General features: G+C 48.9%; 13 protein-coding genes across 16 annotated transcripts in view; 10 read left to right on the top strand and 3 right to left on the bottom strand.

Moving 5' to 3' along the window:
- The window catches only part of LOC118095902 (myosin-7), a 373,415-nt gene extending 358,002 nt beyond the window's left edge, over positions 1–15,413 (top strand). For both annotated transcript variants that reach the window (XM_060281861.1, XM_060281860.1), the window contains exons 23-40: positions 1–102; positions 897–1,073; positions 1,238–1,383; positions 1,495–1,585; positions 2,535–2,924; positions 3,613–3,739; positions 4,652–4,770; positions 4,887–5,083; positions 5,988–6,171; positions 6,454–6,619; positions 6,736–6,860; positions 7,117–7,425; positions 8,209–8,412; positions 10,029–10,154; positions 12,092–12,367; positions 13,535–13,630; positions 14,974–15,108; positions 15,250–15,413. The exon at positions 1–102 is cut by the window's left edge and continues 141 nt beyond it. In XM_060281861.1, coding sequence (XP_060137844.1) covers positions 1–102; positions 897–1,073; positions 1,238–1,383; positions 1,495–1,585; positions 2,535–2,924; positions 3,613–3,739; positions 4,652–4,770; positions 4,887–5,083; positions 5,988–6,171; positions 6,454–6,619; positions 6,736–6,860; positions 7,117–7,425; positions 8,209–8,412; positions 10,029–10,154; positions 12,092–12,367; positions 13,535–13,630; positions 14,974–15,108; positions 15,250–15,270 — 2,991 coding nt within the window. In that variant the 3' untranslated portion in view covers positions 15,271–15,413. The remainder of the gene's footprint in view (positions 103–896; positions 1,074–1,237; positions 1,384–1,494; positions 1,586–2,534; positions 2,925–3,612; positions 3,740–4,651; positions 4,771–4,886; positions 5,084–5,987; positions 6,172–6,453; positions 6,620–6,735; positions 6,861–7,116; positions 7,426–8,208; positions 8,413–10,028; positions 10,155–12,091; positions 12,368–13,534; positions 13,631–14,973; positions 15,109–15,249) is intronic.
- Positions 15,414–38,520: 23,107 nt separating this feature from the next.
- Positions 38,521–95,203, top strand: LOC118094384 (myosin-6). Its single transcript, XM_060281859.1, has 41 exons — positions 38,521–38,595; positions 40,227–40,258; positions 41,436–41,637; positions 43,271–43,414; positions 44,710–44,866; positions 45,322–45,349; positions 45,486–45,594; positions 51,814–51,906; positions 52,670–52,733; positions 59,347–59,445; positions 60,912–61,015; positions 61,720–61,858; positions 62,388–62,506; positions 66,060–66,209; positions 67,624–67,794; positions 69,914–70,223; positions 71,482–71,555; positions 71,906–71,993; positions 72,750–72,867; positions 74,887–75,010; positions 75,220–75,356; positions 76,523–76,649; positions 77,664–77,792; positions 79,609–79,851; positions 81,315–81,491; positions 82,056–82,201; positions 83,242–83,332; positions 83,549–83,938; positions 84,677–84,803; positions 85,179–85,297; positions 85,517–85,713; positions 87,132–87,315; positions 87,432–87,597; positions 87,721–87,845; positions 88,989–89,297; positions 89,490–89,693; positions 90,382–90,507; positions 90,914–91,189; positions 92,492–92,587; positions 93,357–93,491; positions 95,067–95,203. Exons 3-41 carry the CDS (start codon positions 41,437–41,439, stop codon positions 95,085–95,087), a joined length of 5,817 nt encoding a protein of 1,938 aa, XP_060137842.1. The 5' UTR covers positions 38,521–38,595; positions 40,227–40,258; position 41,436; the 3' UTR covers positions 95,088–95,203.
- A 1,739-nt stretch (positions 95,204–96,942) lies between these two features.
- On the bottom strand, positions 96,943–101,599 carry CMTM5 (CKLF like MARVEL transmembrane domain containing 5). The gene is made up of 5 exons (XM_035134723.2): positions 101,221–101,599; positions 99,368–99,520; positions 98,999–99,094; positions 98,353–98,431; positions 96,943–97,276 (listed from the first exon to the last, which is right to left on the bottom strand). The coding sequence occupies exons 1-5, from the start codon at positions 101,317–101,319 to the stop codon at positions 97,260–97,262; spliced, it is 444 nt and encodes a 147-aa protein (XP_034990614.1). The 5' UTR covers positions 101,320–101,599; the 3' UTR covers positions 96,943–97,259.
- A 16,084-nt stretch (positions 101,600–117,683) lies between these two features.
- On the top strand, positions 117,684–120,787 carry IL25 (interleukin 25). Its single transcript, XM_035136983.1, has 3 exons — positions 117,684–117,701; positions 119,488–119,741; positions 120,520–120,787. Exons 1-3 carry the CDS (start codon positions 117,684–117,686, stop codon positions 120,785–120,787), a joined length of 540 nt encoding a protein of 179 aa, XP_034992874.1.
- Positions 120,788–127,067: 6,280 nt separating this feature from the next.
- Positions 127,068–145,598, top strand: EFS (embryonal Fyn-associated substrate). Its single transcript, XM_035136311.2, has 6 exons — positions 127,068–130,007; positions 134,031–134,366; positions 135,470–135,568; positions 138,766–139,440; positions 140,801–140,890; positions 142,479–145,598. The coding sequence occupies exons 1-6, from the start codon at positions 130,002–130,004 to the stop codon at positions 142,890–142,892; spliced, it is 1,620 nt and encodes a 539-aa protein (XP_034992202.1). The 5' UTR covers positions 127,068–130,001; the 3' UTR covers positions 142,893–145,598.
- A 140-nt stretch (positions 145,599–145,738) lies between these two features.
- On the top strand, positions 145,739–161,154 carry SLC22A17 (solute carrier family 22 member 17). The gene is made up of 10 exons (XM_035135611.2): positions 145,739–145,950; positions 147,293–147,632; positions 149,009–149,112; positions 151,534–151,688; positions 153,317–153,482; positions 154,442–154,575; positions 155,746–155,851; positions 157,161–157,384; positions 158,127–158,238; positions 160,544–161,154. Exons 2-10 carry the CDS (start codon positions 147,303–147,305, stop codon positions 160,857–160,859), a joined length of 1,647 nt encoding a protein of 548 aa, XP_034991502.2. The 5' UTR covers positions 145,739–145,950; positions 147,293–147,302; the 3' UTR covers positions 160,860–161,154.
- Positions 161,155–166,754: 5,600 nt separating this feature from the next.
- PABPN1 (poly(A) binding protein nuclear 1) lies at positions 166,755–176,874 on the bottom strand. Its single transcript, XM_035135613.2, has 7 exons — positions 176,633–176,874; positions 174,740–174,854; positions 171,791–171,858; positions 171,597–171,703; positions 171,418–171,505; positions 168,604–168,758; positions 166,755–167,950 (listed from the first exon to the last, which is right to left on the bottom strand). Exons 2-7 carry the CDS (start codon positions 174,819–174,821, stop codon positions 167,911–167,913), a joined length of 540 nt encoding a protein of 179 aa, XP_034991504.1. The 5' UTR covers positions 174,822–174,854; positions 176,633–176,874; the 3' UTR covers positions 166,755–167,910.
- Positions 176,875–182,489: 5,615 nt separating this feature from the next.
- Positions 182,490–188,630, top strand: PPP1R3E (protein phosphatase 1 regulatory subunit 3E). The gene is made up of 2 exons (XM_035135614.2): positions 182,490–182,942; positions 188,151–188,630. The coding sequence occupies exons 1-2, from the start codon at positions 182,490–182,492 to the stop codon at positions 188,628–188,630; spliced, it is 933 nt and encodes a 310-aa protein (XP_034991505.2).
- Positions 188,631–195,250: 6,620 nt separating this feature from the next.
- Positions 195,251–200,544, top strand: LOC118095751 (twisted gastrulation protein homolog 1-like). The gene is made up of 5 exons (XM_060281847.1): positions 195,251–195,353; positions 196,118–196,269; positions 198,185–198,284; positions 198,634–198,849; positions 199,552–200,544. Exons 2-5 carry the CDS (start codon positions 196,156–196,158, stop codon positions 199,770–199,772), a joined length of 651 nt encoding a protein of 216 aa, XP_060137830.1. The 5' UTR covers positions 195,251–195,353; positions 196,118–196,155; the 3' UTR covers positions 199,773–200,544.
- A 3,440-nt stretch (positions 200,545–203,984) lies between these two features.
- On the top strand, positions 203,985–221,345 carry HOMEZ (homeobox and leucine zipper encoding). Of its 3 annotated transcripts, XM_035136243.2 has the most exons (3): positions 203,985–204,244; positions 210,507–212,029; positions 219,223–221,345. In XM_035136243.2, the coding sequence occupies exon 2, from the start codon at positions 210,557–210,559 to the stop codon at positions 212,018–212,020; it is 1,464 nt and encodes a 487-aa protein (XP_034992134.2). In that variant the 5' UTR covers positions 203,985–204,244; positions 210,507–210,556; the 3' UTR covers positions 212,021–212,029; positions 219,223–221,345. The 3 variants fall into 3 exon arrangements, with proteins under 3 accessions (XP_034992134.2, XP_060137829.1, XP_034992135.2); XM_060281846.1 differs by lacking the exon at positions 219,223–221,345 and having other exon boundaries at positions 210,507–214,367; XM_035136244.2 differs by lacking the exons at positions 203,985–204,244; positions 219,223–221,345 and adding an exon at positions 207,247–208,356 and having other exon boundaries at positions 210,507–214,369.
- RNF212B (ring finger protein 212B) lies at positions 214,474–225,396 on the bottom strand. The gene is made up of 14 exons (XM_060281389.1): positions 225,388–225,396; positions 224,774–224,848; positions 221,335–221,450; positions 220,668–220,728; positions 220,293–220,321; positions 220,064–220,110; positions 219,638–219,680; positions 219,251–219,308; positions 218,754–218,799; positions 216,354–216,393; positions 216,094–216,218; positions 215,819–215,880; positions 215,698–215,729; positions 214,474–214,603 (listed from the first exon to the last, which is right to left on the bottom strand). Exons 1-14 carry the CDS (start codon positions 225,394–225,396, stop codon positions 214,567–214,569), a joined length of 780 nt encoding a protein of 259 aa, XP_060137372.1. The 3' UTR covers positions 214,474–214,566.
- Positions 225,397–232,364: 6,968 nt separating this feature from the next.
- SLC7A8 (solute carrier family 7 member 8) lies at positions 232,365–266,326 on the top strand. Its single transcript, XM_035135429.2, has 11 exons — positions 232,365–233,718; positions 237,174–237,378; positions 237,521–237,672; positions 262,420–262,545; positions 262,854–263,007; positions 263,354–263,477; positions 263,577–263,680; positions 264,259–264,355; positions 264,599–264,748; positions 265,458–265,635; positions 265,753–266,326. Exons 1-11 carry the CDS (start codon positions 233,592–233,594, stop codon positions 265,899–265,901), a joined length of 1,566 nt encoding a protein of 521 aa, XP_034991320.2. The 5' UTR covers positions 232,365–233,591; the 3' UTR covers positions 265,902–266,326.
- A 537-nt stretch (positions 266,327–266,863) lies between these two features.
- Positions 266,864–272,940, top strand: CEBPE (CCAAT enhancer binding protein epsilon). The gene is made up of 2 exons (XM_035135430.2): positions 266,864–269,781; positions 272,641–272,940. The coding sequence occupies exons 1-2, from the start codon at positions 269,347–269,349 to the stop codon at positions 272,938–272,940; spliced, it is 735 nt and encodes a 244-aa protein (XP_034991321.1). The 5' UTR covers positions 266,864–269,346.
- Positions 272,941–281,379: the final 8,439 nt, after the last annotated feature.

Genomic DNA, 281,379 nt, shown 5'->3' with positions numbered 1-281,379 from the left:
CGGAAGCTGGAGGACGAGTGTTCGGAGCTCAAGAAGGACATTGACGACCTGGAGCTGACCCTGGCGAAAGTGGAGAAGGAGAAGCACGCCACAGAGAACAAGGTGAGCAGCGATGGAAGCGAAATCTGTCTTCGCTATGTAGTCCAAGGAGCTTTTGCTACTATCAGTTGGATCCGGATTAAGGTTGGCAGCCGGGAGAGTTGATTCTCCATGAGATTCCTGCACTGGGAGCCTCCAACCTTTGTTTTGTTCCGTTCAGTGCCGCCTTGAATTTTGCCTACATCCTCCTCCTCCTCCTCCTCCTTCCTTCTTCTTTGGTGATCACTTGTGGCCGAGTAAGATTGTCTTTTACAGTGGGTCCGTAAGTGACTGTGGAGGCCAATTCTGGATCCACACAGTGGTGACAAAGATTTCTGGGTGGGAGTTGATCTCGGTGAGGGTTTGCCAAATGTCCCTTCCTTGTAGCACATTTCTCCCTTTCGTCCTGAGTTTGAGCGTCTTCAAAGCCCATTTGGTAAAGGCTGTTCTCCAATTAGAGCACTCGCAGGCCAGTGTTTCCCAATTGTTGGTGTTTATACTACATTTTTTTTAGATTTGCCCTGAGAGAGTCTTTAAACCTCTTTTGTTGACCACCAGCATTATGCTTTCCATTTTTAAGTTTGGAATAGCGTAGTTGCTTTGGAAGACGATAATCAGGCACCCGAACATCAAGACCAGTCCAACGAAATTGATGTTGAAGAATCATTGCTTCGACACTATTGATCTTTGCTTCTTCCAGTACACTGGCATTAGTTCACCTGTCTTCCCAAGTGATGTATAAAAACTTTTCTGAGACACTGTTGATGGAATCTTTCGAGGATTTCATCTAATAACTCAATATTATAATATGCCCATAGGCTAAAAACCTCACAGAGGAGATGGCTGGCCTGGATGAGATCATCGTGAAGCTAACCAAGGAGAAGAAAGCTCTCCAGGAGGCACACCAGCAAGCCTTGGATGACTTACAAGCTGAGGAAGACAAGGTCAACACCCTCACGAAAGCCAAGGTCAAGTTGGAACAGCAAGTGGACGATGTAAGTGCATCAACTGCAGCACTCGCATGGCAGACGGCGTGATATTTTTTCACATTTTCCTCAAAGGAGTCGGAAGGCGTTCAGTGTAGTAAACACAACAGCAACCACATTGTTGATCTTAGGGGTAGCGCTTCCTTCAGGGTCTCACTGTCTTTGCTTGACAGCTGGAGGGCTCGCTGGAGCAAGAGAAGAAGATCCGGATGGACCTGGAACGAGCCAAGAGGAAGTTGGAAGGGGACTTGAAGCTGACCCAAGAAAGCATCATGGATCTGGAGAACGACAAGCAGCAGTTGGACGAGAAGCTGAAGAAGTAGGGGTGCTTTATTGTTATCGCTAACTCCCTGCCTCCCTTTTGTTACGGATATTTGTGCTCCTGCCACTCTGCGGTTGGATGCAGCAAATTGGTTCTTGTCTTCCCCAGGAAAGACTTTGAGCTCAACGCACTCAATGCTAGAATTGAAGATGAGCAATCCTTGGCCATCCAGTTGCAGAAGAAGCTCAAAGAGTTACAGGTAAAAGGTTGATGACAGAGCGATGTGCATTGAAGCCAACTTCACTGGTGTGCTCTCTCTCTCTCTCTCTCTCTCTCTCTCTCTCTCTCTCTCTCTCTCTCTCTCTCTCTCTCTCTGTGTGTGTGTGTGTGTGTGTGTGTGTGTGTGGAAAACCCAGGACCAAAATGAGGCACATCACTCAATATTTTTGGGTAGAGGATAGCTGCTTCTAACAGAGCAATAACTTGTGAGAAATTCTGTACCTCAAATATCTGCTGTGAGGAATGGGGGTGTTATTAGCAACCAGTCCATGTTAGCTTTACATTCTGCTCAGTTTTCTGCCATTTTTTTTTAATCCCACAAACCTCTCGCATTTAAATTGTATGCATTTCCCTCTAAAATATACACGTTTGCATGCACTTTCCCACGAAATGCATTACCGTATGTAACCTTGCGAGCTGAGAATTGCACCATTCATTCACTATGAAGGATACAGTTGTACCTTGGATCCTGAATGCCCTGGAACTCAGACGTTTTGGCTCCCGAAGACTGCAAACCCAGAAGTGATTGTTCTGGTTTACTAACGTCCTTTTGCAACCTGAACGTCCAATGGGGCTTCCAGGGCTTCTGATTGGCTTCAGGAGATTCCTGCAGCCAATCAGAAGCCACAATTTGGGTTTCAAAGTCGAATGGACTTCCGGAATGGATTCTGTTAGACTTCCAAGGTAAGACTGTGTGTTCCGATCCATGTATTAGTCTAGGAAGTGCAAATTGGGTCAGTCCACTTAAAGATTCAGATTGAATGGAATCCTCCAGTGCCCCTAGATGTTATTGACCTTTGAACATCCATGGAAGCTTCATGAATCTGGATCTAGGCCTGGGGCTTTGAAATGGAGGCCGCCGACAGAATTCCTGGAGCGTGCTTTTCTAGATCTTGCTGACAGAATGTCTCCCTCCTTCCCTGGTCCAGGCACGGATCGAGGAGCTGGAAGAGGAGCTGGAGGCGGAACGCACAGCCCGGGCCAAGGTGGAGAAGCAGCGCTCCGACCTCTCGCGGGAGCTGGAGGAGATCAGCGAGCGGCTGGAGGAGGCCGGCGGGGCCACCTCTGTGCAGATCGAGCTGAACAAGAAGCGGGAGGCGGAATTCCAGAAGATGCGCCGCGACCTGGAGGAGGCGACTCTGCAGCACGAGGCCACGGCGGCCGCGCTCCGCAGGAAGCATGCCGACTCAGCGGCGGAGCTGGGGGAGCAGATTGACAACCTGCAGCGTGTCAAGCAGAAGCTGGAGAAGGAGAAGAGCGAGTTGAAGTTGGAGCTGGACGACGTCGCCTCCAACATGGAGCAGTTGCTGAAAGCCAAGGTTCTAAGCCAAAGAATGGGGGCGGGGTTTGTTTGGGGCAGGGCGGGGCAAGGCAGGTGATGTCACGGTCTGAGGGCAGAGCCACAGTTTGCGGTGGGGTTGTAACACGGCGGGAGAACAACCAGGAGACATCGAACCGGTTGATTAGGACTGGGGTACAGAGATAGGGGTAGGGACTCAGGTGGCGCTGTGGGTTAAGCCACAGAGTCTAGGGCTTGCTGATCAGAAGGTCGGCGGTTCGAATCCCTGCGACAGGGTGAGCTCCCGTTGCTCGGTCCCAGCTCCTGCCCACCTAGCAGTTCGAAAGCACAGCAAAGTGCAAGTAGATAAATAGGGACCGCTCCGGCGGGAAGGTAAACGGCGTTTCCGTGCGCTGCTCTGGTTCACCAGAAGCGGTTTAGTCATGCTGGCCACATGACCCGGAAGCTGTCTGCGGACAAACGCCGGCTCCCTCGGCCTATAGAGCGAGATGAGCGCCGCAACCCCAGAGTCGGACACGACTGGACCTGATGGTCAGGGGCCCCTTTACCTTTACCTTTACAGAGATAGGGAGGTGTTGAGATTCAGAGGGGGCACCCTTCATTCCAGAATCAAAATTAAAACTGTTCCCTCCTCTGACCGGGTGCTGCTGCTCTCCATGCCCCACTACATTTATTCCCCAACAACTCCTCTTGCCGTCGGGTTTCAGGCCAACCTGGAGAAAATGTGCCGCACCTTTGAAGACCAAATGAATGAGCACCGGGCCAAGTCCGAGGAGAGTCAGCGGATGGTCCACGACCTCACCTCTCAGCGAGCTAAGCTCCAGACTGAGAATGGTGAGTAGGGAAGGCTGATGCACCCCTCAGTTCATACGATGTCTTTTTCCTGGAGATTGAATTTAGGACATTTTGCATGCAAGGCTGAGCTAAAGCCCATCTCCCATAGCTTCATGGCTGGCCCTTCTTGACAGTTTTCTGGTTTAGCCATTTCTCCTCCATCTTTGCTCAGATGCAACCAGGTTTCCACCTCCCTAAACTTCCATCCATCCATCCATCCGTTCAAAGTTTTCTTTCTTTTCTTCCTTCCTGCCATGCCCTACTTTCATCACCCCCCCCTCTTTTCCCTTTCTTTCAAAATGATTGCTCATACAGTGGTACCTCGGTTCTCGGACGTAATCCATTCCGGAAAACCGTCCGAGTTCCGAAACGGTCGACAACCGAGGCGCAAAGGGCAGCCTGCAAATTCAGTTGAAAAAAAAAAAGGAAAAACACGCAGCGGAAGCCGTTTAACTTCCGAGACGCGTTCGAAAACGGATGCATTTACTTCCGGGTTTCTGGCATTTGGGTTCCGAAACGTTTGTCAACGGAGACATTCGAGAACCGAGGTTCCACTGTACCGTTTCCCTTTACTTTCCAAGCTAAAAATCAATATTCTGATGCTCCTCCCCACTCCAAAAGAAACCCTGAATACATAAATGACCTGAGCTATCCTTCTTGCCTCAACTCCTGACCTTGCAAGAGGGGAGGGGGAACCAGCTAGCAACTAACTTCTATTTAAAGAAATAACTATAGTCCACCTAATTTGGTGTTCATCATCGATGGCACCCTCTGCAGAACACTTTCTGAAGAGAAGCGTGTAGAGACAGACACAGCCAACCTGTGGGGTCCCTGTTCAACATGGCCGCCGATTCCGATGACAACAAAACTCCCGGAGATAATGGATTCCCCCACCTCAATTCTTCTCCCTAGGTGAATTATCCCGCCAGATGGATGAGAAGGACGCTCTGATCAACCAGCTGACGCGAGGGAAGCTGACGTACACCCAGCAACTGGAAGATCTGAAGAGGCAACTGGAAGAAGAAGTTAAGGTAAGGGGGACACAAAGAAGTTTGGGAAGGAAGTCCACAGGACTCAACGCGAAGGGTAGGTACTGGTCCGGTCAGGACTGACGGTCACCGAGACCATGTGGCTGTTCCCTTCTCAGGCCAAGAATGCTCTGGCACATGCGCTGCAGTCGGCCCGCCATGACTGCGACCTTATGAGGGAGCAGTATGAGGAAGAAACGGAGGCCAGAGCGGAGCTTCAGCGCTCGCTGTCGAAGGCCAACTCCGAGGTGGCGCAGTGGAGGACCAAGTACGAGACCGACGCCATCCAGAGGACAGAGGAGCTGGAGGAGGCCAAGTAAGTGGGGCGGAGGGCAACGAGACCCACAACTCACCTCACTTCACAACCACAGGCCTGTTGCATCACCGACCCTTTCCCACCCTTGTATGTTCAAGTTGAAACAAAATGGGGGGGGAAGCAATTGAAACAACAAAAACACGTAGAACGGTAAAACTGTCCCAGCCGAAAACAGGACAGTCGATTCAGCAAAAGAAATGGATCTTGTAGAACAAAACAGGCAAAAATAAAGAGGTGTGTACAGCGGAAGCCGTACAATGAAGATGCTGCGCTCTGTGAGGAGGGAATTCAATGGCTTAAGGGCTGCCACAGAGAAAGTTCTTGCCCTGCATTTTAGAGGGTAGCCTAAGTACGAAACACCACCACCCCCGCCGATCTCAACACCTGAGAGAGTCTATAGGGGCGGAGGTCATCTTCCTTGAGGCCTAAGTGGCCTAGGGCTTTAAACGGCACTATGAGCTCCTTGAATTGGGCCTGGAATCCAACCTGAATTTAATTTCCCCAGAGGAGTTGTGGTTTTAAGCAGACTTTTTCAGCAGGGGGCCGGTCCACTGTCCTTCAGACCTTGTGGGGTACCAGACTATATTTTTTTGGGGGGGGAATGAACAAATTCCTGTGCCCCACAAATAACCCAGAGATGCATTTTAAATAAAAGCACACATTCTACTCATGTAAAAACACGCTGATTCCCGGACCATCCGTGGGCCGGATTTAGAAGGCGATTGGGCCAGATCCGGCCCCCCAGGCCTTAGTTTGCCTACCCTTGTTTTACGCAAAGCAGGAGGGGTGAGCCCCTTCTTCTTATCTCCTTTCCTTAAGCCCCAGAGGTGCCCGTCCTTGTCATGGATTTGGGCTCCTTCCACATCCATTGGCTCATGGTGCCTGTCGCCCGTTTGTGTGTCAGGAAGAAGCTGGCGCAGCGCCTCCAGGACGCCGAGGAGGCGGTGGAGGCCGTGAACGCCAAGTGCTCTTCGCTGGAGAAGACCAAGCACCGCCTGCAGAACGAGATCGAAGACCTCATGGTGGACGTGGAGCGCTCAAACGCGGCCGCGGCTGCCCTGGACAAGAAGCAGAGGAACTTTGACAAAGTACGGCGGGAAAAGCAGAGGGAAGGACCCGGAAGGGGTGGGTAGGGGACAGCTGCGGCCCACCCAGTTCTGCTTAGTGGGGATACTGGGCCGTACTGGATGCTTGCGAAGCAAAGCTCACATCTGCGCCGCATGCTCTTAACTCACTTTAACTGGTACGCCACAATGGCTTGGCTTCAAGGATGTCCGTTTGCTCGCTGTGAGAGCAGCGGGCCTAGGAGCGCCTCAAAAAAGAGCGATTCTCAAGCCTTACTCTCTCTGCTTCTCCATCACCCACTATAGCTCCTGTCAGAGTGGAAGCAGAAGTACGAGGAGTCCCAGACGGAGCTGGAGTCGTCGCAGAAGGAGGCCCGTTCTCTCAGCACCGAGCTCTTCAAGCTGAAGAACGCCTATGAAGAGTCTCTGGAGCACCTGGAGACCTTCAAGAGGGAGAACAAGAACTTGCAAGGTGAGCCTTTTTCTCCCTCAGGGTCCAATCCTGCCTTGGCGCGCTGCCATGCCCCAAACGAAACCTGCTGCTGTCAGATGCCACCTGACTCCTTACCTTTTTCCTGTTCCCGGCAGAGGAGATTTCCGACCTCACGGAGCAGCTTGGATCCAGCGGCAAGACCATCCACGAGCTCGAGAAAGTGCGGAAGCAACTTGACGCGGAGAAGATGGAGTTGCAGGCGGCACTGGAGGAGGCTGAGGTGAGGAGGGCCTTTGGCTGTGATCCTAAAAGCGACACCGCGGCCATCTTGTTTTTCAGTTGGCCTTCCTTTCTTCCTCTTTCCGTCCCCTCAGTTTCGTTTCATCCTCCCCTCACGATCTTTCGCCTCCAGATGTACAAATGTCCTTTCTGTCAGCCCTTTCTCTCCTCGCCCCTATTTTCATCTGAGGGATGCGGGAGGGCGTGGCGTGACCTTGTCCCTTTCCCTCTACCCAATATCTCCCTCCGTGATCCAGGCCTCTCTGGAGCACGAGGAAGGCAAGATCCTGCGGGCCCAGCTGGAGTTCAACCAGATCAAGGCCGACATCGAGCGCAAGCTGGCCGAGAAGGATGAGGAGATGGAGCAGGCCAAGCGCAACCACTTGAGGACGGTGGACTCGCTCCAGGCCTCCCTCGACGCCGAGACCCGCAGCCGCAACGAGGCGCTGAGGGTCAAGAAGAAGATGGAGGGCGACCTCAACGAGATGGAGATCCAGCTCAGTCATGCCAACCGCATCGCGGCCGAAGCACAGAAGCAAGTCAAAACCTTGCAGGGGTACCTCAAGGTAACACCAGAAAGTTCAGTCTTCTCGTTGCCCACCTCCCCCCCCCCGGGCAACGCAGCAGTGGGGTAAAGCCCCCTTTAGTTTGTACCTCATCTCTCCCTCCCCCCAACCCTTGGCTTCATCTTGGCTCCCTTCTTCTTCTTTATCTATAATTTTTATTATATTTTCTGTTTTGCATTTTATAATATTCATTTAAACAACCTTAAAATATCAGTAACTTCCTTTCTTCTCTTTCCGTGGCTCATTTTGCATAACATAAATCCTTGCATATTTTATATAAACTAAACCATTCAGTGTTCCATTATTGCATCCATCAAAACATATTTACACTGTTGAATTTATCTTAATGCTGCCCACGTTTTCAAATATACACAGTTCCCCCCCCCCATACATTCAATAAACACTTTCTAATCTTCTTTAAACGAATGTTCTTGTCCTCATCTTCTCCGCAAGCTGCACATATTCCATCAGTTTAAGTTGCCATTCTTCTTTCATTGGGACTTTGCTTGTTTTTCATTTGGGGGCTAACAAAACATGGGCTGCTGTAGTGGCATACATAAACAACCTTTTTTGACACCTGGGAATTTCCGTCTGAATTATCCCCAACAAAAAGGACTCTGTTTTTTTTTAAAGGACTTTAAACCTTTCCCCCCCCCAATTCATTATGAATTATTTCCCAACGCTCTATGACCCTTTTACAGGTCCACCACACCTGATAGAACACAGCCTCGGTCTCATTGCATCTCCAGCACTTATCTCGGCTCCCTTCCTTTCCCCTCCCAGGACACCCAGATCCAGTTGGACGATGCCGTCCGAGCCAACGAGGACCTGAAAGAGAACATCGCCATTGTGGAGCGGAGGAACAACCTGCTGCAGGCGGAGCTGGAGGAGCTGCGTTCCGTGGTGGAGCAGACGGAGCGGGCCCGAAAGCTGGCGGAGCAGGAGCTGATAGAGACCAGTGAGAGAGTCCAGCTCCTCCACACACAAGTAAGAGCAGCCTCAGAAGCAAGGCCGCTACTAAAGCTCCTGAGTTGGGATCAGCCAGGAAACAGACAATTTCTGCCCTCAGACATCCCTTCCTATTATGTACATTTCCGCTATACCCCTGTATAGTGGCGTTCGCAGGAGTGACTTAACACTCACCCCACATTTGTAAGAAATCGGTACTTTAGTGTGGTAGCACCTTCTGCTTTGGAACTCCCTGCCGATTGACACCAGGGTGGGGCCTTCCTTGTGCTCTTTCCGGCGCCTGCGTAGAATCATTTTTTGTTTAGACAAGCCTGTTTCTCCGAAAGTAAGACGTAGCCATAAAATAAGCCATAGCAGTATTTTTAAGCATTCAACGAATATAAGCCATACCCCGAAAATACGCCATAGTGATAGGCAGTTAAACCTTATAGGTTAAACCGTACCATACTTAATAAAAAAAATAAGACATCTCCAGAAAATAAGCCATAGTGGGGGTTTTTTTGAGGAAAAATAAATATAAGACGGTGTCTTATTTTCAGATACGCAGCACGTTAATTGGGGTGTGTGTGTTTTAGCTTACAGCTGGTTTTAAATAATAGTAGGATTTATTTTTTTTAAAAAAAGCTGTTTTTAACTCTTTATGACTGATAATTTTATTGGTTCTGCAAACTGCTCTGAGGTGTTTTATTTTTATTTTTTTAAAAAAATCAAGCGGTGCATAACTTTTTTTAATGAAATAAATACCGTATTTTTCCGTGTATAAGACTAGGCCCCCCCCTCAAAAATAATGTACAGAATTTGGGGGGGGGCGTCTTATACATGGATAGATCTCCCCCCCTCCATTTTCTTAAATCGTAGTCTCCAAAAATAGGGGGCGTTTTATACATGGGGGCGCCTTATAGACGGAAAAATACGGTAACTTCTCGGCAATCGAGTTGCCTTATTGGAAAGCAGAGGCATCAGGACATCCAATCTGGGGCCCTCCCCGATGCAACCACGCAGCCCTGACCTCGGCAGTGACACCATCACTGTTGCCGCAGCTCTTCCCGGCCCAGAAAGCTGTTCCTGGGCTTTCTAGAACATTCTGAGCAGAGACCAGCATTCACCATATAATCCTAATGTTTTTACCACTGCCTCAAGAGTGGTGTGGGGCAATGGATTTATGGTTTGACCAGTAGCAGAAGCTTGGGATGCCAAGCCAGACCGGAGTCGGGAGATGATTTCTTAGCTGGGGGAAGATGGTGGCAGTGCCACAGGCCACCAGAGAAACATCTGGATTGTGGGGAAGGGGCTTCCGCAGGACCTCAAAAAGAAAGCAACACCTAGGAAGGCCCTCTTTCCCCACGATGCTGGTCGGCCACTCCTGCCTCTGGTGTGGGGGGAATGGACTTTCCGTCCATAGAAGATTCCAGAAACCATGGGACCAGCGTCCTGTGGGATTTATTGGGATGGTTCAGAAATTGGGGGGGGGCGCTTCGAGGCGACCAGCAGAGGTCTAGAAAGAGTGGCTGCCTTTGCCTCAGGCTATAAATGCCAATGGAGCCATTTTCTGAGGTCACATTTTGGCAGGTCCTCCTATTTCTCCGGAGGCCGGCAGCCCTAGATCAAAAACCCACAGCATATTTGTTTGACAGAACACCAGCCTCATCAACCAGAAAAAGAAGATGGAGTCCGACCTGTCCCAGCTGCAGACGGAAGTGGAGGAGGCCGTCCAGGAATGCCGGAATGCTGAGGAGAAAGCCAAAAAAGCCATTACGGACGTGAGTGGAAAAAGAGATGCGTTCTTCCTCTTCTCCACTGAAACAGCGGCTCCAACCTGGAAGGGTTCCTTATGAACGTGGAAACCTGCCTCAGACCATTGGTCCATTGAGCTCAGTGTTGTCTACACTGACCGGCAGGGTTAGACAGATGAGAAGCATTTGCTACTAAGGTTATTTAGGAGGAGTTGCCTCAGCTGCACACTACAATACAGGGTGGGTGACCTGTGGCCCTGACCTCATCATGTGTGGCCCTCAACACCTCCCGAAAGTTGATCTTCCCTTCCTTCCTGTTAACATCCTCCTTGCTTTTCCTAGGTTCCTCCTAGTGCGCTTCCCCCCTTTCTGTGTAGTTTCAAAACAGCTGGAAGGTGCAGTGTTTTATTTGATTAAAATAACTTGATGGGATCTTTTTAAAAACCCAAAACTTTTCCCCGTTTTATATGGCAAAGGTTTATTTTGGCCCATCAGCCTGAGAACAATTATGTAGACTTCAGTCCTCTGTGTGCGTGTGTCTGCTAAAGCACACTAAAGTAAGAAAGGGATTTTATTCATTTGCTGTAGTTCCGTTGTGTAGTTACTTATCTGAGAGTAGCAGCATTGAACAAAGTGGTGCTTTGTTTCGCAAGACCAGGAATTCCTAATCTGAGGTAGCCGTGGTGAAAATTGAAGCAGAGCAGGGTTTTTTTCTTTTCTTTTCTGGATTAATAAACATAAAAAACACACTATTTCAGTTGCTGGCTTCACCAGGGCCGTCTTAAGGTCCTCGGGCGTCCTGGTGCAGGGATCCCTCGGGCGGGCGGCCCCCCACTCCTAAAAAAAAGAAAAGAAGGAAAACTCTTACCTGGGGTGCCGGGTGGCAGGAGCCTCACGGCGGCCCCCGCACCTCACAGCGGGGCCGCGCTGTGCCAGAGGCCGCTGGATAAGCAACCCGGAAAAAAGAGGTGCTGCTGAGGCGCGACAGGAGCTGCTCGCGGCCGGGCCGCCTCCGAGTGTCGCGGGCCATTTCCGTGGCCCGCCTGCTGAGCTCCGCGCGCCGGCCAGAGACACAGCTGGGTGAGTGCAGGATGCGGCCGTCGGGGTTTCTTCCCGCCAACAGGGCGCTGCGTTTCATTGGTAGAGGAGCTGACATGTGGCGTCACCTCTACCAATGAAACGCAGCGCCGGGGTGAGGGATGACCCTGGCGCTGCAGAGCGGAACAGGGTCCTAGTGCCCCTGTTCCGCTCGCTTACCTCCCTGCTCTCCCGGCGCGGCTGGTGGAGGAAAAAGGGCCCCTCAGTGCCCCCCTGATCGCCCAGGCGCCATGGTGCATTGCGCCACTGGAGTCAATGGGCGAGCCGGGCCTGGGCTTCACCCACCAGCATCTCTGCCCACTGCTAGCATGCAGACCCTGAGGGATTCCTCCTGAAGGAATGCGGCCCTGACAGAAAAAGGATGTTGCCGCCCCACAACAATGCATTCTTCGCCCACTAGGAGAACCATGTTTAGTGAAGATAATGTGGGCATAGAGGAAGGAGCCATTCTCTCTGTGGTGGACATGAGGAGAGGCCTGTTAGTCACATTGACGAGAATAGAGTGGTGCCGCGGTTTTCGAACGTAATCCGTTCTGGAAGACCGTTCGAGTTCTGAAATGTCCGAAAACTCAATAGCCGACAGCTAGGCCTCAGGATCTTGCATTCAGTGGAAGCCGTGTGGCATGTTTGACTTCTGAGGCATGTTAAAAAACCCGAAACATTTACTTCTGGGTTTACTGCGTTCATAAACTGAAATGTTCGTCAACGGAGACGTTTGAAAACCGAGGTACCGCTGTAAGTGGTTCAGGGATATAAAGAGGAGTATGGGCTCCTGGCCCCTTCACCTCCTCCCCTCAGGATTTTTAAGGCCTGCGTTGGGTTTGCCAGACTGAGGTAATTCTCCGCGTTCTCTCTGCTTCCTCCAGGCGGCCATGATGGCGGAGGAGCTGAAGAAGGAGCAGGACACCAGCGCTCACCTGGAGAGGATGAAGAAGAACATGGAGCAGACCATCAAGGACCTGCAGCTGCGCTTGGACGAGGCGGAGCAGCTGGCCCTGAAGGGCGGCAAGAAGCAGCTGCAGAAGCTGGAGGCCCGAGTGCGGGAGCTGGAGAACGAGCTGGAGATGGAGCAGAAGCGCAACGCTGAGAATGTCAAGGGCATGCGCAAGTGCGAGAGGCGCATCAAGGAGCTCACCTACCAGGTGCGGGGGCTCATAGATCTACATTCTATGTGGAACAGCATCTAGTTGAGCTAAGATCGAACGTGGTTCAATCTAACCACATTCCAAGCAAGTAGCCTGCAGAACACATTGACAGTGCCATCTCGAACCCAGCTCATCCCCCTCCCCCCAATTGCTAGTGGCTTGGCTCAGGAATCTGAAAAGATCTAGAATCAGGATGGCGATCTTTCTGAGCTTAAAATTACTTAATCAAACTGGTGGCATCCAAAATCTAATGAAGAACTGCGTTGCTCTGTGGTTTTCGAATAACAGGGAGAGTTGCAACCAGTTGAGAATTCAGAGGTAGCATCTTCTCCCGAAAATGAAAATTCAGGTGTGTTGCACTGAAAATGTACACCTGACACGAATTAATAAATGTAACTTATTAGGTCAGCCAGATGCTGCAGGAGACAGGTGGATCTGTTTAGGGAAGGCTTCTGGAACCAAGCATTGTGTTCCAAGTAAATTCTAGAGAGGGAAAATGTGCTCTGGAACAGGGAACTCCATAGTGCCCCCCCTCCCCAGACCCAAACGCACAAAGTTTGGAGATCAAAATACTGATATCTCCATTAGGAATTCAGAGTTCTGATGCGATGGCTCTCAGTGGAGCTTCAAAACATGTCCGCCATCTTTTAAGCCTAGCACAGTCCAGAAGGAATTAGACTCGCAGCTGTGACAGGGGAAGGCAGGACGGTCCAGTGACAACGAACAAAATGGCAGGCTCCCATTCCACATTTGGGGGCAGCAAACTTGCTTAGGGGGCATGGAGTGAGCTAGTTTCAGGGTCTCCGGGGGTATGGCTGCTGAGTTGCCGCCACCTGAAACAAATGCCGATTGCTGCCTAATGTTAGGGCCAGCTCTGGGATACAATGTGAGCAGGAACGAATCAGTTCCAGGTGAGCCCAGCAAGGAAAGGAAGCTAAAAAGGCCTGACTTGTTTCGGTTTTTGAATAATTTGGCAGCAGTCTACTGCTGCTGGGTGAAGTTTATCCCTTCTGATCCAGCCCCCATGGACCGTTTGCAGTCCTGCAAATACTACATGGGAGTTGACAAAGCTGTAAACCCAGCACAGTGAGTCCGTTTCCTTCTTCAGCTATGTGGATGCTAAATAACCTGCCTGTCTCTCTTTTTTTTAATTGCGTGTTGCAGACGGAGGAGGACCGGAAGAACCTCGTCCGTCTCCAAGATCTGGTGGATAAACTCCAGTTGAAAGTCAAGGCTTACAAGAGGCAGGCTGAAGAAGCGGTAAGAACGCAACCTTCGGGGCTAACGTCCCCAGACGGTGTTGGACTACAACTCCCATCAGCCCTAGCCAGTTTAGCCGACGGTCAGGGATGATGGGAGATGTAGTGAAAGCAACATCTGGGGGACCCAAGGCTGAGGAACACTTGCCTAGGCTCCCTCTGCCTCCTTGACACCTGGGAGAACTCGCCATGACCTGCCTCCTACGTGGCCCACATGGGAACACAGAAAGCTGTCTTATACTGGTATTGAGATCAGTAGTGCCTGCATTTGCTGGCAGCAGCTCTCCAGGGTTTCAGACAAGCGCCTCTGCCAGCCCACCCAGAGATGCTGATGATTGAACCCTGCGCACAAGGCAGATGCTCTAACCACTAAGCTCTGCAGCCACTCCTCGCTTCTCCATTCCCCGTCATTATTCCCATTTACGTGCCTAAATCAATGGACCTGCGGGTGAGCATTTTGCGGCGACCACAGAGAGCACTTCCATCTTCCCCGAATTTCCCCCTCGCACTACACGCACTCAGAAGTATTATCTTATTTCTTGTTTACGCCTCTCCCCACCTCGTCCCCACCGACAGGGCAGCCGAACGGGAGGGAAAATGACAACAGAAGCAAATGAAAATCCAATATCCAATTCCATTAGAATCAGAACTTGTAAGCAGCGTAAAATCAAATAAAACCACATGCCAGCAGGATGTAAAATGACAAGATTAAAAACAGCCAGACTGTTAAAATCAACCATCACCTGCTTTAATGCCTGCTGGGGGGAAGAGGGGAAAAAAAGGAAAGAGCTTTTTGTTTTGTTTCTGTTAGTTAGTCAGGACAGAGGTGGTTTTTAACAATCTTTCCAGAGGAGGAAATCCCATTCTAGGGGTGCCCATGCCGATAAGGCCCTGCTCCGCGTTTGATGCCTGTCTCAAAGTTCTGACATAAAGGAGGGGCGAGGCTCATCCAAGGGTCCTTACTCTTCCTCCTCATCCAGCAACCTGCAGGGACAGAGTTTCTCCCCACCTGCGATTCCAGCAGCTGGCAATACTGCCTTTGACAGCGGAGGTAGAACCTAGCCTTTTCTCTCTGGTAGACGCAGGTAGCCTTACCCTCTGTGAATTTTCCAGTTCTCTTCTAAAGCCATCCAAGTTGGTGGCCGCCGCTAACCTCTTGTGGCAGGGAGTTCCGCAGTTTGCACCGCGTGAAGAAGTTGCTTTTGTTTTCTCTGGGATCTTCCAGCATCCGGCTTCATTCGATGCCCCCCTGGTATGACGAACTAGCTTTAAGACAACACCCCATTGTGATTTCACCCCATCTCTTTCTCTCTCTCTCTCCCCCCCCCCCCCGCCCCAATGCAGGAGGGGCAGGCCAACACCAACCTGGCCAAATTCCGGAAGGTTCAGCACGAGCTGGATGAGGCCGAGGAGCGGGCGGACATTGCCGAGTCTCAAGTCAACAAGCTGAGGGCCAAGAGCCGTGATATCGGGGCAAAGGTGAGAAACCTCTGGAGAGTTCTCTCTCCTCCAACTCCAGCCACGCTCCTTATAATTTTGGTCCCCCCCCCCCACTCCCACCTGCCTGGTATCTGCATTTCTCCGCTGACTCCTCTTTCCTCTCTCCCTGTTCCCTTGCAGAAAGGTCTGAACGAGGAGTAACTCCTTTTGAAGATCAGACGTCCGCCCCCCCCCCATCCTCAACTCACACTCCACACCTGAAAGGCAGTGGAGGACGCTTCCCCCCCCCGCTCTGTATATCAGCAACAGGCCCCCGAAATGTAGAATAAAGGCTATCAAACAGCTATTGCATTCCGTGTGTCTCTGTACATGTCAGGGGCTATTTGCCAGAGTGGCCATGATGTAAAAGCTCGCAGGGTACATGTGAATGAATGCCAGTTGCTGCAGGCAAGCCAAGAGAGAAGGTGTTTTGCTGAATCACTGTGCTAGAGCTAGAGGAGCCTTTCAGCCTGGTGCTCTTTGTTACTTAAATAAAACCGAACTCGGAGCTGCAATAAAATGTTGCAGCATGAAGTGCTCCAGCTCTGCCCTCCAACCAGCTGAGCTCACCCCACCCCACCCCAGAAACACCATTCCATTCCCTCTTCCCCTGGTTTTCTTTTTGCCTCATTTCCCAGCAGATATTCGGTTATTAGTGGCCACAAAGCCTGCCCAGTCCTCCCTGAGTTTTTCTTTTTAGGGATCACTTCCTCTTTAGTATTTCTCCCCCCCCCTAAAGATTTTCTGTTGTCCTTCTGCAAATTTGAGATTCCCCCGAAGCATGCCGATACTGCCTGTTTTGTTTGTGTGTGTGGTTTTGTTTGGGCTTCAGAAACAATGGCACTCATAGCCTGAACATCAGAATTATAAGGAATAATGGTAATTTTACTAAGCATTTAGTGCAGGCACCCCCAAACTTCTGGACTACAATTCCCATCTTCCCTGACCACTGGTCCTGTTAGCTAGGGATCATGGGAGTTGTAGGCCAAAACATCTGGAGGGCCGCAGTTTGGGGATGCCTGATTTAGTGCCACAAAAGGTGCATTGCTGCTCAATAATAATTATTATTTTTACCCCACTCATCTGGCTGGGTTTCCCCAGAGTACAAGGGGGTGAAGATCTGTGCCCTGAGGAAAAGCGACAATCTCTGGGCTCATCCAGACGACCTGTTTATACCCCATTTCTCCTGTGTTTTTTTATTGCACAAAGCTTACACAGCTGTCAGGCTATTCCCGGTCTTAGTTACTGAGTGTTGCTTCTGATCCGTTTGCAGGGTATTTATATGTATTCCCATCCGTCATTCGTTCGCCCCACACTTTCCAACGTATGTTCCCATCACTGCAAGAAGCCCTCTCTCTTTTTAAGAGGATTTGTGGCCGTAGGGGGGCAGAGCCCTTAAATCCATCTTAACTGTGCAAACCTGAGTTTCTGGGTGTGTGTCTGAATCTCTCCATGCAAAATGCAATCTGGAGACACCCCCCAGGACAGCACCCTTGACCAACCCCTTCTCCCTGGGCGAGCCTGCCTCTCCACTGATGCAGAAGCACCAAATTCGCAGCAAAAGGCAAAGTTCCCTTTTGTCCAAAGTATCCAGAGTTGGCGTTTTTGCCCAGTTTTCTGGCAGTATCTTAAGCCCCTTCCTGAACGACGGCTGCCACCTTGTGGCTTTCACCTGTTATTGGCTAATTTGGCCTAATCTCTTTCCTTGTAAGGAAGAGAGATTTGCTAAAACCTAGGGTCACAATCGCGCCATACAGAATTCCGGGAGCTGTAGTTTGTTAAAGGAGCTGAGAGTTGTCTTCCCCTCCCAGAGCTACAATTAGCAAAGTGGTTTAACAATGATATGATATGATAGGTAAGGTAAAGGGACCCCTGACCATTAGGTCCAGTCGTGACCGACTCTGGGTTTGCGCGCTCATCTCGCATTATTGGCCGAGGGAGCCAGCGTATAGCTTCCAGGTCATGTGGCCAGCATGACAAAGCCGCTTCTGGCGAACCAGAGCAGCACATGGATACGCCGTTTACCTTCGCGCTGTAGCGGTTCCTATTTATCTACTTGCATTTTGACTTGCTTTCGAACTGCTAGGTTGGCAGGAGCTGGAACCGAGCAACGGGAGCTCACCCCGTTGCAGGGATTCAAACCGCCGACCTTCTGATCAGCAAGCCCTAGGCTCAGTGGTTTAACCCACAGCGCCACCTGGGTCCCTATGATATGATATGATAGCCATGTTCAAATATATAAAAGGATGTCATATGGAGGAGGGAGAAATGTTGTTTTCTGCTGCTCCAGAGAAGCGGACACGGAGCAATGGATTCAAACTACAAGAAAGAAGATTCCACCTAAACATTAGGAAGAACTTCCTGGCAGTAAGAGCTGTTCGGCAGTGGAATTTGCTGCCAAGGAGTGTGGTGGAGTCTCCTTCTTTGGAGGTCTTTAAGCGGAGGCTTGACAGCCATCTGTCAGGAATGCTTTGATGGTGTTTCCTGCTTGGCAGGGGGTTGGACTGGATGGCCCTCGTGGTCTCTTCCAACTCTCTGATTCTGTGATTCTAACCCCTTTTCCCCAGAGGACTCTGGGAGCTATAGCTCTGCGAGGGAAATGAGGGGTCTCCAAGCAACTCTCAGCACCCTTAACAAACTACAGTTCCCAGAAAAATGGGGGGCGGAGCCATGACAGTTTAAAGTGGTATCATAGTGCTTTAAAGGTATAGCATGAATGTGGCCTGAATTCTACTCAGAGTTAGACCCATCAGAATCAGTGAACCTTAGTCATGTTCATTCTTTTTAGTGGATTTAGTCGATTGTTTAATTTTGTGTGTCCTGAATTGATTTACAAGCAAGTAGAAAAGTATAATGCAGAAATAAAAATAGATCTAACAGTATAATTGTGGCAGCCCCTAAATTGTGGAATTTGCTCCTCCAAGAGGTGTGTTTTGCATCATTATGTAGTCTCCATCACATGCTGAAAGCACACATCTTTACCCTCCCTGGACTTTGAGATCTAAGATTTAGATTTTTAGGAGCCGCCCAATTCTTTGCAATTGTTTTAAGCTTATTTTTAAGTTGCTGTAACTCTGGGACCTTATAGCAAAAGGTGGGCAAGAAATCAGATAACTGATCATTTCAGGTGCACTATTTGAATGTCTAGAGCAGGGGTCAGCAAGGCTTACAGGGCATGGGCCAGATCACTCCCGCGGAGATCCTCCGTGGGCCGGACCGGCGTAGCGCGGCGCCGGAAATTGCTTCTGTGCATGCCCAGACGCCGGAAATCATGCCTGCGCAGAAGCAATTTTCGGCATCGGCATGCACAGAAGCAATTTCAAGCATCTGGGCATGCGCAGAAGTGATTTCCAGAGCCGCAGAAGAGAGTCCCCATGCAGCACTATGCCGGTTTAGCACAGCGCACGGGGACTCGCCAAGCGGGTGGCTCGGTTCGGGGGCGGCTCATGGACCGCTTCCGGCCCACGGGCTTTAGGTTGCCAACCTCGGGTCTAGAGCAGGGTTCTGAAGGCCAGTCTTGGCTCTCCAGGGCACCCCATTTGGCCCACAAGGCATTTCCCCCAAATTATACCCACCCACCAGCTGATGTCAGCTGAGGACAGGGTTAAATCTAACAGGAAACAGGCTGGCTCAGCCAAGACAGCAGACATTATTATTATTTTAAAAATTGTATACTGCTATTCATCTAGGATCACAGAGTGGTTTGTGTCATAATAACAGAAAATGAGAGTGCTCTCTCTCTCTCTCTCTCTCTCTCTCTCTCTCTCTCTCTATATATATATATATATATATATATATGTTTGTAAACTGGCTATGTTTCTTTGTCTCCAATGTTCAACAAAACCGCTTGACCGATTGAGGTGAAATTTTGACACAACATCAGATGTGAATGTCCGAAGGCTATAGGAAAGTTTGCTAAGACAGATGGCACACCTGTGCCAGGTAAAAAACCCAAAACCCCGTGTTTCAAAACACACCACTCAGGCGAAAATGCATGCTGGGAAAAGAACCAGGTTGCAAACCAGCGCCCTCTAGCGGCAGCTACACGGGTACTGCACCTATAAAACCTTCCCCCTCAACAGCACCTTGGCTCCCGTTTACTTACTAGGCTGAAGCCTTTATAGACTAGGCCGAATGGAGGTACTGACTTGCCTGGGGGGGTGGGGGAGAGGAGGGAAGGGATAGGTCAGGACACAGTGGGACCAGTCACAGGGATGAGCCGGGGGTGGGGGGGGAAGAGGGGGCGTGATATGTCATGGGTCGGGACAGGGTGGGGGGAATCACAGGGACAAGCCGGGGGTGGGGGGGGAGGGGGCGGGATACGTCATGGATCGGCACAGGGTGGGGGAAAATCACACGGATGAGCCACAGCAACGCGTGGCAGGGCCAGCTAGTACATAATAAAACACGCAAGCACAATTAAAAGGCCATAGAATGTTAATCAGCCAAGGGTCTGGTTAGAAACATTTCCGCCTGGCGCCTAAAGATATGTAATGAAGACGCCAGTTGAGCCCCCCTGGGGACAGTCATCGAAAGCGAAACTAAACTCTGCAAAAGTCCCCCCTCCTGGTCTTATGGGGATACCTGGTGCGTTGTTTCTCATCATCCCGAGGATCACAGATTTAATCCCTACTTGTCAGCTGATTAACGGGGGTTAAATCCTGCTCAGCCCAGCATTCCTCTTTGAGCTTCAGGAGGCTCAGGCAGGAGCCTGACGGGGCCGCCAGGAAGCCCTTTGGCGAAAGCACTTCCAAGCAGTTTGGCGTTCCTGATTGAGCCTCTGAAAACAGCAGCTGTGGGGCTTTGCGAAAGCCCTTTGCAAAAGCGCTTTCAAGCAGCCCGGCGTTCCTCTCTGAGCCTCGGTTCTCAGAGCTTCAGACGGGAGCAGTGGGCCAATGAGATCTGCAGCCCCGCAACACCCAGAGACCCACAAGCGCCCCACCCCAGCTATAAACCTGCGCCTGTGATTCCTGCGGCGCTTTGCCCCCAAGTCACAGCCCTTTGTGCAGAAAGCCTCTAAGTCCCATGCTGTATCCAAAGCACAGATAAATAATAGATTGGTGCCAGCCTTGTTGTGACAGCAGGAATAGCCTTTCGCCAAATCACAGAGGTGGAAGGGTCTCAAAGCCTAACCCTGTTGGCCAACACAGGAAATCCTTTACAAGACGTGCTTTCTGCTTAAAAAACTCCAGTGAAGCAGAGCACCACCGCCTTCCAACGCAGTCTGGGTGGAGAGGGACATTTATGTGCACGACTTCTGTTCCCCAATAAGCACCAATTTTGGACACATCCATGCCATACATTTAAAGCACACAGCTTCCCCTCACCCAGGAATCCAGGGAACTATAGTTTGCTGAGGATGCTGGGAATTGGAACTCTGTGAGGGGTGGGCTACAATTCTCATCGATTTTGACTTTTCATATGTTGCCGAACTACAACTCCCATCAGCCCCAGCAAGCATGGCCAATGGCCAGGGTCGATGGGAGTTGTAGTTCAGGAATACCTGAAAGTCCAAAGGTTCCTCGCCCTTAGTGGCTTGACCGTACCAGTTGTAATCAGCTTGATTAGTCAGTGAAATCTGCATATATTCACAGCAGAATGAACACAGAAGTCCCCCCCCCCACCCTTCTCTCACCAAGGCTGAACTTGTTGTAAAGTTTGATGGCAATAGATTCAGGACCGACAAAGTGGTTGCTTCACACACACACACACACACACAACCCACAAAATTAACTTGCGGAACTGCCTGCAACATGAAACTGGTGCTGGGTGCTGGCATGGGCGTCTTTTGAAGGGGATTAGGCAAATTCATGGACTACAGGTGTGCTGTTATCCATGATGGCTAGCTAGATGAACTTCCATGTTTAGACGCAGTGTACCTCTGAATTTCAGTTTCAGGGGTGCAACAGCAGGGGAGGAGCCCACTTGTGTGCCTCCTGGAGGCATTCGATCTGCCCCAGTGTAAAGAAAAATGCTACCTTTGGTCTGATCTAGCAGGACCCTTATATGAAAAAAAAAATCAGGCACCCTCTTATAAGACATTATGTTAAGACAGGCACTGCTATTCACAGCTCTTTCAAACATTTGCATTAAAAACAATTCACACTTTTATTTTTTAAAAAATCAGCTGTTAAGCTTCTCAAGTATCATAGCTACCTGTACTGTTCCTGTAAATGCTTGTTTGCGACGTTTGTATCTATATTTTTGTTTGTGCTTAGAATTGAAACCATAAGAATAGAAATACAGTGGTCCCTCGGTTTAAGTACACAATTGGTTCCAGAAGTCTGTACTTAACCTGAAGCAAACTTTCCCATTGAAAGTACAGTGGTGCCTCGCTTAACGAATGACCTGCTTAATGAAATTTCCGCTTAACGAAAGGTTTTTTCTAGCGGAGGTTGCCTCGCTAGAAGAATTCGTTTTATGAAAAATTAGTGTAGCGAATCGCGGTTTCCCATAGGAATGCATTGAAATTCAATTAATGCGTTCCTATGGGCAAAAAAAATTCAAAAAAAAAAAATTCAATGCATTCCTATTGGATTCGCTAGACGAATTTTTCGTTATAAGAAAAGACCCGTGAAACAAATTAAATTTGTCTAGCAAGGCACCACTGTAATGGAAAGTGGATTAATCTGTTCCAGACGGTCCATGGAGTACTTTAACTGAAGCGTACTTAACCTGAAGCAAACTTTCCCATTGAAAGCAATGGAAAGTGGATTAATCCGTTCCAGACGGGTCCGCGGAGTATTCAACCTGAAGCGTACTTAACCCGAAGCATGGGTGTAATTGGTTCCGGAAGTCTGTTCATAAACTGAAGCGTTCATAAAGTGAAGCGAACTTTCCCATTGAAAGTAATGGAAAGTGGATTAATCTGTTCCAGACGGGTCCGTGGAGTACTTAAACTGAAGCGTTCATAAACTGAAGTGAACTTTCCCATTGAAAGTAATGGAAAGTAGATTAATCCCTTCCAGACAGGTCTGCAGAGTACTTAAACTGGAAATACTCAAACCGAGGCGTACTTAACCGAGTTATGACTGTAAAAGACAGCTGCTTGGTTAATCTAGGGCATTCTTCCCCCCCCTTTAATCAATCCAAATGGCAATCAATCAATCAATCAATCAAATTGAAGGAATAAACTGAATAATGTAATAAGCGTAGCCTCACCGATTGTCTGGGAAAGTCCTGATTGGGGGGGGGGTCCTCAGGAGAGAGAACTGGAGGTTTTCCCCTAATGTAAATGAGACTCGCCATCCTGTTTCACACCCAGCAGAAAATTCCCATCGAAAAATTTGTTGGGCAGGGCATGCAAATGGAAAGCGGAGGGGGTGTCAGCTGCTGAACAAAAGGCAGATTAAAATATGCATATGTGCAAATGAGATTAGGCCAGGCTGGTAGGTGCCTAAAAGGGATCAGAGGCATTAAGCCCAATATTCAGGGAGATTAGAAGAGATGAAAGCACGCAGATGTATAGATTAGGCTGTCTTACGCCAGATCCCTTGATTAAACTGATTAAAATAGGTCAGCACTATTAAAATAGACTTGGGAGGATTAGAAGGGGGGCTATTGATAGATATTGTTTTTAAGAACAACAAAAAAACACCAGGACAAGGCCATTCCTGGGCAAGTCGGATCTGACTTCCTGAAACAGCTACGAATATTGCACGGAAACATTCCTCTCTGGGAAAATGTCCAGGCAGTTCCTCGCATCCCGGAGCAGCTCTGTTTCTGCAAGGGAGAAGGGGTGCCTTTGGGGTCTTTGCTCCGAGAAAGAAAATGGCGAGCAAAGTGCTCCGCGCAACTCGAGCGAGCGAGCCAAGCTACACACGAAGGCAGGGGCAATCGCCATGGGTGCGTTTTCCAGGGGGGCTCGCAAAGCAGCTCGGGGAAGGGCGGTGTGAGAAGGATGCCATGTGCCCTTAAATCGCAGTCTTGCCCCCCTCCCCCAAAACAACCCCCTCTCATGCACAGCTGCCCACATGCCCCGCTTCTATTAGCTGAGATTCCTGCAATACAGGGTATGGGACTAGATGACCCTCGGGGGTCCCCCTTTCCGACTCTACGATTCTATTCGTGTCATTCGGAGCCTGCAATATTTCAGGCTGCCCAGGATTCTGCGACAAGGAGAAGTATTTCGTTTCCCAGCTCCGTGTCAAGAGTCGGGGCAACCCTGAGATCGATATTGTCAGCAATAAACATGAAAGAGGCCTCCAACATATTCGCAGCTGGTTTAGGCCTGTAAGCTCAGTAGTGGGATTTCGGCCTTGCACAGCTAAGGTCCCCAATGGCATCTCCTGGTAGGTCTGGGTGATTTCCCGGGCTGAAACCCTGGCGAGCGGCTGCCAGCCAGTGTAAGCAGTGCTGAGCTAGATGGACTCTGCATAAGGCAGTTTCCTATTGATGAACTTCCCTGGGGTGGGGTGGGGAACCTGGCTGACCTCTTTTGGGAGCAGGACGCTAGGCTAGAGGGACATTTCGTCTGAACCAGCGGGGGCTCTCCTTGCATTTTATTTCTTATCAATGGACATGGGGCCCATCTGCCAGTTCCACTGCTAAGAGAAGGGGCCACAGGCTGGCTTAATCCATACGGTGGATGCTGGATAACGTTCCGGTTCCTGGAGAAGCGGACACGGAGCAATGGATTCAAACTTCAAGAAAGAAGATTCCATCTAAACATTAGGAAGAACTTCCTGACAGTAAGAGCTGTTCGGCAGTGGAATTTGCTACCAAGGAGTGTGGTGGAGTCTCCTTCTTTGGAGGTCTTTAAGCAGAGGCTTGACAGGCATAGGTCAAGAATGCTTTGATGGTGTTTCCTGCTTGGCAGGGGGTTGGACTGGATGGCCCTTGTGGTCTCTTCCAACTCTATGATTCTATGGAGGTTGGGATTAACTCCTGGACTTACCTCAGCCATCCATGCAGTGTCTGCCGTACCCCTTCAGGATGCTGTGGCGACGCAGGCGGTTCCTTGGTCTTGCCAAACGGCTGTGTGGCCTAGTTTTCCCTCACCTATGCTGCCATCTTTCCCACGAAGTACAGTATGGCCCTCTCCTGCTTCCTCCACCCTCTCAGGTTGAAGGGGGTTGGACTAGATGACTCGCGGGGTCCCTTCCAACTTGATGATTGTCGTCACGGGACAGGTACCCGGTGGGGAGGGGGATGCTGTCGGGGAACTCCCTGTTCAAAACTGCCTCTAAGCAGCTCCCCAGGAAGACACCTTGGTTATAAATGCAGACATCATTAACTTCAGGCAGAACGATAACAGCCTAATCACAACACACGTTTAATGTCCACTTAAAAGTGCATTAAAACATTGATCAGCACCAACAGGATAATGAATCTGAATCTCCCAGCTCCATCTCCTTAACTGGCGCTGTTGCTCTCTTAAAGTGCCTATAGACAACTGAGAATGGAGCTATCTACCTGGCTCGTGTGATAAACTGCTCTGTGTAGCTCCAAAGCTTGCCTCTTCTTGCAAGCTTCATACACCAGCTCTTCTTTCTCTCTGTGTCCCCCCCCCCCCCCCCGGCAAGCTGAGCATCTTGTGGGGAACTGGAAACAAAGGGAACCCAAAATATTCCCTCTTTGCACCAAAATGCCTCTTTTCCCCAGTAGAAAATCTCTACGCCGTGGTCCAAGATGAATGCTACCAAATAATTTCAAAGAATTGGTCTTGTATATGATCTCGGCAGCTCCAATAGTAACTGCAACTCAATGGAAAACAACCCCGAATCTTACCACTCACTCTGGAATATAGCAATAATGGAGAAAACCACTCATAAATTTGAGATTTCGCCAGGACACTTTTTATATCATTTGGCATTCCTTTATTACACATGCAGTGGAACCATCATTTTCAAGACAAACCTCATCACAAGCCCGGAAAAAATGGAACTACGCTTGACAATCAAATCATGCTGATATTATTTACTTGCACTTTTTTCCAAATTTAACCTATGCATAAGTCTTATTACACCCCTGCTTTATAGTTTTGCCTCTCGTCTTTTGATTTCCGTCTGCTGTTAGAATAGTTTTGTATATGTTACAAAAGGAAATCTCTGTGCCTCTCTCTCTCCCCGCCCCCCCCATCGGCCCAAATGTACAGCTTGATACATTTCTAGTATGCAAAAGTACCTGATGGTCCGAGGGCTCCAGAACTCAATATCCCGTTGCCTCTTCTTGCTTGGGATTAATCTGACAGGAGGAGCGGATGCTGCCCTGGCTGGCAAAGGGAGGGTCTTAGGTCGTGGGGAGGGAGGGGCAGGAGACAGCTGTGAGCTGGAAGAAAAGTGGGGAGCAATGTACTTGACAGTCCTCTCTGCCTATTGATTTGCACCAGCCCCGTAACTGGTTCAGCCCCACGGAATCCCATGACTCCCATCTCGTTTGGTCAGTTTATTTATTTCTCTACAAAATACAGTACTTACCTTGCACATAAATAAAAACCCACGCTCTGCACTTTTGCAACAAAGATGGAGCGAGCTTGTTTTCTCCCACTCCAGAGGGCAGGACTCAAACCAATGGCTTCAAATGGCAAGAAATGAGATTCTGACTAATCATCAGGAATAACTTTTGGTTGGCAAGAGCTGTTCAACCCTTGGAAAGTGTTGGATTCTCCTTCCTTGGATGTTGTTGGGGGTTTTTTTGTATATAATTTTTATTAAGTTTTCCGTTTTACAATTTAAGATACTCGTTTTACTTCCTTAAGATGTTAATGACATCCCTTCTTCTCCTTCCATGGTTCCTTTTTCATATCATAAATCCCAGCATGCTTTACAAAAACCATACCATTCAGTATTCCATTATTGCATCCATCAAAACTGTTGAATTTATCTGAATGCTGCCAGTATTTTCGCTGTACACAGTAATTTCCCATAGTATATTCAATAAACATTTTCCAATCTTCTTTAAATATACGTTCTTCTTGTTCTCTTATTCTATATGTTAAGTCTGCAAGCCATTCTTCTTTAGTTGGGACCTCACTCGTTTTCCATTTGGGGGCTAACAAAACATGGGCCGCAGTAGTGGCATACATAGGTAAAGGTAAAGGGACCCCTGACCATTAGGTCCAGTCGTGACCGACTCTGGGGTTGCACGCTCATCTCGCATTATTGGCCGAGGGAGCCAGCGTACAGCTTCCAGGTCATGTGGCCAGCATGACAAAGCCGCTTCTGGCGAACCAGAGCAGCACATGGAAACGCCGTTTACCTTCCCGCTGTAGCGGTTCCTATTTATCTACTTGCATTTTGACGTGCTTTCGAACTGCTAGGTTGGCAGGAGCTGGGACCAAGCAATGGGAGCTCACCCCGTCACAGGGATTCGAACTGCCGACCTTCTGATCAGCAAGCCCTAGGCTCAGTGGTTTAACCACAGCGCCACCTGGGTCCCTCGGTGGCATACATAAATAATCATTTTTGACAGCTGCAAATTTCAGTCTGAGTTATCCCCAAAGGCAGTTATCCCCAAAGGCAGCCTTTACCGAAAGGGTCGTGGGCTTTGAAGGCACTCAAACTCAGGATGCAAGGGAGAAATGTGCTAAGAGGAAGGCACGCTTGGCAAACCCTCACCGTGACCAACTCCCGCCTGGGAACCAATGTCCCCACTGTGGAAGGACGTGTAGGTCCAGAACTGGCCTCCACAGTCACTTACGGACTCATTGTTAAAACCGTGTTTATGGAAGACAATCTTACTCGGCTACAACTGATCGCAGAAGAAGAAGAAGAAGAAGAAGAAGAAGAAGAAGAAGAAGAAGAAGAAGAAGAAGAAGAAGAAGAAGAAGAAGAAGAAGAAGAAGAAGAAGAAGAAGAAGAAGAAGAAGAGTTATCCCCAACAGATAGGACTCTGGTTTTTTGGGGGGAAGTACTTTTAAACATTTTTTTTCAATTCCTTATGGATCATTTCCAAATACTCTTTTACCCTTTTGCAAGTCCACCGCATATGAAAGACCGTTCCCTCCACCTCTTTGCATCTCCAGCACTTATCTGATTCAGTCTTATGCATCTTAGCAAGCCTACTCAGAGGTAAATGCCATCTGTGAATCATCTTCAGGCAGTTCTCCTTCAGAGAATAACACACTGTAAACTTCAAGTCACTTTTCCAAACTTTTCCCCAGAGGTTAACCTTCCTTGGAGGTTTTTAAGCAGGAGCTGGGTGGCCATCTGCCATGGGTGCTTTCGCTGAGATTCCTGAATTGCAGGGGGTTGGATTAGATGACTCTCAGGGTCCCTTCCACATCTACGAGTCTGTGAACAGAAAGTCGCTTACCGGCAGATGGAGTGCTCACCGGCTGGAAAGGGAGCAAGGTGAAAAGCGTGGAGACTTTTTAAAAACTCACAACTTGAGCTCATGCCCACTTAATTTCCCCGCTCCCAAGACATATTATTCTCTCTTCCTTCCCTATATGTGTGGCTCCATCGTGGCAACTGCCGGAGCTCTCTAGGCAGCAAGTCTGGCGCATTAAATACCTATAGTTGCAAAGTTTCAAAACGATTTGTGTTTGCCTCGTCCAGCCATGCCATGATGTTCTCGGAGCCTTTGGGTCTAGCAGGTGCTCTAAATCTGAGAATTAAAACAAGGGCATCCCAAACCACTCCACTCCTCCCTCCAAAAGACAGTTGTCTCTCTCGCCCAGTCCCCTGCTGACCCTTATCTCTTGCGGGTTTGGGGCCTGGCTTAGGAGGCGTCAGGCAAGCTGATGCAAAGGATAAGAGGAAAACCAGAAGAGCCCGGCTGGATCAGAAACCCATGACCCACCGAGACCAGGATCCCGTCGTGCTCACCGACTAGATGCCCACGGGAAACCTGAAAGCAGGACCCGGGCACAAGAGCATTTTTAATTAAATTTGTATGCCACCCTCTACCTGCAGGTCTCAGGGGTTCACAAGATAAAATAACAATAGCATAAAATGCATAATAAAAACAAGAACAAGAGCAGCCCAATTACCCCAGCCCTACCCAACACATTTTAAAAGGGCATTGGTTGGATGTCAATCAGCCAAAGGACTGGTTAAAGAGGAACGTTTTTTGCCTGGCACCTAAAGGTATATACCGTAATTTTCACTTTCTGCAGTTTCCAGCAACCGGTATTCAGAAGCATTGCTGCCTCACTGGCCATGGAGGCAAAAACATAGCCATTGACATACCCTCCAACATTTATCCAATGAAAATAGGGATGTCCTGTTCCCCCCCTAATAATAATAATAATAATAATAATAATAATAATAATAATAATAATACCGCCTGTTGTCTTTGTCCATTGAGTTTTCTTGGCAGGGATACTGGAGTGGCTTGCCAGTTCCTTCTCCAGGTGGATCACGTTTAGTCAAAACTCTCCACTATGACCTGTCCATCTTGGGTGGCCCTGCATGGCATAGCTCATAGCTTCTCTGAGTTATTCAAGCCCCTTCACCACGACAAGGCATTGATCCATCGAGGGCACTAGGAGAAGGGGACGACAGAGGACGAGATGGTTGGACAGTGTTCTCGAAGCTACAAGCACAAGTTTGACAAACTGCGGGAGGCAGTGCAAGACAGGAGTGCCTGGCGTGCTATGGTCCATGGGGTCACGAAGAGTCAGACACGACTAAACGACTAAACAACAACAAACAATAATACTGCACCCATCTGACCGAGTTGCCCCAGCCACTCTGGGTGGCTTCCAACATATATAAAAACGTAATAAAGCATTAAACATTTTTTTAAAAAAACTTCCCTATACAGGGCTGACTTCCGATGTCTTCTAAAAGTTGTCTAGTTACTTCTCTCATCGGCTTGGCGGGGTCGCATAACTCCATACCCTCCAACATTTCTACGGTGAAAAAAGGGACGTCCAAAGGAAAAGCGGGACATTCCGGGATCAAATGAGAAACCGGGACGGCTTCTTTAAATCTGGGGCTGTCCCTGGAAATTACGGACACTTGGAGGGTCTGGTAAAAGAGACCAGCAGAACTAGGATAAAGGTGGGATGTTGGAGGGCCTAGGTCCAACCTGAGGAGCCCTTATGTATCTCAATGCAGGGTGTGGGGTTTTTTTTGGGGGGGGTTACTTGGCAGGGCTTGGCCTTGAGGATGTTCGTGGGGCACCACTAGAGCAGGAAGGGGCAAGTATGGAACAATTGAGCCTTCTGGTTCAGAGATAAGAGGTTGCCTCAGCCAAGGTTGGGGGGGCTGAGGGCCAGATTGGAGGAACAGAGGAGGGACCCAAGTTGTGGGTTTGGGGGCTTGGGACAGAAAGGGCCAGCGGAGATTGCTTGGTGAGAGCTAATTCCTCATAGCAGGGGACGGGGGACAGTTTCAGCGGCAGTGAGGTCAGCGGCAGAATACCACTGTATTCTGCTCTGGTCAGACCTCACCTGGAGTACTGTGTGCAGTTCTGGGCACCACAGTTCAAGAAGGATACTGACAAGCTGGAACGTGTCCAGAGGAGGGCAACCAAAATGGTCAAAGGCCTGGAAATGATGTCTTGTGAGGAACGGCTTAGGGAGCTGGGTATGTTCAGCCTGGAGAAGAGAAGGTTAAGGGGGGATATGATAGCCATATTCAAATATATAAAAGGATGTCATATAGAGGAGGGAGAAAGGTTGTTTTCTGCTGCTTCAGAGAAGCAGACACGGAGCAATGGATTCAAACTACAAGAAAGAAGATTCCACCTAAACATTAGGAAGAACTTCCTGACAGTAAGAGCTGTTCGGCAGTGGAATTTGCTGCCAAGGAGTGTGGTGGAGTCTCCTTCTTTGGAGGTCTTTAAGCAGAGGCTTGACAGGCATATGTCAAGAATGCTTTGATGGTGTTTCCTGCTTGGCAGGGGGTTGGACTGGATGGCCCTTGTGGTCTCTTCCAACTCTATGATTCTATGAGGTCAACTCAACCCAAATTCTGTTGCAGATGACATTAGGTTTGGGTTGCACAGATGCACCTCTGCAGCGACACCCTCTTTGTGCGCGCGTGTGCCCCCCCCCTCTCCAAATCCCCGGAATCTCACACCTCTTTCGGGATAACAGTTGCACTCTGGTCTGGGTATCACCACTTTATACCAACTAAGTGGACATTATGTTCGGGGAACCGGGCCAGATTCAATTCCTCCAGCCTCTCTCCTGCGGATGCTCTTTCCCTAGCGCAGGAGGAGAGACAAAGGCCTCAAGATAATTAACTCTTCTCCTCCCCCCCCCCCCGCCACCGCCAGCCATCCCTCTGCCGCCACCCACCCCCAAGCTATCCCCTTCTTCTTTTTGTCTAGATATAAAAAGCCCAGGATTCCAGAAAGCTAGCCAAGGCTGGAAAGCTGTCAACAGCAGCTGGGTGTGAGGAGAGATATTTGCCAGAGAGAAGGGAATGCAGCACTCCCAGATACCAACAGCAAGGACCCCAGCCTCCGACCCCTTGCTCCCCACATCCAACCCCCTGGCTCTCTCAGTTTCGACAACCCCCTCAAAAACCCCAAATATCCCACCCTAAAGAGACAGACATCAGCAGACAGCTAGGACTTTGCTAGAGCGACGTCCCTGCGAGGGAGAGAAGGGGGTTTTCTTTTTATGTCTTTACTTATACTTTTCAAGTTTATACATTTCATTAGCTTTACTATCGATTTAACATTTCAAAGTCTGACTTCCTTCCCCCCCATCTTTCTGCGGTTCCTTAAATTTATTTTTTAAGATCTTCTGCATATCCAAATTCACTTACCGTCATTTGCTCGTTTAATTATCTACTTTAAATATGGACTTTTATGAACCTGCAGGGTATTACAATAATCTTGCTAATGTTTTTATCTGTTTTCAGTTTATCTGTAAATATTCAACAAACCATTGCCATTCTTTTATAAAAAAACAAAACAAAACCTTTGTTATCTTGATTTCTTATTCTTCCGGTAAGTTTCGCCATTTCGGCATATTCCGTAAGTTTTTGTATCCATTCTTCCTTTGCTGGGACTTCTGCTTCTTTCCATTTTGGGGTGAGTCACATTCTTTCTGTAGTAGCATACAGTACATGAAAAAATTTCTAGAGAATTTAGGTAATTCTGTCCCTATAATTTCTGAAAGAAAAGCTTCCATTGTTTTGTTTTTTTTTATAAAAGTTATTTTGGGCTTTCCTGTTGGAAAATGTTAGATGTTTTACTGTGCTTAATGTTTTGATTTGTTCGAAGCTTCCCAGAATGCCTAGGGCAACCCAGTCAGATGAGCAGGATAAAAATAAAATATGAAATGAAATGAAATTCCTCTCTCACAATATTAGAACTTGGTGGAATCCAGCAAAGCTAAATTCTGGAGGATTCAGGACAGGTGGAAGGAACACTACGCAGCGCATAACTGTGGAACTCCCTCCTGCAGGAGGAAGGGGTGGTCACAAACTTGGATGGCTTTAAAATAGGATTGGACAAATTCATGGAGGAGGAGAGGGCTATCGATGACTACTAGCCGTGATGGACACGGAGCAATGGATTCAAACTACAAGAAAGAAGATTCCACCTAAACATTAGGAAGAACTTCCTGACAGTAAGAGCTGTTCGGCAGTGGAATTTGCTACCAAGGAGTGTGGTGGAGTCTCCTTCTTTGGAGGCCTTTAAGCAGAGGCTTGACAGGCATATGTCAAGAATGCTTTGATGGTGTTTCCTGCTTGGCAGGGGGTTGGACTGGATGGCCCTTGTGGTCTCTTCCAACTCTATGATTCTATGATTCTATGGCTGTGCTCTGCCTCCACGGTTCAGAGGCAGCAAGGCTTCTGAATACCAGTTGCTGGAAAACCACAGAAGGGGAGAGGGCTCTTGTGTTCGAATCCTACTTCCGGGTTTCCCATAGGCATGCGGTCAGCCATTGTGAGAAGACGAGGCTGGGCTAAATGTCCCCAGAGCAGGCTCTTCCCATGTCGTGGCCTTTTCACATTCCTCTCATGCACCTGTCGAGACAGACCAGAGAAGTGGCCTCCCTTAGGGATGTCAGGGAGTCGGGAAGAAATTCAAACTGTCCACTCCACACTTCCCAGAGCAGTTCATTAAACAAAACCGCAGCTCTCATTCGAAATGTGCCCTTCGCCGGATTTTCTCCATCCGAAAAAAAAGAGTGCAGAAACGTGAAAGTGTGCCTAAAAATGCAAACGTTTCCCTATTTAATTTTTAAGCAGAATCCCTCCCCCCTCACTTGCAAAAGAAGAAAACAAAGCAAAACATGGTCATCTATTTCTGAATACAATGTGCAAGCATGCATTGTATTGGGGAAACTTGCTTTTTTTAAAAAAAAAAAGTTTATTCCCCCCCCCCCCAAGTGGTGCATCCTGCACTGTCATTCTACAGCTTCTGGAGGATTGAAAAAAAAAAACCACCTCTTTATCCTGGCTTTCAACCCTTGAGGTGCATATTTTTGGAACTCAACCTATTGTTGTGACTGCAAGTTGTTTTTAAAGCTGTTTTCAACATTGTGTTTTAATGTTGTAACCTACGGCTGCAGGCAGTAATGCTTCTTGAACCCCGGTTGCTCGAAACCACAGGCAAACAGTGTGCTGTTGCGCTCGGGTCCTGCTTGCAGGTATCCCCAGGCATATGGGTGGCCACTGTGGGAACAGCTTGCACCGCAGGAGGTTGGACTAGATGACCTTTGGGGGTACCTCCCAACTCTATATGCTTCTTTGCTTCTTCTACTTCTTCTCTGGCGATCACTTGTAGCTGAGTAAGATTGTCTTCCATGATATGAGAATCAACAGCATCTTGTTTTCGCTCACAGTAATGAAGATGACTTTGGTCTGAGTCATTTGCTGTCTTTACATGAAAACAATGCGGCTTCATGTTGCATTGGTAACATGGGGGAGGGGGGCAAAGGTGTGTGTTCCAGGTCGCATGAGCCTTTCCTGCCCTTGTCCCAAGGAACAAAAAAGTGCAAGAGTGCAAACGAACTGCATTATCCCGCACGTTGGAACTCCCTGCCTGTTGACAACAGACATTCACTTTCACTGTCCTCTTTTTGTGTTCTGCTTAAAAACGTTGTTGTTTAGGCAAGACTATCCTGGTTTTCACCCAGGCGGCCCGGGTTCATCTCTCGGTATGGGAACGGTGCAATTAGGGATGCAGGTGGCGCTGTGGGTAAAACCACAGAGCCCAGGGCTTGCTGATCAGAAGGTCGGCGGTTCGAATCCCTGCGATGGGGTGAGCTCCCGTTGCTCGGTCCCAGCTCCTGCCAACCTAGCAGTTCGAAAGCACACCAAAGTGCAAGTAGATAAATAGGTACCGCTCTGGCGGGAAGGTAAACGGCATTTCTGCTCTGGTTTTGCCAGAAGCGGCTTAGTCATGCTGGCCACATGACCTGGAAGCTGTACGCCGGCTCCCTCGGCCAATAAAGTGAGATGAGCACCGCAACCCCAGAGTCGTCCGCGACTGGACCTAATGGTCAGGGCCGTCTTAAGCGCCCCTCGCGCCGTGGTGCACCGGATCTCTCCGGCGCCCTCCCACCTCGTTTCCCAGCGCGGTGGGCGGGTGGGCAGGCACAGCGCGATCTCTCCGGCACCCTCCCGCCCCGTTTCCCAGCGCCCTCCCGCCCCGTTTCCCAGCGCGGTGGGCGGGTGGGCGCAGCGCGCAGCTGCGCGGTGGACCGGCGGACCGCCGGCCAGCGGGCGGGCACAGCTTGCGGCGCCCTCCTGGCAGGCCGGCGCCATGGTGCCCTGCGCCACCCAGCCTATACGTAGGGCTGGCCCTGCTAATGGTCAGGGGTCCCTTTACCTTTATCAATTGTAGTCCATTTAGGGATGCGGGTGGCGCTGTGGCCTAAACCACCGAGGCTCTTGGGCTTGCCGCCGGCTTCCTCGGCCTGAAAGTGAGATGGACACCGCAACCCCTTTGACTGGACTTAACCATCTAGGGGTCCTTTACCTTTTACCCATTTTTACCTATCCATTGTAGTGAACGATGGTACAAAAGAACAAAGAACACTAGCCCAAGGTACAAGACAAGGGTGCCCCCTTTCCCCAATTTTATTTGTATTGGGCATTGAAACTCTGGCCAATGTAGATTAGAGAAGATGGAAATATAAAAGGAATAAGCAAAAATTGAAAACAAAAAATAAGCTTACTTGCATTTGACTCCTTGCTAACAATCGAAAATCCGTTGGAAAATACGCAGGCAATAAAGGCACATTTAGAAAGAAAGGGAAAAAGTCTATCCAGACATATAGAGTGTTGACACATGTTTAGTATTATCTTTAGCGCATCGTCGATTTCAATTATATTTTCTGAATGTTTCATTTAGTTGCCTTAAACTCCACACACACCCCTTTCTTGCTTTATTCTTTCTGTAAACCACTTTGAGGTTTCGTTATAATCAAGCCGTACATAATTCTTGCGAAATAAATAAACAAAAGCAAATGCTCACTGGATCTGTATGTTGCCAACGCAGTGTGCAACCAGACTGGGGGCAGTTCATCATAGAACCTCTGAGCATGTGCCGTTCCCTCGCACCCGAGTCTCGAGGGCCATCTGACAAAGTGCCTGGCAGTCATAGGACAAAAATTCTGCAATGGGGAGTCACAACTTCTACTGATTTAAAAGGAGAATGATTTATACAATCTGAGAAGAAGTCAGGGTATCTGTTTTACGCCCAGGATATGCCTCATATGGCTTCTTTCAGTCCAAGTCAGGCACCCCCAAACTCGGCCCTCCAGATGTTTTGGGACTACAACTCCCATCATCCCTAGCTAACAGGACAAGTGGTCAGGGATGATGGGAACTGTAGTCCCAAAATAGCTGGAGGGCCGAGTCTCGGGGTGCCTGGCCTAAGTTGTGCGTTTTAATTTTGCCTTTTAATGCTCCGGATCGCCCAGAGATCTTCAGATTAAGGGCAGTATACAAATTTAATAAATAACAATAAGCAAGAGTTCTCCACCAGGAAGAGATGGATCTTGTGTGCAGAAGGAGCGAAGCAGAATAGATTGCAGTTTAATCGTAAATAAACTAAATGACAAATTATTCTGCTCCTACAACCTGTGGGGAGCTTTGCAGCATGGTTAAGGCCCACCTACCGGCCACAAGAATACCTTCCCTGCTGCCTCCTTTAACCGTTCTGGCGATGAGGACTAGAACCTTATGGCAAAAACAGATTCTGCCGTTTCAAATGTGGTGGAAATGCGATAAAGTTAAAAGATTTGGGGAAATGATATACAATGAACTGAAAAAGATTTTTAAGTATACCTTTCCCAAAAAAACCAGAGGCATTCTTATTAGGACTTATTGGACAAGAGATTGCAAAGGAGGTGTATATAATATTCTTGTATGCGACAATCGCGGCCAGGACTTTGTTAGCCCCAAAATGGAAAACTCAGGATTTACCGACGATCGAAGAGTGGCAGACAAAAATGATAGACTATGCGGAATTAGCAAGACTGACTAGCAGGATCCAGAACCAGGGGGAAACAAGATTCCAAAAAGACTGGAGTAAATTTGTGGATTATATGGAAAAGAACTGTAGAAGTTTAAAGACACTTGCAGGACTGAAATAAATCCTACGAATTGATTTTAAATGGATGGAATAAAGGAACTGCGAGATAAGAGCTGAATAGAAAACCAAATGAGGGGAGGGAGGGAAGTGAAGCTCGGCAGAGCATTGGGAAGGAGAAATTTGGAAAGAATTGCTAAAAAGATAATTATGTGTGTTGTATTTGTTTTTGAATGTTTGTTTTGTTTATTGACTTTAATGTGTTTATTTGGAAAACTCAATAAATTGCTTTATATATTAAAAAAAACCCAGATTCTGCTGTAGCAGGGGCACAATCACAGTTCTGCAGGATATACAAAGGGCTGCGGAGGCGTCAGAACGAAATCGAGCCCTGCAACCTTGCACTCCACCTGCCTTTGTCCTGCCCCAAGGCACCCGTCCCACTCAGCACCCCATTCCAGCTGCTGCTGCCGCCCACCCCCACCTTAAAAGCATCTTAGCTCTCATTTTCCTGGGCCTTTTGGACTCCCCCCTCCCCATCCGCCACTGCCCGCCAGCACGGACCACTTCCTCCCCCCCCCCTGCCCTCCGCTGCGACAAAAGAGAGCCGGGCCCAGGAAATGATCCGAAAGCATCCTAGCGCCACAAACAAAAACAGGTGTTAATCCCCAAACCCTGCCAAAACCGCCATCTCCCCCCCCTCCTGCCGCTTAATCCCACCCCTGGGCTTATCCTGGCTCCGAGCACCTGTCCCCTATTCCCCATCCCTCCCTCGGCTGGTCAACAATAGCAGCTGAGAATCAGCGCTAGTCAACAATGGCAGCTGAGAATCGGGCACCCTGGTCCGAAAGGCCTTGGGAAGGCGTGAAGTTCCCGGGGGGGGGGTGAGGGAGAGAGCTAATTCCAGCTCCCCATCTCTGACCACCCTCCGAGGCCCCCCCCCCGTTCCCTCAAACAACCCCCATGCTGTCCGCCCAAGGTCAGGGAAGGTGACCGGGGTGGTTTGGAGGGGAGGGCAGAGGTCAAAGAAAGACATTTCCCTCCCACCCGCCCCCCACGGCATTCTTTGAGGGTCATCCCTCCTTCTCAAGAGACATCCTGTCCGTGCACCGGTGACGATCGGCATCCATGGTGGTGCCGGGACAGCCACTCGAAGAATCGTAGGACCGTAGAGTTGGTGACGAAGGGTCATCTGCGATGCAGGAGCAAGCCATTGCACCTGCAAATATTCGTGGTCGTCTTGCAGTTTTAATTCCTTCCGAAATCTTGCAGCTTTTCTTGCCACAGGTGCTCCTACTGTATACCGTCCTGTGTTTTTCAGAGCAAAGGGGGGGGGAGGTGTATATAAATTTAATAAATAAAATAAATAAACAAATGATTAAATCATTAAATCATACTGACAAGCTGGAACGTGTCCAGAAGAGGGCAACGAAAATGGTCAAAGGCCTGGAAACGATGCCTTATGAGGAACGGCTTAGGGAGCTGGGCATGTTTAGCCTGGAGAAGAGAAGGTTAAGGGGTGATGATAGCCATGTTCAAATATATAAAAGGATGTCATATAGAGGAGGGAGAAAGGTTGTTTTCTGCTGCTCCAGAGAAGCGGACACGGAGCAATGGATTCAAGCTACAAGAGAGAAGATTCCACCTAAACATTAGGAAGAACCTCCTGACAGTAAGAGCTGTTCGGCAGTGGAATTTGCTACCAAGGAGTGTGGTGGAGTCTCCTTCTTTGGAGGTCTTTAAGCAGAGGCTTGACAGGCATATGTCAAGAATGTTTTGATGGGGGTTGGACTGGATGGCCCTTGTGGTCTCTTCCAACTCTACGATTCTATGATTCTATGAAATCATACGAGTTGCGCTCTAAGCCAGACCCTGTTTGCGCCATACATTTAAAGCACTGCGAAGCCGCTTTATGCAATCATGATTCTACGATTCTACGATTCATTTTATTCTACTGCATGTCAACAAAAAGGAAGAAGAAAGGTACCACGTCAGCGACACGAATTAATCTGTCATTCCTAGATTAAACACCTATATCAGAGCTTTCCAAACTGTGTCACACGACACGTTAGTGTGTCGGCTGCAGTGTGTCGGTGTGTCACACGAACGCTCCCTGCTCTCCTCCCGGGACTGGAAAGGGGTTAGTTTAACCTCTGGTTTGCTAGTAAAACTGAACTACTGTGTCGCGAAACGATGCAAAACTCGATTACTGTGTTGCGAAATGATGCAAATCTAAGAAGTGTGCCAGCAACATGCAAAATTTGGAAAGCTCTGCTCTATATTAATGCATAGCCTTTAGTGTCATCGGCCCAGTGGTCTGGAATGCCGTACCGGTAGACATTCAGCAAACATCTTCCTTTCCAGTTTTTAAAGGTCTGCCGGAAACTTATGCAGGCAATTAAAAATACCGTCTTTCCATAATTGTTAGCTGCTTTCCTAATTTTTACATTTTAACATCGATGGATAATGCAAACCGCTCTGATTTTTTAAAATGCATATTTTTAAAATAAAAAATAGATAATATGAGCAGAACTTGTGCCCCCCAAAACCCCTTGTTTTAGAGATATGCACTTTAACACATGATGACTTCCTTCAGAGCCCACAAAAGTGGGGCAGGTTAGGAACTGTGCTTCTCAAGACTCTCCTCCCTAACTGCAAAGTCTTCTCCTTATCAATGAATTGTCTCCCTCCCTGGCCTAGCATCTTCCGCCCATACACTTGCACAGACCTGAAACTTGCTGTCATTCCAGCTCACTTCCCTGGCGCTTATCAGCCACTGACAGCATCGTGTCCCCCCCCCCCCCGAGGAATGTCCCTCCCTCCTCTGGGAATAGAGGGGCTGCAGAGAGGAGAGGTTGTGGAGGGGGGAGGACAGTTGAAGGGATGAAGACGAGCGCCATTCATGGTCAGGCTGGTCCTTCGCGGAGCCATCTCTCCGAATCCTTGTCATCATGTCACTCACAGCTGCAAAGGGCCTGTTTCAGGGAGGTGGGGATGATGCTATTTCGGACAGGAGGATATAAAGGGAGGGGGGTTGGTCCAAAGGCTCAGATCTTGCTCGGACTCCAGGCTGAGTTACCTTCGTGTCCTGGCGTAAGAGATTTTTGGTCTCTGGGTGTCTGGTGGGGCTTGTGGGATGGGCGTAAGTGGAGGGAATAAATAAATTGGGGGTCTCGGGCGTGTAGGTCGGGAAAGGATGCGAAGGAAGCAAAACGTCTTTTGGCTGCAAATATTTTCTTCCAAGCTGGATCCGGAATAAGAGGGCTGAGATGCTGTTTCTCTTGCTGCTGAGGTCATGTAAGCGCCACGTTTAAAGCTCTTCCCCCAAAGATTGTCGAGAACTGTCGTTTATTTCAGGTGCTGGGAATTGCAGCTCTGTGGTGCGTGAACTACAGTTCCCAGGATTCTTTAGGGGAAGCCATGGGGGTGAGAGCTTCAGATTTGTGACCCTAAATGAGTTGGTCCATGTTTGCTTTTGTAGGGATCAACATTTGTTTCTTTAGCAAGTTTGATCTGTTATCAGAACAATGATGGCAATAATCTGTAAATGGCTTACATACTTGCAGAAGTGTCAGTGGGCACACAGACACACCTGCCTATTTACCTGTGTTGTTTAGACACACCTGGGTGCATCTCTCTGGTGTCTGTAGCCCAGGCGTACGGGAAGTGCAATGAAGCAGAAGTCAGGGATGAGCAAGTAAACTGCGAGGATGGAGGTTCTGGTTTGTGGAAGTAAGCTTTTGAGTTCCACAGGTCTCCGGAGCTCCCCAAGGGGGCTTGCGAAAAATCTTTCGGTCGCCTACGAGGGTGAGGTGCGTGAAGAAAAGCTTTGTGGATATTGGGGCTTTTGAAGAAAGATGCTTGCTATCACCTACAAGGGGCCAGGGGGAGAGGCGAGTTAACAGAGAGGGAGGAGGTATTTATATATCATTGACTGAAGAAGGAGACAATATTGGGGGGGGGGGCGAGTAGAGCTTGCAGTAAACAGAGAAGGAAAATAAAGGCGAAGAGAGGGCTCTGAAAGCACTGAGGACTGGAAACTTGAAATTAACACTTGGGCTGCATGCGCACCACACATTTAAAGCAGATTTAAAGCACGTTCCCACCCAAAGCAATTGTGTAGTTTACCCACCACAGAGCTGCAGGTCGCTGCCCCCTTAAGAAACTACGGTTCCCAGAATTATTTTGGCGGTGTCTGCTTTAAATGTAGACAGCCCAGTACGGAGCAGTAAGATGGTCTGAGGGATGGAAGAGGGTCCCGCCCCCCCCCCGCCCCCAGGAGGTGTGTGAAATAAATCGAATAAAAAAGAAAAATATTTTTGTGGAAGGCAACAAAGGAGGGCAAGAGGGGGGGGTTGGAGATGAGTTCCCTGTATACATTGGGGGGGGGCTTATGGGGAGGGGGCGGACGAGGCCATGGGTGACAGATGGAGCAGGGAAGAAGCAAGATGTTAGAGGCTGGATAGAGGAGTGGGTGACTATTACAGGCAAAGAAAAATGTGGGGGTTGCTTGGGTGGAAGAAGGAGATGTAGGGGGGGCATTTATCCTCCCCAATAAGGCTATGAGTTTTTGCAACCCCTGCCTCTTCCACCCACCAACCTCTTGGCCCAGACTTTCCAGCTGCTTTTCCCACCTGCTCAGCGAGAAGATGCGAGCGGCCGGTTCCTGACTCAAGCCCGACACTCATTCTTCCTCCACCAACTCTTTTCATTTCTTTTCTCAGACTCTAATCTTCCTCCTCCAAGGCTCTAACAGGTAGGATGACCTTGTCTCAACCTTTCTGCCGCTTCCCCCCTGTGTCTCCTCATATATGAACTGAATTGTATGAAATGAATTGTATAGGGGGGAAACTGCGCTGTAAAAATGTGTCTTATCAGGCAAAAGCTCGTTCAAGCATATATCATGATATATTCGCCTTAGAATGCTTATGAACTTTCATGGGGACTTTTTTTGTTTTGTTTTCACTGCAAACTGGTATGGAAATGCAGAGAGCCAACTCAGCTATACGGCTGCAGGTATAACGTTTTAAGTGCATTACACAAATGTGAGGCTAGATGGCAGTGGTGAGCTAATGGGAAATTCCATATGTATTTTTTAAACGGTTTTTTTTTTTAAAAAGCATTTTCACAGCTATATTTATATATGTCTAGATTCAGCGCTTAAGACTGAAAAAATTAGAAACAGAGGTCATGTACATTAAAAGCATATTTCGCCTCAGCCCATATAATCGAGGGAACTGTAGTTTACCCCTTGCAGAACTACAATTCCTGTAACAAAATACAGTTCCCAAGAGTCTCAGGTGTGCGTTTGCACGCTTTAAATGTATGGCTTGTGAGAAACTGGAACTGGCAGATTATCCCACTACTAGCAGGCTACTGAGATATGATACAGTACCTTCCACGAGTTGTTGGACTACAACTCCCAACATGCTGGCTGCTAGCGCTTATGGGAATCGGAGTCCAACAGCCCTTAGAGCAGGGGTAGGCAACCTCAGGCCCGTGGGCCGGATGCGGCCCAATCGCCTTCTCAATCCGGCCCACGGATCAGCGTGTTTTTACATGCGTAGAATGTGTCCTTTTATGTAAAATGCATCTCTGGGTTATTTGTATGGCCTGCCTAGTGTTTTTACATGAGTAGAATGTGCGCTTTTATTTAAAATGCATCTCTGGGGTATTTGCGGGGCATAGGAATTCGTTCACCCCCCCCCCTTTTAAAAAAAATAGTCCGGCCCACCACAAGGTCTGAGGAACGGTGGACCGGTCCATGGCTGAAAAAGGTTGCTGACCCCTGCCTTAGAGGGCCACAGGCTCCCTATCCTTGCTGAAAAAATACTGGTGCTGCTGTGTGCCAGTGCTGAGGAACGGTGGTCTCTCTCTCTCTCGCCGTAAGCGGAGCTTCTCTCAGGCCCTCCCTGCCTTCTTCTGCCACGCAGCATGGGTGACGCCGTGATGGCCGAGTTCGGGGTGGCAGCTCCCTACCTCCGGAAATCAGACAAGGAGCGCCTGGAGGCCCAGACCCGGATCTTCGACATCCGCACGGAGTGCTTCGTGCCCGACGAGAAGGAAGAGTTTGTCAAGGGCAAGGTCACGAGCCGCGAGGGAGGCATGGTCACCGTGCAAACCGAGAACGGCAAGGTCTGTGGCAAGGGCAAAGGTCGGGAGTGGTGCAAAGAATCAGAGAATTGCAGGAAGGGACCCTAAGGGTCATCTAGCCCAGCCCCCTGCCATGCAGGGTCTGGGATTTGCGAAAGAGGTGGGCAGGGACATAGGAACCTGCCTCATCCTGAGGAGGGACCCATTGGTCCACCTAGTTCAGCCTTGTCTACACTGAATGGCAGATGCTGTCCAGGACTTAGCTGTATCTGGCGGCACCAGGAGCTGAACCTGGGACGACCGTATGGGTGCAAAGCAAGAGGCCGTCCCCTAATGGAATGGGAATCCAAGGGGCTTGAACAGCAAAGAGCATTGCCAAGAAAGGTCGGGGAGGATGGGCCAAGGAGGCGTTCATGTTTGTGAGGACGCTCGTCTCCAGTGAAGCCGAATATCGGAAGATTTGGGGCAGGGGAAAGAATGTGCTTCTTTCCGCAGCGCATCGTTAAACTGCGGAACTCACTGCCACAGGAGGCAGTGAGGGTTGCCCATCTGGATGACTTTAAAAGTGGGTTGTGGCTATCCTGTGGGCATCTGTGAGAACAGGATGATGGATGAGATGGGCCCTTTGGCCCTGATCCGGCAGGCTTTTCTCACCTTTTGATGATTTCTGAGGAGAGCAGGATATAGTGTAAAGTCAACGAACTGGCAATGTTTGAAGAGGACAAAGGGGCAAGGGCGTACCCACCATGCGGCAAGTTAGGGCAGCTGCCCTACTCTAGAAGCAGGGCTGGTGGGCAGAGGCGGAGCACAGCCCGGCGGAGCGCGAGTTCGCCATTCCCGCCGCACCGCGCCGCACCCTCCCTCCAGCTCCCCGGCGCGCCCTCAGGCAAGGCCAAGTGCGGCGGGGAACCAGGGAGCGCGGCGCGGTGGGCGGGAACGCCGAACTCGTGCTCCGCTGGGCTGGGCTCCGCCTCCGCCCACCAGCCCTGCTGCTAGGGAGGGGCACAGCCCGGCGGAGCGCGAGTTCGCCGTTCCCGCCCGCCGCGCTGCGCCCTCCCTCCAGCTCCCCGTCGCGTCCTCTGGCAAGGCCAAGCGCGGCGGGGAACCAGAGAGCGCGGCGCGGCGGGCGGGAACGCTGAACTCGCGCTCCGCTGGGCTGGGCTCCGCCTCCGCCTACCAGCCCTGCTGCTAGGGAGGGGCACAGCCCGGCGGAGCGCGAGTTCGCCGTTCCCGCCCGCCGCGCTGCGCCCTCCCTCCAGCTCCCCGTCGCGCCCTCTGGCAAGGCCAAGCGCGGCGGGGAACCAGAGAGCGCGGCGCGGCGGGCGGGAACGCTGAACTCGCGCTCCGCTGGGCTGGGCTCCGCCTCCGCCCACCAGCCCTGCTTCTAGGGAGGGGCACAGCCCGGCGGAGCGCGAGTTCGCCGTTCCCGCCCACTTTGTGGCCCCTCCCCTTCCGTGTCTTGGCCCCTCCCCTTGCCCCCCCCTAGTTTTGATCCTGGGTACGCCCATGCAAAGGGGCTGTGGCTTTTGCATCCGTCAAAGGCCAAAGAACCATGGTCATGACCCAAAAGGGGAAGGAGGAGGTGTTCTGGAAGCTTAAAGGTCCGATGGGAATTGGTGGGTCGGTGTTTTTGATTGTGCGATCTGGACGGTGGTTTTCTGCTAACTCCCCCCAGACGGTGACAGTGAAGGAGGCGGACGTCTACCAGCAGAATCCGCCCAAGTTCGACAAGATCGAAGACATGGCCATGTTGACCTTCCTGCACGAAGCTGCCGTCCTCTACAATCTGAAGGAGCGCTACGCCGCCTGGATGATCTATGTAAGTCCGGCGGGGGGGGGGGGCGGCTTCCCACCATCTAGGGGGCTACCTTCCCCAACCGGATGGCCTTCAAAAGTTTTGGACTAGCACTCCCATCAGCACAGCCATCTGGTGACGGTGATTGTCTTGGTGCTGATGGGATTTGTAGTCTAAAATGGCTGCTGACTGGGGCTGATGGGAATTGTAGTCCCCTTTGGTCAACTATGGTTTCTTTGCTAGATCTTCAATATTTTTCCAGCAAACCAGCCACAGATCGAATGCCCACTCCCAGACCCACCAAGTGTCCCTATTTCCCAGGGATGTCTCTGATTCAGAGAAGCTGTCCCGGTTTCTGATTTCATCCCGGAATGTCCCACTTTTCCTTGGGGTGCCCCTATTTTCATTGGAGAAATGTTGGAGGGTCTGTAGCAGGCATCCCCAAACTTCGGCCCTCAAATATGTTTTGGACTACATTTCCCATCTTCCCCAACCACTGGTCCTGTTAGTTAGGGATCATGGGAGTTGTAGGCCAAAACATCTGGAGGGCCGCAGTTTGGGGATGCCTGTTCTGGAGCTATCTGACCCGTGAGCCGTCTAGAGACAATCCTGTATAGGGAAGGGGTTTTTTTATGTTTAATGTTTTATTATGTTTTTACATATGTTGAAAGTTGCCCAGAGCAGCTGGGGAAACCTAGTAAGATATCTGCGATACAAATAGTAAAAGTATACTGATGAAATGGGATGTCCCTAGTTTCATCGGATAAATGTCGGAGGGTATGAATAATAATAATAATAATAATAATAATAAAAATAATAATAATAATTTATTATTTATACCCCGCCCATCTGGCAGGGTTTTCCCAGCCACTCTGGGCGGCTTCCAACAGAAAAATGAAATAATTTTTTTTATTAAACATTAAAAGTCTCCCTAAACAGGGCTGCCTTCAGATGTCTTCTAAAAATCTGGTAGCTGTTTTTCTCTTTGACATCTGGTGGGAGGGTGTTCCACAGGGCAGGCGCCACCACCGAAAAGGCCCTCTGCCTGGTTCCCTGCAACTTGGCTTCTCGCAACGAGGGAACCGCCAGAAGGCCCTCGGTACTGGACCTCAGTGTCCGGGCAGAATGATGGAGGTGGAGACGCTCCTTCAGGTATACTGGACCGAGGCCATTTAGGGCTTTAAAGGTCAGCACCAACACTTTGACCTGTGCTTGGAAACGTACTGTATTCTAGAATAAATACACTTTATTCTAACTTGGTTCTCGGCATGCATGTCCCCCTCAGCTTTTCGTTCCCTCTTCCTTTCTCCCCCCCCCAGACATACTCCGGCCTCTTCTGTGTGACTGTTAACCCTTACAAATGGCTGCCGGTCTACAGCGCTGAGGTCGTGGCTGCCTACAGGGGCAAGAAGCGAAGCGAAGCCCCTCCTCACATCTTCTCCATCTCCGACAATGCGTACCAATACATGTTGACGGGTACAAAAAGATTCATTGCCCTTGTGTGGGGATTTTATTTTGTGTGGCGGCAAGGGCAAGTTTATCCCAGAACCCTCCTGGCTAATCTGCTCCAGGGAATTGTAGCCCAAAGCATTTGGAAGGCGCTGGGCGGTGAAAAGCTAGTCTAAAATCTCATAATATGCTCAAATTCACTGCATTCCATGATGCTACAAGGTATAAGCGGCCTTTTTAAATAAATAATTGGAGAACTGGAGAAACCCATAGCCTATGGCTGTTTACCAAAGCAAGGGAACTACCATGTTCTGAAGGACTCTATCTTTGACCACCTGGTATTAAGGGCAAAAGAGGAGGGGGCAATTTTCAGTCCCTTACCTTGCATGTGAACATTTCTGAGCAACCTCTGGTTAGCCGCTCAACACCAGAGACATTGGTCCTCAATCTCACCCATTCTTACATTCTCTCTTTCCTTCTAGACCGAGAAAACCAGTCTGTCCTCATCACGTGAGTGCCTCAAAATGACCCCCTTCTCCCAATTTGGCATGTTGTGAAAAACCCAAAGTATTTTCTGACTGCATAAGCAGCTGCAGGCTTCCCTTCTGACCGGCTGCCTCACAGCCGTATTCTGTCCTAATTCCAGCGGAGAATCCGGTGCAGGGAAGACGGTGAACACCAAACGGGTGATCCAGTACTTTGCCAGCATCGCTGCCATCGGCGACCGCAAGAAGGATGCCGCCAACACCAACAAGGTACCCACGAGTGATCGTGTGCGAAGCGCAGGCCTTTCCCTCCTGCGCGAAGGCCTCCCGCCTCCTCTTCCAGCCGAGTAATGCACTTAAATTCCTCTTGAAAGTCTGCAACGAGGAAGAGGGGCGCAGGGAACGCATTCCACAAATGGGGAGCCACCACCAAAAAGGCCCTGTCACTGCCAGGCAGGTTGAGCCACCAACAAGGCCTCACCAGCTGATCGTAAGGTCCAAGATGGTTGATAATGGGGAAGGCACTCTTTTAAACTATAGTTCCCAGGATTCTTTGGGGAAAGCCGTGACTCTCAAATCAGTATAAGAGTGCTCAGCTGTGGCTGGTCCATTGGGGTGTATGGGGCACTGCCTCACCGACCGCAGCTTGCCCCCAGCCAGCCCCCAAATGTCTACCTTCGCATATCCAACCCAGGAACCAGCTTCCTCCTCCTTAGTCTCAGTGTTGCCCCTTGGAGAACTCAGTTTCCCTGAGAGCTGCTTGAAACGAAGGCATGGATGTGAAGAAACTCTGGTTTCTGACATGCTAGCTTTCTTGCGTAGGAATCCATTCTGGGAGCCCCCATTTACATCTGAAACTGGTGCAGCCCAGACATAGGTTTCCCACCCCAGGGAGAATTAGGCCCTTGGCATAGCTGGCTAAGGTCCCATTAACATCGTACATTTCAATCACAGAGTTGGAAGTGACCCCGAGGGCCGTCTAGTCCAACTCCTTTTGCAGGAATCTCAACACGCCGTCTCCCATCCAATTGGAAACCATATCAGGCCCTGCTTAGCTTTGCGAATGTGCCAGTGGTTTTATTGCTGCACCACTAGGAGGTCATGTACTGCTTTGAGCGGTCATGGCTTTCCCCCAAAGAATTCTGGGAGCTGCGGCTTATTCATGGTGCTGAGAGTTGTTTGGGGACCCACCCACCCCAGTCCACCCCATTTCCCTGAGTTCTCTGGGAAGAGGGATTGGCTGTTAGACCACTCTGAGAATTGCACCTCTGTGAGGGGAATGGGGGTCTCCTAACAACTCTCAGTGTTGTGTATTGAGTCAAAGGATTTTATATCTGTATTATTATTGTCTGTATTTGCATTAGGATAAAGTAACTGCCTTTTGGTTCCAGAGGGTACAGCTACTATTGGTTCATTTAAGCTGCTGTATTTGGATCCTCTGTCTTATTGGTTTCCTCCAAAAGGCAGCACTGTGATTGCTTGATATTGTTCCCTCCAAAATGTATCCCTTCCTAGCTAGTCCCCTGTCCCTATAAATGTAGCTTTCCTCTCCTCAGTCTTCAGTCTTGTTCACTGTAATAAAGAGCTGTTACTAGAGAACTGTCTCCAGCATGTTTTGTCAAGAGAGCTGAAATCACAAACCCCACATCACAACAACTGGCGACGAAGGTGGGATCCGGAATGCTGAGGAGCGGTTAAACACAACCCTGCCTCAGAGTCCGGATTGCAGCTGAGAACAAGACTCACTGGCCAGCTGAGAAGACGACCCTGCCGCTAGGACAATGGAGAGTCCAAGGGTATTGGAGCCCTTCCAGCCATCAGAGCCCCACACCTGGGAAGACTACGTCGAACGCTTCGAGTTCTTCGCAGTGGCTCAAGGGATCACCGATGCCAGCAAAAGAAGGGCCACATTCCTGAGCTACTGTGGGCCCGAGACCTTCAAGCTGGCCAAGGCATTACTTGCTCCAGCGAAGCTGAGTGAGACATCTCTCAAAGATATTCTTGCCTGCCTAACAAGCCACTTGGCGCCTACTGAGACCAAGATGGCCCGGCGGATGGAGTTCCATAAGAGGCAGCAGCATGCTGGGGAGTCTGTATCCACATTTCTGGCTGAACTCCGGAAGCTCGCTCAGCACTGCGGCTTCCAAAATCTGGAAGAGACTCTCCTGGATCGGTTTATTGGTGGTCTGAGCAGCAAGAAAGCCAGAAGACGCATCGTGGCTAAAGAAGAGGTTACCCTTGCTTCAGCCTTGAAAGAGGCCACCGCCACGGAGAATTATGAAAGAGAGGAGCTTGATGCCAGTCGCAAGGCCACTAAGCCACAGATAGAAGTTGCGCATGCCATGGACGAGCTAGAGGCTACTCCGAGCCAGAGCCCAGTCCGTGGGGTCAAGTCGGTGCGTCAGGCCTGCACAGTGCACAGAGATCGCCGAGGCAGTTGCCCAGGTTGTGGCGGAAACCATGAAAGGAAGAGTTGTCGTTTCAGGGATGCTATCTGCCGGACGTGCGGAAAGACGGGTCACATCGCCAGGGTCTGTAGATCGGCGGCGTCGGGAGCGACAGGAGCACCTAGACTGGAGCATCGCAGACCGCCCACAGCAACTCGTTTTCTAAAGGACTGCCACTACGTAACGGAGATCAACGGGAGGGCCGTGCAGTTTCCAGCGCAAGGCAAGGCACACGTCAAGGTGAAGATTGAGGGTCAGCAGTGCGACATGGAGGTGGACTCCGGATCCGCATTCACCATCGTGTCGGACCAGACCGCGAAGACATTCTTCCCCAGGGGTAAGTTGCCCCCTCTGGAGCCCTTTCCGGCAACCTTGCAGTCGTACTCAGCAGGCCGCATCCATGTTATGGGAATGTGTGCCGTGAGAGTACAGTTCCGGGACAAACAGGCTGTACTCAAACTGGTGATTGCGAAGGGCAGTCGCCCCAGTCTCCTGGGCACTGACTGGTTCCCTGCCCTGGGACTGAGTATCTCAGGGCTTAATTCAATCCAAACCTGCCCTGAGATGAGTGAGGTATTATGCAAGGAATTTGCTGGTCTCTTTAATGGAAAACTGGGTTGTTATAAAGGGCCCCCAGTTGACTTCGAGTTGGACCCCGGGGTGGCTCCAATCCGACTCAAACCAAGGCGAGTGCCATTTGCACTGCAACCCAAGATCGAGGCAGAGCTGGATAAATTGGTCAAGCAGGGAGTTCTCTCACCCGTGGACTCTGCTAAGTGGGAGACTCCAATCGTCACACCCCTTAAAGCAAATGGGGAAGTCAGGATATGTGCAGATTACAAATGTACTATCAATAAGGCACTCAGGGGAAACTCATACCCCATTCCAGTCGTATCACATCTGTTGGCTAAACTGGCTGGGGGCAAGGTGTTCGCCAAAATTGACCTGGCACAAGCTTACCAACAGCTGCCAGTAACCCCACAATCAGCGGAAGCACAGACTATTGTCACACATAAAGGGGCGTTCAGAGTTAACAGATTACAGTTCGGAGTTTGTGTGGCCCCAGGGATTTTTCAAGGGCTCATGGAACGCCTGTTAAGAGGTCTGCCGGGGGTCTTGCCATTTTTTGATGATGTTTTGATTGCTGGAAAAGACCCACAGGAACTGGTTGCGCGTGTCCGTGCAGTGTTGCTCAAGTTCAAGGAGGTGGGGTTGCAACTGAAAAAAGAAAAATGCAGTTTTGGGGTGCCAACTGTGGATTTCTTGGGGTTTAAAATTGATGCATCAGGCATCCACCCCACAGATGCTAAGATTAAGGCCATCATCGAGGCACCACGACCACAGAACAAGACGGAGTTGCAGTCATTCCTGGGACTTATTAACTTTTATCATTCGTTCTTACCCCAGAAAGCTTCGGTAGCTGAACCATTACATAGACTATTGCAGAAAAAGAATGTGTGGCGATGGGGGCGGGAGCAGCAGAAGGCTTTTGACTCCTTGCGAGGAATGCTGAGTAGCAGGAGCGTCCTTGCTCATTATGATGAGTCAAAGCCGCTGGTCCTGGCATGTGATGCCTCTCAATACGGTCTGGGGGCTGTGCTGAGTCATAGGGAACCGGATGGGTCGGAAAAGCCCATCTCTTTCTATTCCCGTACGTTGTCGCCCACAGAGCGCAACTATGCTCAAATTGATAAAGAGACACTGGCTATTGTGTCCGGAATCAAAAGGTTCTATGATTATTTGTACGGTCGCCATTTCTCCATTGAAACGGACCACAAACCACTGTTAGGGTTGTTCAACCCAAACAAACAAACGCCACAAATTCTCTCCCCCAGAATGTTGCGTTGGTCAATATTCCTGAATGGGTTCCAGTACACCTTGACCCATGTGCCGGGGAAACAGTTGTGCCATGCTGATGCGCTGAGTCGATTGCCCCTTCCTGGCGGGAGCAATGAGGATCCTGCTCCGGCGGAGCACATTATGATGCTAGAAACACTTCCGGGGGCTCCTGTAACAGCTACGGATATAGCTGAGAAAACTAGGAAAGATGCTGTTCTCTCCCGTGTGCTCACTTGGGTGGGGAGGGGGTGGCCAGGTGGTCCGCATGAAGAAAAATTCAGGCCTTATGCGACAAGGCAGCACGAATTGTCCATGCATAAGGGTTGTCTCCTATGGGGAGATAGGGTGATCATCCCAGCACCACTGAGAAACAGGGTTCTTGAGACGCTTCACATGGGACACCCGGGAATGGTCAGGATGAAGTCGCTAGCCCGATGTTATGTGTGGTGGCCTGGAATGGACCAGAACATAGAACAATGGGTACGAACATGCAAGGCATGCCAAGAGGTGCGGCCAGAAGTGGCCAGAGCACCAGTCCACTGGTGGGAGCAGTCCAGGACTCCCTGGAGCCGGCTGCACATAGATTTTGCTGGGCCATTCCAAGGGAAGGTCTTTTTGGTTATCGTTGATGCATATTCCAAATGGTTAGAAGTGGCGATGGTCCCTAGCATGGCATCAGCTGCCGTAATCAAGGTGTTGAGGCAGCTGTTTGCTACCCACGGGTTACCTGAGACCATTGTATCAGATAATGGGGCAGCTTTTGTATCCCAAGAATTCAGGGCATTCTTGGCTGATAACTTTATAAGAGGGGTCACATCCGCGCCCTTTCACCCATCCTCCAATGGGCAGGCTGAGCGCATGGTAAGAACAGCCAAAGAATCCATTGCGCGCTTAATGGAGGGTAACTGGTCGGCTCGCATTGCGCGAATGTTATTTTTGCAGCATGCGACGCCGTGTACTGCGACGGGCAAGTCGCCAGCCGAGCTGCTCTTAGGTAGAAGACTGGTAACGGTGCTGGATTATGTCCACCCAGATAAAATGCCAAACCGTAATTCAAGAGCAACCTCCCAGGCTGAGACTGACACAACAAGGTATCTCGCCCCTGAAGATCTGGTCTGGGTGAGGAACTATTCACGAGGTCCGCGGTGGGTGGCCGGTGTGATCACCCGGGCTAGTGGACCTGTGTCCTATTATGTGACCTTGGAAAATGGGCAAGTTTGGAAGAGACATATAGATCAGCTGAGGCGCCGGGCGCTCAGCAGGGAGGAGTCAGATAATTCATCCCTGGCTAATGACGCACAGCTGCAAGACCAGAGTGAAAATGGTCCAGAGGTACAGTCACCAGGGGCTTCAGCAAATGAACCAGGGTCTGCTAGTCCTCATGATGACGAGGTACAGGTCGGGGACCCTGAGATGTCTGGGACTCCATCTGTTCCTGATGAAACCCCTATAGCAGCCCCTCCACCACAGGTAACACCCAATCCAGAACCTGCAACACCTGTTGTCAGGAGATCAGGTAGAAGTTGTAGGACCCCACAGTACCTGAGGGATTACGTCTGCTGTGCTCACTAGGGGGGGAGGGGTGTTGTGTATTGAGTCAAAGGATTTTATATCTGTATTATTATTGTCTGTATTTGCATTAGGATAAAGTAACTGCCTTTTGGTTCCAGAGGGTACAGCTACTATTGGTTCATTTAAGCTGCTGTATTTGGATCCTCTGTCTTATTGGTTTCCTCCAAAAGGCAGCACTGTGATTGCTTGATATTGTTCCCTCCAAAATGTATCCCTTCCTAGCTAGTCCCCTGTCCCTATAAATGTAGCTTTCCTCTCCTCAGTCTTCAGTCTTGTTCACTGTAATAAAGAGCTGTTACTAGAGAACTGTCTCCAGCATGTTTTGTCAAGAGAGCTGAAATCACAAACCCCACGTCACAACACTCAGCAAAGAGAGGCAGCTCCCAGAATGCTTTGGGGGAAGCCATGATGGTTCAAAGCGGGCCTCACAGTGCCCTAACCATTCAGTGCAAATGCAGCCTTGTGTTTAGTCCAACATGGCAACCCCTGCGGCCGAAAAAAATTCCCCGCAGTGGACCCTGGCATGCTCTGAATTTCCCCACAGCAGTGTGCCAGAGAGCATGACGTAGGATCTGAAGATGTGGGTTTAAGCTGCCCTCTTTTTGCTCTAACCATTCGCTCTGCTTTTCAGGGGACGCTGGAAGATCAAATCATCCAGGCCAACCCTGCCCTGGAGGCCTTCGGCAACGCCAAGACCTTGCGGAACGACAACTCGTCCCGATTTGTGAGTGAATCTGGCTGCTTAGGGAAGTGTATGGAAGACCCCACATATGGAAGCCCTGCCTGCCCTCCAACATGTTGAGTCCCACAACTGGGTTGCATGTCTTCTCGTCCGTGCCCCCTCGCAAGACCCCACGTGAGATCACGGAGCCCCAAATACATGCTTTTTTGAGAGGCCATGCTCTCGCAGCCCTAAAAAATGTGTGATTTGGGGTGCCTTGCAAAACTGTGGGGTGAAGAAAAGTGCTTTTTTCAGGGTGAGATGTCGGCATGAAATCTTGCAAGACCATAGCACCCATGGGGGGGGTGTCCTGGTTTTTCCGGGACACTTGTGGGGTGTGCGTCCTGTATATCAGCCTATGCCCTTGGGCACATAGGAAGCTGAGTCAGACCAGGACTCCATCTAGCTCAGTATTATCCACACTGACTGGCAGCAGCTCTCCAGGGTTTCTGGCTGGGGACACCCCCGGCCCAACCTGCAGATGCCAGAGATGAAACCTGCAACGTTCTGCATGCAAAGCAACCCAAATTGCAATTAAACATTGCTGTTGTTCTGTTTCTGTGTCTCATGTTCTCCCTCAAAACAGTTCGGAACGGCATTGTTGCCTAACACCCCTGCTAGGTAGGCTTGGCAGTGCAGAGAGGTAGCTTCTGCCTTACCCGAAGCCATCCCATGAACTTCACAGCTTAGAGAATGATTTGAACCCAAGACTTCTTTATCAGAGTCCAGCGCTCTCATATAGTCATGCCCTTCTTTTTCTGTCTAGGGTAAATTCATCCGAATCCACTTCGGGGCAACCGGAAAGTTGGCATCAGCCGACATAGAAACCTGTAAGTCAGACTGCGAAGGGAAGTTTGATCTGTGCATCCAGCTATGTTTCTGTCCCCCTCAGCAGCCATCTTGTGCTATGCCACACATAGGGTTGCCAGACTCAATAGTGGACAGGACTTCTGTGCCTTTAACTGCTGAAATATACTCGGAGTCGAGAGTGAATTTCATGCTCTTTATTCAGCTCATATTCATCCAGGAGAAGAAGAGAAGACGAATGGCTCTTTTCCCAAAACCATCTGCTTATATACATTATTTACACAATGGGCCTTGCGTGATTGGCTACTTCAGGGCTACAACTGTGGGCCAATTATATTGTGGATTGACTTCTGCCTGCAGCCTGATTGGCTGCTCCTACAGGCCAATCAGGTAGCAGATTCACTTCTGCCAGCCGCCTGATTGGCTGCTCCAGCAGGCCAATCAGGTTGCGGATTCACTTCCACCTGGAGTTGGATTGGGTAGCTCCCGCTGATTCTGAATCCTATTGTTCTAGGATTCAGCTCAGTACATAACACCCCTCCCCTCTAAGTTCCAGTCCTGCCCGGGAAGTTGCATTCGTAGTCCCCAAGGTCTGCTGGCCGCCTCCGTGTGCGTTGTGGCCTGGGGTGTTCCTTGGTCAGGGGTTCTGGTTCTGGCTCGTGTTCCGAGGCTGCTGGCTGTGCCGGGGCTGTCTGGTCTGGCGCCACTGAACCACTAGGTTGTGACTCTGGTTCCGGTGTCCTTCCAGCCTCGGGGCGCCCCTCTGTGCCTACTGCTTCTGCTTCCCCTGCCCACCCCTCTCGCTCTACAGGCCTCACTGCCCTGCTGTCCCCTTGGGACCCCTCTGTCCCGCTCTCCTCCTGGGTTCCTCCTGGGAATCGTCGCCGTAGCTAGTCGCAGTGGCGGCGCCAACATTGCCCCCCTTCCGTTAGTACCTCGTACGACACGGGACCGGTCACCTTGGTGACTGTGGCGGGTACCCATGCTGGGCCTGCCCCAAAATTCTTTGCATACACTGGGTCCTGGGCCACAAATGTCCGGGGGTTCCTGCCTTTCCCCACCACTACCTCATCCTGAGCTCTGTCGGGGTGAAGTCGGTCCAGTCTAGTTGCAAGGCGCCGGCCCATGAGTAGTTCAGCTGGGCTCCGGCCCGTCGTTGTGCTTGGGGTGCTGTGCTGTGCTAGAAGAAATGCGGCAAGGCGGTATTCCCAGTCCCCTTGTGTTATGCGGCGGAGGCTGTCCTTGGTGGTCCGCACCATGCGCTCCGCTTGGCCATTGGTGGCAGGGTGGAATGGTGCTGAGCGGATGTGGCGGATGGCGTTCTGCGCTGTGAAGGTCTGGAACTCCTCTGACGTGAATGCGGTTCCATTGTCCGAGACGAGGGTGTCAGGGAGCCCGTGGGTTGCAAACAGCTTACGTAGTACCCGGATGGCTGCCGCCGTAGAAGTGGACGGTACCAGTGCGACCTCCAGCCATTTGGTGTAGGAATCCACCACTATGAAGAATGTTTTTCCCTGGAAGGGGCCAGCGAAGTCCACGTGCAAGCGTGACCATGGATGTCGGGCGGACTCCCAGGGCTGGACTGGGGCCCTTGGGGGGTCCGGGTGGGATTCTTGGCAGGTCTGGCAGTGTTGAACCCAGGCCTCTATCTCTCTGTCAATCCCCGGCCACCACACATAACTCCTGGCAAGGGCCTTCATCCTCACTACCCCTGGGTGTGTCTCGTGTAGGGCTGTGAGGACCCTTTTGCGGAGGGGCTGGGGAACAACGACCCTGCTTCCCCATAACAGGCACCCCTTGTGGGCCGACAGTTCATGTTTGCGGTTTGTGTAGCCAGCGAATTCTGGCCCGGGGCTGCTGCTGGGCCATCCTCGCCACACCCAGTCCAGGACCCGGGAGATGACCCTATCTTTTGTGGAATGGTGCGCAACTTCTTGTGCCTGAATGGGTCGGTCGGGAAGCAGCTCCAGGGTCATAACCTCTTGCGCAGGTGCTGGGTCGGGGCCTGTTTCTGGTAGTGGTAGCCTGCTGAGTGCGTCTGCGTGGCCCATCGCCTTCCCAGGGCGGTGGATTAGTGCATACTGGTAGCCGGCAAGGAAAATTGACCACCTGAGGACACGTGGAGACAACACTTGGGGGGTCTGCTTCTCGGGGGCAAACAGGCCAAGCAACGGCTTGTGGTCAGTCACTATGGTAAAGGGCCGCCCGTACAAGAAATCATGGAATTTTTTTACGCCCTTCACGATTGCCAGACCCTCCTTGTCAATCTGTGAGTAGTTTCGTTCGGCTGCAGCAAGCGTCTGGGAGAAGTATGCCACCGGCACCTCTCTTCCATCCGGGAGTTGGTGTCCCAGGACAGCGCCGATGCCATAGGGAGAGGCGTCGCATGCCAGCACCACTGGCAGCCTCTCGTCGAAGTGTGCCAAGACCGAGTTCGAGACGAGCAAGTCCTTGACTGCCTGGAATGCGGCCCTTTGTCGCTGGCCCCACACCCAAGGGGCCCTTTTATCTAGGAGTCTGTGTAGGGGCTCCGCTACCGCTGCCTTATGGGGAAGGAAGGCATGGTAAAAGTTCAATAGTCCCAAGAATGACTGAAGTTCGGGCTTGCTCTTGGGCGCTGGGGCCTCACAAATGGCCCGTACCTTGTCACCGGTTGGATGGACCCCTTCTGCGTCCACCTTAAATCCCAGAAAGTCCACCTGCGGCACTCCCAGTAAACACTTTTCCCGCTTCACCTTGAGGCCCGCCGTCTGGAAACGGTGCAGGACGGAGCGGAGGCGGTCCTCAAATTCCTCTGGTGTGGGCCCGGCGATCAGTACATCATCGAAGAAGGGGGTGACGCCAGGAATCCCTTTAAGGAGAGAGTCCATTAGATTCTGGAATATGCCTGGTGCCACGCTAACGCCAAATTGCAGCCGCTTTACTCTGAATGCCCCTCTGTGCGTCACAATCGTCTGAGCCTCTGCTGTGGCTTCGTCCACAGGCAACTGTTGATACGCTTGGGCCAAGTCCAGTTTGCCAAAGATTTTTGACCCAGCCAGGGTGGCGAGGACATGGCTGACCACTGGCACTGGGTATGCATGGGCCGTGAGAGCCTTGTTTATGGTGCATTTGTAGTCTGCACAGATGCGGACCGAACCGTTAGGCTTGACGGGTGTGACAATTGGAGTTTCCCAGGGGGCGTTGGGCACCGGCTCCAGCACTCCTTGCTCCACGAGCCGGTCCAATTCCTCGTCTATGCGGGGTTTCAGGGCGAACGGGACCCGGCGGGCCTTGTGCCTGATGGGTCGTACAGCGGGGTCTAGCTGTAGGGCAATGGGGGGTCCTGTATATCGTCCCAATGCCCCATCGAAAACCCCTGGAAACTCTTTGCATATGGCGTCCACGTCCACTTGTAAGCTAGTGCGGTTCACCCCGGTAACGGCTAGCCCCAGAGGTCCAAACCATGCCAGTCCCAGTAAGCTAACGTAGGGGCCCTTAACTACCAGCAAGTCCAATTGTTGCTTTCGCCCTCGATATTGCACCCTGAAGGTCCCCACCCCCATTGTAGGGACCTTACGTTTCTGGAAGTCCCGGAGGGTGAATGGGGCCGGCCTTAGTTTGGGACCCCCATTAGGGCACAGTTCCCTTAATGTTCGGGCCGAGATTATGGATAGAGTTGAACCCGTGTCCAGCTCCATGCGGCATGGGGCTCCCTCTATCTGTACCTCTATATAAATTTTCTCTGTGCTGGGATGGGGCAACTGGAATACCTGGTAGTCCGTGATCTCCGTCGAGTTGCCTTGGTGCATGGTGCCGTGTGACCTGGGGCTCCTGGGTCGGTCATCTGATGCTTGTCGACGGGTGAGTCGAGCCCGACACACCCGGGCGATGTGTCCCAATTTTCTGCACTGCCTGCACTCTGCGTTGCGGAAACGACAGGTCCTCCTCTCGTGGTTCTCCCCGCAGCTTGCACAGTTCCCTCCTTCTCGTCGAGGCTGCTGTGGTGTGTGTGCTGCTTGAGTGCGCCGCTGTACTCGGTGTACTTCCTCCCTGTCAGATTCGGATTCGTCGGTGAGGTCTTCGTGGTAGACCCTCGGTTGGGATGGCGGGGCCGGTCGTGCCTCTTGCGTTGACCTCTCGGCGGCTTCGGTTGCCAGGGCTTCCTCCAGAGCAATCTGGAACGTGAGGTCTTTTTTGGCGTAGAGGCGTCGTTGCAACATCTCGTCCCTCAGGCCACCGACGAGGCGGTCACGAAGCATGTTCTCCAACTCTGAGAAGTTGCATAACCGGGCGGCTTGGCGGAGGGAGGTCACAAACCCAGTTATGGTTTCCCCTGGGGCTTGCCGCTTTGCGTAGAAGGCATTTCGGCAAGCTACCACCGAGGGCTGTGGTGAAAAGTGCTCCTTCAGCCGTTCCATTATTGTTTTGTAAGAGACGGTAGCGACATCTCTAGGTGCAAGGAGAGCCCGGGCGATTTCAAACGTCTCCTCTCCACAGACGCTGAAGAATGTCGCCCTCTTCATGGCATCGTTGGTGACTTCTTTCGCTTGCAGGAGGAAGTTGAAACGGGCGGCGTACCCTTCCCAGTCTCCTGATGCTGGTTTGAATGGCAAGAAGCTGCTGTCGGTTGCCATTCTGGGTTCCTTGGGTCCTGGAGCTGAAGCCTGGATGCACGGTGCGATGCAGCGGTGCAGCAGGTGGCGGTGCTGCGGTGCAGTGCGTGGTGGCGGTCAGCTCAGCAGGATCCCACCTTCGTCGCCAGTGAAATATACTCGGAGTCGAGAGTGAATTTCATGCTCTTTATTCAGCTCATATTCATCCAGGAGAAGAAGAGAAGACGAATGGCTCTTTTCCCAAAACGATCTGCTTATATACATTATTTACACAATGGGCCTTGCATGATTGGCTACTTCAGGGCTACAACTGTGGGCCAATTATATTGTGGATTGACTTCTGCCTGCAGCCTGATTGGCTGCTCCTACAGGCCAATCAGGTAGCAGATTCACTTCTGCCAGCCGCCTGATTGGCTGCTCCAGCAGGCCAATCAGGTTGCGGATTCACTTCCACCTGGAGTTGGATTGGGTAGCTCCCGCTGATTCTGAATCCTATTGTTCTAGGATTCAGCTCAGTACATAACAACTGCCCTGCTCTCTTTTGAGTCTGGAAACCTTAAAGAGAAACCAGCAGACCCTTTGTTTAATTTCTGGGTTTCCAGGCTCAAAAGAGAGCAGGGCAATTAAAGGCACAGAAGTCCTGTCCACTATTGAGTCTAGCAACCCTAGCCACACACCCCGCGGCAGCCATCTTGTAGTATGCCACACACCCCGTGGCAGCCGTCTTGTGCTATGCCACACACACGGCAGCCATGTTGTACTATTCCACACACCCCACAGCAGCCATCTTGTGCTATGCCACACACCCCGCGGCAGCCATCTTGTGCTATGCCACACACACCACGGCAGCCGTCTTGTGCTATGCCACACACCATAGCTGCCAAGTCCGGATCGTAAAGATCCGGGATCGGCAGCGCGCGCATAACCGGAAGTTGCGTGACGCAACTTCCGGTGGCGCTTCGCCCTTCTATGGGCACCAGAAAATGGCGGGGGCCAGCGCCGGAAGTCGCTTCCGCGCATGACCGGAAACACGTAAAAGCGACTTCCGACGCCGGCGCCGCCATTTTCTGATGCCCATAGAAGGGCAAACCGCAACCGGAAGTCGCGTCACGCAACTTCCGGTCATGCGCGGAAGCGACTTCCGATGCCGGCGCCGCCATTTTCTGGTGCCCATAGAAGGGCAAAGCGGCACCAGAAAAATGGCCGCCGGGAAGAAGCAAATTAAAGGGACAATGCCGGGATTTTCCGCCAAACGGGAGACCGCCGGGAAACGGTAAGAAAAAAGGGGTTTTCCCGGCGGATACGGGATACTTGGCAGCTATGCCACACACCCCACAGCAGTCGGCAGCCATCTTGTGCTATTCCACACACCCCACGGCGGCCATCTTGTGCTATGCCACAGGCCCCACGGCAGCCATCTTGTGACTGGCACCCACTGCACTTCCCCAAAAATTCCACTGGCCCCAAAAGCTTGGCAACTCCTGCCTCCCTCTTCAAATTCCTTATCCAGCCATACATACTCCAGTTAAGAAAGAGTAGCAGTTGTTATTATTAAAACAAATTTACAGAAAACTTCACGGTGTAAAGCCATTGGAGGGGTGTACACAGTAAAAACAGAATGAAACAGAAACACAAGCTCCCATAACAATAATATCAATTCAACAAACTCTAATGCAATGAAACCATCTCTACAAACTCTCCAAGCAACTAGCCTGTTTCATCCATTTAAAAACTGGTGTTTCCCCTCTTCCCCATTTGTTATACCTGAGGGCCAGGAGTATCTTAGAACTGATTTTGTACGCTGCTCTGAGAGAGCCTAAAAGGATAAGCAATAGTTGCTGCAAATAAATAAATACTTATATGTACCGGTAGTAGTTATATCTAAATTTGCATCTAGGCATATAAATTAATATATGCCAATCCTGTGCAACGATGTGTTTTTTTGTGTTGTTGTTTTTTGGCAAGGTGTAAGTGGCTGTTCTAGACTTTACACAGTTTGCATCAATTCAGTTTTCATACAACCCCCCCCCCTCTCTCTCAGATCTCCTGGAAAAGTCCCGGGTGATTTTCCAGCTCAAAGCTGAGAGAAACTACCATATATTCTACCAGATCCTGTCCAACAAGAAGCCAGAGCTTCTGGGTGAGTACCATATTTGGATTTTGTGTGTTTTTCTATGGGGGGGGGGGAGTATATACCAAACTTCCCAGTGGGTAATCGAATCAAGTTGCCTCTAGACAGAGGGATTCATGTGCATACCAGAACTTTAGGTTTGCACATTTATTTATTTTATATTTTTTATTTTATAGACTGCTCTTTCATGAAAAAAATACAGCAAGGCAGTATCTCGCAAACAAATTTACAATAGCATAAATAAAAACATTCGTAAAGACATCAGTAGAAACATCAAATAAATGCTGATTAGTTAAAAGAAGGTTCCGTGATTCAAAGGCCTGTCTAAACAACACCACTTTTCGGGGATGCCTAAAAGACGTCTGGGGCGATTCCTGCTGAACCTTTAGTGGCAAGGAGTTCCACCGGCCAGGTCCTGCTGCACTCAAGGCTTGGTCCCTAGTGAAGGCTGACCAAGTCTTTGGGGCATGGGGGAACCACCAGAAATGCCCCATCAGAGGATCTCCGTGATCGAGGCAGAACGTAAGGGGACCATACGGTTCTTAAAGGGAATTTTGTCTCGAGGTGTTGAGGGTTTTGTGAGTTAACACAAGAACCTTGCACCTGATTCAGTAGCAAACTGGCAACCCGTCTCTCAGCAGAAGTGTAGTGTGTTGCCAGTGAACCGTTTGGCCACCACATTCTGCCTTAGCTGTGGCTTCTAGGCTATATACAAGGGCAGCCCCACAAACAGCGCATTGCAGTAATCAAGCAGAATAAGGGGCTCTGCCAGCCTAGTGCAGCAAGCGAACTTTCTGCAGTATAGGAAAGAGAAATGCATTGAAAAGTGTGGGGTGAACAATCTTGATGTCCGTGGAAATACAGGATTGTTATTCTTACGTCATCCACAGAACAGTACCAGTCAGTTGTAAAATCATTTATTTATTACATTTCTATCCCACCTTTCCTCCAAGGAGCTCATGCTTCTCTTCTTCCTCTCCATTTTATTCTCACAACAACCCTGCGAGGTAGGTTAGGCGGAGAGGTATCAAGTGGCCGAAAATCACCCAGTGAGCTTAATGGCCAAGTGGGAATTTGAACCCTGGTCTCTCCCAGGTTCTGGCCTCACACTCTAACCCAGTGTTTCCCAAACTTGGACCCCCAGCTGTTTTTGGACCACAATGCCCACCATCCCTTGTTAGCCAGTGGTCAAGGGTGATGGGAATTGTAGTCAGAAAACAGCTGGAGACCCAAGTTCGAGAAACACTGCTTTAACCACCAAACCAAATTACTAAGCCAATTTGATAAGGATGCGAGTCTTTCCGAAACCAGGCGATAACAAGTCTAACAATAAATAGACAATTCAGTTTAAATAGGTTTAAATGAAATATCCGCATTCTGAGCAAATCTTTCTTTGAGCCGATGGTTTCTGGGGTGCCCTGAACACAGTCTGCTACTAACCCCCCTCTTCATTCCCCTGTTTCTTCCCCCAAAAGACCTGCTTCTGGTCACAAACAACCCCTACGACTACAGCTACATCTCCCAAGGAGAGGTGACTGTGGCCTCCATCGACGACTCAGAGGAGCTGATGGCTACAGACGTGAGTCTCTTTGCATAAACACAGGGTGGGGAAGAAGATCCATTTACGGGCGTCAAAATTTGGGCTCGCACAGGGCGCTATATTCAAAAAGATGGCCAAATTCCTGGGTGGAGCAATCCCTGGGTAGAGCTATCTTGTATTTTTTTAAAAATGCTTTTCAGGTTTATACATTTCACTAATTTTACAATCATTTTAACATTTCATAGCTTGACTTCCTTCTCCCTCTTTCTGCGTTTCCTTAAATTTGTTTTTTAACATCTTCTGCATATCCAAATGAACTTAATTTGCTCATTTATTCATCTACTTTAAATATATACTCTTATAAAACTGCAGGTTATCACAATAACCCTGCTCTTACCTGTTTAAAATTTATCTGTCAATACTCAATAAGGCATTTCCATTCCTTTTTTTAAAAAAAGTTTGTTATCTTAATTTCTTGCTCTTCCGGTAAGTTTCGCCATTTCTGCATATTCCATAAGGTAGAGCTATCTTGGAGCTACAGAACTCGAACAGCACCACCTGCTGGCAGCTCCTGGAGTGCAGGAAATGCAGCTGGAGGGGGCGGGGTCAAAAGTGAAGGGTGCCAATTTGAGAAGTGTCCTCTGTGACGTCTTTCTTTCTTTCTTTCTTTCTTTCTTTCTTTCTTTCTTTCTTTCTTTCTTTCTTTCTTTCTTTCTTTCTTTCTCCTTCCAATATACACACAGAGTGCCTTTGATGTCCTGGGTTTCACCCCAGAGGAGAAAGTCGGGGTTTACAAGCTGACAGGCGCCATCATGCACTACGGCAACATGAAATTTAAGCAGAAACAGCGAGAGGAGCAGGCTGAGGCCGATGGGACCGAAGGTGTGTGGTTTGCAAGGGGCAGGAGAGATCTGTCGGATAAAGGGGAATGTCAGGGAGAAGCGGGAAAGGGATTTGCGGAAGGGGAAAGAAGCAGGGCTTTCCGAAAAATATGTCAAACAAAGCTCAGCCATCCTCAGAAATGAGCGCTTCTCTGAATTTTGCAGTTCTCCAGCCAAATCATGTGCACAAATAATACATATACTAGGATGATGTGTACATTAAAATGTATGTATGGGGGGGGGGATACCATCCCAAAATGCATTAAATTAGGGGGAATCGCTTTGCAGAGGTTCAAATATTAGGCAAAATGACATACCATTGTGTGTGGAATTTGTTGGTGAGGGCTTGCTTTAAAAAACAAATAAATTGCAAATTGAGGTGGAGAACTGACCTTAAGATGGAAGAAATGAGAAACGTAGCAAAGCTGAAACGGACAGACGCCTCCACCCTTTAAAAAATACATTGCAGGAGTAGAAAATGTAGGATCCCACCCGCGCTATCTACCATACACATTTCCTTTCCTCCCCAGATGCAGATAAATCTGCCTACCTGATGGGCCTGAACTCAGCCGACCTCCTCAAGGGGCTCTGCCACCCGAGGGTGAAAGTTGGCAACGAATATGTCACCAAGGGGCAAAATGTCCAACAGGTGAGGATGTCAATAGGAGTATAGCGTCTAGATCAAGGGAAGTAATAGTACCACTGTATTCTGCTCTGGTCAGACCTCACCTGGAGTACTGTGTCCAGTTCTGGGCACCACAGTTCAAGAAGGATACTGACAAGCTGGAACGTGTCCAGAAGAGGGCAACCAAAATGGTCAAAGGCCTGGAAACGATGCCTTATGAGGAACGGCTTAGGGAGCTGGGTATGTTTAGCCTGGAGAAGAGAAGGTTAAGGGGTGATATGATAGCCATGTTCAAATATATGAAAGGATGTCATATGGAGGAGGGAGAAAGATTGTTTTCTGCTGCTCCAGAGAAGCGGACACGGAGCAATGGATTCAAACTACAAGAAAGAAGATTCCACCTAAACATTAGGAAGAACTCCCTGACAGTAAGAGCTGTTCGGCAGTGGAATTTGCTGCCAAGAAGTGTGGTGGAGTCTCCTTCTTTGGAGGTCTTTAAGCAGAGGCTTGACAGCCATATGTCAAGAATGATTTGATGGTGTTTCCTGCTTGGCAGGGGGTTGGACTGGATGGCCCTTGTGGTCTCTTCCAACTCTATGATTCTATGATTCTATGTCTTTTCGCAGACCGCTCTGCAGCAGGGCCTCGGGTTCCAGAGGGTGTGGTAGGCCATTTTTCTTCAGCCTTGGGTTCCCAGATGTTGTAACACTACAGCTTCCATCACCCCTATTGGCTAAGCTAGCAGGGGATGATGGGAGTTGTAGTCCTACAACATCTGGGGATCTAAAGTTGAAAAACGGTGTTATAAGGTATTTACAGTTGGGCAAGCTTGACCTGGGTGCAGCTGGAGCCGTCGATGGCGGTGGCCTCATTATTCACATCAGTTCAGACTGGAGATGGGGAGAAATTTGATCCAGTTTCCATTTAAAGGCGAACTTACGCCATTTGCGCTTTCTGTAACAATGCATGAACTGAAATACAGCCATCTTCCGAAATTTGCGCTTGCAATGCGGTTCCCGCGCCCCATCACAATTAACGTGCACAAAAATGTCTATATATTAGTGAAAATAACACATCAACATGCATTAACGTTAGAGAAAGTTGCTCTGCAACCGTGAGTGTTTTGGGCAAGGTTGCATCCCAAAAATGTTTGTATTAGGAGATTGGAGCACTAAAATGCGGGTGAATTCTCACGAGAACTTTTTTTAAAACAAACAAACAAACAATAACATCACAAACTGTTGTGGAAACGGGGAGAACCAACTTCGAATTAATCATGAATAGAAATGTAATGTTAGGCCCAGGGTTGTTGAATTGTTGTTGTCATAATAAAGGATAGAAACCCTTCTAAAAAAAGGAGGGATAGAAACCTTTCTAAAAAAAACCCCAAACCGCTTAGCTGGAATGAGCCTAGTTGGATTTAGGGGCAGGTGACCCAGATGACTGCCTGGGGCGTTTGGTTTGGGGGGTGCCAGGCTCCCTTCAGGGCGCACCTGTCACACAGGCAATCCGCTCCGCCCTGAGTTCGACAGCTGAAACTAACAGAACAAACAGTTCGGAGGCCGCAAATAAAACCCCTTATGCACAAGTTCATCATCATCAGCCACCATGGCAGGGATCAGCCTTCTTGCAGTCAGGCCATGCAGCAAAGTCGCAAAATGGGATATGGGGTGCCTAAAATTGGGTAGTGTGGGGGTTAAAACAAAGGTCACCAAAGGAACTCTTGACCTGAGGAGCCATTTGGTCTAGGGCAGCGATTCACAAACTTTCCCCCCCTCCAGGTCACAGTTTCAGAATACAAATTTGCTCGTCCCACACCAATTTTCTAATTGATAAATACATTGGGCGGGGGGGGGAACAACTCCTCGCAGTGCTTGGTTTTGAAAAGATATCTATCCATATTCTGCAGATAAGAAGAAATGTTTTGATACTATGCTATACTATGCTGAAATGTTTATATCAGGCACCCCCAAACTTTGGCCCTCCAGATGTTTTGGACTCCAATTCCCATCATCCCCGACCACTGGTCCTCTTAGCTAGGGATCATGGGAGTTGTAGGCCAAAACATCTGGAGGGCCGCAGTTTGGGGATGCCTGGTTTATATGTTTCTTTGATGGTCCTTGCCACCCTCTCCCTTTGAGAACCACTGGTCAAGGAATGAGCGGACAGTCTGCCGCCTTCTTTGAAGTTCTGCATCCCTGGAGCACTTTAAAGACTCGGCAGCCTTTGAAAGATAAAGAGGGAGATGCTCACAAGGAACGCAGCAGAAACCTCCTTGATCAAGGATGCTGCTGAAGATGATGTTGGGGGTCTTTCCCTCCCCTATAATTTTTATTAAATCTTCTGTTTTAAAATTTAGAATATTCATTTAAACAACCTTTAAATACCACTGACTTCCCTTCTCTTTCCATGGTTCATTTTGCACAGCATAAAACCCTGCATATTTTATATACAGCCATACCTCATGTTACGGCCGCTTCAGGTTACGTGTTTTCAGGTTGCGGAATATGGGAAACCCAGAAGTACCGGAACGGGTTACTTCTGGGTTTTGCTGCATGTGCAGAAGCAGCAAATCGCGCCAGCGCAGATGCGGCGCTTCAGGATGCGAACGCTGCAGGTTGCGAACGTGCCTCCGTCACGGATTACATCCACAACCCGAGGTTCCACTGTAAACTAAACCATTTAGTATTGCATTATTACATCCATCCGAACTTATTTACACTGCTGAATTTATCTTAATGCTGCCCACGTTTTCAAATAAACACAGTTTCCCTCCATATATTCAATAAACATTTTCCAATCTCCTTTAAGCGCATGTTCTTCTTGTTCTCTTTATTCTATGTGCTACGTCCGCAAGGTGCGCATATTCCGTCAGTTTTAAGTTGCCATTCTTCTTTAGTTGTGACTTCACTCGTTTTCCATTCGGGGGCTAAAGAAACACGAGCCGCAGTCACGATGGTGGAATCTTATCTGCCATGAGGTCCCAGGGCAGCTTACAACACCTTAAAAACACAGGACAGTGGTACCTCGGTTTATGTACCTGATCCGTTCCGGGGTGCCATTCACAACCCGAAAAGTATGTAACCCGAACAGTGTGCTTTCGCGCATGCGCAAAAGCACGATAGCGCACTTCTGCGCATGCGCGAACTGCGCAGAACACTTCTGTGCAGGCGCGCGCTGTGAACCCGGAAGTAAACACTTCCGGGTCCGCCGCGTTCGTAAGCCGAAAGTACGCAACCCGAAGCGTACGTAACCCAAGGTATGACTGTACTAATAATCAGTTTGAACAATTTACCATGAGAAGACCAGGCTCCATTCGCCTGCTCTCCTTGGCCAGGACGACATCAGTCCCTGCCATGCCTGTGCAGGATCCGGTGCTGAGGCCTGCTCTGCACCCGCCGATGCACTCTTGATTTATTTTTCTGCAACTCCAAGTGTGCCAGCTGGGGCTGATGGGAGCTGAGTCCAAAAAATCTGGAGGGCACCACCAGCTCCAGGGGCCCAGATTGCTTTCCCCGCAGTGTTGCTCACTTTTCTTTTCTTTTCTTTTCCTTCCTCCCCTGCTTCCTCCGCTCAGGTGTACTACTCCATTGGGGCCTTGGCCAAGTCTGTGTATGAAAAGATGTTCAGCTGGATGGTAGTCAGAATCAACAACTCTTTGGAGACCAAGCAACCCCGACAGTATTTCATCGGGGTGCTGGACATCGCAGGCTTCGAGATCTTTGATGTGAGTACATTGCGGTGGGTGCCACAAGATAGGATCATTCTCCTTAGGTAGATATCCCCTACCTGGAGGACTGGTCTCTTCCAATTGGGGGCGAACACGGATTGTTCAGCAGACCACAAGCATGTCATGTTTTGTTTCCTCCAAGTGCGACTTGTTTTCCGAGCTGCTCATCCCTCCTCCGCTTGGCTAGGTTAGGCTAAGGGTTTGTGATTTGCCCAGTCAGCCTCATAGTACATTTCCGAGCACAATTCAAAGTGTTGGTGCTGACCTTTAAAGCCCTAAACGGCCTCGGTCCAGTATACCTGAAGGAGCGTCTCCACCCTCATCGTTCTGCCCGGACACTGAGGTCCAGCACCGAGGGCCTTCTGGCGGTTCCCTCCCTGCGAGAAGCCAATTACAGGGAACCAGGCAGAGGGCTTTCTCGGTAGTGGCACCCACCCTGTAGAATGCCCTCCCATCAGATGTCAAGGAAATAAACAACTACCTGACTTTTAGAAGACATCTGAAGGCAGCCCTGTTTAGGGAAGTTTTTAATGTTTGATGTTTTATTGCTATAATAATAATAATAATAATAATAATAATAATAATAATATTCTGTTGGGAGCTGCCCAGAGTGGCTGGGGAAACCCAGCCAGATGGGCGGGGTTGTTGTTGTTGTTGTTTAGTCGTTTAGTCGTGTCCGACTCTTCGTGACCCCATGGACCATAGCATGCCAGGCACTCCTGTCTTGCACTGCCTCCTGCAGTTTGGTCAAACTCATGTTCGTAGCTTCAAGAACACTGTCCAACCATCTCGTCCTCTGTCGTCCCCTTCTCCTAGTGCCCTCAATCTTTCCCAACATCAGGGTCTTTTCCAAGGATTCTTCTCTTCTCATGAGGTGGCCAAAGTATTGGAGCCTCAGCTTCACGATCTGTCCTTCCAGTGAGCACTCAGGGCTGATTTCCTTCAGAATGGATAGGTTTGATCTTCTTGCAGTCCATGGGACTCTCAAGAGTCTCCTCCAGCACCATAATTCAAAAGCATCAATTCTTCGGCGATCAGCCTTCTTTATGGTCCAGCTCTCACTTCCATACATCACTACTGGGAAAGCTATAGCTTTAACTATATGGACCTTTGTAGGCAAGGTGATGTCCCTGTTTTTTAAGATGCTGTCTAGGTTTGTCATTGCTTTTCTCCCAAGAAGCAGGCGTCTTTTAATTCCGTGACTGCTGTCACAATCTGCAGTGATCAAGGAGCCCAAGAAAGTAAAATCTCTCACTGCGGGGTATAAATAAATTATTATTATTATTATTATTATTATTATTATTATTATTATTATTATCCTAGCTGAGTGGGGCTTTGAACCCTGGACAGACTGCTTTTTCAAATTGCTCAAACCCTTGATTTCGTTTCCCTTCCTCGCTCCCTGTCTCAGTTCAACAGCTTCGAGCAGCTCTGCATCAACTTCACCAACGAGAAGCTGCAGCAGTTCTTCAACCACCACATGTTTGTGCTGGAGCAGGAAGAGTACAAGAAGGAGGGCATTGAGTGGGTCTTCATCGACTTCGGCATGGACCTCCAGGCCTGCATCGACCTCATCGAGAAGGTGTGGTTAGGAGGTGCTCTCTGAGGGATGGAATCGCGCCTCCATATTGAGATCAGGGAAACAGGAGGGAGGAGGGGAAGGGTTTATCATTGGCTTCCCAATTTGCCCCCTCTGTCCCACAATCCTTTGGACCTAAAGAAACAACAACAACAGGGGAGATTCAAGGTCTTGCCCTATTTGTCTCTTTGAGGTACAAACTGGGGTTTGGTGATCAGGCATTGCCAGATTTATGTATAAGCTAAACAAGCTATAGCTTAGGGCCCCACTCTCATGGGGGGGCCCCAAAAAAATTAAAGGGGAAAAAACTGGATGTACATTTCCAAAATATAAGATAAAAAACAAATAAAATGAAACCTACATACAGCAACAGTGTTTTGTGGCTTTAAAGGTAAAGGGACCCCTGACCATTAGGTCCAGTCGTGACCGACTCTGGGGTTGTAATGCTCATCTCACTTTATTGGCCGAGGGAGCCGGCGTACAGCTTCCAGGTCATGTGACAGCATGACTACGCCGCTTCTGGCAAACCAGAGCAGCACACGGAAATGCCGTTTACCTTCCCGCTGTAGCGGTACCTATTTATCTACTTGCACTTTGACGTGCTTTCGAACTGCTAGATTGGCAGGAGCTGGGACTGAGCAACGGGAGCTCACCCCGTCGCAGGGATTCGAACTGCCGACCATCTGATCAGCAAGCTCTAGGCTCGGTGGTTTAACCCACAGCGCCACCCGCGTCCGTTGTGGCTTTAGATACCTATAAGTTACCATATAGCATATTTTCAACACAAATAAACAGCGACAATTTGTTGTTGACAAAGGACAGCTGGACATATAAAGGGCTCCGTTACCTTCAGGAGCTTAAATCCGTTACCTTCAGGAGCTTAAATCAAACCTAAATCCGGCCCTGCCTCCAAGCCTCACCCAGTCAGAGCCTCTCGCTTTCTCTCCTTCCCTCTCTTTATTAATTAGCTGAGCCTTCCCCCACCTGGTGCCCACAGATGTTTGGGACTAAAACTCCCATCAGCCCCTGCCAGCATTGGCTGAAGTGGATGGGAACTGTAGTCCATGACATCCAAATTGGTGAAACCATTGTTACCACTAACCATAGTTTACTGGCAGGATTTGAAACCAGAATCTGTTCCTGTTTTCAGTCTCTGGTTTGTGAGCAAAACCTTGTTATACAGCAACTGTTTGCGCCAGTTCAGACATGGTGATAAATTATAGTTCTTCCTAAGGGAGGGTGGGATTAATATGGGAAGAGGGGAGGGAGTACAGGAGCATCGTGGGACACTGCTGATCACCAAACAATGGTTTGGGAATTGCTAGTGTGAATTGAGAAGTGGGCCAGAGCATCTTCAAAATACTTTCCGTATTTACAAACGTGCAGGTGCAACGTTATCACTTATGTAGCTGCTGTTTCCTTGCCATGCCTTTCTGTTAACCATGGTTTCCCATTACATTTGAGCTGGGAAACTATAGCAAATAATTCACTAACAGGCCAGACTATGAAGCGATGGCATAAAGGTGCTAGGAATCTATTAAGCATTGTTCCTTGTTCAGAGGTAGCAGGAATCCATAGGTAGCTGTGGCTCCCTGCCCTGTTTGCATGAACGGGGAGGGAGAAAGCGAGATTGTACAAAGCTCATGCACCTTTCCCTTTATTAAGCTGAGATGTGATTGTGGAAGCACAGCCTAGAACCCTGCCACGTTAAGGACTAGAAACTTGTTTGTTTTAAAGGCAAGTAATCCTTTTTCACCCAGTGCCAGTTACTAGATTTGCTTAGCCCCTTACCACTGTGTAACACAGCCTTGAATATAAGCAGACTGGCCATTAGCACCCTTGTTGTGCCTTGCTAAAATAAATTCGCTTTTCTGTACACTTTTGGGGAGATGGGTCCAACCATTTCTGGGTTCTTCACCTGTCCTTCCAATTCATTCTGTGGTTTCATCTGATTTCACTATGGCTAACGGCTGCCAAACAACTTTAAACCATGGCTTCATATTCTGGCTTGTTAGGGAACTATTTGCTATAGTTTCCTGGTTTGGATGCAACAGGAAACTATGGTTAGTTGGGTCTCCCTGACTTGCTGCTTTGGCTCTGTTTTTGCCCTCTTCCCGAGCAGCCGCTGGGCATCATGTCCATCCTAGAGGAGGAGTGCATGTTCCCAAAAGCCTCCGACATGACCTTCAAGGCCAAGCTCTACGACAACCACTTGGGCAAGTCAAACAACTTTGGGAAGCCGCGCAACCCCAAGGGCAAGCCCGAAGCCCATTTCTCCCTCAACCATTATGCCGGCACTGTCGACTACAACATCCTTGGCTGGCTGCAGAAGAACAAGGACCCCCTCAACGAAACGGTGGTGGGACTCTACCAGAAGTCGGCCCTGAAGCTCCTTGCTACGCTTTTCTCCAGCTACGCCAGCGTAGAGGCTGGTGAGATTGATGGGCAAGCATGAGAGAGGGAGAAGGAGGAAAGGAGAGAACCAGGCCCAGCACTCAGAATCCTTGGGCAGTTGCCCTGGCATCAGGGAACTCAGGGGGTGGGTGTGGTATGAGTGGGCGCCATTTTAATTTCCTGAAACCCTTCAAATTAGGGGGCAGATCAATCTATTAGCTTTGGGTTCTCTCTGTTTCTTCTCATTTTTTTCCAGCCTGAAGTTCACCTCCCTACGTTTCTGCTTCAGTTTGCAATTTATCTTTATTATTATTATTATTTAGAAGAAAAGCCTCATGGAAATTTGTCAGCATTCAGAGCAAATTTCTCCCAACTACGCACGTTTTCAGTATTCAGTTTTGCCTGATGAAAACATCATTGTGATAATTTTAATTTGTATATGCCGCCCATCTGACTGCGGTTCCCCAGCCACTCCAGGCGGCTTCCAAAAAAGTATTTAAACACAAGCAATTTTCCACTAATGCAATGTGTTCTTTTTCACACATATGTGCATGTCTTTGCACAGTGCACGCCTTTCCCCAGTTCGAGCATCACAAAATGCGGACAAGTGCAAATTTAAAAGCCATCTGCATTTCAGTTTGTGCATTGTTTCATAAAGCACGGATGTGGGAGGTTCACTTTAAAATCTACCCTAAACTGAATCTTCTGGGGCCCTTCTTTGTGTGCCTCCTCCTTGAGAGGTCTGGAGGGTGGCAACACGAGAACAGGGCCTTCTCTGCAGTGGCTCCCCAGCTGTGGAATTCTCTCCCCAGGGAAGTTTGCCTGACGCCGTCATTATACATCTTTAGGCCCCAGGCCAAAACATTCCTTTGGTTAATTTGATTGACATCCTATGCCCTTTTAAAATGTGTGTTTTTTGTGGGGGGTATATTGGGTTGTTGGTTTTATTTTGATTATATATTTTGTGGTTTTATATTTTGATTTTATTCCGTGAACCGCCCTGAGACCTCCGGGTATAGAGCTGTATATAAATTCAATAAATAAAATAAAATAAAATACATTGAAGGAAGCAAGAGGCACTGCAGGAAATGAGAGCAGAGCAGTGTAGTGGTTAGTTAGAGAGATTTCAATGACAGTCATTGGGAAGGAGACCAGTGTAGGAGGACTGAATTTAAGATCGGAAAAAGAAGAAGAGAAACTGAAAGAAACCCGAACTGACTTGATTTGCTCACCCCTTTGATGAGGGAGGCTTGCCTGAGTTTTCAAAGCCTTCACTCTCTGCACTTCTGTCCTCAGGTGGAGATGGAGGGAAGGGAAAAGGATCAAAGAAGAAAGGATCGTCTTTCCAGACCGTTTCTGCAGTTCATCGGGTAGGAAACCAAAGGCCGCCCCATGAAAAAGATGGGAGGGGGGGTGCTTGTTTGATTCCCCCCTCCCAAGTCAAGCAAGGGGGAGGAAAGAAGGCACTGCTGGAAACTAAATAAGTTATTGACCCACATTCCTCCCTCTCTTTCCCTCCTTCTCTCCTTTCGTCTTCCCCCTTTCCCTGCGGCTGCCTCCCTCTCTATTTCTGTCTTCCCTCACCTCTTCTTCTCTTCTTTTCCACTTTTCCCTCCCACCCTCTCTCTCCCATTTCTGCCTCTCTTCTGTCCCTCTCTCCTTTCCCCTCCCTCTTTCTCTCCCCTCCACCTGCTTCTCCCTCTCCCTCTTTCTCTGGCAGGAGAACCTCAACAAGCTGATGGCCAACCTCAAAACCACCCACCCTCACTTTGTGAGGTGCCTCATCCCCAACGAACGGAAGGCCCCCGGTAACCGGACAGGGACAGGGCTGGTGGACCGGACTGGGAGGTGCTGGTTAGAGGAGGCCCTTGGGCAGCTAACTCACAGACAGGGACGTGTCTACCATTTCACGTCCCCCCAGCTGTGATTACTTGAAATGCATACCAGCAAAAGGAACAGTGGTGCAAAAGACAGGGAATCTGCCTCTGTTGGCATATTTAGCATAAGGCTAGCGGCAGATGGAATGGGGCAGGAGCTACACAGAGCAGTCCGTCCCCTGCAATGCAGGAATATTTTTGCCCAGCGCGGGGCTCGAACCCGTGACCCTGAGGTTAAGAGTCTCATCCTCTATCGACTCTGCAGTTCTAGAGCAGGAGTGGGGGCGTCTTTTTTTCCGCCTGAAGACCACATTCCATCCTGGGCAACCTTGTGGGTGGGGTCAGAGGGAAAAGAGGGCGGAGCTATAGATGCAAATTATACCTCTGTACGGTAGGCTGGTTTCAACACACCCACCCACACCTCTCTCTCTCCTCCAACCAGGCGAGCAAGAGGCATTAATGACACATTCCATCCAGGCAAAGATACTCAAGGAGGTTGCAAAACGGTGTGGGGTGTGGCCCCTGGACCTAAGACTTCCCACCCTTGTTTTAGAGAGATGCTATGGGATGTGTAGCTAAATAACAGACGTCAGCTAAGGTTGGATGGGACACCAGCCGAATGGAGGGCACAGAGGAGGCCCATTTCTAACACGGGTGATACCTCCCCTCTCTCTCTCCCTTCGCCAGGGGTGATGGATAATGCTCTGGTCATGCACCAGCTGCGCTGTAACGGAGTCCTGGAGGGGATCCGGATCTGCCGGAAGGGATTCCCTAACCGGGTCCTTTACGGGGACTTCAGGCAAAGGTGAATCTGCTTTCGGGGTCACGCTGGGTGGAGGGTGGCCCTTCCCTGCACTCTGCCTGCCGCAACCTGTAACATTTGCTACCTTCCCCGCCATTGAAAAATGCCTTTCATAACAGTACTGTTGTTGTGAGGGCAAATGAATCATAGAATCATAGAGTCAGAAGAGACCACAAGGGCCATCCAGTCCAACCCCCTGCCAAGCAGGAAACACCATCAAAGCATTCCTGACAGATGGCTGTCAAGCCTCTGCTTAAAGACCCCCAAAGAAGGAGACTCCACCACACTCCTTGGCAGCAAATTCCACTGTCGAACAGCTCTTACTGTCAGGAAGTTCTTCCTAATGTAATGGCTCTCTTTGGAGGTCATGAAACGGTCTGGTCATTGATGGCGGACAGCGGACAGCAACGTGCAATTAATTAGCCAGTAAAAATATCTGGAGCACGAGTCGCATTTACACACCAGCGTAGTAGCTCTGCTCTGACCGATTATTCCTTAAAAGGTTTTGGAGGAGATGGAATTGCAATCTGGAATTCTGGTGTTCTCTTAGAACTAGAACTGCCCCCCAGGCACTTGTTTCTGCACCCCTAACCATATAGCCAAATATTATTTATTTATTTATTTATTTATTTATTTATACCCCGCCCATCTGGCTGGGCTTCCCCTACCACTCTGGGCGGCTTCCAACAAATACAAAAATACATTAAAGTATCACAGATTAAAAACTTCCCTAAACAGGGCTGCCTTTAGGTGTTTTCTAAATGTCAGGTAGTTGTTCATCTCCCTGACCTCCGATGGAAGGGCGTTCCACAGGGTGGGCGCCACTACCAAGAAAGCCCTCTGCCTGGTTCCCTGTAGCTTTGCTTCTCGCAATGAGGGAACTGCCAGAAGGCTCTCGGCGCTGGATCTCAGTGTCCGGGCTGAATGATGGGGGTGGAGACGCTCCTTCAGGTTTATAGGACCTAGGCCGTTTAGGGCTTTAAAGGTCAGCACCAACACTTTGAATTGTGCTCGGAAACGTACTGGGAGCCAATGTAGATCTTTCAAGACCGGTGTTATGTGTTCTCAGCAGCCGCTCCCAGTCACTAGTCTAGCTGCTGCATTAATTGCAGTTTCTGGGTCACCTTCAAAGGTAGCCCCACATGGAGCGCATTGCAGTAGTCCAAGCGGGAGATAACTAGAGCATGCACCACTCTGGCGAGACAGTCTGCGGGCAGGTAGGGTCTCAGCCTGCTTACCAGATGGAGCTGATAGACAGCCGCCGTGGACACAGAATTAACCTGGGGCTCCATGGACAGCTGTGAGTCCAAAATGACTCCCAGGCTACGCACCTGGTCCTTCAAGGGCACAGTTATCCCATTCAGGACCAGGGAGTCCCCTGCCCCCGCCCGCCCCCTGTCCCCCCGAAACAGTGCTTCTGTCTTGTCAGGATTCAACCTCAATCTGTTAGCCGCCATCCATCCTCCAACCGCCTCCAGACACTCACACAGGACATTCACTGCCTTCACTGGTTCTGTTTAAAAGAGAGATAGAGCTGGGTGTCATCCGCATACTGATGAACACACAGCCCAAACCCCTTGATGATCTTTCCCAGCGGCTTCCTATAGATGTTAAAAAGCATGGGGGAGAGGACGGAACCCTGAGGCACCCCACAAGTGAGATCCCAGTACGTAATATTTAAAACGAATAGTACAGTACATTACATGTTTTAATGGGACTGCTTTATTTTGTGTTTTCATTATGGATGCTTATTTCATGTTTGTGCCATTGGCCTTTATACTTGTAAACTGCTTAGAAGGCTATTTCAGCACTAAGTGATATATAAATTGATTAAGAACAACAACGGTTCAAAACAACAACAACAACCATTAATCGTTCACTGACCCAAGTTGAAAATAGGCCTAAAACAGGTCAGTTAAGAAATATGCCACCCTGGTTTTACGCCCCTCTACTTTCTTCCCATCAGAAGAATCTTACAGCTTTGGCAAGGGAAATCTAACAGAATATTTCCCTCCGCACCAGGTACCGTATCCTGAACCCAGCTTCCATCCCCGAGGGCCAGTTCATCGACAGCCGGAAGGGAGCAGAGAAGCTCTTGGGCTCCTTAGATATCGACCAAAACCAGTACAAGTTTGGCCACACCAAGGTGAGAGGGTGGAGCCTTTGCAACCACTTCTAGGCAACCTGTTTTTTCAGCATCCATCCTGATTAACTTTCACAGAACGTATGTGGTCATTAGATGATATCCAGATAGATAGGTGATGATAGACAGACAGACAGACAGACAGACAGACAGACAGACAGACAGACAGAGGCTTAGCCAGAGGTGCCCACCACCTTTCCCTCTCTTTCCAGGTGTTTTTCAAGGCTGGGCTTCTGGGCCAATTGGAGGAAATGCGAGATGAACGCCTTTCCCGCATCATCACCCGCATCCAAGCGCAGGCCAGGGGTCAGCTCATGCGCATCGAGTTTAAGAAGATTATGGATCGTAGGTGAGTGCCGTGATTATCCCTTCTTATCTTGCAGGTTGGGCGGGAGGAAGAATTGATTCCCACTGTATCTGGAAGAGGGAGATTCATAATAACAGGATTTCCATTTCAACAAAGATGCTACAGGCACTTTCCAAATGCAGTTTCAGAGCATTTCAGCTTGATTTGGTTCGCGGGGAATCTTAGTCAGCTTTGGCTATTTAATGAGCATTTGTCCCGATTTGTTTACGGGTGCTTAGATGGCGTTGCATCAAAGCAAGTGCGTTTCCCCATCATTTTCCTTATCGCAGGAAAAAGAAGTCTGATATTTAGGGGCGGGCGAGCTCATCTCCTCAAACGACCGTAATTGTGCAGCCGAAATTTAGCAGCATGGGACAGAACCCCATCTGAAAATAGGGACAGCTTGGAAGCACCTGTTGGGGTCAAAAGAAGACCCGCTCTTGATGGTCGGAAATGCTGGCGGGCAGTTGCTTTTGCTAGGCAACGTGCCTGTTTAACATTTATTTGGCCAGTACTTATACAGTACTTATTCATTTGCACTTGTAGTCTGTCCTTCGCCAAATGGTTCCCAGGGCAAGTTACAAACACCCGCAATTAAAGTAAGCAAGAACGTACAGTTAGAATCACTTTAAAAATCATTTTATATTGCATTTTACAGTATACCATAAACTGCCCTGTGATCCTCGGATGAAGGGCAGTGCAGAAATTTAATAAAATAAATGAATAAAGTGAAAAAGGGGACCCATGGGAAGGAAAAAACCTGTGGAACTCTACAACAATGACCACCAAGACCTCACGAATTGCAGTTTCTTTTTTTTCTTCTCCTTGCCTGGAACCTTGTTTTCAAAACCAAAAAGGAATCCGTATCAGAATAAATAATTAAAAAGCAGTGGCACGGAATACAATGTGCAGCAATGGAAGAGGAGGCAAGGCAGCCAATCGGTCAAAGGCCTGGAGGCTAAAGAGTTGCACTTTTGACCAATCACTGAAAACCACAGGGACATAGAGGGCTGCCTTACCCTCAAGTCGGAATATTGAGTCCCCTAGCTCAGTATTGCCCATTGTGACAGGCAAAGTCCCTCCAGGGTTTCTGGCAGTGAGGTGGGGGGGGGGACGCTTCCCCCTGTTTAGGGGCTAAATCCCCTGTTTCTTTACCCTCCTTTCCCCAGGGATGCGTTGCTGGTGATTCAGTGGAACATCCGGGCGTTCATGGGGGTGAAGAACTGGCCTTGGATGAAGCTGTTCTTCAAAATCAAGCCTCTGCTCAAGAGCGCAGAGACCGAGAAGGAGATGCAGGTAATGGTTCTCGGATTATGACCGAAGTTGATTCCTGACAGTAAGAGCTGTCAATTTGCTGCCAAGGAGTGTGGTGGAGTCTCCTTCTTTGGAGGTCTTTAAGCAGAGGCTTGACAGCCATATGTCAAAAATGCTTTGATGGTGTTTTCTGCTTGGCAGGGGGTTGGACTGGATGGCCCTTGTGGTCTCTTCCAACTCTATGATTCTATGATTCTAGGAACTGCTAAGGGTTAAACAAAGCAAAACATTTAAGGGCTGCCACACTGAGTCCATCCAAAAACACCTGGATGGCCATCGAGTTCCCCAGGGTAGCCCTGATTTGCTCACAGGGGTTCATTGCAGGCAGTTTATACACTCCACAAATATATAAACACATTGCTCAACAGGGTGATGAACGCAGAATTGGCCCTGTTACATGTTTGACACGATGCTCATTCCACATTTGCAAGAAATTAGTCTTTCAATGTGGCAGCTCCCACACTTTCCTGCCTCTTGACATCGTGCCTTTGCTGTTACTCCTTCCGGTGCCTCCTGGAAATATTTGTGTTTAGGCAAGCCTATCCGGATGTGTAGGGTATTGACGCTTTAATCGTAAGTTTTTGCTGATTGGTTTTAATAACAATGTTTTGGAAGGTTTTCAATTTATTTAAAAACTGTTTGCTGATAGTTTCATTTTTAAAACTCTGTTTGTAACCTGCTTTGAGGTCGCTGGGGTTTTATTTTACAATCAAGTGGTACATAAATTTTTGTGAAATAAATACACAAACAGTGGAGGCCAGGATGAACACCCTTTGCATGCTAGTCTTCTACAAACGAGGGCCGTTATTTTGGGGTTGCGAAACCGTTCAAGCACACAACCTGTAATCTGAAGTTGAAAAAGGTCCCGAACCAGCTTTTCTCTACCAGCTTTGAAATATCCCTTCCCAATATATAAACCTGCCATTCGCTTTTCCTTTGGAGCAGCTACCGCTGGCTGGCTGGTTGAGTCCATCAGTCTCGTTTTCTTCTCCGCAGACAATGAAGGAAGAATTTGGGCGGCTGAAGGAAGCCCTGGAGAAATCGGAGACGCGGAGGAAGGAGCTGGAGGAAAAGATGGTCTCCCTGTTGCAGGAGAAAAATGACCTCCAATTGCAAGTTCAAGCTGTGAGTATAAACCCACCAGGACAAACTGCAAGGTCCTTGAAAGAGACCTCGGTTGCTTCCATGTGACCGGCTCACTGAGCCTATTTCCGGATTTGTTTGCATAAGGTTTGTGGGGAGGTTAGACGACGTTGGTGATCTGTTGGGCGTTGATTCTGGTTTGCTTGCAGAGAGTGTCGGTGCTGCTGCGTCGAGCAAGCATCACCTCACATTCCTCATCTCCTTATTGCTCTTGTTACACGACGAATCAACTTTAATGGCGAAACCTGAATTGACTGGTATATGACTGAATCACACCCAAAGTTGGCAAGAAGCTGCGGTCTAGCCACACTCATGGGCCCTGCAGATTTCCCACCACTGCCCTGGCTGCCAGCAGCTCTTCGGGATTTTAGATGGGGGTCATTCCCTTTCGTACCTGGAGATGCCGGAGTCTGGATCCGGGAGCTTCTGAATGCAAACTATCAGCTCTGCCACTGAGCTGCTGACACCAAAGGATCCCATTTGGCAGCAATACTTGACTCTGTAATCAACGGCCTCTATTTTTACCTTCCTGGTAGATGGTAAAAAGGTAAAAGGCAAATGACCCCTGGACGGTTAAGTCCAGTCAAAGGCGACTATGGGGTTGCGGCGCTCATCTCTCTTCAGGCCGAGGGAGCCGGCGTTTGTCCATGTGGCCAGCATGACTAAACTAAGCTGCTTCTGGTGTAATGGAACACCATGACGGAAGCCAGAGCGCACGGAAATGCTGTTTACCTTCCCGCCGCATCAGTACCTACTTATCTACTTGCACTGGCGTGCTTTCAAACTGCTACATTGGCAGGAGCTGGGACAGAGCAACAGGAGCTCACCCCGTCGCAGGGATTCGAACCACCGACCTGCCGATAGAGCAGGGTTCAGCAAACTTTTTCAGCAGGGGGCCGGTCCATTGTTCCTCAGACCTTGTAGGGTGTCGGACTATATTTTTTATTTTTAAAAAAAGAGACTGAATTCCTATGCCCCACAAATAAGCCAGAGATGCATTTCAAATAAAAGGACACATTCTACTCATGTAAAAACACGCTGATTCCCGGGCCATCTGCGGGACGGATTTAGAAGGCGATTGGGCCAGATCCGGCCCCCAGGCCTTAGTTTGCCTACCCATGGGGCTTGGTGGTTAGACCACAGCGCCACCTGGTGGGTGGACAGTGTGGATGAAATGCATCCTTCCCACCTAAATTGCATCGGCCTCTATAGAAACAAGTTGTTTGAGGAAAGGGTCATAGCTCAGCGGAAGAACATTTGCTTAGCAAGCAGAAGGTCCCAGGTTCAACTCCAGCATCTCCAGGCAGGGCCAGGAATTTCCCCCGTCTGAAACCCTGGACAGCCACTGCCAGTCAAAGTAGAAAATACTGAGCTATATGGGCCAATAGTTTGACTCAGTATAAAGCAGCTTCCTATGTTTCTGTGAAATGGGTGCATATGGAATTAACAAAATTGTTCAGGATACTGGGGCAGATATGAAGCAAAGGTCAAAGTGCACTGTTGCTATCTCTTAAGAAGACTAGAAGGTGCATTGGGATCAAAACAGCCTTTTACATTATCAAAAAGTCCTAACGTATTTGTTTTATTTTTATTTATTAAATTTGCATACTGCCCTCTACCCGTAGATCTCAGGGCGGTTCACAACATAAAATCAAAACATAAAAAGCACTTTTGACCTTTCACATCCCATCTCTTTGCAGCACCTCCTTGTTCCTGTTTACTCCATCATCCTCAAATGCCCAAACAAACACTTGCTTTCCCCAAAAAAACCCTTTCTTTCCTTCCTCTCCTCTCCCAGGAGCAAGATAATCTGAACGACGCTGAGGAACGGTGCGATCAGCTGATCAAGAACAAGATTCAGCTGGAGGCCAAGGTGAAGGAGCTGACCGAGCGGATGGAGGACGAGGAGGAGATGAACGCCGAGCTGACGGCCAAGAAGCGGAAGCTAGAGGACGAGTGTTCGGAGCTCAAGAAGGACATTGACGACCTGGAGCTGACCCTGGCGAAAGTGGAGAAGGAGAAGCATGCCACAGAGAACAAGGTGCGCTTAGAGCGGGAGCAAGCTCCCTATGCGAACCTGCCCAGGTGATAAGGTCCTCAGGAGAGCACCTTCTCCCAGCCCCTTCGACCTCAGTGGCACAGCTGGTGGGGACACAAGACAGGGCCTTTTCGGTGGTGGCTCCCTGTTCTGAACTGCAGGCCCAAAGGAGGGCTTGTGGGAGTGGCTGGGTGCAGGGAGACCAAAGGAGGATGCCAAAAACCTCAGAATGGCCAGTTCTAGAGAAGGTGTCAGCTTAGGCAAAGCAGTCTGCCAGTTCTCCTAGCCTTTGCAGACACCGCAGCAAGGAGATGGCTTTGCCCGCACCCAAACAAATGTTTATACATTCTTAATATATGTCATTTCACCTGACTAGATGAGGGCATAGGTGGCAAATACCCAAACCTGCCAGGATGCTGTCAGCGGCTCCCGGCTGTTTGCCCAGGAAAGTATAAAGACAAGGAAAAGTTTCTTACCGTCCTTTTTCATTTCAGTATTTACAGAGAGAGGCTATAAAACCCAGCCCCCCGCCCCCCCACCTCTCCCACTTCCCATTCATCACTTCTATGGGTGCTGCTATGTGCCCTCTGCCTTTGAGCTCTTTGCTCTCCTACTTTTAAGGCTCACTGGGTTCTGGGAGATGGAGGGTCTGGGATGCTTTCTAATGACACCATGTCAGCCAGCTGCCTCTCCGGTTCTGCCTCCCCCTCTCCTATTATTTCCCAGCTTTCCCCCTCATCTGCCTCTGAGCTGTGACCTCCCTCAAACCCCTGTTGTAAACCTACACTGTCTTCCTCTTCCACCTCCCTGGAGGGGTCAGGATAGGGAAGCGGTCTCCACCATTCCTTCCTCTGCCCAGTCCATACCTGCCAAGTTGCTGTCAGAGAAATAAGGGACCGGGCCGGAAATAGCAGACCGGAAGTAGCGCTGCCGCCATTTTGGAACTGGGCGGAGCATGCTCAGAAGTGACTTTTGATGCTGCATTGCCCAGTTCCAAAATGGCCGTTGCGCCAAAAGTCGCACTGCAGCCATTTTGGAACTGGGCAAAGCAGCATCAAAAGCTTCTGAGCATGCTCCGCCCAGTTCCAAAATGGCCACCGCGCCAGAATAAACCGGGGGGAAACAAAAAAATCCGTTTTTTCAGCTAGGAACAGCTGGAAAAACGGGGATTTCCCGGGGGAAACGGGAGACTTGGCAGCTATGGCCCAGTCCCTGACAAAACTTCACAGATAGTTCTCTTTTGTTCTCCCTTCCACCAGCAGGCTAAGGCTTCTGCAACATATTCTACTGGCAGGCTAAGACTTGCTTTCTGTTCCACCAGTCGCCACAGACCAGGCTGAGTGCTGATGGCTGCCCTCCAGCTAAGAGCTTCTTCCCCACATGCTCCCGGGACCCCCCACATGTAGATTCAAGGTTGTCCCTTCCCCACAACTCCTCACATCTCTGGGGTTTGGCCTTCCCGCCAGGTGAAAAATCTCACAGAGGAAATGGCCGGTCTGGATGAGATCATCGCCAAGCTGACCAAGGAGAAGAAATCCTTGCAAGAGGCCCACCAGCAAGCCTTGGATGACCTGCAGGTCGAAGAGGACAAAGTCAACACGCTCACCAAAGCCAAGCTGAAGCTGGAGCAGCAGGCGGACGATGTGAGTCAACAGGCAGAGACTGGAGAGTCTCATGAATATGAGCATATAAGGAGCTCTTATCAGAGCTTGGGCCTTCCAAGTGCTGGCGGACTCCAACTCCCATCAGCCCTGACCACTGGCTGCTGGGGCTGATGGGAGATGTAGTCCAGCAACATCCAGAAGGATGCAAATCCTCCATCCTTGCGTCCAACTGAAGATCTCCTGCTCTGGCAGATCTTCTTGGTAGGAGTGAGAAGCTTTCCCCACCTTTAGCTGTCGCAGTTTCTCTGCCACAGGAGGGGTGGGGGACATTTTATTTTATTTTTTAATGTGATTTTTATTAAATTTCCTGTTTTACAGTTTAGAATATTCATTTAAGCAACCTTAAAATATCAAAAACTTCCCTTCTTCTCTTTCCATGGTTCATTTTGCAAAACATAAATCCCTGCATATTTTAACCCACAGCGCCACCTGCGTCCCAATAGATCTAGTAGACTCCCCCAAATAAATTATGCAGTCCAAAGCACAAGAAACCACCTGTGAGTAACACCCGTTTCTTCTTCTTGTCTGCCTCTTTCAAACCAGCTGGAAGGCTCCCTGGAACAGGAGAGGAAGATCCGTATGGACCTGGAACGGGCCAAGAGGAAGCTGGAAGGGGACTTGAAGCTGACCCAGGAGAACATCATGGACCTGGAGAACGACAAGCAACAGCTGGAGGACAAACTGAAAAAGTAGGGGACGTGGCTCATCTCAGCACTCTTTGCAGGAGCCTCGGGAAACAGGAAGATCCAGAGAGAGAGAGAGAGGCTGCCTCTTCTCTGCCGTTCACTACCAAACTCTTTTCACTGTTTTCACTGTTTATTATTGGAAACAGGAAGATCCAGAGAGAGAGAGAGAGAGAGGCTGCCTCTTCTCTGCCGTTCACTACCAAACTCTTTTCACTGTTTTCACTGTTTATTATTGGGTAGCATATTCGTGGAGGGGGAGGCTATTGGTGGCTAGTAGCCCTGACGGCTGTGCTGTGCCTTCATAGCTGGAGGCAGTAATAATAATAATAATAATAATAATAATAATAATAATAATAATAATAATAAATATAGCATTTATACCCCGCCCATCTGGCTGGGTTTCCCTAGCAGCTCCCAACAGAATATTAAAAACACAATAAAATATCAACCATTAAAAACTTCCCTAAACAGGGCTGCCTTCAGGTGTCTTCTAAAAGTCAGGTAGTTGTTTATTTCCTTGACATCTGATGGGAGGGCATTCCACAGGGCGGGCGCCACCACCAAGAAGGCCCTCTGCCTGGTTCCCTGTAGCTTCACTTCTCGCAGGGAGGGAACTGCCAGAAGGCCCTCGGAGCTGGACCTCAGTAATCTTTCCAAATACCTTTTGCTGGAAACCACAGGAGAGGAGAAGGCTCTTGTGCTCAGGTTGTGCTTGTCGGCTTCCCATGGGGGCATCTAGTCGGTCACCGCAAGAACAGGATGTTGGACTAGGTGGACCATTGGCCTGATCCAGCAGGCTCTTCTTTATATCCTTATAAATATCTAAAACAAATGCATGTGAACTGTGTCCAGTTCTGTCCACCAGGGATTAAGGAGGGTGTTGTTGACACTATTGCAACATGCCCAAGGTTGAAGAGCCCTGGTCTGGACCAAAGAGCCTCATTCTGGTGGTGGCTTAGGGAATGATGCAGTGGTCAGGTGAAAATCATGCAGACCGGGGATGAGAGGGTGGTGGTGTTTACTCCCCAAAATGCCTTTTTCAGGAAGGAGTTTGACATCAACCAGCAGAACAGCAAGATTGAAGATGAGCAGGCCCTGGCTTCACAGTTGCAGAAGAAGCTGAAGGAACTTCAGGTAGGTGCCTTCAGCTTTCAGGGGTCTCTCTGCTCTAGATATGCCCTGGGATGGACTTTCCCCAACTCTTGCTTTACGTTCTAGAACCACCTTCTGACCTAGAACCAACCCCCTGTGAGTTTGGCCCTGGGACAAGCCGCATGCAACGCAAAGGTTCTTGCCCTTGAGCCAATATGCTGGATGGATGGAGGGACCCATCTTTTTTCTGCTGTCCAGGCGCGGATCGAGGAGCTGGAAGAGGAGCTGGAGGCGGAGCGCGCATCCCGGGCCAAGGTGGAGAAGCAGCGCTCCGACCTCTCGCGGGAGCTGGAGGAGATCAGCGAGCGGCTGGAGGAGGCCGGCGGGGCCACGACCGTGCAGGTCGAGCTGAACAAGAAGCGGGAGGCGGAGTTCCAGAAGATGCGCCGCGACCTGGAGGAGGCGACTCTGCAGCACGAGGCCACGGCGGCCACGCTCCGCAAGAAGCACGCCGACTCGGCGGCGGAGCTGGGGGAGCAGATTGACAACCTGCAGCGCGTGAAGCAGAAGCTGGAGAAGGAGAAGAGCGAGTTGAAGCTGGAATTGGATGATGTGGGCTCCAATATGGAGCAGCTCCTAAAAGCCAAGGTGCCGTATGGATGGAGGAGGAGCTAAAGTTAGCTCAAACGGGTATCTGGAGGTGAAACCTGGGAAGGTATTATCCTGGTACCTTCTAGAGACCAGGCTGAGCCAAGGGACATCTTACAGTAGGCTTCCCCAAACTAAGGCCCGTGGGCCAGATGCGGCCCGTGAAGCTCATTTATGCGGCCCCCCACCGACCCCCGCTTTTACCAGCGCGGCGGCCCACTTCCAGGTCACCGGGAGTGTCGGAAATAGCTTGTGCGCATGCGCAAGTGTCATTTCCAGCGCACTTCCAGGCCAGAGGAGGCCCATGCGCATGTGCACAAGCTATTTCCGGTATTCCGGCAACCCGGAAGCGCGCCGGAAACCGCATGTGCGCACGCGTATGGGTGCGCGCTCCGACCCGCAGCGCAATCGGTGCTGGCAGCACTGGCCCTCGGCGAGGTAAGTTTGGGGACCCCTGTCTTACAGGGATGTCCTTTGGGGGATTGTCTCCAAATGACGTATTCAAGCCAACTGAGCGACACGGCAAACGCCATATTGTCCAGAACACTGTGTACAAATACAGCAGGTTCCTTTAAACTGAGGTGCTCAGTTAAGCCCGATTAAGATTAAAAGGGCAGCATGTGGCCTGTTTGCTTGAAGGTTTTGGCCCACCTTCCTCATGTTGCTGGCATCTGGAGCTGTCCTCCTCGATCCTCTCTCACCTTCCTTGATTTTCCCCCTTCCCCTCTCGGCCGGCAGGTGAATTTGGAGAAGATGTGTCGCACCGTGGAGGACCAGGCTGCAGATTACCGCGCCAAGTTTGAGGAGACCCAGAGGACCCTCAACGACACCAACACACAGCGGGCCAAACTCCAGACGGAAAATGGTAAAACACACATCGTTTTCCCACCGCCATTCTGATTATTTACTTTCCTAGAGGGAACGAAATCTAGGGCTGGCCCTGCCGTTAGGCATAGTGAGCACCTCAGGTGGCAGATATTGGGGGGCAGCAGCAACCCTTGGATATTCCTCTTTGTTGCCCCTCAGTTTTTCTTGGGGCCCCTAATCTGGCCATGGCTTTAGGTGCCGCGGAGGGTGCTATTCAGCCAATGTTCATCTTCCAGTCCATTTGGTTTCCGTATGTGGAATGGAGAGTGGGCGGCCATCTTGGCCGTCACCTCAGGCCACGAAATGCCTTGGGCCCCGGACGGAGCTCATTAGCTTTGCAGAAGCAAACATGCCGTCTTCCCTGCCCCCTCAGGAGAACTCGCCCGCCAACTCGAAGAGAAAGAGGCTCTCATTTCTCAGCTCACTCGAGGGAAGCAGTCGTACACCCAGCAAATGGAGGACTTGAAGAGGCAGCTGGAAGAGGAGGCCAAGGTAAAAGAGCCACGAGAACCGTAGGTCCGAGGCGGAGGGACGCTGAGAGAAAACGGAACAAGAGAATCACAGGAACTATGGGTCAGGGATCGGAGCCTGAGGGGAAATCAGTGGAATATAGGAACCAGGGGGGTCGTAGCTCAAGATTCAGAGGTTGCAGTGGGAGAAGGCATGAAGGAGGCGCTGAGGGAGGTTTTCTCATGCCCGTCCTTCACTCAGGCCAAGAATGCTCTGGCGCATGCGCTGCAGTCGGCCCGCCATGACTGCGACCTTCTGAGGGAGCAGTATGAGGAAGAATTAGAGGCCAAAGCGGAGCTCCAGCGTTCTCTATCCAAGGCCAACTCCGAGGTGGCGCAGTGGAGGACCAAGTACGAGACCGACGCCATCCAGAGGACGGAGGAGCTGGAGGAGGCCAAGTAAGTGAGGAGGTCCACAGCGGAGGTCTACCTCAACCCTGCCAACTCATAGGCCTGCCTGGCTCTCGTGGAATGGTGTCTGGGCTTGAGGGCCCAGGTGGAGATGGACAAGCCATGGCATTTGAGCAGCAGGAGGCTCAGACCAAAGAACCAGGCCTGGTTCTGATAGCAGGCCAAACTTGCCACATGGCCTCCTCTGGGCTAACAGGGGTTGAAGCAGGCGGCTGGTTTTCTTTCCTCCTCCTTCCCTTGGCCGGCACTCGAGACGGGGATGTGGGCCCCCTTGGCTACCTTTGGGGTCTGCTGCGGGTATGGCTCTCTCACACACACCACCGCTGCTCCCCCCCTCCAGCCCTGCCTGCCCCCACCCCCAAAGCCCCACGGACATCGCTCTTCGGTTCCTCTAACGGCGAAGCTTTTGGCTCGGGTTATATTTTTTAATGGCAGTGTATAAGACGAGCAAAAAGCTTGTTGGTTGGAGGAGAAATCCCCCACTTAAAAAACAAAACAAAAAAGGCACAAAGGTAGGTTGAGGTAGGAGCAACTGCGGCGTTGGTGGCCAGGGTGGGGGATACATTCACAGTGCCCAATGAGGCCAAAAGAGCAGTTGTGGGCCTCGCCTGTGCAGCCACACGCTGCCCCACTATGATTACTGCTGTCCCAGGTAGAGCAGGGGTGGGGAACACTCATGTGCCCCCCAGCAGCCTCTGTTCCTCCTCTCTCTCTGTGTGTGTAAAACCCTCTCACTTCTGTATGGCTGGAGTACAGCCTACAGTACAAAGGTAGGAGTCGAAGCCATTGGCCCGTATACTTTTACCTCTGTCCCCAATCACTGGCATTCGGCCCTCGGAAGGTTGGCCACAAGGGAATGTGGCTCCTGGACTGGGAAAAGAAAGGGCCCCCACCTCTGAGGTAAGACCATTGAGACGACTTCCTGGAGCGACCTGGCGAGGTCATTGGGGAGGCCCATTTTCTCTCTGCTGTTCCTCCTCTCCCCCATCCATAGACCATAGCTGCCAAGTCTCCCGTATTCCCCGGGAAACCCCCGTTTTCCAGCTGCCCCCAGCCGAAAAAACGGATTTTTTTTGTTTTTTCCTGGTTTATTCTGGCATGGCGGCCATTTTGGAACTGGGCGGAGCATGGAGCATGCTCAGAAGCGACTTTTGATGCTGCTTTGCCCAGTTCCAAAATGGCTGCTGCGCGACTTCTGTTGCGGCGGCCATTTTGGAACAGGGCAGAGCAGCATCAAAAATCGCTTCTGAGCATGCTCCGCCCAGTTCCAAAATGGCGGCAGCGCTACTTCCGGTCTGCTACTTCCGGTCCAGTCCCTTATTTCTCAGGCCGGAACTTGGCAGGTAAGCCATAGACTGAGGAATAATTGATTCACTCCCCACCCCACCCACAAATTTGCATGTCAGGAAGAAGCTGGCGCAGCGCCTCCAGGACGCCGAGGAGGCGGTGGAGGCCGTGAACGCCAAGTGCTCTTCGCTGGAGAAGACCAAGCACCGCCTGCAGAACGAGATCGAAGACCTCATGGTGGACGTGGAGCGCTCAAACGCGGCCGCGGCTGCCCTGGACAAGAAGCAGAGGAACTTCGACAAGGCGAGTGACTCAGCTGGGAGAAAGGGAAATGGGCGCAATTTAGAGCGAAACCAGGGTAACGTCCTCCAGCTCAAGTTACGAGTTTTGGTTGTTGTTTCCCCTCTCCATCCCCTTAGATCCTCTCGGAGTGGAAGCAGAAATACGAGGAGACCCAGGCAGAGCTGGAGGCCTCGCAGAAGGAGTCCCGGGCGCTCAGCACCGAGCTCTTCAAGCTGAAGAACGCCTATGAGGAGTCTCTGGAGCAGCTGGAGACCTTGAGGAGGGAGAACAAGAACTTACAGGGTGAGTTGGGGTGAGAACAAGGCCTTCGGCAAAGCCTTGCTGCTTCACAGCCTATCCCTCACTTGAGCTTATCCTTCTCACCTGTCTGAGCCAAGTCTCCCGCTTCCTACTCTCTCCCCACAGAGGAGATTTCTGATCTCACTGAGCAGTTGGGCGAGGGGGGCAAGAGCATGCACGAACTAGAAAAGGTCCGGAAGCAGCTGGAGGCCGAGAAGATGGAGTTGCAGGCAGCTCTGGAAGAGGCTGAGGTGATACCAAACGCTGTTCTCCCTTAAACACCCACCTTTGCCCCTCCTTGTCCTCCTATCTGTGCTTTTACTTCTTTTCTCTTCACCTCCTCTTCACTTCCGTCCTCCTCCCCTTTTAAAAATCACTTTAATCACCACAGTTTCCCCCCACAAGGAACCCCGGCAGTTAAGAAATTCTCCCTAGCCCAACGGTCTGCTCCGCCATGAGGCAGGCTGAGACCCGGGGGGGCAGTTTGGGGCACCACAAAAGGAAAGTAAACAACCAGTTATTGAATTTATCATTGTTGTTTTACGGCAAGAGGCACCACTTGAAGTCGGGGGGCCAAATAAACTTTTCCTAACATTTCCTGCTCAGAGCTATTGGCCTTTATCCATCCCCCCTCTCCCCCCTCTCTTTCCAGCCCGGAAATACCTGGAAACTGAGGTTCTGCACAAACAGTATAGTACTATATTATTTTAATAGTGCCCACCGCATAACCAAGATCATCCATCATGTTTACAAAAAACACTCACAACACAAAAGTCCCCTGCAACATTAATTAAACTCTTCCTCCTTTCTGGTTCTGTCCATTCCCCGCCCCCATCCCGACTGTGGGATAAGTGATGAATTGGCCCTTATTTCGGCAACTTCTGCTCCTCATGTGGGGTGTGAGAACTATAATTGCCAGTTTACTTGCATTTATAATTTTTTCCTTTATTTCTGTATAAACAGTGGGGGGGGAAGATGGGGAAGCCCCATATTTGTAGGCCCACTACCACCCCAAGGTTGGGAACAGAAGCCAACAAGGAGCAATTCATCGCTTATCTTCAGCCACATCCCAAAAGAAACCATAAAATGAGTGGAACTTGCAAACAGGAAGTGTTTAATTAAAGGCACAGTAGTCCTTGAAAGTTTCAACGTTGCTTTGCCTCTCTGTACTGGGCAGGCTGGCATTTCAATTGCATTTCATTGGTGCAAATCGGGTCGGGAGGAAACCCAAGATGAAAATACTGGAATGCAATGACTTGACATCAGCATTGTCTTGAGGACTTTCCCATAAAAATAATAAGCAATTCTGGAGAACAGGTCCAAAATAGAAACAACTGTGTAACTGTTGACATGATAGAGCCCTTGCTCCAACCCGTCATTTCCTGACCTTCCAGGCCTCTCTGGAGCACGAGGAAGGCAAGATCCTGCGGGCCCAGCTGGAGTTCAACCAGATCAAGGCCGACATCGAGCGCAAGCTGGCCGAGAAGGACGAGGAGATGGAGCAGGCCAAGCGCAACCACTTGAGGATGGTGGACTCGCTCCAGGCCTCCCTCGACGCCGAGACCCGCAGCCGCAACGAGGCGCTGAGGGTCAAGAAGAAGATGGAGGGCGACCTCAACGAGATGGAGATCCAGCTCAGCCAAGCCAACCGGGTGGCAGCTGAGGCCCAGAAACACCTCAAGATTGCTCACACCCACCTCAAGGTAATGAGGCTCGAGGCCTTTGTCCCCTGCCTCAGTGGACCACAGCCTGAGGAGCGGGGAGGGGAGATACACACAGCCCCACACAAGAGGGTGGGGAGGTGTTTATGAGGAGATTTATACCTGCCAAGGGAAGAAAGAGGCTTACTCACAACTTGAAACAATATAAATGTGTGTGTGTGTGTGGTTGCCCAGGACAACCAGATCCAACTGGATGACGCCCTGCGAGCTAATGAAGACCTGAAGGAGAACATTGCCATAGTAGAGAGGCGGAACTCCCTGCTGCAGGCCGAGCTCGAAGAGCTACGCAGCTTGGTGGAGCAAACAGAACGCGGCCGGAAACTCGCCGAGCAGGAGCTGATCGAGGCCAGCGAGCGGGTCCAGCTCCTCCACTCCCAGGTGAAGAGGGGGTGGCCCTGATTTCATATGTAAAAACAAACAAACAAACACTAATTTGAGGGGGCTGGTTTCCTGCCCCAGTCCTTCTCTCATCCTTCCGCTTGCCAACTCCATTCCTGCCTGTCACTCTCCCTCCCCTCCTTCAATCTTCTCATCTCCTTCATTGCCTCCATCTTTCATTCCTCAATTTAGCCTGCTTCCATTGATAGCCTCTCCTCCTGCCCCTTCATCCTCATCTTCCTCTAGCTCGGGGCCTGCTACTGATGCTCAGCCAGCTGTCACTTTATCCTCCAGCTGGATTTGCTCCTCTGTGTCTTCCTTGTCATTGCCTCTTCCCTTCCACTCCACCCAGATCACCTTCCAGTTGGTTCGTGGGACTGATGAAGCCACAGACGGGCAGCTGTGCCACCCCCTCCTGACCCCCAATTTCACATACCCAGTAATGGGATCTGAGCTGAATTGACCAGGAATGACTACTAGCCACTGTTGGAGGCAGTGTGCTTCTGAATCTGCCCATTTCTAGGAATCACCAGTGGGTTGAGCTAATGCCGTACTTGGTGGCTTCTTACAATGGGCATCTGGTTGGCCGCTGTGAGAACAGAATGATGGACCAGGTGGACCTTTGGCCAAATACTTTCCATGACGCTACTCCACCTTCTCTCATTCTGACTCACCCATCTCCCCTCAGAACACCAGCCTCATCAACCAGAAGAAGAAGATGGAGAATGACCTGTCCCAGCTTCAGTCGGAGGTGGAGGAGGCAATTCAGGAGTGCAGGAACGCCGAGGAGAAGGCCAAGAAGGCCATCACTGATGTGAGTACAAATCAGATCATGGAAAGGTGGGGTCCACAACTGGCGACCCTAAAGCTTAGTTCTGCTCCCTCCCCTCCACCAATTGCCTGTCCTCACAAGTATTGACCCTCTAACCGTCTATCTTGTTCTGCTGGAATTTGCACACGGCCAGTCAGGTTCAGCACCACAGACAGCTCCCAGTGGGCCCTGTTGGCTGAGCCGTGAAAGATGATGTTGTCTCAGCAAAGGACCACCATCACCTGAAGGCTGACAGGGCCTTCAAGGGTCAGGAGTTCGGTGTAGCGGCGCCTGTTTAGAGAGGACTATGGGCTCCTGGCCCCTTCACCTCCTCCCCTCAGGATTTTTAAGGCCTGCATTGGGTTTGCCAGACTGAGGTAATTCTCCGCGTCCTCTCTGCTTCCTCCAGGCGGCCATGATGGCGGAGGAGCTGAAGAAGGAGCAGGACACCAGCGCTCACCTGGAGAGGATGAAGAAGAACATGGAGCAGACCATCAAGGACCTGCAGCTGCGCTTGGACGAGGCGGAGCAGCTGGCCCTGAAGGGCGGCAAGAAGCAGCTGCAGAAGCTGGAGGCCCGAGTGCGGGAGCTGGAGAACGAGCTGGAGATGGAGCAGAAGCGCAACGCCGAGACCGTCAAGGGCATGCGCAAGTGCGAGAGGCGCATCAAGGAGCTCACCTACCAGGTGCGGGGGCTCAGGTGGCGTCCGTCTGGATGGGCTGGGGAAGTTGCGAGGCTATGCAGCGAAACCAAGTGTATGACGATCAGGGTGCATCATATCTTCTCTCAGCATAGAAGAGACCAGCGTGGAAAATACAATGGCCATAGGAGAGGCGTAGAAAAGGGATGGGAACCTTTCTCAGCTGGAAGGCTGTACAGTATTCCATTATAAGAAACTTTTTTTGAACCAGTGAAGGCAGTGAAGGTCCTGTGTGAGTGCCTGAAGGCGGTTGGAGGATGGATAGCGGCTAACAGATTGAGGTTGAATCCTGACAAGACAGAAGTACTGTTTTGGGAGGACAGGGAGCGGGCGGATGTGGAGGACTCCCTGGTCCTGAATGGGGTAACTGTGCCCCTGAAGGACCAGGTGGGCAGCCTGGGAGTCATTTTGGACTCACTGCTGTCCATGGAGGCGCAGGTCAATTCTGTGCCCAGGGCAGCTGTTTACCAGCTCCATCTGGTAAGCAGGATGAGACCCTCCCTGCCCCCGGACTATCTCGCCAGAGTGGTGCATGCTCTGGTTATCTCCCGCTTGGACTACTGCAACTTGCTCTACGTGGGGCTACCTTTGAAGGTGACTCGGAAACTACCGGTACAATTAATCCAGTATGCGGCAGCTAGATTGGTGACTGGGAGTGGCCGCCGAGACCATATAACACCGGTCTTGAAAGACCTACATTGGCTCCCAGTACGTTTCTGAGCACAATTCAAAGTGTTGGTGCTGACCTTTAAAGCCCTAAACGGCTTCGGCCCAGTATACCTGAAGGAGCGTCAAAATGAGAGTACAGTACGCCTAAACATTTTTTTTAGAAAAAAAGGCACTGATTTTACCTATAGAAAGTAACATATAGGGTTGGTTCAGATGTAACTCCAAACTGTGATTTATGCCATCATTTACACTCCAAACCTGTGTTCTAGGTTTACGTGCAAAATGGCTGTTTGTGCAGTGTCTTTTTTCTCTGAGAATCCCCTTACCCTATCCAAAACAGTGACCTCCAAGGGCAGGAGGAGTACTATTCCAAATCTCATTTTGTAAACTCAGATGTAACCCCAAGACACAGCCTGCCCAAAGTGCAGTGTGCAAACCAGCTTCAAACCTTGATTTTGGATCCTAGTTTGGTGGCTACTTGCAAACTATGGTTTGTCAGATGGTGTTAGTTTAAACCACAGTTTGGTGTTACAAGTGCACTAGTTTATGGAGAAACAGGTGTGGATGCCATCTGACGGTTTCTCCCCCATTTTCCTTCCCATTTCTCCTCATCTGCAGACTGAGGAGGACAAGAAAAACTTGCTGAGGCTCCAGGATCTAGTGGACAAGTTGCAACTGAAGGTCAAAGCCTACAAGAGACAGGCAGAGGAAGCAGTGAGTTCCTAGCTTCTCTCCACAGTTATCTGCCAGCCTTGTCAAAAACAATGGCTGCAGAGACCCAATAGCCACTAGGTCAAATTACAGCACCTTCCACAGCGCCTACTCCTTGGCAAATCAGGAAAAGCTTTGCTAAACCTGAGCTGCCAGGGTGCTTAGATTGAACTAAGGTTGCCTGATGCTTTGCAAGGTACAGTTTGCTAGACTGTATAAACAGCCGGCCCTGTGGTGCTTGAGCTTCTTTGCAGGATAAAACTTTCCTAAACCTGAGCAACTAGTGGCTCTCGTTTTAAGTCTCCTGAACAAACTTTGCAAGACCTTAGCTGGCTTTTCACGATCAAGTTCTACAGGTGCCGAGCAGATCAGGTTGGGTGGAACGTGATGAAATGAAGCAGGTTTTGGTATTTCGGCGGAGGTAAAGGACGCACGTGGTTAATCTGGAAACCCTTGGCTGAAATCTCAGGGGGTCTGGTGAATTAGCCACATCCCTTCTGCCCCCAGTTCCATCTCTCTTACAAGCAGATCAGTAAATACCTTCCGTTCTCCTCCCCAATCCTTGCAATGGGTCACAGCAGGGACTTTTGCCAAGCTGTGACGCTGGGTGTTAGCAAATCCCACGCAGGTCTGATGAACACCACCCACCGTGGTGTCCTTAAGAACGTAAGCCACTGCCACCTTCCCTTATCGATGAATCTGGGTCATTTTGCCTGCCCTTCTCTGAGCTTTTCCACCTTCTCTTCCCCTCTACCCCCTGCCCCACCCGCAGGAAGAGCAGGCCAACAGCAACCTGGCCAAGTTCCGGAAGGTTCAGCACGAGCTGGATGAGGCCGAGGAGCGGGCAGACATTGCCGAGTCCCAAGTCAACAAGCTGAAGGCCAAGACCCGTGATGTGGGAGGGAAGGTGAGTGTCATGGCTGGCTGAGAGGGGCAGGTGGGCTCTGGGGAGGGACCCCAACTTGCCCTTTGTCCTGTTCACACATTACATTCAGTCCAACCACAATCTGTACACAAGCAACTGAGTTGCACACGTGATGTTCAATGCATGTACAGTCTTTCTACACAATGCATTACAGTGGTACCTCGGTTTAAGTTCACAATTGGTTCCGGAAGTCTGTACTTAACCTGAAGCGTACTTAACCTGAAGCGAACTTTCCCATTGAAAGTAATGGAAAGTGGATTAATCCGTTCCAGACGGTCCGCGGAGTACTCAACCTGAAGCGTACTTAACCCGAAATATGAGTGTAATTGGTTCTGGAAGTCCGTACTTAACCTGAAGCGTACTTAACCTGAAGCGAACTTTCCCATTGAAAGTAATGGAAAGTGAATTAATCCATTCCAGATGGGTCCACGGAGTACTTAAACTGAAAATACTCAAACTGAAGCGTACTTAAACCGAGGTATGACTGTATCATCGTTTTTGTTATTAATCACCTTTATACCCCGCCTTGGAGCTCAAAGTCGTCTGCACAGCTCTTCTCCCCCTCCAACAAAAGGTTAGGCTGAGGGGCAGAGACTGACCCAAAGTCACCCAGTGAGCTTCATGGCCGAGCGGGGATTTTGAACTAAGCCCTGGAAGATGTCTGATGCTCTAACCTCCACAGCACACTGAGTTGCACAAATCAACAAGTGTGCGCCCTTTCAGACAAACACTTGTGCATGTGTAGAGGCAGCTTGTACCTGGGTTCAGCATATTGTGTGAACAAGCCTTTGGCGTTTATTTTCAATTCCACTGAATCAGGCTGTGCATTTATGCACTTAAGCTCCACACCCTGCACATTCACCCCCATCCCTCCCTCCCAAAATTCACAAAGATAAAGTAAATTTTACTCAGAGTAGATCCACTGAAATTAATAGTTAGCCATGGTAATTCATTTCAAAGGGTCTTCTCTGAGTCAGAAATGTTAACATATGGGAGAGCTGCTCCAAAATGTTGAGATGTAGTTTTTGGTATGTTGCCGATGGCATTGGCATGAGCCAATAGACCCCCCCCCCTGCTTAAAGCTAGCTTTTCTCGAATACAGTGAAAAGTTCCAGAATTGTTTAGGTTTTTCCCTAGGACAGGAATACGTATGCATGTTTTCATGGCAGCAAAGGTGATTTTGGAGCACACCGAGATCCAGTGTGGTGTAGTGGTTAAGAGTGGTAGACTCGTAATCTGGTGAACTGGGTTCGCGTCTCCGCTCCTCCACATGCAGCTACTGGGTGACCTTGGGCTAGTCACACTTCTCTGAAGTCTCTCAGCCCCACTCACCTCACAGAGTGTTTGTTGTGGGGGAGGAAGGGAAAGGAGAATGTTAGCCGCTTTGAGACTCCTTAGGGTAGTGATAAAGCGGGATATCAAATCCAAACTCTTCATCTTCTACCCTTTTAAATGTTGCATCCTGCTCCTGTCTCCCTTGTTTTATTTCTGTGCTCATCATACTCTCCTCCTTTTAATTATCCCACTTCATCCTGTCCTTCTGTGCTTCTCTTCCAGAAACTTCATGATGAAGAGTGAGGAGGTTTTCAGATCCTCGGTTGAACTGAAGGGCTTTATCTCCAGCTCCTGTCACTGAATAAGATGTAGCATTAATATAATCCAATTAATAAAGTTGAACAGCAAATTTAATCCTGACATTGTCGTCTTCATCATGTGTTGCCCAGCTGCTGAACAGGGAGAATAGGGTTGCTGCGCTTTGCCACTGACAGCCTTGCAACAGGCAGAAATCCAACACGAATAGATTATTAACATCACCTATTGAATGCCTGCCTGCCATGGAGCTATTGAAAAAGCACAAGAACCTTCCCATGAAATAAAATTAGGGCAACTCTTAACAATTTGCTGCCAAGGAGTGTGGTGGAGTCTCCTTCTTTGGAGGTCTTTAAGCAGAGGCTTGACAGGCATATGTCAAGAATGCTTTGATGGTGTTTCCTGCTTGGCAGGGGGTTGGACTGGATGGCCCTTGTGGTCTCTTCCAACTCTATGATTCTATAAACACAAAGCTGCCTCTCTCTCTCTCTGCTTCTTATGTTCTTGTTCATAGAAGACTTTCATTATTCTATTACAGTGGTACCTCGGTTTACGTACACAATTGGGTCCGGAAGTCTGTACTTAACCTGAAGCATACTTAACCTGAAGCGAACTTTCCCATTGAAAGTACAGTGGTACCTTGGTTTATGAACAAAATTGGTTCCGGAAGTCTGTTCATAAACTGAAGCGTTCATAAACTGAAACGAACTTTCCCATTGAAAGTTATGGAAAGTGGATTAATCTGTTCCAAACGATCCGCGGAGTACTTAAACTGAAGCGTTCATAAACTGAAGCGAACTTTCCCATTGAAAGTAATGGAAAGTGAATTAATCCATTCCAGATGGGTCCGCGGCGTTCGTAAACCGAAAAATTCGTAAACTGAGGTGTTCATAAACCGAGGTTCCACTGTAATGAAAAGTGGATTAATCCATTCCAGACGGTCCGCGGAGTACTCAACCTGAAGCGTACTTAACCCGAAGTATGAGTGTAAATTGGTTCTGGAAGTCCGTACTTAACCTGAAGCGAACTTTCCCATTGAAAGTAATGGAAAGTGGATTAATCCGTTCCAGGCAGGTCCATGGAGTACTTAAACTGAAAGTACTCAAACCGAAGCGTACTTAAACCAAGTATGACTGTAATGTGAAAATCTCATTTTCCAAACAACTGTGATAGCTTGAAGTTTCCTCAATAGCTTTCTCTGGCTCATACTGGTGTCGGTTGCTCCCTCTTGTGGTCAAACTGAACATTGACAGGAGAGGTCCCTGCCAGGGTTTCTCTGAGACTGATTTCCCCCTTCCTCCCCTCGCTCAGAAGTTAAGAGTGTTTGTGAACGTTATGTGGGGTCTCCTACAGGCAACGGTTTCCAACTTAATACATGGACTTGTCCACCTTTTCATCCTGCCTTCAAGGCATCATCTCATTTCATCTCTACCAAGAGACTATCCCCTCCGCAATGCTCTGCTTCTGTTTTTCCTAGCCGCCGCCCTCCTTCTGCACCTCTTTCTGAACTCACACTTTCACACACTCTCTCAGATTCGCACATCTCCGAGCCTCCCTGGGTGCCACCCGCAAATCCAGGCGCCTGCGAGTGGAGACAAAAGCCCAAGCTTTTTCGTGTACACACACTCGTGGGACGTGCTCCTTGCGCAGTGGTAAGAGCATCAGAAGAGTACGGCCGCAGGATTGGGCCTGAAATCCTGTTCTCACAGCAGCGACCAGAAGCCCACAAGCAGGACCCAAGCGCAGCGGTCGTACATGCATGCGCTCAAGCTCACCCATGTGAACCCCCCACTCGTGCGCGTGTGGGCACATAAAAGGCCAGCGTACCATATTAAAAGCACCTTTTAATTTCGTCTCCTCGTCAAGTTAAATACAAAAGGGAAAGGGGGGGGAAACACCCAGGAGCTCAGCCACCCAGGGTCCACGTTCCAGTTTGATGGGGGGTGGGATTCAGCAGAGGTCTGTTGTGGCGTGGGCCTTTGCTCCCACAGAAGCAGTGAGCAGCAGCCCACTGGCCCCTGGTGGGAAGATGGCAGAAGCATCGTCTTCAGAGCCGAGGAGGAAGGGGAGAAGGGGCCAAGGAAGCTGCAGAAAAAGGCTGTGGGGCTGGGGAGCGAGGGATGTAGGGCAGCATCAGCTGTGTGTTGATCGCAGGGATCCTCAGCCCAGATCTGGGTCTACAAGAGAGAAAGAGCATTAAAAAGGTCAGTTGCCTCTCTGGGTCAGAGTCAACCCTGCCATGAGGACAGCAAGTTGTCCATTGTTTCCTTCGTCATCTGTGCTTGTCTGCCTTTCCTCTCAGTCCCTCCCTCAGCAAAAGCTCAATGCGAGCCCTACTCAGAGTAAACCCAGTGAAGGAAAGGTGCAGCATCTGGGGGCTTTTTAAGTCCTGAGGAAGAAGAGAAGAAGAGTTTGGATTTGATATCCCTCTTTATCACTACCCTAAGGAGTCTCAAAGCGGCTAACATTCTCCTTTCCCTTCCTCCCCCACAACAAACACTCTGTGAGGTAAGTGGGGCTGAGAGAATTCAGAGAATTGTGACTAGCCCAAGGTCGCCCAGCAGCTGCATGTGGAGGAGCAGGGACTCGAACCCGGTTCCCCAGATTACGAGTCTGCTGCTCTTAACCACTACACCACACTGGAGAGTAGGAGGCAACATGGTGGAAGTTTAGAAAAACTTGTTGCTTTGCAGGTGCTCTGGGTGTCACTTCAAACCCAGGATCAACCTCCCCTAGCAACTCCCAAGAGAGAGAGAGAGAGATCACGCTCTGCTTTTCCAAGAGATCTAGGTAAATGTTGCATCCGGCAGGATTGACCTGAGCCTTAAAAGCACATAGAGCTGAAAGAGGAAATGGGACAGAGCACCCCTCTTCCAACTTCCTCCTTCAACTCTATGTAATCCTAGGTAACCACCCCCACCGCCTCATGAGCAAGGGGGCAACGAGGAAGGGCTCGTGGGCACCAGGGGAAGAACTTAAGAGCACCGCTGCGCCCATGGGCACACTGTTGGCGACCCCTGACATGCTGCCTCTCGGTTGATCCACCCGCTCCACTTCCCTCCGCTGTGTCAAACTTTAGACTGTAGGCTCAGTGGGGCAGGGACCTGCCCTCTTAAATTCGGTATAAAATGCCAGGCACGTTGAGGATCGTTCCATTCACCGCCACAGGCAGGCCCGCGTTTTTCTGCCCCAGACTTCATCCATGCCACCATTGGCAGCAACAGGATCCCACCCTCTCCCCGGCGCCACTCACCCTGGTCTGCCCCCATTTCTGCCCTGTATGTTTTGTAGGCATCGAAACAGAAGACGGCAATCAGAATCAGGCTGAAGACCTGCGAAGGGGACCAAGAATTGTGAGTGAATGGCATGAGGTCGGAGGGGAGGGAATGAGAACAGATTCGGGAAACATGGGGGGGGAATTGGGGGTGGTGCTGTGGGTTAAACCACTGAGCCTAGGGCTTGCCGATCAGAAGGTTGGCAGTTCGAATCCCCGTGACGGGGTGAGCTCCCGTTGCTCGGTCCCTTCTCCTGCCAACCTAGCAGTACAAAAGCACATCAAAGTGCAAGTAGATAAATAGGTACCGCTACAGCGGGAAGGTAAACAGCATTTCTGTGCGCTGCTCTGGTTCGCCAGAAGCGGCTTAGTCATGCTGGCCACATGACCCAGAAGTTGTTCCCTCGGCCAATAAAGCGAGATGAGCACCGCAACCCCAGAGTCGTCTGCGACTGGACCTAACGGTCAGGGGTCCCTTTACCTTTACCCCTCAAGCACCCCACATTTGGAAGGACATCTGAGGCCTTGCAACGGGTTGGCTGTCTGTTTATATGCCATCCCCCTTGTGGAGGGGCTCTGATAAGGGCAGAAAGGGAAGTTTCTAGGGAGAGGGTTGATAACTCACAAAGGCAGACACCGCAGATCCCTCGTGGCTGGCAGCGATGACGGCAAAGGCCACTACCGTGAAGACTATTGCGGCGCTGATGCAGCGAAGAAAATCCTGTGGCGGGAGGAAAGAGAAGGGTCATCGAGGGCTGAGCTGTGGGCGGAAAGACCAGTTGAAACCAGTACCAGAAAGCGTGCAAATTGCAAAATCCAATCCAGGAAGGCAGGCAAAGGTACAGTCCTGCCGCCACAGCACGAGAAGCAAATCTGGCACAGAGGAAGGCATGTCGATGCACTTTGGTGTTGCTAAATCGACTCCAATGCCTCTTTTGGCAAGAGCACGACCGAGCGCTGCAAAGGAGATTGTGGGGAAAGCATGGCTACTCACCAGACAAGGCCAGTTGACGCGAGTCAGCCGCTCGTAGTAGTGCGTTGCCCGCAGCCCCAAGAACGCCAGCGTCACCAGAATTTCCAGGAGGGCTGCACCCATGTAGGCGGAAATAGAAGCTGTGAGCAGCAGGAAGACCAGGAAGCAGAGGCCCTGGAGGAAGGGGGCAACCGGAAGACAAAAGGGCAAGGGTGGTGTGCTTTCCCAAGTGGGGCTCCCACCACTTCCATCCTTCTAAAATACCTTTCAGGTGAAACGCTCCCCCCTGCTTTGAGTGACATCTCCCCCATGAAGATTTCTGGAGAACTCAAAAGTGGACCCCCACCGCCATGGTCTCCTCTCCATTGGAGGTTTTCAAGCAGAGGTTGGGTGGCTCTCTGTCAGGGATTCTTCAGCTGTGATTCCTGCATTGCAAGGGGGTGGGGCTAGATGACCCCCTGGTGTCCCTTCCAACTCTGCAATTCTATGATTCTACATTTTGGCTGCTCTCCCCTCACCCAAGAGTGCACCCCCCCATCAATATTTGATTCCGCTTCCCCAAATATTTGAATTGAAATTTGATAACAGCAAACGAGTTTCGGAAAAAAGAAACGAAAGAAAAAATGGGTTTTTTGAAAGAAAACAGAAAAGAAAAGTTGTCGTAATTGCCAATAAGAAGTATTGGAACTAGATAGCAAGAGGCAATGGGGGTGTGGTCCATAATTACAAAGGGGTCCATGATCAAAATCAAAGCAATTCGGGGGTTGTTTTTTTAAGAGGATTTAAAAAGAGAACATTTGAATGTATGAAATCCAGACACTCACATAGACCTGTGCTTTTGTTTTTTGGATTCTATATCAATACAGTATATATAATAATAATAATGATAATAATGTGTATATGATGTATACACAAATATAATCAACCTGTGCTCAGGGCCAGTGGAAAATCAGTGGTTTTGTCCAAAGCAAAAACTTATCCCTCTCTCATTTCTTCATCCACCCCACCGCACAGACTTTTGGAATAAAATGGACCGTCAACTCTCCCATAACCCCTTTCCCCCCACAGTCCTTGCCTTAACCCCCCCCCCTGCTATACATTTGGGATAAAGAAGCAGACCCCCACCCACCCAAGCCTCCATCAGAGAGGGGACCCCCCCCTGCCAAAGAAGGAAGGTGAGCAAAAAGGCAAGAGAGAGGCTTGGAAAGAGATCCAGTGGATTCATTGGAATTAGCAGGGGAGGGAATGAAAATTCAGCCAGCTGGAAGGATTGAAAGACAAACGGAGGAAAAAGGAAGAAGGGAAAGGTCTGTGAAAGGGGAATTAAGAAAAGCCAAGGTTTCTGCACTGCATGGGGCTGGACTAGCTGACTCTTGGGAGACCCCCTTCTAACTCTCCAATTCTTTGGTTTTGTGCAAAAAAAGAAAGAAAAAAAGAGGAACGAGTGGGGAAAGCGGGGAAGGGGGGGGAAAGGACAGTCCAAAAAGGAGGGGTTGAATCAAATGAATGAATTAATGAAGAAAGACGGAAGGGAAGGAAAGCAAGGAGAGAGGGGCCACCAGGATAGGGCCCCACTCAAAAGAACGAGCGGGATCTTACCCCACCCCCCACAAATCAAAGCCCCCCCACCAGCAGGATTGGCTAGCTGGCTGAACCACTTCTGAGTTAGCTAAGTGAAACATGATCCCAGAGAGGGGCTTCCCCAGAAGACCATTTTAAGTCTAAAAAATATTAGCTCATCATGGCACCACCGAGTTAGAGGGGGGGGGAAGCTGGTGGGATGGAGAGAAAGTGTTGGGTGGGAAGAGGGGGGGAGAAGCAGGGGGGAGCAGGGAAGGAGGACGAGGGTGCGGTGGGTGGGGGTCTTCCGTTACCAGCTCTGCCTCCATCACCACCCCCTTGGGGGAGCGCAGGAACTCCTTGTCGAGGGAGAAGCCCCGCAGCCCCCCAGGTCCCGCCTCGGGCTCGCCCATCCTGCTGGCTGCCTCTGGCCGGAGGGAGGGCGCTGCTGGGGGAAGAGGGTCGAGGGGGGTGGCGAAGACCCAAGGAAAAAAAGAAGGGGGGGAAGATGAAAGACGGAGCCTGTTTCTCTCCACCTGGCACCCAGCCGGATTTCCACGCCGGGGAGGCGGGGAGGAAGCCCGAAGAAAGGGGGCTGGAGGGAGAGGAGGAAAAATGAAATGAAGCGAGAGGATGGAAGGAATGGAGAAGAAGGAGAGAGGAACGAAAAGGGTCCGCCCCGTCCAGGCTGGGTCTCAGCTCAAGGAGGGAGACTCTGCTTTCTGGCCCCCGAGTGCCTCTCCGGCCCCCAGCACCACGAGGGGTGGCCGTGGCGCGGGTGGCGGGTCTCTGGGCCCACCTGCCCACTCAGCCCCCCACCCCATGGCCGGACAAGGAGGGGGATTGTCTCTCGAGGGCCAGGAACGGGCTGCCCCGGGGAGAACAAGGGCCGCATTGTCTGGGGGCCGGGAGGCCGGAGGGCAGAAGTGAATGGTCCACATTCTCTCCGCCGCGACCCGTTCAGATGCTTCGCAAGAGCGTGGGAGGGAAAAGAAAGAAGTGTGGGGCGCGAGGGGCGGGGGGGGGGCGTGGACGGATCCGGGACTGTCGTGGCGAGAAAAGGCCGCCAGGGGGAGGTAGAGAGCAGGGGAGGCGCCTCGGGGATGGGGGAAAGGGACTTGCGCTTTTCCGCCAGCAGGGGTCGCTGGATGAAGAGGGCAGGGCGCGTCCCGCTCTCTTGGAAAGGTTTCGTTGGGAGTTGCGAAAAACCAATGGTGTCTTTAAGGTTCTCTGATTCAGAAAGCCAAGCGCAGTGGATCGGGGGGGGGGGGGCAAGTACACAAATGATCAAGTGAAGTGATCAAGAAGAATCTCAGACATGTTGGAAGGGGCCCGACTCTAATCCAACTGTCCCATCCGGGATTCGAACCTGCAGCCCTGCTATTATCAGCACCATGCTCTGAGCTATCCAGGTAAATAATTCCTTCAGTAGCACCTTAAAGACCAACTAATTAGTTGGTCTTTAAGGTGCTACTGAAGGAATTTTTTTCTATTTTGCTTCTACTCAGACCAACACGGCTACCTACCTGTATCCAGGTAAATGTAAGTGTTGGGAGCCATGGACTCATAGTTGTCAAGTTTTCCCTTTTCTCGCGAGGAAGCCTATTCAGCATAAGGGAATTTCCCTTTTAAAAAAGGGAGAACTTGACAGCTATGTGATGGACTCAAAAAGGTTGAAAACCACTGCCTTACAGTTTTCTATTCCCAAGATTCCTTCGCTCTGATGTGTCATCCAGGTGTTCCTGTGTAGATGGAGCAGGTGGGGTAGAGCCCCCCCCACTTGCCAGAGGTTTTTCTCCTGTCTCCCAGGGACACCAATATCACTTTGTTTCGGAAGGAAATCCCAGCCTGCTTTCCATGGCTACTGCAAGAGATTTGCATCTCACAGACGGGCAGGAAAATACCTGCGATAATACGATGGGTAACCATGGCAGAGTAAACAGAGTGGGAATCTCAAGAACGGGAATGCTATGGATGTGAATTATGGGGCACCGGGGGATAGTGATCTCTCATTTTCCCTGGGCCCAAGGAGCCTCTGATTCCACCTTCCAAAACCTCAATCCCGGAAGACAAAGTTCCATCCGAGAATATGTACAGTAACCAACACAGGCATGGCCTCTTGGAGCATGTGCAGAGTGCCATCACACCTATCACTGCGTAGCTACAACTCACACACAAAGGGAGGAAATCCCAGGAACGTTCTCACATCTTTCCTTAGCACTAATAGAGGGGAATTTGGTGTCTGTAATATCCAGCTCCCCATCTCTCTCAATGAAGCCAGATAAGCCACACAGCCCTTGGGAAGTAGCATTGCCCAGTGGTTAGAGAGCGGGATACCATCTCCTGCTGCCCTTGCTGGACTTCTGAGCCTGGATCTTCTGTGCAGCAGGAGGAAATGCAACAGGTGATGTGCTCTCTTTCCTGTCTACTGTCTTGCATCACCTGTGACATTTCTGTCTGTTCGACAGCTGCTCCGTGCACCGGATTCTTGCCCCGAATGAAGCTGAGGGACATTGAAACGTGGCAAATTCACGGCACAAGCTGGTTCTCTGTGCTCTTGGGTGGTGGCAAGTAGGATGACATCATGCGGCAGGCAGAGTGACATCATCTTTGCAGGTAGCAGTGTGGATACATCAAGCCTTAAGTATATCCCCAAAGGAAAAGTAGCGTAACAGCTTCATTCGGGAATCATGCAGAATATCTAAGGCGGGAGCAGTGGGCACACTTTGGCGAGAGAGGAAAGCAGAGGGAGAGGGAAAGATATTCCTGGGGATCAATCAGGGACTCTCAAGGCAAGGAGGAGTCAGCAACAGAGGGCTGGGAACCATCGACGTATCAGCCGCAGGGAACCACAGAATCGTAGAAGGGCTGAGTTGGAAGGGACCCAGTGGATCATCTAATCCAGGGGTCCTCAAATCGAGGGGGAGTTTTGTTTTCTCTGGATGAAGAAGGCAAGACACATTCTGCTGTCTTTGGAATGTTTTATTGAAAATTCAAAAATAAATACAGTAAGGCAAGATGGTTAAGTTTCTTTGAGACAGCAGACAAGAGACAGCGGATTTTAGTGCAAGTGTACAAATAGTTGAGAAATGATCCTGACCTATAAATGTGGGCATTGCTAACTTATAGGGATGAGCAGAGGGTCACACTCACAAGCCAGGATAGGGGATGGCAAGGCTTACCAGGGGATATTCTTCCGTAACAAGTTACTCCTGCAACATTTCATGCGTGAACATTTCCACCCTTGCCATTTTGTTTGGCTCTCGCTAACTTCATTCTCTAACGTTACTTAGAGTTGGCAGTTTGGACCCTGCTCCCTGCGATATTTAGTGAGTGACCAACTTTTTTTCTTGTGAATGCTCCTCTACTTCTAACAGAAAATTCGCAGCTAAGCACACATTATAAGGCAGAAGAGCATTTGCAGGAGAAAAAGTTGGACATGCAGGTGGCAGCCTGTGAGGGGAAAAAACTCTGCACATGTTCAGAGGTTCCCTCCCTCTGAATCCAATCCACGGTTTTGCTCTAGAGATCCCCTTCCAGCTTCAAAGCCTCACTGTGTGGCCACACAGGTGCAGGCCACGGCCAAAGGATATTTCCGCCGCTCAAGGTAGAATGACGTGTTGTCATTCTCACAACGCCTTCGATAGTAGACGCTTGTGTCGGCAAAGATCGGTTCGGAGACTCCGTTTCCCTCTTTCTGGACGAAGGTCTTATGGGTGACCTTTTTCACAGGGTGCCTCAAGGAGACGCAGGAATCTTGGCAGATGCACTCGGCTCTCCAGAGGAGTCGAGGGTAGCGGGAATCCTCGATGTCTTCCCTGGAGGAGGCAAGAGAAAGGACAGGTCTGTCTTTGAGCCATTATGGCTGGATGGTGGTCTGATGGGGGGAATGTGCTGGGATGCTGCTTGCGGAGCGAAGGAGGGAGCAATAATAAAATAAAATAAAATAGTGTGGGGTGAGGAGCTTTGGGGGACCAAAGCTGGGTTGGATTAGCCTTCCCCAACCCGGTGCCCTCCAGATATCTGGGAAAGGAACTCCAGTTACCCCTGACACTGGTCTTACTGGAAGGGACCCTGAGGGGCAACCAGTCCCTGCAAGGCAGGAATATGCAGCTGTCCCATTCGGGGATCGAAGCTGCAATCTCAGCCTCCTCAGCACCATGCTCTAACCCAGGCACCCGCAAACTGCGCCCCTGCAGATGTTTTGGCCTACAACTCCCATGATCCCTAGCTAAGAGGACCAGTGGTCAGGGATGATGGGAATTGTAGTCCAAAACATCTGGAGGGCCTTAGTTTGGCAATGCCTGCTCTAACCAGCTGAGCTCTCCAGGAAATCTAGAGGGCAGTTTTGGTTGTGCCTGGCAGGGCAAAAGGGATGCCTCTTTCTTACCAGTCGGTGGTGCGGCAATAAAACTGCTAGCATGTTTGGAAAGCTAAGCAGGGTCCGCTATGGTTTCAAATTGGATGGGAAACCACACTTCAAGATTCCTGCATTGCAGGGAAGGGGGGTTGGACTAGAGGACCCTGGGGGTTCCTTCCAACTCTGCAGTTCTATGAAAATGGGACGGATGAGGGGGCAAAGGAATAAAAGGTACGATTGTTCTCTCTTACACATATCGCCAAGGAGAACTGGAGGCCATGTTCTTCCCTTGACCAGTAATCGCGCTGCAGTTGTCAGAGGAAGACGCGGACCGGGAGGATCGGGCGGAACGAACAGACTGAGTAGAATGGGCAGACTGGGAGGAATGGTTGTTGAGTTCCTTCACGACTTCATTGAGTGTTGTCTCTTTACAACAGTTCGAGGAGGACATACATTGGAAGGCCTGGCTGGCCACAAATGTCGAGAGCAGGAAGCACATTGCAGCCTAGGAGAAGGAAGGAAGGCCAAGGGAGGGCAGCGGTCACAACTGGTCATGGTGGAACAGCCCAAACCACAGCTCAAAGCATTCCTTTGCCTTACAGAGAAATCTAGTAGCCCATTTCCCCCTCCCTTTTCCATGCAGCCTTTGTAAGTTGGAGTACTCTGTTCCCAGAATAACGTGGGCAGGGATCTCTCCCAAAACCACCCTGAAAAATTGGCAGAATCAAGTGGTACAGTCTATCCTGGACTGTGTCATTTCCACCTGCTACATTTTTATAAAATAAAATCATTTTAAATGCTTACGATACATATGATCCAATAGCTATTATTATATTCATTCTCTAATGATATTATATAGTAAATGATATACTTTATATGTGACAATGCAATATATCTATATAGATATACAGATATAGATACACACTTAAAATTTAAGCTGTGTTTTATGTGCATTTTTTCACACACCACTTGGAGCTCTTCGATGAAGCTGCTTGTCAATCATTCTAAGGAAATGCGTAACCAAAATTGGAATCCTCCCCATGTGAGGGATGGAAGGAAGAAGACAACAGCCACAACTTCCTTGCACATCAACATCTAGCATATCAGGAACAAGGCTGGTTTACAGGTAGTCCTATTTTCCTGACATGCTACTTTTCTACATTTAGGGCGCTCACCGCTTAGTGGGGGGGGGAATTCAGACTCACAGCCCAACCATTCCTCCCCCATTTGGAAATCTCATGTGCCAAAGTCAGGACAATGCTTGCCCTTCGGACAAAGTGGCCTTTGCTCTCCCCCGTCTTTTTCTACCTCACCTCAATGAGCCAAGGAGCAAAGTGGGGGCAGCCCCACACAGTCGCTAGACTGAGTGAAGAGAGCGTGGAAATTCCCTCCTGTCTCCAAAATACAGGAATCAATATGGCTGCTGTGTCCCTCCCACCTATTGCCTACCAAGCTTCCAGATGGACAGAAATTAAACAGACGAGGAGTCAATAAATAATAAAGAGCACAACTAATGATCAATAATCAGATTCCATTTAGATTGGGTAGGGGAGACCCAATTTGTGGGGCTAGACTACAACACCCATCCTCCCTGACCACTGGTCCTGCTTGCTAGGGTTGATGGGAGTTGTAGTCCCACAACAGCTGGAGACCCAAGTTTGAGAAACACTAGACTGGGAGTCATCGCAGAAAGGAAACTGGTGGACAAGATGATAAATCAAGGGGTTGCCCTCCGGTTATATTTAAAGCTACCACTCTCACCAGTGCCAGCCAGCTTGGCCAATGTAAGGAATGATGGGGAGGCGGCGTTAAAAATAATTCCTGCCACCCCACAAGATGCCGATGGCCATGGTCTCACATGGCTTTGACAGGGGGATTGGGCGAAGCTGTGGCGGAGGAGGGAAGGCCCTTGGACAGCTCTCAGCTTTGATGACAAAAATGGAACCTCCAGGACCAGCAGCACTCTACCTCTGAATAGCAGTTCCTAGCAAGGAAGAGCGGGAGGGGGCTGGCTGGGGCCTCCGAGTGCCTCAAAAAGATCATCTGGTTGCCCACTCTCAGGAGCCGAACGGATCTCCGCTTGGATCCAAGAAGAGCCTACTCAGGTTCTTGTGAGAGACGGTTGAAGGGTTTGAGGATGGGGTCTATACACCTGTTATTCTACCTGGAAGTCAACAGCACAATTTATAGCCCCCCAAACATCTCTTGGAACTAGCAGCAGAACCCAAAGGGCCTCCCTATGGACCCTGCTTCAGGCTCCCCCCTGCCCCTTCCCTCCGTGTAAGGAGCAGAATTGGCACACTTACCAGCTGAGTCTTCTCCATGTCAGATCTCCGGGAGCGGGGCCTCGTGTCTGTAGAGGGCTCAGGGAACTGCTGTCACTACGAGCCTCGGGATCCCTATTTTATGGCCTGCAAGATTCCATTCATTCATTCCATGCAAATTTTGGGGGGTGAAAAAAAATGAACGAGCACCTGTTTCTGGAACGTATAATCAATGTCTCCTTTGTTCAGTTTATGCTTAATGGGTAACAGAAGGTGCCCTACTGGATCAAGGGGCCCATCGGCCTCATCCAGACGGACTCGTCTTACTGACCTCTGAATCCAGAGTCTTTCTTCTGAGAGGGGACACAACCCCATGAAAACCCAAAACGAGCCATGAGAGTGTGAGTTCTCCCCTTCCAGCTCTTCCCTGGTACTTGGTATTCAGAGACGATAGATTGCCCCTAACCATGGAGGTTCTCTCTGGTGCTCCACAGCTTGCTGCAAGGCTCTCTCTCAAAGGGCTGTTGCACCAGTACTGAGCAATGGAGGCATAGAACTGAGAGCTCTTAATGTCCCTCTCTTCTTGGAAGTGCATGGAGTCCTGGGTGTCAAGAGCAAGCCAGCAGTCGATCACAATGTGCATGTTCCAGTTAACTCTTCATTAGCAAAACTCTGTTCTGCAGAGGTGTGTCAGACCTCATGAGCACAGAAACTCCTCTCCGGCCGGTCTTGCCTCCATGAAGCAGTGCTGAGACTGAGGGTTCCTGTCTCCTCACAGCTGTTGATGTCTCCTCCTCTCCAGGGTTTTCCCCAAGCAATCAGAGACTGCGCCAGCATGAAGCCAACCTCTCCTCCGCCCTTTTCACGCCTCTGCCAGCTCCAGGAGACCAGGTGGAGGGCAGTTTGTTGCAGGAGGTGGAGGAGACACCCAGCACGCTGTACCGGTCTGACCCATCTCTGCCTCTTGGCCTCCTTCCTCTCCTGCTTCAGCTCCTACCAGAATCTCCCCACTCGCTAAACCCTGTTGCCTCTTCAGTCCCTGAAACCTCCCAGTCTTCTCCCTCTGACCACCCGTTTTCCTCCAACCACCAATCCTCAGGCTCTGACCCCTTTTCTCTTGGGGGTTCCCCAGCTGGTTCCTCCCACCATTCCTCTGGGGCCATCCAGTCCATGACAATGGGGTTGGCCCCACACCTTGGCGAGGAGGAGGGGGCTCTGCACTGGGAAATGTGGCGCTAGACTTGACCTTCGCCCAGGCCCTCTGGGTCCCTGGCGTCTCAGTTCTCAGGGGTGGCAGCACACCAGCGAGACCCCACGGCCTCCGGAAAGATCTAGATCCTGAGCTCAGGAGCCGTCCACCTGCTCGGTCCAGAGTCCACACCCCTCCTGGTTCTGGCAGAGAGCCCAGGCCGTGTGGTCAAGGTGGGGCCCTTGCGGAGGGATGTCCCCTGAGGCGAACAGTTTGATGTGTGGGCAGCCATATTGATCTTTGGCCTGGGCTCTCCTGGTGGTTATGAAAAGTCTGAAAGCTATTTTGTTTTTCCAGGATTCCCTCCGCCAAAGGTGCTTCTCACAAGGCTGCTGTCCCCTCCCTGAATGATAAGCCGGCTGTCCCTGAGTCACTCAGTCAAATGAAGATCTGCGGCAGGGAGAGTTGACCCCTGTGGGACACCGTTAGTGCACATCACCCCGAAGCGGCTACAGTCAGGGGGAACCTTCTTTGTATACCACAGCTGAACCCCAGGACCTCCCTTTTTCTGATCTCCAGGGCTCAGCGGAGACCCGTTTTTCCTCTGCCCTGAGTGAGGCTTTTCCTCTGCTGCCTTTCTCCTTTCCTCAACACCACGAAAGGGTGCAAAACACAGGGGAACCTTCCTCAGTCAGGACAGGGCTACATAGCTCGTTGCATATTAAAATGCCGTCATGTTGGAAACGTATAGAAATATTAGTGAATTTTAAGTGCCGATTAGGAAAACAACCAGATAGTAGGAGAATCAAGGCCATGGATGATGCCACTGGTTTGCTTTGCTGCCACTGGGCTTTGGATTGGTGCAATGTTGGAAAAGACCCCCCCCCCCCGACACTTCTGAGGCCCAGTAAGTGGGGGGCACACAGGAGGGATGCAGGAGACGAGTTCAGCTATTCCCGAGGACCAGGAACGCCATCAGGGACACAGCACAACATCCCTGCTTCACGAGGGGCAAAAGAATCTTGCAAGGGAAGCAGATCCTCTGGGAGAAGCACAGCAAGAGGGAACTGGGGGTGGGGGTGGGGGTTAAGCCCCAGGAAGCGGAGAGGGCTGCTCAAAGGCAAAGCTCACTTTCGGGGGGTGGGAGGGTTGTCTGCCAGTGACAACGATGTTGCTTCTTGCTCTGCTAATGCGCAGAGCCATTTCCTTTGTGGATCCTTACTTAGGCCATTTCCTCACCTGGCTATTCCGGGAATTGAACCTGTGCTGGATCCGGGAATTAGAAGGGGGTTCAGGCACGCAGCCTACCCCTGCCCAAACTCACAATAATACATACTGCCCCCCCGCCCAGTCCCCACCCCTCCTCCTCACCATCCCATAATTCCTGTCTGTCCATCCCTGGGGTTCAGCCCTCATTCAAATTATGCCCTAGTCGAAGTTGGAGGGGAATATTTACATTAACAACCACACGACCCATTTTTTAAAATGCGTCATCAAGGCATTTCTGCAGAAAGGAGCCCTTTCCCCCAGATACACCTCCTTGCCAGAGGTTTCCCTCCTGTCACCCAGGGACCCTGTTTCCCTTTGTTTCGGAGATAAATCCCAGCCGGCTTCCCATAGCTATTGCAGGAGATTTGCATCTCCGCGGTTTTGACTGGCAGGAAAATGCCTGCGATAATACGATGGGTAACCATAGCAAACTAAACAGAGTGGGAATCCCAAGAACAGGGTTATCGGGGATGGGGGGGCCAGAGGGAATGAAGCTGGGGGAGCAGTGACTTCTAATTTCCTTCAGGTCTAAACAGCCTCAAGTCTCACCTCAAGTCTCGTAAGAAAAGGTGCTCAGCAAGGCAGTGGCATCCAAACACTTGACCTGTTGAATTTCTTCCTGCTCACAGTTGACCGAGGCACAAAGGCCTTGAACCAGGTTTGTGTGTGGAATGTGGTGCTATGCTCTCTTGCCACTAGACCTCTACGGCTGTGGGAGCGCACACTTGGCAATGCCAAGCTAGGAGTTGTTTTCCAAAATCGGAGGTTATATTTGAAATGTAGGTACAGATATGGCATTCTTCCTGGATCTGTACCATCAGGGACACAGGACAACATACATCCCTGCCACACGAGGGGCAAAAGCATCTTGCAAGGGAAGCAGATCCTCTGGGAGAAGCACAGCAAGAGGGAACTGGGGGTGGGGGTGGGGGTTAAGCCCCAGGAAGCGGAGAGGGCTGCTAAAAGGCAAAGCTCACTTTTTGGGCAGGAGGACTCTGCCAGTGACAATGATATCGCTTCTTGCTCTGCTAACGCTCCCCAGAAGTGAGCCCTTAGCTTAACCACGTGCATAGACAGCGATGAGTGGTGGAGCTTGGTCCTTGAGCAAAGTAGGGTTGCCAACTTTTCTGTGCTCGCAGGCTCCTCTGCAACGTGACTTGCCTAAGCAGAGCTTGCTGATGGTGAAGGATGGGGTGAGAAAATGCAGAATGCTTGAAGAGTCTTGCAGTTGAGTGGAGAGCCAGCGTACCTTGGTCTTCACAAAAGGAGTCTACAAGAAGAGGAGCTCACTGCTTGCTGCTTTCCTACTTTTGGAACCCCTTGGAAACAGGCTGGGATGGGTATTTCCAATGAGGGTCCCCTGAACAGGAACATAACCTCTAACATTTCTCTGATGAAAATAGGGATGTCCTATTCCTTAATGAAATAATAGTTCCAGCCACTCTGACGAATAAATGATGCTTTTGAATTATGGTGCTGGAGGAGACTCTTGAGAGTCCCATGGACTGCAAGAAGATCAAACCTATCCATTCTGAAGGAAATCAGCCCTGAGTGCTCACTGGAAGGACAGATCCTGAAGCTGAGGCTCCAATACTTTGGTCACCTCATGAGAAGAGAAGACTCCCTGGAAAAGACCCTGATGTTGGGAAAGATGGAGGGCTCAAGGAGAAGGGGACGACAGGGGACGAGATGGTTGGACAGTGTTCTCGAAGCTACCAACATGAGTTTGACCAAACTGCGGGAGGCAGTGGAAGACAGGAGTGCCTGGCGTGCTATGGTCCATGGGGTCACGAAGAGTCGGACACGACTAAACGACTAAACAACAACAAAAAATAAAAACCTAATAAAACATTAAACATTAAAGAATCTCCCCTATACAGGAGATTCAGATGTCTTCTAAAGGTTGTATAGTTGTATGGTTTCCTTGGCTCGGTGGTTGCTTAACTCCATACCCTGCAACATTTATCCAATGAAAATAGGGATGTCCTAAGGAAAAGCGGGAGGACCCAGGTGGCGCTGTGGGTTAAACCACGGAGCCTAGGGCTTGCTGATCAGAAGGTCGGTGGTTCGAATCCCTGCGACGGGGTGAGCTCCCGTTGCTCGGTCCCAGCTCCTGCCCACCTAGCAGTTCAAAAGCACATCAAAGTGCAATTAGATAAATAGGGACCACTCCGGCAGGAAGGTATACGGGGTTTCCGTGCACTGCTCTGGTTCGCCAGAAGCAGCTTTGTCATGCTGACCACATGACCCGGAAGCTGTCTGTGGACAAACGCCGGCTCCCTCGGCCTATAGAGTGAGATGAGCGCCGCAACCCCAGAGTCGGACACGACTGGACCTGATGGTCAGGGGCCCCTTTACCCTTTAAGGAACAGCAGGGGGACGCAGGTGGCGCTGTGGGTTAAACCACAAAGCCTAGGGCTTGCTGATCAGAAGGTCGGCAGTTCATATCCCTGCGACGGGGTGAGCTCTCATTGCTTGGTCCCAGCTCCTGCTAACCTAGCAGTTCGAAAGCACTTCATAGTGCAAGTAGAAGGTAAACAGTGTTTCTGTGTGCTGCTCTGGTTTGCCAGAAGCAGCTTTGTCATGCTGGTCACATGACCTGGAAGCTGTACGCCGGCTCCCTCGACCAATAACGTGAGATGAGCGCCGCAACCCCAGAGTCGGTCATGGCGACTGGACCTAATGGTCAGGGGTCCCTTTACCTTTAAGGAAAAGCAGGATGTTCTGGGATCAAACCAGAAACTGGGATCAAACCAGAAACTGGGATGGCTTCTGTAAATCTGGGACTGACCCTGGAAAATAGGGACACTTGGAGGATCTGCAGGGGTGCGCACGGACACACACACACACACACACACACACACACACGTGCAACAGTCTAAACACTAGTAAATGTCAACAATCCCCACATTTCTGACATTATCCATAGATGCATTTGTGCACATTATATTCCCCGTCAAAGCCAACATCAGGTTATATAATATTTCTATTGCGAGTGTGAGGATAGGAGCAAGAATTTTTTCAACCCCATCGCTCCTCACCAATGCCACGTAATCATTATCCGTCCATCTCTGGGGTTCAATCCGCAGTCAAATTAGGTCGTAGTCGGAAAGCTGCCGCTGCACAATTGTTCTTCCCGTTTTCTTCTGCCTCACCAAGGTGTTTCTGGAGAAAGGGTGGAGCTGTCCGGGAAGAAACCTTTTCTCCCCTTGCCCCCCTGATGGAGGCTTCCCTACTGTCTCCCAGGGACACATGGCCGATTGCTTTGTTTCGGAGAGAAATCCCAGCCAGCTTTCCACGGCTATTGCAGATTTGCATCTCACTCTGTGGTTTAGCTGGGCAGGAAAATACCTGTGCGGTTGGTTGATAATACGCTGGGTAACCATAGCAAAGTAAGCAGAGTGGGAATCCCAGGAACGCCAATCCCTGTAGGTGGGGGGGTGGCTGTCAGGGGTGGGGGCAGTGCAGCCTCATTTTCACATTGATTTTGGGGAAAGGGGTTCCTTGTGGTTATGGAAATCCTGCTTCAGTGAAATTGCACGCTGTTTCCTTTTTCCAGGATTCCCTCAGCCAAAGGCAACTCCCAGAGTTAAGGTGGAATTACCGTTCGGCCCATTATTAGCGGGTGGGGACTGTGTCATTTTACACAGGAATGCGACCCGACCACAAGGCTGGTAAGAACTGACCACCGTCAGGACAAGAGTCCTGACACGTACAGTAAAAAACAGGTTGCGCAAGTTGTATCTCATGGGTCATGGCCAGCGGAGAGATGGTGAGGTGCTGGGGGTGTTTGGGGGCCAATGATGGGTGCCAGAAGCAGGTCAGGTATAACACACATGGTATTTGTGAAGTTAATGCTTTATTCAAAGAAACAAACAGCTCAGGAGGCCAGGCCTGGTGATCTCAGCCTCTCTTCCCAGTAGATCTTGCACCAATGACGCAGTTGCAAGGGCCGCTTTCCCTCCTCTTCTCCCAAGTCCTTCCCAAGCAATCTGAGACTCCGTCAAGGGGTCTGTCTCTGCTTTGCCCTCTTCATACCTCTCCTGGTTCTGGGAGGCCAGGAGAGAGGAAGCTCATTGCCCTGGTTCCTTCTCTGCCTCTTGGGCCTTGCTCCTCTCCAGCCTCCTCTTCTCTCTCTGGACTGCTTTCTGCCACCGACTCTTCCTGCTCACGAAACCCTGTTACCTCTTCAGCCTCTGACACCTCCTCCTTCCAGTCTGCTCCCTTTTCGCCCTCTGACCACTCATCGTCATCCCAACACCACCAATCCCCTGGCTCTGAACCGTCTTCCCCTGGGCGTTCTGCAGCCGGTCCCTGCCACCGCTCCTTGGCATCCAGCCCATCCATGATTTTGGGTAGAAGCTAAACAGCTAAGGGCTCGCCCACACTTCTGCTTTCGCCCTTGCCCCGCTCCTTTCCCAGGGAAAATCCACTCTTTAGTGCTAAATCGGAGCAAATTACCGTGCTCTGATTGAGTGCTGGCTTTTCCTTGGGGGAAAGCAGAGGGGCGTGAATGAGCCATAAGATGACATATGTTTGCATATAGTGTTTGCCCCTATGGAAATGCTCTCACAGACTCTTGGGCTCTGTCCTATAATGCATCCCAGAGTAAATTCTGGCCGATTGGGAATCTGAGATGAGCCTCCATACTTGAACCCGCAGAAGCAATCTTCCCCACCGAGATCTGGCACAAAAAAACCAGGTGTCCCTTTTTTTGGGGGGGAGGCACTTGGAAGGTATGTTCTCATTTTCTCTGGGTCTCAACAGTCTCTGGTTCGACCTACCAAACCTCACCACAAGGATCAAATATCCATCGTTATAATATGTAGAGTTGTGACACAGGCAGGGTCTTCAAGAGCATGTGCAGTGAACTACCACCCCCCACAGCACTGAGGAGTCACATGACCCACAAACTAGGGTCGGCAGCTCCAGGAAGGATGCCATACCTGTACCTACATTTCAAATATAACCTCCGATTTTGGAAACCGACTCCTGGCTTGGCATTGCTAAGTGTGCGCTCCCACAGCTGTAGTGGTCTAGTGGCAAGAGAGCATGGCAAAACTTTCCACACACAAACCCGGTTCAAGGCAAGTCAATTGTGAGCAGGAAGAAATTCAACAGGTGAAGTGCCACTGCCTTCTTATGATATTTCCGCAGGGCAGCTGTTCTGGGCCTCGTATCTGCGCCAAAAAGCAAATAACCTGTTGAATTTCTGCCTGATGCTGAGCAGATCGAGGTGCAGAGGCCTGGCAAAGGGGAAAAGGTGGCACCCTGCTCTCTAACCCTTGAGGGATGGGCAAGATCTTTGGGAAACCTCAGTCCCACTGAGCCAGGGGCTGAGCTGGGTCATTCTCACCCCGAGTTCTCCAGAATCAGTGGTCATGCATGCAAAGTAAGGAAGGCTATCAGATCCTTCCTGGAAAAACCTACATTTGTGTGGGGGTTATGAGTGAAGGGGGGTGGCACTCTGCACATGCCCATTGAGGTCTTACCTTGGGTATTGATGCACACATTCTAAGGTGGAGATTTGAGAGATCCCAGAGGTGAGACTTGAGGCTGTTTAGACCTGAAGGAAATTAGAGATCACTGCTCCCCCAGCTTCATTCCCTCTGGCCCCCCCATCCCCGATAACCCTGTTCTTGGGATTCCCACTCTGTTTAGTTTGCTATGGTTACCCATCGTATTATCGCAGGCATTTTCCTGCCAGTCAAAACCGCGGAGATGCAAATCTCCTGCAATAGCTATGGGAAGCCGGCTGGGATTTATCTCCGAAACAAAGGGAAACAGGGTCCCTGGGTGACAGGAGGGAAACCTCTGGCAAGGAGGTGTATCTGGGGGAAAGGGCTCCTTTCTGCAGAAATGCCTTGATGACGCATTTTAAAAAATGGGTCGTGTGGTTGTTAATGTAAATATTCCCCTCCAACTTCGACTAGGGCATAATTTGAATGAGGGCTGAACCCCAGGGATGGACAGACAGGAATTATGGGATGGTGAGGAGGAGGGGTGGGAACTGGGCGGGGGGGGCAGTATGTATTATTGTGAGTTTGGGCAGGGGTAGGCTGCGTGCCTGAACCCCCTTCTAATTCCCGGATCCAGCAAAGGTTCAATTCCCGGAATAGCCAGGTGAGGAAATGGCCTAAGTAAGGATCCACAAAGGAAATGGCTCTGCGCATTAGCAGAGCAAGAAGCAACATCGTTGTCACTGGCAGACAACCCTCCCGCCCCCCGAAAGTGAGCTTTGCCTTTGAGCAGCCCTCTCCGCTTCCTGGGACTTAACCCCCACCCCCACCCCCACTTCCCTCTTGCTGTGCTTCTCCCAGAGGATCTGCTTCCCTTGCAAGATGCTCTCTGCCAGAACCAGGAGGGGTGCGGACTCTGGACCAAGCAGGTGGACGGCTCCTGAGCTCAGCATCTGGATCCTTCTGGAGGCCGTGGGGTCTCGCTGGTGTGCTGCCACCCCTGAGAACTGAGATGCCAGGGACCCAGAGGGCCTGGGCGAAGGTCAAGTCTAGCGCCACATTTCCAAGTGAAGAGCCCCCTCCTCCTGGCCAAGGTGTGGGGCCAACCCCATTGTCATGTACTGGATGCCCCCAGAGGAATGGTGGGAGGAACCAGCTGGGGAACCCCCAAGGGAAGAGGGCTCAGAGCCTGAGGATCGGTGGTTGGAGGAAAATGGGTGGTCAGAGGGAGAAGACTGGGAGGGGGAGGGGTCAAGGACTGAAGAGGCAACAGGGTTTAGTGAGTGGGGAGATTCTGGTAGAAGCTGAAGCAGGAGAGGAAGGAGGCCAAGAGGCAGAGATGGGTCAGACCGGTACAGAGTGCTGGGTGTCTCCTCCACCTCCTGCAACCAGCTGCCCTCCACCTGGTCTCCTGGAGCTGGCAGAGGCGTGAAAAGGGCGGGGGAGAGGTTGGCTTCATGCTGGCGCAGTCTCTGATTGCTTGGGGAAAACCCTGGAGAGGAGGGGACATCAACAGCTGTGAGGAGACAGGAACCCTCAGTCTCAGCACTGCTTCATGGAGGCAAGACGTGCCGGAGAGGAGTTTCTGTGCTCATGAGGTCTGACACACCTCTGCAGAACAGAGTTTTGCTAATGAAGAGTTAACTGGAACATGCACATTGTGATCGACTGCTGACTCGCTCTTGACACCCATGAAGCTATTCCCCTGTCCAGAACTCCATGCACTTCCAAGAAGAGAGGGGCATTAAGAGCTCTCAGCCTCCATTGCTCAGTACTGGTGCAACAGCCCTTTGAGGGAGAGCCTTGCAGCAAGCTGTGGAGCACCAGAGAGAACCTCCATGGTCAGGGGCAATCTATCTTCTCTGAATACCAGGTGCCAGGGAAGAGCTGGAAGGGGAGAACTCACACTCTCATGGCTCGTTTTGGGTTTTCATGTGGTTGTGTCCCCTCTCAGAAGAAAGACTCTGGATTCAGAGGTCAGTAAGACGAGTCCGTCTGGATGAGGCCGATGGGCCCCTTGATCCTGCAAGGCACCTTCTGTCACCCATTAAGCATAAACTGAACAAAGGAGACATTGATTATATGTTCCAGAAACAGGTGCTCGTTCACCCCCAAAATTTGCATGGAATGAATGAATGGAATCTTGCAGGCCATAAAATAGGGATCCCGAGGCTCGTAGTGACAGCAGTTCCCTGAGCTCTCTACAGACACGAGGCCCCGCTCCCGGAGATCTGACATGGAGAAGACTCAGCTGGTAAGTGTGCCAATTCTGCTCCTTACACGGAGGGAAGGGGCAGGGGGGAGGCTGAAGCAGGGTCCATAGGGAGGCCCTTTGGGTTCTGCTGCTAGTTCCAAGAAATGTTTGGGGGGCTATAAATTGTGCTGTTGACTTCCAAGTAGAATAACAGGTGTATAGACCCCATCCTCAAAACCTTCAACCGTCTCTCACAAGAACCTGAGTAGGGTCTTCTTGGATCCAAGCGGAGATCCATTTGGCTCCTGAGGCACTCGGAGGCCCCAGCCGGCCCCCTCCCACTCTTCCTTGCTAGGAACTGCTATTCAGAGGTAGAGTGCTGCTGGTCCTGGAGGTTCCAATTTTGTCATCAAAGCTGAGAGCTGTCCAAGGGCCTTCCCTCCTCCTCCACAGCTTCGCCCGATCCCCCTGTCAAAGCCACGTCAGACCGTGGCCTTCGGCCATCTTGTTGGCTGGGGGGAATTATTTTTAACGCCGCCTCCCCATCATTCCTTACATTGGCCAAGCTGGCTGGCACTGGTGAGAGTGGTAGCTTTAAATATAACCGGAGGGCAACCCCTTGATTTATCATCTTGTCCCCCTTTCGCAAGTTTCCTTTCTGCGATGACTCCCAGTCTAGTGTTTCTCAAACTTGGGTCTCCAGCTGTTGTGGGACTACAACTCCCATCAACCCTAGCAAGCAGGAGCAGTGGTCAGGGATGATGGGTGTTGTAGTCTAGCCACACAAACTGGGTCTCCCCTGCCCGATCTAAATGGAATCTGATTATTGATCATAAGTTGTGCTCTTTATTATTTATTGACTCCTCATCTGTTTAATTTCTGTCCATCTGGAAGCTTGGTAGGCAATAGGTGGGAGGGACACAGCAGCCATATTGAGCCCTGTATTCTGGAGACAGGAAGGAATTTCCACTCTCAGTTCACTCAGTCTAGTGACTGTGTGGGGCTGCCCCCACTTTGCTCCTTGGCTCATTGAGGTGAGCTAGAAAAAGAGGGGGGAGAGCAAAGGCCACTTTGTCCGAAGCACAAGCATTGTCCTGACTTTGGCACATGAGATTTCCAAATGGGGGAGGAATGGTTGGGCTGTGAGTCTGAATCTCCCCCCATTAAGCGGTGAGCGCCCTAAATGTAGAAAAGTAGCATGTCAGGAAAATAGGACTACCTGTAAACCAGCCTTGTTCCTGATATGCTAGATTTTGATGTGCAAGGAAGTTGTGGCTGTTGTCTTCTTCCTTCCATCCCTCACATGGGGAGGATTCCAATTTTGGTTATGCATTTCCTTAGAATGATTGACAAGCAGCTTCATCGAAGAGCTCCAAGTGGTGTGTGGAAAAAATGCACATAAAACACAGCTTAAATTTCAAGTGTGTATCTATATCTGTATATCTATATAGATATTTTGCATTGTTACATATAAAATATATCATTTACTATATCATATCATTAGAGCATGAATATAATAATAGTTAATGGATCATATATATTGTAAGCATTTAAAATGATTTTACAGTATTTTATAAAAATGTAGCAGGTGGAAATGACACAGTCCAGGATAGACTGTACCACTTGATTCTGCCAATTTTCCAGGCTGATTTTTGGAGATATCCCTGCCCACGTTATTCTGGGAACGGAGTACTCCAACTTACGAAGGCTGCGTGGAAAAGGGAGTGGGAAATGGGCTACTAGATTTCTCTGTAAGGCAAAGGAATGCTTTGAGCTGTGGTTTGGGCTGTTCCACCATGACCAGTTGTGACCGCTGCCCTCCCTTGGCCTTCCTTCCTTCTCCTAGGCTGCGATGTGCTTCCTGCTCTCGGCATTTGTGGCCAGCCAGGCCTTCCAATGTATGTCCTCCTCAAACTGTTGTAAAGAGACGACACTCAATGAAGTCGTGAAGGAACTCAACAGCCATTCCTCCCAGTCTGCCCATTCCACCCAGTCTGTTCATTCCGCCCGATCCTCCAGGTCTGCGTCTTCCTCTGACAACTGCAGCGCGATTACTGGTCTAGGGAAGAACATGGCCTCCAGTTCTCCTTGGCGATATGTGTAAGAGAGAACAATCGTACCTTTTATTCCTTTGCCCCCTCATGCGTCCCATTTACATAGAACCCCCAGGGTCCTCTAGTCCAACCTCCATCGCTCCAATGCAGGAATCTTGAAGTGTGGTTTCCCATCCAATTTGAAACCATAGCGGACCCTGCTTAGCTTTCCAAACATGCTAGCAGTTTTATTGCCGCACCACCGACTGGTAAGATAGAGGCATCCCTTTTGCCCTGCCAGGCACAACCAAAACTGCCCTCTAGATTTCCTGGAGAGCTCAGCTGGTTAGAGCAGGCATTGCCAAACTTCGGCCCTCCAGATGTTTTGGACTACAATTCCCATCATCCCTGACCACTGGTCCTCTTAGCTAGGGATCATGGGAGTTGTAGTCCCAAAACATCTGGAGGGCCGCAGTTTGCGGGTGCCTGGGTTAGAGCATGGTGCAGAGGAGGCTGAGATTGCAGCTTCGATCCCCGAATGGGACAGCTGCATATACCTGCCTTGCAGGGACTGGTTGCCCCTCAGGGTCCCTTCCAGTAAGACCAGTGTCAGGGGTAACTGGAGTTCCTTTCCCAGGTATCCGGAGGGCACCGGGTTGGGGAAGGCTATCTAACCCTGCATTAGTCCCCCAAAGCTCCTCATCCCACACTATTTTATTTTATTTTTATTTTATTGCCCCGTCCATTACTCCGCAACCAGCATCCCAGCGCATTCCCCCCATCAGACCCCCATCCAGCCATCAATGGCTCAAAGACAGACCTGTCCTTTCTCTTGCCTCCCCCAGGGAAGACATTGAGGATTCCCGCTACCCTCGACTCCTCTGGAGAGCCGAGTGCATCTGCCAAGATTCCTGCGTCTCCTTGAGGCACCCTGTGAAAAAGGTCACCCAAAAGACCTTCGTCCAGAAGGAGGGAAACGGAGTCTCCGAACCGATCTTTGCCGACACAACCGTCTACTATCGAAGGCGTTGTGAGAATGACCACAAGTCATTCTACCTTGAGCGGCGGAAATATCCTTTGCCCGTGGCCTGCACCTGTGTGGCCACACAGTGAGGCTTTGAAGCTGGACCGTGGATTGGATTCAGAGGGAGGGAGCCTCTGAACATGTGCAGAGTTTATTTCCCTCACAGGCTGCCACCCGTGTGTCCACCCTCAGGACCTGGGTACACTAGAACATCACTGTCTGATTGTTTATTTTTTAACTTCAGAATTAATTGCAGTGAAAATGAAAAGCATCCTCAACTGTCCGGTTGAAAATGGATTCAAATCTTTAGCTTTCCCCAAAGGTCGCTGAGGACCAGCTTGAACAGCATCAATAAGGAACAGGGGTCGGGGATGGAATTTCTTGCGCTCTTGCGGAATCCCGGCCCCCTCTGTGCCCTTTGGGGGGCTGTCATGACAGCTTATCCTAGATATGGTTGGGTTTTGCAGTGTAGAGCATACTGGGAGAAAGCGAAAGGGCTTGTTCTAATACACTCAGATATATCAATTGGGGGATATCGGATTCTCTTGCAGATAAACCCAGATTAAGTTGCCAGGTAAATCCTTGTCTCTCTCTTATTGCAGTTTGCCCACTCTGCCAAAAGTCGAGCACCAACTTTTTCTCCTGCAAATGCTCCTCTGCCTTCTAACGTGTGCTTAGCTGCGGATTTTCTGTTAGATGTAGAGGAGCATTGGCAAGAAAAAAAGTTGGTCACCCACTAAATATCGCTACATCTGGCCGACTTCTTCTAAAGACATAGGAGCAGGGTCCAAGCTGGCAACTCTAAGTGACATTAGAGAATAAAGTTAGGAAGAGCCAAACGAAATGGCAAGAGGGGAAATGTTCACACATGAATTGTTGCAGGAGCAACTTGTTACAGAAGAATATCCCCTGGTAAGCCTTGCCATCCCCTATCCTGGCTTGTGAGTGTGACCCTCTGCTCATCCCTATAGCTAGCAATGCCCACATTTATAGGTCAGGATCGTTTCTCAACTATTTGTACACTTGCACTAAAATCCGCTGTCTCTTGTCTGCTGTCCCAAAGAAACTTAACCATCTTGCCTTAATGTATTTATTTTTAAATTTTCAATAAAACGTTCCAAAGACAGCAGAATGTGTCTTGCCTTCTTCATCCAGAGAAAACAGAACTCCCCCTCCCTTTGAGGACCCCCCCGGTTAGATGATCCACTGGGTCCCTTCCAAGTCAGCCCTTCTACGATTCTGTGATTCCCTGCGGCTGAGTCGATGGCCCCCACCCCTCCGCTGCCGACTCCTCCTTGCCTTGAGAGTCCCAGATTGATCTTTCCCTCTCCCTCCGCTTTCCTCTCCCGCCAAAGTGTGCCCACTGCTCCCACCTTAGATATTCTGCATGATTCCCGAATGAAGCTGTTACGCTACTTTTCCTTTGGAGATATTCCTTTGATGTATCCACCCTGCTACCTGCAACGATGATGTCACTCTGCCTGCCGCATGATGTCATCCTACTTGCCACCACCCAAGAGCACAGAGAACCAGCTTGTGCCGTGAATTTGCCACGTTTCAATGTCCCTCAGCTTCATTCGGGGCAAGAATCCGGTGCACGGAACAGCTGTCGAACAGACAGAAATGTCACAGGTGATGCAAGACAGTAGGCAGGAAAGAGAGCACATCACCTGTTGCATTTCCTCCTGCTGCACAGAAGACCCAGGCTCAGAAGTCCAGCAAGGGCAGCAGGAGATGGTATCCCGCTCTCTAACCACTGGGCAATGCTACCTCCCATGGGCTGTGTGGCTTATCTGGCTTCATTGAGAGAGATGGGGAGCTGGATATTACAGACACCAAATCCCCCTGTATTAATGCTAACATTTTCCAGGCAAGGGAAGGTGTGAGAACCTTCTTGGGACTTCCTCCCTTTGTATGTGAGTTGTAGCTACGCGGTGATAGGTGTGGTGGCACTCTGCACATGCTCCAAGAGGCCATGCCTGTGTTGGTTACTGTACATATTCTCGGATGGAATTTTGACTTCCGGGATTGAGGTTTTGGAAGGTGGAATCAGAGGCTCCTTGGGCCCAGGGAAAATGAGAGCTCGCTATCTCCCCGGTGCCCCAGAATTCACATCCATAGCATTCCTGTTCTTGAGATTCCCACTCTGTTTACTTTGCCATGGTTACCCATCGTATTATCGCAGGTATTTTCCTGCCCGTCTGTGAGATGCAAATCTCCTGCAGTAGCCGTGGAAAGCCGGCTGGGATTTCCTTCCGAAACAAAGTGACATGGGTGTCCCTGGGAGACAGGAGAAAAACCTCTGGCAAGTGGGGGGGGGCTCTGCCCCACCTTCTCCATCCACACAGGAACACCTGGATGACACATCAGTGCGAAGGGAATTCTGGGAAAAGAAAACAGTGACCATGAGGACATAAGAAGACTCTGTCTCTCTACATTCCCTTCCTGCTATTTGTATTTTTATAAATGTGAATCATAGAATCATAGAATCATAGAGTTGGAAGAGACCACAAGGGCCATCCAGTCCAACCCCCTGCCCAGCAGGAAACACCATCAAAGCATTCTTGACATATGCCTGTCAAGCCTCTGCTTAAAGACCTCCAAAGAAGGAGACCCCACCACACTCCTTGATAGCAAATTCCACTGCCGAACAGCTCTTACTGTCAGGAAGTTCTTCCTAATGTTTAGGTGGAATCTTTGCCATGTGTGTCGTGTCACTCTGACATTGCCTGCCTGCCTGCCTGCCTGCCTGCCTGCGAGAATCAGAATCCAGGGGGTATGTTTGGGAGAGAGCAGGAGAGTTCGGGTAAGCCTGGAAGATTAGGAATGGGAGTTCTCTTCCAGAACCAGGTGGAGTGTGGACTCTGGACCGAGCAGGTGGATGGGGGGGGGGCAGTTTGGCTCCTGACTGAGCTCAGCATTTAGATATTTCCAGATTCTGTGGGATCTCACTGGTGTGGTTGGGTGGGGAGATGCCTGCCCGTGATTTGTGACTTGTATCAATATATTGAACATATTTTTGAGCTCTTGGGAGTAAAAAAAAAAGTGGCCTAAAAATGCAGTTTATCAACAAACAGACAACACTTCTTGGTACCTTTGATGCAACCCACTGCAATTATTATTCCATTATTATTTATTAAATTTATATCCTGCTCTTCCTTTCAAAGGAGACAAGAGCAGCCGACACACAAAGCGATTACAACATCTAAAAGTGATTCCAAGACAGATGCAGACTTGGGAGAGGTTGGTAATAAAAGGGGTGGTTGGGAGCTCAAATCTAAAACCAGATAAGCATAGAGGCCACATCGAGGAAGAGCAAGGTTCTCAAGCATAGCCAATAATGCCCGGCTGCCCTTGAGAGTGAGTGATCATTGTGTGTTTATCTCACAGGCATTGTGGCTCCGCAGAGAAATGTCCCCAGACTGGATCACATGCAAATCTAGTCTCTTTTGAACTCATTGTTTACAATTCTGGCTCCCACCCCCTCCCATCGGTGTGCATGCGCTCACGTGTTTGCATGTGCCGGTCAAGGATAACAGTTCACATTGTGGGCTTCAATCTGTGAAACAGGGCCGGCCCTGCCGTTTGGCAGGAGGGTCGGGTGGGGAACGGGCCGTAGCTCAGGGGCGCAGCATCTGCTCTGCAGGCAGAAAGTCCCAGGTTCAATCCCTGGGATCTCGAGGCAGAGGCCTGGATCCTTGGAAAGCGTAGGCAATACTGTGCTAAATGGACAAATGGATTGACTCACACACTCCTGTGTACAGAGTGAATGGGCTGCCTCAGGCGGCAGATTCTGAGGAGCCTGCCCTCCCTAGGCTAACCTCCTGCTGACCACAGATATTTGTACTTGGAATGTGGAAAGTGCCATCTCGGTCCATTGCTTCAGGCAGCAGAAAGTTTGTATGTGCAACTGTACATTTATTATTTTGTGTTTTTATCTTGTATTTTTATGTTGCCAACCGGATGAAGGGCCATATACGAATTTAAATAGATACATTTAAAGCGCACGCGCACACACACAGTGAGAGTATCCTGGGAACTGCAGTTTGTTAGTGGAACTGGGAGCTGTGAGGCAGCGGTGGTGTAGTGGTTAGAGTGCTGGACTAAGACTTGGGAGACTAGGGTTCAAATCCCCACTCGGCCATGAAGCTCAGGACGTAACTGCCTCTCAGCCTGGCCTACCTCACAGGGGTGTTGTGGAGATTAAAACGAGGAGAGGAAGAACCATGCAAGTCGCCATGAATAAAAAGATGGGATATAAAAATGCTTTTGTCGTCATCTGTCTTTCTTGGGAGACAATGGAAGAATGTGCCTGGGGGGGGAGGAGTCAAACCATTGGAGAGTTATAAGATTCATGTTTTTTTATATTTTTAAAAAATTATACTTTTCAGGTTTATACATTTATTTAAAAATTCAATCATTTTAACATTTCAAAACTTGACTTCCTTTCCCCTCATTTTGTGGTTCCTTAAAATTTATTTTTAATATCTTCTGCATATCCAAATTAACTAAATTTGTTCATTTATTCATCTGCTTTAAATATATACTCTTATCAAACTGCAGGTTATTACAATAATCCTGCCAATTTATCTGTAAATATTCAATAAACCATTTCCATTCTTTTATCAAAAGTTTGTCATCTTGATTTCTTATTCTTCCAGTAAGTTTTGCCATTTCTGCATATTCCATAAGTTTTTGTATCCATTCTTCCTTTGCTGGGACTTCTGCTTCTTTCCATTTTGGGGTGAGTAGCATTCTTGCAGCTGTAGTAGCATACATGAATAAGTTTCTATACAGTTCTGGTAGTTCTGTCCCTATAATTCCCAAAAGAAAAGCTTCTGGTTGTTTTGCAAACTTTATTTTAAACATCCTTTTCAATTCATTATATATCATTTCCCAGTAAGCTTTAAGCTTAGTACAAGACCAGCACATATGAAAAGAACCTTCTTTCTCTTTACATTTCCTACACTTATTTGATTAAATTTATACATTTTTGCCAATATAAAGGGAAAGGGACCCCGACCATTAGGTCCAGTCGCAGACGACTCTGGGGTTGTGGCGCTCATCTCGCGTTATTGGCCGAGGGAGCCGGTGTACAGCTTCCAGGTAATGTGGCCAGCATGACTAAGCCGCTTCTGGCGAACCAGAGCAGCGCATGGAAACGCCATTTACCTTCCCACCGGAGCGGTACCTATTTATCTACTTGCACTTGACATGCTTTCGAACTGCTAGGTTGGCAGGAGATGGGACCCAGCAACAGGAGCTCACCCCGTCACAGGGATTCGAACCGACGACCTTCTGTTCAGCAAGCTCGAGTCTAGGCTCTGTGATTTAGAGACCACAGCGCTATCCGCATCCCTCTCTGAGACCATAACATGCTGTAAATTTTATATCCCTATTCCACAATCGTCTTCATGCTTCCATGCCTATATTATGCCAAATATCTCTTGCCCAATGTAACATTGAGGGTTTTACTTGCCCATCTTGTGCCTCCCATTCCAATAATATTTTATACATTTCAGACAGCACTTTTACATTACATCCCAACAGGTCTCTCTCCAGTTGTGATATAATAATATGCTGTAGGTCTGTGATGCATCAGTTCCCAGGATATACGGGGTGTGTGTGTTTTAAATGTATGGGTGTGCATGAAGCCATTTTGATGCCTGATGCCAAGGACCAGGAATGTGCAAAAGTCTTCCCTACCAGATGTTGAAACTTTCTTCAATATCACTGGGTAGCAGACAGGGAGCTGTAGCTCGATGAGGGGTAAACTACAGTTCCCATGAATCTTTCGGAGGGAGGGGTGTGTTTTAAAGGCATGGTGCGTAAACAGCCAATGCTTGGGGTCAGCTTCTGCCAAATGTACTGCTAGTCCTCAAGTTTCCATACGATTCTTTCTTTCTTTCTTTCTTTCTTTCTTTCTTTCTTTCTTTCTTTCTTTCTTTCTTTCTTTCTTTCTTTCTTTCTTTCTTTCTTTCTTTCTTTCTTTCTTTCTTTCTTTTCCTCTCCTTCGGGGGGGGTGGGGGTGGGGGTGGGGGAAATGTAGCTCTACGAGGGGCAAACTACAGTTCCCAGGATTCTTTGGGCAGGTGTGTTTGCTTTAAAGGTACAGGGCCAATTCTTTGAGCTGGCTTCTTCCAACCGTGCTGCTAGTCCTTAAGATTCTGCAAGGTGATTCTTCTCCCTTTCTTTTCGAGGAGAGAGGAGCCTCTAGGACCCAGGACTTGGAGGCAGGAGAGAGGGAGGGGTCAGGGTCTGGAGAAGGAATAGACGCGAGTGTGAGCCCGAGGAGGGAGGGGAGGGAGCTGGGCTGTGAGCCAAATCCAGCTGCCTGCCCTTCTTTTTTTTCCTCCTCCTTCGCCCTTTCCCCCCTCCCCTCTCTGCCTTTTTCTAAAGGTCTCTCTCTCTCTCGCTCAGCACGTTTTGGTGGGAAAGAAAAGGAGGAAGGACCCGATTGCAAAAGGAGGAGAGCAGGAAAGAAAGAAGAGAAAGGAAAGAAAGGGCGAGAGAAAGAAGGTGATTCTCCCGGCAGCCGCGGGAGGGAGAAAGAAAAGAGAGAAAGAGAAAGAAAGAGTGGCAAAAGCTGAAAGGAGGAGGAGAAGAAGTAACACATCCGGCCATACCGGAGCCGGAGAGGGGGCGGGAGGCGAGACTTTTGCAGGGAGAAAGAAGGGAAGAGGACAAAATGGGAGAGGGAGGAGGAGGAGGCGAGGGCGCCGTTCGCCCTCCAACAGATGGGAGCGAGAAGAAGTAATCCCTTCGCCCAAACTGGGAGGGGGAAAAAGAGAAAGGAGAGACGCGCGTGGAGAGGAGAGAAGGAAGGAAGAAGGAGACAATGATGGAGAAGGCGCTTTGAAGTCCTCGAGGAGCCTCCGCTCTGCTTCCACCTCCTGCCCTCTTTCTGCTTTTCTTACCCAACTCTCATTCAATCTTTTCTTTCCCCACGACCTCCTTTCCCCGGGTCGCTTTGCGCACCAGGATTGCGCACCAGCCAGCCAGGACCGCGCGTTTCCCTTCCTTCCACCTGATCCCTGCTTTCTCCTTTTGGTCCCCTCTTTCGCCTCCCCTCCTTTTCCTCTTCGTCGCCTACTTTCTGCCTCCCAGCCAGCTGTAATTTTTTCTTTTTTCGACTGGCCTCCTTTTCTTCCCCCTCACCTAGTTTCCATCCAGCAACTTGGTTTCTGACTTGGCCGGATAAATTGCTATCTTGCAAGGAAGCAAGCAGGCCGGACCCTTCTATTATTGGCTTGAGTGGGAGCCAGGATCCCAGCCGAAGGGGAAAAGGCCAAAAAAAACCCTAAATTTTGTGGGTGTGGGTATCTGCTTTTCCTTGGAAGAGAGTTCCCCCCAAATTAAGCCTGCAGCAAAATTAAGCCTGCCTCAGCATAAAATAGATGTGTGTAGGAAGGAGCTAATAATATTCCCCCCCCCCCAAAAAAAAGAAAGGAAAAAAGATGGACTTGCGACATTTCAAGAGAACTGGTCTCCCTCCAAAATGCAGAGCATCTGGAAAGCAAACCGCCAGTCTCTCATTTTAAACCCACAGAAGAGGGAAAACACAACTTGGGAGTCTTGAGAGAGAAAATTACTACTTCAGGTTAATATGGAAAGCTGAAGTCTGGTTTATCCAAGCTGACTGTTTGGACTTTGCTTGTGGCAAATGACAGAGAGGAGTATGGTTGGTTTGGATCAGCTGCTTTTTCATCTGGATTGCGCAGTCTTTTTTCTGGATGCTGAAGATTAATTCAACTTCTAAAGTCCACCTGTGTCCACTTGGATTGGGGTTGCAGCACACATGTATACATTTTCTGGATGTTGGACCCCGTCATTCGTCGAACACTGATTCTGGATTTGGGCTGGATTGAATATTTGCGCTAGCGAGTTATTTTTCTAGATTTTGGCAGCCCTCCCAATTACTTTCGTTGTTGTTGTTGTTGTTGGAAAAAACGCTGCTTTTTCTGGATTATAAAGGGTGCGGAAACAACATCATGTGGGATTCCTCAAAGTTTACAAATGATTTTGGGGGGTTTTCTGAAGAGCATCAAGTTTCCCATGCTTTGAAAAAGCTAAAATTATGGTGTGTCATCTCCCCCATCACCAAATCTTACATCTCCTCTGTAGTCTGAGGGAGAAAACATGGGTCTTTCTTAGGCAATGAGCTTACACTAATGTGCATCACTATTTTTGAAGTTTGATTTTTGTCAGTATTAGCATTTTCAAGCTTCACGTCTCCTGGAGATTTGGAGATTTCTGCAAAGCAGGCTGGATTTGTACACAGACTTATTATTATTATTATTATTATTATTATTTGGGAGAAAAATTGGATCAAACCTCAGGATTTAAAAAAGAATTTAGTGTCCTGGGTCTTGGGGAAAGTTTGCAAAACACCATGGAAATTTCAAGACATGGTAAATACTGCCTGCACTCTCAGGAAAAAACTGACCTGCTGGGTGTGTGTGTGTGTGCTTTTTTAATCTATTTCGGAGAAGTAGGAAAGTTTGTTAGCATCTGTGGATCTACAGACTTTCTGCTGGCAAGGCTTTTGGCTTGAAAGGAATAGCTCAGGAAGGCTTTCTGGATTTCATGACGATGCAAAAATCCGTGGTCGTTCTTCCGAGCGTGCCAGTTTTTTTTAAAAACAAGGACCTTTGGAGAGAAGTATTGCAAATGCCTCTGTTTTGGGTTGCAATTCCACTCTGCGGTTGCAACACAAGCCCATGTTCCAACTTGTTACTCTTTCGCCTTGTCTGCTTCATCAATCCATGCAGCCTGAGCGGCCTGGAAGCAGCCAGGCCTACTCAGATGGTTTTTCTGGGAAGCTTTTGCTGACCAAGAGATTTGGGAAGGCTTACAAAAACTTCTGGGGTGTGGGGGAAAGAGCATTGCAAATTGAAAGTGGCTGGACTTCTGAGAAACCAGACTCCTAGCAATCAAAGGACAGGGAGTGTTTGAGTTCGGTTGGAAATTACCTTTTTCCCTCCCGCTTTGCATTGACAAATTTGCCAACTTTTTTGTTTGTTGAGAAACTCTTTGTTTTGAATCTGCTCTGGCTTCTTCCATCCCCAAAGCACTGGATATTTTTTTTTCAAGGATATAAGAAACCAGTGTTGAATTTCTCAGGAATCTCCTCTTTGTTTCGGAACAACCAAGTGTGTGGACAAAATAATGCACCTAGAGGCGGGGATATTGTTTTCGGAAGCCGGAGGAACAGAGGTGTAATCTTCGTTCACAATCTCCTGGGTCTGCGGTTGTCCCTTTCCCACTTCTCAGTCTTCGACACCCTGCCTTTTGCAAAGCAACATGTCTGTAAGTATGCTCAGCTAGGAAAAGAGAGCCAGGTATTTAGCTAGCCCTGAGAGCAAAGTCTAGAGTTGAATCTGGAATCCGGAGCTCTTTTGACCTAGGACAAAAGATTAGTTTCAGGGTCACTGGGCCACAGCATGTTCCAGGTGTACAAACAGTGAAGACTAGGGAAAGAAGTACAGAGCTGTAAAAAAAAACCTCTCCTGGGAACGTTTGCCAATGGAAAATCATTTTAAATTTCCCTCACAATTCCCTGAAGATGTTTAATCTCTGTGTGTGTGGGTCCCAGATTCACCTGAGATTTTGCTTCAGGTGAAATTGGATGGCCTTGCTTCTTGGTTGAAGAAGGGTCCTTGCTGTCACTGGGCCTTAGCAACCCAGCACCTGTTTGAATGTTGAAGCTCAGAATACCCGGGTGTCCCCAAGTATATTCAGTAGGTCTTTGCTTAATAACGTGACTTAATACATTTGGGGGCAGAGGATCTGGGTGCTTTTGTAGGTTTGAGCCCCCCGGGCCTTTCCACTTTCTCAAATCAAGGCACATCTCAGTTGATTTTATCTTACTTTCTGCAGCTTTACCAGAGAGAGAGAGAGAGAGAGAGAGAGAGAGAGAGAGAGAGAGAGAGAAGGTCAGGGACCCCTCAGAAAGGACCCTCCCCCTATAGAGAAACACATGCTAACTTCTTGAACATTGCCCTCATTTCTAAGCAGCCCTGCACCCAACTCCCCAATGAGATCATCTCTGGCAAAGAATTATCTGTCAGCACCCAAATTGGCTCTTTCCCTCCCCACCCCACACCCCTTGATTGCCACATATTAATGGCCAAGATCTGCCTTATATTTTAATCTGATTCTTTTTATTGTCGTAGGCCACTTTCGGAACTGGTTTGACTGGAAAGCAAGCTAGCAGTAGCGACAGGGATCTGGCCCCCTAAGGGCTATTTTATCTGCCCCCCCCCCGCCCCCCAGAAACTCTTCCTAAATTTTAATCAAGGGATCAGTAACACAATAAAATGCCCCCTCTTTTTGCGCGTAAGGTCACTGGGTTGTAGTCGATGCTAACCCTACGCAGAGGTGGCCCATTGAAATGAATGGACCTAAGTTAGCCGTGGCCATTAACTTCAGTGGGTCTTCTCTTGAGTATTGGATACATACAACCCATTGCTTTTCAAAGCTGTGGGACTCATTTCCAGATGTGTCAGTCATTTCAGCAAAAAGACAAACCCAATGTCTCGAAGATTTCACCGATTCCCCAGTTCAGTGTCTCATCTCTCCTTTGGGATTTGAATGTTCACATTTGCAAGTCATGTGGAGCGTGAATATGCATGTTCCATAGCATCTCTTACTAATGTGCTCTTACTGATGAGGCAACTTTACTGCGGAGCCCGGATACCTGCAAAGGGCTGCCAGTTTGTGTTGCAAAATGCAACTGCCATCTGGAAAATGGGTGTGTGTGTGTGTGTGTGTGTGGACACGACTAAACGACTAAACAACAACAAAATATGAGCAGTACAGTCGTACCTTGGAAGTCAAACAGAATCCATTCCGGAAGTCGGTTCGACTTCCAAAACATTCGGAAACCAAAGCGCGGCTTCCAGCTGGCCGCAGGAAGCTCCTGAAGCCAAGCGGAAGCCGTGTCGGACATTCAGCTTCCAAAAATCATTCCAACACTCACTTCTGGGTTTCGATCTCTTCGGGAGCCAAGGCGTTCGAGATCCAAGGTACGACTGTTTTTTTTTAAAAAAAAACCTCTTAGGAAGGCATCTGTTCAGCTTCTTCCACTCCAGGAAGAGTTTCAAGCAGGCAATATTAAAAAGGGAAGGCAGATGCATGCATCCAAAAAAATAAAAAATCATGGTACAGCCTTTCTTGGACTATACTACTTCAGAATATTGGGGGGGGGGGAGAGAGAGAGAGTTGAATCCTTCTCTGCAACTCTCTGCTGTTTAAAGTGGCAGAGCCTCGCTTCCCAAATGCAGGGAGGGTTGTACTTGTTTTGTGGTGCCTATTTCTATCTGCATGCACTTCTGCTTAGCCGGTAGCCCAGTCCCTGCCACATTTGGCCTTTGGCTTGCCTGTGCGGGTGGCTGTGAGTTATAAGCTACGACTTGGGAGAAACAGATGGCAGCCTGGGATTTAGGGGGATTTGGGTGGCAAAAGCGAGAGTGTTGGAGAGAATGCATTGCTCTGCACAAGATAGGGGGGCTCGCCCTGAGCTCATTTATCGCCTCCTGGGCTGCATCTAACTAACTGGGCTACCGGCATCTGGGCCTGTGGCTATCTAGGGTTAACACAGATGTGTGAACATATGCATTCAGAGCAGCTCTGTCTGGGAAACACCCTGGATCGAGGGACAACCCTTGTGATGCAATATACCGGTATATCCCATGTGGGGAGCGGGTGGGTCCTCCAGCTCCCAGCCAAGGAGTATAGAATCACAGGATCGTAGAGTTGGAAGGGACCCCGAGGGTCATCCAGTCCAACCCCCCCCAACAATGCAGGGATATTTTGCCCAACATGAGGCTCGGCCCGCACGACAAAGGGTCAGGGAGGGTGGGAGTTGTAGTCCAGAAGGACACACCCACCCTTGCAGATCTGTCTCCAGGCGGAACGATCTGTCTCCAGGCGGGCGAATCCTGAGTCAATTCTAGGGTTGTGCGGAGTCAGGAAGAGGGGATACAGCCTCTTTGTGTGGCTGCTGATCCGTAGGTGAAGTTTCGGGCGCCTGTCTTGGACACAGGGTTGTACGCCAAGGGTTTGTTTCCTGCTGAGTCTCGCTGTGTCTGAGCATCCCCCCAAAAAGGACAGCGTGTGCCCGTCTGCAGTAGCAGGAGGCTGTGTGATGGCCTGTCCTTACGGCTGTGTGTTATGTCCTTAAAACTACCAACAACCAGGCAAGTCTGGGCGTTTGCCTCTCCTGGGTATGCTCAAGTGCCGGGGGCCAAATCAAGAACTGACCCACCCTCCCAAAGGCATCTCGCTGGCGCCAACCAGCTGATCAAACTTTATTATGGCACTTAAGCAAGCGAGGTCTTTTGTTTGAGGCAGCCAGCTCCTTTCCACCTTTCTGTTGACAGTGAAGCTGTCTTATCAAAGGCCTTGGAGCTCAATGTAACCTCCCTGCGGGCAGGGCAGACAGGGACAAACAGTGTGGAAGGGGGGGTGTCTCTGTGCCGTCCTCATGTGCTTCCTGGTAGCATCTAGTGGTGGTTGTGAAATGCAGAGTGTTTCTGAAAGCTGGGATCCCAGCTGCTGTCGGGACTACAACTCCCATCATCCCTGGCTAGCAGGATCAGTGGACAGGGATGATGGGAGTTGTAGTTCAACAACAGCAAGCTTGAGAAACACACTGGCTAGGCAGACCCTCAAGAACTTCTCAGGTTCTCTCTGTGTGTGTGTGCGATTTGCACATCCCTGGGAGAATTCTGCAGTCTGTACTGGGATATCATTTCATCTGTTCCTTTAAATTTATACACTGCTTGATTGTAAAGGAGGTGGGGGCCTTCAAAGCGGTTCGCAAAAAAGAATAAAGCGATCGGCAAAAGCTGCGAAGAACAGCAATTCAAACAACAGCAAGCTAAAAGCATATGAAAAACACACGCCCGGCATTCCACATACCTGGGTAGGCTCGCCTAAGCGAAAAGAGTGCAGCAAAGGCGCCTTTCCTGATGTCAAGAGGCAGGGAGTTCCAAAGTCTAGGCACGGCCACACAAACGGAACAAGTATTCAATGCAGATCAAGTATTAGGTGGCACCCGGAGCAAGTTGGGCAGATTGAAGCAGCCACGTCAGCATACGTGGAGTTTTGTGAAGAAGATACAGCTCAGTTGGCAGAGCAGGAGACTCTTAACCTCAGGGTGGTGGGTTCGAGCCCCACGTTGGGCGGGAGATTCCTACACTGCAGGGGGTGGGGCTATACGATCCTCGTGGCCCCTTCCAACTCTGTGATTCTGTGAGTTCATATAGAGATGTCGTTACTCTGCCGGCATTTTGAGGGATACCTGACCTGCCCTCTGCTTCCTGCCAGGCCCAGCTCTGCCGTGCCCTGTACGACAACGCAGCCGAGTGCCCGGACGAGCTCTCCTTCCGCAAGGGCGACTTGATGGTCCTGCTGCAGCCCGAAGCCCCGGGCCTGGAGGGCTGGCACCTGTGCTCCTTGCATGGGCAGCAGGGGATTGTGCCAGCCAACCGGGTCAGAGTCCTCCCCGAGCCAGGGTCCCCAGGGCCCACCGCTCGCCGGAACCACGTCCCAGCAGACGTCTACCAGGTGCCCAGGAAGGAGGCGGCAGCGGCGGTCGGGACTGCCTACGAAGGGCCCCAGGATGAGCGGAGGAGGAGGGGGCTCAGGAAGGAGGAGCAGGAGGTGAGGAAAGGTCATTTATTTATTTGACCCAGGTTTTCAGGCGAGGATTCTCTCCTGGGCCCTGCTTGGAGCTGCTGTCAGAAATTGAACTTGGGACCTTCTGCATGCAAAGCAGATTTAGCTCTATTCCTTAGAACCCCAAACCTTGAGATTTGAGGCCAATATTCCACTAGGTGTAACCCCTGGGTGGGGGGGGGTGCAGCTGCCGGTTTATTAGCTCCACCCCTTCTCTTTCAGCCACGCCCCCTTTAGCGCTGCCACCTCCCCCCTGACAGAAAGAGCATTCTTGTCGTTCTTAATTAGAATCGTATACTTTATCCGTAGATCTCGGGGTGGTTCACAACGACAAATATAACAAACGCAGAATACGCAGTGAAAAATGAGAACGAAAATGAACCCATAATTCCCCCGTCCACAACACATTTAAAAGGCCGTGGAATATTAATCAGCCAAAGGCTGAAGAGGAACGTTTTTGCCTGATGCTTGGGAGGTGTATAATGAAGGTGCTAGGCAAGCCTTCCTGGGGAGTGTGTCCCACAAATGGGGAGCCACCGCAGAAAAGGCCCTGTTCTCATGTAGCCGCCCTCTGGACCTCTGTGGAGTAAATTTATTTAAAGCAGCCTTCCCCCGCCAGTGGGAGTTGTTTTCCTTTTTTAAAAATGATATTTATTGAGTTTCCATTTTATAACATATGAATACAATCTTTGTTTTTCCACATAGGTTCAAACTCATCTGAGCTCATCAACTTCCCACCTCATGGTTACTTTGTTTCTTTGCTGTATCGTCACATTTCTAATATCCCCGTTTTTACCTTACATTATTCCCATGTCCTTTTTAATTTATCTGTAAAAAGGTAGAATTTTCAGCCTTATAAGCCTTTTTAGGTCATTCCTGCCAGTGTTGTTTTCCAAAACACTGGAGGGCACCAGGTTGGCGAAGGTTGCTCTTAAGGTATTCCTCTGGGGCTACGGCCAAATCTCACGGCTTGTACTGGCTGCCTTTCGCTACTGCAAAACAATCCCATCCATGAACCTCAGGATGTAGCCACGACTTCCTTTTGTTGATCCTGGTTTGATTCCTCTCTCTTCCTCCTCCGCCCCCAGGTTTATGAGGTGCCACCGCCCGCCAGACCCTGCCCTCTGCCCCCCGAGGGGATCTATAGGGTGCCTCGGAGCACCAGAAGAGACGGGGACCCCGCAGAGGTTAGTGCTTACGCTCACTGGGGGAACTGCACGATGAAATCCAAGCGGCTGGCTGCATTATCGTTCACTGTGATGGCGTTTAGTTAATTAACACATTTTTAAAAATCTCAATCCCTTCAAGGAGATCGGAGCTTTGCAGACGGTTCATCCCTCTCTCCCCCGTCCTCTCAACAACCCTGAGAGGTAGGCCAGGGAGAAGGCGTGTGACTGGGAGCTTCATGGATGATTTGAAGCCAGGTCTTCTTGGCTGTCGTCCGACGCTCCGACCACAGCGCAACACTGCCTGTAGGATTGGCACAGGGACTGCAGATGGCGGAAGCAGCGTTTTCAGTTGGAGAGAGGGCTTCGGTTTGCTGGGTGCCTGTAGACCAGGGTTGGCCAACTCCCAAGAGACTGCGATCTACTCACAGAGTTAAAAATTGGCAGTGATCTACTCCCTTTTGGGGGGTTCAGGTGAAAGTTGTTGAGTTTTTTCAGGGAGGAGGTAAAATGTTGAGCTTTTTTTAGGGGAGCCACAGTTGTTCAGCTTCTTTGGAGGGAGCCAATGATCTACCAGTGATCTACTGCAGACATCACGATCTACCTGTTGGACATGCCTGCTGTAGACCAAAGTTTGAGGACCCCTGTTTCCGACTGAAGGCTAGTTGGGCGCAGGGAGCCATTGCGAAGCACCAACGATTCCTGCGTTGCTGCGGGTTGGGCTAGATGACCTTTGGGGGTCCCTTCCAACTCTGCGACGCTTTTGTATGCGGTGTTGCAGTAGTAAGGCTAATAACAGCCTTCCGCTTTGTCACAATAGCAGTGTATTCGTTTCAAAATCTAGCCCCCTTAATCCCTCAGCTCCCAGGGCTTCCCCCCCCCCCCGAGTCCTGTTTTTTAACCTTTTCCCCAAGGGTGAAGGCCCTGCCTTGTAGCCTGAACTGTGGGTGGGAAGATGCATTTGATAACCGTGCCGTTTAAGACAACTGGGATTCGGCTGCCTGCTGTCGAGCATCCCCCCTCCGTTGGAGAGCTGCCTTTGTGGACAGCTGGACCCGTCTGTTGCTAAAGACAGCTGCGGCCGTGCCGGTCTCCGAGGGTAACTGTATCTCAGCCCAAATGTGGAGACTGTTTTCTCCGGACCAAACTGGTGTCCTTTTCAGCCCCTAGATGGCCAGAGGTTGCCCTAGATGGCCGAAAGCTTCGTGGGGAGTGGCAGGACGGGTTGGGCGGAGAGGGGGCCACTTAGATCTGAAGGGCTGAATGTAAGAGATACACTCTTGAGTTTGGGGGTGCTGAGTGTGTGGGTCTGTGCCAAAGGATAGGGGGCAGCATCTTGGGGGAACAAGCCACAGACATCTGCCGTGGGGCTCTTTGGGTTTGGGGGGGGGCGTCTCTTCAAGGTGAATTTGTTTGGGATCAGGAAGCTGGGAACGGCAACTTAAAATGGTGGGAATGTCAGAAGCCATCGTATACCAAGTTAACACCATTGCTTCATCTAGGTCAGAAATCTCCCTATTAGGGGTGGGCAGCCTGCAGCCCATGGGTCAGTCATGGCCCAGCAAGGGTACCAGTTCGGCCCACAGGGCCAGATCTTCAAAGCCATGCCCACTTGTCAATCATTTGGCATCGCTCCAGTGGGCAAGTGACACTCATTAAAAGGTGGGGTTCGATTCAGTGTTTGACAGTTCTTTGCAGGGTTTTCCCCCTCCAGCCCTACCCACCCAACCTGTGGCCCTTGGAGAATTGCCCATGATGAGATCTAGGAGTCTTGGTAGACCACAAACTTGACATGAGTCAGCAGTGTGATGCAGCAGCTAAAAAAGCCAATGCAATTCTGGGCTGCATCAATAGGAGTATAGCATCTAGATCTAGGGAAGTAACAGCACCACTGTATTCTGCTCTGGACAGACCTCACCTGGAGTACTGTGTCCAGTTCTGGGCACCACAGTTCAAGAAGGATACTGACAAGCTGGAACGTGTCCAGAAGAGGGCAACCAAAATGGTCAAAGGCCTGGAAACGATGCCTTATGAGGAACGGCTTAGGGAGCTGGGTATGTTTAGCCTGGAGAAGAGAAGGTTAAGGGGTGATATGATAGCCATGTTCAAATATATGAAAGGATGTCATATGGAGGAGGGAGAAAGATTGTTTTCTGCTGCTCCAGAGAAGCGGACACGGAGCAATGGATTCAAACTACAAGAAAGAAGATTCCACTTAACCTTAGGAAGAACTTCCTGACAGTAAGAGCTGTTCGGCAGTGGAATTTGCTACCAAGGAGTGTGGTGGAGTCTCCTTCTTTGGAGGTCTTTAAGCAGAGGCTTGACAGGCATATGTCAAGAATGCTTTGATGGTGTTTCCTGCTTGGCAGGGGGTTGGACTGGATGGCCCTTGTGGTCTCTTCCAACTCTACGATTCTATGATTCTATGAGATATCCTCCCCCCGGCTGTCAAGAGTTTGCCACCCCTGTTGTAAACGAGCCAGAAATCCCCTCCCTCCCAAATCTGTGGTTCTCCTCGTTTCCTGGAGTTGATTAACATAGTACAGAATTCCTGGGAGGCTACCATTTCAGTCTGATGTTAGGGGGTTGTATGTATCCAAACACTTCCCCATATCTCCAGATAAGACACCTCTTCCTATATACATAGAAAGGTAAGGCTGTTGTCATGTTAGAGTTTGAATCCAGGGTGACAGCAGAAAGGCAGGCGAGCAAGCGCGGGGCGGGGGGGAGGGCAGGTGGCCCAGGCAAGCTGCTTGGCAAACCCCTCTCCGAAGGGCCACCCCCTCTTTAAAAAGGGCTGTGGGGGGGTTGGTCGAACTGTGTGGGGATAGGCATGGGGAGGGGTGAGGTGTAAAGCAGGCATCCCCAAACTCGGCCCTCCAGATGTTTTGGGACTACAACTCCCATCATCCCTAGCTAACAGGACCGGTGGTCAGGGATGATGGGAATTGTCGGCCCAAAACATCTGGAGGGCAGAGTTTGGGGATGCCTGGCCTAGAACCTTCTCACAAGCAGGCTAGTTTTCAACAGGTGAGGAGATTTTGATGTGAAGGAACACTCAGAGGTGCGACTCCTCATTCCCTACGTGAAACAGTGCACTCCAGGCAACATTATAAAAAGTGACTGATTTGAACCCAAATTTTGGCGTTTCCACCCAGCACCTTTAACCTCGTTATCTCTCTCCTTCATCATCGTCCGTATCCTTCTGTGCTCCTCAGGTTTACGACGTCCCCTCCTCCCTGATCCGAGACTCTCTGTCCGACACCTACGACTCGCCTTCCCCTTGCCCGAAGAAAGTGGCCCGCGTCGCCCCTCAGCCCTCCGCCCCTCCGCCCTCCAACGACCCCTATGACGTGCCCCTCACCTTCAAGAAGCCCGCCGGTTTGGAAGAGGAAGGGGAGGCGGATGACGGGGGCTCGGAGATGCCCCTCGTCTACGCCACCCCGTCAAACCTGCGGCGCGCCTCGGCCTTGCTGAACTTGTACGAGTCGCCCGAGGAAGTGTTGGCGGGAGGCGGAGAGGAGGAAGAGGATGGGGGCATCTACGACGTCCCTCTGCTGGCGCCCGGCTCCCCGCCTCTTGAAGGGGCGCTCCAGGGACTGAGCTTGCGGGATCCGGGGCCCCCTTCGAGACCCCGCTTGCCCTCGGCCGAAAGCCTGTCGCGGCGCCCCCTGCCTGCCCTTCCCAGTGAGGAGCGGCTTTCCGTCGAGCCCCCGCCCCCGTCCCCGAGCATTGTGCGGAAAGGGAGCATCCAGGACCGACCTCTGCCCCCGCCCCCACCCCGGCTGGGGGGTCTTGGGGCAGGAGAGCACCTGGAGCAAGTCGCAGATGACGGGCACAACGAATACGAGGGAATCCGTCTGGCGGAGGAATACGACTACGTTCACCTTAAGGTGAGTTCAGCGGTGAACGGCTTGCCGCAATGTGTGTGCGTCAGCCCTTGACCCCAGGGCCAAGGCAGGGTCAGAAACCCCTTCATCCTCGCTCTGGGTTTGCATTTGATCCGACCAAGCTCTCGCGCACAAAAATCATTTGTTTTCCTGCACTGAAATTAATTGTTTGCATCGGTTTTAATTGTACTGCTATTGTGACTGTTATTTCAGTGAAGTTCAATAAGTGGTGGTGATTTTCCAGAATAGTAAATCTGCTTAACCGCGGAATGGCAGGCAGAAATCCAACAGGTGGAGTTGTTTTTCCATCACTGTATCCTCACTCTGAAAATCCCCCGTAGCAGTTGCCTTCGACCTCTGGTAGAGACCCCTCAGTTGGTAGAGCATCTCAGGGGAGTGGGTTTGAGCCCCACATTGGGTGAAGGATTCCTGCATTGCAGGGGGTTGGACTAGATGACCCTCAGGGGTCCCTTCCAACTCTATGAATTTAATTTTTCGTGGCTTCACTCCCAAGGGATCCTGGGAAATGGGATCAGTGTTCTCTAAACATAGCATCCTCATGAAATGCAATCCCTTGGGTGTCTTGACAGCTGAACCGGATTTTAAAACACCTGAGCCACATTTGCAGTGAAGCTATGCCTCAACTCTGCTTCCAGCTCCCAAAAACCATTGAAATTATTATCGCCGCCGCCACCACATTTCTGCGGTCTTCACCCAAAATCTGTGGCAAACAAGCCGAACTGTGCATCATTTACATGATGTTGGTTTTTTTTAAAAAAAACATTTAGAAAGAAAGATTTGTACATTGCTTAATCACAAAGCTCTAATAAATAAAGCTACCTGTGAAACACAGCTGAAGTGTACGAAACTGTCACTGACACAAATGTCTACAAGACAAGTATCACTAAAACACATAAAATTCGTAAAACTCTTAAAACAGAACTACATTATATGTCTGAGGAGGCAGATCTCTGAGCAGAAGGTCTCATTCTGTGTGGATAGCTAGATTGTGTAGCAATTTCGGAGATCAGATAAAAGACTTCCCCCAAAAAAGGCCTGAACCATGGTACATTCCCACCAAATATGTTTCTCGAGGAGACTGGGAAAGGGATGGGGGGAAAGTGTCAAACCATAATGAGGCATAGAGCAGCAGGAACAGGTTGCAAGGACCTGTGAAGGCTACCTGAATGTACTCTGGAAATGTGGCTGGCTTCTTTGTTGTGCTACTGGTGACGTTTTCTGGATCATTTGATACGAAATTTGATCTTCTCGGGAGACCAAACACCTCATCACCTCCTAAGCTTTCTGTTCCACTTTACCTTGCACACATACCCACAATTCTGCCTCTCTCTTCCTTTCCCAGGGAGCAGATAAAACGCAGCCCAAAGCTACAACTTCTGAAGGAAGCCTAGGACTCGCCCTTTCTGGAGACACGACCCAGGCTGAGGAAATGGTATGTTTCGCTTTTTAAAAGGTACTAATGTCTTCAGCTTAGGCTGGGGACGGATCCTGGCATTCCCTTATGAAATTTATCCTCCCTGTGAAGCAGGCCTCTTGGTTTTTCAGGGGGGGGGGTTCCCCCAAAGGAGAGCCGGCCCGAGACCCTGAAGAGACTCTGCCAAGGCCACGCAGTCGGTCCGTTGTCGAGGTGGGGTGGGACGTGGCAGTTCGAATCCCCGTGACGGGGTGAGCGTCTGTTGCTCTGCCACAGCTCCTGCTAACCTAGCAGTTCGGAAGCACACCAATGCAAGTAGATAAATAGGTACCACTGAGGCAGGAAGGTAAATAGCGTTTCTGTGCGCTCTGGTTTATGTCACGGTGTCCCGTTGCGCCAGAAGCGGTTTAGTCATGCTGGCCACATGACCCAGAAAAGCTGTCTGTGGACAAACGCCATCTCCCTTGGCCCGAAAGTGAGATGAGCGCCGCAGCCCCATAGTTGCCTTTGACTGGACTTAACCATCCAGGGGTCCTTTACTGTTACCTTTTACCTAGGGGTGGGGTTCTAAGGTGGTCTTCCCACAAACCACGCTCAGCCTTGGTCCAGCAGTGTGCATGACACACACGCACCCTTACAACATAAGCAGGCAGAGGGGGAAGGCGGCTGCCATGTTGGATGGCAACGAAGGTTGCCATCTTGAATTTCCCAGAATGCCCCCGGGAGGGATGCTACATAACTGCATTCGGTTATGTCACAAGAGCCAAGGAGGCACACATACAACAAGGCGGCTACAGGTGAGGAGGCAGTTAGCTCCCACTGAAGTCTTACGTAGGCCAGGATTTTGCTAGGTTCTTTCTCCCAGTGAAAACCTTGGCAGGAAGGCCCAAAATAAGGCACAAGCAAGAAGCGGAGCCTTTTTGACAGCTTGGGGGCCATGTTCCAGGGCCAGAGGCAGCAAATGGAGGCAGCCACAGACTCTTAATGTCAGCTTAGAAGGCAATATTCCAGCCACACGGAAGCACTTGAGGAGAGTGTGGAGCAGGGCTGAGGAGGGGTATGGCCTAGCGAGGGACCTGAGAGCCTGATGTGAGGGCATGGAGGGCCACATACAGCTCCTGGGCCTGAAGCTCCTCTTCCCCCCCCCCCACAAGGAAGAAGCCCGGATCTCATCCTCACTGGGTTCCTCTGACATGTGCAAAGCAAGAGATCCTCTGATCATGGCAGCTAGGGTAGTTCTGGGGGCATTATGGGAAATTGGAGTTGGGAGCCAGCAGCAGCAGCGAGGAACAGAGAAGAGCATTGGGGAATTTTGAGGTCCTTGCCCTCAAAACCATCAAATTGCCCCCTCAAGTCTTCTCTTGTGCCAATGAGGGAGGTTTTCGTTCTGTTGTAAAAAGCATGCCACTTAAATAAGTCTCCCCATGTTCGATCTGCTTGAATTTTCAGAATTGCACACAGACATGTTCTCTGGCGCCCAACGGGAAAGATTTCCCAGGCGAAGGAAGCAGCCAGCCATCTCTCGTCTCTGAAAATAATGCCCACAACCACACAGCCAGAGTGAGCAAAATGGCAGCCGTCTAACCTTTTTCTCTTCGGTTTATAGGCTCCGCCTTCGCCCGAGGACAGCCAGCTTCTGCAGTTCTACACGGGGCAGTGCCAGACACATTACACCACCCTGCTCTCAGCCATCGAGGCGCTCCTGGCCAGCGCCAGTGCCCACCAGCCACCGTGGGTCTTCGTGCCCCATGGGAAGTTTGTCATCGTCACGGCGCACAAACTGGTCTTCGTGGGGGACACCGTGTCCCGCCTGGCATCCTCGGCAACGGTTCGGGCCAGGGTAGGGGCGGCAAGCGGCACCCTCTGCCAGGCCCTGAAGGACGCCGTGCTCTCGGTCAAGGGGGCCGCCCTGCACTACCCCTCTCCGCCCGCCGCCCGGGAGATGCGCGAGTGCGTGGCAGAGCTCTCCCGGCAAGCCTTGGCCTTCACTTCCTTGCTTGGCACCCTGGCGCCATCTTGAATCCTGCGTCGTGTGTCAGTGCCGATTCACCGCCAGCAAACTCCTGCCCTGAAGCTGTGAGACACTACGACCCCCTCCTGTGGCAATAACTGCAATGCTGCTTGGTGGTTTTCTGGGACTGAGGAGGCCCGAACCTGCCCCATGGATAACTCTGGCCCTTGCCTAAGGACAAATGTTTCCCTTAAGTTCCAGCAGCCATCTTGTCAGGGCCTCTTAACCCCCCATGGCGTTCAGGGTCTGCAGCCAGAAGCAACGTTTAGTGACCTTTGACCCTTGGGTGCTCAGTTTCGACCCACAGAGGAGACGGCCTTGCTCGACTTCATGACAAGAAATGGTCCTTGTCAGTGCCAGACCTTTGCCTCTTTGGTTTTACTCCCTAGCCCTTGCACCTGCGAGCAGCCATCTTGGACAGTTTCCTAACCAAAGAACGTTCCAGACCTTCAGCCTCTGACCCGACACTGCGCATCGTGACACCCATTTCCCCGCTCCGGTTAGGTTTTGCTAATTCTGACATAGGTTCCACCCTGAAAACATCAAAGGTTTCTCAGACGCCCCTCGATAAAGATGGCGGCGTGAGGTCGTAAGACCAAAGACACATCTCCTCGCTGGCTCTTCGTAGACTTGACAACAGTTCTTAAGAGTGAAAAAAAAACCCAAACCTGAATGGGAAAGGAGCTGAAGGGAAACAGAATTGATGGGAAATGACCCTTGTCATCCTGAAACAAAAGATTATGGAGCAACGGCTAGAGAAAGAGCGGGGATTGGGAGAATGGCCAATATTGCTGCAGCAGAGAGGTTTATGGGAAATTGCCAACGGGGCAAAAGAAGACAAAATGCAGAGAGGCAGCCAAATGTGAAAAGAAGCAAATTCATCTGGGGCAGAAGGGAGGAAGCCGAGGGTGAATAGGAAACGATAAAAAAATGGACAACGGGGGCGGGTCAGTATGGACACTGTTATGATGCACAGTGTGAACTAGCAACACAAATAACTGGGCAGGGGGTTATTGAGCCACTGCTAGGTCAGCGGAATAATGCCAGCACCTGGAAGGGGTCAGTATCCTTAATAATGAAAGTCCTTCAGCTTGATCTACGGATTCATTCCTCAGGATTGTTGTCTTCCTCTGAAAAAAAAAAACCCTTTAGATATTGGACAACTGCCAGACAATTCTGCAGTTTACAGCACGCACACACACACACATATACAGGCTCCCTGCGACGACCCTCATCTCACTTCCTCACCAGGAAACAAACGGGGTCAAGAATATCTCTCTCAGGAAATATTTGCCAAGTTATTTTCTAGGTTTGATGACAATAAAAATGGGTGAAAAAACAAACACCCATGCTGTGTTGCTTCCTTCCACATCCTGATTGGTTTTCCCCTCCTCTCCCCGCCCCGCAAATCTCCCCCCGACAACTCTGGCGTGCTTTGATTCCATTTCTGATTATTGATACGCTGCTGTTCAGGAAATACAACTTTACAGATTTAAAACATGAGCAACAAAAAAATGATAAAGCATCCGTTAAAAGCAGACACACCCACACACAAGAAACAACACGGCAAAACAGCCATAAACTAGGGGGAGGCAGCAATCCGTTTTCAAAGGCAAACTGGGAATGAATGTAAGAGTTTTACAAGAAAAGGCTCTGAGAGATCTAGACGCGGTCTAATAAAGTTGACCACCTGGCAGAATGGGAGAATGACGTGTGGGTCCAAGGTCATTAAATGCCAGAATGAATTTCCAAGCTGCAAAATTAAAAACTGGGTGATAGGTAACTAAGTTTAATTCAGGGTATACCCACTGAAATATGACTTAAATATGGTCCATTCGTTTTGACAGGGCTGCTCTGAGTAAAGTTTAGTGGAGTACCTCCCTGTAAAATTTTGAAAAACCAAAATTATATTTCTAGATCTGCCTCCTGCAATTCCCGTTCTTGACGCCCTTTTCCCAGGTCCTTGCTTTAGTCATGGGGTCTAGAAGACTTGTGGCTATAAACAGTTAAGAAGCGAAGGAACGTGAGACACTGGGGGCAAAGGTGGCCTATATCGCATCACCTTCCAGGGGGGAAAACACTGATCTTGTTTATTAGCCTAGAATGATGGGTGAGGTGCAGTGGCGAGAATTTGCCCAAGGCCAGCGAGAGGCGAAAACTGCACTGCAAAATTAAGCAAGAGAATCTCTCCGCCCTTTCAATGGAGTCTTGAATTCACATGATTTTCAGTGTCGCCAGGTACATTTTAATTAATGATTTCATTTATGTCCGTTTTTCCGAGGAACTTGAAGCAGTGCCCACGCCTTGTGAGGTAGATTAGGCTAAGAAAAGGGCTCAGTTATTGAGCATCTGCTTCGCCTGCCTTGGGTTCAATCCCTGGTGTCTCCAGTTAGGTTTGGGATCCACCCACACACACACCCGTCAGTGTGGACAATTCTGAGTTAAGACAGACCCGCGGTGCTCTTGACTCCGGTATAAGGCACCTTGCTGAGAGATCGCCCTGGGAGCCTTTGTGGCCAGCCATTTGAACCTAGATCTAGCTCAGCACTCTATAACCACTGTGCCACACTGCCAAGCATTTCAAGGAGAGCCCTTTGACCCAAAGACCTGCGCCGGGTTGGCCAGCGAAACCTGAGCTGAACTAGACCCCAGAATGAGATTCTGGAGAAAGACGGGTTGCGAATAATCCGGATTCGCTGATGTGCCAAAAGGTGCAGGGCGCGTGACGCACTGGCTGAACGCATTTGGAGAGAGAGAGAGAAGGGCTGGCGGCGGCGGCGCCGCGATCGCGCTCTCGCCCTTGGCCGGCGTCCCTCGCCGCGCCTGCCCGGCTCGAGGTTGCAGGGCGGAGCAGGCTGTGCCAGGGGGGACGCGGCTGTGGGGCGGAGGCAGCCTCGCTCCGCCCCGGCCTGCGTCGCCCCCTTGCGCGATCCCAGCCTCTGGACGCGCACGGAGCCCGATCTCGGAGCGCAGCGTCCCCCCGGCCACCTCCGCTGCTCCAGCACCCTTCTTCGCCCATGGGGACCCTCCCGGAGCGCGGCCACCCGCCCTCGCCCCGCGCCTGGTGGTGAGTCTGGTCACCCGGTGCGCCCGTCCTTTGTCTCTCTTTCTCTCCCTCTCTTCTTCCATCCATTTCCCCCTCTTTGCTCTGCGCGCGCCCCTCTCCATCCCTCTTCCGGCCTCATCCATCCGCCCTTCTCTCTTTTCTCCCCCAAGACTTCTGCCCCCCCCCCCCCGCGCCCATGTCCCGCCTCGCTCTCCCTCTTCCTATTCCCACCGTCGTTTTTTCTTTCTCTCCGCCTCCCTGGGACCCGGAATGCGGAAACGGGAGGCCTGCCTCGGCTCTCCACGCCAGGGGACGCCCCCCTTCCCTCTCCCGGCTCCCTCCATCACCCACACACCCCCTTCTTCCCTTTTTGGACTCCCCCCCGCTTAAAACACACGCAGCCCGTTATTATGTTTCCCTCCCTGCAGCGAAAACGACCCCACCCACCCGATTTTTGCTCACCTCCACCTCTGTCCCCCTGTATTTTATTTATCTATTTGCATTTCTATCCCCACCTTTTTCTCAAGGGGGTGGGCCTCATGATGCTCCCCCCCCTTTAATCCGCAGGACAACCCTGCAAAGTAGGTTAGGCAAAGAGGCAGGTGACTGGGCTCAAGGTCACGCCTTCATGGCCAAGTGGGGATTCGAACCCTGGTCTCTCTCCTGGGTCCTAGTCCGATGACACTCTAACCACTACACAACACCACAGTGCCCGCCCCTTTCCCCTTTCATTCAACCCATAATTCACCATAGAAATCCCAGGGATTGAATTGGGGGTGTTTTGCATTCAAGACAGATGCTTTACCCCTGAGCCAGATAAATGTGGACCCCTTCTTCTCCTCTGCCCCCTTTTGTGTGCTTTCCAGGCCCTCCCTATTCCTGCCACCTGCCCTTCTCCCTCCCTCCCTTCTGTTTGACCCCACCTTTTACGCTTCTGCTCATTTGGGGATTTGCGGGATGAAACCCGAGCGGCTGGCCGCTTTATTGCTGGCCTTGTGTATTTAGTTACTTATTACATTTAAGGGGGTGGGGGACACTTCAAGGAGGTCAGAGCTACGTACACAGTTCATTCCTCTCTCTTCCGTCCTCTCAACAACAACCCTGAGAGTTAGGCTGGGCAGAGAAGCATGAGACTTCCCCACGGTCACTCAGGGAACTTCATGACTGATTTGAACCCAGATCTTCCTGGCCATAGCCTGACGCTCGCGTACAACTGGGGTCAAAGTTTGGGGACCCCTGTTCTCAACTGAAGGCTCCTTGGTGCAGGAAGCCGTTGCCAAGCGTTAACGATTCTTTCACGGTAGCGGGTTCGGCTAGATGACCCCTAGTTCAATTCTATGATCTGCTCTTTCTCTCACTGCAGACACTACCCCATGGATACCAGCCCCCCGACTCCGGACCCCGGGGACCCACGGAGGGACTTTGTGGCTTCTGACCAAGGGCCCCCGTCTTTTGAGGGGCTTCTGGGGCGGCTGGGGGCTGGGGGGCGAAGGCAGCGCCTCCTCTTGGCCCTGACCTGCCTGCCATGCCTCATCCTGGGGCTCGGAGCCGGCTCGGACGCCCTCTTCACTCTGACGCCTCCACGCCACTGCCGAGATCCCAACAGCACCCAGTTCCCGGACAACGCGACCTGCTGGGACCCCCGCTGCCAGAGCTGGGAATATGGAGGCCTCCCGGCCCTCACCAACAATCCGGTGACCGAGGTGAGATTCCCCAAATCCCCTCTCAACGTTGCCACCGAGGTCCATTTCCTGCCCCCACCTACCCTCGCCGGACCCAGGAGAGGCTGAGGGGTGCAGTGGTTCTCGTGCTAGACCAAGGAGACCCGAGTTCGAATCCCCAGGAAGTTAACTGAGTTAACTGCATTACATGGTGGTTGTGTCTATATAAAATGGATGAAGTGGGAATAAGCAGTTATGCCTGTTCTGAGTTCTTTAAAGGAGGCAGACGCAAACACACACGCACACACACACAAACAAATATATAGTGCCAGAAACTTTCTTATAGAACATGTTCCTTAACTCCTACACAAAGCAGTTAATTGGAGCCAATCCCCAAACTGGCTTTCAACGCTGGGCTCAACCTGAATCACATGATGTACTGTACTGCAATAATAATAATAATAATAATAATAATAATAATAATAATAATAATGGGAAGATTGCATCTGAGCCCATGCACAGATTCCTTGCTATGCTTTGCCTCCCCCCCCCACTTGTTTTGAATTTTAGCTTCCGCACCCTTTGCTCAAAAGCACTGTGTAAACGCTTGTTGTTGCCATGCTCCTGAGCATGTGCAGGGTATATTCTCCCTGTTCCCATACTGCTGGATAGTCACTGCCAGACCCTGAAAGCAGGATTGGGGAACATGGGGGTCACACTTGCCCCATCCTCCCTTCCAGCTCTTTGACGTCTGTCTGCTGCCACAAGAATGCATCCATTCAGGGCCAGTTTGGCTCCGGACTTCTAGGATCTCAAATTTACATCCTTGTTCATTTGCGGGTTATTGATAAAGTTTGCAACCTGTTTTTTAAATACATCGAGCCAAAATGCGATGCAACTCTCTCAACTCAGAGCTGCAAATTTAAGCAAATAAGAGAAGCATTGGGTAAAAATCTATATCGCTGATAAAGATTTTGGCGTATTAAATACAGAGAAATGTGCATATAAATGTTAATAAATATATTGGTTCTGATGGCACAAGGTTAGACCTTTCCCATCAGCTGATTATAGAAACAAACCACTCACTCTTTGGGAGGGGGGGGGGGAAACCTGGATATGTTTTTTGTGTGTGTGGTCACAGAATCATAGAATCGTAGAGTTAAATGGGACCCCTGAGGGCCATCTAGTCCAGCCCCATGTAATGGAGGAATCTAACGCGGGGCTCGAACCCGCAACCCTGAGATTAAGAGTCCCTCGCTCTACTGGCTGGTGGTCCTTTTAATTTTTATTTTAGTTACAGTTACGGGCCTCAAAAGTTGGAAGTGACCTGGGCTGCATCCACCCGCCAATATTTCTGCCCTCGTATAAACGTGATGTTCTCCATTGTTCTGCTGCTTTTAATCTCTCTTTCTCCTCAGTGGTCCCTGGACTGTCTCCGTGGATGGATTGTCCCCTTGGAGCAGCTCTGCTTCCTCCTGGGCTTTGCCGCAGGGGCGCTGCTCCTGGGACACCTGGCCGACAGGTAAGCCAGAGGGTGAGGCAGCGGGCCTGTCGATGGGGCAGCTGGCAGCTGGCAGGGGAAGCCATTTCTCATGAAGACGATGGCATTCGCTCCCACGAGATCCATAAGGAAAGCCTGCCGGATCCGGCCAGTGGCTCATTGGGCCAAGCACATCCATTCCAGCTTCTGTCCGACGTGACTCTTTTATTTATTTATTTTCATATAGGATTCTTATTTATTTTCCATTTAATAATATACATTCACATTATTATTACCCTGTTTCTCTGAAAATAAGACGTAGCCATGAAACAAGACGTAACAGGATTTTTAAGCATTCAAGGAATATAATAATAATAATAATAATAATAATAATAATAATAATAATAATAATAATAATTTATTATTTATACCCCGCCCATCTGGCTGGGTTTCCCCAGCCACTCTGGGCGGCTTCCAACAGAAAAATAAAACCCATTAGTCTATTAAACATTAAAAGCCTCCCTGAACAGGGCTGCCTTCAGATGTCTTCTAAAAGTCTGGTAGTTGTTTTCCTCTTTGACATCTGTTGGGAGAGCGTTCCACAGGGCAGGCGCCACCACGGAGAAGGCCCTCCCCGAAAATAAGGCATAGTGATAGGCACAGCAGCAACGCCGGCCGCGGCAGGAAGAGGAGGAGGAGGAGGAAAAAAATAAGACATCCCCTGAAAATAAGCCATAGTGTGTGTTTTTTTGAGGAAAAATAAATATAAGACGGTGTCTTCTTTTTTGGAGAAATACGGGGTATCTACTTTTACTTCCCTTGCTCTTTAGAGCCTATCGACTTCCTTCCCTCCCTCCTCATGGCTTTCAAAATTAACCTCTATGTCATTGCGTTTTGTACGCTTTTCCCGTTCCAATTACACTCATTACAAAATAGTTCACAATTTAAATAAATATGGAAAGGTAGACAACTTCTCATTGCAAGCCTTCAGGTAACCCTGCTAGTGATGTTAATTGCTTACAATAATATTTCAAGTTACAGGTAGGTAGCCGTGTTGGTCTGACGTAGTAAAAAAAAAAAATCCTTCCAGTAGCACCTCAGAGACCAACTAAGTTTGTCATTGGTGTGAGCTTTCGTGTCCATGGTGAAGGCGGTGAAGGTCCTATGTGAGTGCCTGGAGGCGGTTGAAGGATGGATGGCGGCTAACAGATTGAGATTGAATCCTGACAAGACAGAAGCACTGTTTGTGGGGGACAGGAGGCAGGCAGGTGTGGAGGACTCCCTGGTCCTGAATGGGGTAACTGTGCCCCTGAAGGACCAGGTGTGCAGCCTGGGAGTCATTCTGGACTCAAAGCTGTCCATGGAGGCACAGGTCAATTCTGTGTCCAGGGCAGCTGTCTATCAGCTCCATCTGGTACGCAGGCTGAGACCCTACCTGCCTTCAGACTGTCTCGCCAGAGTGGTGCATGCTCTAGTTATCTCTCGCTTGGACTACTGCAATGCGCTCTATGTGGGGCTACCTTTGAAGGTGACCCGGAAACTACAACTAACCCATAATGCGGCAGCTAGACTGGTGACTGGGAGCGGCCGCCGAGACCACATAACACCGGTCCTGAAAGACCTACATTGGCTCCCAGTACGTTTCCGAGCACAATTCAAAGTGTTGGTGCTGACCTTTAAAGCCCTAAACAGCCTCGGTCCGGTATACCTGAAGGAGCGTCTCCTCCCCCATCGTTCTGCCCGGACACTGAGGTCCAGCGCTGAGGGCCTTCTGGTGGTTCCCTCGCTACGAGAAGCCAAGTTACATGGAACCAGGCAGAGGGCCTTCTCGGTAGTGGCACCCTCCCTGTGGAACGCCCTCCCACCAGAGGTCAAAGAGAACAACAATTACCAGACCTTTAGAAGGCATCTCAAGGCAGCCCTGTTTAGGGAAGCTTTTAATGTTTGATGGATTCCTGTATTTTAATATTTTGTTGGAAGCCGCCCAGAGTGGCTGGGGGAACCCGGCCAGATGAGAGGGGTATAAATAATAATAATAATTATAATAATTATTATTATTATTATTATTATTATTACTCAGAAGGGTGGTGGGAATGGGTGATTGGCTGATAGAGCAATATTCAATCCTTCATTTGAATATAATAGTAAAAAGTAAAATTAAAGATACTATGATACTACCACAAAACATACAAAACCATTTAAAAGGGTCAAATTGAGAAACGAGGACACACAACTTACAATTAGAAAATAAATAAATCCCCAAACCTTGATGAAAATCATTAAAAATATCCCTGAACCTGGATTTGCATAGGGTTTACTGCTTAGCTGCTTCTTCAAGAAAGTCGCAAAGTTGACCTTTTAATCCAGACCTTTGTGGAAGACTCGGAAGAGCTTGGGCTAGGAAGGGGGAGAGAGAAGAATCGGCAGAGCAACCTCTCACCCTCTTTGTCTTTTCATCCGCAGTGTGGGACGGCGTGGGACCCTCCTCCTGGCCCTGGCTCTGGGTTGTCCTGCGGGCCTCTTGGCTGCCTTTGCCGCCTCGCCCTCCGTCTTCATGTTGGGCCGTTGCCTCTGGGGGGCGATGCTGGGGGGCATGGAGCTCTCCCTCTACCTTAGCCGTGAGTATCCTCTCGTACGTTGTGCAAGCGAATCCATCGGTTGGTAGGGTTCCTCCTTTGAAGGCCGCAACGTAGGAAACACAAGACGCTGTTTTGTGCTGAATCAAGTCATTGGTGCACCTAGCTCAGTGGTTCTCCAAGTGGGTGCTGCGGCCCTCTGGGGGGTGGTGAGTTTCACTAGGGGGGGTGCAAATAGGCAAGGGGCAGCAGGTGTAAATGACCACTGCACTTGACAGGCTGCTGGCGCTGAATCCAGCTTTGTTTGGTTGCCTTAATTAAAACAAATCGTTTTTGTTGCATTCCTTAAATAGTTTTAATTGGGGTTTGAATAAAGGTGCAATGGATTGTTGGGACGCGGGTGGCGCTGTGGTCTAAACCACTGAGCCTCTTGGGCTTGCTGATCGGAAGGTCGGCAGTTCGCGTTGCTCTGTCCCAGCTCCTGCCAACCTAGCAGTTCGAAAGCACGCCACTGCAAGTAGATGAACAGGTACCACTGCGGCGGGAAGGTAAACAGCATTTCCGTGCGCACTGGTTTCCATCACAGTCCTTTCTGCTGGTCACATGACCCCAGAAAGCTGTCTGTGGATAAACGCTGTCTCCCTCGGTCTGAAAGCGAGATAAGCGCTGCAACTCCAGAGTCTCCTTTGACTGGACTTAACAGGGGCCCTTTACCTTTTTTCCCCCTAAAGGTGCAATGGATTGTTGCTGTTTTGTGTTATTATATTACTTAGTGGATTGTGCAAACCACAGTTTATCATGCATTTTTACAGAGCAGGCACTGGAGATGAGTTGATGGAACTAGGAGGGTAATGGCTGGGAAATCACCTTATCTAGCAGATGGGCAAACGCTCTCCTGAATTTCAGGCAGGGCTCTCTCCCAGTCCTACCCTGCAGGGATTTGAACCTGGGGTCTCCTGCGTCCAAAGCAGACACTTTAACCCTGAGCTACGGCCTTTCAGGAGTTTGACTCTTAAATACTAACTCTGTGAGATACAGTCGTACCTTGGAAGTCGAACGGAATCTGTTCCAGAAGTCCATTCGACTTCCAAAACGTTCGGAAACCAAAGCGCGGCTTCTGATTGGCTGCAGGAAGCTCCTACAGCCAATTGGAAGCCACAGAATCCCCGTCGGATGTTCAGGTTCCGAAAACCATTCGAAAACCGGAACACTCACTTCCAGGTTTCGATCGTTCAAGAGCCAAGGCGTTCGAGATCCAAGGTTACGACTACTTAGTTTTGCTCTTATACTTTGCTTTAGGGCTGTGGTTCCCAACAATTTGATTTTTAAGGGGGGCAATTTGAGAATGAGCTATTAATAGTTAACGGCCTTTTAGGCTTCCTCCATGTGAATAGGAGTTCACTTTTTGAATAATAAGAATTATATGTCATATGGGGGTGGGCACCAGGATTTTAGAGATGCTTAGGTGGGGCATGGCCCAAAAAAAGGTTGGGAACCACCGCTTTTGGGAGTTTTGTTGATGTTTTCGTCTGGCGTTTTCATTGTTTCCCATGTCAACCCCCCACTCTGTTACCCTCCCTGCCCCTGGAAAATATTTAATTGCAGCTTTAAAATCCCCCCCCTTCGCCTGGCCGTGCCTTGACTCGCCCGCCTCCTCTCCTCCTTTCCAGGCTTGGAGCTGTGCTGCCCTCCCCAGCGGCTGCCCGTGACGATGGCGGCGGACCTCCTCATGGTTGGGGGGCACTTCCTGCTTCTGGGGCTGGCGTTGGCGTGTGGAGGTTGGAGGGTCTTGCAGGGCGTCATGGCGGCTGGGCTGGGCCTCTGCCTCCTCTATGGGTAAGTTGTGGCTGCGTCACTGAAACCTCTTGCCAAAACCAGGCAGAAGGCCTTTCTTTTTTGGATAATATTTTTATTAGTTTATTAGTTTTCAATTACAATAATACAATAAGAATGGGATATTAACTCCGCCCAAGGCATGGAGGAGAACAGCAACAACCGGGAAAAGGTAAACATAATATTTTACAAGGACAAAAAAAGAAACATCACAGACAGAATAATAATTGCCACACGTGGGAAGAACAAGGATATAGTTTGAATGCTTCACCTGTAGATTTATAAATCATTTCAGGGGTCAGCAAACTTTTTCAGCAGGGGGCCGGTCCACTGTCCCTCAGACCTTGTGGGGGGCCAGACTATATTTTTTGGGGGGGAATGAACGAATTCCTATCCCCCACAAATAACCCAGAGATGCATTTTAAATAGAAGGACACATTCTACTCATGTAAAAAACACGCTGATTCCTGGACCGTCCACGGGCCGGATTTAGAAGGCGATTGGGCCGCATCCGGACCCTGGGCCTTAGTTTGGGGATCCCTGATTTAATGTGTCAATACGAATGGAAGTCGTTAATATTGCAATTGTTGTATAACGGGTTGCTATTTTGACTGGAGTGTAATTGAAATTCGTAAGATTTGGGGACGCAGAAATAAAGTAAATCATCAAACCATCCATTCTAGCACCCGGGGTATAAATAATAAATGGTTGTTGTTGTTGTTGTTTGCTGCAGTCTTCAGATGAGGATTAGACCATGCCAAAAATGAACATAAGATTTTAGCTGCAGTTCATTCATTTTCAGCTTTGTATTCTTGCCATTAAAAAAGTGTGCCTAGACATTGTGTTGTTGCATTCCCCATAACCTAGGTTTAAGGTGGCATTTCGCTCCTAGCTTTCATATCTCAGTTTCTAACGCTGCCTGATACCCCTGATTTTTTTTCCCCTGCCCTGATCCTGCTTAGCTGCCCTGGATTGTACCCAGACTCACCCCGGTGGCTCTTGGCCACTCGACGGACAGCCCAAGCCAAGGAGATCCTGATAGCCCTGTCTCAGGGCAGTGGTAGCCAGGAGTCGGAGGCTCAGGAGGCACTGGAAGGTGAGTCTCAAGAAGAATATGCCAAGAGGGCTTTGATCCAAAGACTGGGAGCCTTTACAGGGAGCAGGCCATTTTCTGCCATTTTCAGTGGGAAGCCTCTGCCCTCCTTTCCACCTGCCCCTTTAAAATATATATAGAAATATATACATACCTCTCAAACCTTTATTGAGGCGGACAATAACCAGCATTAAGAAAGCAAAGGGATTTTTTTTAAAAGGAAACGAAGCACATTATTCAGATACGTATTACAGGGCAGAGCAACATAAATGAAAGTCGCAAGAGATTATATAGGCAGCAACAAAATTAGAATTTATAGTCCTATCACGAACTCCAAAGAGGGAGTATCAATAGGAGTATAGCATCTAGATCAAGGGAAGTAATAGTACCACTGTATTCTGCTCTGGTCAGACCTCACCTGGAGTACTGTGTCCAGTTCTGGGCACCACAGTTCAAGGAGGATACAGACAAGCTGGAACGTGTCCAGAAGAGGGCAACGAAAATGGTCAAAGGCCTGGATACGATGCCTTATGAGGAACGGCTTAGGGAGCTGGGTATGTTTAGCCTGGAGAAGAGAAGGTTAAGGGGTGATATGATAGCCATGTTCAAATATATGAAAGGATGCCATATAGAGGAGAGAGAAAGGTTGTTTTCTGCTGCTCCAGAGAAGCGGACACGGAGCAATGGATTCAAACTACAAGAAAGAAGATTCCACCTAAACATTAGGAAGAACTTCCTGACAGTAAGAGCTGTTCGGCAGTGGAATTTGCTACCAAGGAGTGGGGTGGAGTCTCCTTCTTTGGAGGTCTTTAAGCAGAGGCTTGACAGCCATATGTCAAGAATGCTTTGATGGTGTTTCCTGCTTGGCAGGGGGTTGGACTGGATGGCCCTTGTGGTCTGTTCCAACTCTATGATTCTATGATTCTATGAGGGAGGCTGCAAAATGCCTGGGGTCAATTCCTGGCGAGTTTTGAAAGCGAGAGATGCCTTTTGATTGTCCTGGCAGATTTAATAAATGGGGCTCAATGAAGACTTGGCATAGATTTCAGTAAAAAGGAGCAATGCAGGAGGAGAGCTGTGTGACAGCAGCGTCTCCTCATGGATGGAATGCCCTTCTCTTCAACCTCTTTGTTTTGTGTGTGTCCCCCCCCCAAAAAAAATCTGCTTCTGAAGAACTTGATAGTGTCTGCCACCTCCCTGCTGCAGCCCAGATTTCGTTCCGGGCCGTGCTGTCCTGCAGAAACATCTGGAAGAATGTTCTCATCCTCGGTTTCACTACGTAAGTCCACCTTTCTTTGTCCTGAAGCAGAAAGTCTTGGCATTGGTGGGGGTCAGGGAGGTATAAATGGGGCTTCGAGATGAGGAAGTTATTCAGCGATGAGGAAACACCTCGTAGGGGTGAAACTGGCCGTAACTTTTTGGGGAAGGCTCTTTGGCACTCGCATGTTCTTCCAGACCTGTGAATTGGGTGTGAGAGCCAAGAACCTCGATTTGGAGTCTCCTCTCTTGATAGGAAACGCAGCCTAAGGGGGAGCACAGACCACTAGGTGGCTTTTAACATCGGGATCCACTCTTACAGAACTTTTAATCAGCCATCACACCATGCGAGGATCTAGAATGTGTATAACCATTGCAGTGGTCCTAATTCCTTTCCTTTTTATAACATACAATTTCATCTCAACTTCCCTTTGAGAGAAACTATGAGATTTATGCACTAGCCATTTACAACTGTATCGAAACTGAGTAGATCACTGTTTGGTTGCTCTTTTAAAAATATTTTTAAAGGTATTCGTCAGTTTTCCCTGTTATTTTCTCCCTACCCTACGTTTCCATGATTTTTATATTTTAAAAAACTCCTGCTGCTTTAATTTTTGTTCTGTTTTCTTTTTGTTTTTCATTGGGGTGATTTTGGTTTGGATGCATTTTCTTCCCACAAGATGCTTTCATTATTATTCCTTCCTTCCTTCCTTCCTTCCTTCCTTCCTTCCTTCCTTCCTTCCTTCCTTCCTTCCTTCCTTCCTTCCTTCCTTCCCCGTCCATCTGGCTGGGTTTCCCCAGCCACTCTGGGCGGGTTACAACATATCTAAAAACATAATAAAAGCAAAAATCCATAAAAACCTAAACAGGGCTGCCTTCAGATGTCTTCTGAAAGTTAGAGAGTTGTTTATTTCCTTGACATCGGATGGGAGGGCGTTCCACGGGGCGGGCACCACTACCGAGAAGGCCCTCTGCCTGGTTCCCTGTAACCTCACAGGGAGAGAACTGCCAGAAGGCCCTCGGTGTTGGACCTCAGTGTCCGGGCAGAACGATGGGGATGGAGACGCTCCTTCAGGTATACTGGGCCGAGGCCATTAAGGGCTTTAAAGGTCAGCACCAACACCTTGAATTGTGCTCGGAAAGGTACTGGGAGCCAATGTACGTCTTTCAGTGGTCTTGGCTGCCGCTCCCAGTCACCAGTCTAGCTGCCGCATTCTGGATTAGTTGTAGTTTCCGGGTCACCTTTCATTCCCTCCAATCCCCCAATTATTGGATATAAATACTAAAAATTAAATTGCGTTGTTGTTGTTTTCTGCATGGCACCTCTCCAGATTCATCGCCCACGCCATCTGCCATTGTTACCTGCTGGCCTGGGAATCCCTGGAGGACCCACGGGCCAACTTCTACCTCTCCTACTTGCTCTCATCCGGCAGTGCGGGACTCGGCTGCCTCTTCCTGTGCCTGAGCGTGGACCGTTACGGACGTCGTGGGATCCTTCTCCTCACCACCACGCTGGCTGGCATCGCTTCCCTGATCCTGCTGGGCCTGGGAGAGTGTAAGTCGCTTTGAGCTACCATTCAGTGGATTTTTAACTGGCTGGCTGACCGAACCCAAAGGGTGCTCATCAATGGCTCCTCTTCATCCTGGAGAGTAGTGACTAGTGGGGTGCCACAGGGTTCTGTCTTGGGCCCAGTCTTATTCAACATCTTTATCAATGACTTGGATGATGGGCTTGAGGGCATCCAGAGCAAGTTTGCAGATGACACCAAATTGGGAGAGGTGGCTAATACCCCAGAGGACAGGATCACACTTCAAAATGACCTTAACAGATTAGACAACTGGGCCAAAGCAAACAAGATGAATTTTAACAAGGAGAAATGTAAAGTACTACACTTGGGCAAAAAATAAAATAAAATATGAAAGGCACGAATACAGGATGGGTGACACCTGGCTTGAGAGCAGTAGATGTGAAAAGGATCTAGGAGTCTTAGTAGACCACAAACTTGACATGAGTCAGCAGTGTGATGCAGCAGCTAAAAAAGCCAATGCAATTCTGGGCTGCATCAATAGGAGTATAGCATCTAGATCAAGGGACGTAATAGTACCACTGTATTCTGCTCTGGTCAGACCTCACCTGGAGTACTGGGTTGGACTGGGTGGCCCTTGTGGTCTCTTCCAACTCTATGATTCTATGCTTTGAGTGGAAAAATATTTGGAGCCACTTCTGTTGGTTGAGACCTCTCTTAGGCAACCCCTTTTCACCCTGTTTCTGCCCATTCCCTCCCTCCGCATTGCAGATCTCAACGATGCTGCGCGGAGAACCTTCTCCATCCTTGGCCTCTTCTCCTCCCACGCTGCTGGATCCCTCAGCATCTTCTTCGCCTCGGAGGTCATCCCCACCGTGATCAGGTGAGGTGGAGAGAGCGAGAGGCCTCTCTCAGTCCCTTAACAAACTACAGCTCCCAGGATTCTTTGGGGAACTGTACAATAATGTAAGGTGCAGTTGTGGACGGGGGGTTGTGAAACTGTGAGAAGGTGGCCCTGTTTTAAAACTCCACCCCGGCTATATCTCCTTCGGTACTTTGCAGCCCACCCTTCTTTCGCCAACGGCTTGGGAACAGCTGCCCTGGACCCCATTTTTCTCTTTCATGTTTCTAGCCCTCAAGCTGTGGCCATTAACTGTCCTTTTGTTGCTCTCCTTATTTCGCTTCCCCAGCAGCTGCAGGTGAGGAAGTGCTGTAGCTCAGTAGGGTCTAATGCAGGTGTGGCCAAACTTGGCCCTCCAGCTGTTTTGGGACTACAACTTCCATCATCCCTAGCTAACAGGACCAGTGGTCAGGGATGGTGGGAGCTGTAGTCCCAAAACAGCTGGAGGGCCAAGTTTGGCCCTGCCTGGTCTAATGCCTGCTTTGAAAGGTCCCGAGTTCAACTCCTCAACATCTGAAGGTAGGACTTGGAATTTCCCCCTCCTGAAACCCAGGAGAGCTGCTGCCTGTCAGTGTAGACTCTACTAACCTAGATGGACCAGCAGTATATTCCTGTGTCTCTATAAATTCGTGGCGGCATTGCCACACATGCACAGAATTTGGTAATCAATCAAATCTTTATTACGGTTGTAGACCAGCATAAGTAGGGTGTAGCACAATCATTTATAATCTATATAACGTTTTGGAGTATCAAAATAGAAGGTATATCTAAAGAACTATAAAAATCTAAAAGTGTTTGGTACTGGTATCAGGACAGAGTTCTGCTTCATGAAGACCATGCTGTCCTTTTTTCAAAAAGGTTTCTAGTCATTGGAAAACGAGCGAGGTCCAAATGAAAAAAGAATGGCAATTTAAGATGACAGAATATGCACAGCTTGCAGACTTAACATATAGAATAAGAGAACAAGAAGAACATACGTTTAGAGAAGATTGGAAAAGGTTTATTGAATATATGGGGGGGGGAATTGTGTTCATTTGAAAACGCTGGCAGCATTAAGATAAATTCAACCGTGTAAGTAAGTTTTGGCAGATGTAATAATGGAATACTGAATGGTATAGTTTTTGTAAAATATGCAGGGATTTATGGTACGCAAAATGAACCATGGAAAGAGAAGAAGGGAAGTTCACTGATATTTTAAGGATGTTTAAATGACTATTCTAAATTGTAAAACAGAAAATGTAATAAAAAATTATATATATAACAGGGACATGGGTGGCGCTGTGGGTTAAACCACAGAGCCTAGGGCTTGCCGATCAGAAGGTCAGCGGTTCGAATCCCTGCGACGGGGTGAGCTCCCGTTGCTCGGTCCCAGCTCCTGCCTACCTGGCAGTTCGAAAGCATGTCAAAGTGCAAGTAGATAAATAGGGACCGCTACAGTGGGAAGGTAAACGGCGTTTCCGTGTGCTGCTCTGGTTCACCAGATGCGGCTTTGTCATGCTGGTCACATGACCTGGAAGCTGTACATTGGCTCCCTCGGCCTATAGAGCAAGATGAGCGTGCAACCCCAGAGTTGTCCGCGACTGGACCTAACGGTCAGGGGTACCTTTACCTTTATATATAAAACAAAATAAGTTTCTAGTCCTTAAGACTGGGAACATAAGCACATGGGCACAGCTTGCTGAACTCTTTAAAATGCTGAGAGCGAGGAAGGCAGGCGAATGGCTGGAGCCGAGGTGCCTTTAGCCGTCGGGGCTCATCCTTCAGTGCCCTGCGTAACGTTTTGTGACTAACCCAAGTAAAATGTCATGCTGCTTGGGGCAGAGCCCTTCCAAACTCCATAAGCCACCAAGCACTTTAAGGGCGCAATAATTTTCAATTCCCCCTCATACTTGTGTACTCCCCTTCCTTTGGAGGTTTTTAAGCAGAGGTTGGACGGCTGCTTTAGTCCAGATTCCTGCCTTGCAGGGGGTTGGACTGAATGACCCTCGGGGTCCCTTCCAAGTCTACAATTCTGAGCTTCTATATTCTCTTTCATTCCATTTCCAGCAGCCTTGCCGCTCCTTTCCGCTCACAGCTCTTTCTCTAGCCTTCGCCATCCACCTGTTTTGGATAACTTTGTTAGATAACGCAGGAGCAAGGATTTACAACATCCTGCTGCTTGTTCAGCCTTGCCCTTGAAGCACCCCAAACTCCGCAACCTTCGTGATAACGTCCCTATGGCAGCTGGTTTCAGGCTCACATCACCAAGGCCCTTTCTCTCTCTCTCTCTCTCTCTCTCCCTCCACAGGGGCAAGGGCCTGGGCCTGATCCTGGCCGTGGCATCCCTGGGTGGGCTAAGCGCCCCTCTGCTGCGGCTGCGAGAGCAGCATGGCTCCTTCCTCGAGCACATCGTCCTGGCCTCCCTCAACATCCTGGCCCTCCTCTGCCTGATGTTGCTGCCCGAGAGCAAGCGGAAGGGGCTGCCCGAGGGCCTCCGCGACGGGGAACTCTACCGGAGGCCTTCGCTGCTCCGCCGGTCCGGAGGAGGAGAAGGCCGGGACGCCGAAGGAGCCACCCGGCGGGACGACGTCCCTCTGCTGTCCACGCCAAACCCGGCCAGCTGATGCACCCTCTGCCGCCGCCGTACGCACCCTGGCTGGATTTGGACCACCTTTGCCTGCCGCGTGGCTTGGGGCTTCACCGAGGCCTCGCAGCGACCCCCAGCTTAGGGCTGGCTCAGCAGGCGAAAGGCAAGGCTAGAAGAAGACATCGCCGAGTGGGCCTCCACCTTTCTCCGTTTCGTTCCGCGGCGTAGCATGAGAAGCAGCGGCAGGAGAGCTGCCGTTTCCTCCACGTCGCAGGGTGGGTGGGGGTAAACCATTAGCAACGCTGACCATTTATATTTTTTGATTCTTTTTTTTTTAAGCCATGAACTGGCTGGGCCCCCGGCTCCTCACGCACATGCAGTTCAGTTGGCGATTTGGTGTGGCTCACTGGACAAAGCCTGGCCCGAGACCACACACACCCACACCCTGACCATGCAGGCTTTCGTGGTTGGGAGGCTACAGAGAACCCTCACAAAACAAGACCGCTCTGTGTGCAATAATAATAATAACCTCCTAGGTACAGTATTTCCAGAAAGCCAGATCCTTTCTCCCGAGTTCCCCGCCCCGAAAGAGCAGCTGTCTGCCTTGATCCCTCGTCTTGGCCATTGTGCAAGTGGAAATTGACAGGTGGTACAAATAATAAATTATTATTATTATTTCCCTGCCATATTTCTGGCAGTCAGGTGTTCAAAGGCTCAGGAGCCCTGGCAGAAATAACAGGGTGCCAGATTTAGAGAGGTGTTTCCTCACCTCCCATCTGTTTTTGTAGTTTCCCCCCTAAAAATGCTTGGCTGCTCTCCAGTCTGGGGAAAAAAACATCCGTATTGGATATTTAACCATCTTGGGGATATAACTTGCCCCATGATACTGAACCGTAGAGGATTCGTTCGGATTAGATTGCTTCTGTTCCCATTTCACAGATTTAGAAAACTGAGGCCAAGATGGAAAGTTTAGAGGCCATTTTCAAAGTTAGGGTCACAGCTTTCAACCTATGCACTACATTCAGTCATCATTTTCATAGCACAAAGGGCTTTGAATCTCACTCTTGCCAGAGTTGACTTAACCCCAAAATGGAAGCAAGAGCCTTTTAAAAGTGGGCTGTTCTATATTCTTCTCCATTATCTTGCAAAAGAGGGCTGCTCACTCAACCCCTATCCCACAATCCCCTGCTGCACTCCATGGCCATTACTCAATACTTGGGGGGGTCAGGATTGCATCTTTTAAGCTGAGCGGCGTTTCCCTGTTTTACCATCCTGGAGGGAGCAAAACCTTGTTGGATTTCTGCTTCCTTACTGCCAAAAGGAAGCAGCGAGCTGCAGCCTTACTTACGGCATTAAGAGCAAAGAAACCTAATTCCTTCTCTTCCTCCCTCCCTGCCCATTTGTATACTTTATAAAGCATTGACATGCACACATCAGGTACAACTGGTTGTTCCACTCCTCTGGGCCCAAATAAAATGCCAATTTTTATCACCGAGGAGGAAGGGGGGGGGGAGATGCCTGACTGTGGGAAGGAACAGACTGGACCACTCCACCTGCTCTTTTGGTGACTCAAAACGCAACCCACACAGGAGACTCTGGGAAGATGGCTGTCTGCTTTCTACGGGAAACAAACTACTGACTGTTAATAAGCTAAATGCAAATTAAAGTTGGGGGGGGACTTCTTCAGAATCCTTTGCTTCGCCCCATTTATTTCAGCGGTGCTAAAAACGTTTGCCCGGGTTCCTCGTGGAGTTGGGATGCAACTGCAGCGGATGCCCTTCCTCAACATGGAACAGCAACTGTCCCAGGACCCTTGCCCGCTCCCCCCCCCCAAATGCTAGCATTTCCCTCAAGCGCAGGTAGGGGGCCTACAGCCCTCCTGATGTCACAGCTCCTTCCCACTCCAGGCAGTATGGGCCAATGGGCAGGGATGGTGGGAGTTGGGCGTTCTCAAGACCTGGGGGTTGGGGGCAGAGGCTGCCCTGTCCTAAGGCATCTAGGGCTGATGGGATTTGTAGTTCGAAGCATCTGGGGGGAAGGCTGCCCTGAGAGGTCCTTGCACGGAAAAGCCAACTGGGTCTCTCTCGATGCAGAGCTGTATGGCATGCCCAGCAAGTTTGCTGCTCAGATGTGTGGGAATGTTCAGGAATGTGGATGAGGAAATATTGTTAGATATCTCCTATCCCAGCTTGTGCTAGCAAGCTCCAAAAGTTAGCAGAGTAACATTCCCTTTTGCAAATGCACAGCAGAAAAGCAGGCTTAATTTAAGCCTGTAAAATAAAGTGTATTTTCCCCTTTATCCCTCTTAAAAGAAAAGACATGACACAATGCTCTTAAAAGTATAAAAGACATTTACTTACAGGCTTCCTGAGATACAGCACACTCAAGAGGTAGACTGGCTTAGGTAAAAAGTGATATACTGTATATACCTACATGTGAAGTTCACTTATAGGAAGTGAGACTCCATCTCATCTCTCTCTGGGCTGGAAGCCTAGAGAGAGTCTCACTAAGATGTTGCTTCTTAGATGTGTGTATTCCAAGAGTCCAGGAGTAAGAGAGGGAAATGGCATCTGGCTTCTGAATTTATCTGCCACCTTTCCCATCTAATTAGCATGTGGGAGGAACAGGAAACTAGGCTTAGTCATGTGTTCCTCCTCAGTCCTCCAAGTGGACTATCTAGGGATTGTTGTGACTTTACCTTCCCACCACAGCAGTACCTATTTATCTACTTGCACTTTGATGTGCTTTTGAACTGCTAGGTTGGCAGGAGCTGGGACCGAGCAATGAGAGCTCACCCTGTCACGGGGGTTCAAACCGCCGACCTTCCAATCGGCAAGCCCTAGGCTCAGTACGTAGACCAATAAACGGGGCAGAAAGGCAATACGCAGCCAAGTTCAGGTAATAAGTTTCAGGCTTGCCTGTATATTCCCCCTCTCTCAGAAACACTGCAGATTCCTCAAAAGATGGCCAGGATTTCCAGAAGCTAATTCCATTGCACCAGACTTCTAAAGCCCAGAATGGTAGCATTGCTCCCATGGGACGACATGAGTACTATTATTATTTATTAAATTTGTATACTGCCCTTCACCTGAAGCTCTTGGGATAGTTCACAACATGAAAATACAACAGAAAGCTGGTAATGGAAACAAAGCAATAACACACACCCAACACATTTCCAAGGCCATAGAATATTGATCAAAGGCCTGGGAGAAGAATGTTTTCGTCTGGGACCTAAATATATGTAATGAAGGAGCAAGGCACAAACACTGAGCCACCACAGAAAAAGGCCCGTCCTCGTGTTGCTGCCCTCCACACCTCTCATGGAGGCAGACAAAGAAGGGCCTCGGGTGCTGATCGCAGGGCCTGGGTCGCGGTCCTGAATCGCTTAAGACTTTATATGTCAAACACTGGCACTTTGAATTGGGCCCAGAAGCTACTTGGCAGCTAGTGCAATTGAGCCAGGATTGGTGCAATAGGCTCAAAATGGGCCCCTAATTCTGCACTAGCTGAAGTTTCTAAACCTGGTTATGAGAGCAGGGACAACAGGTTTAGGTTATCCCTGCCCGGATAGAGGCATAGCTGGGCTTCAGTCTTAAATCTGGATTGAGCTTCTGTTTGTTGGCTCTCATCCAGTCCATTACCAAGGCAAGGCAGCGGCCCAGCACATCGCTGCCTCACCTGCAGATGTAAAGTGGAGCTGGGTGTTGTCAGCATATTGTTGACAATGAAATTCCAAGCCCGTAATTCCACTCAGTGCTCCACAACAAGAGGAATAAAACTGAACCCTGAGGAGCCCCACACACCAGGGGCCAAAGACCACTCCCCAAGCTTTGCCCTCTAGAAATGAGCATCCGAGTAGGACCAGAATGACCCCAAGCGGTGCCACCCACCCCAAACTTGGTGGTATCGAAAGCCACTGAGAGGTCGAGAATTAACAGGGATGTTTCCCATCTCTCTCCCAACAGTCATCGTATAGGGCAGGTACGTCCAACAGGTAGATCATTGGACGTCTCTGATAGATCACTGGTATATCACTGGCTCCCCCCAAAGCAGCTGAACAACATTGGATTTTTCCCTGCACCCCAAAGAAACAGGGCTTTCTTCCTCCCCCCCCCAAAAGCTCAACTTTGACCTGAACCCCCCAAAAGGGGATAGATCACCACGCTTTTAACTCTGTGAGTAGATCGCAGTCTCTTGGGAGTTGGCCACCCCAGACATAGGGCAATCAAAGCAGTTTCTGTGCCCAAACCCCGATTGGAATGGATCTAGAAAATCAGTTGTTATCCCAAGAGCTTCTGGATCTGGTCCACCACCACCTGCTCTAGAACCCTTCCCAAAGGGAGATTGGCAACTGCCCAGTAGTTACTTAACATTTCCCTCTTTTCAAAGGAGGCATTCACCTCCAGTTGTTTGGGTCAGGCAGGACAGCCACCTGAGCTCTGGCTCCTTGGCCCTTGTGGCTGATAAAAACTAACAGGGAAGAGACAACTGGCTGGGCCAGAGCGCTGGATTAATGCCTCCTTAGGAAAGGGCCCAGAGTACATGCGGCCTTGTCCACGGAGCCTTACTAAGCGAAACTCATCCAATGCGACAGGACTAGACTGTGTTCTGGAAAAGCCTTGAGATCCATCTGCCGTTAACAGCAGCCAAGGTTCCAGGGGATTAAAGCAGATTCATCTTCAAAATGCTTTGCAAACAAGTCAACAGTGAGCTTCCGTCTGTTCCACCACCTCCTTCAGGCCAGACAGGACCCAGAACAGTGGAGGCAGCAAAATATACCTTCTTTTCTGCCTTCACTGCCACCAAGGAGGCTCAATGTTTAGCCCTCACCAGTGTCCACTTGTTTTAGACCGCTTTTCCTCCACCGGCATCCGAGCAGTCTCCTAGCTTGTTTCCTCGCTCGAAGCGCCTGGTTTGCAAACTCTCAATTGCTTGCTCACTAAGGATTACCTGCCACAGTCCCACAGGAACAGACAATGGCCACATTGGTGCTCTGCGGCTAACTAAAAAAAGGGAATGCAGCTGCCACAGCTCATCCCTGACACTGCAGCCACTGTGTGTGTGTGTGTGTGTGTGTGTGTGTGTGTGTGTGTGTGTGTGTGTGTTCCAATCTGGCTGAAGGCAACTTGATGCAGGTGATATTTCTATCAGCCAGAGAGGAGCTGCTTGCTTGCTAAGGAGCGGCAGAGGTCCTGAACTGTGCTCTTAAACAATTTCTAAAATCAACTTCCTGCTTTGAGGAAAGCAGTTAAAGTGCACAAGAAATTAAATTAAATTTTCCAAAAGGAAGAGGTTATGTGTCTTTATTCGTATGAGTGGAACCCGGGAGTCCTGGCTGCAAGATCACTCAGTACTCACCAGCCCCGCCCAAGGCCTGCCGGGAAACGGCAACAACTGGGGGAAAGGAAGACATAACATCTTACAAGGACAGGAAGAAACACCACAGAAAGATAGATTAACTGCCCCACACAGGAAGGAGGATATAGTTTGAGTACTTCACTTGCAGTTTTATAAATCATTTAATGGGCCAACATGAATACTGTAGAAGCTATTAATGCTGCATTTGTTGTATAAGGGATTATTATGATGACCAGAATGCAATGGAAATTGGTAAGGTTATGGAATGCAGAAATAAAGAAAATAACCAAATCATCAAATCTGGTGGACGCCACTTTATCTAAATTATATAATCCAATATTTGAATGATTGGCATTATAAATGATTGGTATTATAAATTGGAATTGTTATAATGAGGCTATTACTGGATTGTAATTGAAAACTAATTTAAAAAATCACTCAACACTCATCTTTCTTCCAAAAAACATCTTTATTTTTTATTAATTTTTTTTTTTGCCCTCATAACATTTTATTCTATTTCTCCCCCTTTCCTCTTCCCTGCCCCCCCTCCCAATCTGGATCTCCTCCCTCTTTCTCTCTTTTTTTATTTTAAAAAAACCATTCTCCCACATGGAAATATGGGCCTCAATTCCTCCCCACCCCCTCCATCCCCCCATCCCCTGCCCCCAAAAAGGGTGTCCTCTCCCCGGCCCCTGGTCTCTACAGCTTCAGGTTTCGGTGTCATTTCTTCAGGCTAAAAAATAGAGAAACCTGTAAAGATAAAGACACTCAAACAAGGCATATAACATACCCCCAGGGGGAGGTGGGAGGGAGAGGCAGCGACGCAGGGGCAAAGACAGGAAGAGCAAAAAGGGACACAGTCGCAGTTATGTATGGCTCTGAGTGAGGGGTGCCTATTTTTGCAGGAGCTTCCCCACCCGCCAGCCTGTTTTAAAATTAGCATTTCTCCATTGGGGAGTCTGGGGACAAGGATCAATGGGGTAAGGGAAAACCCCAAGGCAGGCTCCCCTGTCTGACGTAGACACACATACACATACACACACCTAGAAAGGGATGCCAAGAGAGACTTGTCTGCCCAAAGTGAGAAAGAGGGTGGAGGACGTCTCGAAACGGGCAGGATCGTCACCGCGGGAGGCAGGAACCCCAGGTCCCCCTCCCTGCCAATTCCTGAAGCAAAGGGGAAGGGAAGCAAATGAGATTTGGGGAGAACCAAGCACACAAGAGAGGGAGGGGGGACACAGGCATACCGAATGGGCAAAGGCTGCAGAAGGAAAGGTTGGGAAGATGAACAAAAACTACGAAACTCTCTCTCTCACACACACACACAAATAGTATCACAAAAGATTTCGGGGTGTCGGCAAACCCTCCCCCCACATCTGCCCCCTCCCCCAAATGTAGGGCAACAATTAAAAAAGGCATGAGAGGAAGAATGGCTCGGTTGTGCCCAACAATCTCTGCAGATGGAAGAGAAAAGGAAGAGGGGCTGGACGGGGTGGGGTGGGGGACGGGGCTCAAGTCAGCAATACCAGCAGGTGGAAATTTGACAACAGGATTTGACCCCCTGCCCCATGTTTACATCTTCCCCCCTCCCAATAAGTCAGCCCTCTTTCTCTGCACAGCATTAGAAACTTCCACCTCCCACCAACAGTATTTTTTTTTTCCGTCATGGTAACAATCTTCATTTTTTTTCTTTTTTTTTCCTCCTTCCTAAAACAACCACTTTTTTGTTTTTAGTAAGGGGAATACCATGAGGTCGCTCTGGCCCGGCCCCTGTGGAGAGAAGAAGGACACAGGTTAATGAAAGATAGATGAAAGGTTTGCTAAGTAACTCAAAACCCTAAAGACCTTGGAGTTGGGACAAGGCTCAGCTCCTTGAGAATGGCTTGCTTTTGGTCTGTGCGAGCCCAGGTTTTGAGTTCTTAAGTTTCTTTTCTGGCTTCCAAAGTTTCTGTCCTGACTAAAAACTTCTAAAGCCCGAGATTGAGAACCTGACCACCTAATGATAATAATAATAATAACCCAACCCAAAACTCTGGCTTTCCAAAGTTAACAAATCTGATTGAAGAACACTCAAAATACTGGCAATGTGACATTAAAACTGACCCAACTCCAATACTTGGAATTGCTTCCTCCTTCGAAGTCCCAAATCCAGCAGCATCTACAACTGGAAATGTCATTAAAATGCTGATTCAAGTTACAAAGTCGTTTTGTCTCAGCGCTGCTGCTTAAAAGAGCAGTCGTGGTTCCCAGCCCGTCACCTCTCACTTGGTGCTGCAGTCTACTTCCAGTCTGGGGGCATCAAGAGTCCTCCCACTCTAAGCCAATAGATCTCCCCTACTCCAGCCGCCACCCCACAGGAACCCCTGCAAGGCAGGAGTGTAGAAGCGCCTCCCCCCCAACCTTCCGCCACCGTCGTGCCAGACCTGTAAGCGCGCCCTCGGGGTGGCCTGCTGCTAAAGCCGCTGTAGAAACGGGCCCGAGAACTGCTGTAGCCGGATCCTCTCCCTCTGTACCGGGTCCGGGGGAAACCCCGGTCTGTGGTGCTGATCCCAGGGCGGTTGGTCCGTTTGGGAATCACCTTCAAAAGGACAAGATCCCCTTAGCCTCACGAGTAAGGGTAGGCACCACCCCAGAAACCACCCCCAGCCCATCCTTCTGCAACTTTTTATATATAATTTTCATTACATTTTCTTTTCAAAATATTCATTTAAACAACCTTAAATCAATGACTTCCCTTCTTCTCTTTCGGTGGTTCGTTTTGAATTCCATACATCCCTGCATATTCTAGATGAACTCAACCATTCAGTAATCCATTGTTACATCCATCAAACCTTATTTACACTGTTGAATTTAACTTAATGCTACCAGTGTTTTTAAACGAACACAATTTTCACCCATATATTCAGTAAACATTTCCTAGTCTTCTTTAAATGTGTATTCTTCTTGTTCTCTTATCCTATATCTTAAATCTGCAAGCTGTGTGTTTTCCATCAGTTAAAGCTGCCATTATTGGGCCACAGTAGTAGCATACATAAATATTTTTTTTTGATACCTGGGAATTTCCCTTTGAATTGTCCCCAACAAAAAAGACTGGTTTTTTTGGAAAGGTACTTTTAGGTTTAAAAGGTAAATGTTTCTAAGTCCCTTATGCAATTGTTTTTAAACTCTGCTTAAGGGTAAAGGTAGCCCTGACCATTAGGTCCAGTCGCAGATGACTCTGGGGTTGCGGCACTCATCCTGCTCTATAGGGCGAGGGAGCTGGCATTTGTCCGCAGACAGCTTCCGGGTCATGTGGCCAGCATGACTAAGCCGCTTCTGGCGAACCAGAGCAGTGCACGGAAACACCGTTTACCTTCCCGCCGGAGCAGTACCTATTTATCTACTTGCACTTGACGTGCTTTCAAACTGCTAGGTGGGCAGGAGCTGGGACCGAGCAATGGGAGCTCATCCCGTCGTGGAGATTCAAATCGCCGACCTTCCGTTTGGCAAGCCCTAGGCTCTGTGTTTTAGACCACAGCGCCACCCGTGTCGCCACCATGCTTACGTATCGCAATTGCGTTACATGTTTCCGTAGAAAGCAATTCATAGATGAAATAGTCAGCCCACAATTCCCAAGTTTTCTTTTCTTTTCTGTCTTTAACTGCTTTCTTGCATTTCATATATTGCATGTATACCCCACCTTTTCCCCGCAAGGAACTCAAGGTGGTATATAAAATCCCATCAACAGCCCTAAGAGGTAGGTTAGGCTGAGAGGCAGCCACTGGCCCCCAAGGACACCCAGAGAGGCCAACTGGAGGTTTGATCCCCAGCTTCCTGGTCCCAGGCAGACCCCCTAACCACTGTGACACACTAGCTTTCACCCTCCAAGTAAAATTTATATCCAGGGATGCGATTCTTTACAGAGTAACTTAAGTATTTCCCTGCTCAAAGGTACTTGCGAGCACAGATTTCAGCAGCAGAAAGGCAAGATAATAAAGGAAATGCAAGAATATCAGTGGTGTGAGTATCACTAGAGTTCTTCACACTGTCTATCATCCAGAAAAGATGTGCGAGATCCAAATCAAGTACCTCACAAATTTTGGTTATAATATACAGGCAGAACGGTGGGGACATATGTGGACGAAGCAGTTAGAATTTACATTGGGTTATATGATCTTATAGATAATTTTCATAAAATGATGCATCGCTGGTATTTAACTCCTGAGAAACTATTCAGAATGTATAAAGGTGCTTCAAATGTTTGCTGAAAATGCCAAGAACGTGAAGGGACATTCGATCATGCTTAGTGGACACGTAAAAAGGGTAAAAAATATTGGATACAAATATTGACCTTTAAAATATTGGATTTTAAAGGTTAATATTGAATTGAAGCCAGAACTCTTCTTTTTTAGGGTTAATGGTTAAAGTGTGGTGTTGATAACACAAAGGTTGCAGGATTGATCCATGCAGGAATATGTATGGGATTGTCGCTGCATATTCCTGCATTGCAAGTAGTTGGAATAGATGATCCTCAGGGTCCCTTCCTACTCTGAAATTCTATGATTCTATGATATACAACTGGAAAAGGGTTATGGACAATTATTCCAATGTACGATTATAGCGGCGAGATTGCTACATGCACAAATATGGAAAGATACAGCCTTACTCACTGTAGAAGAATGGCTGGTAATACTGTTGGACTCAGCTGAAGTGGCAAAGTTTACATGTTTAATCAGAGAAAAATAATTAAGGACATGTCTTAAGGATTAGAACTTTCTTATGGGCTTTTTGTGTGAAAGAGAAAATCAACTTGTAATAGCTGGATTTGAAAATTGAAAAAATACTGGTCTATAGAAGATAGAATGGTTGGATCTTAAGGAGTGAATACTATAGCTGCAGGCCAGAAGGCCAGAAGTGCTTTTTATTCTTGTCTTTCTCTAATCTTTTCTTTCTCTCTTTTCCTTCTTCTTGCCTTTTCTCTTTTATTCTCTCTTCTCTCTTTTCCTTCTTCTTGCCTTTTCTCCTTTCTGCCTTTGTTCTTTTTTAGACTAAGTAGCTGTTTATATTATTAAAAGTTACTTTGTAATGGGCATGAATTTTTGTGTAGTTCTGAATTAAGTGTCAGTAAAAATAAATAAATTCAAAAACAATTCCAGCAACTCAGAGCCTTCATCGCCCAGCCACCGCACTATACAAACTTCTCACCCACAAAATGACGTTTCAGAGGGGGAAAGGGCCTGGTCAAAGAGTGTACACACCTTAATCTGCCTTCCCCTGAACAGCGACTCATCTAACGCTAAAGATGTCCTCACCGACTCCTTGTCCGAGAATTCAATGTAGGCAAACCTGGGGAGAGAGAATGGGCAGGCTTAAAAGGCAATCACTCACCGCGAGGAAAAAACACACCCAGCTTCCCTCTCTCGTCACACGCACTCACCCCTTGGGATGGCCGGTGAACTTATCACAGAGGATGGTCACCCGGTTGACGGAGCCACAGCCGTGGAAGTGAGCCTCCAGCTCCTCTGCTGTCGCCCCATAATCCACCTGAAACCGAGGATAGAGAATGGTGAGGAAACCCAAGATACTTCTCTTGGCCTCCTGATTGAGCTGGGCTGCAGGGAACAGACTTACGTTGCCTACATATATGGACCTGGCATCTGCTTCCATCTTTTCTTCTAAAGACATGATGACTGGGCCAGCTGGGGAGAAAGAAACAGTGTAAGGCAGTGGTAAGATACTCGGAGATATAAGCTGGCCACCAATAAACGGACCAGATGGCTCGAAAATCGTATTTTTCAATACAACCTTTTGGTTCCTGAAATTCGTTCCGATAGTGCAGATAAAATATAACAGATAGAATTCTACAGGATGTGTTGCTAGTGTGTGAAAACAGTCAAGATCCAAGGATCCCCAGGCATGCACCTCCAGATGGTGGAAACTGCCCGGGCATCTTCACTTGGCCCCCAGTGGCCGATAGCCAGGTGCAAAATGCACCTGGCAAATTTCAAACCCTGGCGTAAAGCCGGAAAAATGCTGGAGGTGGAAGAATTGCCTCCAATGATTCTGGGGCCCGGGGAAAGGCACATGCTGATTGGCCAGCACTTCCTCCAGAAGTGGCTAGCCAAGTCTGCTGGAAAGCAACAAAATGAGGCGGGGAAAGGCCCAGCACCTGGGCAAAACAATCTTGACACTGTTTCTGACTGCGACACCACCAGCCTCACAAACCCTCTGCATGGAATTCTCTCTCCAGGTAAGTACAACACGGCACCTTTCTTTTAGCATCTGAAAGTTGGTTTGAACAATTTTAACTAGGAACAAAGGAAGCCACCTTTGTGGCAGCAATTCTCCAGGATTTCGGGGGGGGGGGCATTGCCAGGTCTACCTGGGGATGCCAGAGGTTAAATCAGAGACTTCCTGGATATAAAGCAAAATTTGGTGCCCTCCAGATTTTGCTGGACTACAACTCCCAATCAGCACCAGCCTGTATTTGACTGATTGAAGCGTCTTGCAAAGGGGGTGGGTGGGAAAGAGGAAGAAGCCAGCTCAAAATCCTTAGCCAAACAATGTTGATGTTGTAAGAGCTGAAACACCTCTTCACTCATCTGCAAAATGGCTCTCATCTACACAAGCACATCTTACTTTGGCACAAGACACCTGGCAAAACAAGTCTCCAGACTTGAGGCACAGCTACATTTTAATTTTTTAAGATTTATTTAACAACTTCTATCCTGCCCTTCTAGAAAACTATATTCAAAAGCGACTAGCTACACATCTGATACAGCAAAACAATCCAGCCTTAATCAGGCCATCTCCGCAAAGCTGTTTGCTAAAATAATGTCATTGCAGAGTCGGCACATTCACACCCTTACCTGAGTCTCACTTGCACACATCCATTTGTGATGGAGAATCAGAGGTTTGGAGGTGCTTTAAGCAACTTCCTTTCTCTACCCCAGGTGTTCTGCATTTGTAAGAACTTGACTGTTAAGTGTGGTGGCAGCGCCTACACTTTGGAACTCCCTGCCTTTTGAGATCCAGCAGGTACCTGTTAGACACACCTACTCAGATGCTTAGAAAGTTCAAGTATTTTTAATGTTTATGTTTTAAAGTAGGGTTGTAAATATATTTTATGAAACAAATAAATCATTCATCCCACTTCAGTGCCACAAGACTCGCACAGAATTTGGAACCCCACAGCCGATAAATGAATGGGGTAAATGCGTATCATCTAAAACACACTCCCATGTCCTCTGCTGACAAGGGAAAAATGAATTTCCTGAAGTGAATTTTAAAGGCATCAAGGTAACCTTCCATTTATCCTAATTGTTGAGGAGAGTAGCTTGCTTTGTCCCGTTCTGCACCGGAATAGTTCTAGCTCTATGCTGCTTTTATCTTGTTTTAAAACAAGTAGACACAATAAAGTTACGTACATGTCTGGCTTGCTTAACCAAAATAAGTCTTTAGCAGCTGTTGAAAACAGTGCAATGAAAGTGCCTCATATTGATAGGTAATTTCTTGTACTTCAGTAATGCTGCTGCTTGTAAAATGTTTTAATTCTAGCCTCTGGTTAGCTAATGTATACCAGAGCCCAAACTGGGATTTTTACAAATCCCTGTAAAGGCAATGCCAAGTAAGAAGATTGGAAGAAATTCAAAGTGTATTTAAGAAATAATTGTAATACTGGAAATGTTTAATATAAGATTTGGAAGTACATGGAGGTTGTAGGGGAGGATTTGTAGAGATATTATAGTATATTAAGATTTAGATATAAGTGTGAAATAAGATATGAAATGTTTGTTAAGGAATTAATAAAAGGATTGAATTATAATTTGCTAAGGTAAAAATAAGATGGTTGAAGTATGATTGAGAAATTACTAAGGATGATATATAATGAAACACAATTAGGAGGGACATGAGGAAGTCAAAAATGTTAGGATAAATGTGGTTTCTTTTGCTTTTTGTATTTTGTTTGGTATTTTCTATTTTTGTGTTTTATGTGTTAAAATCAATAAATATATTTTTAAAAAAGACAATGCCAAGGAAATTAAACCTTTTTTTTGTTTTTTGTCTTCGTGCCATATCCTGCCTTGCTATATTTTCCCATGGAAGAGAGGTTTACAAATATTTTAAAAACAATCAATCCATGAATCCGATCTCTCAGAACAACTCCAACACCCAGAAAAGCCATTTAGCCTATTCCACATCAATGCCCTTTCTGCAGGTAGAGCAACTCAAGATGTGCATAAACCCTTCTACCTGAGCTAGATGGACCATGGGTGCCACTCAGGATAAAGCATCTTCCTTTGTTCCAATGTAATTTCCCCATGTCCTTTTAAACAATAGCCTAAGAGGGATGACATCAATTTGATCTGGCCAACACAGAATTCAAGAGCCTCAAGGTGTCAGTAATAACATATCGTTCGCGTACTTAAGACACCTGTATAGATGTTTCTTACCCATTACACAATTCCAAACTTCTCACCACCACCCGTATCTGAATACTTGCCACCTTTTGCAGGAGGGGAGGGGAGGGGAGGGGAGGGAAGACGAGGAGTGAGCACAAATTAATTATAAGAGACTTACCGTTGCCAGGCGGGGGGCTCATATTCATTTGTTTCTCAACTTCGTTCTGCAGCTCTTTTAGCTTCTCTGCTTCCTCCTCCATCTCTCGCACTCGAGCTTTAATGGCTTCCAACTCCTGAGAGTGGGAAGAATGGGCAAGGAAAAGTGGGGAGCAAATTAAGAAACATTGCAGTAGTTCTTAAGAGCTCAAACCAACCAAGACTCCCTTCTCTTCTTCCACTTCTTTAATGGCACTGATTACTGGTACTTTTCAAGGTTGCTGCTGTAAGACATTTTACAATTATCTACCCCCAACCACTTGTTTATGCCAAGACAGCTCCGCCGGCATTTGCTTCGTCTGATCTCTCCCTGAGAGATCTGTCTTTCCCACGGTTTTAGCTATTTTCCCACTCTACCTCTGCTCTTTCCAATCTTACTGTCACCACCCACTACGCAGGGCCTTAGCTCTGCCCACTTTTTTTGCTTCTACAAATCAGTGTCAAAGCTATAATCTGCATCCAATTGCCAAACGGCAACCCCAGACTCCATTTTTACACTATAATGAACTTCTCATCTGCCCAAGTCAGCAGGTCCAAATTAAAACTGCTTCTGCACTATCACTGAGCATCACATATTAATATTCTGAATGTACTCTCCAATCACCTTCCAGTACGTTTTTTGCCCACCATCCCCCATTAGAGAAGAATCTCCTCCCTGAAGCCACGCTCTCTCCTTATGAAGCAGTGAGCCAGGACCTGAGAGACCCGGGTTTGAATCCCCCACTCACTGCATGACCTTGGGTCCACTCACTGCCTCTCAGCATAATCCTACCTCGTGGGGTTGTTGTGGTAACTACAGTGGCGCCTCTGGTTAAGAACCTAATTCATTCTGGAGGTCTGTTCTTAACCAGAAACTGTTCTTAACCTGACCTGAGGTACCACTTTAGCTAATGGGGCCTCCGCTGCCGCCGTGCAATTTCTGTTCTCATCCTGAAGCAAAGTTCTTAACCTGAGGTACTACTTCTGGGTTAGCGGAGTCTGTAACCTGAAGTGTCTGTAACCCGAAGCACCACTGTACTGTATAGGGGGTATTTGGGGGGGGGGGAAACCACATACACCCTCAAGTTTCTTGGAGGAAAAGGTGGGATATAAACGCAACAAATAAGCAGCCACGTGTGGCATGTATGCAATTTCTGAAAAATCATATCTTTCCAACTGTTTCCAGTATATATAAAGTAAGAGACTTAATCTCATGGTTGTGGGTCTGAGCCCCACATTACGCTAAGGATTCCTGCATTCGAGGGGATTGGACTAGATCAGTGTTTCCCAACCTTGTGCCTCCAGCTGTTTTCGGACTACACTTCCCATCATTCCTGACCACTGGTGTTGCTAGCTAGGGATGATAGTTGTAGCCCCAAAACATCTGGAGGCACAAGGTTGGGAAACACTGGACTAGATGACCTTGCAGTCCTTTTGAACACCACAATTCTATTATTCAACACACATTATCTCCTCATCCACCACCCCTCTCTTTCTCTTAAGCCAGTGCAATGCAATGGTTAGACTAAGGTCGAACTATGTGAACTGGGAGACAAGGGTTCGAATTCCCACTCAGCCACGAAGCTCACTGGGAGACCTCCGGCTAGCCAACACCTCTCAAGCCTATCCTACCACACAGGTTGGTTGCGATGATCAAATGGGGTGGGGAGAGCCACGTGCGCCACCTTGAACTCCTTGGGGAAAGGCTGACTATAAATGCAGCAAATAAATAAGCCAGGCCTCACAACACTCCTGCGAGGTAGGCTACGCTGAAAGAGAGGGGTGGGGGTTACAAAGATCACGCGGGAAAGCAATTCAAGCCTCGGGCTTCACCGGGCCCTTTCCCCTCTCCTCGGCGTACCCAGGGGCCACTCACCGGGTCTTCGATGGCGGAGTCTCCGGGGTCGCTCTCTCCCAGGCCGGCCTCCTCCTCCAGCTCTTCGGAGTGAGGGTGGTGGTGGGGCCCCCCCACTCCCGCCTGGCCGGCCCTGGAGGGCGCGTGGGAGGAGGAGGAGGAGGAGGAAAGGGCGCCCCGGGGGCCGGAGCCTCGGATCCCGCCGCCGCCCGCGGCTCCTCCGCCCGTCGCGGCCTCGAGGAGCAGCCCCTCCTCCTCCTCTTCCTCCAACTCGCGGAGCCCCCCGCCCTGCTCCCCCTCGGGGCCGCTCCCCCCGAGCCCGTTCCCGTACTGGGAGGAAGGAGGGGCCCCGACCAGCCCCCCGCCGGGCTCCCCTTCGCCCCCCAAGGCCGCCGCGGCCCCTCGCCCGCCGCCGACGCTGCTCGTGCCCCGCACGGACGCCATAGACCCCGCCGCAGCCGCCTGCCGCACTAGCCGCCCGCCGTCGCGCTCTGATTGGCCGCCCGCCCGCGGCTTCGCTCATTGGCTCCCCACGAGGCCCGGCGCCCTCTTGCCATTGGTCCGCGGGGCAGCCCGCGGTCTCGCGAACTCAGGCTCTGCAGGCATTGGCTCGGGACAGCCGCCGCTCGTAAGGTTTCGATCGGCGATTGGATCGGAGTTGGGCAAGGGTTGGTGGGTTTTTTTGCACCCCCTCCCTTTTGCAATTTGGAATAGTGATTGGTCCGGGAACGTCTTGCGCCCGCCTTAGCGGCGTTTCTGTATGATTGGGTGGCTTCGCGAAGTTTCCCGCCCGCCCGATTTGCCTCCGTCGTGAAGTTGAATTGGAGAGCAAGCACGCCAATCAAAACGTACTGGAAAATGATTTGTCAGGGCGCTGAAGGACCAAATCGGAGTGTTCTCATTGGGGCAGACAAACTATCATAGTCTGCCTTCTCCGCTACTAACTCGATGCGTCAATCAATCGGACCGTGGTACATTATTGGTTAGCAACAGTGAAATAACGATTGCTTTTTCATTTTTGACCCGCCTCACGTGATTATTGGGTGAGATGCCTGTCAATTACATACATTCGTATTTTCATTGGGTCTGAAACCTTTGGATGGAGTTGTGCCAATCATATCGAGAATAGCTCTCCTATTGGCCAAGCAGAGATTCTTCATGTTCTACTGTAAGTGGTAGAACGCCGCTTTGGTTCCGGGCCCTTTTCTCTAATCGCGTTTGAAGCGGCAGTTTTTCATTGGCTAATGTCCCCAACGTCTCTGTAGCTACGGTACTGGAAAAGCCGTTTAACGGCCTTCCGTGCCTCCTACAAGCCTTCCCAGGGGGGCCCTACGTTATATATACAATGTTATTGAAATTGAAATATGTTATCCATAGTAGCAGTAATATGAAAACATACAATCAAATGTACGATAAAACAGTTTTAAATAAACAGAAATTCATTTCACTATCGAGAAGTAGAATATACAATAAAACTTTAAATTAAAAACCAGGGAAAACTTTCTTCAAAACTTGGAACTAATGAAGCCTGTTGTATTTCTCTCAGAAAGGAATTGCAGGAGATGGGGCCGCCACTGAAAAGGCCCTGTTTCCCATGGCTGCTGCAGTCGGACTGTTATTTCCTTCAAAATACTCGTTTTACATCCTTAAATGACTTCCATTCTTCTCTTTCCATGGTTCATTTTACATATCATAAATCCCTGCATATTTTACAAAAACTATACCATTCAGTATTCCATTATTGAATCCGTCACAACTTATTTACACTGTTGAATTTATCTTAATGCTGTCAGCGTTTTCAGATCTTTATATTTGCCGTTTGATGCCACAGGGTGTTGGGGTGGCGCTTGACTAAGGCAGATTTAAAGGGAGGTTAGACAAATTGAACGAGGTGTAGAGGCTTATCAGCAGCTTTTTGGTCATGAGAGCTGAAGGCAAAACTCCATTATCAGGGTGAGCAGGCCAGAGCCACGCTTTTCTGCCTCTCTGCTAGCAAACCATTTTGTCTGGATTATTTTTCTGATGGGCTCTTTCAGATATTTAAATTCTAAGCAGACTGCTAGCATTACTTGCAGCAAAACGAGGCAGGCAGGAGAGCTTTTCTGCTTTGCGGGCAGAAAGTCGTGTCTGAAAGGATTCCAGGTGAAGGGAAAGACTGTCTGCCTTAAACTCTAGAGATGTGCTGTCTCTCAGTTTCGGACTATATAGGCCAATGGTCTATATAAGGCGGCTTCCTATCTTTAGAGGATTGCTGAGCTGGCTACACTTTGCAGAATTACTCGGGAGTATATTGCATCAAAATGGGATTTTAAAGTAAAAGTGGGGTTTTCTTCTGAGTAAAAATGCATAGGGATGTTTGCAAATTTACAAGTACAGTACTGGACAGGGAAATCTCTTATTTATAAGCAAGAGACATTAAGTCCATCCGCTGAATAACGAGCGTCTCCTCCTGTCTGCTGTCTCCTTGCCAATCTGTTCAACCACCAGAAGAAACTCAGAATTCTAGTCCATCTGAAAATAAGGGGGCAGATGATTATTATTGCTATTTGTTGAAGTTGTTAGTTGCTTTACCTTCCCCAGAGCAACGCAAAGTGACTTACAACCAGCCAACAAGATTAAAAACCACCACATGCAGTTCAAGGATGTTGTGGCAAATGCTAGACCAGAGGCGTAGCATGGGGGACTGGGGGGGGTCGTCGCTCTGGATGCAGTTTGGGGGGACAGGACATTGTGCATCCTCGCCCATGCCGCCCTGAGAGCCCAATGCTGTTCTTGTGATTCTCGCAAAGTGACACTGGGCTCACAGAGTGCCATGAATGCTTCTTTCTTTGTTTACATTTTCACAATATTGTTTTCTTTTTCTTTTCTTTTTTGTACTCTTACCACTCCTGGCGCTCATTCTAATTGGAACTGGAAGTCAGCAGATCATGGTGGACTTTGGGGTTGGGGCTGCCTTTCTGTTGTGTTTTGTAAATATTTCTTTAACCTCAACGTTCACCTGCTCCTTGGTTCTTTGAGACTATTGCTTAATGGATCCCGTCACTCGGAATTAATCCCCAAAGACACTGAATTGTCTAGTTACAGGTAGGTAGCCGTGTTGGTCTGATGTTGTCGAAACAAAATAAAAAAAATTCCTTCCAGTAGCACCTTAGAGACCAACTAAGTTTGTCATTGGTATGAGTTTTCGTGTGCATGCACACTTCTTCAGATACACTGAAACAGAAGTCACCAGACCCTTATATATAGTGAGAGGGTGGGGAGGGGTATTACTCAGAAGGATGGTGGGAATGGGTGATTGATAGGTGTGGTAAACCTGTTGGTGACTGTTAACAACTGCAATTGATCTTACAGGAAAAAGCAAGGGGTGAGAAGGCTAAAGATAGCTTTATCATGTATAATGAGATGGACCTGTGGGCCAGTCTCCAGCTGTGGAGAGGTAACTGGTAATGAAACACCTTTTGGCAAGTGAAAAAGGCAAGTGAAAAAGGCACAACATGAAAATGTGTGCCCGGTCATTTCCTATGACCTTGCAAAGGTATATCTCAGCCTTCGACCACCAGGTGCCCTCCAGATATTGTTGGATTACAACTCCCATCAACCCCTGCCGACACAGCCATATTGGCACAGTCTGATGGGAATTGTAGTCCAACAACTCCTTTGCCGAGTGAGCAAAGGTCAGGCATCCCCAAACTTCGGTCCCTCTAGACGTTTTGGACTACAATTCCCACCATCCCTGACCACTGGTCCTGTTAGCTAGGGATCATGGGAGTTTTAGGCCAAAACATCTGGATGGCCGCAGTTTGGAGATGCCTGGAAAGGCTGTCCCAGAGAAATTGTGCAGAGTGTAAAAAGCCGGACTTCATAGGCGTAAGAGACAGACAGATTGTTTTAGGTGCAAAACAAACATTGGCTGTTTGCATGTGTCTGCAAGGGATGCATTAACGTTCGGGCCCGAGACAAACCAAGCTCAATTTCACATGACCTTGGGAAATGAGGCAAGTTGAGCAGAGGGACAGAACAGCTGCGATAAAAATAAGATGAGGAGGATGTCATTGAACTCACTCTGCTCCCAAGAGTGAAAAGGCTACGTATTTGTAGAGCTGTCCGTAACCATTTCTGTACCTTCATGAGATTCAGGGAGGTGGCGTGATGCGGTTGCCTGTTTTCTGAAGCTGATCTAAGGTGGCTGTCAGTGGAAAGGAAAAGTGTGATTCTATCAATTTAGGGAAGGGAGAGAGAAGAGGCTCCTTCCTTTGCAATAAAGATAGTACAGTAAACATCCTATAACTCCTTTTGTGCTTCGTGGTGAAAGCAGGCAGGAGGGATGTTAAGGAGAGGAGGGCAGAAAGCTTTAGGCTTGCTCCATTATTCATGACCGGATGCCTGCAGTTTCATGTACAGAGACGCTCTCAGGCACCTGGTTAACGCGGCATGAAGCCAAAGGAGCAGCTCCACCTCAGTTAACAGCTTCATCTCTGCCCCTCAAAACAAGCTCCCCAGCTCTACTGACTTCCCTTGTTGCCAGCTTGAAGCCCCCCCAAAAAAAAAACCCACACACATTTCCCATTTCTGAGCTCCCACTGCCAAATCTGCCCCCGATTTTGAATCCCACCCCCCTTTTCCTGATCTTTGTGGGGCTTGATGGCTCTTGCATAATCCATTAGTTCCATTTTCTCTTCTGAATAATTCATCTCCCAAAGAAACATTTCTGGGCACGTATACTTTTTTTAAAGGTACATCTTGTCTCTGGAACCTAGAGGGGCAAGGTGTGAGGGAGAGGGAGCCCTTTTCCTAGCAGTAATAAAACCTTTTTGGGTCTGGAAGCAAAGATCTTCTCCTTCCCACCAGCCCAAGCCTCCCATTCTTGGCTGAGTTGTGCCTGTCTGCGTTCCTTGGAGAGATCTCCTCTGGAGTGCCGGCCCTTCAGATTCTGGATGGGCAGTCAGGTTGTCAAGGAGCTGCATCTCTGAGGATTGTGAGTCACCTTTAGCTGGACCACACTGAACAAAAAGCTAGAGAGACTGAAAACTCTCCAGGAAGCAAAAATATTTAACAGCATCTTCCAGAGAGAGAGAAAGTCTGGGAATCTCTGGAGTGGGAGAGCGTGGAAGTGAAGCGATGGACAGATAGAAGAAGGAAGAAGCAGCGAGGGAAATATATCTTGATACAGACACATATAACATTTTAAATATACACAAGAGAGCATCAGAGATGAAGTACAGTGAAAAGATACAGGAGAGAGCAGATCGATGACTTGACCGACTTGACTCCTCAAAGGCAGACGAGAGTGGCGGTGTCCTTGGGAAGAAGGCAAAGTCACACAGTTGAATCAACAGAAAGATACAGAGCACGGATGGAATAATAAAACACAGAGCATCTCCAAAAGGCACAGTGACAAAGCAAAAAGAATGAGGTAGAACGAGGGAGAGAAAGTCTTCAGAAGGAAGAGCAGTGGAATACACTGAAAAATGGAAAGGTAGAGCGAAAACACCAGCCCAGATGGACTGAGGGAGAGAGAGCAGAAGATGATGGAGTGGTAATAAGTGAAGAAGTGACCCACAGACAGACCGAGAGTCTGCAGACAACCGGAAGCATGGCAAAGAGACTCTAGCGGGAGAAATCAGAGGAGGTAAGATGCTGAGGGAGAATCAGAGCGCTGAAGAAGACTGAGAGGCAGGGCGGTGGACAACAGAGCCGCAAAGGAACATCTTCCCTCCCAAACGTGCAATAAGGCAGTCCGTCCCAAACGGAGCAACAGTGGAGGAAGGTCCGGCGAAGGGCGTGAAGAACTGGATTGCCACCACACACTCCCCAAAAGTCATTCTTGGGCCTGAGCTGCGTAGAAGAGCCAAGCCTTGGGGTCTGCAGCTTTGCCCCCATGGCTCGTGCCCCACCGTCCCCTCTGACCCCTAGCAACATCCCACGGAACCTGAGCTACATCGCAGGCCTGTATGAACGAGCCTACTACCGCACCGCCCGGCCGAGCATAGCAGAGGACTCGGGGACCGAGGGCTCCGAATCCGAATCGGAGAGCAGGCCCCGGAGCAGGCCCCGGAGGCGACGGCACGTCTTTGGAGGGCACAAGCGAAAAGGAAGGCGCCGGACTCGCTCGGCCCCTGCCCGGGGCAGAAGTCGGGGGGCCTCACGCAGCCGCAGCCCCGGGACACGCAAGAGGGTTCGCTTTGCCGACTCCCTGGGCCTGGAGCTCACCAGCGTCCGCCAGTTCTGGCCCAACGACCTTCCAGAGGTGCCGGAGCGTGTCCATGCCCAGCTGAGGCGCGACTCACTCAGCCACTTTGCCCCGTGCCTGCCTTTTTGCCCACCTGTGAAGGTAACGGGAGGTTAGCCAGCCTAGTGGTGGGATGAATCCTGGGGCAGAATGGGAAGTGGCAGAAAGGTGGGAGGGAAGGAAATCAACCATAGATTTCCCTTCAGCAGCCCCTTTCTGAGGGCAAAGGAAGCATTACAGTAATTCCGTGGAGAATAATAATTCCTACTCATTACCCCCCACAAGCGCCTTAAAGAGCCAAATAACCAGCATTGGACTGGTCCAAAATGCATTATATTGCATCAACTAGCATCAACTGTAGCATTTTCAGATAAGGACTGTAGCCCAGGGGTAGAACATCTGTGTTGCATGCACAAGGTCCCAGGTTCAAACCCTGGCATCTCCCAGATAGGGCTGGGAGTGTCCCCTGCTGCTGCTGCTGCTGCTGCTGCCGGTCAGTGCAGACAATACCAAGTGAGGTGGACCAGAGGTCTGACTCAGTAGAAAGCAGCTTTCCATATTCCCATGTGCAATGCCTCTTTTGGCCATGGGGGGAAGCTGGTGCCATCCAGAGGCTATGAGACATCAAAACAGGCAGCTAGGTCTAATAAATAGTGTTCTGTATTTACTTGCCGCAAGTTTTGAACCTGTTGCCTGGAGCTGATGGGAGTTGTAACAACTAAGGAAGGCAGTACAGTGACTCTCCGGGCTCTCCGGGTTTCAAGCAGAGGGCATTCCCATCCTTACCTGAGGAGTTGCCACTTGGGATTGAACTTGGGACATCTTGCATGCAAAGTAGATGCTATGCCCTTGAGCTGTGACCCTTGTCCCGAGATAAGCGTACATGGGATTGCAGCCTTCGTTTCTTACCATAAAGTCACGTTATTACCCTGTAGTAACCTATATCCACGTCTCTGAGCCTTTGCAGGAGTCCTGTAAATAGGGAAGGAAAGGTAACTGGCCAGTATATTTCTTTCAGTGTTAAAGTGCACTCCTGCATTGATTTCTGCGTTGCAGGGGGTTGGACTAGATGACCCGTAGGGTCCCTTCTAATTCTATGATTCTATGGTTGCTGGGGGAGGTGTGTTGTGAAAATGCAAGCCTCTCCGCCATCATTTCCACTCCCTGCCTGCCTTCCTACTTTACAAAGCAAGGCACAGAAGCACAGAGCCTTTAGTATCCACAGAGATTTCTCATGCATTTTCAAATTTGGCATAACAGGAGGTTATTAAAAGGTGTCAAGAGGCCTCCGCAGATACGGGTGTCTCCTTCTTTCAGTCAGTTGCCTTCCAAGAGTTAGGAGGCAGAAACAGCGATGGGGCATGGATACTAATCTGCATTGCCCCCCAATGCATTTGCATTTCCCTCTTTGTAACCCCTGAAGAGGCCTTAGATCTATTATTATACAAAAGGCATGAATCCAAAATATGCCTTGAAAGGTTGTTTCCACAGTTTCCAGGTGGAGCTAACCTACAAGGCTTCGGAGGCATTCAAGATTCTGCCCACCTTTGGGCAGTTAAGGTCTTTCGCAGTTCGCCTTAAGCTTTCCCCCCTGAGAATTATTGAGCATCTCTTGAGATGGCCCCAAATCTCCAGGGATGGTGGTTGTGCAAGGAGCTGGGAGGGGATATAAGATCTCCTCACCCTTGGCAGGCTGAGGGGATCCCTCCGTCTCCAAAGAGAGTCCTCAGGCTTAAAGAAAGGCCGTTCCTCCCATTCTGAGCCCACACAGTCATGCCAACATGAAAAATGCTTTTATTTTGGGCCCCCAGCCCTCACTAGTCTGCTCGTAGGGCCTTTATATAAAGGCAGCCTTGCCTTCGCCAACCAGCTGCCGTCCAGGACCATAACTCTGTGGCTGGCTGCTGTTGATGGGAGTTGTGGTCCAAAAGTGGCTGTGCTTGCTTGGGCTGGTGAGAGTTTTGCTGGCTGCATTAGAGATGTCTCCATAACGACTCCATTCCAGCCAAAGGAATTAACATAGATGGGCTGGTGGTGCTGGGAAAGGGGTTTTTTAAATGTTGTCCGGAGACCAGAAGTCTCCCTTCTCTTTCCTGAAAGTGACTCTCAAATGGCACTTAGGATTGTTATGGAAAATTGCCCCTAAAATGCGCAGCCTTTTAGGAAGGACAGACGCGGGTCGGAAGGTCCAAAATTTGCCCTAAGTTCAGCTCCGCCGGGAAATGACAGAGACCACACGATGCTGTCAGGAAAAACAAACTGATCCCTTTTATTACAGAAAAGAAAGAACTACAGCGGTAGGGTCCCTGCCTCAAAGAATGTAGGAAGGAACCCCGGGAAATGGTGAATCTCCCTTTTATACCTTTCTGTCCCCACATGGAAATCCCTGGACTGGGAGGGACGGGAAAGACAAGGAAAATGGGTGCTGATGGGATTAACTGGGTGTTGATACGACTATTTCTTCATATGGTGAAATGTCAATTGTTCTCCTCCATTGCTGATGGGTTTCCCTTTGTTTGATCAGTCTAGATGGGAGTTGAGGTGGGGCCGTTCCTGGCGATTGCTGAGGGGTTGGGGTCCATCCGGCAGGTGTTTTCCCCCAGGTCACGCAAGGATGATCCCTGGGATTATGTAAAAGGTGACACTTCTGGAGGTTTGAATAAACTGTCCCAGTTAATCCATCTTTGTCCATGTGTGTCTTTTGAATCAGGATGGCGATGGGGCAAGGTTCAGGTGGGCTGGGGTCATGCACGGGTTATGCAGCATTTCCTTTTACAGGAGACATATCTAATACAGAGAATTCTATGCAAAAGGTAGTAGTCCTGGACTCCTGGTATATAAAGGTTCTGGGACATAAAACAGCAATTATAATACAGAGAGATCCTAGCATACGTCATGAATAAGACAGCAATTCTAATACAGAGAGAATCTAGCATAATTTAAGGCAAAAGGTTCTGTAGTGATAATCTAAAGGAGTCGGGGCAGAGGGGAAGGTGGAGAAGGGAAATGTGTGAGCTTATGCTAACTGTTGTGCATATGCAGATCCTTAAGCCTTCCTCAAGGCAGGGTTGCGTCCAAGCAGGAGGGGTGAAGGTCTTTGAAGCAGAGCGGAGACTGGGAAGATGGCGTTGAACAGGATTCTGGGTATTGCAGCTGTCACCCCTCTCTGTTCATTAATAATGGTGTCCTGCTCCCCCCCCCCCATATAATTTTCTATAACAGGATCCATCAGCGCCTCCCTTGCTTTCCACCTTGCCTGCCTCCTCATCCACCCGCCCTTCCCTTCTCCACACGCTGCCATCTTGGATCTCCAGTCTCTTCTCTTCTTCGCCTTGTCCCACCCCTTCATCTCCCCCCTTGACTTCTTTCCTTTTCCCTGTGTGACCTGTACATTTAAGGCACATTCAAAGCACATTCCTTTCCCCTCAAAGAATTCTGGGCACTGGAGTTTGTTAAGGGTCGCTGGGAATTGTATCTCTTGTGAGGGGTCGACTACAGTTCCCAGAATCCTTTGAGGGGAAAGAACGTGCTTTAAAGGGCCGCATCCACACTATACATTTAAAGCGTTATGGTACCACTTGAAACAGTCGTGGCTTCCCTCAGAGAATTCTGGGAGCTACCGTTTTTAGGGAATTGCAACTCCATGAGGGGAATAGGGGCTGCCAAACAACTCTCTACACCCTTAACAAACTACAGTTCCCAGGATTCTTTGGGGGAAGCCATGACTGTTTAAAGAGGTATCAGAGTGTCTTAAATGTATGGTGCAAATGTGGCCTCGCTCCTCTTTCTCTTTCTCTTTCTCTTTCTCACCCTCTTCCTCCACCTCTCTCTCTTGTTTTCCTCCTGTTCTTTTTCTGCTGGCCAGCCAGTATCTTTATCTTTCATCTTTATTGCCCCTTTTCCTCACCTCCCATCCATTGACTTTCCTTCTTCTTGGTCCTCCTGACCTGATTCGAGAATTCCTTTCCTCTTTATTTACTTGGTCATGTGCTTATTATATCCCATTTTATCCCCATGACAGCCGGGTGAAGAAGGTTAATCTGAGAAACAAAGGCTGACCCAGGCCTACCCTGGGAGCTTCCTGGCCTAGTGAGGACTTGAACCCGAGTCTCGCAGGTTCCAGGTCCAAGTCTCACATTCAAACCACTTTACCACATGGGCACACACTGTTTCCTGCCAGCTTTTAGTCTCTCTCTGCCTGCGTTCTCTAGAATTCCTTCTGTTTTCTTTTCACTTGTTTAAATTTATGTAGTCATACCGTATATCCTGTATAATGTTTTCTCTTTCCATCTTATTTGGTCTTTTCTTTCTAAATTCTCATGGTTTGTTCCCACTCACCATTTCCCCCTCTGTTTTCCCCCTAACACACAAATAGTCCTTCACATGCTCCATTTTCTAATTAGGAACACAGGGAGGGTGCCTTATACAGAGTTAGACCAATTAGTCCATCTTATCTTATGTCTTGTCTACACTGACTGGCAGTGGGTCACCAAGGTTTCAAATCTTTCCCAGACAAACAGGGAAATGCCAGAAAATAATAATAATAATAATAATAATAATAATAATAATAATAATAATATAATTTATTATTTATACCCCGCCCATCTGGCTGGGTTTCCCTAGCCACTTTGGGCGGCTCCCAAGAGAATACAGTGGTACAGATGCTTCAGGTTACAGATGCTTCAGGTTACAGACTCCGCTAACCTAGAAATAGTAACTCGGGTTAAGAACTTTGCTTCAGGATGAGAACAGAAATTGTGCTCTGGCAGCGCGGCGGCAGCGGGAGGCCCCATTAGCTAAAGTGGTACCTCAGTTTCAGGTTAAGAACGGACCTCCAGAACGAATTAAGTTCCTAACCTGAGGTACCACTATATTAAAAACATGATAAAACATCAAACATTTAAAAATCCCTTAAAAACAAGGTGAGAAAAAGAAATGAAAACACCCAAGGAAAAGGGGGGGGGGAATAGAAAAAAAAGAGAAGAGAATAAATTTAAAGGACTTTTGATTTTCTGTCTGTCAGTTTCATAAAAGAAATTAGTCAAAATATATTCACTCTAGAATGACATCCAACTGATCTTCTATCTGTTAGGTAACATTTTCCCAATCTTCCAACCCAAATGTCTTTGATTCATTTTCTTTTTTACACAAAAACTCCAAAAGGGGTTGTTGTTGTTGTTAACAATAATAAATTTCATCAATGGTTTTTCTCTAATCAAACATATCAACTTTGTCTCCAGCAACCTGTGACCTGCCTCTGAGCCATGGCCCTTCCACAATTCTCACTCCCCTCTTCCTTTGTCTCTCCAGGATCCTTTGAGTCTGCGATACCTGCTGGAGCCCACCTTCCCAGACCCCCTGTCCATGCCAGATTTCTTACCGCGCCTCCTGGCGCAGTGCGTTCTCCTCGAAGGGGCCCGGGCCGAAGGCTCCTGTGTATCCGGCACCATCCGGGTCCTCAACTTGGCCTATGAAAAACGGGTCTCCCTGCGATACACCTGGGATTCTTGGGCTACGCAACACGAAGTTCGGGCATCCTACGCCGCTCCTGCAGGCCGGGATCGGGACCACGCCGACCGCTTTGCCTTCCGCCTTCCGCTGCTCACGCCGCTGGTCCCCGGGGTTGTCCTAGAGTTTGCAATTTGCTACCTTGTGGGGGCAGAAGAGTTCTGGGACAACAACCAAGGCCGCAACTATTGCCTGAGGCCTCCACCCTGTGTGGATGAGGAGGATGAGCCCCCCAGCCCCACTGCCGATTGCTGTGAGACAGGGTGGATACACTTCCTCTAGGGGAACATAGAGCCATCCCAGTAAGATAGGAGGAAGGGAGGGAACCAAAGGACAGAACAGAGCAGAAGGGGGGACTTGTCAAATGTCTGTATTCAGGGTACTTGCCTTGAGCCCTATGAATAGTGTGGGTGGCAACTATCAATATGCCAGAGGTCTCATGCAACACTTGGGAATTCAAAGAACCCAAAATATCAGTACAGTTTTGCAATCAGTGATTTAAATCAGTGCAGTTTTGAAAGTCCGCCATCTTGATTCAAAATGGCACCCAACGGTATCAAAACATAGGCCAAAAACTGCTCATTGATCTCAGGAACAATCAGGCAAAACGCGGTAAAATTCAGCACATTCTCGAAAGTTTCCATCCGCCATCTGGATTCAAAATGGCGCCCCACTGTATCAAAATATAGACAGAAACCTGCTTCTTGATCTTAAGAGCCGTTATGCAAATTTCAGTTACTTTTTCTTAAGAAGCGTCCAAATGCGTAGCAAACAACTTTCCAAAATATATATAGCAGATGTATGCAAAGGTTTGAGGCAGATGATTTGGGTTTGCTCCCAGGCTCCCTAGCATGACATTGTGCAGGTCAAAGTCTGCTATGGAGTTTCTAGCTGAGTGATATCTGACAAATTCAAAAATCAGTCTCTGAAGTACGGTAGGGCAGTAACGTTCACCACATACTCTGTTTCCCACAATATACTAACTTGCTATCTAGCTGTGTGTGCTTTCACCAATCTATTTCACCAAGCAAATATATTGAATGGGAAATATTCAGAAAAAGGTCAGGCAAACCGGCCCTTTGTTCTCATTTTACAGTTAGGGGAAATGAGGTCCTAAGAGAGCGACTTGAATCTGGTGTAAGCTAGGATTTGAACTCAAGACTCCACACTGGGGGCTCTCTGAGACTGAACAAAATCTGCATAAAGAGGCTAGCCTTCAAAGTACCATCCCCACCCCATGTAACTAAGCAACATCTGTAAATCTTGAGGATCATCAAGAGATCCCTTCCCTTTGTTGGGGTCTCGCAGGTGCCTTTTCATGAGATTGAGCAAGAGTAAGCTAAATACACATACGTGAGGGAGGAAAGGAGGAAATTCCGGCCTCGGAGTAAGGTGAAAAAGACTGAACTCTTGTGAAACAAAAGATCCACTGCCATATACCGTCACTGAGAGGTGGATCTCCTCCTCGTCCGTCAAACAGATTATGGGTGGCACTGAGAACAATGAGCTTTCATCCTGAGGATTTGTTCACACATGCTAATTCCACCCGCATCTCCTTGCATGAATACATGGGAAATGTGGAATGTATGAATGTTTACATGTAATTGTACTGCTGTTCTTTCAACTCGTGTGTTCTGAACTGGTTCCTTGCGCATGTTTCAATATGTCATTGTGAGATCACTTCACTGATCAAGCAGAGAGTAGCTGCCTGATCTGTGTGTTTAGGGGGGGGTAATGAACACTTGCGCCAAATTCATTATCTTCATGTTGCAGAAAATAATAATAATGTCTTGTGTAGAAGCAGCACTCCCCAAAATGGTGTCCAGGGTAGTTTACAGTGGTGTCCCCTGATACCATCCATGCTTTGGTTGAAATGCACGGGGAGTAAGCCTTAATGAAAAAATGGGTTAAAGTTCGAAATTTCCATGACCCACAAGACCCCTAACAACTGAAGACTCCACAATAGTGTTTCTCAAAATTCTGATGAATTTATTCTCTTACGATTGAAAGCATTATTCACTCTTGCACCTGAAAATATTTATTCCGATGTGTGCAAAAATAATCCATTCTCTGCGTGACTCGGTCATTGTTCTAGGTGCGTTCTAGGTGCCTACAAGCAGTTCAAACCGTTCTCTCATGAGCAAAGCAGTGCAGCTGTGTACAACAACAAAAAATGTGCAACCGAAAACTACAATAAAATATGAAAACAACATAAAACACAAAACCAAAAGACCAACAATTAGCAGAATTAAGTCTCTGAAAATGTTTGACACAACAAATGTTTTCAGCACTGAGAGAACATCAGAATTGTATGTGCCTGCCTAATTGCTATAGGAGCAATGCTCTAAAATACCAGTGCCATTACACTGGAAGCCTTGGCCTAATCCAGTCCTTATGATGTACTACTGCTCTTGGTTCAAGTAGAAGCTAAATGAACATGTGGCACATGTCAGGCAGGTGGGGTCTTTTCCAGAAAATTGCAGTGACCTGGCTGGTGTTTAAGGGAAAAGCAGGCCTCCATTTATTCATAGGAAGACGCAATAGGTAGCCTCTTTATACTAATGAGGAGTATCTGGCGCTGCCTGGGAACTTGCAGAAACCCCAAAATATTGTGACTTTCAAATGGCTAGTGCAACTTGTGAGTTTGGGCCCATCACACCAAAAATCAGGCAAAGTCATGTTCTGCTTCACCATCTTGATTCGAAATGGTGACTGGCATCCAGATATCGAATGAAGACTGAAGGAGTCTTCATGACAAGTTTGGTGATGATGTCTCGAGTCGTATCTGAACCGACAGAAAACAGACAATCCATTTTCCAAAATATAGAATAGATTTCTGATGGCATCATTTTTTTCTCCTCCACCATAGTGTAATGATTGGGGAAAGCCAGCTGCCTAAAATCACCTCTAATTACTGGGTGCCATCTGCTCCCTATTCCAACCCAGGCAGAAGATTCTGGGGCAAATGGACTATTTGTCTGGACAGAGGGAAGACGCTAGGCTTGGGCAGAGATTGGATCAGTGATATATGCTTTTGGTGTGTTCCATAATGTGACAATGAAAAGCAGCAGTGAACAAAAGTTTACATTAATGTTTGTAAGTGACCAAAACAAGCAATTGGACTGAAAAACCAAATAAATAAAACAGTGAAAAAGACTGTGAAAAGTCTCGGACTCGCGTTATATTTGCATACCTCTTGGGAAAGATTGAGGGCACAAGGAGAAGGGGACGACAGAGGACGAGATGGTTGGACAGTGTTCTCGAAGCTACCAACATGAGTTTGACCAAACTGCGGGAGGCAGTGGAAGACAGGAGTGCCTGGTGTGCTCTGGTCCATGGGGTCACGAAGAGTCGGACACAACTAAACAACTAAACCAGGCATCCCCAAACTGAGGCCCTCCAGATGTTTTGGCCTACAACTCCCATGATCCCTAGCTAACAGGACCAGGGGTCAGGCATGATGGGAATTGTAGTCCAAAACATCGGGAGGGCCAAAGTTTGGGGATGCCTGGACTAAACAACAACAAGGATGTAAGACGAGCCTGCTGGATCAGGGCAGTAAACTATTTTGTCCAGCATTTTCTTCTCACGGTGGCAACCATGAGCCCTAAATGGCCTCGGTCCAGTATACTGTACCTGAAGGAACGTCTCCACCCCCATCATTCTGCCCGGACACTGAGGTCCAGTACTGAGGGCCTTCTGGTGGTTCCCTCATTGCGAGAAGCCAAGTTACAGTGAACCAGGCACAGTGCCTTCTCGGTAGTGGCGCCCGCCCTGTGGAATGCCCTCCCATCAGGTGTCAAAGAGAAAAACAGCTACCAGATTTTTAGAAGACATCTGAAGGCAGCCCTGTTTAGGGAGGCTTTTAATGTTTAATTGATTTTTTTTTTTCTGTTGGAAGCCGCCCAGAGTGGCTGGGGTATCCCAGCCAGATGGGCGGATTATAAATTCTTATTATAATAACCAGATGCCTGTGGGAAGCCTGCAAGCAGGACCTGAGCACAACAGTATTCTCCTCACTTGCAATTCCCAGCAATTCAGAGCATGGTATATGGGATGTTAGGGGAGGGGTAGTACCTCTGGTGGGGGGACACATCATGCTTCTGGGGTAGTTTGTCCACTTTTGGTCTCCACCCTGCACTCCGCTCTCACCTATGGCTCCTGGAAGCTGCATGTATACAACAGCAGCCGCACCCCAGGAATGGCTTCTAGTGGCCATAATATTCTCATGTATATTATATCAATTCGAAAAAAGATTGGTTATTGAAGAAATTACACATCTTTCCACTCATGAGTGTTTGTTGAACTAATTGGCTGATGAAGAACTGAACGAAACTACCACTCCCATCATCCCTAGCTAGCAGGACCAGTGGTAAGGGATGATGGGAGTTGTAGTCCAACAACTGGGACGCAAGTCTGAGAAAGGCTGCCTAGCAGGTGGGAAGGAGAACTGGGCAATTTACATCACCTGGCAACACAGGGAGGGGAAAAAGAATTATAGGTGTTGTTTATTCACCATGTATACCGCCCTTCATCCAAAAATCGCAGGGCTGTGGTTCACATCAAAATAATTACAAAATAACAACACAAAATACCGTAACAAAAAAAACAAACAAAAAACGAACAAGAAGGAAGTTTCAGGACCTATATACCTAGCAAGGATCGGATGGAGAACAAAGGCTGAGAACACACCATGCATTTAAAGCACACGAATTCCTCCCTAGCAATCCTGGGAACTGTAGTTCACCGCTCACAGAGCTACAGTTCCCAGAAACCTTAACAAACCACCGCCTGGTGCCATCCATGCTGCTTTCATTCTTTCATTTCTTCTGCAGCCTTGAAAAAGGAACAAAAGGATTGCTCTTTGGTCCTCTGGAGGGGGGAGAGAGTTGGAAGAGTTGGGTGCAAGCCCAAATCAGTGGCTGGTTGTCTCCCCACCCTCACCCTCTCCTTCTTTCTTTCTTTCTTTCTTTCTTTCTTTCTTTCTTTCTCTCTCTCTCTCTCTCTCTCTCTCTCTCTCTCTCTCTCTCTCTCTCTCTCCGCGTCTCGGGATGGAGTTGCGGGCGAAGAGGCGAACAATGTGAGGCTCGAGGTAGGCAAGACGGAGGGGTTAGGAGAACAAAAAGGCTGGGCAGCAGGCGGCTGCATGCACCGTGGCCTCGAGCGCAGGCTGGGGAAGAGGAGGCGAAGGAGGCGCGCTCAGTGGGGGTTGAGGCATGGTGGAGTGCCCCGAGCCTCTGGGAGCCGGCAGGAGGAGGAGGAGGCTTGCCGGGTCGTCACCCAGCAGCGTGCGTGGAGCGCCCCGAGCCTCTGGGATTGTTGTTGTTGCTGCTGGCTGCCGGAGGCTCGGGGTGCTCTGCGCGCGCTGCTGGGTGACGACCCGGCAAGCCTCCTCCTCCTCCTGCCGGCTCCCAGAGGCTCGGAGCACTCCACCATGCCTCAGCCCCCACCGCACTGAGCGCGCCTCCTTCGCCTCCTCTTCCCCAGCCTGCGCTTGAGGCTGTGACGCCAGGGACGAGCGTGCACTCCTCTCGCTGCTGCTGCTGTCCGGGAGAGTGACGAAGCTGAGCGAGATTCCCCCCCCCAGTCCCGTTCCCGGTCCCGGTCCCATGGGGAGGCCTGACATCACCGGGGCCGGAATATGCCCCCCGCTGCCTCTGGCTTCAGCCCCTGCACGCCTTCTCCCGGGGAGCCTCGGCGCGGCGCTTTGCAGGCGGCCCCGGCGGGAAGCCTGCAGCTACGGCGGCGAAGGCGCCTTGTGTGGAGACCCGACCTACCGGGCCATTTGCACGCGCCGCAGACGGGAGCGCATCAATTCCCGCAGGTTGCGTGTGCTCGCCCTGCCTGCTCTCTCCGCAGCCCAGAACCGGCGGCTGCTGCAGTGCAGAACGCTTCGAGAGCCCAGCAGCGCCGCGGAGCAGAGAGCCTGCGAGGAGGGAGAAGGAGCAGTAAGAGAAGGAGGAGGAGGACTCCTCTGTGCTGCTTGGCGGTGGCACATTAGCAGCACGGTCATGGACACCCCGGGATAGGGGCCCTTCCTGACAGGGTGGCTGCGGCCCCTCAGCGCAAGCTGAGACCCAGTGTCGACGGGGTGCCCCCTCCCCAGCCCAGCCTGCTCCATCTGAACGCGGGGAGGGAGGGAAGGCATGGGCGTATGTGTATGTGTGTGTGTGTGTGCGCACACACACGGTCCAGCCCGCCACAAGTTGTAATACTGTATTTTACAAGTACTGTAATAAAAACAGTAATAATTTTTTTTAAAAAAAAGACATCCCCTGAAAATAAGACACTGTGTGTTTTTTTGAGGAAAAAAAGTTATAAGACGGTGTCTTAAAAAGGGGGAAACACGGTACCTAGCAAGGATCGGATGGAGAACAAAGGCTGAGAACACACCATGCATTTAAAGCACACGAATTCCTCCCTAGCAATCCTGGGAACTGTAGTTCACCGCTCACAGAGCTACAGTTCCCAGAAACCTTAACAAACCACCGCCTGGTGCCATCCATGCTGCTTTCATTCTTTCATTTCTTCTGCAGCCTTGAAAAAGGAACAAAAGGATTGCTCTTTGGTCCTCTGGAGGGGGGAGAGAGTTGGAAGAGTTGGGTGCAAGCCCAAATCAGTGGCTGGTTGTCTCCCCACCCTCACCCTCTCCTTCTTTCTTTCTTTCTTTCTTTCTTTCTTTCTTTCTTTCTTTCTTTCTTTCTTTCTTTCTTTCTCTCTCTCTCTCTCTCTCTCTCTCTCTCTCTCTCTCTCTCTCTCTCTCTCTCTCTCTCTCTCTCTCTCTCTCTCTCTCTCTTTCTTTCTCTCTCCCTCCCTCCCTCCCTCCTTCTATCCCTTCCCTCCTCCATCTCCCCTTCTCCCAACCCCTCATAGCCCTCCCTTCTTCCAGATCCCTCCTCCTTTTCCTACCAGGCAGAGACTGAGAGAGGGGGGCGACTGTGGTCCGGACACCCTAAAAAAAAAAAAGCCCTATACACCGATCGCATACTTCACCCCCCTCTCCGGGTAAGCCGATCGACACTTAACTAAGTTTTCTTCTTCTTCGCGTCGTCTTGGTTGCATGCGGGAGGGGGCGAGCACTTTCCCCAACTGTTAGCCATCACTATGTCCCCCACGCCGTCAAAAGAAAAGGCCTGGATATATGCCGAGGAGGTCGAGAGAGAGTCTTTGGCCGCGGGCTACGTCCATACCTTGACTGGGGGGGGGGGGAACTGCATCTTTGTAATCCCTCCTGTTACTACAGTACTCAGTTTTATTTAGGATTTACTTGAGGGCGGGGGGAGTGTTAGCTCCTTTAGCCCATGATATGTAATCCCCAAGATGCTTTTATAATGTACTAGTAACTAGTTTACCCCAGATTAGCTGCTTCTCTCTCCCCCCCCCCCATGTCCCTATAGTGGAGAGAAGAGACCTGCCCCACAGCATAGGTATCTCTATTGAAAAGCTGGGGGGCTGAAGAGATCAACAGATCCCTTGGTCGGTTAGAGTAGATCTAGATGGAAAGTATAAGAGAGGAAAGGGGGAAATGTGAATTTAACCACTTTGTAGTTGTAGGAACTAAATCCGTAATGCTTAAAGAGGCACCAGGGAAGTGTTATGGAATCTGTGTTGATAGGGGTACAGCCCCCCACATCTGTTTAGGACCCAAAAGGTATCTGTACAGTGGGGCAGCTGGCGAATAAACATTTTTGTGGGCTACTCAATTCTTTTGTCACCTGATCGATGTTCCTCTCCCCATAGGTAACCATTTACCTTCCACTTTCTTCCAGGTCTGTCTCCTCGCCCCCCACCGCCCCACATTGTAGCAATGTCCCACGGTGTGGCCTTCCTTTTGGTGGCAGCCACATGGGCTGTGGTCTCCCGTGCGGATGGGTGCAATAAGGCGCTCTGCGCCAGCGACGTCAGCAAGTGCTTGCTGCAGGTAAAAGGTTGAGAAGGTGCTGCCTTGCATCAGATCTTGGTGCAAACCTGCAGACTTGGTTTTGGGGTGGGCGTTTCCCAAGCCAGATTTAGGTTTGATGAGGTCCTAAGCTACTGAAGGTAATGGCGCCCTTTATATGTCCAGCTGCCCTTTGTCAACAACAAATTGTCACTGTTTTTCGGGTTGAATATATGCTATATGTTCATTTATGGACCTTATAGGTATCTCAAGCCATTTGCCCATGTTGCCCTGCAACCAGTCCATGCAGAATGTAGGCACTCTATATATCGAAATGAGCAAATCAGTGATATTTTAGGGAACAGGCTAGCAGGTGGGGCCCATTACGTACATCATAGGAGCCTACACAACACAAAACACTGTTGCTGTATGTGGCTTTTATTTTATTTGTTTTTTTGCCTTATATTTTGGAAATGCACATCCAGGTTTTTTTCCTTTAATTTTTTTTGGGGGGCCCTAAACTATAGCTTGTTTAAAGGTAAAAGTAAAGGGGCCCCTGACCATCAGGTCCAGTCGTGTCCGACTCTGGGGTTGCGGCGCTCATCTCGCTCTATAGGCCGAGGGAGCCGGCGTTTGTCCGCAGACAGCTTCCGGGTCATGTGGCCAGCATGACAAAGCTGCTTCTGGCGAACCAGAGCAGCGCACGGAAACGCCGTTTAGCTTCCCGCCGGAGCGGTCCCTAGTTATCTACTTGCACTTTGATGTGCTTTCAAACTCCTAGGTGGGCAGGAGCTGGGACCGAGCAACGGGAGCTCACCCCGTTGCAGGGATTCGAACCGCCGACCTTCTGATCAGCAAGCCCTAGACTCTGTGGTTTAACCCACAGCGCCACCTGGATCCCTTGTTTAGCTTGTTTAGTTTCTACGTAAATCCAGCACTGCTCCTGAGACCTCTTCTCCCCCTTGAATGGGAGGCTCAGTCACAGCACTAACCAGTGCTCTCACACAAAATGTGGTTAGAATGCGTGACAAGTACTCCTTCTTGGTGGCGAACGACCCTTTGTGTATCTGCATGAGCCGCTACCACGAGCTTCCTTTGGATTGGCAGCCCAGAACAGTCACTCACGCAGAAGCACAGCAAGGCAACCTCTTCATTTGGGGAGGCTGAACTACCCAGTCACAGCTGATGCAGCAATCAGGGGAGAACAGCGCATTCATGGCAGGGGGCTGACTGGACAGAGTCAGGCCAGGGCATCAGGCAGAGAGGCAGTGGGCAACCTCCTCCTCTGGGAGGGTCAACCTGAGTTCACAGGATCTGCTAAGTATTTAATTATTTCTCAACACGTGCACATTTTGGAAGAATGGGGGCCTTTTTTGGACTATCTGAAAAAGCCCTATAAAATGAAATTGTGGGCAGGATTTGAGAAGAAAGGATAAAGTGATTGCATTAGAGGGATTTCTGTAATAGATAAAATATTGATATATAATGTAGTAGAAATGGGTATGAAGAAAAACAATGTGGTGTGGGTGGGAAGTCAATATATGAAAAATATAACTATTTAATTTGAAGTCAGTTTATAACACTGGTCCTGAAAGACCTTCATTGGCTCCCAGTACGTTTCTGGGCACAATTCCAAGTGTTGGTGCTGACCTTTAAAGCCCTAAATGGCCTTGGCCCAGTATACCTGAAGGAGTGTCTCTACCCCATCGTCCAGCCTGGACCCTGAGATCCAGCTCCGAGGGCCTTCTGGTGGTTCCCTCCCTGCGAGAAGTTATAGGGGTTACAGGGAACTACGCAGAGGGCCTTCTCGGTAATAGGGCTGTATTTGTCGAATTGGCCTTCCTCACTTTGGGGGCAAAACGGGGGCAGATTTGTGTGCGCGCTGGTGTGATCGTTTTACAAAGGGAACCGGGGGGGGGGGTCACTGTTAACACCCCTACTTCGTATCTCTTGGCAGGAAGTGTGCCAGTGTGAGGCCAACCGAGCTGGGTGCCCATGCTGTCGGGAATGTGCTTTCTGCTTGGGCAATCTCTGGGAGTCGTGCTGTGAATGTGTGGGTGAGTGAATTCCAGGGGGTGCTAAACACCCGTATTCAACTGTCACATTGCAGGGTGGAAGAAAAGGTGGGGGCCAAAGTAGAGGCGGAAAAAACCCTGGAAAAAGGGGGGGAAACGGTTTTTTTTCCCCCAAAGCCATTTCCCCCCCGGAAATTGAAAAAAAAGTTTGTTATAGTTTGAATATTCCACACACTTTTTTTTTTCCTGGGGGAAAACCGGGGGCGGGGGGAACTATGGGGCCTTCGAGGAAAATAGGGCTGATTTCCAGATCCAGGACCCTGCCCCCTTCTTCCCAGTGGCTGAACTGTGGTCCTTGAGGAATTCTGACTTGATTTCTCCTCTCCGCAAGGGCTGTGTGACAAACGCCCCTCCTCGGCCCCCCGCCCTGCCCTGCGGAGCTCCATGCACAACCTAATGTCCCCGGTGCCCTCGCTCTTCCGGGCACTCATGGCCATCTCCGACAACGACCCTCCCATGGGCTGGAGCATCCTGACCCTCCCAGTCGAAGAGGAGCTGCGGCAGAACCACGCGGAGACCGGCCACCTCCTGCTGGGGCCTCACACAGGTACGCATGTGGCGGGCAGGGAGGGGGCGAGGGGGCTGTTGGGAGAAGCAGATGGCGCAGGAAGGATACATGCCATTTGCATGGGGGAGGTGGGTTAAGAGGCAGCATGGTATAATGGTTAGGGCTTCAGACTAGAACCTTGGAGAGCAGGGCATGATCTACAGTAATAAATGACACATACCTGTTCACAATGACACCTGGGGGTTATTTTGGATTGGCGTGGGGGTTACTTGAGTGATGTGTGCTGTGACCTAGAAGGGCCATTGCCCAGGGACAGAACATCTTCTTTGCATGTAGAAGGTCGCAGGTTCGTCTTCTAGTAGCATTGGGAATGCCTTGTCTGAAATCCTGGAGCACTGCTGCCAGTCAGTGCAGACAATACAGAGTTAGATGGACTTTTGATCCAACTCGGGATAGGCCAGCTTATTCTATTTGTTCAATTCACCCTGGTTCAATTCACACATGAGCTCGTCATTCCCAGCCGTTGCCTCTCAGCCTTCCCATCGGCCAGGCTAGCTCCATACTGCCTACACAGGCTGGCAGCAGCTCTCCAGGGTCTCAGTCTGGATTCTTTCCTAGCCCTACCTGGGGATCGAGCCTGGGACCTTCTTCGTGCAAAGCAGACGCACGACATCTGAGCTGCGGGCCTTTGTCCTGGGTTCAACCGCAACGGCCGCAAACCTTCTCTCCTCTCGCTTCCAGGCTTGACCCTCTCAGATGCCAAGGGCTTCAATGCCACCGCGCCACCGTGCCAGTCCATTTTCTTCAACGATTGCCTGTCTATGAGCCGGTGCCGGACGGCTTGCCAGTCGGTGGGCGCCTGGCGCTACCGCTGGTTCCACAATGCCTGCTGCCAGTGTCTGGGGCCAGACTGCCTGGGCTATGGGGGAGCCCACGCACAATGTTCCAGTTGCCGGGACTGAGATCTCTGGGGGGTCTCTTGCCCCCTCAAAAACCACCCACTCGCTTGCCCTAGCCTCTGCTTGGGCTGCCTGCCCCAGTCACATCCAGGCTTCCTTTTCCTCCTGATCCTGCCTCCTTCCTACTCTTCATTCACTGAGCAAACATGAATGAAGCATTTGCTTTTTCTTGCTGTTCATTAACCTTTTTGGTTCTATGGACCTCTCTGGACTCATCCCTTCCCCTGCACTGGTCTACGATGGTCCTCCCAAGCAACAGCGCCTTCTGCCCCACCTTCTCCCTCTGCTTAGAATCATAGAATCATAGAGTTGGAAGAGACCACAAGGGCCATCCAGTCCAACCCCCTGCCAAGCAGGAAACACCTTCAAAGCATTCTTGACATATGGCTGTCAAGCCTCTGCTTAAAGACCTCCAAAGAAGGAGACTCCACCACACTTCTTGGCAGCAAATTCCACTGCCGAACAGCTCTTACTGTCAGGAAGTTCTTCCTAATGTTTAGGTGGAATCTTCTTTCTTGTAGTTTGAATCCATTGCTCCGTGTCCTTTTCTCTGGAGCAGCAGAAAACAACCTTTCACCCTCCTCTATATGACATCCTTTTATATACAGTATTTGAACATGGCTATCAAATCACCCCTTAACCTTCTCTTCTCCAGGCTAAACATACCCAGCTCCCTAAGCCGTTCCTCATAAGGCATTGTTTCCAGGCCTTTGACCATTTTGGTTGCCCTCCTCTGGACACGTTCCAGCTTGTCAGTATCCTTCTTGAACTGTGGTGCCCAGAACTGGACACAGTACTCCAGGTGAGGTCTGACCAGAGCAGAATACAGTGGTACTATTACTTCCCTTGATCTAGACGCTATACTCCTATTGATGCAGCCCAGAATTGCATTGGCTTTTTTAGCTGCTGCATCACACTGCTGACTCATGTCAAGTTTGTGGTCTACCAGGACTCCTAGATCCTTTTCACATGTACTGCTCTCAAGCCAGGTGTCTCCTATCCTGTATTTGTGCCTTTCATTTTTTTTGCCCAAGTGTAGTACTTTACATTTCTCCTTGTTAAAATTCATCTTGTTTGCTTTGGCCCAGTAGTCTAATTATGGATATGCTTATTATGGATATCTTGCCAACTACAGTCCCCTCTCTCTGCTCTTTCTTACAACCCTGCTGACTTTGCCTTATTCCCTAATACTCGCTGTTTAAGGCACCTCTCCCAAAAGAGAAAATGTCTTCTGCTTGTAAGCACTGCACCTGCCTATAGCCACCTTGTGGGGAAAAAAACAATGCCCCTTTTCCAACCCCTCTCCGCAGCCCCAAGTTTTCTGAACACCTCATCCAAGTCTATTGCTTCACGGACCTAGATATAAAGACTTTTGTCAGTTTCCCATCTTTGTAACGATAATAAAATAAATCTTTTTACCTGTGTTGTTGTCCTTATTGTTATTTATTCGTTTTATATATTGTCCTTCATCACAAGATATCGGGGCAGTTCACAAGACAAGGTAATTGTGTTGCAGAAGCCTCACCAGACAGATTATCTTCTGAGCTGATTATTTGTTGTTATTATTTATTGAATTTATATACCACCCTAAACCCAGAGGCCTCAGGGCAGATCACAGAATAAAATCAAGATATAAAACCACGAAATACATAATAAAAATAAAAACAACAACCCAATAGCCTTCCACCCAAAACAAACACATTTTAAAAGGATGTAAATCAGATCAACCAAAGGCTTGGTTAAAAAGGAACATTTTTGCCTGGTGCCTAAAGGTGTATAATGAAGGTGGCAGGCGAACTTCCTTGGGGAGAGCATTCCACAGACAAGGAGAAGGGCTTGTTCTCGTGTTGCCACCCTCCGGACCTCTCGAGGAGGAGGCATACGAAGAAGGGCCTCGGAAGGTGATCTCGGAAGGTGATCTCAGGGTCATGGTAGGCTCATATGGAAACAGGCGGTCCTTGAGGTATTGCGGTCCTTATTAATAGGTTGTTCTACTTACATACAGCTTTTTATGGGGATGACAAAGTTATCACGACCTGAATGATGAAGAAACAACCAGAAACTAGCTTTCCAGGGGGAAACACAGGAAAACAGCATCAAGGCTGCCTCACTTTTCAGCCTAGCCGCTCACTAGCTGCATCTTCTGGTCCGTCTCCAAGGGAAGCCCCACATACAGCACACTGCAGCAGTCCAGGCGGGAGGTCACCAGATCGTGGACAAACAAGACCAGGAATGGAAGTGGCTTGTGAGGCAGCCTAAACTGGGCCTGAGCATTTGTAGCCACAGCAGCTTCTTGAGACTCGTGTGACAAGTTGCAACTGGCAGCATCCCCAGACTCTGAGACCCAGAGGTCTCAGTTTATTGGCCTCCATCACTGCTGCCAGACACTGGTCTGACTCCATCACAGCATCTCTGACTTCAGATAGAATAGAATAAAATCTGATATGACTGCACAAATGAAACCAGTTGGTGAGTTTCCAATGGGACATTTCCGATGCGGAGGATGCAACATTTGCAAATATTCCCTACAGCTTAAGGAATTCTCTAATGAACAATCTGGGTTTAAATTTCAAATTAGACATTTTAGTAATTGTAACACAAAAAACTGTATTTATGTATGGATATGTCCTTGCAAAATGATGTACATTAGGATATGCGCCAGGCAAATAAGACTTAGTATCAATGAACTAAGAATACGTTAACCAAATCCTGGAACATTACATGCAACATAAACACACAGAAGAAGACTTTTGTTCTTTGTAATTTGGAAGCTATCTCCAGATCGCTTTCATCGCAAGAACACTGACAAACTTCTGCTACAACAAGAAACTAGATTTATCCATCTTTTCAATACTGTTTCCCCCTGAGGTTTAAATAACTATCAGGATTTTACTCCCTTTTTGTAATTTGCTATACCCCTTACTGTAACCTTAAGATAGAATGTGTACCACTGCCTCTTTAAATCTTTATTAGAACACACCCAATCTCTGCTTTATATATCATTTAACTCGAAACTACCAGTACACGTTGACTCTAAGACTATCCGGTAAGATTGTATTGTACATTCTTGTATATATGCTTGTAAATCCTAATAATAATAATAATAATAATAATAATAATAATAATTTATTATTTATACCCTGCCCATCTGGCCGGGTTCCCCCAGCCACTCTGGGCGGCTTCCAACAAAATATTAAAATACAGAAATCCATCAAACATTAAAAGCTTCCCTAAACAGATTGATTTTTAAAATATTATTTTCATGTTAATTAATGAGGGTCTCTGACGAATATATATTCAACTTATTCCAGCTGAAGAATTTTTGAAACAGGGCCCTGTCCTGGCGTATAAACTTCACCTGGTGTATAAACCTCAAGAAATAAATCTATCCAAAGAGACTTTTTGAAAAAAATTGAATCATTTGAACCATTAATCCAGCACTATTTTACCTCTGCGGCCAGAGTTCTTGCCCTCCTACCAATTTTCTGTGCATGCTTCCTACAAGGCAGTTGTCCAGTGATAGGTTCAAAGAGTAAAGAGGAAGTTGAGTGGCGATGGAAGATCAACAATCCCTGTTTTACCAATGAGGCACCGCAAAATCACTCATCTTGTTTTACTAACGAGGCACCCCAAAATCAACTATAAAGCCGGTGCAGAGTAATGGTTTATGTGCAAGACATATGATGACCAGAAAGGTCACCAAATCCCAGCTGGGCTGTTAACAAACTGCTAATCAACTTAAGTTTTATTCAGAGTGTGGGTCCGCTGAAATTAATGGAGCAATGTTTGTCATGTTAATTGTTTTCTATAGGTCAGCTCTGAATAAAACTTAGTTGAATACCTTCTTGAGTTTTCAACAAAATCCCACCACAGCACCAAGCAGCTTCAGATTTCATGTGGTCCCATACCTTCCCAATGGCCTCAGGGGGGAAGCAGATGCTTTCTCATCCTCGCAATTACTTAATATTATTTCAACTTATTCACACACACACAAGCCTCCACATACAAAGATTTATTAAAATCGCAGTCCCTCCCCACCGGACAAAGAGCAGCTTTCCTCCCTGAGCATTCTGGAACGCCTGAAGCCACAATGAAAGGGGGAGGGCGCAAAGATGTTTCCGAGCACGTTCAGAGTAAAGTACCATCCCCACACATCTGGGGCGAAGGGGCTGGGTTTTCAGGTAAGGGGGTGTGGCTTGAACCTTGGTTCCTATTCAAAAACAGACGAACGTCCTGAGTGTAGAACCCAGGAGACCTGCTGGTTGGGCGCCTCGCTGCTTGTTTCGCTCTGCCTGGAAATCCCAGGAGTCCGGCTTTGCTGCCCGGCTGCCTCTCCCAGCCAATGGCAGGTCCCCGGCCCGCACGGCTGCCCAGCCCAACCTCCTCGATCCCCGCCGCCGGCTCCCCAAGTCGGCTCCCCAAGCGGGCGGAACCCGACTGCAAGGGAGAAGAAGAGCCGGAGCAGGCCCTGGCGGGTGAGTGGGAGCCTCAGTGCGCCCTCCCCTCTCCCGCTTCGCCTCGGCCTGCTGCGATCCCTCCTCTACTGAGCCTTTCCTTCATTGCCTCCCCTTTTGGTAGCCTTGATGCTACATCCCTCCTTTTCCTCTTTCCTGGCTTTTCTCCCAGGAAGCCTGCTCCTCTTTTCTGCTCTCCTCTTTCTTTTAGATTGCTCGCTCTCTCGTCTTCCACATACAAAAATATCCCCCCTTTCCACCGTTTCCCCGTCTCCTCTCATCCTTTTCTCTTCCGCTACTCGTCCTGCCCCTCCGCCTCTTTCGGCCTGTCCATCCCCCTTCCTTTCTCTTTTGTTTACACTCTGTTCCCAAAACTGCTATAAATAAGACCATATTGCGGTGGAGTAAGGAAGGTGGGGAGAAAAATAAACAGCAGTCTTCCGGTTTCCTTCCTTATTTGTCCTGGGAAGCGTGCCTGGGCAAAGTGGGAGCCCTGGAGTAGCTCCTGGGGGAGAACTGACAGAGTAGAGAGGAAGAGAGGGTAAGGCGTGCTCACAATTGTGTGGGACTGTAGTTAAAGCAGGTAGTCAGGGCTATAGGATAGGGACAGGGATGCTGTGAAAGGATTTGGGGGTGAAATGGGTGGGAGACAATATGGGGTTGTGTCAGCAGTGATGTGCCTGAAGTTTTAGAGCAGGGACTTGAGAATGGCAGTCTTACCCCCCTCCCCACCACCCAGGAGGTCCAGGTTGGCCTGTGGTCCCCCCCCCCCAACTACCAAGTGACACAAGCTAATGGAGAGGGACTAGAGTCTTGCTGGGTGCTACTTTGCCAGGGTGTTCTCTACAGGGAATGCAGTGAAAAAGCAAACCATTGCAGGCGGCAGGATTCAATCCTTACACAGAGTCACAAGACAGGGCCCTGCCCTTAGGAGTTTACAGCGGCGGGAGGCCTCATTAGGGAAAGCGCGCCTTGGTTTAAGAACGGCTTTGGTTTAAGAACAGACTTCTGGAACGGATTAAGTTCCTAAACCGAGGTACCACTGTATAGACTTTTGAAATTGCCCACCCTGTAGCCCAATGACCGCCCCCCCCCAAAATCATACATACATTATAGAAGGAGGTGGTTTCCATCAGAAATTTGAGAGTGTTGCATCTCTCCTGTCTGCCAGGGTGCCTGATAATGCCTTATTTGATTGCATTTTCTGGGTAGCCTAGCCATTCCTTTGAGATGGTAAATAGTTCCTGAATCTCTTACGCATATTGGTAACAGATACTTGCCAGACTCTAGATTCAGGTAGGTAGATGTGTTGGTGTGACACAACTTGGTGCCTGAAATCCATTTGCTGGGGATGGAAATGAATAGGAGTGTAGACTGCTCATGCCCTGCTTGTGGGCTTCCCATAGGTATCTGGGGAACATAATGCCAATCTGGTCCAGCAGGACTGCCAACATGGTGCCCTTTGGGTGTTGTTACACTACAGCTCCCATGAGCCCTTGCTAGTGTTATAAGAATTTTGAGGTCATATATATATATATATAATAATTGTTCATAAAACATGTACATGAATGTACAGAAACATGTCTGAAGCAGCACAGGAAAACAGGCCTGACTGACACCATTTTGACTCTCTCTGACCAGGTGTTCCTCTGCAAGGAAGAAGTGGGGTGGGGGGAACCTTCTCATTGTCTCAGGAATTAAAGTGATAATCCCTGGCATCCTGATACCTGACTGCCAGACAAAAGGGTGTGATTAACTTGGCTGGGAAACAGGGAAATGTAAATATCTCTCAATTTTGTTGATTAGGTTTTGGGGGCAGGGGGCAGGGTCCAGGATGCTCAGATTACTGCCACCAGACCTCCCCTTTCATGATGTACCTATGATGAATCTAGGGAGGGGGGGTCTTGGGCTACACCCCTTCTGTGACATATGGATGATGCTTCTGGGGGGTGGGCTGAAACCAATTTCAAATCTCTTTTTAAGGGCAAGACATCTTTGTTTGGGGTTCCTTCCTTGTTCTCCTGTGTGAGAGGAAGGACCCTGTTGCAACAGCGAAAATAAAGGCTTTGCTTCTCAAACTTCTCTGGTTGGCCTCTGTTATATTCTCCAACCGATGGAGAACCCAATAAGGGAATAAAGGCAGATTTTTGCCTATATCACTAGCATGGCCAAAGGCCAGTGGTGATGGGAACTGTAGTCCAACAACATCTGAAGGACACATTGGCTACCCACCCCTGGTTATTTGGGATTTGTCTGCATAGCACCTTTTTCTTGTTGCTGGGTATACTGTACTCAGTAACACAGACAGCCACCAGATTTGGGATTAAGGAGGCAGTGACAGGGTGTGACTGGATGAATGTTAACATCAGTTCCGCAGAACCATTTCACACGCAGAATTCCATACAGTTGCTGTTCTGTTTGCCCTTGCTGTGCCATTCCCATTCTACAGTGGGCCTCTGAACTCCCGTGGACCTTGCTGGGTGCTGGAGCTGGATGTGGGGAGCTGAGGTTGAAAGAGGGAGAGGGACTTTGCCAAGGGCTATGCAATGAGTAGGTGGGAAAGTTGGGACGAGCCTTGGCTCTGAGTAAGGTAAAGGGACCCCTGACCATTAGGTCCAGTCGTGACCGACTCTGGGATTGCGGCGCTCATCTCGCGTTATTGGCCGAGGGAGCTGGTGTACAGCTTCCAGGTCATGTGGCCAGCATGACAACGCCGCTTCTGGCAAACCAGAGCAGCACACGGAAACCCCGTTTACCTTCACACCGGAGCGGTACCTATTTATCTACTTGCACTTTGGTGTGCTTTCGAACTTCTAGGTTGGCAGGCGCTGGGACCGAGCAACGGGAGCTCACCCCACCGCTGACTTTCTGATCGGCAAGCCCTAGGCTCTGTGGTTTAACCCACAGTGCCACCCGCATCCCTTTGGCTCTGAGTACAGGTGGACAAATTCCTCCACATTTATTTCACTTATCTCCCCAGCTTTTCACTAGATGGCTTTATTTTTATGAGTTTTTTTTTAAAAAAATCATTGTCGTGATGTCAGGATTTGTTAACTACTTTAACTTTCTTTTGAAACAAGATGGGTTAAAAGTTCTTAAATCTTTTTTTATAATTTATTTTCAGTGTACTGTATAAACACTAGGGTTAGGCTATTTTTTAAAGGGGTGGGGAGCTTTGGGCAACTTAATGGGAGCAGATCTGCAGAAGCTGATGGAGAAAATGAAAAAGTTAAGGAAAGCACTCCTTAAATAAATAAATAAAAACCCGTGTAAACGCAAGTTAGGATAGAGGACCCAACGTGTCTGGCTCCCCTTAAAGGGCCAGGTTCCTGGGGACTGAGAAACCCCGCCTTCTTCCCCCTGTTTCCCAGCGTGCACTGCAGGGAGCAGGGAAGAGAAAGAAGGAAGGAAAGTCCTGAAGTGGGGGAGGAGTCAGGGGAGAAAAGTGAGTACTGTACTGTACTGTATAGAGGAGAGAATTCAGGCTTGGGGAGACGGGAGGGGATTTTGACCTAGGGAGGAAAAGCAAGAGGGAAGGTTAGGCACTGCTGGAAAGGGAAATGTTGAAGTTAAAGTAGGCTGCTTGCAAAAGGGGGTGGTACTGTGAAATCTCAGGATATCGGTTGGTTAAAACCGATTGGGTAAATCCTTTGGGGATGCTTATGTCTGAGTACATGGAGAATAGTTATACACAGACACATATTCTGCAAAATTCCTTAAAGATCGGATGAAGCGGATCTGGGCAGCTAGTACTATGATGTTTACATGGCTAGTTGCAAAACCTTGGAAAATACAGTCTGCTTTTGATGGAATTGTGATTTACTTTCTGTTAGTGCTGACTTTGGGGGCATTTAATCTTCTGGTGCCTTTGGAAATTGGCATTCATTTCTCCATTGTTGCTTCATTATCCTATTTAATTAAAGGCCATCTGCTTTCTAGAACTATTAGAGTAAAATTGGAATTTCAGTCTGGCTGATCAGTGCTGTGTGTGTGTACAGACATATACACACAGACACCCACCCACACACCAGTGTGTGTTAATCATTGTATTTTGAAATACATAACAGGCTCCCCAGAGGCTTGCAGTTTAAAAGATGTGGATGAATATGAGGGAACACGTGAAATAGCAGAAGGTAAATGCGGAAATTGGATCAAACTAGAGTCCCAAGTGAACAATTCTAGAACAAATATAATGGAACTAAGCAGATGCACACAGTGTTGAAACTGAGCTATATATCTGTTTCCATGCTCTAGAGCAGAGTTTTCCAAAGTGATGGCTAATATAGCTCCCAACACCCCAGGTTGGTGGGACTGTGCAGGGAGTGAATACAGACCTCAGAGTCGAAAGGGGGCTGAAGTGTTAACCCATACCAGAAGAGGACCAGTGTTAGAAACTGAGATATATGAAAGTTAGGAGCTAAACAGCACCTTAAACCTAGGTTATGAGCGCAGCAACGGAATGTATAGGTGTGCTTTTTTATAACAATACAAAGCTGAAAGTGAATGAACTGCACCTAAAATATTGTGTTCATCTTTCACATGGTCTAGTCTTTCCCCTGCCCACCCCTCTTAATATTCTTAAGAGGGTGTCTCCCCTAGAGAGTAGTTGGAAGTGGGGAGGAAGAAAAAGGTCCTCCTTTCCTTCCCCTCTGCAGTTTTAATTTGAAATCTTAGGCGCTGAACTGAGCCCTTAGCTCAGAAACTGCTTGTACTAATGAAATTCCCTGTTGCAAAATGATCCTAGAGAACAATGGGAGTTTTGAACACTGAAGAGGACTAGAGTGGAAAATAAAATTTCTGTGTATTGTTTGAAAATTTAATCAGGAACTATGAGTATCAGGAATAAAAGGCATGGGAATGTACCTTCCTTGCCTATGAGGAACCTCAGTACTTAATAAGATGATTCAACAATAAAACATTATTTCTTATTTTTTATATTTTATGGTTCCTGGGAATGGTGATGGGTGGTTCTTATTTATTATATACAGTATTAATTTAAGAAACAAAACATTGTTTCACTTGTCAATGACAACTTTATAAGCTTATCAAGGGGGTAAATGAACTCAGATGTTTGGGAAACCCTGTTTTGGGGGGCATCAGCAGGCTTTGGGGAACCCCAAGGTTTGCAGAAGGACAAAAAAAACCAGAGGAAAATGCCTAAAACAGAAACACACCCAAACGAAGACTTAGCATATACAGTGGCCATAGAATTGCTGGTTGGATGTTTGGGGCAGGGTAGCGAAAGCAGAGAACTGATGGGGAGGGGGGTGGGGCAGCTGGACTCCTGAACAACGGACATTGTGCACTGTAACATTTTGTTGCAGATCCCACCTGTTTTTCTAGTCTCAAACAAGATCTAATTCTGGCTTCATAACTTGCTTAATAAGGATATTAAATCTGTTTGCCAGTTTGGATGTATGGAAAACTGGTTTAAATAAGCCTCAATATTGGCAGCAAATCTGGGAGCGTGAGAGGAGGGAAGGGGTCTGGAATGAGTGCAATGGCATGCAGCTTGTTAGGGGGCTGATAAGTTACTTCTGAAGCAGGCCAAAAAGGCCATTTACTTCCTAAATGTTATCTAGAAGCTGTGTTGGTCTGCATCAGTAAAACAGTCCCATGACTCAAAAGCAGTGACCCTGTGTCTAGGCCAGGCATCCCCAAACTGCGGCCCTCCAGATGTTTTGGCCTACAACTCCCATGATCCTTAGCTAACAGCACCAGTGGTCAGGGAAGATGGGAAATGTAGTCCAAAACATTTGGAGGACCGAAGTTTGGGGATGCCTGGTCTAGGCTGTAGCACTTTGGATTGCAGGTGGGACCTTTAATGATAACTACAGTGGTACCTTGGTTTATGAACTTAATCTGTTCCAGACGTCTGTTCTTAAGCTGAAACCATTCTTAAACCAAGGCGCACTTTCCCTTCCACCGTTCGGATTCCATTCTTAGACTGAGGTAAAGTTTGCAAACCGGGACACTACTTCCGGTTTTGCGGACTTCGTAAACCGAATCATTCATAAACAGGACTGTTCTTAAACCGAGGTACCACTGTAAATGCTTTTATATCACCTCACACCACCTTGGCCAATTCTCTGCACATAGAAAGGCTAGGTTAGAACTCTTCTTCCAGACAGTGGCTTGCTATATACAGAAAATATTTCTTTTCTTCACCTGGAAGTGAACACTACAATTTCCTCATTGTGCAATCTCTGTCCTGTCCCCTCCTCCTCTGATGTCTTCTTCTTCTTCTGTTGACCCATATTCTTCCTTTACTCTTTGGTTCTAGCTGTTCTGAGGGACAGAAGCTGATCCCCGGAGATAGAAGACTTCTTGTAGATGACAGCAGTCATGCCTCCCAACAAGGATGCCCCTGGCTGCCTTGGCTCACCTCCCGGTTTGATCTGCCTACCACCCATCTCTGAGGACCTCCAGTTGGTGTGGACACAGGCAGCACAGACAAGCGACCTTGATGGCAACCAGCATCTGCTACAAACTTTCAGCTATTTTCCATACCCCAGCCTCTCTGATCTGGCCTTGCTCTGCCTGCGTCATGGCCTCCACATGGAAAAGGTCAAGGCCTGGTTCATGGCACAGCGCCTACGCTGTGGCATCAGTTGGAGTGCAGAGGAAATTGAAGAGACACGAGCTCGCCTCATCTACCATCAGGACCAGCTTCACTTTAGCTGCCTGCTTGCCAGGAATGATGATGACCCCTGGCACCAAACTTGTAAGAGTCAGGAATATCACCGACCGGTTCCTACCTCTGTGCACCATTCCACTAAATATCCGCCGAACCAGCAGTCTTCCATAACTCACTTAAGCCACTTCACCACAGCCCAAGGAATGAGGGAACTTGGGAGAATCACTCAGGACATTTGGGAATTGAAGGGGAATGTCTTGTCCCACCATAACAAAGTTCAGGAGAACTGTGAACCTTCAGGAACCTCCGTGCAGCTTCACAATACCAAAGAAATCCTTTCTAGTTCTCATCTACCTACCACAACCACCAGCTTGGATCGCAATTTCCATAACTCTCACCCTATGACCTGGGGTCTTACCAAAGCACCCCTGCAGCCGGCTGAACCTGTCACACCTGCAGTGAATGGTGGGAATCACCCAGTGATTCTTCCAGCGGTCTCTTCCACCAAAGCTACCCCATCATCCTCTACAGCTACAGCCAATGTTGAGTCACACAGCCTTCAGAACTATCAGTGCCCTGTGGGGGACCAGCAGCAGGCTTCAGGTTACCTCTCAGACATTCTTCGCAAACCTAGGCGAAAAACAAAGGAACAACTGGATATGTTAAAGTCCTTCTTCCTTCGTCGTCAGTGGGCCAGGAGAGAGGATTATCACCAGCTGGAGAAGATCACTGGTTTACCACGAGCAGAGATCATCCAGTGGTTTGGAGACACTCGCTATGCCCTCAAACATGGCCAGCTGAAATGGTTTCGGGACAATGCAGGACAGAATCCAGAGCCTGTCTCCTCAATACCTCCTCACCCACTGCATGCTCACCATCCAGACATAAGCCCACTGAAACGGTGCCGTGCAAGCCACCTGCAGCTGCAGGAAAATGACTTGTCAGCACTGTGCCATGAGTCTGGTATGGAGGCTGAGCAGGTGCTGAAGTATTTCAATTCACACTCGCCAGCACCATGCGAGGTAGAGGTATGCTTGGGGGATGAGGACGAAGTAGATGAGGAGGTGGCAGCCGCTATGATAAAAGTAGAAGATGAAGACTATGAGGAAGATGATGATAATGAGGACGAGGAGGAGGAGGATGAAGACTGGGTTGCCTAGGGCTCTTGTGTGAGTGTTGGATGGATATTAGTGATTCTGGACTTCTGAGATAGGTCTGGGGGAAGGATCAAGATTCAACTGGCAAATGTGTTACTAGGTTCTGTTCCATCAAATTCCCGCCCTTAGTCATGGTTCCAAAACACTGAATTTGGTCCCCTTTTCTGTTCCAGCATATTTATGTGTGTCGCCCGCCCCCGCCCCCCAAGTTTTAGAATTGAAGTAAAATAAATTTGTACCATGCAGTGATGTGTTTAATCAGAGAGTTAGAAAGGTGTAGGATAAGGGGCTTCTTACACCCTTTCTCCAGAATCCATAGAACGAGCCCATTCAGTAGTGTGCTGGACCTATAAATTTCTTTCGTATCAAACTTTCAAATTGCAGCCTTTGTGTTGTGCTCATAGAGTCTAAATTGTTTCCTCCTTCTAGAATCCTGGTGCATTTTTCCTTCTTGCCGTTCTTGAGTTCTAAAGCTGCTACATTCCCTCATTTTAAACGGGATATCTGGGATAAGAGAACCATGTTATTCTGCTTTGTCTCTCTGCTTCCAACTAATTCTTTGACTCCTGCTTGTCAGTGTTTTCCTCACTGGCACAGTGACATAGCTTATACTGTATGACTCTCTGTACCTTCACTTATGGAACAATGTCTTTTTTTCGAATTCCATCCAAAAAATATGTAACATCTGGCTACTCTCCTATGTATCAATCCTATTTCATTCTGCTAAGTGAAGCAGCAGCCTAGGGAATACAATGAAGAAACATTTATTTTGGCTTTATAAATCAAAGTCCCTTTACTGACAGATCACATTTTAAAAAATGGAATTTAGACTAAGCTCTTCCAAGCTTTTAGCTCTAACCCACCTCTCCTTTGGCTTTTTTCTGTTTGTTTACTTATGGGATTTTGTTTTTCATTTTTAAAATTGTGGCCCAAAATTACAGTTATAAATATTTGATTTTTGGCAGTTGCCAATCAAGGATGGTGACTTTGTGCCTTAATCTAAGTTGTCTTCCGTTTCATTCTCTCCTTGCATTTTAATTGCCTCTTCTTTGTACAGCTTCTAACTTTTCTTCTGCTCTTGATGATCTTAGGCTAATAGAATTGTAGACTTAGAAAGGACCACAAGCATCATCAAGTCCAACCCCCTGCAGTGCAGGAATCTTTTGCCCAACTTGGGGCTCAAACCCATGACCCTGAGATCCATGGGTCTCATGGGTAAGAGTCTCACACTCTACCAGCTGAGCTCCTTAGGTGGATGTCATCACCCTTTTTTTATTCATTCCTGTGCTCACTCTCCCTTTACTGGTGCCTTGATCCACCAGTTTTCACGTTGGTCATATATCCACAGTCATATATCCATTTTGAACTAGATGGTTGATGGCTATGAACTGAAACCCACCACTTTCCATTGCAGCTTACTTGGAGGTGAGGTAAGGTGTAGAGACCATCTCCTTTATGGAAGAAATGGAGGAAGCATTGCTGTTTGTATGCCATCTTTATTCCATCCACAAAGCCAATACTGTCACTGAAACAGGGATGTGTTTCCTACCCTGCTCCCTGCCCCAGAATCTAAGGGATCAAAAGCTGCTGTAAACTCTCAGAACTGGCCCTAAATCATTTATAAGGGGTTATAGGGAAGATGGATTCTGATATTTATGGAACAATGAGTAGGCAGAAGATTGTACATAGTGATACTAATCTGCATTTTTTTTAAAAAACCAAACCTATTTATTAAATCACTGTTTCAAGCATTTTTACAGAGTAGCTGAAAAAGCAACACCTCTTTCCCCTGCAAGAAAAACTAAAAATATTTGTACTGTATAAGCTGGTCATAGGGAGAGAAGGCAGAACATGGGACTGTACAAACTTGTGTGATGTTGGAGATAAATAAAATAGACTGAGGTGTGGATTTAGTTCAAATAGCCATAACTGTGGGATTCTCTTGATAATTAGTCTTATCTTTCAAAGGAATACTTGTCACATCCTTACTCTGGAAAGCAACTTTGGTTATACAGTATGGAGAAAATAGTCCTATATTCTATGCAACTGGAATAAAAAAAGGAACTTTTCTATTGAGCTGCCAGTGGCTAAATTGCAACTGAGAACTTCAAAAATGCATACATACTAGCTTCTCAACAAATGAATCTTATTTCAATTTTGGCAAGTTTATTTTATGATCTACGAACTGCTTTATAAGTTGCAATAGTCTGCTAGAAAATGTCATAGCCTAGTAACACTGAGCCTTGAAATAAGCCTACTAAGTATGCCTTTGATCACCTTTCCTGCAAATATATATTACACCACTTAAGTCTATCACATGTTAGATCTCCTGAAACAATATATTGTGTTACGAGAGAGAGAGAGAGAGAGAAAGAAAGAAAGAAAGAAAGAAAGAAAGAAAGAAAGAAAGAAAGAAAGAAAGAAAGAAAATACTTTTAGTGGGTGGCTTTCCACCAAGGCCCTAAAAATTCGGCAGAGTTTATGCAGGGACAGGAAATACCATCTTGCCCATGTTGAGATTGGTAAGCAGAGAGTAGTTTTCGTCTTCCCTATCTTTGTTGGTGGGCTTGGCTGTTGGATGAATGCCTGTGAGAAAATAAAATGAGCTAGTTGCATATTGATGGGTTCACACTTCAGTTACAAATGCAGCTTATCACTCAGTTATGTTCAACAAAACTTTTCTGTTTATGGTTAAGTAATGCACTTCAACCTGTATCTACAGCACCATATTGGATTTAGGCAGGAGTTTGTGTCTTATGCAGATCAAGTACCTGGCTTGGCTCAGCAGGAGGAGGAAGTGACAGAATACTTGATACTACAAATCCCAAAAGTTCAAAACCTTGTTTTAGGGGGCCCCTATATATATATATATATATACACACACACACACATTTAGCTTTAAAAAATTAAGTTTCACAAAACAATATGCACAGACGTTCATCATGTTGTCTCTGCGGCAAAGTGCTGCTTTCTTTATATTGCTTTATTAATGCTCTGTGCAAGCATGCTGAAGTTTAGAAGTCCCCCCCCCCTAAAAGCTATCTTAATTTATATTAGGAATCATTTTCTGTGTTGCAACTCCTTCAACAGAAATTGGGTTTGGATTATATTCATGAACTTTTAAAGCTCTCTTTTACGAGTCCTTGTAGTCTCCTAACTCAGGGAGTCCCCAACTGCTTTTGGCCTAGAGGCTTTGAACCCTGATCCCATAAAAGTGGGCAAAATACAGCTAAAAAAAAATAAGCAAAAAATAAAGGCAACCCTCTTCAAATTAAACCCAAATGGGAGTGCCCAAAGGTGCCCTGGTGCCCACAAATAACGTGGGGGGCACAGCCCTAATTCCTGGTGGGAGCAGGGGCATATGTAGGGGTTGGCCCCTGCTAAGGGCACAGGCTCAGGAGTGGCACAAAAACCGCACCTCTCCACTCTGGCTTGGAGTGGCTAGGAGCCCACCTGCCCATCCATGCACTCCCCAGGCTGTTCCTCTGCTGCTCTGACCGAGGGCTCCCTCCCCAGTCAGCCAGTGGTGCTGTTAGAAGTGTGACTTTTTCAGTTTCTAATCCATGGTTTCTCCCAGCTTCAGAGGCACTGATATACCGGTATCTCCATGCCAAGGGCGCAAGTGGGCCTAGGTATGCCTCTGGGTGAGAGGATGGGGAACTAAACAGGTTACTACTTACCTGCAGTGAAAGGAGCGAGGGGTGAATCTCAGCTGAGAAGACAGAAAGAAAAGCAGTTGTTGAAAATGCTCCAACGATAAGCTTTGCCCAATCCATACTCTTATCACAGACTGCTCCTCACCTGTATAGGCTGAGGTCTCTCAATGTTACGCTGTTCTGGCATAGAAACCCCCTCTGTCTGATCTATGGGTTAAAGCCAATAGAGAATTGATCACTGGAAAGTATATGGTGGGGTTCTGAGGCTGAGTGGTGTGTGTCACCCCAACCCTTGGACTGCACCTTGCATTGTAATCATCACTACAATGAACTATAGTGTACAATGATAGCATTGTTAAGTACTGGAGGAAATATGGAAGAATAAAAGCTGTGTCTGTTAGCAGCAGGGTACTTTCTCACCAGAGAAGATGTTGAGGTTGATGTATGGGGTTTCTTGTTGCTGCCTAGCACTTTGATTTTGCCTCGCCGTAGGCGTGTGTGAGTTGACAGTCATGCTGGAGGTGTGAGAAAAGGCAGGAGAAGCCCTGAAACAAATGGAGAGATGAATGGTGATGAGAAATGCAAGTTACTGTGGCAAGTAATACTAGTCCCATGGCCTTTTCATGGTCATGTGATAATATTATCCTGGAGGGAATATCATCCCTCACCCTGGAACTCACCTGAAGAATAAACTTTGAGTGGAACCTGGAGAAGGAGTAGCTGCAAAATAGAACAAAGTATTATGCCTCAAGTGACTATCGGAGGGTCTGTGGAAAGGTGACAGGAGAAGAACAAAGGTAAGCATGTAGGACAGGCATCCCCAAACTTCGGCCCTCCAGATGTTTTGGACTACAATTCCCATCATCCCTGACCACTGGTCCTGTTAGCTAGGGATCATGGGAGTTGTAGGCCAAAACATCTGGAGGGCCGCAGTTTGGGGATGCCTGATGTAGGACTTTACTTTTCTTAGATACAATAATGTATCTGCCCATTTAAAAGAGGGGACAATTTCCCCTCTTGGACATTGAATAAGCTTTGGAGGAGGCTGAATCTTGCATTCTTCTATTCCTGGTCTTCCATTGCCACCTTTTGGTCTTTTGTATTATCTGTAGTCAAAGCATATACAACATTAATAAAAATAGAGCCTAGGATTCTGAGGTATAGTATACTGTTTCTGATACTGGAGGTATATGCCACTAGCAGCCTTCAATACTGTAGTCTTATGCTTCATGAATTTGTCTAAAACACATTTTTAAAGCCACCCAAGGTGCTGACCATTACAACATTGTCTGGTAGCAAATTCCAGAGTTAAGTTATGTGCTGTGTGACTGAGTTGTTTAGTTGATTAGTCGTGTCCGACTCTTCGTGACCCCATGTGTGACTAAGTACTTCCTTTCATCTGCCAAATTCATTATAAAATATCTATTGGCTTCTAGTATTATGAGGAGAAAAACTCTATTGGCTTCTAGTATTATGAGGAGAAAAACTCCATACCATGCATAATTTTAGACACTTCACTCTCATTCTTCCACCTTATTCACAATGTAGTAGATTTTCCTCATAAGGGAGTTGCTTCAGTCCCTTGATGATATTCATTACCTTTTTCTTAACCTTTTCCTGTTCTACAATATATTTTTTAAGGTGTGTTACCAGAACTGTGCACAGTATTCTCAAGTATGGTTGCACCATAGATTTGTATAATTGTGTTGGATATATCACCCCTTTTCTTACTATCCCGTACAATTTGGCCTCATAGGCATCTCATCCCTTATTCCAGATAGTTTCTGCACAGGTTAAAAAGCAAAGGTACTAATACCAATTCTTTATGACCAGTATTGAAATAATATAATATATTGTGTTATGAAAATTCTATTTATTCCTACTCTCTGCTTCTTCTTTAGCTAGTTACTGATAGAAGTGAGGATCTGTCCTCTTGTCCCATGGTTTGTAATCATACTCAGGAGTTTTTGATGAGGAATGTTTTGAAAGTGTTTGGCACTATGTTTGACACTCTCAAAGAACTGCAAAATGTTAATGGGACTAGTATTACACTTGTAGTAAACATGCTAGTTTTTATTCAGCAAGTCTTTTTATGTTTGGTAATTCTTCATAATGCTCTCCACCAGCTTTCCTACAACTGACATTAAGCTAATTGGGTTGTACTCTCCTAGATCTCCTTGGATCAGGGGTCACCAAACTAAGGCCCGGGGGCCAGATGCGGCCCAATTGCCTTCTAAATCTGGCTCGCAGATGGTCCGGGAATCAGCATGTTTTTACTTGAGTAGAATGTGTCCTTTTATTTAAAATGCATCTCTGGGTTATTTGTGGGGCCTGCCTGGTGTTTTTACATGAGTAGAATTTGTCCTTTTATTTAAAATGCACCTCTGGGTTATTTGTGGGGCATAGGAATTTGTTCATTTTTTCCCCTTCAAAATATAGTCCGGCCCCCCACAAGTTCTGAGGGACAGTGGACTGTCCTGCTGAAAAAGTTTGCTGACCCCTGCCTTTGATCCGCCTTTTAAAAATTGGTGTTACATTGGCCATTTTCCAGTCCTCCAGTGTGGGGGCTGATCTTACAGACATGTTACATATTTCCATTAAAAGATCAGCAGTTTCACCTTTGAGTTCTTTAAGAATTCTTGAATAGATGCCATTTGGATATGATGTTTAAAAAAATTTAATTTGTCAGTATGGCCTAGGACTTCGTCTCTTGTCACCACTATTTTCCTTGGTTCCTCAGGCTCTCCTCCTGATAAAATTAGTTCAGAAATAGTGACCTGATATATCACATAGTGATATATCTTGTGCAATGAAAACAGATGTAAAGCATTCATTCAGCTTGTCTGCAATCTCCTCTTCCTCCTTTAACACACCTTTGACTCCTTTAGCATCCAGCTACCGGTACCTCCCTAGCTGGTTTCCTGCTTCTAATGTATATAAAAATATTTTAGTGTTGGTCTTAATGATTTTAGTGGTGTGCTCCTTGAATTCTTTTCCCCACCCCAAACTGTTATTGTCTAGTTGAATTTCTTTTGCCAAATTTTGTGTTGCCCTACCTTTTATCTGAAGCTATTTCTTACCATTTATAGAGTCAGTTGGGGTCATCCTAGTGGATCCTGTGGCATGCTGGGTACAAGTGAGAAATCTCTGCTTTTTAATATTATCTAGAAGAGTTTTTACATGGTAAAATAAGGCAACATTATAAACACCTTAATTCTAAATTTTACATTACAATTCAATCTGCACTTGTTATGTGTGCTGTAGGCCTTATCAGACAGATTATATTAACAGCTCCCACTGACCTTGTTGTGGTTATTGCCTTGGTGGGTCCTTGTTGGCAACAGGAGAATACCAGTAGTTCTTTTGCCATGGCAATGTATTAAGTACTGAGCACTAAGCCTTGATAACACAAAACAGTGTGTGACGAGGACAAGGCTTCTCTTTTCATGGGCATATTATATCAGTGGCTCCTGGTTCTCAGAATTCTCTGTGACACTGAGTTTTTGAAGAACAAAAACAACATATCCATCTTATCTTTTCCTTTTCTAGATAAAGGACAGCAGTTGTGGAGACTCACTTGCCAGTTTGATAGCTGGCTGATTCTGGAAGAGATTGCATCCATGGAAGATGAGCGACTATGGAGAATAAAGGCACAAAAAGTCCAGGAGTCACTGGTGGGAAGGCTAGATAGGCAAGCAGACAGATAATATCTATGCATTGCCTCTACTAAGAGGTCTAGATTCCTAAACTAGAATTCAATTTTTGATGATAGGTTACTGGACAGAGGAGGGATCATAGCATGAAGTGTACTGTGTTTAGAGTTGGAATTTTGTTTTACTTAAAGAGGACGAAATAAACTGAAATTCCTCTGGAATTGTGAGCAAACTCCTACATTTTTACTGTTGTTTTTATAACAATGCCTCACACCTGCAACCAATGAATATGTATTTCCTGTTTCACCTACCTGACTACCTCACTGGAGTGCTGGGAAATAGGTTGTGGTGTAACTGCAAAATATGAAACAGGTTACTGTAAAGACAGTAACAACATACTGTGCTAGAGGAAAGATGTTGGTCTGAGTCATTATAAGGAAGGTAATAAATACTCAAGAGCCAAAAAGGCATGTGCAAACCTTTACCCTGATTTTATAGAGAAATATTTGAGCATATGTTTGTACCTGTCCATCCCTCTCGGGGACACATGTTGGATTGCATGTGTATACATGTGCAAATGCATTTTTAGATGGGTAAGTAGCTACTTATTGCTATGTGTTCAGGGCCAGAACACATGCATTCACATGCTCATACACAAACAGATACACTGTAATGTGAACATTTGCTCAAGGCAGGGCATTGATACATGCCTACAGAGGCCCCATCTTTCTACCTACCTCTGGGTGATGGATGTGTGACACCAACTGGCCTTGGAGTGCTGTTTCTGCAGCAAATTGAAATGAATTTTGTTCAGTCAGGGTCAAAGGCATGTGACTGCCCCAGTTGTTTTGCTGTCCTGTGGCCTCAAGCTCAGCTCTAACGTTTTGCCACAGTTAGATTGCTGTCTACATTTTCTGTGCTGCCGCTCCTGGTAAATGTTCCAATAAGCAGAACTAACACACTGACCTGCTACTCTGGCGGTGTCTCGGAAAAGCCTGTTGAGAGAAAAGGGTGGGTTTGCATGACCCAAATGCAAATATAAGTAACCTGCAGGGAGGTTGATTCACTTTTCCCATCCCAACATTGACAAAGGCATAGAGGAGCAGAACTTGTTTCTACCAGCAGATGGTGTCTGGAACTCAATCACAAAAAATGTGGAAACAAAATAATTGGTATGAGCTTTTGAGTGCATGCACATAAAAGCTCATACAAATGACAGATTTAGTTGGTCTCTAAGGTGCTACTGGAAGGATTTTTTTATTTTGTTTCGACTACGTCAGACCAACGCGGCTACCTACCTGTAACAAAAAAAGTTATTTGTTTCCAGCAATGGACTCCTACCTTCATGTTGTCCCACTTTTTCTTCAGTTCCCTGTTCTCTCTCCGTATTGCCTCCAAATTCCTAAGCCAAGGGGAGGAGGGGGAAAGAAATGGAAGATAGGTGGTCTGACTAATTATTTTACAATGCCTTAAGTATTCTTCCAGTTATACTGTTGACCCTTTAGGTGGGAACATTTTGGCAGAGAGATCTGGGATGTAGGTCTGTGGGGTCATACAGACCAATAGTTCCATTTCACATTAACATGTTATAATGTCTAGTACTAATGGAATAAGAATATGAAGTCTTTTTTAAAATAACAGTATACATTTTTATCCCCAATTCGTTGCTTTATGTGAATAATGTTAATGCAGGAGCCCACTCCACCCCTTACCAGGATTCTGCCATCAATCAATAATAAAAGAGCTTCTTACAAATTAAACAAGAATTCAAGAATATTTCATATGAACCTTCTTTATATTGTTTTAAGGAGGGGGAATAGGATATACTGTACTGGGAGATAATGACTGGCCCAAGATCACCAAGTGAGTCTTAGGACTAAACAGGGATTTGAACTTAGGTTTCTGCAGTCCTAGTTCAACACTTTGATGGTCTTCCTCATGATGGTTCTACTAAATCCTACAGCTACAACTAACACTGTTTGCCTTAGTTCATGGGAACACAACCTGCTTTTCCTGGATAGTTCGTTTCTGGTGAGCTTCCTGAAGAGCTCCCTCTGCTTTTGAAGCATTGTGTTTGTAGAAAGAAACTAAAAGCTCCATCTGTCCCTTCTGGAACATGCACACCTAGGAAGAGAAACAAAGGGAATGAAATAAAAGGATCGAAAAGTTGGGGGGGGGGGAACCAGTCTGCAACCCATTCAGATGGGTGGGGTAAAAATAATAAAATTAATATTATTATGTGCTCTCCTGGTCAAATCCAGGGACTGTGACTTGCTTCAGGAGATCAGAAATGGAATATGGGTCCTTTCAACTCTAAGGAACATACTAGACAGGAAGCAAGTGGCATAGTGCAGTGGTACAGCATTTGCCTTATATATAGATGGTCACAGGGTAAATGGGGCAGTGACCCACTCATTTCAGTCTGCCCCCAGTTAGTCCCCACTTGCCTACCTCCTTACAACCAGCCCTGTGAGTGGTACTGGTTGTCAGCTTCCTCCTCCTTGGACTCAGTTTTACCCTTGTACAACTTGACAGGGAGAAATATAGGAACAAAACCAGAATTAGTGGGCTCTGTCTGTCTTAGGTTCCACCTATGGTGGACCTCTTTGCCTGCTGCCCTGCCATTCCCAATGGGCACCAGCCACCACAAGAAACAGGTTCAGTATCTACCAATCAGAGTAAAGGTAAAGGGGCCCCTGACCATCAGGTCCAGTCGTGCCCGACTCTGGGGTTGCGGTGCTCATCTCGCTCTATAGGCCGAGGGAGCCAGCGTTTGTCCACAGACAGCTTCTGGGTCATGTGGCCAGCATGACAAAGCTGCTTCTGGCGAACCAGAGGAGCGCACGGAAACGCTGTTTACCTTCCCGCTGGAGCGGTCCCTACTTATCTACTTGCACTTTGATGTGCTTTCGAACTGCTAGGTGGGCAGGAGCTGGGACCAAGCAACGGGAGCTCACCCCATTGCAGGGATTCAAACCGCCGACCTTCTGATCAGCAAGCCCTGGGCCTAGACTCTGTAGTTTAACCCACAGCGCCACCTGGGTCCCTTACCAATCAGAGTCATAGCTGCCAAGTTTTCACTTTTCTCGCGAGGAAGCCTATTCAGCATAAGGGAAAATCCCTGTAAAAAAGGGATAACTTGGCAGCTATGATCAGAGTAGACTGGGCTAAATGAACAAATTGTCTGACTTAAGGTTATATAGTTTTGCATGTTCACTCCAATCATATGAGATTCACATCATGTTGTGCAAGTGAATCAGAGTTTGTGCTAATGGCTGTAATTGAACAAGGTGATAAGAGCCCCTAAATTGTTTTTTAACTCTGAGAAATTAAGAAACAACCCAAAGCTCCCCCTAGCAAACTCATGGGTTGTTTCTTAATTTCTCAGAGTTAAAAAACAATTTAGGGGCTCTTATCACCTTGTTCAATAAGAGCCCCTAAATTGTTTTTTTTAACTCTGAGAAATTAAGAAACAACCCATGAATTTGCTAGGGGGAGCTTTTAAAAAGGAAAATTGACAGAAAACTGGCACAGGCAGCTGCAAGCTTGCTCCATTCAAACAGTTGGCTAAAGGTAAGTACTGTGTACAGTACTGTAATGAATGGCAGGGTATCTACCAGTACTTAAAGTGCAATATAAAGACACAGTAACAACTTTGGAGATAAAACTCCTGTTCAAAATGTTGGAAAAAAACATGTTGCAAAAGTGTATCAAGTCGATAGACATCTGTAGTGGGCATGCAGAGCTAGTGGGGTGCAAAGGGGCAGGTCAGAAAGGGAGAGGTTCCTGAAAATATTGGAAATGCAGCAATTACAATACCTGAAATTCCTAGACAGAGAGACACCCTTTACACTTGTGGCACCCTGTTCTTAGAATTCTCTCCCATGGTCAGCTTTCCCGGCATCTACATTGCTGTATTTTCAGCAGCAGGTGAAGACCATTTAATTTTTACAGGCCTTATAAATGCGTTCACTGATTTAAATACTGCTTGATTCTACTGTTGTATCACTGTTTTCATTAGTCTATGCTTTTGTTATTATTATTTTAATACTTGTAGACTACTTTAGAAACTTTGTTGTTGAAGATGTGATATATACATATTTCCCAAATAAATAAATACCTTTATTATTGTCACTACAGTAATATCCACCAATGAGAAGTAGTATCTTGCTCAGGGGAGGAAGCTGGTCCATAAATACCAAGGCTTGTGAGATACACATAAAATGGCAATCCTGGCAGATTTTAATGTTCAGGTGCTGCTGATTCTGCTGAAATTCTACCTGATTATTAACTACTGTAGTTGGTCTGCATATTTATATGGCTCTTTTATCTAGATTTGTCATAGTAATTAATTAGCTAAGTTGGCAAAGAGGACCACTATTATTATTAACCCTTCCCCAGATTGCTTATTAACTAGTCCTATAAATGACCTTGGATTTAACCCCAACCACATAGCCCCAAGCCATTGGAAATGGGGTGAAATGTAACTTCTTTTCAAATCATATTCATTGTTTATTAGGATAGGAAATTAAGCTGCTACAGCTGCTTCCAGACTTGCTATTTTGCGGCTAGGATTCAATCGCATACAGTATTACCGTAGCAAATCCAGGTTGCTCAGTGTTTAGTTTACTTAATGTAAATTATGGGTGGGTTTCTTTGCTTATTTGTATTGTGAGTGGAACAGTGTGTGTATGTTTACATTACAATGTAGCCGAAACAAATTCCAAGTATGTTGGAAAATGTACTTGGCCAATAAATTATTAAATTAAATTTTATTATTATTATTATTATTATTATTATTATTATTATTATTATTAAGATGGTTGGACAGTGTTCTCGAAGCTACGAACATGAGTTTGACCAAACTGCGGGAGGCAGTGCAAGACAGGAGTGCCTGGCGTGCTATGGTCCATGGGGTCACGAAGAGTCGGACAGGACTAAACGACTAAACAACAACAACAACAACATTATTAATTTATTTATTTATTAACACAAGCCAATTTTTAAATAACAAGCTTTTGAGGGGTAAAGAAAGTGATAGAACATGTACTGGAAAGTAAGAGATATTTGCTTGGTACGGTATAACCTCCCTACAAACAAATTGGAATGAATGTTCATTATGCAGCCAATTTCACAGAACCTCCCTGAAAACTTTGCACAAACAAATGAGATTAATGCTCAATAAACAGGTTGCCTGAAGCAATTTTTGTTTCTTCCTTGTTTGCAGGAAGGACCTCTTAAACATACTTCTGAATACATTTTCAGCATACACTTCTCCCACTATCTTTAAGCTAACCTGCTTTTTCTGACTGGATTGCAGATCTATCTTTAAGCTAACCTGCTTTTTCTCAAAGACCCACAATTCCACAAATCCACTCCATGTTTCTTGGCTGTCACCAGCATTTTAGGACCTATGAGACAATGCTCACAGGGTATGTCATTCTTACCTGAGATAGATGGGTGATATAGTTGAGAGCAGTTTCAACAGGGCTTTTGAAAAACTTTTTTTCATCTTCTTTCATCTGTAGATCAGAAACACAAAGAGGACAAGATAAGGCCCAGACTCTTTATTATCTTCTAAAGAGGTAAAGCAAACTGAGATATTCTAGGTTTAATCAGCTGGTGATGTATTTAAGAGACTGATGTTCAAATCCTCTGTTTAAACCATGGCTAAGTGTGAATGCGAGATGTGGGTGGTGCTGTGGGATAAACCACAGAGCCTAGGGCTTGCCAATCAGAAGGTTGGCGGTTCGAATCCCCGCGATGGGGTGAGCTCCCGTTGCTCGGTCCCAGCTCCTGCCCACCTAGCAGTTCGAAAGCACGTCAAAGTGCAAGTAGATAAATAGGTACCGCTACAGCAGGAAGGTAAACGGCGTTTCCGTGTGTTGCTCTGGTTCGCCAGAAGCGGCTTCATCATGACCTGGAAGCTGTATGCCGGCTCCCTCGGCCAATAACGCGAGATGAGGGCCGCAACCCCATAGTTGGTCACGACTGGACCTAATGGTCAGCGGTCCCTTTAAGTGTGAATGCACAAGCATGCAAGCATTAACAGCAGAGTTACTTCACTCATTCCCTCGCCCTGCTGCACACACATGCATGTTTTCACAGCAAAACACATGGCCACTTTACCCTTTCTACAGAAAACCTGAATTGATGTTAGCTCCAATTGAGCACTAAAGAGTGGGTTTTCATGGGGAAAGGAAAGCTTCAGGGCAAAAATAACTAACACTCGGACATAGAGCTTTTATGCATGGACTTGTGACTGGAAAGAGTAGGGCAAAAAGGTAAGTAAGAATATGGATTGAAACTCCTTTGCAAATTAAAAGTGCATTATGCATACTGTATTTTAATTGCATCCCCTGAAATACTCTTACTGATTGGTGTGCTGCTCAGAGAAACAAACTAAGAGGAAGGTGCGTTTGGCAAACCCTCAACGTGATCAACTCCCGCCCGGAAACCTATGTCCCTACTGTGGAAAGACGTATAGATCCAGAATTTGCCTCCACGGTCACTTACAGACTCACTGTTAAGACCATATTAATGGAAGACAATCTTACTCAGCCACGAGTGATTGCCAAAGAAGCTGTTCAGAGCAGAAACCTTGCTCAGTCCAACTCCTGCCAGCCCCCAGCCCTGTATTAATAACTAATTAAATTAGACAAGTGTTTTCAAAATTGTAACATTTTGGCCTTATAAGAAAGTCTTGTGTATACTGAATGCTCCCACTTTCTTGGGAAAGCCTTTATTCTTTTGGGCTCCATACATGGATGGAAGCCATTAATCATGGGCTTTCCCCCCTTGCCATACAGCCCTAGCAAATTGTTTGCGGGTAGGTTGCATCTTTTTAAAAGGGCCGCTTTGTAAACATAACCACATCCTCAGATAGGAAAAGCTAGCAGCCCTGGATCTCTCTGGTGGTGAAGGTGGCTGGATCAAAGTTGTGCCATCTTTCATAATTCTGCTCAATATTTCTTTCTCTGTTTCATAAAAAGAACTCCATACATTAGCCAAAATGGATGTGGTACAAGTAGAACATCTGTGTTTCAGAAAGTCCATGGAAACAAAGGAGAATATAAGATTCCGCTTTAGAGAAACTACAACTTACATTATTATTGAGAAACAAATATTTGCAGCTGGTTCCACATGATGGGCATTTATCTGTCAGGATTAAAATGCAAAAGGTGTTAGAATAATATGTGGAAATTTATTATAAATAATATAAAAGTTATTATATCACAAGATGGGTCAATCCTCTATAAATTATGAACGAATCTTCAAAATTGTTAGATCAGAGGTGACCTATATAGTGAGTTCCAAATGTCATCGGACTCCCATCTCCCATCATCCATGACCATGGGAGTTGGGAATCCAGCAATATATGGAGGGTACCATGTTGGCTACCCTTGCATTAGATGGTCTTTAAAAAGCAGATTTGAAAATTTTAGTGCTTCTGACTGCTGGCTTTTGATCAGTCAAGTTCTATTGTACGGCTGACGAATCAAAACATAAGCAATATGTTTACATGTGCAGGACACAAGGAACTAATAGGAAAGTTCACTACCTAGTCATCTTCTGAGGGTGTGTGTAGGAAGGCAGCATTGGTGACTGAATGTTGCATCCCAGACATGGTATAAACATCACGCTGTTACTCTTACCTGCACCAGCACATTTTTTGCAAAATATGTGTCCACAGCTGGTGACGTAATAGTCAGATGCGTCCTGGATAAAGCACTGATTGCAATGAAACCAGTCCATGTTGCAAGAAGGACAGGTGAGGCAGAGGTCCTCCCTCAGCTTCTGTTAAGAAAGGTGTATCAGGAGGATATGTCAAATTTTACCAGTACATGGCACATTGATTTGAATGGAATAGTTAAACTTAATCCCTTCCCTTTGAATAGCAGGTTCAGAAAATCACAGGATTTAAAACTGTAGCAGTCAAGAATAAAATATTATGAGATGCAGTTCTGCTGCACTATTAGCCAAGAGTCCAGTACTTTGTGGCCACCACCATAAGACAGAAACGTGAATCTGAGGTTGTTGTTGTTTAAAACAGCAACACTATCGTCCTGCTTTGAAATGACAGTTCACATCTGTGTTGTCATATTGATGTTTCTGTCCACAGTGGTGCTGCAGCAGAGGCAACCAGATCTATAATTTTAATGGTGTACTTTGTTTGCATTGGTGTAAATCATGATTAAGCAGCAGCTTTTTCTGGCCTCAGCACCAGATTTAGGGTGGTTTGGGCAGTTGCCCCGTACAGGGTACTGAGCCAGGGGGTGCAAAATCGAGAAGATCCGTAATTGAGAAGATCCATTTTGGGGCACCAAATTTTGGGCTCAGTCAGGGCACCATATTACCAAAGTCCACCCCGGTGGCCTGCAAAATTAATGAGCAGATCGATGGGTCTCTGTGCCTCATAACCATGGGTTTTGTTTTTGTTTTTTTGTACCACAGCACACTGGTGTATCAGTCTCTACAGCCACAGCAGGTGCTTCAGCCTTTCAACAGTGTTTTACTTCACCCCAAAAGGCATGCTCCTCCACTGTCTCCTATGACAGATGGATGCCAACAAACACTGGGTCTATGACTTTTGCAACGTACCCGTGGACCTGAATGCAAGGTTAGGATTTGACAGTGGATTTGAGGTACCTTAATGTGCAACAGTGTGTGGATCCAGATTCATTTTTTGCACCACACTGATGTGCCTATGTGCTGAAACCATTATTCTTTACTGTTCAATCTGAAGAGTGTGATTTGATGGTAGATTTTGGAGGGCAAAATCCAAAGTATACATTTTTTCACACACTTACAACCTGGTGTTTGATCCATTGTTTTTTACTATGTGAGTCCATGGATATACAGATGTGAGTGGGAATTTGGTGACAGGATCTGTATAGTGGATTCATGTTTCTGTGCCATGGAAGCACCTTAGGTGCATTTAGGTCTGTGCTTTTATGGTGCAGTCCCTGAAAAAGGATGTTGAAAATGGTTTGAGGGTGTTTTTATACGGCCTGCACACAAAAATCAAATGACTTTAGAAAGATCCACCTGTTTATACACACAATAGATTAGTATTAGTCTTTTAAGGCACCGCGAGTGTGTGTTGTGTCTCCTAAAATGGACTAAAAGGGACAATTGTCTGAAAGCAGGGACAATTTATGGTATCAAGGACAGGTACTAGAAAATAGGGACTGTCCCTGCCATCAGCTGGAGGCAAAGTCCTATTGAGAACAACAAAGAAAGAACATGACTTAAAGGAAGTGCTGAAGGAATCCGTATTTCGAAAGCACCTTTCCCAAGAGGGTCAGGGACCAGGGTCCCCCACCCCACACCCACTAATAAAAAGGATTTTCATCAGAACACTCCTTCAATACCTCTTTTCTTTCTACCCCCACTCTTCTAACCCGCCTGTTTTTCATGCAGCGATTGCCGTCTGAAAAGTCAGTTACTGTATAAAATTCTCAAATTTATAATTTAAAGCAGGGTCGCTTCACAAGCCGATAGCCAAGGCAAGTTCCCAACACCCCCCCTCCCCCGGCCCCTGCCTGTTTCCCGCCCTTTTCCCGAGACTACTTGGCCGCCTCGGCGCTGAGCGAAAAACGACCGTTAAAAAAGGCGGGAAACGGTTTGCGCGGAGGGAGGGAGTCCGGCGCGAGGACTGAAGGGGATTAAGGAGAAGGGGGGGGGAGGGGCGCAGATGGAGGGCGACGTTGTGGCTCTGGAGAGAGAAGCAGGCGTATAAAAATGGCAGGGGTGGGTGGGTGAGGAAGGGGTTTTTAGGATTGGAAGGGGGATACTTTGTGAAAACTAAGAAAAAGGAATGGAGGCAGAGGAGAGAGGTTGGGGAATCTGAAAGCGGCCTCTGAGAGTTGGCGGGGACGGGCACGGAGTTTCTGCAATAAAAGTCGGTGGGATTCAACTTAAGTATTACTCAAGAGTTGACCCGCTGAAAACCATGAACAACTTGTGGCCATTAATTTCCATGGGTGCCCCCCCACCCCAGTCTGAGTTTGGTTCATGGTCCAGCGAGGGTTTGGATGGGGCAGGGAAACGTTTCTGGTCCCCATTTTTCTTGCCCTTAAAGGCATAATTTCTGCGCCAGCTCAGTGGGTGATTTTGGGATGCCTCCTCTTGGTGAGAAAAAGCAAGGAGGTTTTTTGCAGGGGTTGTGGATCCTCCTCGTTGGCTCCTTGGATCTGTCCTTGGGTAGCTTTAGGGGAAATGGTAGACACTTGTCAGTAAGCAGCACAGGAAGATCCAGCAGGTCCAAGCATTTCCAACCTGCTTTTTCTTAGCCTCAGGAAGCTGCGCTGCTGGAATCTCCTCCTGCTGCTTAGTGAGAGAAACCTGCCAAAATACTCTCCAGGAAGTGAGGAGCAATAAGGGGATAAAATGACTTTTGAGGGCCGTGGATGCAGGAGGAGCCTAGGATGGGGAGGAGAAGCTAAATATGGAGGGTGTGGGATCCTAATCTGTAGAGTTGTGGTCCTTTTAAATTGATACCAGAAGGAGGCAGAACCAGCAAGGCCAGGGTGGATTCTATTTCATAAAATTAATACACCACTTGATTGTTTAAAAAAACCGGAACAACAACCCTCAAAGCAGTTTGCAAAAAGGTAATCCGGTAAAATGAAGACAAATTCACAACCCTACTTTAAAACATACATGTAAATTAAAATAGTAAAACAGATTAAAATTACTTCAACTTTCTAAGCATCTGGGTAGGTGTGTCTAAAAGGGAATGTTTTTAGCAGGCGCTGAAAAAGATAACAGGGAAGACGCCTGCTTGATGTCAATTGGCGGGGAGTTCCAAAGTGTCACTTGAGTTTTTACAAATGCGGAATGGGGATTATGTGGCACCTGTGGCAGTGCCAATTATGCCAATTGAAGCGGCCAAGTAGATGCATGTAGGGTATGATCTCAGAGATAAACTGGTCCCAAGTTATTCAGGACTTTATATGATAATATGAATATGCCTTGAGCTTTGCTTGGTAGCAAATTGGCAGCCAATGCAGATTTCTGAGCGCAGGTGCTATATGCTGACAAGGCCTTGCCCCGTCAGCAATCGTGCTGCAGCATTCTGCACTGACTGCAGCTTCCGAATCAAGCGCAAGGGAAGCCCCACATACAGCACATTGCAGTAATCCAGTCTTGAAGTAACCAGGGTGTGAACTACTGTGGCAAGGCCTCTCGGCTCAGGAATAGCTGTAGCTCTCGAACCAGCCGCCATGGGCGTAGCCAGGGTTTATTTTAGGGGAGCAGGCATTATGTTGGGGGGCGGGGAACCTGAGTTATCTGCAACACAATTGGTCAGTTAGTATTTGTATTTGTTTACGCCCGTGCCTGCCACAGTTGCTAAAATGCACTTATACACTACTCACTGAGTATCCAGTGAAAGAGCTGGATCCAGAAGCACCCTCAAACTATAGGCAGCAATTGAATCCTAGTTCAATTTTGAGATTGGGGATGTGGAGGGAAGGAATTAGTCATGAGATGTTTACTGCAGTTTTGCTTCATGTCAGTTCCACTTTGATCTTGTTATTCCCTTTTTTTCTTTCGTTCACGAGACTGCCTGAACCCACAACTCTAATGGATTGTTGTGCAGTTACTGCTGCTGCTGAGTCGCCACGCACTACCCCTGCCTCCCCACACCCTGCTTTTTCTCATTCTCTGCTGTTATCTTCTCTCCTTCCCAGCCCTGACCTTTGCTCTAGCCTGTTCCTGCTGAGATGACGATAAAAAAGAGTCAAGGGTGCTCCCCAAAGGCTGGACTTCACCCCCACATTGCAGGAGAACGTGCGAGATCAGCAGAGATAGCAGAGGGAAAAATGTGCCAAGCAAGGGGAAGTGGGGACATTGAACAGAAGGTGCGGGGGAAGAAGGAAGAGGAATAGTACACAGGAAAAGTGGGGGCACACAAAATCCTGTCATTCTGGTCCTCCCCCCCCCCCCCCCGTTGTCAAGTCTCTTTTCTGATTTTCCAGGTCTGGAAGATGAGGGGCTTCCAAAAACAGGTCCATCATGTAGCAAAATCGGCACTCGTGCCACTTTTTAAAAGGGGATTACTGTACAGTACAGTATATTGGCGGTGCGCACACACACACACCCCAAGCTGATTAGGGAGAAAGATTAAGGTTGTTAGTGTAATAGACGCTGTTGAGCAATAAACAGATAAACTGAAGCATCACCACAGTGAATGGTAGCGGCCCGGGCAGCAGAGACGGAGAAACCCGTTTCCGGAAACCGCTATTATTTTCAAAGAACAATTTTGTCAGTGTGTGCCCTTACTGAAAGGCTTTGAGTGAGTGTCAGCATAGGGTACTTTACAAGACTGGGGTGGGGTGGGGTGGGGGATGAACCTAAACTCATGTTCTTTCAAACTGAAACGTAACAAAAGGGAGCCACAGTTGCAGGGGTGGTGGAGGAAAAGAAGAGATTGGTAAAGTGCTGGATTGGATACGCGTTTTGTGAGGAAATCCAGCAGCATGTAAACTTGGCTTTGCGTGCTTACAGTATCGGTGGTAACCAGAAAAGTATTGGGGTTAACGAAAGGAAAGCTTTATTTTTAAATTTTACATCCTGCCCTTCCTCCAATGACTGCAGGGTGGGTCATAGTAATAAAACACGCAAATAATATAATGCACAATAAAACAATGCAGCAAAGTTAAGTTTGATCTGTGACCTAAAAGCTTCTGTGGAGAAAAAGATAATTGGAAGGGGGTGTAGAAAGAGGAATACCAGTACAATAGAGTGAATACCAGTTCAATAGATTGAACATATTCATGTATGCCTATTTATGTATGCACAAGAGCAGACCATAGCCTGGCGTCCTATGGTTCATGGGGTCACGAAGAGTCGGACACGACTAAACAAACAAAAACAAGCAAATTTATGTATAGTGAGAATTCTTTAAAATTGTGCAATTAAAGAGTTGGTCATTTCTTTCTGAAATGAAATGAACCCGTTAACCTGAGGAACTCTATGTCACGTGATCCTATGACAATATGGGATCATGTAACAGAGTTGTTGGGGCTAGATTCCAGTTGTGGTGGCACTGCTCAGGTAACGAGCTGGTGCCTCGCGGGTTAGGCTGCCGATTAATGTGTGTTCCACACCCCCTGCAACAGCGAACGGGGCATCTTTGATACTATTAGAAGACGAGACCGAACAAGGCATAACGAGAGTCAGTTGCATAGGAAGGCGGGCGAGATCCCAAAGCGACAACACGACCAGCTTCCGTGGATGAGTTTTAAGCGGAGAGGTAAGGCGAGAGGGAGGAGGAGTCTATCTCTGCCTCTCCTGGAGCGAATAATTATCTCCCCCCGCCTTGCCCCAGGACCGGCAGCGGCTGGTTCAGCAGAAGAGCAGGGGAAAGGAACTCAAGAGGGAGAAAAACAAATGCAGAGCGGAGAAGCGCAAGAGCTGGTCTGCGAGAAGGCATGAGAAGCCGAGAGACCTGGTGGAGAGAGAAGCTCAGCTGGGACAACAAAAACGGCGAATCGACCATCAAAGCGAGAGAAACGCTGTGATGAGAAACCACCCTGGCACTTAGAGCGATCCCTGTACAAACTGAGCCACAAGGAAGATCTAGGAAAATCTTTTTAGAGCAAGCGCCACTGATCAGAATAAAACTGTGGTAGTGAGTGTGTGGGAGCTGCACAAACAAGATCAAACCAGTCGGCTTCCCCTGCACTGTTGTGCGGTTCTCCTCCTTCCCTTCAGGGCAAACTACAAAAAAAAGAAACAGCAACAACGTGAGATTGGAATCCCACATCATCTGCACCTGTGATTTGGAGCGGGAAATACTGTATCGTACTGTACTTACTGCATGTGAGAGAGGATCAGTTTGATATCAGAACCAAAGGAAATCTAGCTGCCGACACCCAGATCAAGAGAGAAGAGACCTAACTCAGTTCTAACAAATCCAGCATTTCTGGTATTAGAAAGGAAGTTTCTAATCAGAGGAAGAAGATACAACTCATTTGCTTCTAGAAGAGAGACAACAGATCTGGCCATCACCTGAAGCACAGACTGGGACATCTTGACTCTAAAGATTTCAGACAGCGTCCCCCAAAGTGGACTGGCAGAGCAAGACTGGGAACAGGTATAATTTGGAGCTGGAAAGTTTGCAGAAGTCCATTTTCACAAGATTCAAGCCTGTAACTGGACCATCAGACACAGAGTGAATCCAGAGTCATTCCAGTTCTAGGAGAGCCATCCACAACCTCTAACCTATAGTTACTTGGTGCTGACTAGTTCAACACTATGGAGGATGGAGCACGTCATCGAGGTGGTTCCGAGAAGGGTTCTGATAGCCCTGATAAACCAGGAGGAGGTGGTGTTGCACTCAAGAAAGAGATTGGGCTGATGAGCGCATGTGGCATTATAGTGGGTAAGTGGAGACTCTGGTGGGATGTTATTTTCTCTGCTGAGCTGGACAATACTATCTTCTCATATTGGTCTAACATTGGGTGATATTCATCCTCTCCTATCACCCAGGAAGCAGAGATCCTGCTACTACCCTCTATCATGGCCATGGATCTTCTGTCTTTCCTGTAGCAGTGATTAGCACCATGCCCCAACTTGGCTAGGAAGTTTCTACCTCATATTCTGCAGTTACCAGAATGAGGGATGAAAACCTTCCTTCTCTTTATTTATTTATGCTCCTTTCTAATTTTAGCCACCATTTCTTTTTTTTTCTGTTTGTCTTCCTTTCCTCCTTTCTATAAATACCTTAGAGCTGTCAGTTCACATCACCAATCCGTTTAGAGCTAGTCTTCCCAGCACCACCAACTGAATTCCTCTTAACCCCAGCCTGTTTCATTCTCCATTGAGATAACCAGATTCCTGGTCAATTCCCAGCACATTTTGCTGTGGTACACCACCCTAAGCCCTTCTATGTTTTGGGACACACACAATCACTGATAAAACACTAAAAACATTAGCATCTCAGCAGTGGGTGTGGAATGCTTGTATGTACTGCTGTCATGGCCCAGAAGGAGATCGATCTCAGGAACAAGCAAGAATGGGAGACTACACAGCTGATTGCCCTGGATGGGGTTGCAAATTCATGGCGGGCAAGATTTCTCTGAACTGCCCCTTGCCAAAGTAAGTAATGAAGTCCTCCAGTTGTCCCTGCCTCATATGGAGATGCAACTTAGACTCTTGAGCTGCCGTGTGGTTTGGGGTTTTTTGTTGTGGAGATGGTTGCTTTTGGTTTTTTGTATCTTGTAATTTATGTGGAATTTTTTCAGTTTGGTTATGTATTTTTATGTTTGTTTTATTGTTTACGACTATTTTAGTTATGCATTTTTTAATGTAAGCTTCCGTGAGCATGGTTTGAACCACAGAAAGGCGGCATACAAATAAAATTATGTAGGGTTCCATGGCCTAGGGGACTTCTGATTTAAAGGCTGCCAGCAGAGCCATGAGGGAGCAGATTGTACCTTTACAGTTCCCCCAACAGTTAGTAACTGGAGTTTGTTTTCCACTCCAGTGCAGCTGGAACTTGGCTCTCGGAGCATGTTTGTTCCAACTCCATCAGTCTCATTCCAGATGGCTTTGTTTCAGCAGGTGCCAGGAGACCACTGAACAAACAGAGGAGGACGAGGATGAGGAAGCACTTTGAAAGAGAGAAAACCCTTGCTTCCCTACTTGTCTAAGCCTCACTCACACCCAAATTCTACCTACTTATTGAGCCCTCCTTCCACTGCATCTGCCCCCCATTCCACAGTGTACTGCACTGCTTTATGCTTTCTCTCCATTTCTGCACCCTAGGATGGCAAGTTGTCATCTATCAACACTTTTCAGTATTCCTTGCCCTGCTTCTTTGGTTCTGTCTTGATCAGGAGGATCATTAAAGCCCACCTTAGAGAGAGTTTCCACTTTCCCAAACCATGACACATAACCAGTTCCTCCTGTATTTCTTTCCACATATTCAAGCCACTCCAGCCTTTCCCGCATCCCTCTTTCTTCCCTTAGCCACCCCCTGCCCCATCTTCTCAAGTTTTGTGTATAATTCTCTGGCCCCTCTCACTTCCATTGGCCTGTAGCAATGCAGCCCAATCCTATCCTGCAGCTGGTACTTTTAGCCACACCTCCACCCAGCCCTTTGGCTTCAATTCACAGCTGCAGAGTTTTAATTTTCTTAATGAAAAATAGTGGAATGATTCTGTGTGATGGGAAAAGAGCCAGAATGTGTCCACAAGGATGGAAAGCTGGACAGTGCACACTCTGAGGTATTCAGCCAGCAATGTAGTGACAGGGACAAATGCATAAATAATAGGTAGGTGTATATAGGAGGAAAGAGCTGGTTCATCTGGACCAGGCATAGGCAAACTCGGCCCTCCAGATGTTTTGAGACTACAATTCCCATCATCCCTAGCTAACAGGACCAGTGGTCAGGAATGATGGGAACTGTAGTCTCAAAACATCTGGAAGGCTGAGTTTGCCTATGCCTGATCTGGACGAATATTTCAGTGAAATTTTATTTGATAATTTTAAAGCTCTTTTTCAAAAAGAGAAATGTGCCACACTGAGATCGCCAGTGATGCCTTTGGAACATCTCCCAGGTTACAGACGATCATCCCTTGCACACAATGTCCTCTATATATGCATTGAAGCCTCAGATCAGGCATCCCCAAACTGTGGCCCTCCAGATGTTTTGGACTACAATCCCCATCATCCCTGACCACTGGTCCTGTTAGCTAGGGATCATGGGAGTTGTAGGCCAAAACATCTGGAGGGCCACAGTTTGGGGATGCCTGCCTCAGATGGAATTATAGGGCCATAGGTTTGCTTTTAAAAGTGGTATCCTCCCTGTTTTGGCCATGGGGCCAGATGTTGAATCAAAGCAAGGCTACAAAAAATGGAAGGCTTGGAATCATAGATAGGCTAGGTCAGGCATCCCCAAACTGTGGCCCTCCAGATGTTTTGGCCTACAACTCCCATGATCCCTAGCTAACAGGACCAGTGGTCAGGGATGATGGAGATTGTAGTCCAAAACATCTGGAGGGCCACAGTTTGGGGATGCCTGGGCTAGGTGCTAAGCATACAGTCGTGGCCTCCCCAGACACAGGAGACATGATCTGCAAGTATTTGGCATATGTGTGCAATCAGGCCACCTGTAGCAAAAAAAATAGATCATTACTTCCCAGTCCTAAACCTATTTGCTAAGAATTAAGTGCTTGTTTCTATTATTCTTATGTTAAGTCAACATGAGTTGCCTTTAAATAGGACTGGAAGTCTTGAACTTCTGGAAGTTCAGGACTGGAAGTTCAGACTGAGACTTTCCTCTTCACCTTAAAAACTGGGTATATCATATCATATCATATATCATATCATATATCATCTTTGGTGTTATAGAAACAGAAAATAGGTTAAATAACAAAGTGGTATAAACAATTTCCATTCTGAAAAGTTTAAAACACAAACATGGATATTTCTATTTCTTCTTACCAGAGAATTTGATTAGTACAAGAGGTAGCGTGTTCTCCATTTGGTGATATATGAAGAAGCTGACATTTAAATGTCACCCTAAGTTAACCTTTCTTATTAGACACAGAAGGTAATTCCATTTCTCGGGCCAGTATCTTAGACTCTGCAAACTCATTTGAAACTCAAACTTCAATGTTTGTTGCACTCAAACAGCAGTAGCTAGCCTGTGGCCCTCTGAAAGTTGCTGCATTCCAGTTCCCAAAATCCCTGATCATTGGACATGCTGGCTAGAGCTGATGGGAGTTGGAGTCCAATGACATCTGGAGGGCCTCTGCACTAGAGAGAGTCTCCCCTCTCACCATTTCCCTCTATGATTTCTAATCTCTCTGTACCCCTTTGTTTCTTCTCCAGGTAACATCATTGGATCAGGGATCTTTGTGTCACCAAAGGGTGTGTTGGAGAATGCAGGCTCAGTTGGACTGGCACTAATTGTGTGGATTGTAACGGGTCTTATCACAGCCGTGGGGGCTCTCTGCTATGCAGAATTAGGAGTCACCATCCCCAAATCTGGAGGCGACTATTCCTATGTCAAGGACATCTTTGGGGGACTGGCTGGGTAAGTGAGGAAAGAAGAAATAAGGATGTAAGTGGGTGGGCTGGGGATGTGATGGTGAATTGGAGCAGGATTAAAAGTAGGAGGGGATGAGTTTTAAGAGGCAGATTGTCCAACTCTTTCACACTTGAATATTTCTCTCAAGGTTCCTGCGGTTATGGATTGCTGTCCTGGTGATCTACCCCACCAACCAGGCTGTTATTGCCCTCACTTTCTCAAACTACGTACTACAGCCACTCTTCCCTACCTGCCTTCCCCCAGAAGCGGGATTGCGACTGCTCGCTGGGGTCTGCCTTTGTAAGTACTGAGCCCACTACCATCCTTTAGCCATGAATATTGGGCTGATTCAGATTGACTGAACTGGCAGTTTATAAATTCCTTGCAGGGAGGTTAGATGACATTGTGCCAAGACAATAGTTATCACACAGCTTCCAGTGCATTTCCCCACCACTTTCCTTACTGCAACCACCCCCCAAAAAATCAATTATGATTTAGCAACCTGAACTTGCTGGTATGTGACTGAATCACACCCCCAAATAGTGACATTCTGGAAGCATTTTTTATCTACTCAAAGACCCTGGAGTTATGTTACAATTGATCTAGCCAACAGCAGATTCTCCCTCAAGAGTTTCAAACCATGTGTAGTTATTCCTCAGAGGCATGTATAGCTATGGCCAACTCACCATTTCTACACATTTAGTAATTATTCCAATATTATTCCGTGTGATGTTGAAGCTAGGCTGTTATGCTTGGACCAGAAAGATATAAGTTTGCATCTTTGCTTGGCCCACTAAATTTACTGGGTGACCTTGGGCCAGTCCCTCTCTCACACTTAGTCTACTTTGCAAGGTTGTTGTAAGATTAAAACAGGTTAACTCACATCTATGTAAGCCACCCTGAGCTCTTTGGAGTTGGAGTGGGTACAAATGTGTGGAATAATGTGCATTTGGCCTGCATACTGAAAGAACAAATTCTTTCACTCTTTTGGAAAGGTGTATCACTGTTTGACCTGTGTTCTAAGTACTGTGAGCTACGGTATAAGATATAAATAATGACAACAAACGTTCTTAAAATAGGGTACTTTTTGCAATTTAATATTGAGTGTCCTTTGGTATGCATCTTACATCCTACTAATCTGAAATAGAGCTCCTTACCCGCAGCTGTAGCAGAGGCTGTGTAAGCAGCATTGGAATTTCTCCTCCAAATAATTATGGGAAATATAGTTTGCTAAGGGGCTGGGACATGTAGCTCTGTGAGGGGGTGCAGTGCTCAGGATTCTTGGAGTGTGTGTGGCGCTTTAAATGTATGGTGTGTATGCAGCCTCACTCTAAAAGCACCCCACATGCAATGAGTACAAGACAGAAGCGGAAATGTTAGAAGGGTCAGAGTGAGGAACACAGAAAGTATAAGGAATGCCCAAATGCCAGGAGATTCTTTCCACCAAAGCTTTAAGCCATTTCTGTCCGTCTACAGGTTCCCCCCACCTGTCCTGTCTTGGATGTCTGCACAGTTGCCCCAATCTTAATCAGTGGGGAGTGGGCAGCTGTGTTCCCCATGAACTCAAAAGACATTTAGGAGGGGTAGTTCTCCCTGAGGTTACTTTAGGACATCAGTTGCTGGAAAAATCAGGCCTGAACTAGTTTCGTTCCTTTCTAGCTCCAGGGCAGGAGTGGGGGTGGGGAAAGACAAGCACCAGCCAGGGAGGGGATTTGGCTGAGGCGCTTATGCAAGCCAGCTGCAGCAGCTCAGCAGGAGTTTATCCATCAAGTTAAAGCCAGTTACTCAGCAGCTGAGTCAGCTAAAAAGGGAGAGATTAAATGTGCATATGAAAGAGAGGCAGGGAAGAAGAAAAATCTATGCCTCCAGACCTCAACAACGAGGAGCTGCTCACTAATGGGCCTTTTGGCCAAATTTTGAAATCGAATACAGTACTGGAATGCAAAGGCTGTGGAATTAGTAAAGAACAACAACCAGACGGGAGGGATTGCGGAAACAGATAACATTGGACTGTCAATTACAGTTGAAGGATTGAAGTCTTGTTTCTCTTCCAGCATGCCTTTCAAGTGAAGATTTTTATCCCAGCCTTTATCTATATTTGCCTAGAAATTTCATTTATATGTTGATGTTTTTATTGTTAAATCACTTCAGGATGCTTTGTGTGAAGTGATTCATAAATTAATTCAAACAAACAAACAAACAAACAAACAAACAAACAGAGATAATACTGGTGGTTCAGAATAGCCAGTGGTAAAATTTAGCAGGAAGACTGATGAGAGAGAGGGCTATGGCTGATGATTGGAGGTAATCATTGTGAGACTGGAATTGGGCAGTGTCACCAGAGCCTTGTGAAGCAAGACTTTATCCGCTTTATCTAGTGTACTATGGTTTCTGTTTAGTGTCTCCAGTGCTGACTGACGTAAGCAAGCGGCCTAGAACAGGCCAGAATGTTGTTTTCCTGTACCAGTCCCAGCTTGGTAGCCACAGACTGGCCTGGATAAATTTGTTGGTGCTTTAAAGGAGGACACAGAGATGCCATGGAAGTGGCATTACTGGTCTCTGACCTCTCTGAATGAAGCCCCGGATCTATTTTGAGGTCAGGAATAGGGTGGCTGGTTTTGATTAGCCCCTGGGACAGTGTGTGCTAAAAAAAAATAGCAACAGATCTGAGCCACACCCTCTGGCTCTAGCATCAGCTCTGAGATTCTGTGTCTGAAAGGATCCCATGGAATTGGAGACTCACTGGCCTTAATCCACTCCTGCTGAGTGCCAGAAATACTGAGAAACAAGGGAACTTCCAGGAGTTTTGACTCTGTTAACGGAAAAAATCTGAGGGCTCCCTTGGACAAAACAAAACTCCAGCCAAAATATCAGAGCAAAACAGCAGCCAGTAGGCTTGGTCTTTATTAAGGATGAACTGTCGCGACAGGGCCCCACCTGCAACGAAGTGAAGCAAGATGGAGACCCCGAACAAAAGGGGTCTTCCCTTTTTATGTGCTCCCCACCACCAAGATACAACCCCAAGTCTACGTCACTAAAATGTCACTAATACATCATTAATACATCACAAAAAGGAGGGGTTCAGAGGTAGTAATTCGAGCATCTGGCCAGGTGTTCCTGGCGCCTTCTCACCCCCTCCCTTCTATATTTCCTCAGGTCAAAGGGAGATGCGTAGCCATCAGGAAGGTGATGGTTGTCCATTGACTTAGGTTTGGTCCGAATCCACATGAAGGGAAAATCCATTGTATAGGAGATGGTCGGCTGTCTGGCACAGTTGGAGATGGAATTTCCTTGTTTGGGAGGAGGCTGTGTACGTGTTGTCTCGCTCACCAGATTATGGCTGTTCCTCCTCCCAGGATCCCCCCTTTGATACAGTTTAATATATAGGCTAAAATAAAACATGGAATCAGAAGAACCCTGAGTCGTGAGTGTTTCCTTCTAGATGTGCAGCATGTGGGGAAACATTCTGTCCTAGACAGTAATGGGTTAACACATTCAAACACTTTGGGTTACAGGCAACTTTGAAACCAGTCAGTAATCACCTGAGGTAAGTGTAGAAAGCTGTCAAAATAGATTCACCCGGTCTACCAATTGACGGAGAACAGACGCGGGAGACATGCTGATAGAGCTGTCAAAGTAGTTTCATCCGGTCTACCCATGCAGGGAGCAGGAGTGCGAGCGCGTCCTTCCGGAGGGACGAAATGTCGGCCAGCCCTTATTTACGGGGGGGCCATAAAAGAAAGGAGGCTACGTGATAAAGAGGGTGTGCTTGTGGAACTGTGTAAACCTATATTTTGTGTTGAAAGATTGGGGGGGGGTAATTCCTGCAACAGTTCCCCCCTTTGGAGATAGGATCGTGAAGGTGGGTACCGCACGATCCCTTTCTCCACACAAACGGACGAAATGGACACTTATATGCAAAAGTCTGAAGTCTGTAAAGTACTTAAAGGTCCCATTTCTACGCATTCAGAATGATCGCCCCAAGGTTGTGGTTCCCGGACTGGATGAAATAGGGGACGAGTGTGAGGGGTAGGGAGGCAGGGACCGCATGCATGACAACACAAGGGGAAACAATTAATAGCACAGCAAAATAGAGCGACGCATGCGACCACAGCGATCAGTATAATAAGACCATTACCCAAAAGTTGTTTCACCCAGGCTGACCCAGGTAACCAGTCGAAGAGGTGGGAGTCTGAGAGACCTTCGTGTTGGATTTCCTTCAGTCCCTCCGTTAATCGGTGTATATTGTTCATATGCCCAGTGATATTCAGGGTCTGGTCAGAGACGTAGGTGCAGCACTCTGATCCTACAAGAGCGCATACGCCTCCAGTTGATGCTAATATAAAATCCAAAGCTAATTTATTTTGCAAAGCCACCTGTCTCACCTCCGTGAGTTCCGTAAGAATAGATTGGGTGGCCGCATTGGACTCCTCCATGAAGTTTAGTAAAATGTCAGTCAGTTTAAGGATATCGACATGGTTGGAGCCTGCTCCGTAGGCGGGAAACAAAGCCCTACCGTATGTTTCTCCATTTGCAGATACTTTTGACAATTTAGAGAGGTCCTTTTCCCTCCTGTTTCGTCTCCTACCCGAGGGTAGTTCAGGAGTCACTCTAATCCCTGGTAAGATTAGGCCAAGGTAGCAGGAACCGCGAGAATGTGGACTAACCCACACGTAACCACGATGCCCACACAGCCAGAACAGGCCTTGGAGGCAGGAGTTTATACGCCCTGTAATAAACGATCGGAAAAAACAGCGGGCAATAGGGGTGGGGGTCCAGGAGTCAGGTAGCCCCATTATCTGTTTCCAAGCGGATGCTAGGTCCGGGTGGGGAAAAGAGGCACCCCTATGCGATACAGTTATTCGGCCTGATAAGGAGATGTCAATGGTGTACTTACATGAGCTGTCTCCGATCATCCTATCTTCGCCACTGAATTTGCGGCATAAGTCCCCGTTGGTAGGTCCAGATAAATGAATGTATTGGTGGGTGAGATTTACTGCGGTAAGGTTCCAAGACGATATGTTGGCAGAAAGGTGCTGTTGCAATGAAAGAGGGACCCCAAGAAAGGGAATGCCACTTTGGAGGTGGGCTGGGGTATGCGCACAGACCCAGCAGTTGTCTGTAGTTGCTTGTCCTGCTATTTCAGAGATGAGGCGTACATAAGAGTTGGAGTGCCAGAGGGAGAGGAGATCATTGTTAGAGGGAGAAGTCGGAGACAACAGTTCCCCCCTTTGGCGAGGAGCGGTGCCCACAGGATGTAAAGGGTCTTGCCGAGTGAGAAGGGTTAGATTGGTGGACAAACCTCCACACCTTTGTGGACCAGTTGTGTCCCATTTAGAGTCTGTGAGGCCAGCAGTGGGGTGGAACCAGCCTTCTATATATGTTTTTCCCACCCAGGTCGAGGCTTTTCCGATGTCCCAGACACAGCAGAAGCGTCGCAAACAAATTCCTTGTAAGATGGTGGGTTTTGGTGAAGTGTCCACGCGTTGACAATAGAATCCATAAAGCAGGCGGTCAGAGGGATGGTTTCGGTCAGTGTAAACTGTGTCTGAAGTGTCACCATCCAGTGCAGTCCAGTTCAAGGGTTTAAGGATCCTTCCATCCTCAAAGAGGGTGTAAGATCCATTAAGACAGCGAGCCCTGTTCCAGGTGTCATCGAGGGTTAAAAGTAATTTCCCAACACGCGTGTAATTTGGGGAACGGATGAAAAGTTCCCACGTGCTTTGTGGTGTCAAAATAGGGAGAATGGCATGTCGTAGCAAGATGCGAGTCTCAGGTAAGCAGAAGTCAAAGTCTCCTAAGCGGTCTGGGGTCCCCTCCCTCACCATATCCACAATCCCATAGTCCAAATATTGGTGTTTGGTGTGTAGTCCTGGGCACCATGTATCCGTACTTGCTGTGTAAAAGCTGGCGGTGTTGAAGAGGAGAAAAAGGAAGAAAGGGTGTGGAGTAGACGGTGGCATGGGGAGAAGGTTGGAACACCAATAGAGGGAAGCTGCCAGCTGAGCTGTCAAACGGAGCGGGAAGCGAAGCGGAGAGGTGAGCTGTCAGATGAGCTGTCAAACGGAGCGGGAAGCGAAGCGGAGAGATGAGCTGTCAACGAAGTTGTCAGATGAGCTGTCAAACGGAGCGGGAAGCGAAGCGGAGAGGTGAGCTGTCAGATGAGCTGTCAAACGGAGCGGGAAGCGAAGCGGAGAGGTGAGCTGTCAACGAAGTTGTCAGATGAGCTGTCAAACGGAGCTGTCAGATGAAATAGGTTCCCTCCGGAGACGTAGGCGGATGGGTGGTTGGTCCTCAGTGTCGGGTCCTGGAAGGATCTCGGAGGTCCAACAGGTCTCAGGTGAAAATGTTGCTGGTCCGGTCTGTTGGGCCCGATTCGTGCCCCGAGCTGGTCCGGTCTGTTGGGCCCGATTCGTGCCCCGAGCTGGTCCGGTCTGTTGGGCCCGATTCGTGCCCCGAGCTGGTCCGGTCTGTTGGGCCCGATTCGTGCCCCGAGCTGGTCCGGTCTGTTGATCCTCTTCGTCGTCTCTGTCGTCCTCTTCTAGTGGTGCAGGTGTCGCAAAAATCGGGAGGTCCCCGTCGGGGTCTGGTGAATCAGTAGGTGGGGGTACAGCCTTGCAGCGAGTGTGGTGGAGCCAGGAGGACTTTTCTGCAACTTTAAGAGAGGTGGGGGTAGTCAGTAGTACCTGATAAGGTCCCTCCCAGGTGGGTTGCAGTGGCACCTTGAGGTAAGTCCTGGTCAGGATCCAGTCTCCCGGTTGGAAAGAGTGGACGTTCTCATCTAGGGGTAAATTCTGGGCTCCAGCTGCGTACCTGTGAAGATTAACCAGCTGTTTTTGGAGCTGGATTACATACTGCGTTAATTCAGACTCCCCTACTTCTAATTCCGATGTGGGGAATTGGGTATTGTACACTGGGGATGGCCTCCCAAACAGTAGTTCGTAAGGGGAGAGGCGGAGTTTCCCTTTGGGGCAACTTCGTATATTGTGGAGGACAAGGGGAAGGGCATTTACCCACTTCATTCCGGTGGTCTGGCAGAGTTTTCCAAGCTGTGTTTTGAGTTGTTGATTAGCCCTCTCAACCTGCCCGGAAGAAGGGGGGTGGTACGGAGTATGTAGTTTCCACTTAATCCCTAGGGCTTTGGCTATTTGCTGAACAATTTCTGAGGTGAAATGAGAACCTTTGTCGGAGTCTATATGTCTTGGTATTCCAAACCGGGGTATTATCTCATGGAGAAGAGACTTTGCGACGACTTGAGCAGTAGCTCTGCGGGCTGGAAAGCATTCAACCCAGCCCGATAATTGATCAATCACGGTCAAGGCATGTCTATATCCCTGGCACGGGGGCAGGTCAATGAAGTCTACTTGTAGACTTTCGAATGGGACAAACGCCCAGGGCCTGGCCCCTGGCGGACTTCTGGCAGTATGCTTTGGGTTGAAATTTTGACAAGCGATACAGTTTTTTACAGCAGCTTTGGCGGCAAGAGCTAGTCCAGGGGCATACCAACATCGTTGCATGCTGTCTACGAGCTTGTCCCTTCCCCAATGGGTACACTGATGTAGAATCCTTAGATGTTTGGGCACCCAGAGCCTTGGCATAATAAGTCTCTTGTCCGGAAGATACCAGATCCCGTCCTTAAAGGTTGCCCCCTGTTCTTTCCAACCCTCCACTTCCTTTGGTGTGCTAGTTTTGTACATTGTGGCGAAATCTACATCTGCGGGCAGTTGGGCTCCTTGAAACTCGTAATCTGGTAAGAGGGGCATTAAGGCTGCTTCCTGAGCTGCCTGGTCTGCATGTCGGTTTCCGACTGAGATTGGATCCTTTCCCTTTGTGTGGGCTTTGCAATGTACCACGGCTATCGCTTCAGGGAGATGGATAGAATTCATTAATCGCTCCACCAAGGGTGCATGTGCAATGTGTGTCCCTGCTGCAGTCAAAAAACCTCTCTGCAGCCAGATCTGCCCAGTGGCATGTACGAGTCCGAAGCAATACTTTGAGTCTGTATATATGGTGATCCGTTGTCCTGCTCCTAATTCACAGGCCCTGATCAGGGCGATCAATTCCGCTGCCTGAGCACTGTATCGTGCATTTATTGGGCGGGCTTCTAAAATGTCACCGTTTGTGACTACCGCATAGCCACTTTTACGTTCTCCTGCCACAATTTTGGAACTCCCATCGGTATACATGACAATATCTGACTGTTCCAAGGGGAGGTAGTCCAGGTCCTGCCGTGGTTTTTCAGCGTGTCTCACTATTTGAGAGCAATCATGGTGAGGAGTCCCGTCTTGTGGAAGGGGCAGGAGCGTGGCCGGGTTGAGAGTATTTACCCTTTTTATCGTCACGTTGGACGGGCTAAGGAGGATGGCTTCATATCTGTTTAGTCTCTGTATGGTGAAGCGTTGGCATCCCTGGAGGTTAAGGAGGGTGGCCACAGAGTGCGGGACGTTAACTGTCATATCGTGTCCTAATACTGTTTCCTGTGCCTTTTCTAGTAGTAGTGCAGCTGCGGCTACTGCTCGTAGGCATCCTACGTTCCCCATAACAGTGGTGTCCAATTGGAGGCTGTAATAGGCTACTGGTCTATTTCTGCCCTGGAAAGGTTGGGTGAGAACGCCAGAGGCTACTCCTTTATTCTCATGCACAAACAGAGAGAAAGGCAACCTATAGTCTGGAAGTCCAAGGGCAGGTGAGGACCTTAGTTCCTTTTTTATGGATTCAAAGGATTCTAATGACTCCGCTGACCAGTCTAACTGTTCCGGGGCTTTATCTTGAGTCATAGCTGTAAGGGGGCGAGTGAGTTCCCCGTACCGGGGGATCCATGCGCGGCAGAACCCGCTCATCCCAAGAAAGCCCCTAAGTTGTCGTTTTGTCTTTGGAAGGGGTATCTTGGTTATCGCCTCTATTCTGTCCGTAGTCAAGGCTCGGGTTCCCTCCCCCAGGATGTGGCCAAGGTATTTCACCTCCTTTTGACAGTATTGTATCTTCTTTGGGGATACTTTATGTCCCTTGTATGCTAGAGCGGTGAGGAGGGTTTTGGTGTCTAGTTTACAGGATTCTAAGCTTCTCCCACAAATTAAAATATCATCAACATAAAGTAGAATAGCTGACCCCCCCGGAAGAGTGACGTCTTGTAGATCTTGGTAGAGGATTGCTGAAAAAATAGCCGGGGATTCTACATAACCCTGGGGAAGCCTGGTCCAAGTGAGTTGGCCAGTGCGCCAGGTGAAGGCGAAAAGAAACTGGCTTTCCACATCCACTGGGATGCTGAAGAAGGCAGAGCACAGGTCAATGACCGAGTATACAACAGTTCCCCCTGGTATCGTGCTGAGAAGGTGGTGGGGGTTTGCTACTACCGCGTGGCGGGGAACAACAAAGGAATTTATGAGTCTCAAGTCTTGAACTAAGCGCCACCTTACAGGGTTGGTGTTTGGTTTGCGAACTGGGAGTAATGGGGTGTTACAAGGGGAAGCGCACGGCACTAGAACTCCCATTTTCAGAAATTCGTCAATCATCGGAGTTAACCCATCTACTGCTTCCTGAGGTAAGGGGTATTGTTTAGCACATGGGAAAGGTAGATCCTTTCGATAATTTATTTTCACTGGAATTGCGGATTTTAGTAGTCCTACTGAGGTGGATTCTGTTCCCCATAACCAAGAGGGAATGTCACTGAGGAGTTCTGGGGGAAGGTCAGGGTCCTTAGTATGGACGTCTTGTAATATTCCTTGGAAACTGAAAAGGGCTTCGTTGGGCATGTGAAGGTAGATACCTTCCTGCCCACACTTAATAGTGGCATTTAACTTGCAGAGCAGATCCCTTCCCAAGAGGTTAACAGGGCTTGAAGTTAGAAGAAAAGTATGTTCAACAGACAAAGGTCCGACTGAAACAGTGGCAGGTTTCGAGAGGGAGCAGACACGGGGAATCCCATCCAGCCCCATTACGGTCCTCGTTTCCTTTCCCGGGGGCAGGTGACTATTTGTGAGGGTAGAATAGGTTGCCCCCGTGTCCAGTAAGCAATCATATAGGTGTCCATCTATTTCCATAGTGCAGATGGGATCTGTAGGGGACAGTTGTAATACAGGGCAGAGGAAAGAGAAAGAGGCGGGATCTGCTGCTGATTGTCAATATTCTTGGTATTCTTCTACCACCATTCCCCGGGCTGGTGTTGAGATGCGATTTGGTTGATTGAAGGGATTAGTATTATTTGCGGAGTTCCGCTGGGGTACTGGGGGAAGGGGAGTTCTTGTAGGCTGCACCCTGTAAGGTTCATAATTGGTAGTATTTTCCCGGAGCATGGGGGCTGGCAGTTCCCTATATTCTGGCCTCTCATAAGCTGTTCTGGGATGTGTAAGGTCCCTTCGCTCAGATCTAGCTGGTCGTGTCTCCCTTAATTCCTCCGTGTACCGGGGAAGGGACGGACAATTTCGTTTTAGGTGACCTTCCCCTTGACAGTGGTAGCAGGTACGTCTAGCCGGTTGATCTGGAAATCGCCCCTTCGGTTTATCCCGTGGTTGTGGGGGAAGTTCAGCAGAATAGGCTAGTATACGGGGACTGTCCCCTTTCTGATCTTTCTTCTTCCGCTCATCTCGTGTATTAAACACCGATTTAGCAATGGTGAGGATTTCACTCATATTTTTTCCTTCATAGCCTTGATGCATGTTCAAAGCCTTGCGAATGTCAGCAGTGGCTTGATCTTTAAAGAGCCCTTTAATAATAACTTCGTGTTCTGAACTCTCAGGGTTTATCCCTCCCCAGGTTTTGAGCGTGGATACCAATCGGGAATAGTAGTCCGAAGGGTGCTCATCAGGTCCTTGTAGGACAGCTTGTACTTTGGTCCAATTCACGGATCGTTTTCCTGCAGCCTGTAGACCATCTAAAATGGATTTCCTGAATATCTCTAGGCTCCAAACTCCCGCTTCCGTATTATAATCCCATTTAGGGTTAACTAAAATATCTTGCGGCGTTAAGGCAGTGGCCCCTGCTGGCATATTGAGTTGGTAGCCAGGCGTACTCAAAGCTTCCCCTGCCTTTGTAAGTATTTCCCTCTTTTCAGCATCATTGAACAGAGTACCTAATAACATATGTACATCTGCCCAGGTTGGATTATGTGTAGAGAAAATCATGGCAATCTGTCGATGGCATTTGTCGGGGTCGTCACGGATGGAGGGCATTCTATCAGACCATACCATTAGATCAGAACAAAGAAAAGGCTGATGTGTGAAAACCATGCGAGGTGGGTCCCCTGCTCGTGCCGGTGGGATAGGTAGAGCTCTTAAGGGAAACATGGCAGACACCTCCCCATTGGATAATGGGTTCCTTTGTCGTGTGCGCATAGATATTGGCTCTCCATCTTCCTCGTTTACACGATTTTCTGGGGGTTGAGCAGTAAAATCAGGAGGTGGTAGCCTTCCCGTCCCTATGGAGTTTTGAAGCGATGTGTCTTGTGAGGGTAGGGAATTCAGGTAACCTCCCTCCCCTCCCGGCAAGATTAATTGGGAGTTTCGAGCCGGTGAAAAGACTACTTGGGGTCCTTCTGTTGGTGGCGGGTTCAACAAAGGGTTCTGCGGGACTGGGGTGATGTCCTGGCCTTCTCTCAAGGTTGTTGCATTGAGCAAGGGGTCTTGAGGTGGGGGTACGGCCAGTTGTCCTCCCCCCGCTACGGTTGTGTTAAGGAAGGGGTTCTGAACTGACGAGATGCCAGGCGGTCCTCCCCCCGCTGCTCCTGCGTTGAGCATGGGGTTTTGAACTGGCGTGATAGCAGGCAGTCCTCCTCCCGCTGCTCCTGCGTTGAGCATGGGGTTTTGAACTGGCGTGATAGCAGGCAGTCCTCCTCCCGCTGCTCCTGCGTTGAGCATGGGGTTTTGAACTGGCGTGATAGCAGGCAGTCCCCCTCCCGCTGCTCCTGCGTTGAGCATGGGGTTTTGAACTGGCGTGATAGCAGGCAGTCCTCCTCCCGCTGCTCCTGCGTTGAGCATGGGGTTTTGAACTGGCGTGATAGCAGGCAGTCCCCCTCCCGCTGCTCCTGCGTTGAGCATGGGGTTTTGAACTGGCGTGATAGCAGGCAGTCCCCCTCCCGCTGCTCCTGCGTTGAGCATGGGGTTTTGAACTGGCGTGATAGCAGGCAGTCCTCCTCCCGCTGCTCCTGCGTTGAGCATGGGGTTTTGAACTGGCGTGACTGCGGGCAGTCCTCCCCCAGCTGCTCCTGCGTTGAGCATGGGGTTTTGAACTGGCGTGACTGCGGGCAGTCCTCCCCCCGCTGCTCCTGCGTTGAGCATGGGGTTTTGAACTGGCGTGACTGCGGGCAGTCCTCCCCCCGCTACTGGCATCCCTGGCCTTCCGCTGCCGCTAGGGTCTGGAGGTGCCATTGGCTCTGGGTAGTAAAGGGACACGAGGGACCGATCCAACAGTTCTTCCTGCATCTGTATTTCCTCATACGGAGGAGGTCTTGCCGTTTTCATTACAGGCATTTGTCGGACTATATTTGCTTGTTTGTATTTAAAAAGTTCGCGGGCCTCTATAAAGGCATTCAGGTAATTGAGTTGTTGCGGTCTTTCCCCAGCCAAATAGGTTTTAAGTGCTTGCATCTTTGTTTCATTGAATGAACCTTGCGGAGGCCACCGGGATCCTGCTTCCAAGTAATGGGTGTAAGCTACCCATGAAAGGCTGCAGAAATCTCGTAGTTTTGATTTGGAGAGACCCTTCCTCCCCTTTAACTCCTTCCAGTGAGATAAGACAAACTGTAAAGGGGTACAGGGGTCCTCTCTTGGATGAGAAGGTTTCGGTAGGGTCTGGTAGCCAGTAGGACTCCATTTATCATGCTTGGAAACGCGGGCACCCATGTTCTCCAATATAACTTTGAGGATGGGTGTCGCTGAAGCCGCAAGTTATGTGCACAGATATGCAGGTCCTAGTAAGAGCATGGGAAGAGGCAAAAGGAATAAGGAAAAGGGAGGAGAAAAGAAATTAAATCTATTTGTTATATTCACTCGCACACTCCCCTGGCTCGTCCGGGGCTAATTCCGACGGGACGGTCCAAAGGAAATGCTTGAGGAAGAATTCAGGAATGTTTCCCTTGAAGCGTTCTGGGCCAACTCCGAAGGAACGGATCAAGGAAAAGATTAGAAAAGGATTTTGGGAAAGGTTTCCCTTGAAACGTTCTGGGCCAACTCCGAAGGAACGGATCAAGGAAAAGATTAGAAAAGGATTTGGGAAAGGTTTCCCTTGAAACGTTCTGGGCCAACTCCGAAGGAACGGATCAAGGAAAAGATTAGAAAAGGATTTGGGAAAGGTTTTACTTGGAACGTCCTGGACTCCCTCCGACGGGACGGACCAAGAGGAATGTCTAAGACATCTATCTGCCTGCTTAACTTTGGGCACCTCCTGCCCACAATCCAACCCCAGGTAGCTAGCCTGGATACCCCGGGTCTCATACCCGGAAACACACAGTCCTTAATTTTTCCACACTACGTGCAAACTATCCCTATTGCGGGGTCCCATTTCCTTTGAGGTGCCACCCCTTCTATAGCCACGACAGCCCCCTGCCTAGCACTGAACCTAAGGTCGGAATTCCCTACTGGACGCTTGCGCAATGCAATGCCAGATCAGGACCCGGTAGATTTAAGTCGGAAAAGAACAAACGACCTTGCGTTCTCACATTTGCGGGTCATCCCCAACAAGGGTCGCCACAAAGGAGGGGCGGCTTCGTTTGATAAGGTAAAGAAAGTTAAAGATCTAGAAAGTGGCAGAGTCCTCTGATCCTCCTGGGCTACCTCCGACGGGTCGGATCAGAGAGCGAGTATAAGGAAGGAAAAGGGGAGAAGAGAGAGACTACCCCCTTGACCCTCTGTGGGCCAACTCCGATGCATCAGGTCAAGGAGGGAGAAGGGAAGAAAGACAAGTGGAGAAATAAAGAATTTCGGCTGTCGTGGAGCACTACCCCTTTAACCAACCCCCTCCCCGTGTATTAATTTTAAACCATACTCACGTCCCGATCTGTCTGTCGTGGATCCCGGGATCCTTGGCTAGCCGGCTCTTCGACCGTGCCTTTGCTCTCCTTGGCTGAGTCCTTGGTAACGATTGATTACCGCCCGCAAAGAGAGGCAGGGATGAAGGGAAAGATCCCTGGGCTAAGGCCGCCCAGTGGCGCCTGATCCCCCTTCTCTTTCCTCACCTTTACAGGAGAACCAAGAGTCCCGCACCGTGGTCGCCAAACTGTTAACGGAAAAAATCTGAGGGCTCCCTTGGACAAAACAAAACTCCAGCCAAAATATCAGAGCAAAACAGCAGCCAGTAGGCTTGGTCTTTATTAAGGATGAACTGTCGCGACAGGGCCCCACCTGCAACGAAGTGAAGCAAGATGGAGACCCCGAACAAAAGGGGTCTTCCCTTTTTATGTGCTCCCCACCACCAAGATACAACCCCAAGTCTACGTCACTAAAATGTCACTAATACATCATTAATACATCACAAAAAGGAGGGGTTCAGAGGTAGTAATTCGAGCATCTGGCCAGGTGTTCCTGGCGCCTTCTCACCCCCTCCCTTCTATATTTCCTCAGGTCAAAGGGAGATGCGTAGCCATCAGGAAGGTGATGGTTGTCCATTGACTTAGGTTTGGTCCGAATCCACATGAAGGGAAAATCCATTGTATAGGAGATGGTCGGCTGTCTGGCACAGTTGGAGATGGAATTTCCTTGTTTGGGAGGAGGCTGTGTACGTGTTGTCTCGCTCACCAGATTATGGCTGTTCCTCCTCCCAGGATCCCCCCTTTGATACAGTTTAATATATAGGCTAAAATAAAACATGGAATCAGAAGAACCCTGAGTCGTGAGTGTTTCCTTCTAGATGTGCAGCATGTGGGGAAACATTCTGTCCTAGACAGTAATGGGTTAACACATTCAAACACTTTGGGTTACAGGCAACTTTGAAACCAGTCAGTAATCACCTGAGGTAAGTGTAGAAAGCTGTCAAAATAGATTCACCCGGTCTACCAATTGACGGAGAACAGACGCGGGAGACATGCTGATAGAGCTGTCAAAGTAGTTTCATCCGGTCTACCCATGCAGGGAGCAGGAGTGCGAGCGCGTCCTTCCGGAGGGACGAAATGTCGGCCAGCCCTTATTTACGGGGGGGCCATAAAAGAAAGGAGGCTACGTGATAAAGAGGGTGTGCTTGTGGAACTGTGTAAACCTATATTTTGTGTTGAAAGATTGGGGGGGGGTAATTCCTGCAACAACTCTGAGTTGGAACATAAGGCAATAACATATGTTCCTGTAATATTGTGAAGCCAGCTCTCCCGCCTCCTACCCCTGAAATATTCATTCCGGTACCAGTTTGACACTACTACTCCCCACACAAAACCACGACATATTTCCCCATAGAATCCTACACTCAGACCCACCCATTCATCCTGGAGTTATTCCTGGGCTCCTCCTAAGATCCCTTTCTGAAACCTTAGGCAGCCCTGATCTATTATTGGGATCTTCAAACCAAATCCAGCTCTTGATCTCAGATCCTCTTTCGGGGATCTGCAGAAACAGATTGGGTCTCTGTGACCCAACTTTATCCTGGAAAGGAGATCAGACTCTCATCCTCACTACCTTTACCCTCCATTCATACGTGTTGTTTAGTCGTTTAATCATGTCCGACTCTTCGTGACCCCATGGACCATAGCACGCCAGGCACTCCTGTCTTGCACTGCCTCCCGCAGTTTGGTCAAACTCATGTTCGTAGCTTCGAGAACACTGTCCAACCATCTCGTCCTCTGTCGTCCCCTTCTCCTTGTGCCCTCAATCTTTCCCAACATCAGGGTCTTTTCCAAGGATTCTTCTCTTCTCATGTTGTCTTTGTCCATGGAGTTTTCTTGGCAGGGATACTGGAGTGGCTTGCCAGTTCCTTCTCCAGGTGAATCACGTTTAGTCAAAACTCTCCACTATGACCTGTCCATCTTGGGTGGCCCTGCATGGCATTGCTCATAGCTTCTCTGAGTTATTCAAGCCCCTTCGCCACGACAAGGCATTCATACGTAATTGACCACATAACTTCAATGTCATTGTAATCCCTCATATAGACAACCCCCCTTGAAGTTTATGGAATATGTTCCTGTGAGGGACAGGGGATATCGCGAAGTCCCTCCCCTCCTGAGTTCAAGCCCGTCCCCGAGCAAAGGGGAAAGCAGGGAGAGTTCCGATTCCAGTGGGGAAGCAGGAAGTCGTGTCCGAGGCTCAGGCAAGGTAGAGGAGCCAGGGTCCCAGGTGGGACAGGAAGGGGCAAGCAAGGGGGGAAGACCCATCCCTCCAACTCCAGAATTACGCAGGAAGAGGAGGGGCAAGAGGATGGGTCTGCCAAAGCTTTTGTGTTGGAGAAAGACGCGCCAAAAGCCATTAGGAGGTTCTGAAACCGACTGACAACATCGCTCCGTGTAAATAGCAATGACTTGAGCACTGTAAATACGCAGCACCAATAAAAGAATAAAATGCAGAGCTGCGTAGCGTCGTTACTCTGAAGTAGTCCACTCCGGCCACTGTGACAGCAACCTCCTAATCATTTTTGGGCTACTTCGGAGTTGCCGGGATGAGCGTGTCCGAGGCGGAGAAGTGGCGGCAGATCGCTGAGCAAGCCCAGCTAGAACTGCAACAGCTGTCGCTGCAGGCGCAGGGAGAATTGAAGGCAGCTAAAGAGGAGACTAAGAAGGTCCAGGACGACCGGCTACAACTTGCGGAACAGGTGAGAGAGCTCCAGGAAAAAGAGCAGCATTTAAGGGCGGTGGCGGTAGACCTCCAAAACAAGCTGGATGCAGAGAAAAACAAGGCGGGAGGGGCTCCCCAAGTCCAAGTGCTGCCAGGAAGGAGAGCAGGGACCCTTGTAAGCAAGTTCAATGGAGACCCGAAGGAGTTTCAGGGCTTTGAGACTGAGATCGTGTATGCTCTTGAGCTGCACCAGAATGAGTTCCCCGATGATGAGCACAGAGTAGCGTTTATTGTGGAACATCTCACCGGAGCAGCCAGGGAGTGGCTAAGACCATTAATCGCAACCAAGAATCCTTGCATGAAAAATGTCCAACAATTTCTAGAAGGTTTGAGGACGATGTATTCGTCCGATAGTCATTTGGACCAGACTAAGGAGGAACTGCATAATTTACGCCAAGGAAATATGACAGTTCGCGCATATTGGGCGAAATTCACCATGCTGGTGCACAGACTGGGGTGGGTTTTGGATTCGCCTCCCATGCAAGCTGCGTTTTACTTGGGTTTGAGCGAGGAGGTGAAGGATGAACTCTCGAGAGGTCCAAAGCCCAGTACTATGGATCAGCTGAGCAAAGCAGCTCTGGCGGTGGGGGTGAGGCAGGAATCCCGGTGGAACGACAAGCAAGCGACGCGCGCAAAGCGGGCTTGGTTCCCACGGTCGCAGGAGAAGCCACTCCCTCAACAACCCTTTCAGGCCACGCCTGGAGCCAGCCAGGACCAGGAGCCCATGCAGATTGATAGCGCGCGCGCGCGGGCTTTTCAAACCCCAGCGGCGCCAAGACGCAAGGAGGGAAGGGGCGGGAATTGCTTTCTCTGCAACTCACCCCAGCATCTCGTCAGAGACTGCCCACATCGCAGGGAGTGGCAAGGAAAGGCGGGAACGGTGGTGCCCTCCCCCACTGACGCAGCACCACAGCAGGGAAACGGGAAAGCCTGGCTGCAGGAGACAAGGGGCAGCAGCCAGGCACAGTCAGCAGACAACAGCCCCAGCCCGCCCACCCGCACAGAGAGGTGCAGAGCCAGCCCACCCCTCCCAGAGCAGGAGTGGTTCTAGAAGTGACGCTAACGCTCCCAAATGGCTATCCCCTGACGGTCCTCGCCTTAATTGACAGTGGGGCGTCCGCCAACTTCTTCTCGAGAAGCTTTGCAGAAGAGCACCAAATCCAGCTTTTGCAGTTGGATTTTCCTCTGCACGTAGCCACCATTGACGGCAGGGAGCTGCTGGGAGGGGCCATCACACATCAAACCCCCCCCATGAGAATGACGGTGGGAAGGCACTCAGAGACACTGGCGTTCAACGTCACCACCATCTCAGACCCCCCCATCGTCTTGGGCATGAGCTGGCTGGCGCGCCACGACCCCTCCATCAGTTGGCACCAGAGGTGCATCACGTTTGGGTCAGACTTTTGTCTGGAACATTGCATGCAGCACCAACCAGGGGAGGGGCCTCCGATAGCCACGGTGGCCACCATGCATATCAAAGGGGGTGAGGCAATACCCAAGCAGTACTGGGACCTGCAGGAGGTCTTCAGCGAAGCGGAGTCCGACCACCTACCCCCGCACAGGCCTTTTGACTGCCAGATCAACCTGGTGCCAGGGGCGACGATACCCCCAGCCAAGCTGTACGCCATGTCAGACCAGGAGCTGGAGGATCTGCGCGCTTTCATCGACAAGAACCTCAAGCGGGGGTTCATAAGGGAAAGCAAGGCAGCAGGGGGCAGCCCGGTCTTCTGGGTGGACAAGAAAGACACGCAACAGCGCCGTCTTGTGGTGGACTTTAGACGGCTGAATTCGGTGACAGAGCCCGTGGCTTTCCCCATGCCCAGAGTGGATGATCTCCTGACAGCGGCACGCAGGGGCAAGATTTTCACCAAGCTGGACCTAAGGGGGGCGTACAACTTGATCAGGATCCGGGAAGGAGATGAATGGAAAACCACGATGTTCACGCCTCTGGGCTCTTTTGAATATCTGGTGATGCCCTTCGGTTTGCAAGGGGGCTCAGCATGCTTCCAGGCCTTCATGCACCACGTCCTGGGGTCCCTCCTCTTCAGGAAATGCTTGGTCTTCCTAGATGACATCCTTATCTACTCGAATGACCCAGTGCAGCATGTGAAAGATGTCAGAGAGGTGTTGCAACGCCTGAAGGAGAACCACCTGTATGTGAAGCTGGAGAAGTGCAAGTTTCACACCAAAGAGGTGGACTTCCTGGGCTACAAGCTGTCAGACAAGGGGCTGGCGATGGACAAGGACAAGGTGCAGGCCATCCTGGACTGGCACAGCCCCAGGACGCGCAAAGATGCCCAACGCCTACTAGGCTTCGCTAACTTCTACAGGAAGTTCATCAAGAACTTCTCTCGCGTTACGGCTCCCATCACGGACTGCCTGAGAGGCAAGCAGAAGTTCAAGTGGACACCAGAGGCGCAAGCAGCGTTCGAAAGCCTCAAGAGAGTGTTCGCCTCAGACCAAAACCTGTTCCATGTGGTGCAGGACGCGCCCCTACGCATTGAGACAGATGCTTCTGAAAAAGCTGTGGGCGCAATTTTGTTGCAACTGGACGCCAACAGGGAGTGGAGACCCTGTGCCTTCTTCTCCAGGAAGCTGACACAGCCTGAACGCAACTACACAGTGTTTGATAGGGAACTTCTTGCAATCTACGCTGCGTTCCAGCACTGGCGACACTTCCTGGTGGGCGCGAAGCACCCCATCCAGGTGTGCACAGACCACAGGAACCTGGAGTTCTGGAGAACTGCCAGGGTGCTCAACCAGCGGCAGATACGGTGGGCAGAGTTCTTCTCGAACTTCAACTTCTCCATCCACTACATCCCGGGGGAGCAGAATGTCAGGGCGGATGCCCTCTCCCGCAAGCCAGAGTACATGGAGGAGGAGGCGCCACCAGCCCCAAGGCACATTTTCCCCCCGTCGGCATGGTCCTGCGGAGCAGCTGTGGTGAGCGAGGCAGAACTCACAGCACTGACGGCAGCGGATGAATTTGCCAACCGCATCTTCAGAGAACTGAGAGGGGGGAGGGAGCAGGCAAAAGACTTTGCAGAACGCAGAGGGCTGCTTTTCTACAAGGGTGCGCTGTACCTACCCACCACCCAGCTTCGACGTACGGTCCTCAAGCAGATGCACGACAACCCTACAGCGGGGCATTTTGGAAGGGACAAAACCGCTCACCTAGTCATGAGACACTTCTGGTGGCCAGGGGTGCGGGAAGATGTTCGAGACTATGTAAGGGGATGTACCACCTGCCAGCGGGCGAAGGTGGTCAGAGCAGCGCCACCAGGGTTGCTGGAGCCCTTAGCCACACCACACAGGCCGTGGGAAGTGGTGTCCATGGACTTCATCACAGATCTGCCTTCGTCCAGGGGTAAGACTGCAGTGTTGGTGGTGGTGGACCTTATGTCCAAAATGTGTCACTTTATACCGTGTGCCAGGGCAGTCTCGGCAGAAGAGACAGCCAAACTGTTTGTTGATCACATTTTCAGACTGCATGGATTACCTTTAAGGGTTATTTCGGATCGTGGCCGCCAATTTGTTTCCAGGTTCTGGCGGCGGCTCATGAACCTCCTGCAGGTGGAGGTCAGCTTGTCGACGGCTCGGCACCCGCAGACCAATGGACAGGCGGAGCGGGTCAACGCCATTCTGCAGCAGTACCTGAGATGTTACGTCAGCCAGAGGCAAACGGACTGGGTGGATCGCCTGCCACTGGCAGAATTTGCCTACAACAATGCGGTGCACGTCTCCACAGGGGTGTCGCCCTTTAAGGCCAATTACGGGCGCGACCTCAGATCTTTCCCAGAGAGGGAGAGGGAGGAGGAGGAGGAGGGCCCACAGGCTGAGGATTGGGCAGAGGAACTGGAGACGGTGCACCAGCAGCTCAGAGAACACTTGGAGAGGGCCAAGGAAGCGTACAAAAAGGGGGCAGATCGCCACAGGCGACAAGGGGAGGTCATCAGGGTGGGGGACAAGGTGTGGTTGTCCTCGGAGGGCCTTCCCACCAGAGGGAGGTGCAAAAAGCTGGCACCCAAAAGGCTGGGCCCCTTCACGGTCACGCAACAGGTAAACCCGGTGGCATACAGGCTGGCACTGCCAGAGGACATGAGGGTGCATCCAGTGTTTCATAGATCGCTGCTGTCGCCGTACAGGGAAAGCAGCAGGCTCCGAGACGGCGAACAAACCCCCGAGGGAGGGGGGGAGAGGGAAGGCAGGGAGCAACTCAATGAGGCCACGGCCATCCTGGATTCAAGGTGGGGGGTGGGGGGACTGGAGTACCTCATGGCATGGGAGGATGCTCCACCGTCCCAGAATGAATGGGTCCCAGCCACTCAGATACAGGAGGAATTCTTGGTGGAAGAATTTCACGCCCTCTTTCCCCACAGACCCAAGCCCTGGCACATGGAAAGGGAGGGGGAGGAGGAGGAGGCACGGGAGAGCAGCTCACCATGGCGCTGGGAAGCGGAGTTTGAGGAACCAGAGGATGAGGTATGGGTGTCACCGAGATCCACCCAGTCAGAGGAAGGAGCAGATTGGCAGAACGTTTTTACCCCCACCAGCTCTGACGCCACGGACTTTTTGGGATTCCCGTCCGCCCAGGCGGAAGGGGGGGGCTCGCAGGACTGGGGGGAGGTATTCACACCAACGGGCTCGGAGAGCACTGAGTTCTTAGGCTTCCAGTCGTCACCGACACATGGGGGGGGCCTGGGGAGGGGTGAAGGAGAGCTTGGGAGGGGGGTGGATGTGAGGGACAGGGGATATCGCGAAGTCCCTCCCCTCCTGAGTTCAAGCCCGTCCCCGAGCAAAGGGGAAAGCAGGGAGAGTTCCGATTCCAGTGGGGAAGCAGGAAGTCGTGTCCGAGGCTCAGGCAAGGTAGAGGAGCCAGGGTCCCAGGTGGGACAGGAAGGGGCAAGCAAGGGGGGAAGACCCATCCCTCCAACTCCAGAATTACGCAGGAAGAGGAGGGGCAAGAGGATGGGTCTGCCAAAGCTTTTGTGTTGGAGAAAGACGCGCCAAAAGCCATTAGGAGGTTCTGAAACCGACTGACAACATCGCTCCGTGTAAATAGCAATGACTTGAGCACTGTAAATACGCAGCACCAATAAAAGAATAAAATGCAGAGCTGCGTAGCGTCGTTACTCTGAAGTAGTCCACTCCGGCCACTGTGACAGTTCCTGATGAAATCAAGTTGTTTAAAGTACATATTCAGGAGCAATAAATGCACACCACTTACCTCTTACCGTAACACATGTCACTCTCTTGTTAAATACTCTGTTGCTTTTTCAGGGTAATTAACATACAGTATAGTTTAAAAGCAGTCATATTGGTTTCCAACTTGTATGCAGCGAATGTACATAACTACAGTATGTATAATAGAATCATAGTTAGAAGGGTCCCCAAGGGCCATCTAGACTAACTCCCTGCAATGCAGGAATATCAACTAAAGCAGGCATCCCCAAACTGCAGCCCTCCAGATGTTTTGGCCTACAACTCCCATGATCCCTAGCTAACAGGACCAGTGGTCAGGGATGATGGGAATTGTAGTCCAAAACATCTGGAGGGCCGAAGTTTGGGTATGCCTGAACTAAAGCATCCATGACAGATAGTCAACCAACCTCCACATAATCTCCTTTGTGAAGAATCTCTCTGTTTTATAGATAAATTTCATGTGTTAAACAGCCTTAAAATGCGCACACACGCACACTGCTCTCCTCACCCCAGCCCCAGACTGGTTTTCTGTTAAGCTGCCTCCAGGCTTCCTGTTTTGAGCCTTTTGGACTTGAACTGAAATGATTGTGCAAAGGGATGCAGAGTAAGCAGAGAAGTTTCCACTTCCTCTTGGTCTGTTGTGTTTTGGGGGTCCTGTAACTCTCTCTTCCATCCCTCCCACCCTCCAAAGAAAAAAGCAAGGAGAGGACATTGGACAGAGTATGAATGAGATACATTTTTACCTCTCGCCAGTGGTGGAGGAAGCTGATTGGGTGCCTGGGGCGGCACGTGTGCCCTGCGCCCGGGGGGGGGGGGGCTCCAAGAAGTCTGTCTGCCTCCTCCCACTCAGATGCCCTTCAGCTGAGGGGGAGGCGGCGGGTGGACCGCTTGGGGCAGCACGGAGCCTGCGGGCGCCCAATCCACTGCGTCACTCCCATGGGGCGTTGCAGGCCCCATGGCAAGTGCTGCCCGGCATTTTGTCACCCCCCAGTGGTGACACCCAGGGCGGACCGCCCCCATCGGACCCCCTTCCTCCGCCCCGTGTCTCACAACCTGAACAAGGTCAAGAGAAACATAAACAATGCAACATTTGTTTTCTTGCCATATATCTACATCAGGCACCGACAACGTCTTCTGCCCATGGGCCGCACAGGCGCAGAAGCGATTTCCAGTGCCGCGCTGCCATGTCCCAAACACTGGAAATGGCTTCTGCACATGTCCGCGGCTGCAGAGAAGCGATTTCTGGTGCTGGCTGCCCATTTCAAAAATGTCCGCAGCACCAGAAATTGCTTCTGCGACTGCATAGACGCGATTTCCGGCGCCGCTCAGTGAGTCCCCGCACCGCGCTGCGCCAGTTTACCGCAGCGCATGGGGGACTTGCCAACCGGGCAGCTCAGTTCACGGGTGGCCCGTGGGCCGGATAAACGGCCTCCATGGGCTGGAGGTTGCCGATGCCTGATCTACATGCATGTATTCATGCATGATGTTAGGGCAGAGCTGTGAAGGCTCGTGGACCTTATCAGAACCATTAAGGATTCCCAGTGTGGGCTGCTAAACCTTCTCTTGGCCTATCATTACTATTATTATTTATTACAATTATACTCTGAATAGCAAAGTAAATGGGTGTTGATGCATAATACTTTTCATATAATGTAAACAGACTATGTATCTGGAGAACAGGTACCTCACTCCTCAGAGATGTTTAATTTTTTTCAAACTTTAATGCCAACTTGTGGTGGAATTGTTGTCAAGTTAAAAAAGAGTTGGCATGAAAGAGAGCGTGTGTATGTATGTGACCCTAGACGTCAAGTTTCTTTTCTCCCTGCACTGCAAACAAAGCATTAAGCTCCTGTGCTAGGGTGGTTTTGCATGTTTTGTAAAAGAACTGCTTCTTTGTGTAAACCAGAGAGTAAATGTGGGCATACAGATATGCCTTGGTGGTGTTGCTGAGTTTGAATATTGATATGCAATATCAGGAGTGGCGAATGGGAAGGCCAGTGGCCCTCCTGATGCCATTGGACTCCAACTCCTATCAGCCCCTGCAGCCAGCATGACCATTAGTCAGGGATGCTGGGACCTGTAGTCCAGCAACACCTGGAGGGCTCCACAGCTTCCCCATTTGTCCACTAAATGGATGATAGGTTAATGTATCTGCAAGTGATTATTCCTGTACATAGTTATCCAAATAATTCTTTGTTGCGACTGCAATCTTGTATAAGACTATTTGTATGTGTGATAGCTTGCCTCTACATTTTGGCTATTGTCAAAATTTTGTGCATATATTGTGGTTAGTGTGGAAGTGTGATGGATTGTGTGATGGATTTGGGCAAGATAAATGGAAGGTCTGATTTGTCACTCCTGTTTGCTGTGGTGTGTAGGCACTGGAAGGTTTAGGGGAGTAAGGATTTCTACCTATCTGCCTGTCTGCCTGTCTGTAAACCCTGTTTGTGTGGTGTTATCTTACCAGGGGACAGGGGCTGTTTGTGCTGACGGGATGTTTTGATGCAGCCAGGCTGGGTGCCAAATAGGTCACCACCTCCCCCTCCCTCATCTGTTTGTTTTTCATTCCCTCAAACTTCCAGGAACATTTATAGGAACTGTGGTTTTTTTCCTTCCCATATACTGCATGGCACAGATTTAATCCCAGATTACAATCCTGAGGGGTGGGTCATGTACCTTGGTCCCCTTCAAATAATAAGGGACAGTATCTGTGATCACTTGTCCGCTGATCATAAATTGTTCTTTCTGAATACCTTCACCCTTAAACAGTTGTAGGAGCAGAATATATTTGTACCATTATTTTATTATGAGAGGTTGTGATATAATAAGAGATTTACAGAATATAACCCAGGCCATAATCACAATCTCAGTCAAAACCCAAAGAAGGCTGTGGCTGCTCTGAACCAGAAAGCTGTCCTTGTTTGTTCCTGGAAAGTGCCAGTGCAGCATCTGAATTTGCCCCTAACGAAACAGATTGCTCCCGGCATTATCTGGCTCCAGTGTTGTGTCCCACAGTCATGAAACTGGCCTTGACTGAGAGATTTGGGCCAGAATAGGAATGTTGACAGTCCCTTCCCCCACTGACTTTCCTGCTTCTCCACAGTACTGCTGACTTGGGTGAACTGTGCCAGCGTGCGTTGGGCCACACGTGTCCAGGATATCTTCACGGCAGGGAAACTGCTGGCGTTGGGACTTATCATTGTTATGGGAGTCGTACAGATCTGCAAAGGTGAGGCCCAGCCTGGTCAGACAAAGAAGGGGGCAGGAGTCTGTCTCCCCAATGGACTGTATTTGCCTCTCCTCACCCGCCCCACATGCACACACACACCAAGGAGAATAAGCTGCAGTGTTTTAAATTCAGGGTTATCAACATTCCTTAGTAAGCTGATTTAGAGACTGGATTGGCTTCCATAGTTTCCTGCCCCAGTCTGTATCAGAGAGGGGGAGAATTAGCTGATCCAGAGAAAGGGGGGGGAGAACAGCCCACCCGTTTTGTTTAAAGAACCCTTTTTGTATTTCAATATCTCCTTTGTGCAGGCGAATACTTCTGGCTGGAGCCGAAACATGCTTTTGAGTTTTTCCAGACACCAGATGTGGGATTGGTGGCCCTATCCTTCTTACAGGGCTCTTTTGCCTATGGGGGCTGGAACTTCCTCAACTATGTCACTGAAGAACTGGTTGACCCTTACAAGTGAGTCAGTGTCCCCCTTGGTGGCGATACAGGGGAATGAGACCCATTTTAACTCTTATTCCTCTCTTCCACTCCACAGTCGTACCTTGGTTCTCCAGCCGAATGCATTCTGGGAGTCCATTTGACTCCTGGAATTGTTCAAAAAGCAAGGTGCGGCTCCCAATTGGATGCAGGAGCACCCTACAGCCAATTGGAAGCTGCAGAAGCCGTGCTGGATGTTTGGATTCCAAAAATTGTTCAAAAACCAGAACACTCACTTCTGGTTTTCGATTGTTCGGGAGCCGATTTGTTTGAGAGCCAAGGCATTTGAGAACCAAGGTACAACTGTAATTGTTTTTCCTCACAGGAACTTGCCTCGAGCCATCTTCATCTCCATTCCCCTGGTCACCTTCGTCTACGTCTTCGCCAATGTCGCCTATGTCACTGCCATGTCGCCCCAGGAGTTGCTGGCCTCCAATGCTGTCGCGGTGGTGAGGCCCCATCTACACCATTGTGCAAATTCACCTTCCCCTTGTTTCCAAATACAATGCCCCTAACCACATGCTCTCTTCCTGCTGCCTTCCTCACAGACATTTGGAGAGAAACTGTTAGGAGTCATGGCTTGGATCATGCCCATCTCTGTTGCCCTTTCCACTTTTGGAGGAGTAAATGGATCACTTTTCACTTCCTCTAGGTGAGTAAACATGGGAGTACATACCCCAAATGCTGCAGCTCTGCTGGCATAACAGACTTTTGTGTGTGCAATTAAGCTTCCTCTTCTGTCTCATGCAGCACCCTGGTGCACCCTCAAATTCAGCTCTGAAGGATTGTGTACCCTCTGGAGCAGATTTGGGTGGGCATGGGAGGAGGAGAGGAACCACAAATCCCATTGCACCAGTTGACACAACCCACTGCCTTCAGCAGACATTCAGTGAGGTATTCTCATTTACAAGTTCCATCTGCTGAAATCCTCAGCTATCAAGTGCCATTATAGCAGCAGCTCCTCTTCCACACACAACTGCATTGCTCACCCATGTCTTCATAGTGCTACCTCTCTAATTCAGTTTTACTTTTAACACCTATATTAGGACTGGGGAACTAAGTTGGCCCTTCATCCATTTAAGCCTTCTCTATTCTTTCCCGGGGTCTTTTCTTTAGTAAGTCCTGTTCACAGTGTAGAGCCAGCTTCCTTCCTCAGTGCTGATCAAAGTAAGTAAATAATATTGCAGCACACTGCTTGCATTTATGATGTTCTCTCTCCAACATTCACAGACTATTTTTTGCTGGAGCCCGGGAAGGCCACCTGCCCAGCGTATTGGCTATGATCCACGTGCGACGCTGCACTCCCATACCTGCCCTACTTTTCACTGTGAGTCAACAAAAAAAGAGTTGGGAGGGGGACAGTTGATGCATCAGTGAGGGATGAGGAGAAAGTGTCTGCCAGTACAGGGTTAGAATTGTCAGTGACTGAAGAACTTGGCAGGGGCATTTTCCTGGGAATTGATGGGATTAGCCGGCAGGTGCTGTCGGTTTGGCAGACCAAGTACCTTGGGTGATTTCTCTGAAAACAATATAATTGCATTTTCTCTCTCCTTTTGTCTGTCTCTGGCAGTGTCTTTCAACATTGCTTATGCTAGTAACAAGTGATATATATACCCTGATCAATTATGTGGGCTTCATCAACTACCTGTTCTACGGAGTGACTGTGGCTGGGCAAGTTGTGCTGCGCTGGCGGGAACCTCACCGACACCGTCCCATCAAGGTAAGACGCCTGCCATCACATTTCTGCTCTACTTATGTCAGCCTCTGTCACCTTCTCACACCAGTGTTGTCTTCACTTGGAACCACACAGGATGGATTGAGCTGAATCATAGTCACATCACTGATTTAAAACACATGGTTTTAAATTTCCTGTTTCCAACTGAATCAAACCTTTATACCAGAACCTGTAGTCCTCCAGTTGTTGCTGAACATTCCCAATGTTCCTGGTCATTGGCCTTGCTAGCTAGAGCTGATGGGAGCTGGAGTCTTAAGAGCATCTGAAGGGCCACAGGATCCTATATGACCCAGGAACATAATCCAGAACCTGAGTGTTTCCTGAGTGAGGGTGAAGGCTGAGGGTCGGGGAGACATTGGAGCAGAGCAGACTACTATTTCTTTTTTCTGGAGCACTCAGCAAAGAATTCCCCCGTGGCGGCACCACTGCTAGCAAAATTGGTGGATGTCTTGGAGTGTGGGTCCACTTTTGGCCTATTTTGACTAGCAGCAGCAGATCCCCATTGCTAGAGGTGCTGGAGGCTGAGCTTGGGACCTTCTGCATGCAAGGCATGTCCTCTACCACTGGGGTAGGATTCATCCCACATCTGCTAGCTTTGTTCTTGATAGAGAAACCTCTGTTCTCCCAGCCTTTTCCCTTGCATCCCACTTCCTGATGCTCCTGCCCAGATCCAACCCATCTCTTTCCTCCCCAGGTGAGCCTGTTCTTCCCCATAATCTACCTGCTGTTCTGGGCCTTCCTGTTGGTGTTCAGCTTATGGTCAGAACCTGTGGTGTGTGGTATTGGCCTAGCCATCATGCTGACAGGCGTCCCAGTCTACTACCTAGGTGTGCATTGGCAGCACAAACCACCTGCCTTCCACACTTTTATTGGTGAGTCCTGGGCAGATAATTGGGTGGGAATTTTTTGAAATTCCATTTTGAAAAATGACGCTGTGGGTTTTCTCCTCCTATCTTAAAGCTCACCCGCTTACCCTTATTTTATTGCAGAGGTAGTGACTCGGCTAGGACAGAAGCTTTGTGTTGTTGTGTACCCTGAAATGGATTCAGGGAAACCTAAAACCAACCTCAGCAAAGAGTCCAAAGAACAGCTGGAGCCAATGTGTGGAACTGAAGACTCGAAGTATCCTCAGAACTGAGCCTTCTTGGTGGCTGGGGGTAGAAGAAGCAGTGCAGTACCCTTTGGGGGCGCTGAAGTAAATGGGAGCTCCCTGCACAGCCAAAGCTCTCTTATTGCTCCCAACAGCACCACACGCTGGGACTGGAATAGCTGGGAATGCCTCACTAGTGCCTCACCCAGTTTCCTGCACTAAACCCCTACTGGGGCTGGAGTACCCACATCCACCACTCCCCACCAGCAGTGCCCCCTGCTGGAGCTGGAAAAGATGGGAGCTCTCTTCACAGCCAACGACACCACACCCACGTCCCCGGCGCACCCTGCTGGAAGGGGCCCCTTTGTTATTGTTGCCTTATATTGTTGGGAATATTCTCTTTGGGTTTGAACCTCATTTCGTGGGAGAGGGTCTTCTCCCATTGTTTTTGTGTCCTTGTATTTTTCACTTTTCTCTCTTTCTTTCTCTCTTTTTTTTTGATGTAATAAATTAAGCTAAACTTGCCATCCCTGTTGCCTTAAATGCTGTATTCTAGGATGTGTAAAATACTGCTTCGTACACACCATCCAGTCTGCTAACTCTTGCTTTCCCAGTGGAATTATTTCACAGAGATTGCTACCACCTTGACAAGTATTGCGCTATTTTGATCGTGCGTGCCAGTCTTTCCACTCAATGAAATTTTGAAAGATAAACTTCCATTTGTAGAACACGTTTGCCAGAAGGCAATGTATTATTTTCATTGGCATAGCATGCTAGTAGAAACTGACTCAGGAATATCAGAGAGACCTTACGGAGTGAGGAAAGGCAGGTTTAAAGGTTAATTCCTGCACTGCAATGTGAGAAGGTAGGGCATGAAGACTTTCGCTATCGGGACAGGAGTGGCCCTCACACCCACAAATTACTCCTGTCCTCCAAGAACACGAGAAGAGTCCCACTAGATTTAATTGAAGGCCTGCCTAGTTTCACGCATTGGACATATACCCCCAGAAAGCCCATAAGCTGGGCATGTAGTACGCAGCCCTCCTCCAGCAACTGGTTCCTGATGTACAGTAGTGGCAACAGAACATAGTGGTTATATTTCACTGGGATGGGAAACAAGCCTTGACAGGTCTTAGTGGTCCCTCCTGGGACTGATAGGTTGGGAAGCAGGAAGACCAATGGCAGGTAAAGGCAGAGCCAACTCATAGTTTTGTCTCCCATCCTCCTCCCTGCCAGCTTAGAAATACCATTTCAGAGCTTTTGGGGTTTGTAGAATCCTTAATAATGTGTCCTGCTGCTGCTGAAACCAGCTGGGTTCACTGACAGGGTTCCAAGCCTTCAAAGGACCACTGAAGATGGTCAGATGAGAAGAGAGTTAGCTTTACTCCTACAACAGGAGGGAAAGGTCTGATGGCAGAAATGCCCATGTGGTAAGAATGCGTGTCAGCTGGGGAGACTCAGGTCACATCCGCACCTTAGAGTACAGCTAAACCACCCAATAGTCTTGTTTCTTCCCCCTCCCCACAAAGAATCTTGGGAACTAGTTTGTTACGAAGAGTCGGACACGACTAAACAACAGTTTGTTAAAGGTGCTGAGAGAGTTGTGACAAGGCTTCTATGCCCCTCACAGGGCTACAATTTTCAGAGTTCTGAACATCCCTAACCAACTGCAGTTCTCATGAGTCCTGGGGGAAGCCATGATGGTTAAAGCAGTGTCATGGTGTTTTAAACGTGTGGTTGGTTCGAATCCACTCAGCTACAAGGCTCATTGACTGATTTGGGACCAGCCACTCATCTTAAGGCAACCTCACAAGGTTCTATGGATAAAATGGAGAGCAGGGGGAGAATACACACACACACCATCAAAGTTACCAAAGGAAATACTATAATATATAAGAAAGGGAAACAAAACAGGTGAAAGTTAAGTCTTCCCTGACACTGGCAGTCTATCCTCATATCTCCTTCATATATGGCAAATCCCTACCCGTGTTTCCTTATGGCGATCTAGATGGTGCGGTGGTGATTATAAAAGAGGCTGGTTCTTTCACCGCAAAGTGAAGTGATTTTGACAACTTTCTATGCAAGGGCAACCTGGGCCTCCCGCAAGAGGAACTTTTGGAGGTCATTACCAAATTAATTGGGAGGTCTCTGCCAAAGCATCCTTTAGTAAGAGCTCTACACACCAGGTGAGTGGGCACACCACCAAAGGCTTCTAGGGCAAGCCTTCCCTTTCAACCTCAAAATAACTACTTTTGTTTTGTTTTGCACTGCTCCCTATCTCAGTGCAGTTGCACTACTGGCCTCGGGGCCCCACCTGCTGGTGTTCAGAGACACCGCAGAGGAAAACTACGGCAAGCTTTTGCAAATTTCAATATGGCCCCTGATAGGTGGCAAGGGGGCTTCCAGAAGCAAGCCCTCTGGTGCAAACGCTGGCAAAACTGCAAGAAAACTTTCACACCAGTGTGCTCCCATTTCTTTATTTGGTTTAATTCTGTCATTTACCATCCACAGGGGCAATGGGAGCCATAGTTCAGCAACATCCAGATTGGACACAGGTTCCTCAGCCGTCTGCATTCAGTGGTAGAGCACCTGCCTTAATAATAATGATATTAATAGTGATTATGATGATAGTTTTATTATTTATCTCCCACCCATCTTGCTGGGTTGCCCCAGCCACTCTGGGCAGCTTCCAACACATATAATAAAACATCAAAAATAAAAAACCTCCCGATACAGGCCTGCCTTCAGGTGTCTTCTAAAAGTTGTATTGTTGCATGCAGAAGATCACTGATTCAATCCCAAGTGGTGATAGGTGCTGTTTGAGTGAGGCAGGGTACGGCTTATGGCGGGGGGGGGGAGGAAAAGTGCCCCCAGGATCACACATTCTCATTGCATGACAGTAATGTGAAGACCCTCCAGAAGTGGATGAGGATCATGGGGGAGAGATTGCTAGGGTGGATGAGGCAAATTGCTCTTCGCAGGAGCAGGGGTCCGCCTCAGAAAAAGAGGAAGGAAGGGGGAGGGAGACGAAGGAGGGAAGGAAGAAGACGGAGAGAAAGAGGGAAGAAGCTGCAGACCTGCAGAAAGAGGGAACGGTGCACAGAGGGGAGATGAGAAGAGGAATGTGACAGTGACAGAAAGAAAAGGTAGAGGGGGAACCAAGAAGGAAGAAAATTGGACATTCCGAGAAAAGGAGGTATGAAAGAGCAAACAAGATTTTAAAAGTCAAGGAGGGCAAATTGGTGTCAAAGAAGGAAACCAAAGAATCAGCTGGAGAGGAAGGGACCCTCGCATAAGCTGAAGCAACAAGCAACATAAAGAACAACAAGTAATAATAATAATAATAATAATAATAATAATAATAATTCTGGAGAAACTCGGAGAGGAGCCATTGAAATATAGGAAGGCAAGGAACGAGTGCATTGGGGCCGCTAGCAGACCCGGACAACACAGAGGAGAGAAGTCACGGAATTTGAGACTTCAACTTGGCACCATGTCCCAAGGAGGGTATTTTGAGGGCAGTGAGCAGCGGCAATACCAGGCCCTGGAGATGCCCCCTGCCAGGCCCAGCGGCACAGACCTGGGGCCCCTCTGTGAGTCGGAGCTGGCCTCCTACATTGGAGACGAGCAGCTGCTCTCGGAGCTGCTGCAAGGGGCTGGGCAGAGGGGGCCCAAGCCAAGCACCCCCTTCTCCAATTTCTTCCCTGGGGAGCCCTACCCCTACTTGTCTTATGGAGGGGAGCGCAAGGTCCTCGGTCCCTTCGACCCACGGCCGGTCGCTGTCAAGGAGGAGCCACGAGGAGGCGAAGCCGGTCGCGCAGGTGGCCGCCATCCCTACAGCCCCATGCACTTCTCGCCAGCCCACTGCGCCCAGGTGGCCCTCGCTCAGCCTGGCATGCGGGCCGGACAAGCCCTGAGAGTCCTCAAGGTAAGGAAGAGAAGCACGGTCTCCCTGTTCCCAGCTTTGCTTTCATCACCCTCACCCAGCTTGGAGACTTTCTCACACTATAACCAAATGTAACAAATGGTGACCCCCCCTTTGGAGGTTATTGGTGGCTACTCACCCTGCCGGCTACGTTCTCCTGTTGTAGTTGGAGGCAGAGATGCTTCTGAATGCCAGTTGCTGGAAGCCACAGGAAGGTGCTCAAATCCTCATTGTGAAGTTCCTACAGGCCTCTGGTTGGCCCCTGTGAGAACAGGATGCTGGGCTTGCTGGGCCACTGGCCTGATCCTGCAGGCTCTTCTTAGGGTCTGAGCTCCTCCTGACTCCAAAACCTGGCACCCTGTCCACACTGGCGCAGCTCCTTACCCCACCCCACCCCCAACCTCAATCTTCTTTGAGTATTTATTACTGTTAATAAATTGTTAACTATTGTTTCTGAAAGTGCTTTAGAGAGTAAAAAGAATGTCCCTTTGGGGGATTAAATCTATAACCTGATGCACAGGCGAGAGCAGGGGAAGGGGAAGGAAGTGGAGAGACAGTGGGAGATGGGAAGAAGATGCAGTTAGGTCGGTTGCAAATACTTAGGTTTAGTTACAGCAGGGACCGGGTGCATGGGCAAGAGCAGGGGGTAACCCATGTTGTGCCCTCCAGATGTTGCTGGGCTCTAGCCCCCCCCATCAGCCCCAACAGTCAGGGATGATGCAGTTAAACAAGGTCTGGCACCATGTTTGTTGCCCCTGGAGAAGCGCCTGTTTTGCCAAAGGTCGCACAGAAAAGGTGGTTTTCAAGGAGAGGTTTTTAAGGGAGCCAAGAGAGGGGGCAAAAATGGGTTCTTTTTGGATCCCAGTTCCTTTCTATCCGGAACTATAGGGCTCAGTCCTGAAGTATTTGCCTCCATTCCTAAAACCTGACTTGCCTTGCCCTCTTAAACCGGGACCCCACTGTCCCTCGTCAGCCCTTGTGAACGCTGTCTCTGCAACACTGGGATAAATGCTTGATAAAAGCTATAACCTACACCAAGAAAAAGGGGGAAAGAGCTGAGCTTAACAGAGGTTAAAAAACAACCCAAAGCCTCCTTCAACAGCTCCATTAAAGGGCCCTTTCCACGACTGCGAGTGAACGAGAGATGATTTTGTGAGGTGATGTGCAGAGAACCAAGGACCTATGATGGAACAAGCGATCGACCAGGCGAAATTAGGTAAAACACAGGGACCACATGAGCTGCCAGCAAAATACTACAACAACAAACAATTGCAGGACTATTTAATGCAACCATTAAAAAACACTGAGAACTTGAGAGATTTCAGATACATGGAAGAATGCATATATCAGTGACTTCCCGACTTCCTTTAACCTAAACCAAGGATCTGTGTTACAAGCACAGACTTTCTCATAAACAAGGTTTTGTAGTGGCGCAGCAATAAAACTGCCAGCACACGTACAAAAGCTAAGCAGGGTCCGGTTTGGTTTCAGATTGGATGGGACGCCAGGTTCCTGCCTTGAAGGGGGTTGGACTGGATGACCCTGGGGGTCCCTTCCAACTCTACAATTCTAGGATTCTATGAGAGGGGTGGGTAGTGCTTCTAGAGCAGGCTGGGCCCATAAGGGCATCTGGAGGCACAGCCCCACCAACCTCAGCCAGCCCCACCTGCCTACCTTGTTCTCCTCCTTATTTTATTGCTACTTATTTGATTATTTCTTTGATTCTTGCATGCACCCATTCCAAGGAGTGGCCCTGCCTGCCAGCTTCCTCCTTCTTAGGGTTATCTCTGCAGAGCTCGGCAGGCAGGAAGGTGGGGACGAAACTATAATCTGCTGTGTCTCTGCCTGCCATTGGCTGTGGTTCCACTTACGGCCCCACCAGTTTCAATGGTCACCAGCTGCCGCTGCTTATCCCAGGATCCAAGGGTGTGGAGCCGATATCTAGAGCATCTGGGAGGGCCCTCCTACAACTGGCAATCTCCATCTTGGCATGGAGGGCGTTTCTAGGCAGGTGCAAATGTTTCGCAGTGTCCACCCACATTGTTGGCATTAAAATGCCAACCCGTATCTTTCCCCCATTAACCCAAATTTATCCATTTCGCGGGGAAATCAAATAAATTAATCATCATCATCATTATTATTATTAAAATCTGATTTAAATGATCTATTTGCGATATCTGAACGATCCATTTACAGTATGAAGCTCCTGCCTGGAAATGCCCTGAGTCCACAAGCTGGCTTCACGACTAATTTTTATACTGTTTCAAGTCGGCTACACTTTCATGACAATTTGATTTGATAAAAGTATTGGCCAGCTGTGGGTTTTGAAGCCCAATGCTCTCTCTCTCTCTCTCTCTCTCTCTCACACACACACACACACACATACACACAAACAAACAGACACTTGTGCTATTGTCCCTAACCCATGGAAGGATCTATCCCATTTCAATTTTATTGCTTTCTTGCTTTTTCCAATTTTAAATTCCATTCTTTACATCTCTGCGACAATGTGAGATTTCAGCAAGACTCCTCGTGAAAATTCACTGGCGTTTTAGTACGATTTTCCCCTAGTAAACACATTTTGTAAGCAGTTTTGACTACTGTACACCTTTTGCAAGAGATTTTACCAATATACTGCACATTTGCTAATACAGTAATTATTACCTTATGCTAACATGCATTTTTGTCAACACTGATTGCCCGGAGAACTGCACTGCAAAATTCAGAGAGTTCCAAAGGACGGCCATGTTTCGCTTTTGCAAGCTGTTTCGGAAACCTGCAAACTTGAGAAGTTTTCCTCCTTTGAGCAAATAAAATCCCTGACTCCTGGCCCTTCCTGCTCCTCCCTCTGTGTCTCCGCAGGGCCCCCCTTGCAGCCCGTCCCCGCCCTGCACCCCCAAGGGGAAGAAATCGGTCAACAAAGACAGCCTGGAGTACCGGCTACGCCGCGAGCGCAACAACATCGCCGTGCGCAAGAGCCGCGACAAGGCCAAGCGCCGGGTGCTGGAGACCCAGCAGCGGATGGTGGAGCTCCTGGGCGAGAACGAGAGGCTGCGCAGCCGGGTGGAGCAGCTGGTACAGGAGACAGAGACCCTCCGTGACATTTTCCGCCAGATGCCTGAGGCTGCCGGGCTTATCAAAGGGCTTGGGGGCTGCAGCTGAAGCCGGCCGGGGTGGGGTGGGGTGGGGAGCAAGCAAGGAAGGGGCAGCGCTTGAAATCGAGAGGGGGGTGGGCGCGTGCAATTTTGAGTGTGTAAATAAAAGGATCTCTCATGGCACATGCTTGCTTTAGTGATGTGTCGTTTTCTTTTATAGGAGGGAATTGGGGAAGGCCTGTAGCTCCGTGGCAGGGCATATGCTTTGCATGCAGAAGGCTGTGGGCTTTTCCAGGTACCTTTCTTGACTCATGACCCTGGGAAGCAATTGCTGGTCATCGCAGGCAGTGCTGAGCTAAACAGGCCAACAGTGGCAATCAGTGCTTTCCCCCCTAAAAGAAAAAGTTTAGGGGTACTCTCATTTTCATATTGAAATACTGCCCCTCAATGAGGCCAAACTTAGATTCACAAAATGTTTAGCGGCATGCGTACTTCTGCGCCCCCCCCCTCAAAAAAAGAGATCTGGCCGGGCCTCCCCAGCCACTCTGGGCGGCTTCCAACAGAATATTAAAAACACGATAAAACATCAAACATTAAAAACTTTCCTAAACAGGATTGCCTTCAGACGTTTTCTAAAAGTCAAGTAGTTGTTCATTTCCTTGACATCTGATGGGAGGGCGTTCCACATGGTGGGTGCCACCACCGAGAAGGCCCTCTGCCTGGTTCCCTGTAACTTCGCTTCTTGCAGTGAGGGAACCTCCAGAAGGTCCTTGGAGCTGGACCTCAGTGTCCAGGCTGAACGATGGGGGTGGAGACACTCCTTCAGGTATACTGGGTCGAGGCCTTTTAGGACTTCAAAGGTCAGCACCAACACTTTTGAATTGTGTTCGGAAACGTACTGGGAGCCAATGTAGATCTTTCAAGACCGGTGTTATGTGGTCTTGGCGGCCGCTCCCAGTCACCAGTCTAGCTGCCGCATTCTGGATTAGTTGTAGTTTCCGAGTCACCTTCAAAGGTAGCCCCACGTAGAGCGCATGCAGTAGTCCAAGCGGGAGATAACTAGAGCATGCACCACTCTGTCGAGACAGTCTGCAGGCAGGTAGGGTCTCAGCTTGCGTACCAGATGGAGCTGATAGACAGCTGCCCTGGACACAGAATTGACCTGCGCCTCCATGGACAGCTGTGAGTCCAAAATGACTCCCAGGCTGCGCACCTGGTCTTTCAGGGTGAGACAGTTTCCTGTGTAGTCAATTGCACCAACAGCCCAACTGGGAAAAGGTTCACAAAGGGCAAGCGAAATGATTAAGGGGCTCCGCTTTGAGGAAGGTTTGCAGTATTGTGGGGCCTTTTAGCTCAGAGAAGATTTGAGAAAGAGGTGACATTACAGAAGCCGATAAAATAATGCAGAGAGAAAAATGCATAGTAATTGTAGAACTTGTGGCTATCCAATGAATCTGAACGCTGGAAGATTCAGGGCAGATCAATGAAAGTACTAAACTATGCCACTCAGACAGTGACAGCCAGCAATGTGGGCTGGTGGCTTTGAAAGAGGGTTGGACAAATTCATGGAGGAGAAGTGCTACCGATGGCAACTAGCTGCAATGGCTATGTTCTGCCTCCACAGTCGGCGGCAGTAATGCTTCTGAATACCAGTTGCTGGAAACCGCAGGAGGGGGAAGTGATATTGTGCTCGGGTCCTGCTTGCTGGTTTCCCATAGGCAACTGGGTGGCAACTGGGAGAACAGGATGCTGGACTAGGTGGGCCACGAGCCTGATCCAGGAAGCTTCTCTTATGTCCTTATAGGAGGAAATGTGGGAAGATCCTTCGCTCACTGGCAGAGCGTCTACTTTGCCTCCATTTCAGTCTCTGGATTCAGCCATGCAGCTGCAAATAAAACGTCACAAGTGTGCTTTAAGTGAAATATGCAATGTGACACGAGACGGAGATGGCGAGCCTTATGGAAAATTCCATGCATTTTTGTAAAAACGCTTTTCTTTACAAGCATTTTCAGAACGGTTTTTATATGTGTGTGTAGATTCCACCCCGACATCTCCAGGTATTTTTCTCAGCCTTAGACCCTGGATGGCCATTGCCAGTCGAATGTAGACAATTCTGGGCTAAACAGGGCAACGGTCTGACTTTGAATGAGACAACGTCCTATGTCGCGAATTGCACCCACAGCCCATCTAAGGACCAAACCTGGGGCCGCATGTGCAAAACTACTGAGCTGCTGTGGGGGGGTGTAAGGCTGGAGTGGGTGGGTGGGCAGCAACCCAAGGACCGATTTATGCATGGCATGCTTTCAATCCAGTACTCTCTGCACTCAGCACAAGGGACAAGCTAGTCCTCAATCGCCATGCAGAAGGTGCAGTAGCAAAGTACTTTAAACCATGAAAGAGCCACCTTTGCAAAATCTGGGACCTTCGCAAGATCCTTCACAAGATCAGGGCGGAGCAGCAAGAACGGCACCGGCAGCTGGCATCCTTGGGCAACTGCCAGGGCCCACAGCTGTGACCACTCCTTATGCCTACTCGGCCACCCACTTCAAACCCAGCTTTAATTTCCCACAATGCTCCTGGCATTGCCTTGCTCCAGGCCACGGTGATAAAATAAAAATGGTGGCTCAGCTAAGCCACATGGGCCTGCTTGGGGTGCCACTGCCCTCTCCAGCCAAGTACGCCCACCAGGGCCCACTGATGGAGGAGGCTGTTTTGTTCAGAGCCCTGTTATATGAGATCATTGAGTTCAATAAGTAGTTCGACCTCTCCATAAATCTTTAAAGCACTATTGCCAGGCCACACGCCCAGGTCTCCAGGTCTAAAAATCCTAAAATGGGTGTTAGGATGTCTGAGAACTGCAGACTTGTGTGCAAATGTCACACTTCGTAACAGCCCCTTCAAACCTGGAGCCGGGATTCGAACTCAGATCTCCCTCCTTGCTGCATCCTCTCCCTTTGCCTGCCTGGTGCTCTCTAGATGCTTGGAATTACAACTCTCTTCAGTTCCAGCATGCATAGTCCAAAACATTTGGGGAGGGGGGGAAGACATCAAGTAGGCGAAGCTTTCCCTATAAAACCTTACCCTCCATTTCTTCTTGTCACCTGGTGGAAACCTAGACTTCTCCTTGGGTTAAAGGTAAAGGTAAAGGTACCCCTGTCTGTTAGGTCCAGTTGCGGATGACTCTGGGATTGCGGCGCTCATCTCGCTCTATAGGCCGAGGGAGCCGGCATTTGTCCACAGACAGCTTCCAGGTCATGTGGCCAGCATGACTAAGCCGCTTCTGGCGAACCAGAGCAGCGCACAGAAACACCGTTTACCTTCCCGCCGGAGTGGTACCTGTTTATCTACTTGCACTTGGATGTGCTTTCGAACTGCTAGGTGGGCAGGAGCTGGGACCGAGCAACGGGAGCTCACTCCGTCGTGGGGATTTGAACCGCCGACCTTCCGATTGGCAAGCCCTAGGCTCTGTGGTTTAGAGACCACAACGCCACCCGCGTCCCTCCTTGGGTTATACAGAGCCAATTGTGGCATTTGGGGGGGGGGGGGAGTTGCAAGAGGGCCTCAAGCTCAAAGTGGACCGCAGTTTTAGACCCCTGTTTATTTTGGTGCATTTGATAAATTCCATAACTTACTTTCAAGCCCACTGGACTAAAAGGGCGAGCGAAATACAGTAATAAAGAGGATGGAACAAAATATTTAATAGGAAAGGTTGCAACATCTGGGGCCTTTTCGTTTAGGGAAAAGGCGACTAAGAGGGGACACGATATAATTTTATATAAAATTATGGATGCCCTCGAAAAAGTGCATAGAGGAAAGTTTTTCTCCCTCTCTCACAGCACTCTGCTTAAAGACCTCCAAAGAAGGAGACTCCACCACACTCCTTGGTAGCAAATTCCACTGCCAAACAGCTCTTACTGTCAGGAAGTTCTTCCTAATGTTTAGGTGGAATCTTCTTTCTTGTAGTTTGAATCCATTGCTCCATGTCCGCTTCTCTGGAGCAGCATAAAACAACCTTTCTCCCTCCTCTATATGACATCCTTTAATATATTTGAACATGGCTATCATATCACCCCTTAACCTTCTCTTCTCCAGGCTAAACATACCCAGTTCCCTAAGCCGTTCCTCATAAGGCATCGTTTCCAGGCCTTTGACCATTTTGGTTTCCCTCCTCTGGACACGTTCCAGCTTGTCAGTATCCTTCTTGAACTGTGGTGCCCAGAACTGTACGCAGTACTCCAGGTGAGGTCTGACCAGAGCAGAATACAGTGGTACTATTACATCCCTTGATCTAGATGCTATACTCCTATTGATGCAGCCCAGAATTGCATTGGCTTTTTTAGCTGCTGCATCACACTGTTGACTCATGTCAAGTTTGTGGTCTACCAAGACTCCTAGATCTTTTTCACATGTACTGCTCTCAAGCCAGGTGTCTCCCATCCTGTATTTGTGCCTTTCATTATTATTTTTTTTGCCCAAGTGTAGTACCTTACATTTCTCCTTGTTAGGTACTACACTTGGGCAAAAAAATTTCTTCTTTCTTCTTTGCCTTGTGGGACTCCTGGGCCCCTTTCTTTGTGCTCATTTTTCTCTCTTTCTCTCTCTCTCTCTCTCTCACACACACACACAGGCAAGGGTTGCACAAGCTGGTGGTTGATGTTACAACCTCTGGAGAGCAGCTTTCTGGATGGAGGTGAAGCGACGTTGCTAGCCACACTGCCTCCCCTGGGCTCTTGCATCTCCAAAGAGACCCCCTGCACCTAGAGAAAGCCCCCCGGTACTTGGGATTTGGGGTTTTCTCAGCGCCCTCTTTGCCAAGAGGTCGGCTCCCTGTATCCCAAATTTGCTCGCTCTCCCCATCCGGGCAGGGGTGCAAAGGAGCCGGCCCTCAAGGTAAGCCTTGCGTCATCTTGTGAAATAACCTGTTACACCACCAAGAAGGAGAAGGAACTCTGCCACAAACCACAAGCTGCTCTGCTCCCCCATCCTGCTACAAACACCCCCCCTCAACTCAACCTCGCAAGGGTGTCGTCGTCCCCAACCCAGACTAGAAACGGGAGCCCCAAGTGGAAAGGCAGACCGCCACCCTCAAAACCAGCTCTCCCCGACCGTCTAAGACCAGGTGCAACCCTCCCAGAAGGCACAAAATGGCCCCCTACCCGCCACCTTCCCTCTTTCCACACCGTTGAGGTCTCCCCCACCCCAGGCCGAGACTCATTGCAACCGTCCGGGTTTGCGAAACTCCTCTCCTGAAATGTTTAAAGGGGAATGGGAGGGAGGGAGAGGGGAGAATCCGTTCCGACGTTTCTCCGATGAAAATAGGGGCGTCCCATTCCATCATGGTATTTTTACTATTTATACCCCACATATCTCGAGTAAAGGCAGTCAAAATCTGTGCCAACTACCTGGTGGATATCACTGATCCCACCCTTCGGAGCGCTTTCACCATGGCCCGGTTTCAAACATTGCCAACTGCATACCTGACCGGTAGATTTACAAAAATCCCAGCAGAACACCGTTTATGCCCTTGCTCCATGAAAATTAAAGAGGATCTTTCTTATACATTACCTCCTCCATTGCCCCATTTACGCGGGCTTTAGAGACGCGATGCTGCAAACCCAACCCTGAAGATAGAGTAAAATTTTTGTTAGTTGATGCTAACCCACAAATTACCCATGTGGTAGCGGTCTTTGTGATGAAGGCCATGAAAGCCAGGGAAAGATTTATGGATGATAAAGCAAAGACCCCTTCATCGTCTGTTTAACTCGTTGCTTGTTTTCCTTCTCTTTCTGTTTTGTGGGATGAAGGTTTTGTTGGGATTGTATGTAATGAATTTTAACATTTTTAATTATTGTTTTTAATTATTGTTGTGTTGATATTTGTGTACAGGCATGGTCCTCACAATAAACGGTGTTGTTGTTGTTGTTGTTGTTGATATAAAAAACATAATAAAACATTAAACTTTTTTAAAAAACAAACAAACTTCTCTATATGTACAGTGGAACCTTGGTTTTCGAATGTCTCCGTTGACGAACGTTTTGGCTTTCAAACACCGAAAACCCGGAAGTAACTGCTTCGGTTTTTGAACGATTTTCGGAAGCCAAACATGCCACGCGGCTTCCGTTTTGAGTTTCCCTATTGTATTGAGGCTTCCGCTTTCAGTTTTTGGTTTTCGAACATTTCGGAAGTTGAACGGTCTTCCGGAACGGATTACATTCGAAAAGCGAGGTTCCACCTGTACTAGATTGCTTTCAGGCGGCTTTGAGGTTGGATACGTCCATACACTCCAACATTTCTCCAATAAAAACGGGGACATCCTAAGGGAAAGCGGGACATTCCGGGATCAAATCAAACCGGGACGGCTTCTCTCAATCAGGGACACTTGGAGGGTCTGCCAGAGAATTCCGGGAGCTGTAGTTTGTTAAGGGTGCGGAGGGTTGTTAAAAGACCCCCAATTCCCCCTCACAAAGCTACAATTCTCAGATTTCCCCGTCATGAGGGATTTATTGTTACATCACTCTGGGAATCAAACCTATCCATTCTTAAGGAAATCAGCCCTGAGTGCTCCCTGGAAGGACAGATCCTGAAGCTGAGGCTCCAATACTTTGGCCACCTCATGAGAAGAGAAGAATCCTTGGAAAAGACCCTGATGTTGGGGAAAGATGGAGGGCACTAGGAGAAGGGGACGACAGAGGACAAGATGGTTGGACAGTGTTCTCGAAGCTACGAATATGAGTTTGACCAAACTGCGGGAGGCAGTGCAAGACAGGAGTGCCTGGCGTGCTCTGGTCCATGGGGTCACGAAGAGTCGGACACGACTAAACGACTAAACAACAACACTCTGGGAATATTGCAGCTCTGGGAGGGGAATGGGGGGTCTCGTAACTCTAAATGTCTTAAATTAAATGGTGCCTCTTAAGCCCCAAGGGGAAAACTGGTGCATTCTCCGGTAGGCTTCAAGTCACGGGTTCAAGAGGTTCCCCCCCAGCCACTTTTGCCTGAAAAACCCACGATTTAGGGGCAAATCAGAAGAAACATCAACCAGGTTTTCTGTAGAATGGCGTTTGTTCCAATTCAGCAGTAAACAGGTTTTCCCGGGGAATGCAGCGGGACAAAAAAAGGGGGGGATTAAGTGATTGGCCCTTAACGCAGAGTAGAAATACCGCAGAAGTGATCTGCCACAGAGGTTTTTCCAAAACTTCTTGCCTCCAGAGAAGAGGGACAAAATCATCTGGCAGAGGAGGGTTTTGGGGTGGAGGGCAGGGGAACAGGAAGATATAAGTTTAGTGTGAAAATAAATCACAAGAGATAGGTAAAAAGAAAACACCTACGGTACTATGAGAGACACGAGGGAGGATAGGAAGGGGGGGGGAGAAAAAGCCTTCTCTACTTATGAGACTCTGGAACAGCAAATTCTGCCTAAATTGGGGATGCTGAGAGACACAATGCCTCCAGAACAGACAATACAGTAGTTTCTGTACTTGTCTTGAGGAAAAGATGAGCTGTGGAACTCCTTGCCACAAGGAAAACGCTGTGGCAAAGGACTTAGCGATTTCCAGAGATGATTGATTAGGTGTTAGCAGAGAAGTCAAACCATTTTGTGACAAGGGGGCCTCGGTAATTTCCATCCTTCTGTAGCGGTCCCTGTGGGGAGAAGGTCCGAGATCCCTTGCAGCGCAGGAGACCCCCAGTTCAAGGAAGAAGTAGTTACCAATCTGTAATGGAATTTGGGGTTGGTTTCGAGGGTGGGGGGTGGGGCGAGAAGCCATCTTGTCCTTTGCCTCAGGCCAACAAAATGCCCCGGGCCAAACATGTTTAAAAGAATCTGATATGTCTCCAGGGACCCCAGGACACTGTTTGAAAACCGCTGCAAAATACACTGTACTGTAAAATGTTAGGCCTGCAAGCATCAAACCAACAGCCGTTGAGCCTCAGACTTGGGCAGGGCTGCAAGGGCCTCTGGTGGCCACGAGTGGAGTCAATACAGGACTTCCTGATAGGTGAATGTACTATTTATTTCCCTCCGCTGCTACTGGATCCTTTCAACTGGTGATACATGAAATCGAATCTGGAACAACTGGCTTACTATTTCTGCCAGTTGCCTCAGCTGCTCTCGGAGAAAGACCCATCTAGTTCCAGCATCCTGTTCTCAAATGAATACTGTACATCCATGGCCACGTGCCACGGATTCTTGAGCTGTGGTTCCTGCATTGCAGGGGGGTTGGGCTAGATGACCCATGGGATCCCTTCCAACTCTAGAAATTCTACGATTCTGTGCTTCAAGGGCTGCTCTTTAGGCACACACCGCAAGGCTTGGCTTGCAAGGCATCTGAACAGGCATGTTGCGGGCTGTTGTCAACATGATCAATCTGTTCTTCCTTGCTCCAGATTAACACATAAACACACATACACATGCATTCTGAAGGACGGCACCCGAAGGAAAGCGCGTGCGTGCGTGCAGGAGAGGAAGCAATTGAGAGGGACTTGAGTGCAAACAGGAAAAAAAGAC

The sequence above is a fragment of the Zootoca vivipara genome, chromosome 13, assembly GCF_963506605.1.
Source record: "Zootoca vivipara chromosome 13, rZooViv1.1, whole genome shotgun sequence".
Classification (NCBI taxonomy): Eukaryota; Metazoa; Chordata; class Lepidosauria; order Squamata; family Lacertidae; genus Zootoca; species Zootoca vivipara.
Note: the sequence above shows the minus strand (reverse complement) of the source record. Positions and strands in the feature narration are given on the sequence as shown.

Coding starts and splice junctions, on each gene's coding strand:
- LOC118094384 (XM_060281859.1), top strand. CDS start 41,437: ATGGGTGACGCCGTGATGGCCGAGTTCGGGGTGGCAGCTCCCTACCTC. Junction 71,994..72,749: donor CAACGAACGGAAGGCCCCCG/GTAACCGGACAG, acceptor TCCCTTCGCCAG/GGGTGATGGATAATGCTCTG. Junction 92,588..93,356: donor AGAGACAGGCAGAGGAAGCA/GTGAGTTCCTAG, acceptor CCCCACCCGCAG/GAAGAGCAGGCCAACAGCAA.
- CMTM5 (XM_035134723.2), bottom strand. CDS start 101,319: ATGGGCGAGCCCGAGGCGGGACCTGGGGGGCTGCGGGGCTTCTCCCTC. Junction 99,521..101,220: donor TGGTGATGGAGGCAGAGCTG/GTAACGGAAGAC, acceptor CCCTTCCTCCAG/GGCCTCTGCTTCCTGGTCTT. Junction 98,432..98,998: donor GATCTGCGGTGTCTGCCTTT/GTGAGTTATCAA, acceptor TCCCCTTCGCAG/GTCTTCAGCCTGATTCTGAT.
- IL25 (XM_035136983.1), top strand. Junction 119,742..120,519: donor AGTTCTCCTTGGCGATATGT/GTAAGAGAGAAC, acceptor TGCCTCCCCCAG/GGAAGACATTGAGGATTCCC.
- EFS (XM_035136311.2), top strand. Junction 134,367..135,469: donor TCAGGAAGGAGGAGCAGGAG/GTGAGGAAAGGT, acceptor CTCCGCCCCCAG/GTTTATGAGGTGCCACCGCC. Junction 139,441..140,800: donor ACGACTACGTTCACCTTAAG/GTGAGTTCAGCG, acceptor TTCCTTTCCCAG/GGAGCAGATAAAACGCAGCC.
- SLC22A17 (XM_035135611.2), top strand. CDS start 147,303: ATGGATACCAGCCCCCCGACTCCGGACCCCGGGGACCCACGGAGGGAC. Junction 149,113..151,533: donor CTGGGACACCTGGCCGACAG/GTAAGCCAGAGG, acceptor TTTCATCCGCAG/TGTGGGACGGCGTGGGACCC. Junction 158,239..160,543: donor GTCATCCCCACCGTGATCAG/GTGAGGTGGAGA, acceptor CTCCCTCCACAG/GGGCAAGGGCCTGGGCCTGA.
- PABPN1 (XM_035135613.2), bottom strand. CDS start 174,821: ATGGAGGAGGAAGCAGAGAAGCTAAAAGAGCTGCAGAACGAAGTTGAG. Junction 171,704..171,790: donor GGTCCATATATGTAGGCAAC/GTAAGTCTGTTC, acceptor CCTCGGTTTCAG/GTGGATTATGGGGCGACAGC. Junction 171,506..171,596: donor TTCACCGGCCATCCCAAGGG/GTGAGTGCGTGT, acceptor CTCTCTCCCCAG/GTTTGCCTACATTGAATTCT.
- PPP1R3E (XM_035135614.2), top strand. CDS start 182,490: ATGGCTCGTGCCCCACCGTCCCCTCTGACCCCTAGCAACATCCCACGG. Junction 182,943..188,150: donor CTTTTTGCCCACCTGTGAAG/GTAACGGGAGGT, acceptor TTGTCTCTCCAG/GATCCTTTGAGTCTGCGATA.
- LOC118095751 (XM_060281847.1), top strand. CDS start 196,156: ATGTCCCACGGTGTGGCCTTCCTTTTGGTGGCAGCCACATGGGCTGTG. Junction 198,285..198,633: donor GTCGTGCTGTGAATGTGTGG/GTGAGTGAATTC, acceptor CCTCTCCGCAAG/GGCTGTGTGACAAACGCCCC. Junction 198,850..199,551: donor CCTGCTGGGGCCTCACACAG/GTACGCATGTGG, acceptor TCTCGCTTCCAG/GCTTGACCCTCTCAGATGCC.
- HOMEZ (XM_035136243.2), top strand. CDS start 210,557: ATGACAGCAGTCATGCCTCCCAACAAGGATGCCCCTGGCTGCCTTGGC.
- RNF212B (XM_060281389.1), bottom strand. Junction 219,681..220,063: donor CACACATCCATCACCCAGAG/GTAGGTAGAAAG, acceptor CATATTTTGCAG/TTACACCACAACCTATTTCC. Junction 215,730..215,818: donor AGAGACCTCAGCCTATACAG/GTGAGGAGCAGT, acceptor CTGTCTTCTCAG/CTGAGATTCACCCCTCGCTC.
- SLC7A8 (XM_035135429.2), top strand. CDS start 233,592: ATGGAGGATGGAGCACGTCATCGAGGTGGTTCCGAGAAGGGTTCTGAT. Junction 262,546..262,853: donor AGTCGTACAGATCTGCAAAG/GTGAGGCCCAGC, acceptor TCCTTTGTGCAG/GCGAATACTTCTGGCTGGAG. Junction 263,008..263,353: donor GAACTGGTTGACCCTTACAA/GTGAGTCAGTGT, acceptor TTTTCCTCACAG/GAACTTGCCTCGAGCCATCT.
- CEBPE (XM_035135430.2), top strand. CDS start 269,347: ATGTCCCAAGGAGGGTATTTTGAGGGCAGTGAGCAGCGGCAATACCAG. Junction 269,782..272,640: donor AAGCCCTGAGAGTCCTCAAG/GTAAGGAAGAGA, acceptor GTGTCTCCGCAG/GGCCCCCCTTGCAGCCCGTC.